This window comes from Callospermophilus lateralis, chromosome 2 (assembly GCF_048772815.1).
Source record: "Callospermophilus lateralis isolate mCalLat2 chromosome 2, mCalLat2.hap1, whole genome shotgun sequence".
NCBI classification, from domain to species: Eukaryota; Metazoa; Chordata; class Mammalia; order Rodentia; family Sciuridae; genus Callospermophilus; species Callospermophilus lateralis.
Window position 1 is genome coordinate 93,456,997 of NC_135306.1, and position 288,358 is coordinate 93,745,354.

Genomic DNA, 288,358 nt, shown 5'->3' on the forward strand with positions numbered 1-288,358 from the left:
AATATTGCATGGGACATATTCTCCATCTCTTTCTCTCTCACACCCCTCCTTCCCTTCATCCCTTCCTCTTCCTTTCTTTTGTTTTAGGGTGCTGGGGAATAAACCCCAAGGGCACTTTACCATTGAGTTACATACTCAGTCATTTTTATTTTTTATTTTGAAACAGGTTCTCCCAAGTTGTCTAAGTTGGCCTTGAATTTGGATCCTCTCTTTCAGCTTCTCACATTGCTGGGATTACAAGCATGCAACAACATGCTCAGCTGTATAAGACATTCTTATACTAAATTATTCATTTTTTATTGTTTATCTAGCACTTAAACTGAGCATCCTGTGTTTTACATGACCACTCTACCCTCAGAGTATTTCCAGCCCTAAAGACTAGATTTTGCTTCTCTCTTCCTGAGCTGTGCTAACACTAGCTCCTTCAGTTACCAAGGCACATGGCTTGCTTTTGGCTGTTCACTTTTGCAGGGTTCATAGTTTTGAATATGGTTAGAGCTTTAGCAGTTTCCTGGTTGTATGTCCTAGCTGCAGCATCATTTTAAATATATATGGGCTTTTATTTATTTTTTATATTTTTAAAAAGTTTTTAGTTTAATTTTTTATTTTATTTATTTATATGTGGTGTTGAGAATTGAACCCAGGGCCTCACACATGCTAGGCAAGTGCTCTACCACTGAATCACAACCCCAGCCCCTCTATCGGCTTTTTTTTTTTTTAATATTTTTTTTAGTTGTAGATGGGCACAATATCTTTATTTTTATTTATTTATTTTTATGTGGTGCTGAGTAACCCAGGGCCTCACGCGTACAAGGCAAGTGCTCTACCACTGAGCTACAATCCCAGCCCCTCTATCGGCTTTTATATACAGAAAATTCTTTCATTCATGAGTAATCAGGTTGGCACAAGCATCAGTGAACAGGGGAAATAGCAGAAACTCTGTGGAGTCAGGTCAAACATAACAAAAATTATACTGGAAGACTAGAAAACTATAAAAATTATACTGGGGCTAGTATTATAGCTCTGTGGTATTAGGCCCTCAGTTTGATCCCTCGCACTGCAAAATAATACAAAAACAAACAAATAAAAAAACTCCAAAAGAGATTCCTCAGAAATCTTGGAATGGAACCACCGTTTATTTGATCCAGTTATCCCACTCCTTGGTATATACTCAAAGGACTTAAAATCGCATACTATTGTGACACAGCCATATCAATGTTTATAGCAGTACAATCCACAATAGCTAAGCTATGGAACCAACCTAGGTGCCCTTCAACAGATGAATGAAAAAGAAAATGTGATACATGGGGCTGGGGTTGTGGCTTAGTGGTAGAGTGCTTGCCTAGCATGTGTAAGGCACTGGGTTTGATTCTCAGCACCACATATAAACAAATAAATTCATAAAGTTCCATCAATAACTATGAAAAATTTTTTTAAAAAAGAAAATGTGATACACACACACAATGGAATATTACTCAGCAATAAAAAGAATGGCTTTATGACTTTTGCCAACAAATGGATAGATCTGGAGAGACTGTCATGCTAAATGAAATAAGCTAATTTCAAAAAACTAAAGGTCGAATGTTCTCTCTGAGATGTGGATGCTAATGCATAACAAGTGGAGAGAAGGTAAGACTAGAAGTTCATTGGACTGGACAAAGGGAAATGAAGGGTAGGGAAGGGAGAAGGGAATAGGAAAGAGTAGAGTGAATTGGCACAACTTTCCAATGTTCATATATGATGTGAATACATCACCAGTGTATAACTCCACATCATGTCTAACTTACAAGAATGGGATCCATGGGCTGGGGCTGTAGCTCAGTATAGAATGCTTGTGTTGCACATGTGAGGTACTGGGTTCAATCCTCAACACCACATGGAAATAAATAAATAAGGATATTGTATCCATCTACAACTTAAAAAAAAAAGAAAGAAAATAAAGAATGGGATCCTAATTAGAATAAGGTATAGCCCCAGTATGTATACTATGTCAAAATATCTCTACTGTCATGTATATCTAAAAAGAACAAATATAAAATAATAAAGTATACAAAAAAAAACCCTCCAAAACAAACTCCAAACTATTCAGGAGCAAAGACAGCTGAGTAGAAGTTCTAGCATCTAGTAGCATCCAGTAGAAGTTCTAGCTAAGTAGAAGTTCAAGCACTTGCAGCTCTAATAAAAAGGGATGATAATCAGTCTTAGTGAGCCACAGCAAGGTCAAACAGGCATGCCTCTTCCTTAAGTGCCACACCCATGTGCCACCTGTCCTATTGTGCATTTGAATGTTTCATCTGAAATGCGTGCCCTCTCAGCTTTAGGTCAATGTCTCCAAACCTGTTCTACAATTTCCTCATATCCCCAGTTTCTCCTTTTCTCCCAGTTTGGGAGTCACCTTTTGCTCCTTCCTCAGAATCTTCTCACCTCCAACCCTCCTTGATAGATGCTTACATTTCATCTCTTCATCACTTTTGTGCAGGCCCCAATCCCTTTCCTGGCTCAGGCAACTTATCTAACTAGTCTTCCTGCCCTGTTTTCTCCAACTTCAATACATTTCCTACACCTCTACAAGACAATTTTCTGAAAAGCAAATCTAAGGTTCTCTTTTGTCTTAAAATCCATCTGTGTTCTTCATTGTCATTTTCATCACCTTATTGTTTTCTTGCTATTGAGTTCCTGGAGTTCCTTATAGATTTTAGAAAATAACTCCTTATCAGACATTTTGTCTCATTTTGCATACTGCTTTTTCACTCGTTCCTTTGTAGTGCAGAATCTTTCTAGTTTGATATAATCTCATTTGTCTATTTTTGCTTTTGTTGCCTGTGCTTATGGTGTCATATCCATAAAATCATTGTAAGATCCAATGTCCTGAAGATTTTTTCTTTCTTTTCTTCTAGAAGTTTCATGGTTTCAGGTCTTAATTTTAAGTCTTTACTCCACTTAAGGTTTGTCTTTAACCCATTTTGAGTTGATTTTTTGTGCAAGATAAAAAGTAAAAGTCCAATTTCATTCTTTTACATATTGGATATATAAATATCACAGAATAAAATACAACTCCTTGGCATACAAGATCCTTTACAGTTGAATATTGTTTCTGAGAATGGGGAAGAAGTATATCAAGCATCCCCATGAGCCATGCTGTGGGGCACAGAAGCTTCCTGAATACTGTCCTTAAAGGCTTGAATTTCGGGCACCAAACTTCTTGATTAAAAATCAATCCATAGCGCCAAATGCCTGCCTCACTGAGATCACCATAATGAAGAAGGTAAATGCACTCCTTGGCATTAACTCATAGCTTGTTAGCTATTAAAGCCTGGTGTCTCTGTTCTTGTTAGCTATTAAGAGCATGTTATGTGCCTTTCCCTAGTCTGTCATGCATTCTCAAATAGTTTTATAGGCCTCAAAAAAATAGTTGAAAAAAAATCATTAAAGCCAGGACATCCTTGCCATGATACTTCAAGGAAAAATAATGTAAAGAAAAAAAAACTGTTGAGGAGTCATCCAAAATAGCAAATTCCCACGACCCTTAAGTTCTTGCTTGCCATGATTTGTGTTTTCTTCCACTTCCCCACCTATGTGTTCTCTTAACAGCTAAAGCAACTCATCTTTATCACAAAGCAGAGTTATTTATACAGGATGCAGCATCAGTATGAAATGTAATAACTGGCAAGTTTGACCAGCTAACTACCCCTCCCTCAAGGTTAAAGTACTTACTTGCCCAGGAAAAGAAAAACACCTTTTGAAAAGTACCTAAAGCCAATTAACATTCCTAATGTCTAGTCCATTCCTATCTTCCTTACACATGAATAAAACTTGCTTCCTTCTTTGATCACAGAGCCAGACTGACACTCCCTTGATCTCCCTTCTGCTCAAAGCAAGATGTCCTAATAAAGTCTTGTTCCCTTCATAGTTGTGCCTTTATCTGATCCTTCTGATGAAGAGTATCAGAACCCACCAAGCTGGTAACTTCACCACAGCACTATTTTTCAACCTTTCCTTGGCTCAAAGACTTCAGTCACTTATACTCTTCTCTAAGCAAACTCTGCAAACCACAGCAGCACAGGCAGGTATAGGTAACACCGGTCAACTTATGCTCTAAATATAGCCCTTGACTTATTTTTAAGAGAGATATTTCTTTCTCTTCCTTTCTCCCTTCCCCTCCCTAATCTCAAGGGAAACAGGATTAATTTTCATCCCATTTAGGCAGAGTTATTTATCCTTGAACACACACTCACCACAGGAATGAAGTAATTCAGAAGATCTAAGAAATGACTACCTCTCAAAATTAACAAGTGAATTATAACTCCTGACAGAGAGCACAGAGAACACATGGAATGTAGCCTTTGATTCCAGTTCCCTCTTAAGGGTAGAATCACAGCCTCTGGGACAGAAGGCTGTGATAAAATTTCTTTTTCCTTTTTCTCAAAACCATGTTCTTATTGGATTAACATGAGGGATAAGGACCAAGCTTTCAGTAACAATACTGGGCCTGCCATTGAAGAGCCAGAAAGAGGCAGACTGGGTCTGAACTGTTCTGGAACAAGATGTCTGTAGTACTTTATAGAGACATTCTTCCTCTCCCTGTAACTTTTTTCTTTTTATGGTGCCAGGGATTGAACTCAGGGCTTTGTGCATGCTAGGCAAGTACACTATCACTAATCCAGCTCCACAGATCTGATTTTGAACTCTACGATGGCATTATTTCAATAATGCTACCTAAATGGTACCACAATGTATGTAACCTTCTCAGTTTGTTTTTCACTTCCCATATTTCCACAGAGGTCTATCCAAGTCCTTATGTGTCCAGCTTGTTGACTTTTTGATGTGTCAGGCCAAATCTTGTGTGGAATTTGCCAGTAATTAATATTTCATTTTTGGTAACGGCTTCTTTACTGTCTTTTCTCATTTGTTCAGCAAACACTGAGTTCCCTACTATGTGCTAAACAGACACCAAGGATAATGCATCAGGTATGTTTCTTAGACTGATGACCTTAAAGTCTGGTGAATGAATCTAATGCCAAGGATTCATTTACAGATAAAATGGGAAACAATGATACTTCTAGATTTTCTGTAAAAGGATCAGAATTTCTGTGGTCTGGGTATGGACGAGGTAACCAGTGAACCACTCTGAAATATTACCTGTATAGCTCTTTACAAAAATGTGAGAAAAGTTTAAAGCCAACATGAAAGCTGGAGAATGGAAAAACTAAATGAACAGAGTAGAACTGTTCAAGAACTAAATCACAGCCAAGCATGGTGGCATATACCAGTAGTCCTAGTTACTCAAGAGGTTGAAAGAGGAAGATTACTTGAGCCCAGGAGTTCAAGACCAGCCTGGGCCACATAGCAAGACCCCCTTCTCCAAATAAAAAAAGAAATTAGAGGCTCCACTTTTCCAAAGCAATGGAAAGCAATGCTCCCTTAGTATTGAGACACTTGCTCTGTTGGGTTGAGGAGTGCTGATAATCCCTCTTTCTGTTCTCCCTTAACAAAGGTAGGTAGAACTACGACCTTTCTGTTTGTGGAGACAGGTACGTATTCTAGTACCCTCAACAGATTCAGGATGTTGGAGTTACATATCCAGAGGCTGGGTGAAAAGGGATAAGTAACCAGAAAAGAAAAGTAACAGGAAATAATACACACACTATACAAAGATATGAGAAGTCTGGTGCAAAAAGGAGGAACTATACTAAAGAAAAAGACAATCAAAAGATACTGTAGTGGCAACCCCCCCACAAAAAATCTTTACTATGGTTGATTTTAGGACTGTCAGCAAAAGAGTCCTAAGTCAAGTTAAAAACCAAAAATAAACCAAAATAACCAGGAATACAAACCATGTCTCAAAATAACTCTGAATGTTAATGGCCTAAACTCATCAAAGACCTAGATTGGCAGACTGGTTTTAAAAAAAGACCCAACAATATGCCGCCTTCAAGAAACTCATATCATAAGAAAAGACATCCACAGATTGAAGGTGAAAGACTGGGAGAAAACACACTACTCACATGGACTGTGTAAACAACAGGGGTTTCCATCCTCATTTCAGATAAAGTAGACTTCAAGCCAAAATTAGTCAAAAGGGATAAAGCATTTCACGGAACCATACACCAACAAGACATAAGGATTATAAAGATATGGCACAAACAATGGAACATCTACGTTCATCAAACAAACTCTTCTCAATTTCAAGAGTCGAACAGACCACAACATAAGAGGTGTGACTATCAAACTTCTTTCACCACTGGATAGATCTCCCAAACAAAAACTAGAGAAAGAAACTCTAGTACTCAATAATATAATCAATAATTTAGACTTAACAGACATATGGAATATTTCATCCATCAATGAGTGAATATACTTTCTTCTTAGCAGCACATGGATCCTTCTCTAAAATAAGCCATATATTATGCCACAAAGCAAATCTAAGCAAATACAACAACAACAACAAAAAAATAGAGATAGTGTAATAGCACCCCCTCCTCCACAAAAAAAAATCTTAGCTAAGCATCTCCAGAAATCTTCATCATAGTTGATTTTAAGACTGTCAGCAAAAGATCTCTACAAAAGAGTTCAATGTAGATAAACTTCCTATTTTCGTGTTGTTCTATTTTACTTGGCCCCTAGTCTGGAAGAAATCAGCACTCCTGGGGCTGAACACACTCTTACTAGTTTTTTTCACAAACATTTATCCAGTATAGTAGTTTGTAGAAATGTGTAAACAACGCCTCTAGCCTTGAGCTGGAGCTTCACAGAGATGTCTACATTTCTAAGATAAGAGAAGTTTCCAATTGGGCTTTATGGTAACAGTTGGCAGTGGAGGGAAAGAAGGGGGAAAAAGAAGCTCTCCCCTTCTCAGGTGTTGTCCTTGAAGGGTTAACCTGCCCAGAACAGTGAGAGAAAAAGCTGCTTTTAAGTGAACTTATGCAAACTGTGAACTCCTGAACCCTTCCCCTTACATGCTGGGTATAAAATTCTGAAAGTACCTGAACTTGGGGTTCAGGGGGTTAACTGATTACAGTGAAAGCTGTGCCCTCTGAACCTGGCTGCAGCCAAATAAAACTGTTTCCTGCTACCTTAGGTGCCTTACCTCATTTGTCCCTACAATAATACTACCCTGTATTCTACCATATCATAATGGAATGAAATTAGAAATCAATGATAAAATAAAAAATAGAAGCTATACCAATACCTGGAGACTAAATAATATACTATTGAATGAACAAAGGATAGCAGAAGACATCAGAGAGGAAGTTAAAATTCTTAGAGGTAAAAGAGAATACTGATACAACATATTAAAATCTCTGGGACACTATAACGGCAGTACTAAGAGGAAAGTCCATTGCATGGAGTTCATTTCTTAAAAGAAGAAAAAAGTCAACAAATAAATGATATAACATTACATCTCAAAGCCCTAGAAAAAAGAAGAACAACTCAACACCAAAAGTAGTAGAAGACAGGAATAATTAAAATAAGAGCTGAAATCAATGAAATTGAAACTAAAAAAACAATTGAAAAAAATTGACAAAATGGAAAGTTGTTTCTTTGAAAAAATAAACAAAATGGATATACCCTTAGCCACCCTAACAAAGAGAAGACAGAAATCTCAAATTATTAAAATCCGTGATGTAAAAGGAAATATCACAATGAAACTACTGAACTACAGAGGATAATTAGGAACTATTTTGAAAAATTACACTTCAATAAACTAGAAAATATCAAAGACATCGAAAAATTTCTAGAGCCATATGATCTACCCAAACTGAATCAGGATGATATACACACATTGAACAGATCAATTTCAAGTAATGAAATAGATGCATCAAAAGCCTACTAACCAAGAAAAGCCCAGGACCAGACAGATTCACAATGATTTCTACAAGACCTTCAAAGAAGAACTAATACCAATGCTCCTCAAATTATTCCATGAAATAGAAAAAGAGGGAACACTTCCAAACTCATTCTATGAGGCCAGTGTCACTGATTCCAAAACTAGACAAAGACACATCAAGGAAAGAAAACTTCAGACCAATATCTCTAAGAAACATAGATGCAAAAATTCTCAGTAAAATTCTGGCAAATCGAACATAAAAACATCAAAAAAGCACCACGATTAAATGGGGTTCATCCCAGAAATACAAGGTTGGTTCAACATACAGAAATCAATAAATGTAATCCATCACATCAATAGAATTAAAGATAAGAATCATATGATCATCTCTGTACATGCAGAAAAAGCATTTGACAAAATACAGAACCCCTTCATGTTCAAAAGACTAGAAAAAAATAGGGATAAATAGGAACATATCTCAACACTGTAAAAGCTATTTATGCTAAGTCCTAAGCCAACATCATTCTAAATGGAGAAAAATTAAAGGCATTCTCTCTAAAACCTGAAACAAGACAGGGATGCCCTCTTTCACCACTTCTATTTAACATAGTCCTTGAAACTTTAGCCAGAACAATTAGATATACGAAAGAAATTAAAGGGATACAAACAGGAAAAGAAGAACTCAAACTATCATTATTTGCTGACGACATGATTCTGTGCTTAGAGGATCCGAAAAATTCCACCAGAAAACTTCTAGAATGAATAAATGAATTCAGCAAAGTAGCAGGATATAAAATCAACACCTGTAAATCAAATGCACTTCTTTATATCAGTGACGAATACTCTGAAAGAGAAATTAGGAAAACTACCCCATTTACAATAACTTCCAAAAAAAAAAAAAAAAAAAAAAAAACTTGGGAATCAACCTAACAAAAGAGGTGAAAGACCTTTACAATCAAAACTACAGAATGCTAAAGAAAGAAATTAAAGAAGACATTAGAAGATGGAAAGATCTCCCATGTTCTTGGATAGGCAGAATTAATATTGTCAGGATTAATATTGTTCTTGGATAGGCAGAAAAAATAGGGATAAGTAGGAATATATCTCAACGATATAAAAGTTGTCTGTGCTAAGCCCAAGGCCAATGTCATTCTAAATGGAGAAAAATTGAAAGCATTTCCTCTAAAAACTGGAACAAGACAGGGATGCCCTCTTTCACCACTTCTATTTAACACAGTCCTTGAAACTCTAGCCATTTATATACAAATAAATGACCATACTACCAAAAAGCACTATACACATTTAATGTAATTCCAGTCAAAATCCCAATGACAGTCTCAATAGAAAGAAAAAGCAATCGTGAAATTCATCTGGAAAAATAAGAGACCCAGAATAGTCAAAGCATTCCTTAGAAAAAAGAATGAAGCAGGAAGTATCATAATACCAGAACTTAAAATCACAAGAAATAAAATCAAGAATCAATAAATGGGGGCTGAGGCTGTAGCTCAGTGGTAGAACATTTGCCTCGCACATGTAGGGCACGGGGTTCCAGCCTCAGCGCCATATAAAAAAATAATTTAATAAAACAAAGATATTGTGTGTTTATCTACAACTAAAAAAATATTTTAAATTTTTTTTAAAAAAGAATCAATAAATGGGATGGATTCAAATTAAGAAGCTTCTTCTAGGCAAAAGAAACAATCAGGGAAGTGAAGAGAGAGCATAACAAATGTGAGTAAATTTTTACCATGCGCACATCAGATAAAGCACTAATCTCAAGAATATATAAAGAACTCAAAAAACTTAACACCAAAAAAAAAAAAATAACCCAATCAATAAATAAGCTAAGGAACTGAACAGACACTTCTCTGAAGATATACAATCAATCAACAAATATATGAAAAAAAATATTCAACATCTCTAGTAATTAGAGAAATGCAAATCAAAATTACTCTTTAAGATTTCATCTTATCCCAATCAGAATGGCAGTTAATAAGAATGCAAGCAACAGTAAGTGTTGCAAGGATCTGGGGGGAAAGGCACACTCTTACATTGCTGGTGGGACTGCAAATTGGTGCATCCAATCTGGAAAGCAGTATGGAGATTCCTTAGAAAACTTGGAATAGAACCACCATTTGACCCAGCTATCCCACTCCTCCATCTATACCCCAAAGGACTTAAAAACAGCATACTACAATGATGAAGCCACATCAATGTTTATAGCAGCACAATTCACAATAGTTAAACTGTGGAACCAACCTAGATGTCCTTCAATAGATGAATGGATAAAGAAACTGTGGTATATATACACAATGGAATATTACTCAGCATTAAAAGAAAATAAAATCATGGCATTGGAAGGTAAATGGATAGAGATGGAGAATATGCTAAGTAAGACAATCCCCAAAACCAAAGGCTGAATGTTCTCCGATAAGTGGATGCTGATCCACAATGGGGGGGGGGGGAGTACTTTGTATAGGGCAAAGGGAAGGGAGGGCAAGGGAGAGGGCATAGGAGTAGGAAAGATGGTGGAATGAGACAGTCATTATTACCCTAGGAACATGCATGATGACACAAATGGTCATCATAACCAGAGAAATGAAAAAGTGTGCTCCATTTGTGTTCTATGAATCGGAATGCATTCTGCTATCATGTATAGATAATTAGAACAAATAAATTAATTAATTTTAAAAAAAGAAGTTTGGTACAGTCCGATTCAGGCTAACAAAGTTTTAAGGGCCCTATCTTTTCACTACAAAGGGGGTTATAGTGACAAATTGTTCTCCATTCTAAGGTTTTACAGGCTTACTTTTTTCCTTCTCATCCACTCCTTGCTACAGGTCACCTGGCACCTGGGGTTTGATCTTCAGTTGGAAAAACTGGTCCAGTCGAATCTTCCATTCCACTTTTGCCTCTTTGGAACCTTTCTCCTGAGGTACGAATTTAGGGTAAAGAGAGAGATACTGAGTCTTAAAGGAAACACCTATGAGCCACTGATATGCAGAAAGCACTAAGGAATAATGTAATTTCTGACCTATATGTTCTTGGCCCATGCCCATGTAAAATGAGGGAAATGCACAGGTGCAGGGAAGACTAGCACAAAATTATGTAACTCCACCTTGGTCCACCTCTACTCCAGTCCCTAGCATAGCCTGCTATATATATATATAAAATACCACACCAATGGGTTTCTGTTTCTCCCTCTGGAGATAGCCCACATTCTTCCTTAAATACTATTCATTGCTTTACCCCAAAGGCAACTCTCTTGAGATTCCCCCATGTCCCCTGGAATGTATCTACTCTCCTAAATAATCTTCTTTCTGTGCCTTTGACTGGCACATATTGAAGTTCTTTGTCATCAATTATGCCAAAGAACCCCACTAGACCTGAGTCAAATTCCACCCCCCCCCTCCGAAACTCCTTAGACACTTTCCGGCATCTTCAGAGAAACCTTTTCTCCCATGACACTCTTTTCCTTTCAATGGGGCTAACCTGGGATTGGGGAAGTGGTACTGTAGAGACATAGAGTTGGTCACTGAATAAGTCAATCACTTGCCTTCACTGGCATGGTGCAGTGGCATTTTGCTGTTCCTAGTACTCAGGAATAATGAGTCTTCCTGAGTACCAATGACAAAACAAATTTAGATGATAAGGTATGTGGAGATGTTCAGACACAGAAAAGATGGAAAATAGGGATTTCACTGCGGAGGTAATGAAACTTCAGTTTCTGTGTTCTATGAATCAGAATGCATTCTGCTATCATGTATAACTAATTAGAACAAATAAATAGATGTAATGTATTTAACTGTATTTAATGTAGATGGCCCCTTTTGAAAACCTTAATGTTTCACGTTTGTACTTGTAAAATTGGCAAAAAGGAAATGTAATTTTACCATTTACCTGGAATAAAAGCAGATGAATCATAATTTTCAATATTTTAAGGGTTCCTGAAAAAGAAGCTTAAAAGTTCAGTCTTCTGCCTGTGGTAAATCTGAATTTTAGAAATGTTGACTAACATTTATTGACAATGTTTTGTCTACCATATTCTGTTCTGAACTCTGTACATGAATTCTTTCATTTGATTCACCAGCTAGCCTAGGAAGTAGAAACTTTTTTATTACCTTCAATTTACATAGGAGGAAATAAACTAAAGAGAGGGCTATTAAGTCAGTTAGTTGCAAATGCAGTCTGAATCCAGAATCATTTCAGCACATACCAACAACACTGGAAGTTGCTGTTTTCAACAGAGCTTACTCAGTTCAAGCAGTTTAACACAAGTATCTCCTGAGTGCCTACTCTGTGCAGGTTATCCTTGTGAAAATCAAGATAAAGAGATAATTCATGGCAAAGCACTTTGGAGCGATCTTTGTATTTTAAATGTAAAAGAATAACCAGTAAATGCATATTTCTAATTTACCAAATCTAAAAGGATGAAAAGAAAAATTTTACAGGAGAGATAAATATTTTTCTCTTAGGTAAAAAAAATGTACACGTGTGTGTGTGTGTGTGTTGTGTGTGTGTGCATAAATTGAGGCATTTACATTTCCCCCACAAGTGTAATATTATAATGGGAGATAAATCATTATACTATGATAATTATAATGGGTGAAAAGTCATCAAGGCATCCTTGGAAACCCAATTCAGCCCTAGGCCATCATCATAAGATATAAGATATTTCCTGTCCAGAACATTCTATGCATGTCTTTATTCTTGCCACTACATACTGAAACTGTTTCTTACTTACCAGCCTTCCCAGTCCATAGGTCTGCCCAAACTAAGTTGTACTGATTATCTGCATACATCCTTCATCTAATATACCACCCGATATATAGGTTTTCCTGAAATCTCTGAATAACACCTGAGGGTGACAGAAATATACTTTTACCACAAGTGCTGGGGATAGAATCTCATTCTTACATGCTAGACAAGTGTTCTATCACTGAGCTACATCCCCAGCCCAAAGATATGTATTTGTAATAATTGTAACTTTGACAAAATCTTAAGGTGAATAGATATTAACAGAGGTTTTGGCTTTGAGTCAGAATAGAAGTCTTTCAGAATTAGAATGCCAGAAGTCTGATTATTATGGATGTTTTCAAGTTTCACAATGGACATTCTACATACTGCTCTATATTTGCTCCCATATATTCTTGCCTTTTATCTTTCAAGTCATATCCAAGCACTGGCTCAAACTCTTATTATATCTTGACTATTTCAAGAACTAATGGACTAGGTATGTCTCACACTCTGTCTTTCCCCACTCATATACATCTGGCATATGCATTCCAGAATAGTATTATGAATGAATTAAACTAATCTTATTCAGTAAAAACTTTCCATTGTTCTCCCTTGCCTACCATATAAAAACTCCACTCTTGGATTTCACTATTTGTCATCCAGATTCTGTATATGTATATATATTGTGTGTGTGCATGTGTGCATATATATATATATATAATTTTTATTTAAAAAAATTTTTTTCCTGTCCTATGCTAAGCCCAAATCACAGTAAGCAAAAGTGTCAACAGCTCCAACACAAACCCTGTACTTTTCTTGTTCTTGGCTCTTTCCTCTCTGAAACTGATTTTTTTCTTTTTTGGGGTGGGGTGGGGTGGGGAGGGGTACTGAACCCAGGAGTACTATACCACTGAACTACATTCCCAGATTTATTTTGAGTCATGTTCATACTAAGTTGCTTAGGGTCTTTTTAAGTTGCTGTAGCCAGCCTTGAACTTGTGATCCTCCTGCTTCAGCCTCTCAAGTTGTTGGAATTACAGGCATGTAGTACTACCACACTAATTTTCTTGATGCATTCAAAGGAGAATATATTTGTTGTAGCAACAGATGCATATTTTGTTTTCTATTACCTTGCATATTTTTTTTCCTACAGAGATGAGGATTTGGAATAATATAATGATCAATATAATAACAGGGTTTCCTAAAAAGTCCTTATGTTTAAATCTACTTTCAAACTTCATAAGCAATAATTAGTTTGCAATTATTAATAATTTAAAAGATAGTAATTGGCCTAGGATTTTTTGATATTATTCCAAAATGCAGTTAAATATTTAATCAGATACAACAAAATCTTAAAAATAGTTGTAAAGAACAATAAATAAAACTAGGAAAAAAACCAACATTAGTACAATTGGAGACAGTACAGAAAGGAATAAATTTTATTGATCAATGTAAGGATTAAAAATATTTAAAAAGAGAAGCAGTTCCAAAAAAAGGAAACGAAACTCAGAAAAAAATATACTCAAAGTTCTTCTCAGGAAGTGTTACAGAAATTCTGAATATTATTCTTAGATAATAGATAAAAGAAAAAGAAAAACCAAATATTCAAAATGCCAGATAATCTCAGCCCTTGATATTCAGGGCATCCAGAAGAAGAGACATACCCTAAATCATAGCTTAGGAATAGCTTCTCAAATATTCACTTTACCATGATTACATTCAGATGAGTGCTATCCAGGAGCTATGGTACACAAAAGTAAAGACAGGAGGGAATTTTCTCTCTCTTCCCTTCCCCACACCTTTGCCCTATAGTCTGGAAAAGCCTCAGTGGATCTACCCAGGCCCCTAGTAAAAGGATCCAGTGAACCAACAAATTGCAGACAAATCAAGACAATGCAGATCTAGAACAAGACTTTGGTTCAGAATATTCACTGGTTATCTTTCTGGCATTAGGAAAATAAGGTGGCAGGTCTTCTTGTGGTATTTCTCATCAGACCAGCTCTTCCAGTTCTACTGAGGACCCTGCTCCAGTCTGAGAGCCAACACTGCTATCAACACATATGCAAGAGCTCAACATTTCAATCTAATCCACAATTCATCTAGCACCAAAGAGCCCACAATGGAAACACTCTACACTGATTGCAGTTGCACACTGACCCCCATGCCAAAATATCAAGTGTGGGTGCTATTCCTGAAGGAGGCTTCGAGAGATCAGCATCCTCATCACTTCATTGCTACCTGCAAGACAAGAGAATAAAGGAAGGATTTAGTAGCAGCAGAGTAGTGGTGGACTTAAATTAGAATCATTTCTATCCCTAGGAGGGATGAGGTTATCATTAATTTCACTCCAAAACTCAAAGAAATGACAAAAAATGAGAATTAATATTTACTTTTCAAAATACCTCTTCTGATGATAAAAATGCTTGTATCAAATTTCAAAAGTTAGAATAAAAATAGTATTCTAATTTAAAAAAAGTACCTATGAAAGCATATGAAAAGTTCATTAAAAGATATACCAAAACACTAACTCTAGATGTAGAAATACAAGTGATCTTTTCTGTTTTCTTTTCACATATCTTGTAAATTTTCAACAATAAACACACACTTCTTTAGTAATCAGAAAAAGGAGCTTTAAAAGGAAACATTTTCCCTGAAAGGAGGGGATCAATTGTTTGCTTCACTTTTAGCAGTGGCCTTTAATGCAAAGAGAAATAAAAATTCTCTTGAGTAATAAATATACACAATCTCAAAGTCAAATCTAAAATTTTGGATTTAGTCAATAATTCATGGCAAAAGTGATAAAGTAAACTGTGCTCTAATTTTTCTATAAGTAGATGACCTGATATAAATGTTACTTGTTTTTTTCCACTTAAAATAGCAGGATTAAAAGACAGAATGAAAGTAAATTTTTGCATACTCATAAAACTCTAGTGAATGTAATTTTAGAACTAGGGACTGTGTTCAGTAAGCATATGCTAGAGATAGGTGGGTAGTAAAAAGTGGCAGGCTAACCTTTAGAATCCTATAGTTTAGACATAACATCAGAGCAGTGGGGTTCAGTGTAGTTTCCTCAATAGGAACAGCAGCCACATTTGAAAACTTGTTAGAAATGTCAATTTTAGGCCCAAGCTAAACCCGCTAGAGCAGACACTCTGGGGTTAGAGCCCAGAAACCTGTTTTTAAAAAGTCCTCCAGAGGATCTGGTGCCTGCTCAGGTTTGTGAAAGATGCTCTGAAAGAATCAAGGGTGCTAGTGCTCATAGGCTTCTCCTAGGTCATAATTAAAGCAACCCCCACACTGTTTTGCTGAAAGTCACTTATAGAGCCTCATCTACTTTTCCTACAGTATGACAGCCTCAGTTACCTAGCTGCAATAAGAGCCCTGTCGCTTTAGGACTTATACAGCAGTTGTAGAGTGGAGAAAACCATGCTCTAAGCCTGACTCCACCAGCTTACATGTTCTCCAGAGAGAAAGTCTGTGGCTACCAAGAAGATACCCATATACTGACAATTTATTTTAATGAAAAATTCACTGCCAAATTTGATACAGACATCTTTCAGATCATGTGACATTCAATTTGTAGAATTGCTGGTGATCACACTGGTTCACATATGCTTGTAAATTATTGTACAGAGTTCTGGGATCCCTGAGGACCACGTCCTTTATAATAGTAAAGAGGAGCCACTGATATAGTTTTCAATGGGATTTCTCATATGCTATCTCAGTTTGAACCTTCTCTCAAATCTAAAAAGAAAAAAAGGGAAGTGGAGTGATCTGATGTCTTACCCGTGGAGACAAAACATCTGCTATTTCCCAGGCTAGTGCCCTTTCTAATGCACAAACAAGTCACTTCCAAAGCAGGATTGAGGAAAGGAAGGAAGAAGAAATCCAAAAGACAAGGCCTGATGGGAACCTGAGAACTAGTCAGTATAAAGTCTAGAAAGCACTGATCCTGTAACAATTCTGAAAGGAAGAGAATAACCTTCTGCAATTTTTACCTTCTAGGATTTGGTGAACCCTGGAGTCCCGCATATACTGCTGAACAGCATAATCCTTCAAGTAGCCGTAGCCTCCATGCATCTGTAAAGCTTGGTTGCAGATCTGCAGGGACCAGAACCAGCTGTCTTTGATTCCAGGAAGACTGAGGAATAGTTGGTTTCCCTACCCACCCTAGTCCCCAATATGGCAGCCTGCAGTAAACTCATAAGAGGAAGAACAACCCACAGCTAACCACCCATGCCCAAAAAGGGGCTCTGTAGAGACAGAGACAACAAGGAAATCCACATATTGAATTTGTCAGTTCTCAACAATCAAAACTCACAAAACTCTTGATTTTTTCATTTATTTATCACATGTGGGGAAGAAACTGCCCACAACCATTTGGACCGGATTATAGGAACTTCAGGTACCACCTAGTGGCAATGCAGCTCATTGTAGAAATTTCTTTGCCCTTGACCTTGTAAACATGGTAATTAGTGCTAAAATCTGAGACATCAGGGCTGGGTTGCTCTGAATCTTCCAAAGGTTCAGTGTATCTGCAACAGTGTTCTTTGACAGTGACATAATCAAGTGTTTAATAACATGAAGACTAAAAAGCCAGTTACAAAAGCTCCCATGAAGGCCTTTCACAAGCTAATTTATATACTTAAGTCCAGAGGCGATTCTTGCAGCATCCCAAGAGAGCTAGGTTTCAGAGCTGACTTATGATTTCAACATTCCTGTGCCTAGTAAGTACTCCCTGTTCCATCCCAAGAGAGCCAGATGGCCTATCACTTACTGCAAAGCATTCATCTGTTGCAAAGAACTTGGCCATGGAGCAGAGAGCCACTGCATCTTCCCGTTCCTCCTCCAGAGCAACTGCGGCAGTACGGACAAGCAGCCGCGAGGCAACCAGCCTTGTTGCCATATTTGCTAACTGGAATTGCAGAAACTATAGCAACAGCAAAGAAGAGAAACAGACAAGATAGAGGGGCTTAGATGGGCACCTGATCTGTGACCCTTGATAAGACATCTCTAATTAGGTGCTTTTTCTAAATAATTAGATGTTTCAAAGTCTCCTACCTCCTCTATGAAAACTTACTGTTTTACAAGGTCTATGTCTACTTTTGCTTGCCCTGCATTTTGCTACTACTGTCTCCTAAACAGGATCCTTGGTAACAAAAATGCCAAGTTCTGGTTAAGATAGTTTCTGGCTCCATGAGGTAAACATGACCTCCCTCTTCTACAGAATGTGGGCCCTAGAATGGTTCAAAAGAGTGGAAGGAAATGCAAAGTCACCTGAGACCTTACCTGGCTATTGGCCAGAGGTGCTCCAAACTGCTTCCGGACTTTCAGGTGATCTCGAGTGAGGATGACTGAAGCATGAGCAGCCCCCAGAGAACAGGAAGCTGGAGGAAGTAGTGAGAAAGTTCCAACTGAGCCTAAGTACAATGCTGCTGGCCCAGGTCTTCTCCCTGCTCCACATTTTCTTCTCCTTGCCTTCAGAAATACCAAGGTACCACAAGAAATCAAACATGCTCAGAAGTATGTAGGCATGGCAAACTTTACTTCTGCCAGAAGGGCATGTTATCAGCCTGGCTAGCAAGCATACCTGGGCTGGCAATCCACTTGCTTTTATCCCTAATGCAGTGCTCCCTCTTGCCCTCATAAGAAGAGCTTAGGGTCACAATCTACTTGATTGGCTAATTTTAAAATTGGGGTAGACAAAGGGAAGGGCTAGAGTTAAAATGGCTTTAATTGGATCATTCATCCCCAATAAGACTAAATACTATATTCTGAAAATGGACCACTAAACTTTCTATTTCTCACTCTTACCAATGTTGATCCGTCCTCCGTTCAGTCCTTTCATGGCCATAAGGAAGCCCTGCCCCTCACTCCCAATTCTGTTGGCCACAGGGACAGCACAGTCTTCGAAAATCACGGCACGAGTTGGCTGGGAGTTCCATCCCACCTGGCAAAAATCAAGGACTAGGTGGCTGCCCAACAATCCACCACACAGGGTGGGCCTCCCTGTAGACAGAAGCCTGCGAAGCATGGGGTCCAGCACCCTGAGACTTAGACCATGAGAATGTAAAATGAGGAAAAAGAAAAAGTTCAGATTTAAAGGCCTGTCAACACTCAAAAAGATGCTTATTTCAGCAAAACATTTTTTTAACATATTAAAAGAATCAACTTTTTAATGTCTACCCTACTACACTACCATATCCACAAACACTCTCATAACTTCTCGTAGGATCAGGACAGGATTTGTCCTCAGTTTTGGTGTCTCCGTGAATATGCTCTTTTATAAAAACAGACTATGTTTATTTGGACAAGTTTATTTTACTTTTAAAGACCTTAATAACAGTCATATTTCTTTTAGAAGTTTAGTGTTCCTAAAAGATGCTAAAATTAGAGGGAAGAATATCATGCACCACTGTATTGGCAACCCCTGGTCTAGCATTTAGCTGCAGAGAAATCATGTGATGTCCTGGCATCAGCTCGTGAGAGCCTGGACATTTTTCTTAACCTAGCATTCTGTGATATCACAGTGGTGGCTTAACACCAGTCACGATTAAGTATTTATATCACAGGAATCAGCAAAAACTACAAATATGAATTGTTTTTTGTTTTTCCCAGAAAGTTGGTTTACTAGGATATCACTGGATATGTGAGTCATAAGCTCAGAGCAAATTTTGAATACTTGTCCATGTCATGCAACTACTTAGTTTCATTTTTCATCTTTTGGACAAATTACTTGATTTTTCCCATGGAAAATATAGAAGTTGGACTAGAAAGTCAACAGAACCTCTTTCTTTAAACCAAATCTCATTCAGATATTTCACATATAAATAAGACCCTTAGGCTGTGGTTGTGGCTCAGAGGTAGAGCGCTTGCCTAGCATGCGTGAGGCACTGGGTTCAATCCTCAGCACCACATAAAAATAAAATAAAGATATTGTGTCTACCTAAAACTAAAGTAAATAAATAAATATTAAAAATAAATAAATAAATAAATAAATAAATAAATAAATAAGGCCCTCACTACTCAATCTCCTTCATCTCCTCAACTAGGTACTCCAAGACTTCAACTTTGAGGCTTAATGAGGCAGATTATGAAAACTATATGCCATATAAAATACCCAGGTTCCTTTCTGTCTCTGAAAACACCATTGGTTTTATCTCATTTCCTCATTTTAAAACATTCAGCTCTCTTTAGTTGATAAGATAGACATTTTACATTAGATTGTTGTCATTTCCTAAGCCTTATGAAGGTCTTCTAATATTTGGGGCTATCCTCTTCTTACCTCTACTTCAGCAGCTGGCCTGTATCTGTGCTTTTGGGTTTTCATAATTCATCTCCTTCTACTGGGACTTCTCTTTATTCCCAACCACCATCAAAGCTTAGCTTAAAGGAAGGTTTCTAAGGCTTCCTAGTCACTCAAATCATCACTAAGCTTGCTTTCTTTAAGCTCCTTTGAAACCTTCTAATACTGACTGAAATGTACTTTATCTCCTTGAACAGAATAGAAATACCTAAAGGAAATAACCTAACAAAAAGGTTAATGGTAACCACCTATATAATCCTAGCTTCTTGGGCTGAGGCAAAAGGATTACAAATTCAAGGTCAGTCTTGGCAACTGACCATGTCTCAAAATAAAAAAATAAAAAGGGCTGAGGATGTAGTTCAGTGATAAAACACCTATGGGTTCAATTCCCAGTTACAGGGGAAAAAAAAAAAAAAAAAAAAAAAAAAAAAGAATGTAACAGAAAGTTCTGACCTAAGAATATCTAATTACTAAAGAACCCATAAAATAGCTGCTACCTCTTAACTCCTTACAGTGAAAAGATCTACCTTCTTCTCCCATGCATACAGCAATCCTCTTCTAATCCTATCAGTCCCAGGAAAGTAGCAGCTAGTGAGGACAGATAATTCCACTCTACATTTTGGAGAACCCTGAATACGTGGACCATTAGTTATCTACCACAGACCAATCCTGCTCAGACTTGACTCCTCTTATGTATATTATCTTATTACCCTCTTACAAAAATTCTCTCATTCACTCCTCCACGATAAAACTACATAAGACCTTAAAATAATTAAGTCTAAGATAAAGCTAATCTTTATTGCTCTTTCATCAAATTAATGCAAAACTGGAAGTTCAAAACTATCAGCAATACAGTGTGTTAAATATGCTAAGTGAAATCATGTTTTTGTAGGAAAGATTAACAAGAAGCAAAGAAAGAGAAAGGCCTGTTGCTTAGGCCACCAAAACAGCTCAAAGAACGATGGGGAGCTGAATACCTTCTTATCCTGGCCCAGCATACTTTGATTACATCTCCAACTTCATCTGCATCATCCTTTTCATACTTACTACACTCCAGCCTTACCAATTTTTTCTTTTTTGTTCCTTCAAGTAGGCTAACCTTATTCCTAACTCAAGCCCTTTGTATCTATTGCCGCTGCCCAGAATTCTTCTCAGAAATGGTCCTTCTAACACTTGAGATCTCATCTTTAATGTTATGGCCTCAAAGAGTCTGTCCCTGTGTAAAAAAGCTCTTCCTCCGTTAGGGTGGGGTCACTCTGTTGTATTTCCTTCAAAATGTTTAGCACTAAATTAGGAAAGTATCTCATTTGTGTGATTGGTGCTTACTTAAATGTAAATTTCACAGGGCAAAACATGTCTGTCTTGCTTACTGAGGTACTCCTCCTATTAGTTAGAAGAAGACACACAATGGGTACACATGAGTTGTCTAATGAAAGAAGTCCTTTTTAATTTCCTATTTATACTTAAAAATATATAACGCAAAACTAATTAAAAAAACGATAAAAAATATGTATGCTTAAAGGTGACCAGCACATAAATGAAGGGGTAATAAGATACACTCTTTGCTTATTAAACTTCTCTGTAAATTTTTTCAAAGTACTAAACTTGTTAGTTTGGTGTTCTGCCAACATATAGCACAAATATTGCATGGATACTACCAATCATCACTATCTTTATAAGCACAAATATTTGAATCAGTATAACTTGATTATGTAGAACTATATCAGACTATATAAAACAGACATTTCTAGGACTGAGAAATTCTATAGCTACATATCTTATATATCATATATAAACTCTTTACATTATATAGAGTTTATATAGAAATAGGTTTTATAATAGGTATCTAGCCAATGCCTGTTATGCTACAAAAGGCAGGGGGTTAATGCTCATAACTTTTGACAGTTACAAAGGGTCAAGAAAGGATCCTGCAGGAAAATATGGAAACCCTAGAAGAAGTGAGAGAGAAGTATATTCAGGGACCATTTCATTAACTAACATCTCCCTAAAAGTCCTAACAAAAATAGTACCAACTGGAGTTAGAGAAGCTGTTTTTGATAACCTAGGCTAAAAAATTTGAATAGATCTCACCTTTAGAGTTATCTTATCACAAGACCTCTGTTCATGGCCTGGCTATGAAGTTTCTTAATCCTAGGAGTACCTTATTTTTCAAAGTACCTATGGAAACACTGTCCTTAGAATACCCAAAATCTCTCCAATGAGTTTCACTTTATTTAAATAAGAAAAGTGGCCCATATGCTTTTCATTTCTAAGATTTTTATTCAACATCAGATCCTCAACAAACAGCAGCAAAAGATAAGAGCTAGATAAGAAATATAAGCCAAAAGCACAGGCAGGAGAGGTGATGGGATGTTAATAGGCTAGCTTGTAACTAATTGACAAATGTCACTTTCCCCAGAAACTTAAATGTTTTTTTTTAAAAATACCCTATTCTATTTTATATGCCCCTGTCAAAATCCTAATAGAAGCAACTGCTTCAAAGGCAAGTTACCAAGTAGGTGAATCTATTTCATAAAATAAGGCAGAGGTTCATCTGGCAGGTGATGGAGCCTCATAATTTGAATTGCTTCCTGTCCAATAACCACTCACCTTTTTCTCCTTCTTGCCAAAGCTGAGGCCAGGGGTCCCTTTCTCAACAACTATGCATGAGATGCCCTTTGGGCCTGATCCTCCAGTTCGGCACATGACTATGTAGATGTCAGATTCACCACCTCCACTGATGAAGGCCTGTGGGATTGGAGAAGCGGGAGAATTGGGATCAGGGGATACAAGAGTTCTGAATCTAACATCCGGGAAACAATGTGAGTCCTCCCAAAAATAGAACACACAGGTATGGCACAGAGACTGAGGAGGGATTTAGTTGAAAAGAATATGAAAAGGAGAAAGAAAAAGGAATGAAATCATCTGGAATTTGATAGGAAGCAGCAAACAGTGAAGGTGAAGAAAGAGAAATGTGTCAAAGTTTATCTATCCAACATGTAAAAATGCATGGGAATATTAACTCATAGACTCAGGAACCAGAGGATATCAGGAGCAAGTTGCTCTAGGAGGACAGCATGCTGGTACCTTGGAGCCATTGAGGATGTAATGATCTCCTTGTCGTTTAGCTGAAGTCAAGAGGGATGCAGCATCACTTCCACTTCCTGAGGCAAAATCAAAAGGGGATGATAAAGTCTGTGAATTCAAGGGGCCCAGCATGGTTCCATATCCTGGTAAACCATCCTAAGAGAGAAACAGCTCAGCATGCACTACTTTAAAGTTCAGATGGCCAAAGGAATTTTCTGTTCTTGGTGAAAACTGCTTCCACCAAGCAGACTACTTCACCTCTCCCAAACTCTAGCTTGCAGTTAACCTTTTGCAAGAAGGTTCTGGTCTGCAGCAGGAGGGAATCTGACCTAAAGGCCACTAGGTCCTGTGACTTCAGGTTATAGGCTCTTATTATTCCATAGCCAAACTGCTTTGTAAACAGTGGTTATGTATGTCAATGAGAAAGGAATGTTCAGTGACTACACAAGTCATATCACTCCCAGTTAGTTCTCGCTTGTGGGATGGCAAACTCACCTGGTTCAGTGAGGCAGTAGGAAGCAAATTTCTCCATGGTACAGAGCGGTGGGCAAAATCTGTGCCTCTGTTCATCACTTCCAAAGCTATCAATCATCCAGGCACACATGCTGAGTGATATATAAGAAAAGACATTGATGGAAATAAAGACAGAAAAGAAAAGGAAATGGAGTAGGGAGAACAAAGAGCAACAAAACAGAGTTAAGCAGAAGAAAGATGGGAAACGAAAAGTCATAACTGAGAAGAATCAAATTTAAAACGAAAGGACTAGATTTAAACATATTCTTGGAATATGTACTACTCAAAGATAACCAGGGACAAGATATTTCTCACCTGGATGTGGACACTACATCTAATTAAGTTAAATAAGCTTCTAAAAATCAATCCCATGTACTTCCTATAAAATAATACAGATGAAACTTCAAATTCCTGGAAGTTTCATCTGTAGATTGAAGAAAAGGGTGATAGGACTTGACCACTCTACTGGAGAAGTCTGCTGGTACCAACTTAAACTAGGATTGGAGGGGGCTGGAAAACCTGATACTCTGAGCAATGAAAAAGATAACAGAATCAAGTCCAAGAGGAAGTAACAGACCTAGTGTGAACTACTAACAGTCAAGTTCCTTAAGAGCAATCCACCTACATGATCAATCTTTTCCTTATAAATTTGAAATTCCCCAGTCAATTCACATGAATACCTCACTTTGCTTTCCCAGATTGGGCACTCACTTGTGGATGCTTATGTAGGCTGTGGTGCTGGTGCAGCCTGTAGCCAAGGCTTCAAAGATGACAGAGGTATCAAGCCTTGACAGTCCAGACCCACCGACGTCTGTGCGGACATAGACCCCCCCAAAGCCTAGCTGGGCTGCCTTCCGCATCACACCCACAGGGAACACCTCCTATATACAGAAAAAGAGAGCAGGGTCATCAGAAACTGATTCAGAGATGGACTCTCCTTTAGAGGGTATTATGATGAGGTGATCAGGATGTTTGCATTTGGGAGAGTATAGGGCTTCTTTTAATATGTGTCTGTCATCCTACAATAGTATAGGTTAATGTGTGTCCTCTAAGAATTGTTTTCTTAGGATTAACAAGTTTTCCTTTTTAATTATCTATAGAACCGCCTTAGTTTTAAGTATTTATTCAATAAGAAAGGAAAAAAGGTATCTACAAAATGATCAGATACCGTCTGTGAAAGAAATCACCTATTACCAATTCTCTTACCTGCAATAAAAGTTGGTAACAGACACTGAGCATTTAGGATTATAAGGAGCTGAAGTTAAAGGTTGCTAATGTGGCACATGTTGAAACATCTAGTCATAAGGAAAACTCCTACCTTCTGGTCCCACTCTGCCATATTTGGAGCCATCTCCCGGGCAGCAAAGTCAAAGGCCACTTTCTGAAATTCTTTCTGTTCCTCATTTAGTCCCAGGGAAGCTGTGGGCAGAATTGCACATATTCAATTCTAGGACAGGAGTCAGAGAATAGAATCAACAATAAGAAGCACTATGAGGCCGAAAACAGTAAACTTTTTGTAGCAATTTCCATACATAGTAGAGCCTTCAACAGCAAGATAATCATATCATTCATCAATAATCCATTTCCCTGTTGACTCAGATCAACCTAAGACAGTATATACCAGACATCTTTTACCTTAGTCACTCAGTTAAATACATTTGCAGACCTAAAAGAGCTGGAAGCCATAGTGAAAAAAACAGGATAGAAATAGGATGCAAACAATGTCAAAGTAGGAAAAAATTATGAATAAAGACACTGACTGAGCACACATCACCATTTTCTTCCTCCTTTACTCCAAATGGATTGGCTGACTTTATTTACCTGCTACCTACCTACCTGTAAAAAATCTTCTTTATTTCTTCCTCATAAATCCACACTGAAAGAAATGAAAAGCTGGGTGCAGTGGCACACACCTGAAATCCCAGTGAACTTGGGAAGCTAAGGCAGGAGTATTGCAAATTCCAGGCCAGTCTCAATAAGTTTGAGGCCAACTTGGTCAACTTAGTAAGACCATCTCAAAATAGAAATTAAAAAGAGCTAGGGATATAGCTCAGTGGTAAAGTAACCCTGAGTTCAATTCCCAGAACTTTACACCACTGCCCCCCCACCCCCCACTCCCAGAAATAAAATAAAAGGAAAAAAATACGGGTTTGGGGATGTAGCCCAGTGGTAGAGTACTTGCCTAGCATGCATGAGACCCCAGATTTGATCCCCAGCATGCTGGGGGGTGGAGGAGGGAATGGTGTACACTTAAAAAAAAAATTGGGGCTGGTGTTGTGGCTCATTGGTAAAGCACTTGCCTAGCATGTCTGAGGCACTGGGTTCGATTCTCAGAACTGCATAAAAGTAAATAAAATTCCATTAACAACTAAAAAAATAGTTTAAAAATGTTTATTGAGCATCTACTATCTAACAGTTTCAGTGTTACAAAAATAAATATGGTTCATGGTTCAGTCACAAAATGGATAACATAATTAATGATAATGGAAACATTGTATAAAAAGAAGTACTACAGAATTTTAATTCTAGGTCAGGCACAACAGCACACAATGTAACCCCAGCAACTAAGGAGGCTGAGATTGGAGGATTGCAAGTTAGATGCCAGCCCTGGCAACTTAGTTAGACTGTTTCAAAACAAAACAAAACAAAACAAAACAAAACAATAAAGGGCTGAGGATATAGCTCAGTGGTTAAAGTGCCTCTGAGTTCAATCCTCAGTACAATAAGAAAAAAGAATTTTAATCTAACAAGAGTTCAATAAATATTAAGAAAACTTCATCTTTTTTTTTTTTAAAGAGAGAGTGAGAGAGGGAGAGAGAGAGAGAGAATTTTTTTAATATTTATTTTTTAGTTATCGGCGGACACAACATCTTTGTTTTGTATGTGGTGCTGAGGATCGAACCCAGGCTGCACGCATGCCAGGCGAGCGCGCTACCACTTGAGCCACATCCCCAGCCCCCTCATCTTCTTCTTTGACAGAGTAAATGGTTACTTCCTAAGATAAATAGTTCAAGCAACCAAAGGATAAGAAATAGATTTGAATTGTTTTCTAAGTAAACAATAGGGAAGAGTTTTAAATCATGTACATAAGTAAACACAATACAATAACACATTCTTTTTAGATAAACAACAAATAGTCAATTTTAGAAAAGGAAATGATCAATAAAAAGAGAGCACAACTTCGAGAAAAAAAAAAGAGAAAATCAAGTTAAAAATTAAATAACAAGGGTTGGAGTTGTGGCTCAGTGGTAGAGTGCTTGCCTCGAATATGTAAGACACTGGATTCCATTCTCAGCACCTCATATAAATAAAAAATAAAGGTCCATTGACAAGACAAGTAAAATAAATAAATAAAATTTTTTTAAAAAATTAAATTACATACAGGAAAATACAGTGACGAAGTAAAAACATATATATATATATGTGTGTGTGTGTGTGTGTGTGTGTATATTATATATCTCCAGAAAAAAATACACTATAAAAACAAACAAAAGTCCTCATGAACTTTGCGAGAGTTATTGGGTAGAGTTTAAGGTATCAGTGCATGCAATGCACACATACACATAAATGGTAAAGCTACACAGAAAAACAGACCAAATGAGATAAGGAAAGGCTTTATAGTATAGCAACTCAGGGTAAGCAAAAGGTAAAACCCCCACAAATCTTTAAATAATGACAGGAATCTATAGTAGTTACCCTACTATAAAATGAGTGATTGAATTAGATATTAAGCAAATTTCCTCACCTAAGATATGAAGAAATAATATTCAATAACTAAATAAACTTTACTTTTAACATTAAAATATGCAATAAACAACCAGATATATGTATTAACGTTAAAATATGCAATAAAATAATCAAATGCAATTAGCTGCATTTTAAAATTTATTTTTATTTTAATTTTTTGTGCAGTGCTGGGAAGCCAACTCACTCAGGGCCTTGAGTACGCTAGGCAAACACTCTACTACTGGTCTATATCCCTAGGCTGTTAATTAGTTTGATGTACAAATATACAACTAGATTATTTCACTTGACTAATTTAAAGATAATAATTTCTTTTAAAAAGGTGAAAAAGGGCTGGGGATGTAAATCAGTGGTAGAATGCTTGCATAGAAAGAGAGAGTTTGATCTCCAGTATCTTCCCCCAAAACACACACACAAAATGAAAGAGCACCTTTAATGGCTGAAGTTTGCTGCTGGAAATACTCATATTTAGCTTATTGTTGTAAGACTAATTTCTTATTTGCCTTGTTATCAACCAGGGTGACCTTGTTTACCAAATTTAAGTGCTAGAAAAGGGCAGCACCTCTTGAAGGAGTTTTAAGACTTAAAAAGAGAACAGTATTTTATATGTTGTGTACCTTAGTGACAAATTTGTAGCTCTTTTGTCAATTAAGGAATTCGTTTGATAAAGAAACTTATCACTTATTTAAATTAGTAAATTATTTATTTTTATTTTTTTTAAAGAGAGAGCGAGAGAGAATTTTTTTAAAGAGAGAGAGAGAGAGGGACAGAGAGAGAGAGAGAGAGAGAGAGAGAGAGAGAGAGAGAGAATTTTAATATTTATTTTTTAGTTTTCGGGGGACACAACATCTTTGTATGTGGTGCTGAGGGTCAAACCCAGGTCGCATGCATGGCAGGCGAGCGTGCTACCGCTTGAGCCACATCCCCAGCCCCGAGAGATAATTTTTTAATATTTATTTTTTTTTAGTTTTCAGTGGACACAACATCCCTTTTTTGTATGTGGTGCTGAGGATCGAACCCAGGCAGCACGCATGCCAGGCCAGCGCGCTACTGTCTGAGCCACATCCCCAGCCCACGTAAATTATTTAAAGAGAACCAAAAAAAAAAAAAAAAAAAAAAAAAAAAAAAGGTTAGATTGACAGAGAAGTGTCATAAATTGGCTGGGTATCCCTTACTTGACAGAGAAGTTACAATTGGGTATCACTTGGGTGGCAATCATTCATCATATTTGGTTTATTCACCTGGTGCCTGAAGACATTGAAGATCTGTAATCCCTGTTAGAGATTACCAATTGCAATAACAGTTATTGTTCCTGCAGTTGTTTCAACAGCACAAGTGTTTTATTGCTACAGGTATTAAGTTTTGAAATCTACACATGATGTATTACCTGGAGCTTTTATTTATCCATCGCGACAAGTACCCAGCTCTACATTCCCATTGCCTTTAGAACCTCTCATTGGTGATTTTGATGAAACAAACAAAAAAGCCACAAGTTCCTTTACTTCTCTAAGCACACAGAGTGACCTACAAAGTCTGGGGTGACAGGATGTAGACAGTGTGGGGGGCTGGTCCCAAAAAGACAGGAGGGAGCGGAGAGTGGTCTCTTTGGTCCTGGAATTATGGGACGCAGCAGGGACCTGATCAAGGTGAGGAAAGGGAATGGGAACCCGGCTGAGGGTGACCTGACAGGGTCCGGGGTCACGGGACAGGGCGGGAATGGATCTGGGCATAACACAACTGAGGACGAGACAGGAGCTCAAGAGACCAAGTTGAGATGGCGAGGTGGAGCTGGGAGTGGGTTCGGGAGTGACAGGACAAAGCGGGGAGCAGGTCCCGGGAGAACAGACAATGCGGAGGGCAGGTCCGAGAGTCACAGGATGGATTGGCGAGCCGGGGGCGGGCCCAGGAATTACGAGACGAATCGGGGAGCGAGTTCTGGGCGACTAAATAGTCCGTTAAGCGGGTCCTTGAGCGACAGGACGGAGCGGGGAGAAGGTGCAAGAGTCAGAACAAAGCGGAGAGCGCGTCTGGGTCACGGGACCGAGCGGGGAGCGGCCCGGAGTGGGGAGACTGCGGATACTCGCCCGGGTTCCAGACACCGTGTCCAGCTCCCCCCTCGCCCAAGGCGAGCCTTACGATCGATGCAGGAGGTCAAGCTCCGGTGGCCGCTGCTGGGGGCTGGGAGACTACAACGCAACCGCCCGAGGCGCACCCCGAGGTTCCGGTAGCCGCACCACATCGCCACTGCTCTTGCCTTAGCCAGAGCCAGTGAACCCTAGAGCTCCACGACGTTCTTTTCAGTAAGGATCTGCGGCTGGCGGCCTCTACCCCCACTGCACCCTGGGAGTTGTAGTCCCTCAGAAGCCCTCGCAGCTGAGGCGTCAAGCAGAAAGACACAGCAACTGAACTACAACTCCCAGAGATGCTTGGGGCTTCGGCGCACGTTGGCGTGTCCGCCACAAAGCCCCTGGGACGCCCTGTGGGTCTGGGGCACCTAGCGGTCCATTTTGCGGAGCTTGGGGTTGGTGTTTTGAAAGAATGGTTAGGGGATAAGGCAGGGCTCAAGGGAATGCTTGGGAAGAGTTTAACGGCAGGCTATTCGAGATGGAAATGGCACAGTTAACGGAAGGAAGGATTTGAAACCCTTAAACACAATTATCTGCTCCTAGCAAAGCTGAGACTCTTTGGACTTCCTCGCGTCGTCTCCATCTTGCTCTGCACGGGTTTTGAAGGGCAGTGGAGTTCCTTTTTGAATCTCCCTTTTGATTTCAGAACCCTCTTCATTTCAGCCCTCTGCAGAGAGAGACCATGCCGAGACCCCGGAAGAGACCAGCCGGGACTGCTGGCCCAGGTGAGCTGCACTGAGCCTGCAAAGAGGCGACCCCCAAAAGAGTGTTTCTCTAGGGCCAGCTTAATACTGTTCATATTCTTTCCTGCTTGTGGAGAGAAGCCTTTGAGACTTGCCTGTTATTCCATCATCCCTTATCACCTTTCATCTTCTTTATTCTTCCCACCAAGGTTCTACCCAACGCCCCTTCAGCTTGCTTGTTCATCCAGTTAATTAAGGATATTTGCGTTATGGGTGGCATGCGCTGGGGTAAAGAATATAATTCTTTTGCGGCAACATGGATGGAACTGGATATCATTAAGTAAATGAAAAGAAAAGTACGATATGTGGACTCTCAAAAAGCTTTTCTCAGAGAAGTTGAGAGTAGAACAGTGCTTACCAGAAACGGGAAAGTTGGGGAGAGGTTGATCAGTGGGTTCTAATTTAAAGTAGGATTAAGAACATCTAGTGTGCTATTACACAGTAGGGTGACTATAGATAACGATAATATACTGTACACTTCAAAAAGTGGGAATAAATGATTTTGAACGTTTTGACCAAAAAGAAATGATAAATGTTTGAGGAGACATATGTTTAACCCAATTTAAATATTACATGTATACGTGTATCAAAACATTACATGGAACACCATTGATGTGTACATGTTTTATGCCTCAGTTAAAATTTTTAATTTTAAAATTTAAAGATTTTTAAGGGTAAACACAAACAGGTGTAAGTGAAAGGGCCTGGAAGATTGAATTATTGAAGGTATGAGAAGAGCCAGGAATACTAGGGAAAGCCTTGGGAAGGAAGTGGAATTTGAGTCCAGCCTTAAAGAACAGGAAGGCTTTCTACAGGCAAAGTTTTAGTACCCAGAAAATGTGATGTCACTTCTGTATTCACAGAGATGAATGGCATGCTAAGTGGATGAAAGGCAGAAATAAAGCAGTGGAAGTGACTCTTAGAAATGGCAAGAGTTCCAGTTTGACTAAAATACATAGTTATTTAATAACACATGGTGTTTGCAGTGTGCTTGTTAACTCTTAAGGATTGCTGAGAAGTTGGGCAAGGAAGGTATGCTGAGTCCAGAGATTTAGACATCCATAAATGATTAATCTTTTAACCTCACATGTTGAAACTTTTACTAAACTTGGAGACAGTACAGTATAGTCAGTCATTAAGCATACATTCAGACAGACCAGAGTGGTAGGCCCTGACCTCGTATCTTGGTTCTGTCATAACTGAATTGTGATCTGGAGCACATTTTCCAATTGAAGAATAGAATATCTCACACATTATGTAGATTGACTGAATTAGGGTTAGAGTAACATGTATAGCTTGGGGCCTTGGATAGAGATTTTGGGGTGGGTGGGTACCAGGATTAAACTAAGGGGTACTCAGCCACTGAGCCACATCCCCAACCTCTATTTTGTATTTTATCTAGAGATACGGTATCACTGAGTTGCTCAGTGCCACACTTTTTGGTGAGACTGGCTTTGAACCTGCAGTCCTCTTGTCTCAGCCTCCAGAGCCTCTAGGATTACAGGTGTGCACCACCAAGTCTAGCTAGGGGCCTCAGATATAGTATGAACTTAACAACTATTAGTTTTGAGGACTCACTGTATCCCAGGCACATTTTCTCTAATTCTCTTAGGACAAAATCCAGTCTTTACGGATGTCTTTAAGGACCCAGATGAATCTTTTTTTTTTTTTTTCCAGTTTTTCTTGGCATCTTGAAGAGCAAAAATAAAGTACAGTGAGCAAGAGGGAAGGATGGATGAAATGATGACAATAATGGATATTTATTGAGCATTTATTATAATGCCAAGAATTTTCTAAGCTTTTTGGCTGTTTCCTCACTGGAAAGAATAGCCAGAGTAAAGGCACAGAAGAGACAGAGAGGGAAGGAAACATTTATTGACTGCTACTAGGACTCATTAGTCTTAATCCTCTAAGGTGTTTTTTTCTCACTGAATCATAATCCAGAATATATCCTGAAAGACAGGCATTCTTGTCCAGTTCTTATAGATAAACTGAAGTGTTTTTTTTTTTTTTATAACACTAGAGGCTACAGCTAGTTTTTGCAGGATCCAGGATTTGAATCCAGGTGTGAGACCAAAGGGTAAACTGCACAATAGAACATTACCACTCAGCAAGCATTGATAGTTCTTTGCTTTTTTGTTTCTCCTGTAGAAAAGAAGGGGCAATCAGAAAAACGTACCAAATTTGAGAACTCAGGTGAGGCATCAGCAAAAGTGGAGAGCTCCAGCCCTCAGAAGACTTCAGTCTTTAAAAACTGTGGGAGGAAACTAAGCAACTACTGGCTGATGAAATCAGAGCCAGAGAGCCGACTAGACAAAGGTGTAGATGTGAAGGTGAGATTATGTACCTTTGTCCTATCTCATTATACTGTTTTAAAAATGAAAGGTTAATATGGGATACCATTGGGTTCCATCACCAGCATCTCATCTTCAAAGAGTAAGAAAGGCAAAATAAGAATAAAATCAACAGAATTTATTACCGTCAAGTACAGATTGAGTATTCCTTATCTGAAATGCTTCAAATCAGAGGTGTTTCTGATTTTGGAGTTTTTGGATTGTGGAATATTTGTTTAGACTTTACAGATTGAACATCTCTAATCCAAAACATAATCTAAAATCCAAAATGCTCCAAAGTCCAAAACATTCAGATTTTTTAATTAGACATGTTCAGCTTATATCTGTTTAATTGTTCGATGAATCCTCTATGTAGTCAGGGGCTAGCAGACTTTCTGCAAAGGGCCAGACAATAAATACTGTAGACTACTGTGTCTTATATTCTTTCATTTCTGCCCTCGTAGCAAGTAAGTGCTAGTAGCACATAAACAAACAGATTTGGTTCCTATAATACTTTATTTATAAAAGGAGGTATGGGACTAGATTTGGCCTAAAGGTTGTAATTTGCCAACCTTAATCTTAGCTTGCTTTACTCTTACCACTTGCCATGCTCCTAGGTGTCTCCCTGCCAGCAGTTGGTATATATTCAAGGAATGAATATAAACCCATTTTGATAGCCGGGAGAAAATGTAAATAGAAATATTATAGAAGAAATACATAATACTTTAATAAGTAAAATGTAGAGAACCAACAGATTACTTTAGCATCTGGATTATGCATTCAGTTGGTCCTTTTAATTAGAAGAGATAACAGTATACACAAGGCTTACCTATATTCACTCATCATCAGTGGCTCTGTGATGAACTTACATATTTCCATTATAGCCTGTAGCACCTCTCAATGTTGGGAATGAACTGTCTACTTCCAAATATGCCTATTAACTGGCCAAGGATTGTTTAGTGAATGTTTATTTTCTCTTACCTAGTTTAGCATTGAGGATCTCAAAGCACAGCCCTTGCAGACAGCATGCTGGGATGGTGTTCGTAACTACCAGGTAAGAGGACAGATAAAAGGCAAGAATCCTGGACCTACGGCAGGATAAATGCCTGCCTGGTTCTTGTGACTTGTTCAGCTGCAGAATCTTTTGGCCAAAGTTGCTTTTCCCAGAATACTTAAATCCTTACCTGAAAGTGTTTTCAGAAATACGTGAATTACTCTGACTTTATGAAATCTACAAATGGCCTGGTTCTAACCAGTGTCCTGGTATAAATCTAGGAGTCTCGGCAAAGGGGACAGACTTATGAATTGGAGGGAAATTAAAAACAGAAAAGCCCAAGTAATGAAATAGACTTAATTTCTGTTTAAAGCTAGTACTTCCCACTGGTGGGAAGGATAATCCTTATTTCTTCTCTCGTGGGACAGGCACGAAACTTCCTTAGAGCCATGAAGCTGGAGGAAGAAGCCTTCTTCTACCATAGCAACTGCAAAGAACCAGGCATTGTAGGACTTATGAAGGTTAGATGGACAGGTTTTAGTCTAAATTTCTCTCCCTACAGAGTGTCTTATTCATGTATATTTATTACCATAAATTAGTAATATTAAAGACCATGGTCAGAAGAACAGAGAGAAAACTGCTGTGGCCCCTTTCTATATGATAAGGACTAGGAAAAGGTAGGCCTTCATTTAAGGCCCATTAGCATGCATTTTTCTCCTTCTCTAATCCTTGGTTTCTCATTCAGAAACAAGCCTGATAGCTCTTTCAGGATAAAAGAGCTACCAGGATAAAATCATTGACTCTGCATTTGGTGGGGTGGGTGGAAATACCAATGATAACCATTACCATTGAGTTTTAGAATATGCTTCTAAACTTTTATATTTAAAAAATAGTTGATTTCCTAACTGTACTTCCTTAGGCTATGTATTATTTCTAGATATTTAAATCCTGATTGATGAGAGCAAGGCAGATGGAGTAAGAATATGTAGGGTAAGAAGTCAAAGTTAGATATGTATTAAAGATTGGCCATGGAGCTGACCAGGCAGACAAATAATTGGAGACTTTGGGTTTTGTTTTCAGATTGTAAAGGAGGCTTACCCAGACCACACACAGTTTGAGGAAAACAGTCCCCATTATGACCCATCCAGCAAAGAGGACAACCCCAAATGGTCCATGGTAAAGACAATTCTTCCTGTTTCATGAGAAGGGAATGATGGACAAAGGAAGGAGGAAGGTGTGTGGTGCTATTAGGTCAAGCTCTTATTCAGATGAGATTACACTGACTTTTGGAGGTTAGAGCAGAACATTAGCAGTGCTGCCAATGGGAGCCTCCCGCAAGCAGTAAAAACAGTGGGTGGGCATAATGGCATGGGTGTGACTATATGCTCAGCTGATGGAGAAACTGAGACAGGAAGATTGCTTGAGTCCAGGATTTCAAGCCCAACCTGGGCAATGTAGTGAAACCCATTTCTTAAAAAAAAAAAAAAAAAAAAAAAATGCAGTGGGCAGAGTTTGGATAACCATATCTTTCTGTTCAATAAACTGTTTTCACCTAGGTGGATGTACAGTTTGTTCGAATGATGAAGCGTTTCATCTCCCTGGCTGAGCTTAAAACCTATCACCAATCTCACAAGGCTACTGGTGGCCCCTTAAAAGATATGGCTCTCTTCACTCGCCAGAGGCTCTCAGTCCAGCCCCTGACCCAAGGTAAGAGTGGGCCCTTTCCCTTACCCACATAGCAGAAATGACCTCACAAATTCACATTTACTAACTGATTAAACTTGGGCACAGTATTAAACCTCTAAGTCACTGCCCTCACCTGTGGCACCAAGGGAGGGAGTATGTCCTGAGTTACCCATAACTATGTATCTAGTATCCAACAGTGCTTGGCATTGGTAAGAAACTCCATAGTTTTTGAATGCCTATTTTGGCAACATGTAAATTACCTATCAGTGAAGGGTATTAACTTCCCTGTTCAAGAGGGAAGGGACATGAAACCTAATTCTTCCTTTTTGTTCTTTTTGGTAGAAGAGTTTGATTTTATTTTGAGTCTGGAGGAAAAGGAACCAAGTTAACTGAAACAGTATTGCTGGAATGGACAAACCATTACTCTAAAGATGGCGAGGTTTTATTAGACAAAGGATGGTGTGTGAAGGCTTATGTGTGCATTTACCTGAGATCATGTACACAGATTTTTATTTTTCCCTACTTCTTTCAATAAAACATTTAATGTCAAATTTGGAAAGCTTTTCTTCTAAAACTTCAGTGGGTATAGTGGAATATACCACTGCAGAAGATCTCTTACTTCCATGCTATCTCCCTTTGTCACTTGGAAGACTCAAGGCACCTCTACCATCTGCCTTTATTGTTGTTCATAGTTATATAGCAGATAGCAGGATTTAGGGCTGAGTCCCTTGGTCAGTTACACCCTCCAAAACATGTGGGGTTTCACAATACCAACCTTCTTTGCCTGCCTCTTTTAAGTGCTCTAGGTCCTAAAGCAGTTCTTAACCAAGAATTTTTTCTAAAGTAGGTGGTTAGTAAAGTGCTCAGCATTGCTCACTAGGGGCTCTATTCTGAGAAGATGCTGTATTGGAATTAGGGTGGGCATCTACCTTTCCTGAAGATAGGAGTTGGGCAGTGTAAGACAGAAATGACCACAGAACCTGGTGGACCTTGGGCACAATGCCTCCAAAGCCACAGGGGCTTCCTTTAATTAGACCATTAAAACAAGTGTTCTTTTAAAATACAGCCATTGAAAAGACAACACATTAAGAAACATGTAAACACTGCAGCTTCTTAATTACAAGTTGCACTGCTTGGTTTAGTACCTATGCACTCCCAGGTCTGGGGACCTTAAAGGAGGGGACAGGAGATCCCTCACTTTCACAAATGGCAGAGAATAGAGAATGGGGGAAAAGACAGAGAAAATAAGACCTGGCTTGTGCACAGCTCCTGAGAGAAAGCAAATTCTATCTTCTAATTCTCCCAGAAGGAAGGTTGAAGATGTTAGGAAAAGTTGGGAAATGAATTTGTGTCATCAGTTGGGAGGCAGAGGAATTGACAAATGCTTTTTAATTAGAATACCAGCTATTAAAGGGAGGCACACCAGAGCCCAATCTCATACTCTGAAAAAGGCAAGAGCACAGAATCTGCCTCTCTGCTTAAGCCTCAGCCTTGACAATCCAAGGGCAGCTGCATGGGAATGCTGTTCCCATGGGGATTGTATGTCGCACCTGAACTCAGGGTCTGGCATGGGGGAAACAAATTTGCCTTCTTTGATTCTGCTGCCACCTGTCAACCACATGTCATCCCACATGTCTTCCCCTCTTTTCAACTCTGATCCATGGGCCCTGCCCAGTCAAGGCCTAAGATTGCACATATTTCTGAAAAAACAAGGATTCCCCTTTTTCTGCACTAACTGAAACATGAGATAGGAAAGAAATTCTCTACTGTCCAAATAACCAAGAACTCAGACCACCAAATATTGGCCAATGGGGTCTGGTTGGTCTTTCTGTAAAGGGAAGGGAAGCCAACAGAAGAGTAATTCCTGGTCATCCCCCAGTGAGGCAGAAAAGACTATTTTAACTTTTATAGGCCCAAGCACAGAGCAACAGAAAAATCTGCCCCTTTCTTTAGCATAACTACATCCACCAGAGTTTTTATATTTGTGTTTTTAAACAACAACAACAACAAAAAATACCAATGATCCTAAACTTAGGTCAGTGAATTGGTGATGACATAGATGTAACTTGGCAAGCAAATTACTGAAGTTTGTGGCATCAGAGTCTGCTATTGGGGCCCTCATCTCCCTTATCTTGTAGGTGATGAGGAGTGAAGGATCTTGGGGTGAAAGTAAGAACAGAATTTCAAAGTGTTTGAAATCAAGCCCCAATTCTTAGAAGCTGGATAGAGACAAGGAATGATGAGGGTCCACTGTTAGAGAGCAAAAAGGATCCTGGCCCCTTTCCAGGATATCTTCTTAAAGGAAATGGACTCTCTTGCTTAGGGCTTGTTAGGGCACATAGAATAATGTGCCTAGAACAACCCAGACCTCAGGGTTGCCAAGCATAGTTACATGGTGAAAGCAGACAGTTGCCATTGCCTTAACCCTTCCTCAGTAGGCCTGGCTCAGCCTCTTGGCCATCCATGCATGACATTAACCTCTGAGCTTTTTTGCGCACAGGTATTTCTCACTGGTGAGGGACAGATGACCCCAGGCACTTCCACAGGTTTCTGTCCCAGAACATTCCTACTAGCCAGAGAGGATGCAGAAAGGAGGTGTCTGGTGCCAGCAGTGAAAGGCCAGAGAGAAGGTGGGATGTGGAAACCTCAGAGCACCACATTCAAGACGCCCAAAGAGGTAGCTTCCTGATCTACCCCCAACCCTGCCCTTTAGATGGGACAGGCCCAAATCCTTCTCCCACTACCTCAGGGACAGTCGAGGGGAGTATAAGAAAAATGACTACCCAGGGCCCTGCTGGCAGCTTTGAATTCCAGGGACATGTTCAGATCATGTATCAGGAAGCCCAGAGAACTAGAAGCCAAGGACACGCTTTCGGCTCTATGATAAGAGGCAGCCCGTGAGGAAGGCCTCAGCAGACAACTTATTCCCCAGGGAGAGATTAGCTTCCAGGATGCTCCTCTCCCTATCCCACATCAGCCACAGAATCCCAAGGAGACTGCTTTCTAACCCAAGCCCCCTTAGGTCCTTCAGAGAAAAGAATTTAAGTCAAAAACATGAATTGTTTTCAGGTTGCAAGTAACGGTCAGCTGAGCCTCATACCATCTCCCCCTCCCCCAGCCGCTGGTGTTTGGTAGACGGGGGTGCTGGGGTGGAAGCCCAGCAGCTTCTTGGCCCAGAGGCCTACTGCCTACTGTTGTTGTCAGACAGCTGGCTGGGGGTCCGCACCTCACCCAGGGAGGTTGTGCCCTCGAAGCGCTGTGAAGCGATGGCTGCCTGGTGGGACATGCTCTTCCGTACGATGTCACCCTTCCGCCACAACACCACTTCCTGCAGAATTGGGAGAGGGAGCAACTTGATACCTAAGAGGAAGGCTCAGAGATGGGTTTCCCAGAGGCACCCACATTTGTCTTGGGGAATCTTGGGCAAGAACCTCCCCTGGTTCTCTCTCAACAAAGCAGTGGTTGTCAGTACCTCCCATCCCTGGTATAGGTCAGAATAGTGTGGCAGTTGCAGGAGTCAGGCCTAAGAAAACATACTCTGGGTATCAAGTAGGAATCGTCATTCCTGCTGTGTTATTCTGGGTAACTTAATATTTCCAGCTCTTGGAAAAATAACAAGTAGCATAGAGACTTAGCAGCTCTCTTACCATTTTGCTTAGTGTAAAATACAGATTCCTCCATGGAAATGATATCCTTTCTGTTCTATCCCCAAGGTATCCAGGGCCCTGGTGGAAGCACCTCACCTGCTGCTTGAAGTAGCGCCGTTCCTCCTCGTCTATCAGCACCAGGTTGAGGTAATAGCGCACAGAGAACTTCTTGTTAATGTCCCGCATAGTGGGTGTAAGCTCATACCCTGCCAGGAAAAGCCGGATTGGGATGGACTCTCCTGTAAAGGAGCAAAGTGAGGAATGAGGGCAAGGGACAAAGTGAACTACTCTGCCTTACATCAAATCCCTCTCTGACCACAGTAGATGAGATGCCAGCTGAGCATGACATGAACCCTAAGCAAATGCTTCTGCCTTTTGAGACTGCATTCTGCTGCCCAGCAGTTTGCTTGAAGCAAAAATGTGACTCCAGTTTCATTTCAATATTGCTGTTTCTTCTTAATATCCTCTCACCATTCTGATGCAGAAAACAGGGAGGAACAGTTGAATATGAAAGGCACAGGGATGTTATTGTTAAGCATATTTTGATTACAAGCAAAGTGCCTAGTTACTGGGTTTTCAAGAGGCAGTTGTCAAACCCCAGCTGCTATAAGATGTCATTCAGCAATTATAATGCCATCTCCCTCCATCTTGGTTACTATATGCCCTCAGAATACATCTCCACTCTAATGTGAATTGACAGCAGGTGGGGGTGGTCTGGAAAACAGGAAATTCTCATTCTAGACCCTGTTTTCCATTAAGCAGTTGTATGACTTCTGAGTAAACCTGTGGCTTTCTCTTGATTTTCTCACATGAAAACTGAGAAAATCCAACTGCACAATATTTTAAATCCCTTTTAGCACTGATATTGTACCTTTCCTAGATAAAGAGAAACAAAATTAGGTCAGAAATTCTACTGAAAAATGACAAACCTATAATATGAATGATCTTTGAGTTATCTGCTATTTTGTCTTATTTCCCAATGCTCCAATTTATTTGTCAAGGAGAAATAATAGTTGGCTTTACTTGCAGAGCTGGTCCAAAAATAGAATATCAGGAAGAGAAAAACTGGGCCCCAACTCTTCAAGGGGCTGGAGCAATGACACCTGAATCTGCTGAGAAGTGTCCCCAGGGTTGTGGGCTGCTTAATCTGTGGCACACCTCCTTCCACATGAAATGGACTGTGGGAATACTCTGGATGAACTTTTGGAAGGAATGAAATAAAATCCTGGAAAGACCAAGCAAGCACTTCAAAATGAGAAGACACATTGATTTGATTACTACAGTCAATGAAGAATACAAGTGATTGCTACTCCCAAATAATCACAAATTCCCAAATAAAGAAGAAATTCAATTCCACTAATCCTAGATGTAATTATCTCCATGGAGGTTGGGGGAGGACCATTTCTAGCTGGTTCCCAGTGCTATCTGCAGCACCTGGTAGTATGAGTTAGTGTGGCCTATAGTCCTCTTTCATACTTGGTGAATGGATTCAGAGAATATATCGTTTTGTCAGAGATAGAGACTGGTGGTTTAGCACTTTCCTGCTATGTGCAAGACCCTATATTTGCATCACAAAAATAAATTTTAATTTAATTAAAATAAATAATTGTACCAGAATTAGAATTAAGTAACAAAAAATGACTACCAAGCATGAAACTCAGTCTAAGCTACAAAGAATGACAGCATGTCAATAGGAAAAATTTCAAACTATCTTTAAGTATTCAAACTATCTTAAATAAGTACTTTTCAAATATTTTTCTAACAGGCTCTAACTCTTGAGATTAAATCTGAGATACAAGCCTAATAATATAAAGGAAGTCAACATGGAGCTATTCTCCATATTGGCAAAGATGGGGTAGGAACCAGAAATTCCACAGATTCAGCCTTTCTTTTCCTCCTCATCAGCACCCATTAAGTACAACTAGAGATTAAGAAGTCATAGGTTAAAAGGACATCTCACCTCAACAGTGTAATCCCATCAAGCCCTTCCAAAATTCTGTACAGGATTGAGGAGAAAAGGCTGCAGCTGAGGCCCTGGGCCAGGAGACTCACCTCGTACTGGTGCTCCATCCATGATCTCGTACTTGGCTATCGTGTCGTTTTCATGGTACACGTTGGGGCCTGTGCCCGTTGTTTCCCGTTTGATGATGTCTATCTCCATGTGCTTTATTTTGATTCTCACCAGCAGGAAATATATCTTTCCTACAATGACATCTTTCAAGTGGTATCTGAGGAAGAGAAAGACAAGCAAAGTAAGATGTTGGTATAGTGGATGGTCTCTTTTTGTTTGTGTAGAGAGCTCTCTGCCATGGCCATGCATGTTGGTTGGAGGTCCAGTTTCAGGGCACACTCCCTTGTCTTCCCATCCTCACTACTGTGGTAGAATGGTTTTTCAGTATGTTCTTTTCATGAATCTTTTTTTTTTTTTTTTTTTGAGAACATTGTAGTTATACTTCCTAAATCTTAAGTGTCTTTTACAGCCAATTCAAAGGATAATACATGCTACTTTACCTGTTCATATTTGTTCATCAGTTTTATCTCCCCAGCATACACCTTTTATATTTGTTATGTGTTTTTTATGTGTGTTTTTCTAATATTTAAGAGGCCAGCCCTTAAAAACACAGGAACCAGGTCTATCTGTCTTTCTGTCTTTTGGTAACTGGGCCTCCGTGGCTTACAGCAAACATTTCAGTTTGCTCTGAACTGGACAGACCAGGCACATATAGTAGAGTGAGAGAAGTGGAACTCCCTCTGAATCAGTGCCTATTCTGGGCTCTGCTCTTGTGAACTTGTGCTCTGTGAACTAAAAGGAATTCAACCATATTATATAACACTTTCTCACTCTTCAAACTTTTCTTTAGGTCAGCCCATAGCACTGGTAATCTGTGGACAGAGCCCCGTATGGCAGAAAGATAGCAAACTCCAAACCTGAAGCTTAGACTCATGGGACATGGATGCTGTTAGGGACTTCAGAATTTAACTTGCTTATAATCCAGGTGAAAAAAAGGAAGTTGGAACAGAGAGATCATTTGACTAGGATGTGCACAGAGGGCAGAGACATGAGGTGAACTCAGGTTCCTGGATCCCAGGCTTGAGTGTTCCCCACTATTTCACAGCACTCTTCTGCTTAGTCTGTTGGGAAGACTACAGAGAGAGTAGAAAAGCTCAGCACACTTGCAAAACAGCAGGAAACCACCTGCAACATTTCACAGGGACGCTTAGAAACCATGAATGCTAAAGTTTTCTAAACTTTGGCAAATGGAACATTCCTTTTTCTAAATGAAATCTCACACAGAAGCATAATTGTGTGAGAGTCATTAAAAATAGTTGGAGGAAGGTCTAAGGGTCCTGATCCCTGTTTTTTTTCCTTCGCCTCACACTGTGTGTGTCTGAAGCCCATTGACCTAGTCTATACTCCTTATTTTTCAGATGAGTTACAAAAAATGGCTAACCTTAGTCAAACTTTTTTTTTTTTTTTTCCCTGTGCTAGGGACTGAGGTTAGGGCTTTGCACATGTTAGGCAGGCACTCTAACACTGAGCTACACCCTCAGTCCATATTTTATTTTGAGATAGGGTCCTGCTGAATTGTTCAGCCTGGCCTTGAACTTGTGATCCTCCTGCCTCAGTCTCCCAAGTAGCTGGGATTTCAGGTATGCACCATTGTGCCCAACTTACTCAAATTTCTTAATGGCAGAATAGAGCCTGATTCTTAGTCTTGGGTTCATTCTACTACATAAAAATTATATATATTCTCATACAATACAATCTGTTGCAAGAAGAGCAGTGGTGTGTATTCATCCCCTGACTGCATGTAACTGCACCTTTATACACTAAATTTGGTCTTTTATACACTGCCAATTAATGGCTATTTTCAACTCTTACAGGTGGAACTGTTGCTAGCCACTGCCTTCATGAGGTATTTGGGGCACAGTATAGAACCACACAGAGCCCTGAGGCAGTGATGATAAAAGAGAAGACTATTCCCATGTTGGGCCCAGATCAGCCTCCCTCTCAGCACCCCATTCCCTGTTCCACAGGTGAGCCAAGTCAAGCCAGGTTGGTTCCAGGTCACACTAGTCATTTCAATGGGGACTCACTTGGCTCCAGGCCAGGGACAGAGGAAAAAAAAGCCATGTTTCTTTCATGCCTGTTCCAGGAATCAACTATATTCCTGGTTTAAAAAAAATTCCATTACCCTTCAAAGGCAAATCATCTGACTCAGGTCCCTTTACCCCTAGCCTCTGGTTCACAGTGGGCATGGGGGAACCACAGTGAGAAATGTAATTGGAGACTTTGACATTTTTTTTTTTTAACTCCAACTAGAATATCCTTTTCACTTTCAGGTATTTGATTTTTAAACATTTTCTGGAATATACTATTTTTTTTTTTAAAAAAAAAGATGGCCCTGAAACTGTCAGATTGCCAGAAAGTTTTGTGGTTTATAAGCAATTAAATATTTTGATATTTTTATAGTAAACAGTTTAATAACATACACAGCTTCACAATTTGCCAGCTAAAATAAAGCTATCTTAAGACCTTTATAAAAATATATCAGGTGTTCTTTCCACAATTCATTTTAGCAAACCTTTGTCAGTGTTTAGTTTCCTCACTTAGATTTCTAAGGAGAGTGAGGAAACAAATGATAATGGAATTGTATTCTCTGATTATTATCAACCACAGAAAGAAATAGCTTTACATTGAATCTAAAACAATTTTAAAGTTAGCTTGAATTTGAAAGGCATCTTAGGATGTTTAACTTAAATATACCATTTTAATTAAATATAGTTTAAAGTAAAAGTTTATATTTCCTAGTCCATCTATCTGTAACCCGCCTAATATTCACTGTATTATTTCTGTGGTATTCCTCCCCAAAGCAGGTCACATGAAGCAGTGACACTGAGCTCTTTGTCAGTTTGCATTCAGATCAAGTTCTATCTTAACCTCCCTAAATAATTACTCCATAACCTTGGTGCCCAGGACACTTACTTGGATTTATTGTACTCAAACTCAATGTGTAGGCAGTCCTCAATCCCAACTTCCATCTTGATAGAAGAGTTCAGCTCTGGGTATGTGCTGAGTGTGTGAACTACAATGTCCATCTCTTTAACAACATCATTGAGGCGGCGGCTGATAGTGGCTCGAAGGAAATAACTGTAGGAAATAGAGCTTGTCATGAAAATGAACACTCCCAGTCTCCAGATGCTACCTAGATATAGGCAGCAAACTGACCCACTTAAGAGAACTCCTTACAGTAGTTCTTAATCTTTTGGGGCTTTCTGTCCTTTTAAGAATTTATGGGCCCTTCTCCCAGGAAATTCTGCACATGTGCACCTATACACAAAATTTTGCAACTATAATTCTTGGAAGATCAAAGATCTTCCCAAATCCCTTTTAGGAGCCTGGGCTTTGGTTAAGAATTCTGCTCTAAGTAAAAGTGATTTCTTGCCTCTGTACTCCAATAGTATGATATTCTTAGGTCTTTCATGACCCTTACCTCTATTTGCCATATATTCACATGCAGGTTTTATTTCTTCAACTAACTCCCAAGTTTTTGAGTACAAGGATCTGTCCCATAACACAATTATATCCACATGCCTGTTCACTTAACTATATTCATATTCAATCAATAAACATTTTTCAAGTTCCTCATGGTTGAAAGAGGGGAATCAGAAATAAAGAAATTAAGTAAGCTATCATTCATTCAGCAAACTTATTGAGCTAAGTACTGTACTGGGCATAGAATGAATAAGATGCAGCTTCATGGGAAGCTTAAAACTCACTAGGGGAGATTGGCAAATAAACTTGAAAATTAGAACACATGGAAAGGGCTAATTCACATACTGTAATCCAGTGCTGTGGGGAAGGAAAAAAGGGCTTTCCAAGATGAGCAAACCTTGTAAAGCACCAGAGTCTGACTATGAATAGCAAAGAAGTCTCTGGCTCAACCTTGAAGAGGAGTTTGCTGTGCTTGGGAACAGGTTAGAAAGAAGACAGAAACCTTGCCCTTGAAGGTTTAACAAGGCCAACCTCTGCAGCCAGACACTTTTAACTGCCTTCCCTAGCATCCCTATTTCCTTGATGTGATGTGCTAATATCCTACAAAGGAGAATACAGCACTTTAGTTATATTTTCTTGTAAACAACACAATCTTCAAGGCATGCTTAAGCATTGCTGGTGAAAGTTATAAAGATACGGTCATCAAATCAATTACACATTTGGACTTCTGTCCTCTGTATGGTATTAACTGCTTCCTGGCAATCCTTTTTAGTCATCTCAATAACTGTCACATTGCCCAAGACATTTGTTCCTAACCCTTTTAAACATTTTTTTTTTTAATCTTATTTTGAAGCAGGGTCTCTAAGTTGCCCAGGCTAGCCTTAAACTTGTAATTCCCCTGCCTTAAACTCCCGTGAGTAGCTAGAGTTTCAGATATGAGCCAATATGCCTGGAAATTTCTAACCCTTTTCTGGTTGCTCAGGTCCGGAGCTTATTCCCTGCCTGTGGAAGACATTGCTTTTTCCCTCTACTAAGATGACAAAGAGCCAGGCCCAGTAGTGCATGCCTGTAATCCCAGTGACTTGGGAGGCTGAGACAGGAGGATCCCAAGTTCAAAGCTAGCCTCAGCAACTTAGTAAGGCCCTAAGCAACTTAGTGAAACTCTGTCTCAAAATAAAAAATATATAGGGCTGGGATGTGGCTTAGTGGTTAAGTGCCCTTGAGGTTCAATCCCTGGTACAAAATAAAACAAAACAAAAAAAATGACCTTCCAAGTCAAGATTTATAATTCTCTCCCTTGTCTGCTCTGTGCCATTTTTTAAACATAGGGCCTAATCATGTCTCTGTACCTCACTTGCCTTCCAGCACCATCCCTCTCCTAAGACCTTTTCTCTTCCATCTGGTACAACCACTCTCAACCTGCACGCACATTATGATCACATTGCAGGAGGCCGAGAGGATTGAAAAATCCTGATGCCAGGCACATCTGACATGAAATTGCTCTACTGAGGGCTGGGGATGTGGCTCAAGCGGTAGCGCGCTCGCCTGGCATGTGTGCGGCCCAGGTTCGATCCTCAGCACCACATGCAAACAAAGATATTGTGTCCGCTGATAACTAAAAAATAAATATTAAAAAATTCTCTCTCTCTCTCTCCCTCTCTCTCTAAAAAAAGAAAAAAAAAAAAAAAAGAAAAAGAAATTGCTCTGCTGAAGGTCAAAGTTGCCCAAGTAATTCTAATGTGGGGACCAACATCTTCATCCAACATCTTCATCCTTCTGCTTTTCCAATCTCTCTCATTGTCAGTCTCTTTCTAGCTAAAGACTTTGCCCTTTGAGTTTATTAAAAAAAAAAAAAATCCCAAACTAATCAATCCCCAAACAGCTCCAGGTATCATACTCTTAACTTACCTACCACAGTTCCCTTTCTTTTTTTCACAGGCAGCTGTCACAAGACAGTTCCTCTACTGACAGCTGTATCACCTGATGAGCTTTTACATATCTATATATATATATATAGGCAGTACCTCAAATTCCTCTCTAACATTAGATGAATCATCTAATTTCCCAATCATTTATTATTCTGGACAGTCCTGTCTCTGTCTCCACTGCTGCATGGCTACATTATTAGTACATTCTGCTGCTATCTATTAAATTCCTCCATTTCTGCCTGTTCCCATTGTCTCCACCAAAATAAAACTCTTAGCTTTGATCAATTCTGTTTTCACATTTTCCCCACTCATCAAATTCTACATATTGGCTTTTATCTTTCAAAAGAATCATTCCCGTGCCTAAAACCAAAGGAAAAAAGTTCAGAATAATCTTTTTATGCTTTTCCTCTGCCTGTGTAATAAGATACACACTTAAAATACACACTTCAGAATGGAATTTACAAGTGGAATTTTACATTTTCTATACTGTCCTCAACACATTTTCCCATCTTTACCTCTTTCTCAACATCTAGACATACATCTTTCATTTCTTTTATTGTGGAAAAATACACATAACAAAATTTATCATTTTAACTATTTTTTAAATGCACAGTTCAGTGGAATTAAGTACATTCACATTGTTGTGCACCATCACCATCAGTCATCAACAGAACTTTTCCTTCATCACCAACTGAATCTGTCCCCCATTAATAAACAGTAATGTCCCCATTTCACCCTCCTCTCAGCTCTTAGCAACCACCATTCTACTTTTGTTCTCTATTAATTTGACTATTTTAGTCAAATTATATTACATATAAATAGAATTATCCCATATTTGATCAGTCAAAAAGGTGACTGGTTTGTTTCACTTAGCATAATGTCCTTAATATTTATCCTTAAGGTTTTACCATACAATAGAATTTGCTTTTTAAAAGATTATATGATAGTTCACTGTATGAATATACCACATTTCATTTACACATTCACTTATGGACATTTAGGTTGTGTCCTAGTTATTTTAGTTATTGTGAATAATGCTGTTGTGAACATGGATACATTAATATCTGTTTCAGATCATGTCTTCAATTCTTTTGGATATATAACTAGAATTGGAATTGCTGTAACATAGGTAATTATATATTTAATATTTTTCTGCATGTGGCTCTCGATATTGCACCTAGGCCCTAGCACATTTTAAGCACATGCTCAACACTGAACTATACCCACAGCCCTATGTTTAATTTTTTAAGAAATCACCATTACTTCCAACACCTTTCTTTCTAACATAAAACTACTCAAGACAAATCTACTACAAGGAAAAAAAAATTAATAAGTTCCATAGCCAACTTAAGTGCCATCTAGATGATGCTCACTATTACTGCCTTTTCAAAGTAATATGAGGAAACACTGTCTTTAGTGGTGATGCGTCAGTGCTCAGTGATTATACCTCCCTCTCTGAAAAGATTTAAAAAGAAGAATCTACAGACACTGCTGATGGAAGAGGGTGAATGACAAGGGGAGGCACAGGTCTAGTATAGTCTGTACTGTCCTAAACCCAGGCCTTCACGTGATAAAACAAGCTCATTGATGAAATGGTATCGTATTAAGACCTGGGATCATATGTTCAGTAACAGAGGAGTCTGCTTTATCCCAATGACATCACATAATCTCAGGGTTGCACCTAAACCTTAGCTGTTGTGTAATTTTTCACCCCAGAGGCCCTGGCATCACTCCCTATCCTCAACATTTCTAAGAACGAAGCAGTAAAAACAATCCCCTGTACTTACAATGTGTTAATTATTGATATTTTTACTGTTATCATTATTTCATGATATTAAACCCAGGACCATCACTGGGCTGTACCCATAGTTCTATTCATTAATTTTTAAAGACCTTGTTATACTGTGTTACATTTTATTTTCTAATCATTCCCCCCAAAGATGGAGAGGACAGATTTAGAATTAGAATTCAAATCTATTACCCATTTTTCAAGTGATAAAGGTAAGGCACAGAGCTCAAGATCACATAATGTTGTGTGCCATAGCTAGATGGGGGTCAGTGTGTCCTAATACCCAGCCTGGGGTGTGGCTGGGGCCAGTTTAGCTGATTATTGAATTTTTAGGAATTTTGTTAAACACAGCTAATATTTAAAGTTAAATGACATGAACTTATAATTAAGTGAAAAAAGGGTAATATATACTAAAAACTCAACGTTTCCTAATTATTTTCCTAGACTTCACAATGTTCTTTGCTCTTGAAGAAATGTACACCCTGTGACTCTATATGATGGTGATGCTATGTAAAAATCACTACTGTACATCTTTCCTCACCTCTGTGTTCAGGGATACCAGGTTGGCAACTGGAAATCGGCCATAGTGGCAATACTTGACTACAGAAACTGACAAATGCTACAAACTGAAGAGCTTTTCTCTGGAGCACCCATTGTTGAATATTTACCAGTACATCATAGCTTGCACTTTCTTTCTTGATACCCACATAAATAGATCTTAAGAAACAGGGATATTTTCAGGTCCTCACCCAAATGGGCAGGTTCTGGGCATGGTGGAGAAGTAGCAATGACTACTTACCGTAGCTTCACATTCTGTCCTGTGTAGGACTCATACGGCTTTTCCACGTGAGTAAATTCAAAGTCGAAGGCCTGCGATTGGGTGATCTCTCCCGGTCGAGCCAAGTCCTTCACCAGGGACACAAATTCATGGTGGTTCCCACGATCATAGTAGAGTTCTGAAGAGAGAGCAATGCCTTCCCTATCAGACCAGGGCTACATAGGCCCTAGTGAGGGCACTGCAGGGTGGAGGTGCCACTCTTCTGAAGGGGCTTGCCCCCAAACAGACCCCTTCTCTCCTTGTTTTTAGGCTTTCTCTTTTTCCCTGAACCCATCCCCTTCACTGTTGATTATCCTTTTACATTCCTAATTTTTGAAAGTATATTCATAGTTATATAACTATATTATCCTGATGATAATCTTTTTTTAAATATTTATTTTTTAGTTGTAGTTGGACACAATGCCTTTATTTTCTTTATTTATTATTATGTGGTACTGAGGATCAAACCCAGGGCCTCACAGGTGCCAGGCAAGCGCTCAACTGCTGAGCCACAATCCCAGCCCCCTGATAATAATCTTGCAAGATGATGGATCAGGCCTTATCACCCATTTAACAGAGAAGAAAACTGAGAAGTTGCATGGTAATATGTCTGGATTACAGCCAGGGAGTGAGATTAGAGCAGGCCTCCTCTGGAACTACACCTGTTTTTATGATTGGCTATAGTGAGGATAATAACACAACCTACTTTGTAAGGTTTTTGTGAGGAGGTGAGGGTAATGTAGGTGAAGGATTTAGAACAGTATCTAGTTAATAATAAGTAGATCCACTAACTGCTGCTCTCACTCAGAAAGGCAAGCATGTGGTCCACCTAACATGAAAGTTTTAATGTTACTCCCTCAAACTATAAATCAGTGGTGTTCCAACTTCAGTGTATATCAGAATCCCCTAGAAGGCTGATTAAAACTCAGACTGCTGGGCATCAGGACTAATGTTTTTGATTCAGGCACCTGGGGTGGGGTCTGAAGATGTGACTTTTTAACCAGTTCTCAAGAGGTGCTGGTACAACGTTTGAGAAGCAAAGCTCTAAATTTATCCTCCTCACAAAACATTTCTGATATATATTCATGATAAGCTCATGCTATCGTTTGTCCCACATTATTTTATGTCTGCCTATGTTCTGCTATTTAAATAATAAGCTTTTCTGTACAGTCTTTCTTTTCCTCTTTGGACTGAAAGCCCTTTAAAGACGAGTCCCGTATCTCCAGATGACCCTGCAGTGGTGAACAGTTAACTCTGACTGTAACACCCCTTTGGTATTTCACTCCACTTCCATATGAATTTACAATGTATTATGTGGCTATAGTTTATGGCAGATTTTCCTATGTAGTTACACGTTGACCAGTCTTTTATTACAAATGATTCCCTTCTTTTTCAAACACTAAATGGTTTCAGCAGTCGACAACATTCTGGGGTAGTGAGTGATCATCCATAAATCCACTAGAGGGAGACAGCTAGAAACTATGTTCAGGAAAAGTGAGCAATCCAGTAACTGTCCTCCCCCCCACACCGCCAATAAACCTTTGAAACTGTCCTCTCACCCCCTACCCCCAATAAACCTTTGAAAGGATAGAAACAGACACTCAGCCAGCCCCAGTAACAAGGACTCCTTTACTCACCACTGCTACCTAAGCCCTGGTTGATGGTACTGTCTTCTATGTGAGAATTGAACTCTTAACTTGGGAACATGGTGCCTCAGTTCCTATGTGCTAGATTACAGCCCTATTTCCAGGGGACAGAAGCAGGCAGAGCAAGGCTCCAATGTCCATGAACTTTAAGTAGTAAATAATAAAGTCAAGAGGAAGATGGGAAAAGAAGAATGGAAAAATACACAAATGTGACCACACAGTCCAAAGGCAATTTGAGAACTAATGTAGGCTGCCAGCATTTGAGGATCTTAGCAACAGTGAAGAAGCTCTCTGCCTGCAGGGGACTTGGGCAGAAGAAGTCCTTTCCTGCATAGCATCACTTTGTCTCTAGTTCTTTTCTTCCTATCACACATTAACATCAGCTCTTCCATCATATGCCACAGAAGAGTGTCAAGTATGTGATCTGAGCAGTGCTGGATTGGCCTTTTAAATTAATCAGTCATAAGCTATTTGCCGATTGGTTTTGTCTTGCATAAATTAAAACAGAAAGTCCAAAGTTGTTCTAAAAAGAGATTTGAGCCTAAAAAGACAGTGAACTGTCCTAAAGAAGCAACGATAAGCCATCCCTAATTCTTCCCAACCATGAAGCCATCAGAGACGTACATTTCAGGCTAGAAGTAGATACTGTCTTTTTTCCCCCCCAAGGTAACTTCTCTTTCTTTAGTTTTCTTCTCAGTTCAATAGGAGGAAATAACTTTCACACTTACGATATTTTCATGGTAAAATTCGCCAGCAACGAACAAGAAATGAAGTTGCCAGTTTGGAAGGAAATTGAGCCAGATTTACATCACAAGTTGATCTGTTGACAGATACCCTGGAACTCACTACTGGGCTAGGATCACATAGAGTCCAGGCTTCATGTTGGTCTTAGAAGAAATATAAATCAGCAAGAGCCTCCTTTACATCTGATTTTAATAGCCTGGTTGCAGGTTGGTAACCTGGTAAAGATTTGTGTTTGCCATAGCCTGCTCATATCTCCCAGCCCTGCTAAACCTGCAAGAACAATCATACCATACCTCTGGGCTTCCTTCCCATACCCAGTTCTGCTCGGGACAGCTCTACTCCAAGCCCAGCTGGTAATTTACTAACTAGGCCAAAATCAATCCATTTAATCTCAATCTGCCTTTCACTTAGTATTTTGAGGGTTAATGAATTAAAATAAAAGTCTCTGGAGTTTTTAAAAGTACTGGTTTGATTGGTACTGAGTTTATTAAAAACTTTTTAAAAAACTAGTTAATATCTATTTGGTTTTGGAATACAGGGATGTTCATATTTGCCCTTCTCTATAGGTCTGACTTTCTAATTATGTTTGGTTTATTTAACCCCATTAGTCTCCAAGATGGGTCAGGTCTGCCTTACATCCTTCACCAGTGTTCCCCAAAGGATTCAAGCTGAGAAATGTGTTTGTCTGCTTCTAACAATTCAGTTCCTCCCTCATTGCTCTTTACTTAATCTTTCTAAAAATGTGAGCCATTAGTTGGGTGGAATGACTACATCTTAGACCTCAGGTTTTGATCTGGAAGGTTGCTTCACTACACAGTCCAAGCCACTGGAAAAAAAGTATGCTAGGTACTGGGAGGGTACCAATGTAATTCAAAAACTTACTGAAGATAACAAAAACATACACAATGTAAGTGAATAAATAAGATCCTACATTCATAATAAGGGCCATATTAAACTATTAGATCTGAGTAGACAGTGCAGGATCAAATGGACCGTGGTTCTAACAACTCCTATTTTCTCACATACAGGAAGAGATCAGTGTCAACTTGACATAAGAGTGTCATTGAAGAAAGATGCAAAAGCAGATAAATTGATATTAGTTTTAGTGATTTTATTTCTTATCACAGTTCTCTCAGTGAGGATGCTGCTCTGTTGGTACATACCAGTTATGAATCATTGGAGTCCTCAGTGGTCTTGATTAAGAGCTGTGCCTAGTTCCTTAATGCCTCCTCCACAAGCATAGTGGGATGTCCAGATGCTTAATGGTAACCAGCAAAGCAAACCTGCTTACTCCCTTTCTTTCATGAAATAACTTTGGTTTCTCTTGGAGCAGATAAGAAAAAAAATCTAGGGAAAAATTTCTGTAAATTCTTAGATCTGACCAATGTATCCAGTTAACAAATATTTATCGAGCATCTTCTATGAGTTAGCCACTGGGTCTAAAGTTTAGCCACAAGAATAATGATGACTGAAGATCTCTGGCTCTCAGGCGAGGAAGACAGAAAAGGTTTTTTGTTTTGTTTTGTTTTGTTAAGGCATATCCTGCTTGAAAAGAGGTACCAGTGGAGGAAGTTAGCCTGGGAAGTCAAGGAAGGCTTTCCAGATGGGTATGATGTTTGTTGGACTTAAAAGAATGAGAAAATATGTGGGTGAAAAGTCATACTTTGCAGAAAGATGATAATATACAAAGTGAAGATCTCAAGATTGTAGAAGGAATAGGATATGTTGAGGAAGATACAAGTGGTGAGGGTTAGTAAGAGATGAATTTGAAAGATGCTGGTGCCAGCTCATAGTTTTATCCTTGAACCAAGAGGGAGTCAAATATGAAGAACTTTAAGGAGGGGACTGACAGTCTTACAATTGCCTTTTACAGCTCATCCTTACTGAATATAAACTCAAGGAGAGGAAAACACAGGCAGAAATATCAGGTAGGAGGCTGCTTAACAAAGGGAGTAGCAGAAGAATGAAAATAAAGCTCAGATTTAAAATAAACTACAGAGCTGTTGAAGAGGACCAAAATTTAGAAGAAAACTGGATGCATAAAGATCTCCAAATGACCTTGTACATTTCTGTGGTCAAATGGACCCAGGTGACACTGGACAAGGCCTTGGGTTCAACCCCCAGCACCACACACACACACACACACACACATACACAAAACAAAACAAAACAAAAAAACAAAAAACACCAGGAGAAGCATCAGCATGGGGTAGGAATGGGGAGCAGAGATGTTTCTGTTTGAATATATCTGTGAAGTACCTGAGGATATCAGACATGTTTTGCAGGCAGCTAGAAAGACAAGTAAAACTGAGAAGAGAGTTCCTATCAGGACAAAGAAACCATTTGGGAGTCATCAGAATATAAATTGACACTTAAGTCGTAGGTGCAGAGGAGATTACCAGAGAGTGAGAAGCAATAGGGGATAAAAGTTCTACTTCCTCTAAAACCCTATTTAAAATCAGTCGAAGGGGTTCAGTACTCAGTAACTTTCTTATACCTCTGTATCACTCATATTGCCACTCCTCCAAACTAGCAGAAGATCCACCCACTTGATACACAAAGAAGGCAATGAAGGAGAAAACCACAGGACCACAATTTCAGTGAAGTTACCCACGAGCCTCGCTCTAGTGCCTTGAGGTCAGTGCATAATGATTGTCTTAGGTGGATGACACAATACTTCATGGTCTGCTTCTTCAGGGGAGCCAGGAGAATAAAATAAAAACATAATAGTTTTTTAAGAAAAGTCACTTTATGTCTCCAAATTGTCTGGTATGTCTTTACTACCAATTTTAGGAACAGAAACTCCCGTTTACATCAAATATAACTAGAAGGTTTTTATCTAATGCCTTGTTCTTGATCAAGAAATATATTGCAAAACCAAATAATAAGAAAATCACCCATCACCCCCTATTATTCTACAACTTTCTTTCATGAAATAACTTTGGTTTCTTTTAGAGCAGAGAAGGAAAAAACTACATTCTTTTAGCACATAGCTGGGATTGGCTCTCTATACTATACCAGACATGACTTACCCACAATGCAGAAGCAAGAATTTTAAAGCAAAGGCTGAAATATGCACTCCCTCTAAGCAGACATGATAAGCTTATTGGGAAAGGATATAGGAGGTATAGGGGGAAAGCAGTATATGAATGATTATAATTGAATTTGTAAAATGGAAACATTGCTACCTCAGCTGCTATTATTTTTATAAAGGGACCAGCTATAAGGGGTGTGAGTCATGATTCCCTAAGATGCTCAACATAATCACTGAGTGATTTTATTATCCTTGCCTTACAGTTCAGAAAGTTGAAGCCCAGGGAGAAGTCTATACTCCCCAGAATCTCATAGCCATCTTATCCCAGAGTGCCCAGGAGCCCAGGAAGAGTTATAAGTGGAAGCAATAACAGAAAATTTGGTAAGGATGATGTCTTGGAATTAAGGAGTTGGACAAGAAGCCAGAGACACCAAACAAGTTCCTCTGCCACCTTTTCATTTAGACCAGAGGGAGACTTTGATACTGTTCCTTCTAGATTGGTGCATTTCATATTATCTGGGGCAAGGGATATTCTGGGTTATCTTCCACATATTAGGAAGCCTCATACCACCTTGGAGTGACAGTACAGACACAGCTTAAACATGCCAGTCTATACTAGTATTACAGAGGCAAAGAAGTGATAACTTTAAAACTCCTATTTTAAAATACCTATTATCAATAGGAAGAATTTCTTGACTATTTTATATGTTTGTCATAAAATGCTTTGTATTTATCCAATCTATATTGGGTTCTTTACAAGGGGTGATTTTTACCTTCTAGTAGACATATGGTAACATCTCAAGACATTTTTTTGGTTATAAGTGGAATTGGATGCCCCTGGTGTCTGGTTGGTAGAGACTGAGGATGCTGCTAAACATTCTGCTACAACAAAATGTTATCAGCCCCAAATGTCAACAGCACTGCTATTAAGAAACCTTGTCATTTAACCAGTAGCAGAAAAGCAAAAGGCGTGAAACCTAATCTTCAGCCCCTTTTCTGGTATAGTAACAAACCTCTCATAGTCTGCCTTTAAAATAACAGCAAAAAAGTTTCCTATAGGATCAGCCAGTCCTCAATCTAATTTATTTTCTTAAGTACCAGAGGCAAAATGCTTGGGGTTAGATGGTGGACTTCAGAGCCAGGCTGCCAGGACTCCTTTTTCTTGGGTTTCTCCTACCTCTCTCTCAGTGTTTCCTACCTCTATAAAAGAGAGGAGGGAAAATGCTTTGCTGAACCCTGAGGATATGAGAGAGTTTAATAATATTTCCCAAGGAAGTCTTTAAAAACAGTGTCATATGAGCAGCATGGGGTATAGGGCATGGTTCTCTGCCACAGGTGTTTATGGCCCACAGAGTATTTACTGCGAACCTATTCCTGATCTCTTGACAAAAAACATTTATTTTAGAAGTGCCTGAGCATTTTAATCACACACAAGTCTCTAAATAATCTTAGAATTAGAATCCAGTTTTGATGGGCAGCTTTCAAATTTTTTTCTTGTTACTGCCTCTTACTGTCTAGTTCTAATAGTAATAGTTAATAGTCATGTCAAAGATTGTTACAGAGCATTGAAAAATAAATTTTGATCATTTAATTGCTGCTTCAGAAACATCATTTCTTTGGCTTTAAGGAGAAAATTAGATGACTGAAGAACAACATTCGAATAGAAGTCTGAGAAATAGTCTACTAGGCAGCTGGATTGAGGTAGAAAATTATACCTCTTCTTTTTCAAAACAGGCACAAGATAGGTTGTTTAGAACTGAGATAATACAGAAGGGGTGAGTCTTTTCTCCCACACCATATCTAAAGAGAAAAAGGGGACTAGTTGGGGCGCAGCTTAACTTTGGGTCTGACAGCTGTAGTTGTCCAGGCAAAGGGAAAGCCAGAATTGAAAAATTGTTTCCTCCCTAACACACCCACCTGCCGTTATGCCCAGAGCACCTCATTCTGAAATCCTGGGGGCAAGTAGCAAAGCTGGGAGCATGCTGAAGAGAATACAACGATGCCCAAGGCCAGGTGCCCATCTGACCACATGGCAGGGCGCTATCTCCCGCCTTTGGCTGTCACCACCTCCCTGGCATTGCGCTGTCACTTTTGGCAGGGAAGACAGTAACGCAGGGGGAGTCACCCACAGGAGGGACTTGTGGCTGAGCCTCAGGCCTCAGACTGCAGATGACAAGCGACTGTGACAGGCCTTATTGGAGCTGGGCCCTGAAACACTCTGGTCCCCGCCAGCCCTCAACTCGGCGCCAAGCCCCGTCTGAACCGCTCCAACAGAGGGTGAACGGGGGCGAGGGAGGAAGGGTGGTCCACTCACCAATCTGCCCGATGAACTCGATCTTGATACCCTGGTGCTCCAGGCGCTTGTTGGGGTTCTTGAGCGCAAGGCTCACCTTTCCGGAGACTGTCTCTCCGTCGTAAAAGAGGAAATATTTCTCTTTCTTCCCGTCCTCCGTCTTGTGCTCCGCTCGCTTCCTACTCTCCGCATCGTTCAGCAAGATTTCCACCTCCACGCTCTGCCCAAAGCCAAAGAAGCTCATCTCACCGCCAGACAGGGCAGGTCTAGGTAAGGACCGCTCCCTTCCTCCCGGGCGCGGGCTGCCCTAAGGGACAGAAGGCCAGAGGGCCAGCTGCGGCAGCGCCTTCGGCGACTGGCACCGCAGCTTGGCTCCGCCGCTGCGCTGGGCGACCACCGACTGCGTGTTCCACGGAGGAGGTGGAAGGCAGGGTGAGGCTGGAGGCTGCGGGCTGCAGCGTCCGGAGCAGCAATGCACGGAGGAGCAATGCTAGCCGGAGCCGCTGGCTGCAGCTAGCAGGCGAGGGTCGGCGGTGCAATGCAGGGGAGGGCAGCCTAGCAGAGCCGTGTATTAGAGTTCCACCGCCCGGTGCCAGCAACACTGCAACCTGCCCAGCCTCCCGCGGTGCAACGCACCGAGGTGCTTCGGCGGCTCGGGGCTGGGGTGGGGGGAGGCGAGCTTCGGCCCGGATGGGAAAGAGATGCCATGCGCATGCGCACACCTTATTCTCCCTCTCAGGCCGCTAAGCCACCAGGAGGTCTGCTCATGTGCGCATGTGCAGTGCTCCCTTAGTTGACATGGCAGCCCCGACTCTTTCCAGCAGAATTCCGGCCCAACCATTCCGTAAAATCCGTGTGTTCTCAGAAGACTTTTGGTTGTTTTTTCCTTTTCATCTTAACTCGATAAATATTGGGCTACCATGACATTCAAATGTATACAATGTTCGAGTGATGTCTGACCGCTGGAAGGTAGTTCTTTGACAGGCATGCGAAATGTCGCTTGACAGAGAGCAAAGATGACTTATTACAGGAATCACTCTGTCTCAAATTCTCCTTAGATCTCCTCCCACATACAAAAATGAGACGGGACTTAAGTTATTAGGCTTTAATTTAGTTCCTGGTCCTGCCTTAACGAGAACACACACACACACAAATCACCCCGTGGAACCTAGTTTAAGCCTCCAGTCTTAGCCTCAACCTCATTCTTTGCGCATGCGGCGAACGACCCACGTGATTGGTTGAGATAATGAAAGCGACCCAGCCTAGCGTTGGGTCGGTTAGAAATTCCTTATGTGCTGATTGGTCCGCAGGAACGTCTCGGAGCGCGCGCGGGAGCGAGCTTTGAAAGTTGGGTACGGCGGTGGCGAGCCGGGGCTTCAGAGATTATGGTGGCGCTGCGGGACCTTGGGAGCGGCCTGCAACCATGGTTCCCGTTGGATCTCAGCCTCGGTAAGCAGACGCAGCCGCGAGTCCCTGGGAGCAGGACTAGGGTGCTGTGTTTCCCCAACAGAACCTCTGCCCGGGTCCGGGTGCAGGTGGGGGAGGGGTGGGGACACTAAACACTCGGCCTTGTCTGGGATCTCCAGGATTGTGCCGCGCCAGGATCGTGACCTGCTTGATTAACCGTGGGGGCTCAATATCGTTAGTTAACCTTTTTAAAAAAGAGTTTATGTTGGTTGATTTCTTCCACTGAGTCTGCATCTGTTTTTATGCCCCCCCCATTTCATTCTGCAACTCTTGGACATATCCATTCTCATCTCTTTCTTTAGTTTTAAATCCCAAATTGCTTTCTTCTCTTGATTTATTTATTGAACTTCCTGTTCATAAGCATCAACTAGATGTATCACGTGTGGACATCAAACGTCACAAGAATGAAACTGGGATTCCTAAAGCCAGCTAATGGCACCAGTCAAGCTACACTTTCCCTTTCATGAACGCTCACCATAACCGGTTCTGCTTACCAGTTCCATTCCTGATTCTGCCATCTGGGCCCAAGCCTTCATAGTCAACCAGAGAAATTTCTGGAGTATCTAATGTTAACTGTTCCTGTCCACTCCCTACACTGTGCAGGGCCACTTTTGAAAACACAACTGTTTTCTAAATAAATGTCACTTTATTTGGGCTTATTAACTTGGTTATTAGATTTTTTAGAAAGAAGCATCCGAGGCCATCATTGATTGATTTTATTTTTTTGTAGAGAGAACTTATAAAAAAGCCTCATCATTAAGTGTGTTCAAATTTCATTCCCCAAAGCTTTTTAACATCTAAAAACTGTTTTCTTTTTTGATATTTTTATATGATTAACCTAATTGCCAGTTATGGTTTAATTTTTTCATAACCTTTACTACTTTCTTTTAATGATGTAACATTTGTATTGCTGTAATTAAATGAGAATTGTGACCTTTGTCTTCATGAATGTATGTGTACACTTTTACCTGCTTTAAAGCACTTTTATTTTCATTACATTTTTCCCTAGAATGGGTACACACAGTGTGGGAACTGGACTTCACAGAGACTGAACCACTGGATTCCAACATAGAAGCAGAGATCATAGAGACTGGATTGAATGCCTTCACAAAACTTTATGAAAGTCTTTTTCCCTTTGCTACTGAAGAACATGAGTCCTCGGAGGTAAAAAAAATAAAAATTATTTTAAAAAATTAAGTAAGCCATCTTTAGGTGTTAAAAGTAGCATTCATTATAATTTTAAATTTAGCTTTTTTCATTCACAATTCATAAAGGATACAATAAGAATAACAAAGAATATGGTTCATTCATTGCAACATCTTAATAACCTTCCTTCGAAAGATTTAATGTGCTTGTTGTTGGTTTTTGTTTTTGTTTTTGTTTTTTTGGTACCAGGAATTGAACTAAGGGGCACTCAACCATCGAGCCACATCCCCAGCCCTATTTTTTATTTTATTTAGAGACAGGGTCGCTCTGAGTTGCTTAATGCCTTGCTTTTGCTGAAGCTGGCTTTGAATTTTCAATCCTCCTGCCTCAGCTGCCCCAGCTGCTGGGATTACAGGTGTGCACTACTACATTTGACAACACAGGACCACTTTTTACCACAGCAAATTAAGCAAAAGTGTAAAGGCAAAACCAAAGAAGAAAATCAGACAATCCAAATATGAAAAAAAAAGGCCAAAAATAATAGAAATAACAATAGAGACATGCCCTAACTGAGAAATGATTAGATGAATTACAGGTTTCCAAAGATTACCTTTAAATATTGAGTTCTACCTAGTGTGCTTATTAATACTTATATCATTAACTTCTTTAAAAAAAAAAAAAGGGAGGGTGCTGGGAAGTATAATTTAAAAAACAGATATTAACATCCTTGAAACATTTAAATTAACAAAAAGTGTCTTCATTACAGGTTGTACATAGTTATTCAAAACTAAATTATCCCCAGGGAGAGAAGGGGTAGGTAATAAGGAAGGTGGTTATGATCAAAGCATTTTTGTGCATTATGAAAATGTCATAATGAGAACTGAGCATGGTCATGCATGCATGTAATCCCACTATTTGGGAAGCTGAGGCAGGCATATTGCAAATCTAAGGTCAATCTAGACAATTTAGCAGGACCCTCTCAAATTTAAAATAGAAAACGCTGGTTAGGTAGCCCAGTGGAGAGGAAAATCCTAGCATGTTATGAGGTCTGAGGTTCAATCTCCAGTATCTATCAATCAGTAAAATGTCACAATGAAACCCATTGTTTTGTACTATTAATATGTCCTGATAATTAATTCATCTTTGTAATGCTAAGCACTTTATTAAGTACCTTAGAAGACAGTTGAGATTAAGGGTACAGAGTCTGTTTTTTAGTAAATAGCCTTTCCAGAAACACTTGAGTACTGGTTAAAGTGAATCTAATGACCACAAGTAGCTGCAGAGAGGGGAGAAGTACAGTGCCATCATTAGTCTAGGGGACCTAGAAGTATTTTGTGAATAATATTGTAAACAATGCTCCAAAAGAAATGCAGATATCATCTAATAGGGCCATTGAAAAGGGACCATGGTAGGATTGGAATGATTTTAGAAAGCAGTCAGCCAGAGGTGAGTCTTCACAGTTGGGTAGAATGTGAACTAAAAGAAATGAAGGAATGACACAATGGGAATATGCAGAGAATGTTGAGAGAATTGTGTGTGGCATGTGTCATTTTTAAAATGCATGGTGGGATACAGAATGATAAATTAGACTGAAAATAAACAGATCATGGGTAACTTTTTTTTTTAACTACAAAATGTTTTGTTTATTACTTCTACCTTTAACATATTTGTGCACTTCTAAACATCTAGAAAGACTAGAGGTTTCAAATAAGGTCTTAAGTTTTTTCACTACATATATAGTAGTGTTGAATAAACTATACACATATAACAATGTGTATCTCTGAAAGTATCTTCCTAATTAGGATCATTCTGGCTTAGAATCCTTCCTTTCTTCCACTTCCTTCTCCTGTGTCACATGCGATATAGGCACACACAGATGTTACAATTTCACTTCCAAAAGTTCTTTTCGGAAGACTGCCTTTCTATGAATTTTAGCACAAAGTGTACAAAATGTGTGTTTACTACTTTTGTCATATATTAACATCCTCTATTACTATTTAGAGACTAGATATTAAAAAGTTGGGACCTCTTTGTCTGGTGTATATACTATATATATATATATATATATATATATATATATATATATATATATATATATAAAGTTAAATGAAATGTGCATTATAGGACAATGTGTAAGTTGAAATTTTTTAGCATGCTCTTTTTTTTTTTTTTAAACGACATGTTGGTTCTTTATGTGTGTGTGTGTGTGTGTGTGTGTGTGTGTGTGTGTGGTTCTGGGAATTGAACCCAGGGCCTTGTGCATGCAAGGCAAGCACTCTACCAACTGGGCTATATCCCCCTTTTAGCATACTCTTAATGAAACACCTTTTACAACTTCTCCCCTCTCACCTCCCTCAACCCAGTGAACAAGTACTGGCAATATTCTGTTCAGAAATGGTTTAACAATTCCAAACATAGTATTTCCCATCAGTTTTTGTTTTGTTTTATTTCAGTTGTAGATGGACACAGTACCCTTATTTTATTTATTTATTTTTATGTGGTGCTGAGGATTTGAACCCAGGGCCCCATATGTGCTACACAAGCACTCTACCACTGAGCCACAACCCCAGCCCTTCCCATCAGTTTTTAAAAGCTGTTTACAAAAGGTCTTATTCTACTTCTACTTTTAAATATATGAATTACTTACAAATATATAGAAGGATTAGATATTCCATATAGGCACCTGTCCACTATGTACACAGAACTGTTAAATAAAATTGTATACATAACAATGGTTATAATCTTCTAATATGCTATTTTGTCTTTGAACCTTTCCTTCCTCACTTTCTTCTACTTTCAGTCTAGTAGGCAAGTACAGGCATATGCAATGCTTGGAGATCATTGAACAAATTCATGTTCAGAAGTCATTTACAGAGGACAAGCTTTCCTGTGAATTTCAACACAAAATATACAAAGTGTGCTAATTTTATTAATTGGTTATACACTGGTAACCTCTAACATCAATAGATTTACATTATATCCACAGCAAAACAAAATACACAAAACATACATAAAATTGATGTCTGAAAATGTCCAAGTAGGAACACACTAACATATTACTTTTTGTGATTGCTTCCCTTCCATCTACTCCATATCACTGAAGAAGTACAGACAGTACTATACTACTCATAGAGGTGGTTTAACAGTTCTATTTGATCCCGGGTAACCTTTAAGTGAGGTTTAACTATGGAGTTTAGAAAACGTTTGATAGGGTAAATATTGAATATGAGTTTCTGTTCTAAGCATTGTAATATATTAACTCAAAGTCAGCCCCAAATGGAAGAGATTACAGTGAGCAATAGAGTAAGTAACATGAGCATATTAGTTTTAGGACAAATATTCTTGACTGCAGACAAAATGAAGTGGGGAAAAAAAATGTATACAGAGAGATCCTTGAGAGACTTTTATGGTAGTGTACAGTGTTAATGGTGTGTTCTTGAGTTTTGGTTGTGGGAACACAAAGACTAAAAACTAGGGAATTTTATTGAGATAAAATTAATAGGACTTTGTGAACTAGGAAGCCTTTGTCAGATGTCTAAGGCATGGTGCAAAATGCTAAATTGGCAGGGAAAGAAAAATTGAAGTCAAAGATCCCCAAGATATTAAAACTAGAGATGATGATATTGTTAATCATGATGAGAAGCAAGGGAGAAAGCAAGGTCAGGTAGAAATGTTGAGTTCCATTCTAGACTTTGTTTCTTTTTTTAGAAATTTTTTTAATTTTAGGTGGACACAATATCTTTATTTTATTTTTAATGTAGTGGTAAGGATTGAACCCAGTGTCTCATGCGTGATAGGCAAGAACTCTACTACTGAGTCACAACCCCAGCCCATTCTAGACTTTTGAATGTGAGATTCTGTTTGGAGATCTTTGAGAGTTGCACCTTCCAGAAATGTGGTTCAAAAGACCAGGAGAAATAGCAGAGTCTTCCAGATCAAGCTATGTGTGAAGCACAGCCATGCATGAGATCAAGTTAAAAGAGATGAGGACAGGATAAGAATGGAGAGTAGTTGAATGGGGCACCATAGGAGAAGGAGTCAGAATTATAGGACTGCAGGTCTCTGGGGCCAGGACTGGACAGCAGCCGTGGGATCAAATACTGCTGAGGTGACCCAACATCTGGAGCCAGGCAAGTAGAGTGGAAATGCACTTGGCATTAGGAATAACAATGTGACTATTGTAAGGGTGGGAGGAGATAATTTCTTGCAAAAGTTTCATCATGGAAGAAAGCAGAGTATGTAAAGATTTTCAATGGCCCCTAAAGTGCCTACATGCTATTCAGTGTGACTAATCTGTGGCCTTACCTACTACATACCCTGTCTTTTCAAGGAAGCAAGAAGTATGATATTCATTTTTTAAGAGACTTGTGTTTTTTAAAACTACTATATTTAGTTTCTCTGTTTAGTTTATAAAATGACTCATTTCCTCTTCATGTATTTAATAGGAAGAAGCAGAGGGGCAATGATAAAATTAATAAAACTGTGATTTTTGCCCTAGGGTTTATTTCCTTTCTCACCTAGGTTACTTTTGAAATTTTAATAAGAAATTTTCCAGTGTTTCTTTTTCTGCTCCTATTGCCCACAGTCTGTAGAACATTTAAATTTTAATATAAATTGTTCTGATTTTCTCAGCAAGAAGTGATAAGTAGATTTGGGTATATTTAACATAGATGGAAGGATAACTTTTCTGAGTATTCCTAAAGTTTTATTATGGTTTTATATTGTAATAATTTAAGAACTATATATATTTAAAACAACCAAGAATGTATTTCTCTTATATTTGTATATTTGCAATTTTTAATAGTTTTTTTTTTTTTGGAGACAATCTTACCATGTTACTCAGGCTAATCTTGAACTTGTGGGCTTAAAGGATCCTCCTGCTTTAGCCTGTACCGGGTACAATAGACATGTGCTACCACATCTGATTTGAATTATAATTTTTTATTCGATTTTTATAAATTTGTTTTTGTGTTTATATAATGTTTACAAGTTTTGTTATACATAGCAAAATAATTACCACAGGTAAATTTATATATCCATCACCTTCTGTAATTACCTTTTTGTGTTAAGGGCACCTGAAGTCAACTGTCTTCGCAGATTTTCAGCATTCAATGTTGTGTTTTTAACTGCGGTCCTCATGTTGCACGTTGGACCCCTAGACTTATTTGTTCACCAAATGTAATATATCAGTCACAGAAGGAAAAATACCATCTCATCTCACTTATATGCAGATTCTAAAATCAATGCAAAGAATTGGAATCAGAGGGTAGAACAATGGTTACTAGGGGTGGGGAGAGAAAATTTGGAATAGACCAAAAGGTATTGCAATTCTAGGATGAATGATAATTTTTTTATTTTGATCTATCATTTCAGTCTCTTTGAAGATGGCAAACCCTTGTCATTAAAAATCACACTGCTCTATTACTCCTTTTGGGTGGGGGTTATTGGAGATCAAACTCAGGGTTTTGTGAACACTCAGTGCTTTGTATGCACTCCACCACTGAGCTTCATTCCTGGTCATTATTACTCTTCTTATAAGTCACTAAGTTCTTACAAAAAGCAAGTAAGAGATTTTTTTTTATTTCTTTAATTACCTACTTTTGTGATTTTCCTTTTTCCTTCAGAGCCTTTGGACATTCTTCATTGAGAACAACATTTCCCATAGTACGCTAGTGGCGTTATTCTATCACTTTGTTCAAATAGTCCATTCGAAAAATGTCAATGTACAATATCGAGAATATGGTCTTCATGCTGCGGGGCTTTATTTTTTGTTATTAGAAGTACCAGGTATGTATACCTTCTTCTGTCTCCTGTTGGGCATCATCTGTGGATTCAACAAACTATTGAATGGGAAATATTTAAAAAGAAAAATGTTACGCTGTTATTGATGCATTATATATATATATATATATATATATATTTAGGCCTTCGATGGTTGCCTCTATTGAACATGGGCAGACTTTTTTTCTTAAACAGTGCAAACTGCAGTATATCAACTACTTATCATTTGCATTGTATTTGGTATTGTATGTAGAGGTGATTTAAAGTGTGCTGGAGCATGTATGGAGGTTACATGCAAATGTGCTATTTTATATTTAAAAAAAAAAAAAAAACTTGAACATTCTTGAGTTTTGGATTCTGATGGGGGTCCTGGAACCAATCACCTGCAGATACCAAAGAATGACTGTGCTTGATACAGTAGGACAAATAATTTGTTATTTTTTTTTCTTTCTGTGTTGTTTTCAATTCTTACACATTTTTTTACTTATAAAATGAAACAGTGGTAACCAGTCTCTTAGAGTTGTTCCAAAGATTAAAGGAAAGCAAGTACATGGCATATTATAGGTGTTTGAAAGATGTCTTTCTCTTTTAACATTAGACGTGTTTGTTTTCTGAAATGATGCTATATCTATAATCTAATACACATAATCTGAGAAGTATCAAGCTGGAGGGGGAATGCTTCTCAACTTCAAGAACTCTGCTCCCACCCCCTCCTAGCCCTTGTATAAAATTCTGATACTGTCCTCTTTTCTGACTTACTGTTAAAATTGAGAAAAGCTTCTGTGAGGAGTCATTGTGTTATAGCTTTCCCATGTGAGTATTAAAAAAAATAGATTAAAACCATTCTGATCAACAAAGTATGAAAGCAACTAGGAATACTCGATGAAGGAAACAACCGAAAAGGATTCTATTTATGAAATATATTCTACTTCTTTTTCCTTGTGCTTGTCATAGTGCTTAGGTTAGCTGTTCTTCCTGTGGGAAGTGAAGAAGTAGAACATTGAGCTGGAGCTAAAGAACCTAAAATTTTGTTTTTCTTTGTGGTGCTGTAGATTGAACCAAAGTCCTTATGCATGCTAGGCAAGCACTTTACCACTGAGCTACATGCCTCCAACCCATTTCTTACAGAAAAGAAAGTCACAGGATTGGTCAACTTGGCCTGCTTGTGTGTATAAATGCATTTGTAATTCATGTTAAGGATTTTTTCAGAATGGCTTGGGAACAGGTAAAAAGATATTTAAAACCTTGAACAACAATTTGTGTTATTAATGCTTCCTTAATGACTTGCTCCTAAAGAATTTAGTTGCTAAGTATTGTAGTATCTGGGTTGTAACTGGGCCATCTCAGAAAAGTGGTAGTTTTAGAAATTTTATTTTACTCCTCTCTTTCACTGCCAGATGATTCGGATTGATATTTATGCCTTAGCTATATTCTCGCCAATTACCTTCTGTTTTAAATGTCTCTGCAGTATGGTTGGGATGCTGTTGATACTTAGTATTCATTCACAGTTTTCAAGAGTTTCTTGGCTGTTCCTTGTTCCTTACATTTCTGTATGATTTGTAGGTTCTGCATGTGAATTTCTACAAAAAAATGACAGCTGGGATTTTGATAGGGATTGCATTGAATCTGTAGATCATTTTGGGGAGTGTTACCATCTTAATGTTGTCTCCCAGTCTGTGAATACAGGATATCTTTTCATTTATTTTAGGTCTCTTTAAATTTGTTTCAATGATGTTTAAATGATAGTTTCAGTGTATAACTCTTACACTTATTTTGAATACTTATTCCTAAATATTTTTTGGTTTTTTTCAATGCTATTATAAATGATATTGTTTTCTTAATTTCATTTTTGGATTGTTTAGTAGTAGCAATGAGATGATTTTTGATTATTTATCTTGTATCCTTCAGCCTTGCTAAAACTCATTTATTGGTATCCTAAAAGAATTTTTTCAACATAAAACCATATCATCTGTGAATAGACACAGTCTTACTAATTTATTTGCAATTTGGCTATCTTTTATTTTTCTTACTTTATTGCGCTGGCTAGGATCTTCCATACAATGTTGAGTAGATGTGAACCAGGGCTTTATACAGGTAGGCAAGCACTCTACACTGACCTGCATCCTAGCTCTTTAAAAAAAATTACTTTGATAAATGGGCTAAGGATCTGAACAGACACTTCTCAGAAGCAGAAATACAATCAATCAAGAAATATATGAAAAATGTTCAACATCCCTAGTAATTCTAGAGAAATGCAAATCAAAACTACACAGAGATTTCATCTCACTTCAGTCAGAATGGCAGTTATCAAGAATACAAGCAACAATAAATGTTGGCAAGGATGTGGGGGAAAAGCTACACTCATACATTGCTGGTAGGGCTGCAAATTGGTGCAACCACTATGGAAAGCAGTATGGAGATTCCTTAGAAAACTTGGAATGGAACCACCGTTTGACCCAGTTGTCCCACTCTTAAGATTATACCTAAGGACTTAAAATCAGCATACTATAGTGACTCAGCCACATCAATATTTATAGCACCTCAATTCATAATAGCTAAGCTGTGGAACCAACCTAGGTGCCCTTTAGCAGCTAAACAGATAAAGAAAATGTGCTATACATATACAATGGTGTATTACTAAACCATTAAGAAGAATGACATGACATTTGCCAGTAAGTGGATGGATCTGGAGAATATTATGCCAAGCGAAATAAGCCAATCCCAAAGAACCAAAGGCTTGAATGTTTTCTCTAATATACAGATGCTAATTCACAATAAGGGGTGAGGGTAAGAGAAGTAAAAGTAAACTTTGGTTTAGGCAGAGTGGAGTGAAGAGTAGAGAATGGGTGGGTATGGGAGTAGGAAGGATAGTAAAATGAATAGGAAACTATTACCCTCTGTGCATATATGATTACATGACTGGTATAATTCCACATCCTGTACAACCAGAAGAATGAGAAGTTATACTCCATTTATGTGTCAAAATGCTTTCTATTGTCATGTGTAACTAATTAGAACAAATAAAAAAATATAAATAAAAAAATTACTTTGAGACAGGGTCTCACTAAATTGTCCAGGCTGGCCTTGAACTTGTGATCATCCTGCCTCAGCTTTCCAAACTGCTGGGATTACAGGTACACTACTGAACCCTGTTTTTAATCTGTGTATTTGTATTTGAAGGGTTTCTTATACACTGTCTGTTACTGGGTTGTATTTTTTATCCTTCTGATAGTTTAAATTACACTTCATATAATTTCAGTATGGATGGTTGACAACTTGATATTTATTTTTTGTTTATCCCATTCCATCTGTTTTTGTTCCATTTGTCCCTCTTTATGTGTTTTTTGTTGTTGTTTTAATGGTGATTTCTTTAATACCCTATAAATCTCTTTTGGCTTATTATCTACGCTTTTTTGAATCTATGTAAGTGCTTGATTTGGGTCTATCCTCATATACTATTCTGCTGACTTACACATAATGCAGTAACCTTAAGATGGTATATTTTCCTTTCTTCTTTGCATAGTTATACAAACTTTTACTTCTATATGTTGTAAACCCTATGATTCATTAACATTTCTTCTTTATTTTTATAGAACTTTTTAAATCAAGAAAATAAGTAAAAGTTGTCATCTTCATATAATTTTTCAAGAACTTTTATTTAATATTTCTTATAGTGCAGATCTGATGGAGATCAACTCTCATGGATTTTGACTGCACAAAATGGCTATTTCACCTTTAATCATGTTTTTGCCAAATATGGAATTTTAGGTTGATAGGGTTTTTTTTGTTTTATATTGGTTTGATTTGCTTCTTTTCATTTGGTAGTCTAAAGATGTTTCATGGTTGTCTCACATATTTACGATGTTTCTGATGAGGCATCTGTGAATTTTTGGGTTTTGGAGTTTTTTTTTTTTTTTTTTTTTTTTTTTTCTTGGTACAAGGGATTAAACTCAGGGGCACTTAACCACCGAACCATATCCCCAGCCCTTTTTATATTTTATTAGAAACTGGGTGTGGACCTTGATAAGTTGCTGAGGCTGGGTTTGAACTCAAGATCCTCCTGATTTTCTGGCATCACAGGTGTGTGCTACTGTGACTGCACATCTGTGATTTTTAACATAGTTCCTCTATATGCTTTGTGTCTTTTTTGCGAAGAATAGGGGAGGGTGTTTGGTTACTTGTAAGATTTTCTGTTTCAGCAATCTGATTAGATATGCTTCATTATAATTTCCTTTGTATTTATCATGATTGAGTTCATTAAGTTTCTTGGATCTTTGGATTTATAGTTTTCAACAAATTAGGAATTTTTCAGTTACATTTCTTCAAATGTTTTCTTTTTTTTATTTATTTTTTTTTATTGGTTGTTCAAAATATTACAAAGCTCTTGACATCTCGTATTACATATATTAGATTCAAGTGGATTTTGAACTCCCATTTTTACCCCAAATACAGATTGCAGAATCATATCGGTTACACCTCCACATTTTTACATAATGCCATATTAGTAACTGCTGTATTCTGCTACCTTTCCTATCCTCTGCTATCCCCCCTCCCCTCCCCTCCCATCTTCTCTCTCTACCCCATCTACTGTAATTCATTTCCCTCCTTGTTTATTTTCCCCTTCCCCTCACAACTTCTTATATGTAATTTTGTATAACATTGAGGGTCTCCCTCCATTTCCATGCAATTTCCCTTTTCTCTCCCTTTCCCTCCCACCTCATGTCTCTGATTGATGTTGATCTTTTCTTCCTGCTCTTCCTCCCTGCTCTGTTCTTAGTTGCTCTCATTATATCAAAGAAGACATTTGGTATTTGTTTTTTAGGGATTGGCTAGCTTCACTAAGCATAATCTGCTCTAATGCCATCCATTTCCCTGCAAATGCCATGATTTTGTCATTTTTTAGTGCTGCGTAATACTCCATGGTGTATAAATGCCACATTTTTTTTATCCACTCATCTATTGAGGGGCATCTGGGTTGGTTCCACAGTCTAGCAATTGTGAATTGTGCTGCTATGAACATCGATGTGGCAGTATCTCTGTAGTATGCTCTTTTAAGGTCTTCAGGGAATAGACCGAGAAGGGCAATGGCTGGGTCAAATGGTGGTTCCATTCCCAGCTTTCCCAGGAATCTCCATACTGCTTTCCAAATTGGCTGCACCAGTTTGCAGTCCCACCAACAATGGACCAGAGTACCCTTTTCCCCACATCCTCGCCAGCACTTGTTGTTGTTTGACTTCATAATGGCTGCCAATCTTACTGGAGTGAGATGGTATCTTAGGGTGGTTTTGATTTGCATTTCTCTGACTGCTAAAGATGGTGAGCATTTTTTCATGTACTTGTTGATTGATTGTATGTCCTCCTCTGAGAAGTGTCTGTTCAGGTCCTTGGCCCATTTGTTGATTGGGTTATTTGTTATATTATTGTCTAATTTTTTGAGTTCTTTGTATACTCTGGATATTAGAGCTTTATCTGAAGTGTGAGGAGTAAAAATTTGTTCCCATGATGTAGGCTCCCTATTTACCTCTTTTATTGTTTCTCTTGCTGAGAAAAAACTTTTCAGTTTAAGTAAGTCCCATTTGTTGATTCTTGTTATTAACTCTTGTGCTATGGGTGTCCTATTAAGGAATTTGGAGCCCGACCCCACAATGTGTAGATCAGAGCCAACTTTTTCTTCTATCAGATGCAGAGTCTCTGATTTGATATCTAATTCCTTGATCCACTTTGAGTTAACTTTTGTGCATGGCGAGAGGAGGGGATTCAGTTTCATTTTGTTGCATATGGATCTCCAGTTTTCACAGCACCATTTGTTGAAGATGCTATCCTTCCTCCATTGCATGCTTTTAGTTCCTTTATCAAATATAAGATAGTTGTAGCTTCGTGGATTGGTCTCTGTGTCCTCTATTCTGTACCATTGATCCACCCGCCTGTTTTGGTACCAGTACCATGCTGTTTTTGTTACAATTGCTCTGTAATATAGTTTGAAATCTGGTATCGCTATACCGCGTGATTCACACTTCCTGCTTAGAATTGCTTTTGCTATTCTGGATCTTTTATTTTTCCATATGAATTTCATGATTGCTTTCTCTGTTTCTACAAGAAATGCCTTTGGGATTTTGATTGGCATTGCATTAAATCTATAGAGAACTTTTGGTAATATCGCCATTTTGATGATGTTATTTCTGCCTATCCATGAACAGGGTATATTTTCTTCAAATGTTTTCTTAGCTTCCTTTTTTCTGGGACTCATGGTAAACTGATATTCTTCCATAGGTTACCCAGTCTTTATTAATCTTTTTTAATTTCTATATTTCTACTTTTTAAGTTTGCTTATCTTTATTTTTGTAATGTCTGATCGACTATTAAAAGCATCCAGTACATCTGGTGAAAGTTTCTTTTCCAGATCAAGGAAATTCCATTTGATTCTTTAAATTTTTTTTTTTTTTTTTCATTTCTCTCTTAATTATTCTAATATCTACATTTAAATCTTAAACCTGTTTTTTGTTTTTCCTTTTTCAGTGCTGGGGACTGAACCCATGGCTTCATTAAGCACATGCTGTACCACTGGACCATATTCCCAGCCCTAATTCTTGAGCTTATTTATAATATCTGCTTTAAAGTTGTTGTCAGGTAGCTCCATTATCCCTATTATTCTTGGACTGTTTCTGTTGACTAGTTTCTGTTTCATCTCATGGGGTACACTTTCCTTGTTTAGCATACTTAGTAATTTTTTTATTGGATGGTAGACAAAGATTAGGTTGTTAAATGTCTGGATTTAAGTATGTCTTGATAGACAACTTTTGGTAGAGTAACTTGATTCTATGGAAGCTTTTAAAAATCCTTTATGATGACAGGTAATAAAGCAGCCTTTACTCAACATCTAATTTAGCCCTACTATTAAGATGTATCTGATTGCTTCAGAGTTCTATCAAGGTCTCCACTCAGGCTGGCTATAGAGTTCAGACTTCTCAATCCTGTGTGAGTTGTGAAAATAATTCCTCTTCTGGTGCCTTGGAAAGTTTTGTTTGTTTTTGTTTTTGTTTTTGTTTTTTTTAGCCAACCATAATGAAGTTTTACCTGACATGTGCATATCTTACATTTAGCTCTATGCAGATTTCTAGAGTTTTATTTTTTAATGTACTCTTCCTTATAAATTCTAGCTAGCCCTGTCTTTCTGACTCTCATTTCTCAGCTTAGAAACACCATCATAATCTGTATAGATTTACCATTTCTTTCCTGTTGTCCAGAAATTACTTGTAGAAATAAAACTGAGCCAATTTCAGGATTTACCTTTGTTTCCCTTTTCCTAAGGATTGCTTTCCTTATGCCACTAGTTTCTCAGTGCCTTAAAATAGATATTCTTGACATTTTGGTCTGGTTTTATATTGTGTATGGTAGGAGGGCAAGTATAAAATCAATTGTTCTGTCATAGCCAGATGAAGGAATACTATTATTTCTAATTCAACACTATTGCTTACCCAACAAGCTGAAGTTAAAAATGATCCTTTTTTTGCCACAGGATGATTATTAGTCACAGTTAATGAAAAGCCTGTATTTTACTTTTTTAACTTTATTATCTGTTATAGATGTGTGTCAAGATAATTATATGTAAGTTGCTTATTCTTTATTCTTTTTTAAATTTATATGTAGCTGCGGAATGCATTACATTTTTTATTACATATATAGAACACAATTTTTCATATCTCTGGTTGTATACATAGTATGTTCACACTTAATTCTTTATTCTTTATGACTAGGTAGTGTAGCCAATCAAGTATTTCACCCAGTAATGTTTGACAAGTGCATTCAGATTCTAAAGAAGAGCTGGCCTCAGGAATCTAACTTGAATCGAAAAAGAAAGAAAGAGCAACCTAAGAGCTCTCAGGCTAATCCAAGGGGGAACAGAAAAAGAGGAAAGCCACTCAGGAAAGAGGATACTGAGGTAAGAAGTAAGTGGAATAATAAAATGTATTTATACAAAAACAAGATTTTCATCATGATTATAACCAAAAGATCTTAAACTATCATCTGCTATCCTCTATGAGTTGAGGTTGCCTCTTAGGCTTTGTATAGTACTGAAGTCATGTTTCTGCCTTGTCATCTTTTAGCCTCATAATCATCTTTCCATAGGCTTATTCCCAAGTGTGCTTGGCAGCGTGCTAACTGGCATAATTTTTGCATTATCTTACTGTCATTAGAGAGGGTGGTTGAAGTGTCCCGAGGCCTCGTGTTCATGAAAATAAAATAAAATAGCATGATTTCCAAATTCTTATATGACAAAATAGGATGGTAGCATTTACTGATAGCAAAACATCTTAGAAACACAAGATTTTTCATTGACAAAAAATAGAGAGGTAAAAAACTCCTATAGTAGTCAACCAGTTCAGTGATTACCGCTTGACCATGGAGACCTGATCAAGTCACATCACATCAGCAACCCAGCTACTGCCAGAGTTTAGCTGGCCTTGATTTGGATAAAGTGAAAGGCATGGGACAAAGTATTAGGCATTACTAAACAGTCACTTACACATTTTTTGCTAATCCAGACAGATGAAATCATAGAAGAAGAAGAAGATGATGAAGAGAATATTTATTATTCTGCCCGGGACCTTTCTCAAATTCGAAATGCCATCTTTCAACTTTTGAAGAATTTTTTAAGACTTCTGCCCAAGTTTTCCCTCAAAGAAAAGCCACAGTGTGTACAGACTTGTATAGAGGCAAGTGAAAATCCAAATAATTTTAATTTGAAAGATATAGATCATAACTGATAATTTGTAGAGTAAGAAAAATTACACCTTTTCTTGGTATTTCTCTTCCAGGTCTTTGTCACATTAACTAATTTTGAGCCAGTTTTTCATGAATTTAATGTTTCACAAGCCAGGTGAGCCATTAAATCTTTCAGTGCTACAATTTAAATATTGTATAATAATTTTGATCCAACAGAAGTATAGGTGCTATTTTATTCTTATCGGCGTATGGGTAGAACTTATTCATTTAAATACTAATTATAGATGAGCCCTGAGAGAGTACACACCTTTAGTCCCAGCTACATAAAAGGCTGAGGCAGGAGGATTGCTTGACTCCAGGAGTTCAAGGTCAGCACAACAGAGTAAGACTATATCTCAAAAAAAAAAAAAAAAAAAATAAGTAAAATAAAAAATACCAATAAAACAAGGCTTATAGGGTCAAGGAATATTCCTAGTGAAATCTTGTCTTTTAACCATTGGTTTGCCTTTTTTCTTTAGAAACCTTAACCAAGCAAAGTACATTCCAGAACTGGCTTATTGTGGATTGTATTTGCTGTGTTCCCCAATTCATGGAGAAGGAGATAAGGTAAAGGAGAGAAGGATTTAATTTAGCTACTAGTTGTATTGAAAGAAGGCAAATCACATAATGGAAAGGTGTTAAAAAAATTGATAGCTGGATGTGATGGCACATGCCTATAATCTCAGCTACGGGGTAAGCTGATGCCAGAGGATAATGGGTTTGAGGCCAGTGTGGGCAACTTATGGAAACCCTGTCTAAAATAAAATTTTAAAAAATGCTGGGGATATAGCTCAGTAGTAGAACATCCTTGGGTTCAGGCCCCAGTACAAACAGTCAGTGGCTGAGTGCATGGCCCTTGGTTCAATTCTCAATACCACCAAAGAAAAAAATCCTGGTTTCACTTCCCAAGATTTCAGGTACCTATAGTCAATTGCAGGGAAGAAGGATGAGCATGGTGAGTATGGCACAATAAGATTTCTTTGTGTGTTTATGGTACTGGGGATTGAACCCAGGGGCACTGTAACACCAGCTACATCCCCGACAACCAAAAATATTCAGACATTTTGGTTCAGTTTTACAGTTGTTCACGGTAGTAGGAGGGCAAGTATAAAACCAGTTACTCTGTCATGGCCAGATAAGGAAATACTGTTGTTTCTAATTCAACATTGTTACTCACTCCTAAGCTAAAGTTGAAAATGATACTTTTTTGCTAAATGTCTTAAATCTAACTAAGTTGCCAAGGCTGACCTCTAACTTGTGATGGCTCTGCAGTCATCCTCCTGAGTTGTTAGGATTACAGGTCTGCACCTCTATGTCTGGCTTTATTAAGATACTTAGAGAAAGACACTACATTCACATAACTTTTATTATATATTTATATATGTTGTAATTGTTCTATTTTATTGTGAAGTGTTCTTGTTCTTGTTAATTCTCTTAATATGCCTAATTTATAAGCTAAACTTTATCATAGATATATATCGTAGGAAAAAACTTAGTATACATACAGTATAGGGTTTAATATTAAACAGATTCAGGCATCCACCAGGGGGTCTTGGTATATATATTCTCTGTGAATAATGGTCAACTGCTGCAATACCATTTTAATTTACTAGATCATTTGCAAGAACTTCTATCACTTGTAAGACAAAAACTAGCACTATTTCTGTTTGCTGTCCAGTTTCATTGTCAAGTTTATATCCAATATATTTGATGGCTGCGGGAAAGGTTTCAGACAAAAAACAAATGGTTCTGGTGTGAATTAAGTAGAAAGAACAGATAAACTGCTGCACAGTTACTAGTACAGAAATATTCATCAAATTGTTTTAAAAACAATAGACAGTCATTGAATTTTCAAGTTTCCCTTGTCAATTCATGTGTGCCCAGAATATATTATTATTTGTATTATTTTAATTGATATTCTAAAGAAATTTTATAGGAGTTCGTAATGATATCTGTATTCTGCCCCCTAAATTACCTCAGTAGTTTTGCCAATAAGCATCATAGTTAGGTTAATCATTAAGTCACAGGACTTTGATCTATCACATCTCCCCCCCTCCCCCAGCTTTCTGTTCTAAGTCCTGTGACTTTTAGTGCCTATCATATGGTTAACTTACAGAGGCAGTATGTGGTGGGTAAAAACATTTTGGGGGGCACTTGGGGTTCTACCTATCTGTGTTCAAATTTTGACTCCACTACTTATTAACTACATATCCTTGTATGAGTTACTCAATCTTGTGAAAGCTTGAGGTTTGTCATAGGATTAAATGAAATTAAGCATGCCAAACACTGAGCAAAATGTCTGTTTAGAGACCTTTCAGTGTTTTATAATTTATTGTATGTCATTTCTTTGAAATTTAACTGTAGATGTAATTCACAGAAGTATTTTTAATTTTCATGCCCTTTTTAACATTTTATTTATTTGGTTTTTTTATTATTTTTTTTTATTGGCTGTTCAAAACATTACAAAGTTCTTGACATATCATATTTCATACATTAGATTCAAGTGGGTTATGAACTCCCATTTTTACCCCAAATACAAATTGCAGAATCACATCGGTTACATATCCACATTTTTACATAATGCCCTATTAGTAACTGTTATATTCTGCTACCTTTCCTATCCTCTACTATCCCCCCTCCCCTCCCCTCCCATCTTCTCTCTCTACCCCATCTACTGTAATTCATTTCTCTCCTTGTTTTTTTCCCATTCCCCTCACAACCTTTTATATGTAATTTTGTGTAACAATGAGGGTCTCCTTCCATTTCCATGCAATTTCCCTTTTCTCTCCGTTTCCCTCCCACCTCGTGTCTCTGTTTAATGTTAATCTTTTTCTCCTGCTCTTCCTCCCTGCTCTGTTCTTAGTTGCTCTCATTATATCAAAGAAGACATTTGGCATTTGTTTTTTAGGGATTGGCTAGCTTCACTTAGCATAATCTGCTCTAATGCCATCCATTTCCCTGCAAATGCCATCATTTTGTCATTTTTTAGTGCAGAGTAATACTCCATTGTGTATAAATGCCACATTTCTTTTATCCATTCATCTATTGAAGGGCATCTGGGTTGGTTCCACAGTCTAGCAATTGTGAATTGTGCTGCTATGAACATCGATGTGGCAGTATCTCTGTAGTATGCTCTTTTAAGGTCTTCAGGGAATAGACCGAGAAGGGCAATGGCTGGGTCAAATGGTGGTTCCATTCCCAGCTTTCCCAGGAATCTCCATACTGCTTTCCAAATTGGCTGCACCAGTTTGCAGTCCCACCAACAATGGACCAGAGTACCCTTTTCCCCACATCCTCGCCAGCACTTGTTGTTGTTTGACTTCATAATGGCTGCCAATCTTACTGGAGTGAGATGGTATCTTAGGGTGGTTTTGATTTGCATTTCTCTGACTGCTAGAGATAGTGAGCATTTTTTCATGTACTTGTTGATTGATTGTATGTCCTCCTCTGAGAAGTGTCTGTTCAGGTCCTTGGCCCATTTGTTGATTGGGTTATTTGTTATATTATTGTCTAATTTTTTGAGTTCTTTGTATACTCTGGATATTAGGGCTCTATCTGAAGTGTGAGGAGTAAAAATTTGTTCCCATGATGTAGGCTCCCTATTTACCTCTCTTATTGTTTTTCTTGCTGAGAAAAAACTTTTTAGTTTAAGTAAGTCCCATTTGTTGATTCTTGTTATTAACTCTTGTGCTATGGGTGTCCTATTAAGGAATTTGGAGCCTGACCCCACAATATGTAGATTGGAGCCAACTTTTTCTTCTATCAGACACCATGTCTCTGATTTGATATCAAGCTCCTTGATCCATTTTGAGTTAACTTTTGTGCATGGCAAGAGAAAGGGATTCAGTAACATTTTGTTGCATATGGATTTCCAGTTTTCCCAGCACCATTTGTTGAAGATGCTATCCTTCCTCCATTGCATGCTTTTAGCCCCTTTATCAAATATAAGATAGTTGTAACTTTGTGGATTGGAGCCCTATTTTCTTGAACAACTGGGCACACTCTCCCCGTTTGCTATTCCCTCAGACCCTAAGTTTGTGGAGCTTGGGGCTGAGAACCCTCAGCGAAATTTTGCTTGCCCTTCGGTAGCCACGCCCCCGATAGCTGGTGCAAGAGACCTCAGTTGTCAGCACTGGTGGGAGCAGTAGCCGGGGGTTCCTCGCCGCGGGTCCTGCACCACTCCTGATTCCCTCGGTCTGACTATCGCGCTCATGGGAGAGCTGGGAGGGGTCCTTAAGGTTTCCCTGCTGTGTGGAGAGGAAGGGCTAGGGGTTCACACACCTGCTGCCACTGGTTTCAATGAAGTTATCTCCTCCACTGCATTCTGATGACGTCAGTTCTCTGCCATGGTGTATCCCATGCAAATGGCGACAGTTCGTTCCCTTTGCCAGGTGACCAATGCAACAGGTGGTTCCTGACTGGCTCTCCAAGCCCTGTCTCAATCCTGTGGCCACTGCCTATGAAGGCTTGGTTGGTATTAACCTCCGCAGGTTCAGAAGGGCTGACCAGTTGTTTCAGCGGGATCGTTTAGTGCTGAGTCACAGCGGTTTGACTGCAAGATGGAGGCGAAGGGGAACTTGAATTCAGCCGATCTGGGCTCGGTGTGTGTTCTGAGAGGTCTAGACTGTTCGCCCCAGATCCACGTCAGCTCAGCATTGCCTAGTGATCCTGAGCAGACAGCTTTTAGATGGTTTACGACTCCCTATGCCCGCCCAGCTGAAGAGGTCAGAGACATGATCTCTCCGCGCCCGCTCTCATGTTGGATCATTTCCTGGCTTTCAGGGTTCTCAGCGTTCTCCCTGTGGTTTGTTTTCAGCTTCAGCATAGCACAGAGACCTGGGCTCCGGATTCAGGACAGAAGCCTACAAAAAGATTCCCTTTTTAACATTTTAAAAGATAAAAATAAATAGGAAATGCATCCTTTTAGGTCCGCTGTATCTCTACAAATGGTGTGTCTTTTAAATTGTGATAATATTGACCTGAGATTAGGCAACTTTGTTTTAGCCTGATCTTTAATTACTTGTCCTTGGACAACCCACCTTTGGAGTTTCTTTTGTTATCTGTAAAGTGGAAACTATACATTGTCCTGCTTACCTCATGGAGTTGTTGAGAAGCTTAAAACTAAGTACTGTAAAGTCTAGTTATATATATGAAAGGGCTTAATGCAACACCTACCACATACTTAGTTTTACGGTAAATGTTTTATTTGCTAGGTGAAAAAATTATATGCAATGATATCTTGGAAGGTGCTTTGTAAACTTCAAGTAAAATATAAGTATAAGGTATTCTCTCCCCACTTTTTAATGAGGGGATTTTAATAGTATTGTTTACTTTTTATAATTGGCAGTTCTCCTCTTGCCCTAAATTCTGGGTTATAATATGCAGTGAATGGGGAGAGAAACTAGAACAAGTTCTTATTGTTAACTTAAAGCAGTTCTTTCAAAGTATTTACATTGTTCATTTATTGAATAGCTAATTACCTAAGAAATATATCCCCAGTGTGCAGCCAGAAATTCTTTTAACTCAGCCTCTTTTTAGATGGCTCAAAATGGTTTACTATAGTCTATATACTACTTTTGAGGCTATTGAACTCTCTTATATCTAAAATTGACTTTTCTTTTCTCTTCTAGGTTATTGGTAGCATTTTCCATCAAATGCTAAATATAATATTGATGTTAGAAGTAAAAGGATCCCATCGTGCTCCCCTTAGTATTACATCACAAGTCATTAATCATAGAAACCAAGCAATCCAGTTTATCAGGTGAAGCACACAAATGTTGAATTTTTACTCTCTATCACATTCAGTTATCTGGGCCCTGCACTAACATAATTTCTGACATTTATGGAGTTGGAATATGTATCCCAATGGTAGTTTTATGAGTCAAAATAATTTGGTTCTTGTGGTCTGTATCACTGCCTCTGCATTTTGAGATAGACAACCTATAATCTTGGGTCAGAGCCATGCTGTAAGTTAATTCCAGTCATCAGTGTGATCAATTGCTAAGAAAGGACAATTGCCTCCTTTTCTATCATTTTTGCTTGTGTTCACCTCTGCAACAGAAAAGGAAGTTGGACTCCTTCTTCTTTTCTGTTTCTAGTCTTTTTGCTTTTGTTCTTCTCCCATTTTCCCTTTTTCTTCTAATTTTTCTATTCCCCTCTTCCTACAGAAGATAATTCCTGAAGGAAAAAAGTAAATTGCTTTTACTTCCTTAGCAAAAATTGAAAGACTACTTTTCCTCCCACAAATCACTCAGCTCTGCTTAAAAATTCCATCATTAACTTTATTGGGAAAGATGTGTTTTCTCTGTCCTTGGCTTTTTTTCCCTTCCTGCCTTATTTCTATTATAGCGTGGAAATGCAGAAGAGAAGTGGTATGTGCACATGAAAGTTTTACATACCTACAGGTGTGTGTTGTGGTTGGAGATGTGGTATGTAGATGGTATCTGGTCACTGAGCAAATGTCCCTCACTAAGGACTTATGTAAATATTAAACAACTGTTTTAAAAGGAAGCACTGTTACTTTGGATTTGATACTTTTTACAGTTCATCATATTTCCAGTTATAATAATACTCATAATAGTACAAATAAACTTAATGCTAAAAGTGGATCAAGTCTGGGAATTACAGTAATTTCTTTTGAAGAAGTAATGTTACAATTGCATTAAAGTATCAGCATTTCATTTAGCTGCCACAAGGTGGTACTGTGTCTTAGTCTGTTCTTATATTTACCCTAAAAGGATATAGGATATATTTTACATCTTAATATGAAATTTAATAATTAGTCAAAAGAGTTTTATGAAGATCTCATTTTTTACTCTTCCGTGACAGTTTAGCTTCTCAGCAGCAGCTCTCTTAAGCAGTGCATAGGAAGTCCTTAACAGTTTTGTGCTGATATAATATATATAATGAAAAAAAAAATATATATATATATATATAGAGAGAGAGAGAGTGTATATATGTTAAATATATATAGTATATATATTTCCTTAAGATATATCTTTATTCTTTATTTTACTGAAATAGTTCTTATAATATGGGAGTAGATTATTTTTAATGTGTAGGATTGTTTTTAATATTTGGGATTTCTAATAATTTTTGAGGACAGAGTCAAGGGAAATAACTATTATGTTTTGAAAAAGAGGCATATTATAAGCAGTTGGTATGTTTTCTTTTAAATAGCTCACTTGTGGATGAACTAAAAGAAAGTATATTTCCAGTCCTTCGTATTTTATTGCAGCACATCTGTGCCAAGGTATCATTTGCATTACTACTAGTAGAAAAAGTAATAGTAATAATATGTAAGTACATAACTCTTAGGAAGTGTGTGCCTGTATTTGTTCTTGGGAATGAGTAGTTTTATTTAATACTTGATGTTTCCCAAAACAGTGTTTTTTTCAAAAAAATAAGCTTTATATTTTAGAAAATATTAAATACAGAAACAGAGCTGTATGATAATCCACCAAATAAAACAAAACCCATTTTTACCAATTTTGTGTTATTTATTTCTCCCCAACATATTTTTGGAGTGAATTCCATCATATCTTTTCACTCATAATATTTCACATGTATACTCCGTAGGATAAGCATTTTAAAACATAACCTAAACAAAACAGTAATTCTTTAATATTCCACTGTCAAGTCAATGTTCATTTCCATGAGTATCTTAAATTTATGTGACTGTTTTGATAAATGATTCTTAGTTTGAACCCTATGGGCCCTGGAGATCCATAGACTCTTAAATTGTATACTAAATTTGTATTTGCATTTTCCTAGAGAAAGGATTTATGGTTTAATTTTCAAATGGGCCTGAAACCTAAAATTTATAAGTCATTTACCTAACACTTAAAGATTATTCAACTAGCTGTTCTCACTAATGTTTAACTTGTATTACAACATGTGTTTCACTTGTCCTATAGGAGGTTATTAGCTAGACAACTTTTCTGTGTTTCAGGTGATAGATAAATCAGAGTATCGTACTTCTGCAGCTCAGTCCCTGGTTCAGCTGCTCAGTAAACTTCCTTCTGCAGAGTATGCTACATTCATTGCCTGGCTTTACAAATACTCACGAAGTTCTAAGGTAGGCAATATATCTGCATGAAATCCTGGGTTCTGGCTCTGCAAACCTCTAATGACAGCCAGATCTGAATGAAGAAGGGTTTCTTTGGTTCTCCCACTGATGGTAATTCTTATGATTTTACTTTACCAGATCCCACATCGGGTTTTTACTCTTGATGTTGTCTTGGCTCTCTTAGAGCTGCCTGAAAGAGAGATAGATGGCACTCTCTCCTTGGAGCATCAGAAGTTCCTTAAGCACAAATTCTTGGTGCAAGAAATTATGTTTGATCGTTGTTTAGACAAGGCACCTACTGTCCGTAGCAAGGCACTGTCCAGCTTTGCACATTGTTTGGAGTTGTCCATTAGCAATGCATCAGAGAGTGTATTGGAGCTCCTCATTAACAGTAAGTAGGAGAGGCTGAGGGCATATCTCAGTGGTAGAGTATATGCCTAACATGTTCAAGGCCCTGGGTTCAAACCAAAGCACCATAAAAAAGGGAAAAAAAAAAAAGAATCAAGAAATGGACTGCAAGATGATCATTCTTTGTTATGGCAAAAAAAAATGGATCTGATATGATTAAATTTCATTCTCATAAATCATTCTGAGTATATTTGGGGGTAGGGGTGTTGGGAATGGAATCTAGGGCCTTGCACTTGCTAGGCATGTACTCTGCTACTTTTCTGTACCTCCAGCTTCAAATGACTTTTAAAATAGGGAGGCTTGGTTAATTTTAAAGTTCTTTGTAAAGAATGTCATATTCATATTTTAGAGGTAAAGTTGTTATCTGCCTTTCCAGTTACTTCAAGGTGTGGGGCATTGCATTATAGGGCCATATGTTCCCTTCTAGGAAACATTATCAATTGTTAGCTATTTAGAATACATTGCTTTGTCTTTAGGTCTGATTATCTTGAATTTGATTCCTCTATGGATTCTTACTCAGGGTTCATGACACTTTTTCCCTGTTATGTATCTGCTTATTTTTAGGTCCGATAGTTTCACAACTAGGGACTCGTACTGGTACCTTACTGAGAAATTCATCAGGTAATATATCAATATATTTTTAAATATTAATAATTGTTTTTAAAGACTTGCTAAACATTTGAAATATTTTTTCTGCCACTATATTTACCTGTTTTAATGTTGTACTTTGCTTCTTTATCAAAGAAGTTCATTTCAGTAATAACTTAGTAATTTAAGTGAGGAACATGTCTTGCTGATACTATTAAAAATGTAACAAATTTTTACCTTAACTAGTGTATTTTTTTTTTTCTAGCTTTTTCCTACCAGAGACAGACAATTAACCCTTCTGAACCCTCAGGGGAGTTGAACATAAACAATAGTGGTGAAGTTGGATCTAGAGGTATGTCAGATTTTATCATTATCAAATGGGTAGTACTAAAAATTTTTAATTTTTTTCTTATTTACTCTTAAGAATTAAGACACTTCCTTAAAAGTAAAATAATCTCTATTTTATCCTTAATTGATGCCTTTGTACTATACTGTATTTTACTTTAAGATGTAGAATAAAGTATTTCCTAGTTATCATGTACTAAACCCCAGTGTACTATAACACTACAGAGAACATTAGCAAATATTTTAATTTCTTATTAAAATAGAGTGTTGTGTTGTGACACACGCCTGAAATCCCAACATTTTCGGATGCTGAGTCAGGAGGATCATAAGTTCAAAGCCAGCCTCAGGAAAAACAAGGTGCTAAGCAACTCAGTGAGACCTGTCTCTAAATAAAATACAAAATAGAGCTGGGGCTGGGGCTCAGTAGTTGAGTGCCCCTGACATCTGGGGTAAACATCCATCCCCCGCCACCTGCCCCTGAAAAAAATGTTACAAACTCTTGTGATTGCTGGTCAAAAAAAGAACTAGTTACTAGGGAATGTTCAATAGAGATTACATTTGTGTTTGGGGAAAGGTCACCACAAAGAAGGGGGGAAAGACAAACAATACCCGATCCTGTTTCTTTTGTCATTCCAGAATCCAATTAATAAGTTACTGTGCTGTGAACATTTTTAAAAATTTTTTACGTTTTTTTATTTGTTCTAATTAGTTAGTTATATATGACAGTAGAATACATTTTGACACTTCATACGTAAATGGTGTATAACTTCTCATCTTCTGTTTGTACATGATGTAGAATTACACAAATGCTGTGAACATTCTTCTATAAGTTTAGTGTAGACACATGCTGAAGTGGAACTGCTGGGTCATGGTGTAGCTATGTTTGACATTTTGAGGAACCGTAACTTTTTGTAATAGCTATACCATAATTGCAGTGAGTAATATGTGAAACCCAGGGTGCTTTACCACTGAGCTATGTCCCTAGCCCTTTTCATGTTTTATTTTGAGACAGAATCTTGCTAGATTGCTGAGACTGTTGATTCTACAATCCTCCCACATTAGCCTCCTGAGTTACTAGGATTACAGGAATGTACCACCACCCTAAGTCAAATATTTGATTTTTAAATGTTCTTTTCTGTGGGTTGTATTTTCACTTTCTTAATAGTGTTATTTGAGGCACAAAACATTTAATTTTTAAATTCAATTTATTTATTTTTTCTTGTGCTTTGCATGTCACAGCTAAAAAAAAAAAAAATTACCTAATCAAAAGTCGTAAAGATTTACTTACTCCTCTTCTAAGAGTTTCATAATTTTAGTTCTCATAATTAGGTCTTTGATCAATTTTGAATTAATTTTTGCATGTGGTATGATATTGGTTCATTCTTTGCATGTAAGTATCCAGTTGACATAGTGCTACTTATTTGAAAGATGATGTATTGGCAACTTTGACAAATAAGTTGATCAGAGATGTGTGAGTTTATTTCTGTACTCAATATTATATCATTGATCTAATATCTGTTTGCATGCCAGTACCACCTTGCATTAATTACTGTTGTATTATAGTGCAGAAGAGGAAAATTAATATTTTCCTCAACCCTCATGAGTTTTCAGTTGAAATGAATCCATGAAACAAAAAGATAGATTGATGAGAAACTGAGAAATCTTAATGGGAAGTAACTCAAAGCAGTGGCTTAAACTCTACTTACCTCACCCCTTCAATGACAAGCAATTAATTTGTGGGAAAATGGGGGGGGTATGTAGTTTTAGGTTTGTTTGCAAATTCCTTTGGTGCTGCCTTTGGGCTATAAAAATCCAGAATTGTCTCCAGTAGAAGAAAGTTTATATCCTTTCTTTATACAGAAAACAGAAAGGATAAAGAAAGGTTTTCCTCTGTTTTTTTGAACTGGGGATTGAACTCAGGGGCACTCAACTACTAAGCCACATCCCCAAAGATTTACTCACAATCTGTTTTGTATTTTATTTAGAGACATGGTACTCACTAAGTTGCTTAGCGCCTCACTGTTGCTGAGGCTAGCTTTGAACTCTTGATCCTCCTGCCTCAGCCTTTTAAGCCACTGGGATTAGAGGGGTACACCATTGTGCCCAGCTTGTTTAATGCTTTTTGATTGCCTTTACCTCAAAAATTTTTGTTTCAAGAGTCATTAAGGTGCTGGTTTCCTTCAATAATAATTCTCAAAATCAGAAAGTATAAGTTCTCCATATTTGAAAAATATGGAGAACTTATACATGAAAAAGAGAACTTCTCTTTTTCAAAATTGATAATTAGGGTCCCTCATATTTCCATACAAAATTTAGGATCAATTCTCAATTTCTACAAAACATGCCATCTTATATTTTCAAAGGGATTGATCTGTAGATCACTTGGGGGACTATTGCCATCTTACTGTGATAAGTCCCCTATTTCTTCAAGATTGGATTTCTCATTATTTGGGTCTTTAGTTTGTTTCAGTGTTTTTTTGTTGTTTTCATTTGAGCAACTCTTTGAATTTAATTCCATGTATTTTGCTCTTTTTGTTGCTATTATAAATAAAATGGCTCTTTTCATTTTAAATTGTTCATTGTTTTTACAAATGATTTTTTGGATTATTGATATTGTATACTGCAATATGCTTACCTTGTTACTAGCTCTAATATTTGTGTGTGTGTGCGCGTGTGTATGTGTGTGTGTGTGTATTCCTTAGGATTTTCAATATAGAACATCAAGTCACCTATGAATAGTGATAATTTTGCTTCTTCCTTTCTAATCTCGTTGCCTTTTGTTTCTTTGTCTTACCTATTTGCTCTAAGTAAACTCCATAGTACAGTGTTTCATAGAGAAAGGAAGCATAGACATCTTGGTTTTTCCCTGTATTTGAGGAAAGCTTTTGGTCTTCACCATTGAATAGATGCTAGCAATGGTTTTCTTCCTCCCTTCCCCCGGGATAATCAGTATGAGGAAGTTTCTTTCTATTGCAAGTTTGTTGAACATTTTTATAATAAAAAGTGTTTAGGTTTTGCAAATGCCTTTTCTGCATCTATCAAGATGATTGTGTAGTTTTGTCCTTTATTCTGTTACTATCACTTTTATGTCATTAGATTTTCACACATAGAATCAATATTTCATTCCTTGCACAAATCCCAAGAATGGTATATGATACTTTTGTATCCTGATGGATTTGATTTCCAGTATTTTGTTTAGAATTTTAGTGTTTGTTTTTATAAGGGATATTAATCCCTTGTTTTCTTGAGAAGTCTTTGTCTGTTTTGCTGTCATAGCAGTACTGTCCTAGTATGAGGTAGGAAAGTATGTTCTTCTCTTTTACCTTTTGAGTAACTTGTGAAAGATTTGTGTTCATTTTTATCATTTGGTAGAATTCTACAGTAAAACCATCTTTTTCTTGGCTTTTGTATATGTGCAGTATGAAATTTTTTGATGACCAGTTCAGTCTCTTTACTTGTTATAGGTATATTCAAATTTTCTATTTTTTTAAGTCAATTTTGTAGTTTATACCTTTCTAGAAGTATGTCCATTCTATATTTTATTTTTTAAGGTGCCTTCTTATATATCTGCAATTCCTAAAGTGTGGTTTGAGGGTCCTGAGGAATAACTAAGCCTTTTCCTAAGCCTCTTCCAGGGGGCCTTGAAATGAATACTTTGTTCATAATAATATCAAGACATCATTTACTTTCCACACCATGATTTTCTTGCAAGTGTAAATTGGAGTTTTCTTGAGGTCCTGAGATGTGTGAAATCATGACAAACAGAAGTGCAAATCCAGCTGGCTTTTATTAAACCAAACATTAAAGACTTTACAAAAATGTAAAACATTGCCACTCTTTTCATTTTTTTTGTCTTTGTTTTATTTTGGAAAATAAGAGTTATTTTTCATTTTAAAAGTGCATGTCTTACTATTTTGAAACAAATTTTAAAGTCCAGGCTCGGTGGCTCACCCCTGTAATCCCAGCAATTCAGAAGTCTGAGGCAGGAGGATTGTAAGTTCAAGGCAACATAGCAAGACCCTGTCTCAAAATTTAAAAATAAAAAGGGCTGGGAATGTAGCTCAGTGGTAAAGTGCCCCTGGGTTTCAACGAAACAAAACAAAGCATTTTAAATGTTTTTATAATTCTCAATTTAAATTTCTAACTCATTAAAAATTATAATTCACATTATAAAAAGTTCTTTGGCGTCTTTAGCAATTTAAGTGTGGAAAGTTTAAAGTGACTGTAATATATTATCTCATTGAATTTTTAAAATAACCCTATGGGTTAGAGAACCCTGTTTACAGCTAAATAAAATAGAAAACCTAAATAATTTTTAGAGGTAAGTTCCATATTCTAAAATCAAATTTTTTAATATTCCAGAATTAATATTTACTAGTGACTACCTAATATTTAAATTTTCTTCTTTTTCAATACTTTTCAGAATAATGTGATTTATTAGGATTTAAAATAAGCTAATTGAGAGAGTTTTTAGGAGGAGCGTGTTTTCTCATTATTGGGTGGTGAAATGTTAGATAGCGTCCTGTGTTTTTCAGGAATAATTTTTGATGTTTCCTCAACAGAAAGATGTGTTATGGCAATGTTGAGAAAGAGAATCAGGGACGAGAAGACAAATGTCAGGAAGTCTGCGGTTCAGGTGGAGATTTTCCTATGCATTTAAAAAAAATACTCTTTGTAAGCACTAAAAACTTGGAAATACAAAGCAATATTTTTAAAACTTCAAGGCCATATTTATTACTTAACTTGACTTTTCATAGTTGACCCTGGTTCTGTTATAGATTAATTGTACAGAAGAATTGTCTGCTTTTAAGCTTTTTTATTGGTTGTTAGCTTTTTAAAAAATCACAAATTTGTATCTATAATTTGTTTTGTTTAGATTCTTAATCTGGGAACCGTGGATGAATTTCCTTAGATTTGTAAAATTGATGGAAATTTAAAAAAAAATTTATAAATATAAAAATTTTTGTCTGGAGAGGGGCCTTAACTTTCATCAGATTGAAAAGTTGCAATGCTGTGGGGAACAGGGATGGATTGATACATGATTCTCAAAATGTTAAGAATCACATTTTTTAAGTATCCCTTGTCTTTGGTTTTTCTATACTTATGCTATAATCATCACTTCTTATTGTTTATATGCCTTCAGGTATTAGTGAATATTTTGAAACACTCTGACATCTTGGGTATGGAGGAGGACTTGTCGACTCTACAGGACCTCTGTCGGGACCCCGCTGTATCTGTCCGGAAGCAGGCCCTACAATCTCTTACTGAACTTCTTTTGGTGAGAGACAAAGCATTATGTATCTAATGCATGGTATTTTACATTAAAAGTAATTCTAGTGCTGGAGGTATAGCTTAGTGGTAGAGCATATATTTTTCATGTTCAAAACCCCTGGGTTCAATCCCCAGCACAAAACAAACAAACAACAGCAACAAATAAAAAACAGTTATTCTACATAATAATGGCCTGTTTCTAATGTATAGTTGCTTGGTAGAAACTACTGTGTAGCGTAAAAGAGATAATCTTTCAGTCTTACAATTATATATGATAGACTGTGCTTCCTATTAAATATAATTAGGAATTACTGCTGAATGTTAGTGCATTTTCTTGAATTCATTTTAAATCTCAGATAGGAAAAAAAGGGTTTCTCAGGATGAATTTGGTTAAGCTAGAGGCCAAGATTAATTTTTGTCAATTAAGATGTATGTAAATGATACTGCTAAAAACAGGTCCATTAATTCTATAATTTGCTTCTGCCAACTAATTGGCTATTCAGAAGTTTAAAACCATGTTTATTTCTTTATTTAATGAGAGAAGTTTTTAAGAAATCCATATTTTTACTTTTTCTATCAGTATTTATTTTAATTATTCCTTGGGATAAAATAAGTTTAAAATATCAGTATGTACTAGTTTATAGTAAGCTGGAGATTGAAATTTTAGACTTTTAATAGCATCAGACTTTCTAATATATAATTTTTTAATCCTTAGGCCCAACCTAGATGTGTCCTGATCCAGAAAGCCTGGCTGACGGGGGTCATCCCGGTGGTGATGGACTGTGAGAGCACTGTGCAGGAGAAGGCCCTGGAGTGCCTGGACCAGCTCCTGTTGCAGAATATTAAGCATCACAGTAAATTTCATGGGGAGGATGACAACCAAGTACTCGCTTGGTCACTTCTTGCCCTCCTCACTACAGAAAGCCAGGAACTAAGGTATGTTAACTATATGATTTTTGCTTCTCATTGAAGGCTATATGACTTTTTAATAATAAATTTTTCAATTGCAAGTATTTTGGCATTTTTGTGGTGACTGTTTTTGTGTCGCATTTGATTGCTTTCTTTGCTTCCCTCTGTCTCCTTTTCAATTTGATTTAAATATCTGTTACAAAACATTGATGGATGCATCATATTAGTTCCTTTCCCTAATACTGGTTATTATGAAAAATGACTTACAAATTAAACTTTTTGTAACACTTTATTGGATTGGTGGACTTAATAACATTGCAATACTTTTTCCATTTGATAATATTTATTGAGCTTATACTACATATAGTGAACATTTTGTTAAGGGTGCATGCATAATGATACATTTTAATCTGTATTGTAGTAATCTTATAATTGATTTGTGTGTGAGCTATCTTGGTTGCTTTTTTCTTTTTCTTGTATTTCTTTATCATATCACGATATTTCCCTACTTTTTACATATAGTTATAGAAGAATAATACAGTAGAAAGAGTAATAGAATTGAGTGTCATAAAATACCCCTCTGTGGCCATGGCAAATTACTACTTCTTTCAGGGCCTTAATTTCCTCATTTGCAAGAGCAGCCAGTTGAATTGCATTATCTCATAAGGTCTCTTTTTATTCTTTTTTATTCTATTTATTTATTATTTTATTCTATTTTATTCTCTATGACTGAAAAAACATTCATTCAGTAAATATTTTCTCACTACCAACTAGGTGGCTTTACTGAGGTTTCCTAGAAGGGAGGGATTTAACCAGCAATAGAATCAGCTGATTTTTGTTGTTGTTGTAGGGCTATATTATTATGCACAACCAATGTAGTAAAATTTCACAGTAAAATGATTAAAAGTAGAATCAATTTTTCACACAAACACAAAAAGAAGTCTATGATAGCTCAAGAGACACTTTTGGGAGGTTTATTCCATTTTTTTCTTTTTTTCAAAATTTTATGTCTCAGTATATGTATAGAGGTACATAGAAAATTAAACAAACCATTTACAAAGAAATATACCCATGTAACTACTATCTGGGTCTAGAAATAGACCATTGTTGGGCCCAAGAAGTACCTTCAACCTCCTTCTAGCCAGCCTCCTTCTCTCTTCCTTAGGGGGGAGCTACTCTTGTGATTTTAACACCACATATTATTTTGCTCTATTCTTGAACTTTATATAAATGGAATTCTGTGGTATGTCTCTTGTGAGTCTAGTTCCTTTCATTCAGCATAATGTAAAAGTCATTCAGATTATTATGTTGATCATTCATTTTAATTCCTGGACACACACACACAAATACACATAAGTGTGATATTTGTGACTGAAACACAATCAAATTTATGTTGTGAACATTCATATACATATCTTTATATATACATATCTATTGGGTATATACGTAGGAAAATTATTGTTAAATAAATAATGTTTGTATTCATCTTTAAATAAAAACTGCTAGAATTTTCCAGAGTGATCATTGCAATTTACATTTTTACTATTAGTGTATTTCAGTTGTTCTGTGTCTCAAACAGCATTTTGAATTTTTTTTTCTTTTGGTGAATGAAATCCGTATTTCATTGTCTTCAGTTTATACTCCATGTTGACTAATGAGATTGAGCCTTTTTTCATGTGGATTACCACTTAGACATTCATATTTGTGAATTACCTGTTAAGGTCTCTTGTCTTAGTTTTTATTGGATTGTTACTCTTTTGCTTATTCATCTGAAAGTGTTCATTACATTTTCAGTATACAAGCTTATATATTACACACGTCTTCTCCCACTCTACGGTTTACCTTTTTACTCTTTACTTCTTTTTTTTTTTTGGTGGTAGAGATTAAACCCAGGGCTTCACGCATTCTAAATGCATTCTCTACTCTTTTGATGGTGTTTAGTCTGTGATTGGTTTTCTTTATGATTAGCATATCATCATTTTATTGGTTTTTATTTGTGGTTCAAATTATTAACACGTTGTACAGATTAGTGGAATTCACTGTGATATTTCTATACATGCATATGTTGTGCATTGATCAAGTCCTACTGATCATTTCTTCTTCTACCCCCTCTCTTGCCTTCACCTTCCTACCCTAGTCCTCCTACCTCAGTTCCTAATAATTCCTCTTCTACTTTCGGGTTTCTTTCTCTCTTTCTTCCTTCTTTTTATTTATTTATTTTTGTTTGTTTTGTTTTGTTTCCACATATCAGAAAAAAATGCAATATTTGTCTTTCTGTGGGTGTCTGATTTTGCTTAACATGATGTTCTCTAGTTCTATCCATTTTATTGCAAATGACAGGATTTCACTCTTTTTTATGGCTGAATAATACTTCCTTTGTATATATACTATTTTCTTTATCCAGTTATCTGTTAATGGACACCTAGGATGATTTCATATCTTAGCTATTATAAATAGTATCACAGTAAACATGGGGATGCAGGTATTTCTTTTTTCTTTGCTGACTTCATTTCCTTCTGATATATGCCCAGGAGTGAGATAGTTTGATCACATTTGATCATATGATCTATTTTTAGTTTTTTGAGAAACCTCTATACTGTTTTCCATAGTAGTTGTAAAGTCTTTTCCTACCATATATTTGTGTAAATATTTTCTTATATAATCTCTTAGAAGTCTGTTATATTTTTCTTTTCCCTTTCACTGTTAGATCTTTAAAATTTATCTGGTATTGAATTTTGTATACCATATAATTAGGGATCAAATTTCAAGTCTTTCTAAATAAAGATCCAATTGAAATATTAATTGAAAAGATAACTTTTATTCTCTGCTTTGCAGTACCATCTTTATGACAAATAGGTTGTTCTTAATTCTAGTTCTGTTTTACTCCTTTTTTGTATATCTGTTTCCCTTTTGGTATCACAGATTTAATTATTGTGGCTCCGTTGGTTCTCTATAGGAGAGTAAGTCTTGTGTTGTTCTCCCTTTGTCCTTGTATCGTTCTTTGATATTATTTTATTCCAGGCTTTATTCATATGGCTTGGAATATTCCACTATTAAATCTTTTTACTGAATTATTATTACATTTTTTATTTCTAGAATTTTTATTTTGTTACAGTTTTCAGTTTTCTGTTGAAATTGTCAATCTTGTATTTTGCTTTCTTGCTTATACTAGGCATAATGACTTTAGATTTGTGCATCTGATAACTTCACTGGTTGGGCGAAGTCTGCTTTGTATTTTTGGTGTGTCTTATGTCCTCATATACTGTTGCATGCTAGAAAAATTATAAAAATTGATCATGTACTACCTTCCTAAGGCCAATATCAAAAATTACCAACCAATTCATATGGATCAGATAATATTCTCTGAGCATTAATAGTAAGGGTTAAAAAGCCCCAAACAAAACATGTAAACAATTCCACGGTTAGAGACCAGTGAATTAGTTTTGGAACTGTATATACAGAAAAACTTGAAGAATCATATAATTGGGGTACTTAGAAAGAAATGTATAATGTTAAATATTTAGAAAAGGTAACAGACTGGCCAGGTGTGGTGGTGCAGCTTGGGAGGCTGTAGCAGGAGGATTGCAAGTTTGAGGCCAACCTCAGCAACTTAGTGAAAAACTGTATCAAAAAATAAAAAGAGAATGTGGCTAAGTGGGAAAGCACCCCTGGGTTAAATCCCTAATACCAAAAAAGGGGTGGAGGGGGGGAAATTAACCACCTACATGTTTAGCTTAAGATAGAAAAAGTAACTGAGTAAGCTTGAAGAAAAATACCAAAAAATAAGAGCAGATATTACTGTACTGGCTTAACAAAGAAAAACCAAGTCTTCAGAAAGTTTAATGGAAAGGACAAACTTCTATTGAGATTTGCCAAGAGAAAAGAGAAGACACAGGTAAATAGTGTTATCAGTGAAATGGGTGGTAAAATTATAGTCATATAAATTTCTAAAATGTTTAGAATATATTACTATTTTTATAAAAGAGTACAATTCTTCATACTTGTTTTTTATTTAAAGTTTTCATTGATATAGTCCCCTATATTAGTTTGCTATGGTTGCCATTACAAAATGCCACAGAATATATTTCTTGAATAACAGAAATATATTTTCTCAAGTTCTGGAGACTAGAGGTCCAAGGTGAAGGTTCTGGCAGCTTTTGTTACTCTTGAGATCTCACCTTGACCTACAGATAGCCACATCTGTGCTGCCTATCTTTTCTCTGTGAGTGCATATCCATAGTATCTTGTTGTGAGTCCAGATTTTCTCTTGTAAGGACAACTGTTACATTGGATCACAGCCCACTCTAATGGCCTCATTTTAACTTTATCACTTCTTTATAGGTCCTGTATTCAAATACAATCACATTCTGAGGTTATAGGGGTTAGAATTTTAACATAAAAATTTCAAAGGAACACAATTCTGTACCTAGTTCTACAGGGAACAGGTTAAATCTTCTCAGCACTAAGCCCAAGCAACACCTTGCCTGGTACATTATAGCACCTCAGTGAATACCTATTTGAATAGTTATTGTCAATACCTGCTATGGTTGAATGGTCCCTCCAAAGCGCATGTTGAAATTTAATAGCAGTGTCTGGAGGTAGGAACTTTAACAGGTTATCAAAAGGGCTTTCAGGAATGGACTTTTTTTCTTGCCTCTTTACCCATACAGATATCCACACCACCCTTTTGGGAAAACACAGCATGCAAGGCACCATCTGGCGGCAGAGAATGACCTCAATGGTTGCTGAAACTGCTGCTGCTTTATCCCCAGACTTCCCAACCTCTAGAACTATAAGCAATAAATTGGTATTCTTTATAAATTACTCAATCTCAGGTATTATGTTATAACAACAACAACAACAACAAAAAAAAAAAAACCAGGCTAAGACGGCACCATAAATGAAATTAAAACACAAAGAACAAATTGGAAAATGTATAACATTTGATAAAGGATGATGTCCTGTATCTACTAATAATATAAATCAATAAGCATGATCTCCTAATAAAGAAATGGATACATTCTCTTAAAATACAGTTTGCAAAAGTTGAAACAGAAATTAAAAACAAACAGAAGCATATTGAATCTGATATTAAACTTTTTAACACTCAGAGGAGTTAAAATAAATTTTATGTTCTCAAAATGTGAGACTTGAAAAGAATCTGAGAAAATGGACATTTTTACATCTTTGGTTAGAGTATAAATTGTCTAGATTTGTTTAGAGGATGATCTAGCATTGTTTCTCAACATTTGCCATCCCAAGAATGTGTTCCTTCCTCCCCTGAATGCTGCAGCCCTCCTGGGCAGGCTGTCCTTTGTCATTTTGCACTCTACCCAGAGTGACTTTTCTGCATGCATAATTTCTTCAGAGAGCTTCATAAGATGTCCTCAATTATAGCACTTCTTGCATCCCTCATCTTTCCCCACATGGGTTTTATGTCCTAACAATCCCAGCCTATTCCCCACACCTTCTTGCCTTTTTGAACACCACACTTTCAGCATGGTATTCTCTGTCCCTAGAAGGACAGCCTTTCCTCCTTTGTTTGCTCTTGTTCTTCAAGATTTTCTTTACTTCCCTCTGGCAGTCTTACCTGACTCCCCTGGTCTGAGTTACTTACTTTCATCTGTTCTGTAACACATTTTAACATGTGCAGTTGAGGTGTACTATACAATTTGAGAGTATGACAGCATCCTCCACAGGCTTTGTTTTCATTTTCAGATATGGAAAACAACCTATGGATATTTGAGATCACAGGTGAGAAACACAGGTGAAAGGCAGAAAAACTATTGAGAGTAAATGAAAGATGGATGATATGTAGTGAAAAAAGCTTCTGGAAAAAGAATAGTATTTGAAGGGTTGAACTTCATAGAGTAGGAGGAGGGCCAGAGATGTAACTCAGAGTTACAGTGATTGTCTATTCTGCTGAACACCCTTGGTTTGATTCCCTGCACAAATAAATAAATAAAGTAGGAGGAAGGAAGTTTAGAGATAAATGTAATCCAAAGATAAAGTGGAAAGAGATGTAAAAAAGAGGACATGAACACTAGAGCTTGCTAGCATTTCTATTCTCAATAAAGCAGTCATAAGAATCATTTGCCTACAGTCAGAAAGGAAAAGGTAGAGTGGGGCCCTTAACTGTAAAGATTTAGGGTAACCACTAAAGACATGGCTAGTTCAAAACCTCTTACACCAGTAATTCTGGTGTAATTGGTTTGTGAAATCTGCCTTTAATCATAATATTAAGATGTTACTTGCCATTTTTCACTCATTCTTTCATGATAAGATAGTGGAATTTTGCTAAAGCCATCTGATAGATAATAGTAAAACATAATGAGGGAAGCATATATGAGAATTCCCCATTATAACATTGATACTCATCTTGTAAAGGTCCGGTGAGCGTCTGAGGAAGAGACCACCAAGAGACTGTCTCATGCAACAGCAAAGGGCTTATTGGGGGTCCAGCATGCTGGGGCTCGAAGCTCACTTGAATAGAGCAGAGAATGAGAGCCTTGGGAACAGCTTAAGCAGAGCTTATATACTTTCCTTGGAGAGGGCAGGGACTTCACATACAGCATAGCCAGTCATTGCACGGTTTCTGGGTTTCTGGGAGGGGTTGTTTTCGTAGAGCAACCAGATGATCAGTGGGCATTTCCGGGAGTTGTTTTCAACTTCTACATGAGTTTCAGGTTCCAGGAAAACAGAACTTAATTCTTACATTCTTAACCTTTTCATTCCCCACTTCTTTTTCTGACTACTTTTAATCTTAAAAGTAAGAAATCATAATTATTGAGGGGTATCACACTCTATTTCTGCCAGTGAGGCATATAGATGTCTGATTACCATAAGTTTAACTTGTCCAATTTGAGCTTGGAGAAAGGAAACTACACGGTTGAGCAAACAGGGTCCTACAGTTAGCAATAATATGAGGATTATTAATGGACCGGCCAGAGCTGATAAAAGCATAGTTAACCAGGGGGACTGTGTGAACCAAGACTCAAACCACCCTTTTTGGGCTTCTCTCTCTCTCGCTGACGCTCTTCAAGGCGTCTTCTTAATTTACTCATAGATTCTTTTACAACTCCAGTATGGTCGGCATAAAATCAACATTCTTCCCTCAATGCAGCACAAAGGCCCCCTTCTCTCATGAAGAGGAGGTCCAACCCTCGCCTGTTCTGTAAAACAACTTCAGAGAGAGAGGTTAAAGATTCCTGTAAAGCTGTGATGGAGGTTTCTAATATCGTTAAGTTTTGGTCTATTGCTACTTCTAATTGGGTCATTTGTTGTGTCCCACGGACCAGGGCAGTGGTTCCTGTGCCCACCCCTGCAGCAACTCCTATTCCCAATAGGATGGAGAAAGTGAGGGATACAGGTTCCCAGCGGAACCGGGTTGTATGCCCCCCTATTTGATCTTCAAACAAACCTGCGTCATGATAGAGCACTCTGGGAAACATCTGCACCATTACCCAATAATTTACAGAGCTGTTAAATATCTGGGCTGAAATGCAAGGAGTTAACCCTGAGTCACATGCCCACCAGGTTCCATTTTCAGGGGTAAGGAAACCCTGTGTGGTGCTAATTTTTTTATCTGGGTACATAAGTGTTGTTTACTTTTTAGGTGGGGACTCTATACATAAGCCTGCCCCAGTTACTTCTGGGAGGGTTAACTTAAGATTTCCACCCCAATTACAGGAGGAACTCTGTGCTTTTACTGCATAAGTCCCGTCAATTGCTATCCCTTCATAGTAAGGAGGAGCAGCGGAGAGACAGAGCCAACAAGACTGAGTGAGGTCTGGTTGCGTGGAATTCAGTACCGCAAAGGCTCCTTCAATTAGCCCCCAGGGGGAGGGGTTGACTTCACTCTGGATTGGGGAAGTAAACGAAGGTGAAACTTGAGGAGTATGGGAAAGTGAAGGGATCCTAGTAGATTTAGGTTCGGGAGGTCTATGAGGCCCAATTCCTGGCTAAGGGAATTTCTTTTCTTTCAAACCGGATAGTGAACCAAAAGCCAAAATCATATCCTGTGGTGTAAAATCGCATTCCATAGGTTTTTCCTGAAAGCCATGTCCAGATATTTTGGTTTCTTCCTTTGGAGGTGAAGGTTATATTTAGGGGGTTACATAGGCTACTTGTGTCACATGGAGTAGGGTCAGCTAGTCCAGAAGTCCCCGCTTGGGGGTCCCATTTAAATGGGAGACATTGTTCAGGACTTAACTTAGTATTATTTCTTCTATCAGGGGAGTTTGGGTTCCACCAGGCAGACTATCAGGGGAGTTTGGGTTCCACCAGGCAGCCCCTGTATGCTCACATCCCCATGACTTACAGAAGAAGTCGGCTTCTCCCCCACACAGCCGTGACTGTTTGCGGCTTCGATAGTTTGCTGGGCAAACAGTAATCTAGGCTAGCCAGCCTGCATCTGACTCGCGTGTCCCTACATCCATAATGTTTGTTTCCATTATCTATGGTACAGAAGGGATTTAATGGAATTTTAGTGGGATCCTCTTCATCAGGGATATCCCAATAGGAAAGACCTATAGCCAGCTGACAAATGTCTGGGTGGAGAGATGGCCACCAGGTCCCTAAGGGGGCTGTATGCGAGATAGACCATACTTCTTGTCCAGTAGGATTTGTGATCAGCCATTGCTGCTGAACGGGCTGATGAGGGTTAGGACTACTGCTGGTCAAGGGGAGAGTCCATAGCCCTATCCACACGGCGAATATGCAATTTGAGAGGGTTACCAGTCTTTTCCAGTTTCCAGCCAGAGTCTGGACAGGGCGCAGGTTTGAGATGAGAGGCATGGATCCAGGAAGTGATTCCGTCTACCTTTACCGCTGTAGGTGTTATAAGTAGCACCTGGTATGGTCCTTTCCAGTGGCGTTCCTGGGATGACACTTGATGTCATCTTACGTAGACGAAGTCTCCCGCTTGATATCCGTGTGGAGTCCCTTCGTCTCCAGGTTGGTAGGCAGTGGCCAGCTGTTTCCACAGGTATCGCTGGGTTCTTTCAAGAGCTTTAAGTCTGTCAAGCAAGGGGGTGTAAAAGGAATCATTAGGTCTTAGAATTGGGGTTAGGTCCCTTACTGGAGGAGGGGCACCATAGAGAATTTCATAGGGGGTGAGGTTACACAAAGAAACAGAGGGAATATTTCTTGCACGAAACAGTGCATAAGGCAGGAGCATAGTCCAATCTTTTATGCGGTCTCTAAGCTTAATTTCGTTAAGGTCTCTTTAATGGTTCTATTCATTCTTTCTACCTGTCCTGAGCTTTGGGGTCTATAAGCACAGTGTAACTTCCAACTAATCCCCAGGGTCCTGGCTAACCCCGACTTACCTGGGCCATGAACGCTGGTCCATTATCAGACCCTATTACCTTAGTCAGGCCGTATCTTGGAAAAATATCTTCCAGGATCTTCTTGACCACCATTTGCGCCATTTCTTTTTTTGTGGGGAAGGCTTTAATACATCCTGAAAATATGTCTACAAAGACTAGGAGATATTTGAGTCCATACCTTGCTGGCTTAATTTCAGTAAAGTCCACTTCCCAGAATTGTCCAAGTTAGTTGACCAGACGTTCTGGTTTCTGGGTCTACCCACTTGAAAGCAAACAGCAACTGACTATCTTTATGCAGAGGCAAGCAAAAGAAAGCATCTTTTAAGTCCAGAACAGTATACCATTTCCGCTCAGGGTTCAGAGTGCTAAGCAGATTGTATGGATTAGGTACCGTGGGGTGAATGTCCTGCACTCTGTTGTTGATCTCTCTTAGGTCTTGAACGGGGCGATAGTCCCCGGTTCCTGGCTTTTTTATTGGTAGCAGAGGAGTGTTCCAGGCCGATTGACAGGGCCTTAGGACCCCAAAGGCCAGATATTTCTGAATATGGGCCTTATCCCATCTTTAGCTTCTTTGCTGAGAGGATATTATTTGACATTGATTGGGGAGGCTGAGGTTTTTAACTCCACTGTTATTGGAGGTTGTTTCACGGCTAGGCCTAACCCAGCAGTTTCTGCCCAGGCATTTGGGTAATCTGTTATCCATTTCTGGGGTAGCTTGCCTGTTTGATCAGTCTTGGGGGGTGTGAAGAGTTGATGTTCATCTTCTACTGACATAGTTAAAACCGTGACTATAGGAGTTTTTACTGAAGGATTTAGAAATTCCACTTGGGGGCCTTCAGGGTTAAAAGTTATTCTGGCCCGGAGCTTGGTGAGCAGATCTCTGCCTATCAATGGAGCCGGGCATTCTGGGATTACTAGGAAGGAGTGATGGACTTTTCCTTTCCCCAGGTCCATGGTCTTCTTAGTTGTCCAAGCCCGATATTTACTGCCATTAGCCCCTTGAACTAGAGACCTTTTATTTGATAGAGGGCCCAATGGGGCCTTAAGGGCTGAGTATACTGCCCCTATATCCACTTCAAAGTTTACTGGGGTCCCCTCCACTTCAAAAGTTACCCTGAGCTCGGGGAGGGGATCCGAGCCCCGACTTTCCTAGTCATCCTCCAGAGTCAGAATGTCTGGCTGGCGTGGCTGTCTCTTTCTAGGGCACTCTTTGGCCCAGTGTCCTTTTTCTTTACAGTAGGCACATTAATCTGAGGCCAGGGGTGGCCTCTGGCGTGGGCTCAGGTATCCCTTCCTGTCTCCCTGTTTCTTAATTTCTGGCCTATTTGTTGTTGTGACCAGGACCTTAGTCAATGCCTTAGTCTGTCTTTTGCTTCTCTCATCCTCCCTTTGCTTCCTTTCTTTCTCCCTCCTTTGTTCCTTCTCTTCCTCAGTTACTCTCTTATAGTATAGCTTCTCGGCTTCTCTGACTAAATCTCTCAAAGTCATATCTTGTAATCCATCTAAGCATTGTAACTTTCTTTTAATATCCAGGGCAGCTTGCCCAATAAAGGCCATCATGACAGATGCCTTTTGATCCTCTGCCTGAGGATCGAAAGGAGTATATCTCCTATATGCCTCCGTAATTCTCTCTAGAAACATAGAGGGAGATTCATCAGGCCCTTGAATAATCTCTCTTACCTTGGCCAAATTAGTTGGTCGCCTAGCGGCCGCTCGGAAACCCACTATTAGAGCCCAGCGATAAGTGGACAGATGCTCCCTACCTTCAAAGGTGTTGGGGTCCCAGTTGGGTCGGTTCAAGGGGAAGCCGGCTTCAATTATGTTGGGAAGTTGTGTCGGTCGCCCATCTGGTCCGAGGATATTTTTTCTAGCTTCCAGGAGGATTCTCTCTCGGTCCTCTGTCATGAAGAAAGTCCCTAGGAGCTGTTGGCAGTCATCCCAGGTAGGCTGGTGTGAAAACATCAATGACTCAACCAGACCTGTGAGCCAGGTGGAGTCCTCGGAAAAAGGGGGATTGTTATTTTTCCAGTTATATAGGTCTGAAGAGGAGAAAGGCCATTACTGGTAGGCTTGCTTTTCTCCCCCATGGACGTCGTCAATCATTGGCCCCTAGGGACGGAGGGGGAGCATCACGGGAGCTCCAGGGTTTTCTATCATTCGCCGCCTGCGAGTTCCTCCAGGGCAGCTTCCTCCAGGGGAGGAGGGGCTGTGTGTGCTGTGGGGGAGTCATCCGGAGGGCACTGGGCCGGCCTAGCCTCCTCCAATGGCAGAGAGGCTGAGTCAGCAGCAGGGGAATCACTTAGAGGGCATTGGGGGTTGGGGGACAAGGGCAGGGGATAAGGAGGGGCAGGAGAGTCCAGTAGAGTCAAATCTTGAGACTCAGGGAGAACAGAGGATGGAGGAGGAGGAGGAGCAGAGGGTTTGAGAGAGAGAATCATGGGGGAAGGAGTAGGAGCGGGGGCAGGGACAAGGAAAGGCTTCACCCATGGAGGAGGAGATTCACAGAGGTCCTGAAAAGTTAAGATATACGGCTGTTGATCTTGATGGCTATGTGGCCCCGACTGAAAGACAATATCTCTGACTTTTCGAATTAGTGGGAAGTAGAAAGATCCTTCTGGGGGCCATCCGACTCCAAAGGTGGGCCATTCTGAAGCACAGAGAGTCTGCCAGGTTTGGCGTTTTACTGAAAAAGAAAGATTCTGAGCCCTTAAGTGGACTTCGGTCCAGTGATCAAGGGTCAGGGACAGAGGCATTGAAGTGCTCTGTCCCATAATGAAAGATACACAAACAGTGAAAGCAACGACACACGACACAGACAAGACAAGATAATAAAGACAGACAATGGACGTCCAACACTGAGACCAGGACTGAGTAGCCAGCAAAACCCGATGGGCTGGCAATACCGAATCCGAAACAAAATATCACCGAGTCAAGGAGACTATTGTTCCTCAATTTCCCGAGTCCTCTGGGGGGTCCCCCAGGGATGTGTCCTATGGCCCTGTGACACGTCTGTCAGCCACTGTTGGAGAGAGCTCACGCTCTTCACCGACAGCCACTTTGCCAAGCCCTAACCTGAAACCGGAAAGAGGCGCCTTACTTACCCCGAGAGGAGCGGTCTTTCTTCCGCCGCTGCCGGATCTCGCTGGGGCCTCCAGATGTAAAGGTCAGGCGAGCATCGGAGGAAGAGATCACTAAGAGACTGTCTCATGCAACAGCAAAGGGTTTATTGGGGGTCTTTCCAGCATGCTGGGCCTCAGAGCTCACTTGAATAGAGCAGAAAGAGAGAGCCCCGGGAACAGCTTATGCAGAGCTTATATACTTTCCTTGGAGAGGGAAGGGACTTCACATACAGCATAGCCAATCATTGCATGGTTTCTGGGAGGGGTTGTTTTCGTAGAGCAACCAGATGATCAGTGGGCATTTCTGGGAGTTGTTTTCAACTTCTACATGAGTTTCAGGTTCCAGGAAAACAGAACTTAATTCTTACATTCTTAACCTTTTCGATCTCATTAAGTTTATTTGGTTTGGGAAAAACGTTATTTTTGTTAAATACTATATATGTACACAAAGTAGAGTCACACCATTTGTGTTTTCATATGTATACTTAGGGTAAACAAATTTTAAAATATTTGTTGATTGCATAGATCATATATATAAACATACAGTGTTGTCATTTTAAATCAATCAATTTTTTAAATTTCTAGGTTTCAATTTCTAATATGACAATAATAATCCTCAAATAATAACAACAGTAATTCTCATAGACAAATTATTTGAGATGGTCAGTAATTTTGAATTTATAGAGGTTCTGGGCTAGGGGTGCAGCTCAGTGGTAGAGCATCTGCCTAGCATGCTTGAGGCCCAGTGCCACCCAAAAAACAAAAGAAAAAAAGGAAAAGAACTTAAAGGGTCCTTAGATGAAAAGGCATGAGAGCCACAGATCTTAGGAATCTGTTTTAAAAATCAGAAGCACTGTTAAGAACAGCAAGGTTGATGGAATAGAAGTTCTGTAAACATTTATAGACCGAATGTTATGTTAATCTCTTGAATAAAGTATTGCTAGAATATCAAGAAATGGTCATGGAGAAAGAGCTTTACAGAAAAGGTGATCTTTAAGTTGAATTTTGAAAGCTACTCAGGACTAAAAGGACATCACTGGATGCATATAGTGTGCAAGTATGCACTGTACCAGCACCACAGAATGTCAGTAGCCAGGTAGGACCCTGGGTGTGGAGCTAGGCCCCAGTTGAAATTCGTTATAAAATAGCACACCAAGAAGTTTGATTTTATATTCAAAGCAAGGTGGCAGCAGGGAGGCTGACAATGAACTTAAAAGTGGAGGAGAAATGCCAGATTTCATATTTTAGGAAGAATAAAGAATGGCCTTGTGCACAGTGATCAAGAGGACTGACTGGAATCTAAGAACACAGGCCAATGTTAAAGTGATTGAAGTCAAAGACAATGAGGGTCTGAGTTAAGATGGAGGCAGTAGAAATGAGGAGAGAAGACAGCTTCATATCTGTTTATAAGCAGAAGTGGTAGAGTTGGTAAAGATTAGGCTCGAGAGTAGAAAGAAATAGAAGAGGAAATTCTGAATTTACTCAGTTGAAAACGTAATTTGAGGACCTCGTTTTCCAGGCTCAGTGGTAGAGCGTTTACCTAGCATGTTTGAGGCCCAGTGCCACCCAAAAAACAAAAGGAAAAGAATTTAAAGGATTCTTAGATGAAAAGGCATGAGAGCCACTGATCTTAGGAATCTGTTTTAAAAATCAGAAGCACTGTTAAGCACTTTAAGTGTTGGAGAAGAATTCAACTCATTTGCTCCTCTCAGGTTGCTCTCAATCCAGTGGGAATTCCAAAACAAAGTAAAATCATGATTTTAGTAGAAAGTAAATTACACCCACTTTGGAAGAAAGTAAGCACAGAGGAAGGGCATGTAGCATTTTTATGATTTCCTCCTGCTTTCCCTCTTCCTTTGTCTCTTCTTTGTTCATCCTTCTCCCTCCTTTTTCTTTCTCTTCTTTCTTTCAACCTTAGGGTGGTGTTTTTTCCATTTTCTGTTGCTATAACAAAATACTTGTGGCTGAATACTTTGTAAAGAAGAGAGGTGAAGGCTGAGGATATAGCTCAGTTGGAAGAGTGCTTGCCTCGCATACACAAGGCCCTGGGTTCAATCCCCAGCAACACCAAAAGAGAGAGAGAGAGAGAGAGAGAGAGAGAGAGAGAGAGAGAGAGGGAGAGAGAGGGGGGGGGGTTAATTTAGCTCATAGTTCTTAAGTCCAAGATCAAGTGGCCCCACCAGTTTTAGCCTTTGGTGAGGACCTTGTGGTAGGTGACATCACAAAGGCAAGAGCATCCATAGAAAATCACATGAGGAGACAGGAAGCCAAAGAGATTCAGGGGCCAGACTTCCTCTTTTTTGTAACCACTTGCTTTGGTGAGAACTAACTTTGAGAGACCAGTATTAATCCCTTCTGAGGGTGGTGACCCCATGACCTCATTACCTTACTTCTGTGGTAAAAGTTCCACTACCTTTAATACCTCCATGGTGAGGACTAAGCTTCCTATGAATTCTGGGGGGCACATTCAAACCTTATGGAAACCATAGTAGATAGCTTCCTAGAAGTGGTAGCATAAGCTAAATATTGGGGAACATGTAGGAATTAATCAGGCAACCATAGTACTGAGGATTTCCAGGTAGGAAATAGCAATGCAAAGGCCTAAGAGGTGTGAAGGCTCCACAAATTCTCTAAGGAAAATGACTGTTTCAGGTGCCATTGACTTGAGGTATAGAAAGAAAGGTCAGGTGGGGACCAGGAGGAGGGCTGGAGATGGGAGTCCAATTTTGAATGTAGTCTTGGATGCTTGATCACATGTGAGAGGGGAGTTCATTGTAATGAATGAGATCCATAGAATAAGCTTGTAGGTAAGAGAAAACAGGACTAGGAATAGAGCTTTTCAAAATCAGCAATTAAAGTGATTAGAATGAAAGAGATTAGAGAAGGGAAATAAAAGTGATCCACTAGGTAGAGCAGAGTTATAAGGGTGACTAATAATAGTTTATACCTCTAAGAGATACCAAATAAAACAGAATAAGTTTACTGACTATTGATTTTGACATTAGGAGACAGTCATTTGTACTTTTTGGTTAGCATTTATTGAATCTCATTCTGTTGTTTTGTTGTTATTGTTTCTCATTCTAACTAGATGGGTACTGTCAATGATTGACTTGGGGGTGTGGCTGAGGAGTGAGATGAGAAGTACTTCACATATAAGAGAGTAAGTTGTCAGAGGAGCCAGATTTGAGACTTCAAGGAGGTTCAGAGAATTTTTTCCTCATTCTGTTGGTTGCCTTATAGTAAAACCACTTAATATAGTAAACCAGACCCAGCCTCCAGAAGCATTTTTAATTTTATGTTTAAAGGTTTTGAAATCTGTTTCTAAGTGATATTAATAGGTTACAGCAGATTTTACCTCTTTTTTAAATTTTATTTCTTCTAATTTGTTATGTGACAGCAGAATGCAATTCAATTCATATTGCACAAACGGAGCACAGTTTTTCATGTCTCTGGTTGTATACAAAGTAGAGTCACACCATTTGTTTTCATACATGTACTTAGAGAAATGATGTCTCATTCCACTGTCTTTCCTATCCTCATGCCCCCTTCCTCACTCTCCCTCCCCTTTGTCCTATCTAAAGTTCATCTATTCCTCCCACGCTGCCTCCCATCCCCATTACAAATCAGCATCCTTATATCAGAGAAAACATCGGCATGTGATTTTGGGGGATTGGCTTACTTCACTTAGCATTATATTCTCTAACTCCATTTATTTACCTGCAAATTCCATGATTTTATTCTCTTAATGCTGGGTAATATTCCATTGTGTATATATACCACAATTTCTTTATCCATTCATCAACAGAAGGGTATCTAGGTTGGTTCCACAATGTAGCTATTGTGAATTGAGATTTTACCTCTTTTATTATAATCATATTTAAATACTAGGATGTGATTTCTTTCAATCCTTCCAGTGGAAAAAACAAAAGGATAGTATTTCTATGTTTTTATCACTATAGCTATAAATTCTGGATATATCCATTATGGTAACCTATCCTTTAGGTTTGTATGGAATTTGTGGATGGAATGAGGATAAGAAGGGTCTCAATTATGAAATTTTATTCATTTGAAAATAACTATTTTGTAAGGGAGAAAAGCAAATACAACTTATTCTATAAGAAAAACAAAGTTTGTTATCAGATATACTACTAGCTAGACCATCTACATGGATGTTTTATGTTGCAGTGGAATCCTAGAACAGCAGATATTGCTACCCTTTCAGTGAGGGATTGATCTAAACAGTTTTGTTTATTTGTAGTTACAATTCTGCTTTCTTTTTTGTTTTTGTTTTCCAGCCGCTATCTAAATAAGGCTTTTTATATCTGGTCCAAAAAAGATAAATTCTCATCCACTTTTATAAACAATATGATATCTCACACTGGCACAGAACATTCTGCACCAGCCTGGATGCTGCTTTCCAAAATTGCTTGCTCATCAACCAAGCTGGACTACACCAAAATTATACAGTCCTGGGAGAAAATCAGCAGGTTCGAATGTTTACAATGTAGACAGTGGTGGAAATTGAAGGTTCTTACAAACTCATACATTAGGAAAGTGGGCTCTTTCATAATAATAACTTTTTTAATATAGAAATATTTTCTTTAAACCTTGGCATAAAACAAACAAAATGAAACTCACTTTAAAGCAGTTTACTTTTCCCTAAGTTCAGTAAGTGCCTACAGGTAACTACAGCATGATCCTTTAAGCCATGTATCTACCTTACTTCCTCTAGTATTAATGATAGAAAAGAAAATATATTTAGTTGAAAGCACAATGGTTAATTTGGTTCTATCTTGGTATTTCCCCTACCCTTCCTCTAGTCAGCAGAATCCCAATTCAAATACCTTAGGACATATCCTGTGTGTCATTGGGCATATTGCTAAGCATCTTCCTACGAGCACCCGGGACAAGGTGATTGGTGAGTGTCTATTAGACAATCTTTCTTGTTGGTGCTATTAATTTCAGTTTATTTTATTTTATTTATTTTGTGTGTGTGTGTGTGTGTGTGTGTGTAAATTTTGGGTTTTTTTTAAGCAGTTTAACTTGTAGAATTTGGTTCTCCTTCTTAGATGTTGTCAAGTGTAAGCTGAATGGATTTCAGTGGTCCCTAGAGCTGATCAGTTCAGCTGTTGACACTTTGCAAAGACTTTGTAGAGCATCTGCAAAGACACCAGTGGAGGAACAGGTATGATGTTACACACTGCTCTGATATGTTTTCAACTTATTTGTATTTGGACCTGTTACTGTTTGTTTTGAAGTTTGAAGAGTGTCTCTATAAATATGGGACACTAAGGATGTGTAGTCCCCAGTAGCTTTTGGTACAACAAGGCAATGCTTATGTGACTAGCAGCTGACTTTCCCCAAGAACATAGACTAATCAAGACATGATTCTCTCCTTGGCTCCAGATATAAGTAAGTATCTTTTATCTTGTCCCTGAAGTTCCCTACAGCCTATACCTAATGGTGCATAGTCATAAATTCCAAATCAATGATTTATGTAAGGCAGAGAGTTACTTTGACCCCTTAAAGACATCCATATTAATATCTCTAATAAGAGACTGGGGATGTGGCTCAAATGGTAGCATGCTCACCTAGCATGTGTGAGGCACTGGGTTCAATTCTCAGCACCACATAAAAATATTGTGTCCACCTAAAACTAAAAAATAAATATTTTAAAAAATCCCTAATAAATCATAAGCGTGCCTTTTTTCTTTTTATGTGGTGCTGGGGTTGGAACCCAGGACCTTCAGTATGCTAGGCAACTGCTCTTACCAATGAACTATGCCTCCAGCGCTGCTGTCTCTTCTGCTTTTATCATGAGGTATACTCACAAACAGTGCTATTTGTAATAAAAACATTTAGAGATGAGGACTATTAGTAATGATTATGAAAGTTATAAGTTAATTTAAATAATTTCTGAAGTGTATCTAAGTTTTACAGAAAACTGCTTTCTTCATCTGAGCTAACTTCCTATGCTTTCTTTTCTTGTATAAGGTCTTATGAGAAAGTCCATAATTAATGCTACATTTCCTACTTATAATAACAAATCTAATACACCAATGTACTGTGACATTTTTGTTTGTGACCTTAAAAGTGATTGGAATGCAGTTAGCTTAAAAAAAAAAAAAAAAAAAAACAATTCTTGAGCTGTTTCTTATGTAAATGGTATCTGGTGTTTTTCTAGTGTCTGGCTTTCAACAATTATATTATTAAAAGGGATACTTGAATTATTATTTTTCTAGCCTGTTATCTGAAAACCAAAGAAATTGTATGAAAAGCTTTTAAATAAGAAACATTGGAAAGAACACATTTGAATAGCATTTAAAATTGTAGTTGGTGCTTTGGTGTTTCTAGAAAGAATAAGGAGAGAATGATGGGGGGAAATTATGGCAGATATGACTGTGATCCTGCAGTTTTCAGTGGCACACAGCTGACTGATGGTAGAGCTGTGACTATAACTCAGATCTTTGATACTTTCCCAGTGTTTCTTTTACCAGTGCTAACTGAAAAATGAATTATCTACATAGTGGGATATTGGGAACTATAAAAAGTCTTGAGGTCTTTGTCTCTTCATCAAGATAAAGCTCTCCTTGGTCAACATTGTGATCCAGATTGTTCAGTCTTATTAAAATCTTAGATGTAGTTCTTTTAAAGGTAGTAAAGATAACAGTTTTGAAACATTTGAGGCCAAGTCAGATTTAAAAGCATTTTATGCATAACAGTGATTTTCCTACAACTTTACAAGCATTGAGTACCATGTTGTGTTAGTTCTTCTATGTACTAGATGATGGTTAAGACAGAGTCTTTTCTTAAGTACCTTTATGCAGTGGGAGAGACATATCCCAGACACATAATTTCAGTATAAAACAGTTACTTCCAAAATAAAAGTATGTATCAAGTGACATGAAGTACTGGGGTAGAGGCACTTAGTTCAGCCTTAGCTGTTCTCTAGGAACAGTCTCCTAGAGAAAATGAATTGTAAAATTCTTTCATGCTCTTGGCACCGAGTATATACTAGCAGTGACCTCTGGAAGTATATGATATGCACTAGCAGTGACCTCTGGAGGTTATTATAAACAGAAAAGAACACAGAAAACTTGTTCCTAATTAATAAGTTTCAGAAGAAAAGCAACTGTCCTTTTTGTGTATATCTTTAAAAGTGTGCACTATAGAAGTGTTCACTTAACAGTACTTAATTTGCCACCTGCATATGCTAGAAGAATTGTAATTGCTGTTAAAGATATAATACAAATGAAGCCACTAGATATTCCCAAATATTTGCCTTTTGTTGTAGGGAAAATGTAGAGAGAAAGTTGATATATAGACTGTTCTTTGAAAATTTCACTTAGCCAATTCTCATGGCCAGATTGCTTAAATTATGTCATTGTGTTTTTGGATAAATCAGGGTAAAGATTGCATATGAACAATGGTTGGAGTTTTTCACGCATTTGAAGATCCTAGAGGCTACTCTGAGAACCTGGGGTTGGTGGGTTGTCTGGGAGATGAATGGGATCCTTTAGAGCTGATCTGTGACTTGCCATAGGAACTACTGAAGCAAGTGTGTGGGAATGTGCTCTCTACCTGCGAGTACCACCTCTCCAACATTGTTCTGAAGGAGGATGGGGCAGGGAACATGGATGAAGACCTGTTGGTAAGCAGCTGCTTTTCCTAACCATTCATTCCTCTTCTTTTTTTATCAGCAGGGATTTTTTGAGGATGATTTTACATGTGTACTTCAGATACAATTAAAAAAAGAAAAGGGCTGTTGTAGCCTAGAGCTTCACTCTTTTTCAAGAAGAAATTTTTATGAATAATGCATGTATTTTTATCTCATATACTTAATATTTGGGGGGAAACTTGTTGGAACACTTCATCCAGTTAAGAGTTTATGAGAAACCTGATTCCAATAGGAAAATCACAATGTGTGTTATAATTTTGGTAGAGTTCAACTTAGAAATAATAAGGTAAGAAAATAATAGCATATGCCTTTAGTCTTGTTTATTTTCTTTTTAAAAGAATTGTAACTTCTGAGCTATTTGAACATTGGATATAGAAATGGGGAAATAGGGTCTAGTCGTTGAAAGAATGAACAAGGCTCGTTGTTGGAGAAAATGCCCGTTTTTTGAGGAACAGCTCTGCATATTTATAGAGCCGGGGGTGGTTTGACAGTTATGACAGTTTAACAGTTTGACAGTTGGCATGGGATGCTTTCTGATTGGTGGGTAAGGATCATGTGAGCCAGCAGAGCTCACCATTGGACAACTCTTCTCAGGGGATGGGGACGTTAGTCTTTGGAGCCGGGGCGACTCCCAACATTCCCCCCTCTTTGTTATTAAATGAGAGTGGGCATCCACTCATTCTGCGTGCTTCCTACTGAGATGGGGCGGTGTGGGAGAATAGGAGGGAAGTGGGGAGCCCCCACAGGAGGACAGAGAGGACTGATATAACTTCAGGAACCAGATCAATGAAGGTTCCTTACCACCACAGATCCATGATGATGTCAGTCCATTGGCATAGGTCTCCACTGGAGGTATCATCAGTTGCCAGGAGTTGGTAATTCCTGAGGAGAAGCTGGTTAAAAGCTTGATTAGAAATTTTTTACCTACCTGAGTCTGAATGAACTTTATGATAAAGGGAAGGAACAGGCACAGGGAGTTTTTATAGCCCAAATCTAATGGGGTCTCTGGGTCTGCAAGCTGCCTTGTTGGCACAAGGGGGGTTAATTGTTCAGCCTTGAGCAGGGGCATGGGCATTTGGGCTTGAAGCAAACAGGTGATAAAGAACCAGACAGAGGGTTTGAGAGGACAGGTCATCCTGCAGCTAACTTTGTTTGACATGCCCTGCAGACCAGCCTGTCCTGCACCTAACACCCTCAATTCCACTCTTCATTCCTAGTCCAATCTAGCTCCCTCCCCTCTCTATTAAGGCTGCTCTTCAAACTCTCTCCTACCTGGGTGTCTATGAAACCAGCTTGCTTCTCTCTTTACCTTTTTCAAAACATCCCAGCTTTCCAAACCAGCTTGCTTCTCTGACGTCTATCACTGTTCCCAGCTTTCCCTAGTCAAACCAAGAAAGTACGGGCTTTGTAATAAAGAAGGCAGCTTCTCCCACGCTCTGAACGAAGGCGGCCAAGGGAGGACAGTGGCCCATTGTTACCAGGTTTCCCTCCGCTAGCTCGCATGCCCTTGTGGCAGCTATGAGTTCAGCTTGTTGGTTGGTTGTATTGGGTGGAAGAGGTTTTGCCTCTATGATGGATGAGAGGGAAACAACAGCATACCCACCACTTTAACCTATTTGTGTATAAAGGAGCTACCATCTGAGAACCAGATGAGGTCCAAAGAGGGCAGGGATCCCTCAGAAATGGTAGTAGGGCAGGGTAAAATCGTACCTGTAGGCATTTGTGGACGGGATCTTGTGAGGGAGAAGATGAGAGGAGGGAGGCAGGGTTTATTGGAGAGCATGGGCTGAAAAGAGATGGAGGGATTTTCAAGGAATGAGATAAGGAGGGATAGAACCCTGGAAGGAGGAAGTGACTGCAGCCCCTAGTAACTGAGGAAATCTTTTAGATGGTGAGGAGATGAGATGGTTAGCACAAAGCCAAAGGTAAGCTTGTGTGCTTCTTTCTGGAGGTCATGGGCCGCTGCTAGGGCTCTGAAGCCTGGGGACCAGCCCCTGACGGTGGGTTTGGATAGGTAGGCCACTGGTGCAAATGTGTGGCCATATTCCTGACCCAGAACGCCCAGACTTTGTCCTTGTTTCTCATGTACATAGAGGGTAAAGGGTCGGGAGAGTTCAGGGAGATGCAGTGCAGGTGCCCAGAGGAGGGCCTTTTTAAGGATTGTAAAGGGCTTCCCTACTGCTGAGGGTAGGGGTTCATCTTGGGGGCCCTTGGCCTGATTATATCTTTGGTGTAGGTATAGACACAATAAGCTGTTTTCTGTCTACTGTCATGGCCTTTTTCCCTTGAGAGATAGAGAATCCTAGATATGTGACCTCTTTACATGCTATTTGGGCCTTTTGTGGAGAGGCCCAATATCCCTTTAAGGCCAAGAAATTAAGTAGGAGAACTGTGTCATCTGTTGAGCGCCCTTTGGATGGGCTAGAAGAATTTGTAGAGGTTTGCAAGAGGTGCAGAGAGCAGGATTGGATCGGAGCAAGAAGAAAGCCTGGACATAAGCAATCTCTACCCATTTTTTCAATGCTCACAGTAATTGTAGAGATCCCTTAGAATGGAGGGATCCAGGGACCCAAAAAGGGGCCATCTGCTTTGGTTTTCTAAGGGATAAGTGAGCCAGGCCTGGGTACTATATTTGGTCTAAGAGGCATTGTAGGGGAGAGTCGACTGGCAGAGAAGACACATTACCCATGTAAGGAGGAGGGAAGAGGACGCAGAGAAGGAGGAAACTGATTTATTGGCAAAAGGGGCATCCCCGCTAGAGCCAAAAAATCAGGAGTGCCTACGTGGCAGGTTTGAGCTGCAGAGATTGGTCGTTACCGAATCCTGACAGTTGAAGCTCTCGTCCTGGATGGAGCCGGAGCCATGGGAGACCTTGGCCAAGGCTTTTCGGGATACCTCCTGGAGAGGCCGGATACTCCCAGGGTCGGAAAGGGGAGAGAGGGAGAGGAAGGGAGAGAGGGAGAGGAAGGGTAAGGTAAGCGTCTCTCTAGGGGCCAAGTCTTAAGATGAGAGGACTAGGACTTTCAAATCTGCCCAAGAAAGGAGTCCCTGAGGGCCACTGTAGCCATAAAGGCTGTGGTGGGGTGCTCAACATATTGCAAGAAGGTGGATTCGGGGCACTGGGGGTGCAAAGAGGTGTGGACTATCTCGAAATCCCTGAGGAAGGACAGTCCAGATTAGTTGTCGAGAATGTCTGGTGGTGGGATCTGTCCAGGTAACGGCAAAGAATCTTGGATTCGGGGGCAAGGGGAATGGAGAAGAAAGCATCCTTTAAATCTATGACCAAGAAGTGAGTGGCAGTGTGGGGGATCTGAGACAGCAGGGTATATGGGTTGGGAACCAAAGGATGTATGGGCCTTATGGAGGTGTTGATGAGTCGTAGGTCCTGAACTAAGCGATAGGACCCGTTGGGCTTTTTCTACCGCTAGTATGGGAATATTGTAAGGGGAATGAGCAGGACGGAGGTACCCCTTGCTAAGAAGGTAGTGAATAGTAGGTTGTAGGCCCAGAAGAGCTTTTGTGGACAGGAAGTATTTAGCCTGATTGGGGAACGTGTTAGGATCTTTGAGATGAATGTTAACTGATAAACAGGAAACAGTGGAGGGAGTGTGGGTATTCCATACAATTGGGTCGACCAGGTTCATAGGTAAGGGGTTCTTTTTAGTATGGTATTTCATGTCAGCCTTACAAGTGGAGCAGAATGGCCAGTCTTCTGCCAAAAGGGCCAGAAAAGATGAACAGGCAGATTCTGGGGCTTAACTGATGCCAGGAGCCCGGATATTGATTGTTGTATTGAATTTAGAGAGACTGTCTCGGCCAAGCAAAGGAACTGGACACTGGGGCATAACTAGGAACATCTGAGAGAATGGGAAGTTGTCTATGGAACAGAGTAATAGGGGAGTCTTTTTTGGATAAATTATCTTTCCTCCTACCCTGACAATATGAGAGGTGGACGGCACTGTTTGCCCCCAGAATTCTGTCAGGACTGAGATGGTAGCCCCAGTGTCAAGGAGAAAGTCAACCTTGCGTTCGAATCTGCACCCTGGGTTCCTGTCTATTGATCATTACAGCTGGGGACAAGGACCCAATATTCCATCAGTCTTCGATTGCCATGCCCAGAAGGTTGGATGGTTCCCTGGCCATAGGCCTCTTATGGGATCTAGGACAGTCAGAACCCCAATGACCTTGTTGTTGACATTTAGGGCTAAGGGTATGCGGAGTGAAGGTGCGGGGCATGCCCTAGCTCAATGTCCCTCCTTGCCACACTTGAAGCAGGCACCCGGGGTGTTTTTGACCTGCAGTGATGGGCGGCGACCCAAGGAAGCACCCTGCAGGGCCTGGGCAAGCATCTGAAATTTCTCAGTCTGGAGGGTGGCAGGGCCTTGTTTGAGCTTTTTTAGTTTGACCCGGATGTCAGGGTTACTCTGCGAGAGGAAATATGTCATAAGGACATGACGGCTATCTCGGGTTTCAGGATCTAGGTTACTGCTCAAGGGCTTTCGTAAGCCAATCCAGAAATTCCGATGGGGTCTCTTGTAATTTTTGGAAATTGACTGCCTTACGTGCCGCTTTTTTGAGCCCAGCAATAATACATGCAGAGAATCGGTTCCTACTCTGTATGCCAGCTTGTGTATTTTAATTCCAGTCAGAGTTTGATCTGGGGCAGCAAGTGGCTCCAGAGGGTGATTGGGATTAACTTGGTGAGTTTCATCCGCATGGGCTCTGGCAAGTTCCCAGACTCTGGTATGTTCCTCAAGAAGGAGAGTATTAGGCAATAACATATATATACATCATGATGAGTGAGGCTATAAGCCTGGAGGACCCATTGAAACTCTTGGGACCTAGTTTGGGGGGGCACTAAAGATGTCAGCTGGGTCAGAGGGAGCACCTGAGGGGTTGGACAGAGCCAACGGGGGAGTTCAGTAGGGAGGGAGTTCATTTCCTGAATAGATCAGGGAGAACGAGGAAGAGAAAAAGCCTCAATGTAGGGGATCTCCTTCCACTTTTTCGAGTGCTCACAGAAGTTAAACAGATCTCTGAGAATTGCAGGATCTAGGAATCCTCCTGGGGGCCATTGACTTTGATTGTCTAATTGATGTAAGGCCAATCTTGTGTGCAGAATTTAATAAGGGGGCGTCTGCAGGGAGGGAAGAAGAGGCCCCCATAGGTCAGGAGAGGGACAAGGGTGGTTGAGAGAGAGAGAGGAGTGCCTGTTCTTCCACCCCCCAGTACCTCCCACTCACGAACTGCTTTCCAGAGTCCACCATGACGGTGAAGGTCGTGGTGGGGTGCGTTCTGTCCTCCAGGTTGGGCATCAGAGGTTTGCCAGGCGATCACGGTCAAAGCCTCTGCGTATAGCCCATCTGAAGTTGGATACCCAATAGGGGAACTCACCTTCTGAAGAGCGGGTGTTGTGTGAATAGTAGCAGCGCTCGAAAGAGTGGACAAGGACGGCAAGCCTTGAGAGAGGGGGCCCTCGAGCAGCGAGGCATTCCCCCTCCCGGGTTTCGGCACCAATGAAAGAACGAACAAGGCTTGTTGGAGAAAGTGCTCATTTATTGAGGAATAGCTCTGCATATTTATAGAGCCGGGGGTGGTTTGACAGTTATGACAGTTTAATGGTTGACAGTTGGTATAGGGTGCTTTCTGATTGGTGGGTAAAGATCATGTGAGTCATCAGGGCTAGTCTGATTGGTGGGTAAGGATCATGTGAGCCAGCAGGGCTAGTCTGATTGGTGGGTTAGGATCATGTGAGCCAGCAGGGCTAGTCTGATTGGTGGGTTAGGATCATGTGAGCCAGCAGGGCTAGTCTGATTAGTGGGTAAGGATCATGTGAGCCAGCAGGGATTACCATTGGACAGCTTTTCTGGGGGGTGGGGAAGTTAGTCTTTGGAGCCCGGGCGACTCCCAACAGTCCTTACAATGTCTAAAAATATAAAGAAAGATTTTACAAATGACCTTGGAGGAACAAGGTTGTATTTTGTGGTACTCCTACTTTAGAAACTGTTTTCATGAAAATGATTCCTGTGAGTCAGGACATGTCAAGCCAGTGGGCTGTTAACAAAATAGGTTTTGTTATAATTCTATTTTCAGCATCTGACGCTATCCAATAAAGGAAATGGTTTTTGATGTCCTTCGGTACAAACCATCATCTTTAACTAAAACTATTTTTCCCATCCATTTAAATTAGAAGAGCATCTCTTTTCTGTGTTCAGTTTTCACTTTACTCATTTCACTCTTATAAGTGTTAGTGATTGTAGACCAAATTTAGATTTGTAAGAGAGAAAGCTATTGTACCTGAGGCACTAGTACGTTTATGTTCATTAATGACAGTATCATTACCGGGATTTGGGACACTTAGGTATGTGAGCCATGATGTGTGGTTCAGAGTTGACCCAGGATTTTAGATAGTCTTGCTTTTCTCAATTGTTTGAGCAGAGCCATTGCCCACAAGAAGAAAAATGCTTTTTATGATCAGTGAGTTAATCCCCTAAGATTTTTTCAACTATTAAATATATCACTAAAATCTATCTGTTAGTCAAAACATAGAGTGAAGGTTTGCCCTATATACATTGTTTAATTCATACTTCTTTAAATGGAGCTTAATTATTTTTTAATCCACTAAGATAGTTAACTGTGTATTCGATATTCTCTAAAACCAACTACATTTACTATTGGGTTTCCTACCCTAGAATAAGCATTTTGAGTTTTTTTGTTTGTTTGTTTTGCTTTGCTTTGGTTCTTTATTGTTGTTCTAAGATGGGATCTTGCTATGTTGCCCAGACCAGTATCAACTCCTAGGCTCAAGTGATCCTCTAACCTCACCCAACCAAGTATCTAGGACTGTAGGTGTATGTGCCCCCACACTTATCTCTAGCATAAGCTTATATGTATTGTTTGTTTTTTCAGTGCTGGGAATGAAATCCAGGGCCTCATACAGGGCTAGGCTAATGCTCTATCATTGAGCTACATCCCTAGCCCCTAGAATAAGCTTTTACTTTTATTTGCCATTTACTGTTTAGTGTTATTCTTCTATCTTTGGGGTAAAGAAAGAGAAGTGTTAATTTGACCTCTAAGATAAATGCCATTAGTAAACATAGGGTAGCAAGGGCTGAGGAAACAGGTCCCTGTGTTTTGGGGAGGAGTCTAAGCAGTAAACTTAGAGAACAATTTGGATATATATTTTAAAATGTAAAGTGGGTTTACATGCTGTTTCAGCCTGGATTCACACCTAAAGAAATACAGTAGTATACAAGAGTATAGAAGGGATTCATCATAACTCAAGTAAATAATAGTAAAGGGTTAGACATAACATAAATTTTTACTAAATGTGGAAGAGTGAGAAAAATTATAACATTGATAATTTTTAAATGGCCTACTTGTATAGACATTAAGCATATTTTTGTATGTATTTACATTAAAGTATAACTCATATTCAAAGTTATAATTACAAACTCCAAGTAGCATGATTGGTAAGTATATTAGAAAAGCGAACATAAAGCCATGTGATTTTGAAAAGAACAAAAGCAATGATAATCTTTAGTGGGATTATAAATAGATGAGTGTTATACCTGTTATTGCAACATAATTATTAATAGTATCCCTGTTTACTCACAGAGTATCATTTTACATGATAAAATTATATGGTCACTCTAATTTTTGTTTCATTAAATATGACTAAATTTTTATAATGGTCATGTGTTTTTCTGAAACAAAAAATAGTAAAGTTTGTGTAGTTGGAAAAAAAAAAAAAAGAATCCCACTGACATATTGTTACTCTAACTAGTAAATTTTCTTTTTGCCTTATTTTTACTGCACAACCAATTCTCTTTGTAGGTGAAGTACATTTTTACCTTAGGAGATATAGCCCAGCTATGTCCAGCCAGAGTGGAGAAACGAGTGTTCCTTCTGATTCAGTCCATTCTGGCTTCTTCTGCTGATGTGGATCACTGTAAGGCACTGAAATCATACTCTGTTTCATACTTTCTTAAGCCTGAGTAAACTGCTGAGGAACTGTCAATAAATGCTTTTAAACTTTCCTATAGTACCATCATCTCAAGGTACCAGTGATGCCTCAGCCATTCAGCCCCCATCTCAGGTCATGCCTTCTGTGATTAGAGCACATGCCATCATCACTTTAGGTAAGAACAACATGTGGGGAAATGTCTGCTTATGTGTATAAAAAAAGTGCTCATAGTGAGAGAGCCCTTGAGTTGGTAATTATCCAAGACTATAAGATTCAAAATACTCACTCTAGTAGACTTATGTTTTTCAGTGGAATTATGTGAATTTATTACAATTATAACTTCCTATAATTATTTAAACTCCTAATGTAGCACCATGAAATCTGCTTATCAAGAACTGCATTTAGTAAACTGCATTCTGGGAATAGAAAGATTAATTTGAAGTTCAGTTTATAAAAGGAGATGGTTTACTTAATACTTTCCAAAACTGGCAGATGAACTATATGTATATTTTTCCATCAACTTCAATTGTTGTTTATCTTGAAAACAGTTCTGTGCTATAATTTGATTTTTTTTCCTGTAGTATAATTGTATATCTTACAGTAGATATAAGATATTTGTTTTTTGTGGTATTGGTTACTGTTAAAGTCTAAGAATTGTTAATAAGAGCAGAACATTCCCTAGGCCACAAAACAAACAAAACTCGGCAACCTTCCTATAATTATGAAGAAGGAATATGAGTTGACATTTTTTTTCTACTTACCTAGTTCACATTTCAAACCCATTAAGAGGTAAAATAAATCATCTGTAAGATTTTACCCATCATTATCCAGGTGAGAAGATAACTACAAAATTCAAATGTTGACTTTATTAACGTAAAGAAACATTCCTTATCATGTACCTCATGAAACCCCTGTTGGAGCTTATTTTTCCTTAAAGTACTTTAAACTTTGTAATATTTGGGATGGATTTGTCTGGCTCTTGCTTTTGTTTTTTGTAATTGGGAGCATAATGTTTTAACTTTGATGAAATAAAAACTATAGAATATGGCTGGGAGTGTAGGTTAGTGGTAGAATGAGGCCAGGCCCTGGGTTCATTCCCTGGTATTGGGGGGTGGAAATCATAGAATATAGTCAAGACATCTTTCTTCTGTGGCAGGTAAGCTGTGTTTACAGCATGAAGACCTTGCAAAGAAGAGTATCCCAGCCCTTGTGCGAGAACTAGAGGTGTCTGAAGATGTGGCTGTTCGAAACAATGTCATCATTGTGATGTGTGATCTTTGTATCCGGTACACTGTCATGGTAGACAAGTATATTCCTAATATCTCCATCTGCCTGAAGGATTCAGATCCATTTATCCGAAAGCAGACACTCATATTACTTACCAACCTTTTGCAGGTATGTATGAGAGTTATTAAACTGTCTTTTTTTCTCTCTAGCACTGTTCTGGCTTAAAGGAATATTAAATTACATAGGAAATAAATAAGATAGCTTTGTAGTACAATTCAAAAATAATTAACCTCATCTCAGGTTTAGAATGTCACTTTTCTAATGCACAGTGAAGCCTTTTAAATACTTTGTTCGTTACTTGCAAATATTTGTTTGGGGTGTTCTTTTAGACACCCTGTCAAGCAGTGTAAAATTCCACTTTTGCAAATAAACAGCAGGTAGAGAAAAGCATATTTGTCAGAAAAATAGTTCCAGTTTTGTTATTCTTCTCAACCTTAAACAAGTCCATGTTTCTCATACTTATTGTTTGGTAAAACAAGGATCATAATATTTGTGCTGGCTATCACATAGTGTTGCTTAGAGTCCAATGTGATATTTCAGCATGTAAAAGAACTTAATGAATTGCAAACCTCTAAAGAGTATTTGATTTTCTTGTATACATGTGTTTGACCTTTGACAAGGAAAAAGTGATATTTGATTTTGAAAAAGAAGGCATTTCACTAAGTTGTATGTAGTTTGGTACACTTAACATGCTCTTTTTTTTCATTCATTCTGTACCTCACAGAGGCAATAGTGGCTACAACCCATTAAAACCATGTACTTTGAGTCATTTTCCTAAAATAGTAGAAAGTTTGATGCTGCTCTATCCACATGTTCCTCCACATTTCTTTGAATTAACAAATGTTGTATAATTTCAAGATGGTTGTGAAGTGAATACTCTGAATGCCCCTATGTCCTAGACAGACCAATAATAGCTGGCAGATGTGATGTTATACAAAGGAAAGTCAACAGGTGGCTATGTGACTGGATGCATTTAAGGTTTACATGTTAAAATTTATCCTGAAATATGCCGGTTTCTCTTTGTACAGGAAGAATTTGTGAAATGGAAGGGCTCTCTGTTCTTTCGATTTGTCAGCACTCTGATAGATTCTCACCCAGATATTGCCAGGTAAATCTTTCCTTTGCATGTCAGACAGTTGAACAGTTTACCTAATTTCTGTTATGCCTTTGATTTCTTTTCTTCCAAATTGGCTTAGAGTTGAGTTATTTAGGATTTAGTGAGCTCTTGGTAGTTATCAGAAAAAAATGGTAGATTTTTAAAATACTGAACTATATAACAGATCTTTGTTAAAACAAAAATAAAACAAACTAAATGTGTTCAGACTCACCACTAAATAATTTCAGCATTGACTTCCTTTTCTAACATCATTTGCTCTCCTTGAATACTAAAGAACATTACATGCCTTTGTCACATTTAGGTAGAAGCCATCAACTTTTGACTTAACTGTTGATTTCTAAGCCCCTCCCCCCAAAAATGTTAGTTCTAATAAAGAATTTGGACTTTGTTTTCAGTGCAGAAACTGTAAGAATTCTAGGAATTAAGATAATTTCACAATGTAAAATAGAGGGTACAAATTACAAGATTCCTTAGAAATGGTTAAATTGTTAAAAGGAAGATAATTTTATTAATGTAAAGAAACATTCCATAGCATGTACCTCATGAAACCCCTGTTGGAGTTTAATTAAAGATTCCTTAGTTTATTTAAAATTTATTTAAAGATTCCTTAGAAATGGATGCTTCTTGAGAATTGGAAAGGAGTGGGGAGTTAACTTTGCCAATTGTTAATTCTTATACTTGAATCATTTTAAAAATTTATTTTCAAGGGGTCGAGAAGTGATCTTGATAGAATTTGCTACCCTAGATTGTTGTATGAATAATTCTTTTTAAAGCTAGTCTATAATTGAAAAGAAGGGTGTTGAATGCCATGGCAAAAGCCACCACATTGGGGAAAAGATCTTTGTAGAATTTATTAACTAAAAATAGCTTAAAATAATGGGTTCCTCTGTTCTAAATATAGCCACCAATAATTTAGTCTGAGTTCCACAGAAGAATTTCTGCTCCCTTTTAAAGCTTTGGGTGTAATTTTCCAAGGGGGAACATTTAACATAACAAAGTAGCAGAAGGTTAACGTTCTAATTAATACTGTCTAGAGCCAGAAGCAAAAAACTAGGGCTATGGTTTTTTTCTTTTTCATTGTATTATAATTGAGAAAGGAATGAAACAGCCATGCCACTCCTTCCCACCTTTTTAATGCTTCCCAACACTGATTTGAGTGACTGTCTTTGTACAGTGCAGTGCACAGCCCAGGGGCAGGCATAATTAGAAGTGTTGTGCTCTTAGATGATGAGTCTGGGAGTAAGACTGATTGCTTAACTTGTATTTCCTTGTTTTCCCCCATTTTTTGCCAGTTTCTATATGTGCATGTAAAAAAAAAAAACAAAAAAGGTGATAGATACATTTTATCTGATTTAAACATTATACAATATATACATGCATTGCAACATTACATGGTACCCAGTACATAGATACAATTTTTATGTTTTTAGGTAATGGTTAAAAATAAATGTGTATTAAAAGTTTTTAAGCTTATTTTCCAAGAGAACATTGATTAGTGCATAAAATATATGCACAACCAATGAATACAGGTACTGAGCATCAATCAGAAAGAAAACCAGATAAGGATACCTTATACTATGGTAAGATTATCAGCTCCTTTTTAAGAATTTAATACTGCCCTCTTAAATCTTTCCATTTTATTTCTGCATTCTGGGTTTGTTTAAATAATGGTTCAAATGTGGACCAGAATTTTCAGCTTCTAAAAGCCTTCCAAAAGCTCATGTATGAAACAATATTGGAACATTTAGAAGTGAAATGTTTGGGTTATGACGCCTTAACCTAAATAGTGTGTTAATCTACTAATAAGGATTAACTAGGTTGTAACTATAGGCAAGTAAAGTATGGCTGGAGGATGTGGGTCACTGGAGGCATGCCTTTGGAGTATATATTTTGAATCTTGTGAAAAATGCTCTCTCTGCTTCCTGATTGTCAAGTTCTGAGCTGCTTTCCTCTACCACACACTTCTCTCTGATGTTCTGCTTTACATCAGGCCACAAGGAATGGAGTTGACCATCTATGTACAGAGACCTCTGCAACCTTGATTGCCAAATAACATTTCTGAAATTGTTCTTATTAAGTCTTTTGGTTACACCAGCAAAAATGCTGACTAAAACAGTCTCATTCCTGATTTTTAGGTTAAAGTTCAGACTTTTCTACTTTACATTAACTATATTAATTTTTCAATATGGATATACCAATGCAAACCTTATTTATTTATCTGATCCAGCAGATTTCATAAAGGTTCTGGTGTGAGCAAATTAATATGACATTTTTAATTGGTCTTATAAACCCAAATTTCAAAGCTGCAGAATCATGTGATACATTTTCTCCTCTGCCCAATGGATGTTGGCCTTGTGGTTCAGTAACCATTGGGTAATAGCCATTTAGCAAATAGAATGGTTATTGGGCCAATTGAAACAGAAGTGCAGCAGAGTTCAAGGCTAAATAAATAAATTATCTAATGTATTATGCCATTGAAAAAGAAAAGAGAGAAAAGATAGCAGCTTAGTTTGGAAGAAAAATGAAGTACTTGACTTTCTAGAGGATTTAGTGAAGTTGCACAGTAAGTCAAAAGAGGTAAGGGAATCACACAGCTAGAAAGGCAAGGTAGCATGGAGTGACACAGTCCAGGATGTGGCAGTATAATGGCGATGTGGAGTAAGATGTGGGGTCACTGAAAACGGTGAAGTCAGGAAAGTGAAAAATTAGAATGTCCCATGAACTTCTTAATATGAGCATTGCAGACATTCTGAGTCTCATTTTGGGGTTTGGAATGGAAAGGAAACTAGGAACAACATACCAGGAAGTAGAGAGCAGAGTAGGCAGATATAGGATCTGTAACCAGGGAGGCTGCATGTTATCAGCTGAATCAGGTAGAACAGCGTGTTCATTTGTTTTAACCAATAGCCAGTCCTCACTCCCCTCCCTTTCCTGCACCCACTTCCAGCTTTCTTTTTCTTGAGAGTACTTTTGCCAACTTACTTTGTACTGATTTCATGTATAACATCTGTTTACCCACTATGGTACAGGCTTCCTGAGGAACAGAGGACTTACCCTGAAAGGGAGCTTAAAACTTAAGTGAACATGTATTAAATGAATGAATGAAAATACTAGGAGGCTGGGAAATGTGGGCCTCACCTTGTAAAAAGAAATCATTATCCTCTTACTAAGAATTGAAACCTAGATCAAAGAGCCCAAAAAGGCTACAGGGGAAATATAGTCCATTCACTTCTATTGTCAGCTTGTAGAAAACATAAAATCAGCCTTCTTTCTCATTTCTTCCCAAATCACATGCCCTTCTGAAGCTCAACAAAGGCTACTATTATTGAACTCCTGTTCCTGATCTGGCCTGCATGTGCCTACTCAGGGTGGAACCTGGGGCTCCCACCCATTTCTACCAGAATTCTACTGGAAACTGGAGGCAAGTTCTTTCCTCCATCCTTGTTTTTCCTGGCTCTCAATCCAAAATCAAGCTCCTCTTGCTAGTAGGTCCTTCACATCTCTGGCCCAGCCTTATTATTGCTGTTTCTTTTCCTCCTGGTGTCTTCATAATATCTGATATTCTCTCCTTTGTTTTGCTCTTGCTTCCACATAGAGAAAACATCCGGCCCTTGATTTTCTGAGTCTGCCTTATTTCACTTAGCATGATTTTCTCCATTTCTATCCATCATAGCAAATGCCATTATTTCATTCTTCATTACTGAGTAAATCTCTATTGTGTGTGTGGGTGGGGGGGCTAACCTTGTAAAAGGAAATCATTATATGTATACATACACACATACAAACACACCACATTTTCTTCATCTATTCATCTATTGGCAGATATCTGGGTTGATTCCATAATTTGGCTATTGTGAATTGTGCTGATATGAAACTTATCCTTTGAGAAAGATTACCTTTACCTTTCAAATCTGGGTTCCTAAACAACATAGTTTGTATAGAGTATTCTGACTGCCTAGATCAAACTGGTGCTTCTAGCTGGACTTAAGTGAATTCTCTTTAGAGAATTACTTTTATTAAATACAGTCACTTCTTTAGTTGTTTTGTTTTCATATATTTATGTCAGAGTACTGTCTTGTATACTAGGTGAATAGTTAAAGTGTGATTATCTGCAGCAGAATTTTTAGTCAGGTTTACTTTCATCATAATTTCTAAACTACCTTCTCTGACTTGTTAATGTATGTGTTGTGGATACAGACTGATTTGAACCTTCACCTTCTCTGACTTGTTAATGTGTATGTTGAACCTTAACTCGAGGAAAACGACTAGGGGAAGGTAAATCGCCTGCAAAGTTCTAATGCTTTACAAGGTCAGGCTCAAGCTGTCTGGATCGTCCTTGTTTGCTCCTTTCCAGTGGAGAGCTAAGGAGTCCTCCTGTGTAGCATTTGAGCTCTGGAATGAAATTAAAACACTGTCTCAGCAGTAAATAAACCACAGAAAGCCCTACATAGTCTCTGGTTGACCCGTAAGAACACCCAAAGCTTTGTCATTTTTTCACCTACCATTATAGTAAGATAGAAATGGTCAGGTGGCTTTTAGGTAGACAGTTTGGGTTTTTAGAAATTACATTTGGCTTTGGAAACCATCAGAATTTTGCCTTTCATTTTGCTGCAGTCCCAGTGGCATCTCTCAGATATGAAGCATTGTACATGAATATTGGAAGCCTCTGCCAGATTTGTAAGCATGGGTGAAAGGAGAGTGCCCAGAGCTTGTGGTGATCCCAAATCTCAGTAAGAGTCAGGTTTTGTGGGAATACTTACCCTGCTGACCCAATTTATGACACTTTTGTTGTTAATCTCATTCTTGAATAAAGTTCTAGTTACTAAACTCATTTTTTTTTTTTTTTGGTCAGTATTGTGAACAATAAACTTGAAATTGGGAACTGAAGGGCAGGTATTTATTTTCAGGTGACCATTGTCACTGCAATAGCCTTGAGGACCATTGGCCTCTGTTTGAAGAAACAGTTTTGGGTTAGTTGTTTTTCCTTGTTCAAAATATAGGTGGAAAGTAATGCCTTGTTAGAATTTTGAAAGAAACCTGATAGAGGAAGTCTTTATACTGATCTTGGATTCAAAAGAGAGCATTTAGAAGAGACAGACAAAACAAATGAAATTTCTTCCTTACTTTTGATCTGATGAAGCTGTTTATTGGATGGATTTGGAATTCCTGACCCTTATTTAGCATTCTTCTGTTTTGATGAGTTCTTAGTATAGTTATAGAAGCTGTCTACAAATAATAAATGGGTTTCCTTCATTTGTCTTTTCCTTCTTTGCAGATTTGGAGAGTTTTGCCTGGCTCACCTGTTACTGAAGAGGAACCCTGTCATGTTCTTTCAGCACTTCATTGAGTGTATTTTTCACTTCAACAACTATGAGAAGCACGAGAAGTATAACAAATTCCCTCAGTCAGAGAGGTCAGTGAAGCAGCATAGATGCTGTCCTTGTCTCAGTAAGAATTGGGTGAGGCTCAGGAGATGTTTGGCGGTTTTGAATGCAAGTTTGGACCAGGTCGTAATCTGGGTATATATTTTGACATCACTTTCCTTGGCAGGATAACATAAGAAAATACAGTTGTAAGAACAGAGTCCAAAGGGGAATGTTTGTGAAGACATTCTCATTACTGTCCTGGAGCCTTTGGTACACAGCTTGTAGGATGCTATAAAAATGCTGTCTTAAATCCTTGTTTCCCACACTTTTATGCCCTAAAATTGTGCTGTTCTGCCACAGAGAGAAGCGGCTGTTTTCACTGAAAGGAAAGACAAACAAGGAGAGGCGAATGAAAATCTACAAATTTCTTCTAGAGCACTTCACAGATGAGCAGCGATTCAACATCACTTCTAAAATCTGCCTTAGTATTTTGGGTAGGCCTGGTGTTTTGGGGGTAAAATGTATGCTTAAAAAATGAAATACTGAGCCTGGTATGGTGGTGCATGCCTGTAATCCCAGCAACTTGGGAGTCTGAGGCAGGAGGATTTCAAGTTCAATGTTAGCCTCAGTAACTTAGTGAAGTCTTAAGCAATTTGGTAAGACCTGGTCTCAAAAGGAAAAAAAAAGAAAAAGAAGAAATGCTGTGTTGAAAATGAAATAGCAGTCCTGTGGCAAGTAGACCAGTACTGTAGGAAGATTCATCTTTTTGTTCACACTCCCTATCAGCTGTACTCCATGCAGACCTCCCTCACAGCCCCAGATAACCCCCAGTGCTGTAAATTAACATGTTTCTCAGAAGCTGGTTTCTTGCGCTCTTTCTTAGCATGCTTCGCAGATGGCATCCTGCCCCTGGACATGGAAGCCAGTGAGTTACTCTCAGATACGTTTGAGGTCCTCAGCTCAAAGGAGATCAAGCTTTTAGCAATGAGAGCTAAACCAGATAAGGATCTCCTTATGGAAGAAGATGACATGGCCTTGGCAAACGTAGTCATGCAGGAAGCCCAGAAAAAGCTCATCTCCCAGGTGTGTGTGCACTTCTTCTTTCAGCAGACCTGCTCACACCTCTGGGCTTCCCCAATGATCTTGGTGGTGTTCTACTAGGGCACTGCTCTCATTCTTACCAGAGGCTCTAACTCTTGCCCAGGTGATGATGATCTTTCAACAGGTTTCTAGCTCCAGTTTCTCTTGTGAGCCTGAGTTCAATTTCTCTCACCTATCTGGTTGTACCACAGGTGTCTCAAACTTATTCTGTCACAACCAATTAGTCATTTCTTTTTCCTGATATTAGCCTCTTCCTTCTCCCAGTCTGTTGTAGAGAAGGGAACCATTGTCTACGAAATTATCCAAAGGGGAACTTGATGATACAGCAGAATGCAGAGCAGGAGTCTGGTATGCCTGGCATGTGCTTGTTTGACCAGGGTGAAATTTGACTGACTTTGGGAAAGAGCTGAGTTTCCATAGTCCTTACCAGACCCTGAGTTCTTATGCCTATCTTGGATGGCCAATTTGTATTTCCCACCTGACTCCTAAAGACTGTTGACCCTAAAGGAATAGACTTTTTTCACCTCTTACTTGCTGAGAGATCCTGTTGGCTTAATCTTACAAATCTATCTCTTTTGCATTTCCCCTGGTTCTTTTTTTTTTTTTTTTTTTTTTTTTTTAATTCTGTGCCAAATCCAGTAGTTTTCTTAGCACAAAGGCTGTCTCTGGTTTCTGTCAGTCACAAGCTAAGCCCAATGTTGCTACCAGAGCAGATTTTCTTTCAGTATAAATGTGATAATTTTATTCTCCTGCTTCAAATAACCTAGAGCCAGATAGACTGAATTGTGGCAGGAAACTTTTGGGGGAATGGATCATGAGTAAATTGTAGTATTGGTTGCTCAGTATATACTTCACCCAAAGCTCATGGAACTATTCTCTTAAAATAGGTAAATTTATTTTATAAACATTATATCTCACTAATGGCATCTTTAAAAACTACATTGATAGCTTCCCATTATCTTCGGAATGAAAAAAAAAAAAACAAAAACCCTGATTCTCCTTTAAGACTACAAAACTCTTAGTATGCCTTTCCCTGCCCTAATCGTTTCCTCCCTTATCACCTCTGATCATTCCAATCCTCAGATATGAGATGTACCGCCTGCTATGTGCCTTTGACACTGGTTCTTCCGTCTGCAGCACCCAATCCACTCTACTATCCCACCCACATCCTAAGTGTCATCTCTCAAAGAAGCCTCCAGTATACATTCCCGATTACCCCCCTTCCCTCCAAGGGATCCTTCTCCATACATGAGTTTCTTAACACTGTGCACTTGGCACCTTGTACCATTTATCACAACATACACACACACTGGTCTAGAAACAACCTGAGGGCAGGAATTTTGGACTTCATTTCTCTATCCTCAGAAGTTAGCTGTGTATCTGGGACATAAAATATGCTTGATGATACTCTAAGTCACATTGAAGACTATTGCTAAACTTATAATCTTATTAGATTCATTTTTATTATTAAATTGTTCATATTTATACCTATTTCCCTCCTATTTTAGGGACTTTGATAAGATTTTTTTTTAATTGAGTATTTGCAAGCAAGAAATGTATACTAATGACTTTATGTGAAAACAAAAAGTATTTTTCAGGTTTAGAAGGGTAAATATTACATATGTGGACTACTGTAATGAATACTTTTAATTCTAAGATTTATTGCAAAATATTTCATGCACTAATCAAGCATTACATAAGTACCTAGCACTTGTTAAAATGTTTGTCAAGTTATACAACATATTTCTTACTTTTTTTTTTTCCACTTAGGAAATATGAGTAGTTTTTACCCACCTCCTACTTTACAAACCTCCTGAGTATTTAGGGGTAATGTTTAAAAGAAGTCAGAAAAAAATAACAACTGTAGGTCCTATATATTCCCAGTATCATAATCAGAAGTCAAAAATAAACATTTAGTGTACTAGATTAAACATAATAAAAGAACTAGGTTAAGGAAAAGTTTTTATCTGACTTTCTGAAGTTTACACATTTAAAATAGTGTTTGTATTTCTGCAGGTTCAAAAGAGGAATTTTATAGAAAATATTATTCCGATTATCATCTCCCTGAAAACTCTGCTGGAGAAAAAAAAGATACCAGCTTTGCGAGAACTTATGAACTATCTCAGGGTAAATGAAGAACTTTAATTTTGTGGTTGTTTTCATCCCCTAACTCCAAGTTCTTTCCTTAGTGTCTTCTGCCAGTGTAACTGTCTGCAGTAATAATAAGACAAAATGCTACATAAAGAAGCAACCTTATTTTGGTCTGTTTAGAAATTTGCCTGCCAGACCAGTGTCTGCTGTGGAGCAAATGGGGAATTTTGATCAAAGGCTCCACTAAAGTTATTTCTTCCTTTTCTCATTCAGTCAAGTTTGTAAACAGCTGACTCACTGGGCTGAGCATATATATATCCCTGATGGGATTAGATTGCATTTCCAAGACTTTCTCTCCTGAGGTCAAGGACAGAGTCATCATTTTAGTTCATCCTGATGAAGGATGATGTGAAAGTCGGTTATGGTATTCAATGTGGGGTATTTGCCGTTCACACTGCTGCAGACAGATGTGATCAGGAAATCACTGCCCTCTGGCAGCATGCACTTAGATGGGTAGGGGGCACCATTTGAGATGGACACCATTCCTGGGCTGGAGTTGCTATAGGAGAAGATTGGATCTGAGAAAGGGCAGGATATGTTTACTTAACAGGGCAGGCTGGCCTAAATGAGGCCTCAGACCTTACTGACAAAATTGCTCAAAAATAAAAGCAGCAATTTTTCTTTTGTTTTAGCAGAGTTATTCTGTTCACATCATGTATTTTTCTTCCCCAAATTTTATTTCCTGCCAGGTGTACTGGTGCATGCCTGTTATCCCAGCAGCTCGGGAGGCTGAGGCAGGAGGATCACAAGTTCAAAGCCAGCCTCCACAAAAGCAAGGCGCTAAGCAACTCAGTGAGACCCTGTCTCTAAATAAAATACAAAATAGGGCTGGAGATGTGAATCAGTGGTTGAGTGCCCCGAGTACAATCCCCAGTACCCAAATAAAATAAAATAATATGTTTTTTCCTAAAACTGAAAAGAATACAATGAAATTACATTGAGAGAGAATTTCCAATTATTTTTGTTTTATCCTATTTTAAACCTCACTGATGGGGTGGAGTGGAGTTGCAAAGGTACTTACATCCTAAATATAGTACTTACATTTAAGAAAATCATGTCATTCTCTTATTTCTGAGCACTTGCCAGAGGACACCTTGCAGGGTTGCTTTATCATTATCTGTGGAATCTCCTCATGGCAGCTGGAAAAGTTGATGGATATCCTTCTCTTTGTTAGGCTTCCCTCCTCGTTAGAGCTGCAGTGTATTCTTTTATTTCTCTAATAGTGCTAGGTGAAATAGTTTCTGTTAGCCAAGAGCCCTTGTTTCTAGCTACCATCGTTAAGACCCAAGAATGGTTTTACCCAGATGTGATAAAGGGTTTTCTGTAAAAAATCTTCAGAAAAAATGGGATTTGAACCTTAGTTGTAATCCCCTGTGTGGCAGTGGGGAAAGCTAATGTGGATGTATGAGCAGCTTATAGGATGCACAGCCAATTCTACTGCAAGGGTCTCTGAGCCTTGGCCATGTCTTTCTCTGATCAGGAACCTGGGTGATTGCCTGTTCTCTGGTGGATAGACAGGAAGATTCCTAAGAGAGCAGAAGGACTAGTTAATATATCACTTCATGATCACCTGCTTGTGTGGTCAGTATAATTATAGTTAGTGTTTTCTCAGAATATTCCATTATGTTAAGTAACTTGTTATTTACTATAATAGAAACAGTCTGCTGCCGTAATAGAAGTCTTATTGTCTCAGTTATTATTAATCAAGTTGTGTCTGAGAGGTTATTTCTTTTTTAAAAAATATTTATTTATTTTTTAGTTGTAGTGTTGGACACAATACCTTTCTTTTATTTATTTCTTTATATGTGGTGCTGAGAATTGAATCCAGGACTCACATATGGTAGGCGAGTGCTCTACTGCTGAGCCACCCCATCCCCGACAGGTTATTTTTTTATTCATGAAAACACTAAAGGATGCTTCTGGGTTCATTTTAGGAGGTGATGCAAGATTATCGGGATGAAATCAAGGATTTCTTTGCAGTTGACAAACAACTGGCATCAGAGCTTGAGTACGACATGAAGAAGTATAATGAACAGCTGGTCCAGGAGCAAAAACTGGTCAAAGAGGCCAGTGAGAACAGGATGACTGAAGGTGGTGACGGGGCAGAAGCCATGCAGGTAGGTGGGAGGCCCACCTTATGTAGACCAGCCATCCAGGCTGCTCTCTGTGTGGGTTTTCCAATATTCCCCAAAATCCAGAAGTCAGTCAGAGTTGAATCTTGCCACTGTGTTCCTTTGCTAAATGTGATAGATCTACCAGTGGCTTGAGGACTCCCTTCCCAAGGCCTATCACAGGACCTTGCTGGGAAACCACAAGAATAGTTGGGAGAAATAGTTGTGTGAAAGCCCATAAGGCGAACTTGGGAAAGTTATTTGATCTTTGATTACAGTGACTACTGATTCCTAGACATCTGTGATCTTAGTATGTTATGTTGCATTCTTTCTTGCAGCTCCCTCTTTTAAAAGCATATTGTCCCTTGGGGAGGGGGGCACATCTGGGTTTAGCTGCTGCTCGCATTAGCAGCACAATATTCCTACTGCCTGAGGAATCTAGGCAGATATTGAATTAAAAAGTGATGAGGACAAAAAACTTATTTTTTTTTCTTTTCTTTAATGTCACAGCATCTCTGTATGGCAGCTTGCTGATAGTTCTCTGTTTTGAAGAGAAACTTGTACTTGCCCACGTCTGGTATATTTTAAAATAGATTACATATGGACTTGTTCATAGCACATAAAGATTCCATTCATCTTCTCTAACAGGTCGCTCTGGAATTAGACACAATGCCAGTTCCTGATGGCCAAGAAAATGCCACTGTATCCCCAGCCACAAGCAGGCCTACACCACCTGGGTCTAGCACTGGCCACACAATGACTTTGCCTCACACACCAGAAACCGGGCCTCTGAAGATGTTAATGCCCAAAGCCAGGTAGGGAGCCCACTGAGGCAGTGACAGGCTGAGTCTCATGATATTCTCAGAGGCGTCTCTTCTGTCCCTATCAGGCATCAGCTGTGGGAGTCTTGTCACTGTGTTTGTTCTGACACCTTACTCCACACCCCTCCCTTGGAGACTGGAAAGAGAGTGGATGAGTGATGCATTTGAAAGGATGTGGGCAGAGATTGCAGTGTTTCACTGCCACCTACACTGTGGTCTGCACCGAGAGTCAGTGTCTGTGGCATTTTGTCCTCCACAGGCCAATGTCCCTGAGTACCATTGCAATCCTGAATTCTGTAAAGAAAGCTGTGGAATCAAAGAATAGGCATCGCAGTCGGAGCCTGGGAGTGTTGCCTTTCACTTTAAATTCTGGAAGCCCAGAAAACCCGTACAACCGTGGTAAGCCTTAGGGTTGGTGCCAGACTTAGAGCATGTGGCTTAAAAATAATCTACTTCTCATTCCTCTTTAAATTGTTTGTTTTCTTATTTTTAAAACAAATAACATTAAATGGGTACTTAGGGTTATAAATAAGAAAACAAGCATGTTTATGCTAAAAGGTTTGGGAAATAGAGTGAAATTTAAAACTCACCCACCATAGAGAGATATTTGGTCCTTCAGACTTTCTACTCCTCATATAAACACCTATGTTTTGTTTATAAAATTGGGATTGTAGTGTGCATTGCTTTATAATCTGCTTCCCTGCACACACTTGTAATAATATATAGGAAAGTTTTTTTCATGAACTTGCACAATTTTTCTCCCAATAACTTTATAGCATTCAATATTTTGGAAATATCAAAATATTTATTTATTACTGCCCTCTTGAAAGTGTAGATGTTTTTCAAATTCTTGATGTAAGTAATGTCACAGTAAGTATCCTTGCACATATACCCTTGTATGTGGGTAATCCTTAAGATTAATTCCAGCCAAGGCTATGAATATTTGAAAAGTTTTAGTAGTATCGAACCATCCATAATCCGTGTCATATGGTGCACGAATGTCTATTTCCTTGCTTAGGAACACTGGTTTTATAATTTTCCATTGTCTTTGCTAAGCTCTGTAGACCAAAACTGGTATGGTTTTAATTTCCATATCTTGGAATCCTAGTGAGAATGAACATGTTTTTGTTCATTGTATCATTTATTTGTAGTTCTTTCTGAATCATCTCTATGAGAACACTTTAAACATTAGTGATTTTAATTTTGCTATACATATCTTATGTTTTCTCATTTGCTTGTTTTGTTCTATGATATTGTGGTGGTTTTTTTGTTGTTATTTTTTTTTAAAACAGATAAGACTTTTCCATTTTATCCTAGCATCTTCCTACAGCTTGGATCGAGAGTCTAATGGAGCTACTGACCATATAACTAAACGAGCGATCAGCACCCCTGAGAGTAAGTAGCCAGTTTGAATAAGCTTGGCTTCTCCTGCTCTCTCCTACAGTCATGTATTTGATAGAGTTGTGCTAACATTCTTTCTCTTGAAAGATAGTTCTTGTAATTGGATAAAACCTCTCCTGACAATTGGCCACATTGTAGTGCAATATTCAGACTGCTTCATTCTGAATATTTCACTGCAATATTTAGGTGCCATATGCTTACTTAAGTGAGCACTGACTGATGGATTGCCGGGTATTCTCCCCAATATTTGTATATGTGTTAACTCAGTTAAATCTCACAACAACCTATGAGGGATCCTGTGTGACAGATGTGAAGCTTGAGGCACAGCTAGTTCAGGTCACTGACCCAGACTGCACCATTTGTGGAGGCAGCCCTGTCACCATCTCCCTGCCTGGACTGCTATACTTGGTGTGTGAAGCTGGGCTGCCCTAGGGAAAGGTCAGAGGATAGCTCTGGCAGGTTCCTGGTATGTCATAGAGCTCCATTTCGGAGCAAACTGAGGCTGGCAGTCTAGTGTTGTGTCAAGGATTATATCCCACCTATGTTGAGAGCCTTTGTCTTCTCATTCCCCACTAGTTGCTCTTTCCTAATGTCCCATTCTTTTCATTTCAAAATAGAGGCGAGCAAGAAGAGTATTTTTCCCTCCAGTTTTTGTTTTATAACTTCGTATTGATTCAAACTCCATGAAAACCATTATTATGAGAAAATGATTATGCAGATAAAGGATCTCTTATCCAAAAGTTTTGGGACAAGAAGTGTTTCAGATTTCAGATATTTTGGATTATGGAATGTTTGTGTATACATCATGAGGTATCTTGGGAATGGGACCCAAGAGTAAGTAGAAAATTCATTTATGTCTCATATATACCTTATATACATAACCTCAAAGTAATTTTATATAATATTTTTAGTGTGCCTGTGACCCATCTTAAGAGGTCACACATGTAATTTCCTACTTACTTTTCCATCAAAAAATGTCAGGTTTTAGAAAATTCTAGATTTCCACTTTTCCGGCTGGGTACACTCAACCTGTATTATAAGGAAACTGTTACTGTCCAAAATATGTACTGTCCTTTCCAAATGCTGCCTGATGTGTTTCTGCATGTCCCTACTTTATGCACCCCAGCCATGTGCAGTCCCCTTGGATACTTGTACAAGCCATGTACAGGCTTCACATGCCATGTCTTCATCTAGAACCTTCAGGCTAGAGCAGGCACCCTCCCGTGGCCCTCTGATCCTCTCAGCAGTGCTCATCACACGTCTGTCCATTTTCTCTCCATCCTTGCTGATTGTTTGCAAGCTTTTTTACTCCTGTCTCCACAAGACAGACCACAGAGCCTGAGATATGGGAGGTATTGTAGAGATCTATTCAGTGGCAGAACTGGGGGCTGAGCTCAAGCTTCTGATTCTAACCTCTGTGTCACCTCTTCAGCCCATCTTTGCAACCTCCGATCCTGGCATTAAGAGATGAGCATAGTGCTAAGATGTTCTGTGGTAGGAGAGCTACACAAGATTGGCCACTGTTTGTCACACCTGGAGTCACTTCACGTCTACTGCATACCTCCTGTGTCCTAGCTGCTTGCTTTTGATTCTATTAACCTGTGATACTGTGGTTTAGAATGTTTACAGGGTTATAGCTAGTTTTTACACAGGGCCCTCTTTTAAGGGAGATTCATGGATGACAGAATTCCCACCTTGCATCTCTCCTCAAACAACTGGATGACAGTCAGTGGGTAATGATGGCTTCCTGTATATTTCACATGTGTAATGTTATATATGGAAAATAACCAGCCTCTTTCAAAGAGAAAAAGTTTATATATGTTCTCTGTTCTTTTCCTGCCTCAGGGGTATCAGATGTGTCTATTTTGGCAGTTAGGTGCCATATTGCTGAAGAAACAGGAAGAATACATCTCATTTTAGTTATGCTTATCTCATGAGTCCCTGATTTCAGTCTTCATTTTGTTTCCTAGCAGCATTTGTTCCTCAGCAGTGAAACATGGCATGGTACATTAATGCCACTTTAATTTGCATATGTAGACTCATCTCCACACTGAAAATAAGACTCAGGTGTCACTGGGTCAGGAGAGCACTTGCTATTTTTCCAGGCAGCAGAATATAATGTTTCTATTGATGCAACTTCTATTCATCTCTTTTGTAAAACAGGAGAAATGCTGAAAGAATGGTTTCCTATTAACTCTCCTTCTTGAGAGAATTATCAGAGACTTAAGAGCACTCAGTGCTGATTCTAGCATGGTCTGGGAATACAAATTCTTTGGGTGACTCTAAAGTTTAGTTGGGTGACTGTTAGGAAGTGATCTCTACTCTGCAAAACCAGTAGGAAGGGGGCTGGGGATGTAGCTCAGTTGCTAAAGTGCTTGCCTCGAATTCATAAGGCCCTGGGTTCAATCTCTAGCACAAAAAAAAAAAAAAGAAAAAAAAAACAGTAGGAAAATGACTACCCAGCTCAACCATTGTAGCCCACCAGTGGTGTTCACACAGTGGTTTTGCTAAATGGAAAGGAATCATTTTCAGAGCTAGAGTTTTAACTAGAGATCTGTGGGGGATTTTAGCACGTCTCTCTCACTGCTTTAATAATGCAAGCAGCAAAGACCCTTCTGCCTTTGATTCTAAGGAGAGTGCACTGGGGATGTAAGAGCCATAACATAGATTCTTTTGTAAATATGGGAAACATATCACCTGGAATATAGAGATTTGTGAATGAGAAAAGTAATCTGTATGGAAAGGAAATTATAGATGACAATACTGGATAGAGAAAATTCACAGGAACAGAAAAAAGTGCTGAGCTACTTTAATGGAGGCACTGGAGATACAATTTTCTGCCACTATTAATGAATTCTGAGTAGCACTCAGGTACATAGCACTGCAGTGGATTTTAGGACCCAGACTAGGCTGAGTGTGGTGGTGTGCACCTGTTATCCCATTTACTCAGGAGGCTGAAGCAGGAGGATGGTAAGTTCAAGGCCAGCCTCGTTAAGAGCAAAACTCTTGTCTCAAAAAATAAATAAATAAAATAAAAAGGCCAGGGGGCTGAGGATGTAGCTCAGGGATAGAATGTTTGCCTGCCATGTGTGAGGACCTAGGTTCTATCTCCAGTACTGCAAAAACAAGAAAACATTGACTAGTTCAGTTCAGTCTGTACTCAGAAGTGACAGTGTATAAAGAATGGTTAGAACTCTAAGCTTGCCCCACAAATGTGTTTGCAGAAAGGAGGGCATCAGATGTGCAGTTGAGCATGTGCTCCGCCCCCTGGAAGTGGTCTACACAGTGGGGATGTTGTGGGTAGATGGGATGGGCAGGCTAGGCCAAGGAGCTGGAGTGTGCACACAGTGTGACAGTTCAGAGAACAGTGATGCACAGATGGGGTAAATGCAGACAGAACGCAGAGTGTGCGTGTGCATATAAGTTTGTAAAGGCAGCTCGGGCCAACTCAAACCAAGAATGGAATTTAGGCCCTCCTGGGAATAGAGTCATTGAGATACCTAAGAAGGTTAGTAACTATCAGATATTTAATTAAAGGACTTTAATTAAATGTTACTCCAGTAACATAGGGGATAGTAGCTAATAAATTATACTAGTAGCTAACATTTCTTAAGCAATTACCTTGTACCAAATATTGTATTAAATACTTACATAATTGGTCTCATTTAATCCTTGCTCCATCCCATAAGATAGATACATTTTTACTCCCATTTTAGAGATGAAGAGAATTGAGGTTCTGGTATAGTTCTTAGTAAGGTACAGCCATAGTTAGTGCAAACCCAGTCAATGTTCCTAGGCTCTGAGCTCTCCAGCCTCCCAAGGATACAGCTGGAGGAGGTAAGGTCACAGAATTGGACAGCACCATGAAAGGAAAGGTGAGGAGTGAGGTGCATTGAAATGTTCCTGGCAAGGCAGGAATACAGCTAGCAAGGTTGGAGGGATACTTGGAAACTAGAATGCACAGGACCTGGTCACTGTGGCAGAGTAGCTAATGATGGCTGGTATTTCTACAGATTATCTATTTGCTGGAAATACAAAAGGAGCATGTCAGGAGCAGAGGTAAAGCCGGAGATATCTCTTCAGGGAACTCAGATGAGGAACAATAGGGAGTATAGAACCCAGACCTGAAGGGCTCTGAGTGGAATTGCTGGTCCTTAGCACTTAGGAGTCCTTAAAGATGAAGGTTGAGTGAGAAGCAAGAGACAGGAGCAAGGACGATACAGAGGCTGCAGAGCAGCCGAGGAGGGCTGTGGTCAGAGGAAGGAAGAGCTTCCAGGAGAAAAAGTTTTTCTACACTGCCAAGTCCTGGGGAAAAGTCAGATTGAGGCCTGCTAGCTGGGGTAAAAGAAACCAGAGCAGAGCTTGTTAATTGACTTGCTCAGGTGACTATGTCTCATACCCATGTTTGACAGTGCGGTTTCTCTTTTCCCCAGAATCCATCAGTGATGTCACATTTGGAGCAGGGGTCAGTTACATAGGGACACCATGGACTTCTTTTTCAGCCAAAGGCAAGTTCTCAGTTTCCTTCTTGTCTGATACATTAGCTGGCTTTGAAGATCTGGGAAAACTGAATTTCTGTTTTGACTCCCTTTCAGAGAAAACTGAAGCCCAGAGTCAAGGAAATGACATTTTATGTTTATCATTGCCTGATAAACCGTAAGTTTACCAAAGAGTTCTGTTTTGATCAGGGTTTTTCTTTTAGTTTCAGAATCACTGTCTCATTTCTTCTCTTAGACCTCCCCAGCCTCAGCAGTGGAATGTGAAGTCTCCAGCCAGGAATAAAGACAACCCAAACCCCAGTCGGAGATCCCTCCGAAAGAGCCCCCTGAAAACAGCCAACTGATATAGTGTGTTCCAGTGCCTGTCCAGGAAGACAAGAGCCCAAGGGAACATTCTTGAATCCTAAGCATGGAAAGGCAGAGGAATCATTTGCTATATGCCTCAGGCAATGTTTCATTGTGTAATACCAAAGCTTTTCCTTAGGATCTGTCCCAGTGCTGTATTTGTTCACCTGTTTTTGGCTGACCAACCTTGTGTTATTTTTCTTCATGATATATGTGGTTAAAAAATTGTGAAATAGGGCTGGGGTTCTGACTCAGTGGTAGAACGCTTGCGTAGCATGCGTGAGGCACTGGGTTCCATCCCTGGCACCACATAAAAATAAAATAAAGGTATTGTGTCCATCTACAACTAAAAAAATATTTTTAAAAATATTGTGAAATAAGAGAAATGCCAGGTTTAGATTTTCTTATCCTAAAGTTAAGCTATTTAATATCATGATTTTATCCATCTGAATTTAAGTCCATTCTGATAAGCTATAATCTGGTCTTTAATGAACACAACTTGGAAAATTTCAGTTTTTTATATGAATCAAGCTGCTATTAGCTTGTTTAAATTCCTTATAGTAAATATTTTCCCATGTCTAATGTCAAAATTTCAATTGTTATATTTTTTCTATTATTTATAATTGCAGATTTTTAAAAGTGTACAGCTTTCTAAAACGAAGTATAATAAAGGTCAAGCATAAAAAATACACTCTTCTAGTATTCAGTAGAATTTTTTGATTTTTAGAAACAGGGCTTTCATTGGTAGTTGTATTAAGTTTACATAAAGTATTTAAGAATGAAACCAAGTCTTTCCTGTTAAGAAAAAGATGATTATGTTTTTCCTTAAGGCTTGGTTCATCTGCCACCTGCCTTTGTTCCCATATGGAAGCCGTCTGCCTTCTAATAACAGCCTTATTAGCACGAGTCTTACTTTTTAAAACACAGCTTGATGTTCCTTATGTGAAATAGCACTGAGGCCGATTTGTATGAAATTCTGTTAAGGATTGCTTTACAATGGGGCTGTAACTTGAGTTTCTTTTTATTGGCACTAGCAGACGAACTTAAAATAATGTTTTTCCAAGGATGCCTAGGATGAAATTCAGTTGGCTTTTTTTCTTTTTTTTAGTGTGTGGGTGAGAGAGACAAGGTCTCATTTTGTTGCCCAGGCTCCACCTCTACCCCAACCCCCACCCAACTCCTGAGCCATCCTCAAGCCATCCTCCTGCCTCAGCAGCTGGTCACCATGCCTGACTGGTTCCATTTTCTGATTCCATTATTATAAAGGCAAAAGTGTAAACATATTGGTATTTTGTTTTGGTTTTTTTAATAACTCATGCTGAATTTTTTTCTAAGTGCTAGGGATCAATCCAGGACCTAACACATGCTAGGCAAGTGCTCTACCACCATGCAACATTCCCACCCCCAAAGTTACTATTTGTAGGGGTTTTGTTCTTGTTGTTTGGTACCAGGGATTGGATCCAGGGGCACTTAACCATAAAGCTGCATCCCAGCATTTTTTTTTTTTTTTTTTTGAGATGGTCTCACTGAAGTTGGTGAGACTGGTCTTGAACTTGATTTGAGATCCTCCTGCCTCGGCCTCCCAAGCCTCTGGGATTACAGTTGTGTGCTACCACGCCCAGCAGTATTTGTGTTTTCAGCATGTGTATTAGTTAGATTTGGAAGATGGAAAGTTACTGTGCTCCACCCACAGCTCTGCCATAAATGATCTGTGACAAAGATAGCTTCATCACTGATTGAGTGACTCAAAAAGCTGCTTGTGAGTAAACACACACTTGGTTCCAAGTTCAGGTACTGACTTCCCCGCAGACAGCAATACCTTTTCAGTGTACCTGCCTAATAAAATGCTAGGAGAACACATGAACGTTAACATAAGCACAATCAAGAAAGAATGAAGAGATTTTTTTTTTAAAGCTTTTATAAATGAGGTTTAAACAAATACCACATTATAGGTGTGTTAGTACAAGTCTGTAACAACTATGTACAGCAACATCCATGTCAGGCCAGAGAACATCCTTGTACAGGCTTCTTTAGTCACATTCACATCTTAAAGAAACATGGGTGCTCCTTCTCTGTATGCAGTTTTACAGTTATAGTTAACAGTTTCCCAAGTTCCACACGTCAGAGCCAGTTCCATGGCACTAGGGCAGAAGGCTCTAGGGTGTAAGAAGGGAGGTAATAAGGCCACCCTATCACTATTACAGCCAAAAAGGCTAGCATGTTATTCCTCAACAGTTAGAGACTGGGGGAGTGACCCCCTTCCTTCCAGGAGGTGGCAGACATGAAAGAACAAGTCTCAACTCTAAGCATTCAAGATGCAAATGCAAGACTGGTGCCACTGATAAAGTGTGGGAGAGTTGCCTGCTGTTCCTGCCAAATATCCCACAGTACAATATTTCATATAACTTTAAATTAAAGTCAACATGTCTCAAGTATTCAATTAAAAAAAACCAAAAGTATTAAAAAAATTAAGACACTGAAATCTGAATTACAAGGTGACTACATTCTACAAAAAAGCCACCCTCCAGGCACACATGGAATTAGGTGCACCTCTGAGAAGCTCCTTGATTCAACCCACTTCACATCATGAGTCCAACACAGCACTGTATTTGAAGCTGAAAAATCTACTCTTGAAGAACAAAGGCTTTTAGGCCAAGTTTCTAATGTCTCCCACAAAGTGAACAGTGTCTCAGGTAGATAAAAGAGTTAAAATTAAAATTAGAAAACTGCTTTTGATTCAGGCAGGCATTTTACTTTCCTCACCATCGTGCTTTGACCTGGCTGCATTTCCTTATAGTCTTCAAAAGGCTGGACTGGCTGCCACCACATAATGGTTTATTATGAAGGAGAGAGAGAACCTATGGTGTCAGGGTGCTTTCTTCATAGCAAAGAGAAACAGCTGGATTCATTTTCTTTTAAAAATATTACTTAAGTTGACAGATCTGGTTTCAAAATGGCCTTTGGCCTAGACAGTCTTATGAACTACACAATTAAAATTAACTTAAAAACCAAATAGCAATGGCTGATTTGTGAGCCAGCTACAACCAAAAGAAGGTCTGTCTCAGGAACCTTAAGGCTGGGATGCCACACAGAAGACACCAAGTTTCCTAAGTGGCCACATTAGAACCTCTAAGAGCTATACAGCAAATACACAACACTACTGAAGTTAATAGGGACACAGCTGTGGTAAGGACTGTGAAGACACAGTGGGCCTTCTCACCAGCACCTACAAGTCAGTGGTATCTGACTTAACTCCAAAAATGTATCATCGTGGTCACTACAGGTGTCTAAGGGCTTCTTTGGCAGTCTCCGGGCACAGGCAGTTGTGATCTCAGGAAAAGGCAGTTCAGAGCTAAACCTGAGAGCTCCCTAAGTTTCTTTTGGAGAGATGCAAGCAGATGTCAACAGGGCTAGACTGGAATTTTCTAAAAGTTTCCTAAGTAACAATGGTCTGATGTACACATGGCATAAGTTTTCTAATGAAAAATGCTAAAGCACATGAACAAAGGAATGTTCTAGTAAGTCTCCTTGAGAGGATTCATTAGGTAAAATACTCTCAACTATTGGTACTTTCCAATTTAATACTAGTAGCTTAGAACTTCTATCTTAAGTGAAATTCTTAAAAAAAATAGTTTTTAAAACACTGTATGACAATATATTTACAGTTTAAATAGAAATTTTCTTTTCAATAATCAAAATACATCTTTAGAAAAATTTAGAATGTAAAATTTTATAAAATAAGCAAGACCCACTGAAAAGAATCTTTCAGTACCATTTCAGACTTTAGCCAAAGATGAAATTTTCCTTAAATCCCTATACCTTCATGGACTAGCAGGGTTCTTTGGGTAAGAAGAACCCTCTTCCAGCAAGCCATTTACCTTCCTGATTTTGGTTGTTTTTATAAAATGCTGATCCAAAAAGATTTTCCAAGATGGACACAACAACACTGATCACCAGAGCCTTAAGAAGAGACCTGTGGGCCCATGGAATGAGGCACTGCATGCAAATCCTTTTCTGAAGTTATTACTGGAAATGGCAACTGAAGACCTTGTGCCATGCTCACATTGTTGCTGTCACAGTCACCTCATCCTCTTGTGGCCAGTGCTTATGGTTAATGAACAAGCAGTGGCAAAATCAAATCTGTGGTGCCCAGCCCACCCAGGAGAACAGATATGGGCAAGACCTTTCAGATCACCCTAATACCCATGTGAAAATTGGTTCAGCAATAGGTTGGAGACTCAACTCGTGAACTCACAGTTCCTTTTCCTTGTGGTTACTGTGCCCATCTTGTGGAAGATTCCTTTATTTGTGTGGCTTGTTAAGAGAATGGAGTAGTGGTCAACTTTGGCCAAAACAAAAAGCTTCTGCATGAGTGTCTAACTCTGTCCAAGTGCACTTGGCTCATGACTGCCCTTGACAGGAGTTTCTTTCTAGTAGAGGTATCTGCATATGCTCTCAGCCACACCACCAGGTCTCAGATCACAAACGATGACTTGTGTCTGAAGTCACCCTGCAAAACCAGTGCAAAATTAGAAGCAATCCAGAGTTGTCATGAGGTTGTGAATAAGAGAACTGGTTAAATCACACAGGGGCTAAACAAGTCTCCAAAGAGGAAACCAAGGGCAAAAAAAAAAAAAATAGAAGAAATGATCGCATTTAAACAGTGACATCCACGAGAGCCTGCAAAGTGTCAGTGCCACTGCTGTGCACAGGTTACCTGTGCAGAGTTGAGGAGCTCAGGGTTTGCAATGTAACTCAGAAATATTCCCATGGGCCCCTCCATTTCCAAGCTAGAATGCCATTTAAAATCTTTTTAGTCTAGGACACACAGGACACCATAACCCCTGATACCATGTATAAATCTCCCCACCCCACCCCCAGCTTTTCTAAAAGCTACCTAATCTCTTTCCTCCTTACCTCCTCATCTGTCCTGATATAGTTAACTCCATCAGGCTTCCCTGGGCTCTTGTAACTGTGAACAGAAGAGGGCAGTTCAGTGGTGTGTTTATCATATTAATGCCAGGCTGCACTTTGCTTTTCTCATGTAAGGCAGGCTCACCTTTCTCCATCTTGTTTATTGTTGATGAAGTAGCCGCGTCTATATGCACAACAGATGCCCAACGTTATCAGGGCCAAGACAGCAAGAACAACCAGAACACCCCCAATAATTCCAGCAATGTTCAGGTCATCTGTAGAAAAGGAGGTTTGTATGGAGGAATGATACACACTATCTGTTCTTAAAAAACCTTGACCTACCTGTGCCTCACTGCTTCACTTACCCTTCTGCCCTCTCATGTCTACCCTAGTCAGGAGAGTATATTGAGAACATTTAAAATCTTTCTAGACTAGAACACACAGGACACCACAACCCCTGATACCATGTATAAAGTACTGAGACTGTAATGGTTCAAATGCAGTCACAATGAAGACTGAATTAAGAGGGGCTCATCTTTTAAAATCCTCTGGCTAAATGCCTGAGAATACTATTAATGCAAGAAATGGTTATATTAAGTCTACAATTAGGAGCCAGGGAATGTAAGGAGAGGGAAAAAAATCCTAATTTCCAGAACCCTTATTTGTTGTGGACTATTTTAAGGGAAGAAAATTAATTTGAAGCCTTAAAAGAAAAAAGTACTAAGTGAAAACTTGCCCTTTCACTCCATTAGCAGGCCTCCTATTTTTAAGCCCCCTTAGAAGATAACCCCTGCATTCCTTTTTCTCATTTCTACACTGGGCAAAGGCACTTTGGTCACCTGTAATTTGAGAACAACAGTGGCTGCTTCCTTTATGCAAATAACAGTGCATGTAAAAATGTGCAGGAAACTATCAACTCAGGATTCTTACTCAGGAGAAAATAGCCCTAGAGCAGTTTCCCAAATTTGATAGACAAGAATCGCTGGAATGCTTGTTTATTATACACACAAATTTCTAGCATATAACTAGGGAAGGCTCTTCTATCTTTCTGTTAAACAGTGGTCCAAATGGTTCTTATCATCAAGCAATTTTTGAAACCCTACTCTGCAATTGTTGCAAACAGAGAAGAGGGAAAAGGTCATAAAATTCCCCAAGTGGTTCAGACATACCCCATCCACTCCCTCTTCCTTCCAACAACCTCCCCTTATAACCAATACCCTAGAGAAGGCATTATCACAGAGCAGGGTAAAATTAGTTGGACAAAAAAGAACAGTGTCAATCAGTTTCCTGCAAAATAATCTGTAACTGGAAAATTTTCCAAAAGCCTTATACCACCTTGTATTTTGATGATTCTATCAATTAATAGAGAAAGGGCGTTAATTACACTCTGTGAAAGTTACATGACTGGTCATGTTTCCAGCACCAGGAGACCTCAGAAGGTCTCTTTTAGAGATCTACTTATCTAGATATAGCATTTTCTCATCCTTTCTTAAATTTCCCCCAGGGATCTTGGTGAATCCCATCAGCTCCAAAAGAAAGGCGACCTATGGCAGAACATTGTCTAAACTGACCATCTAATATTCAATTTTAAATATTCTATTCACTTCCCAGTCTTTGAATAAAATCTTTCCAAAAAGTAACTTACAGACTTCCATCTCTTGTTCCTCACACTTGGCTGAGCCTGCATCATTGGAAGCAATGCAATAATACTGCCCAGAGTCCTCCTTATGAACAGCGCTGAAAACCTGTTTTAAGAAATGAAGGTAAATACTGAGACCAATCATAAGGGCAGCCCTCTAAGGGATAGGAGTGAGGAAGATAAAGCTGCCAAGGTCCTACTGAGTCCAGAATGTAGTCAGAATCTGCTAATTCTAGTTTTCCTGTGGCATCCCAGGCATTGTCTGGCTTCTTCCCTCACATGCTTTCCTAACACTCTGGCCTAAGAGTTGTCCAACAATGAGCTCCCCTTAGTATCCAGAAGTGCCAAAGCCAGCAACATCTAAAACATGAGGCTGCGTGTGCTTTGCTGTTATTTGGTGAAGGGACTCTGACCAGGACTGCTCCTTAGGCAACACTCTGTCAAAACAAATACTAAGGATCCTATTAAGACCCACCTATTTACCATGTATAGTTGAGTATTCCACAGACCAACCCCATCTTGCTGTCAAAAGTCTGGGGTGACTTGCTGATAACCAATCTTGTTTCCTTCCCTCATATACTTCCCACCACCACCAGCACTGGGTTTTTTGAATCAAATTCCAGACATGTTTTATCCATAAATATTTCAATATGCATCTCTAGAAAATAAAGACTTCTAAAACCATAATCACGATGCCATTATTGTGCCTAAAGCAATCAGCAATTGCTTATTATCATCAAATATCCAGTCAGTAATCAAATTTTCCTGATTATCTCCTAATGATTTGTACAGTCCAAATCAGGACTCAAATAATGTCCACCTATAACACTTGGCTAATATCACTTCCTTGGTCCCTTTTATATCTACAGGTTTCCCTTCCTTATTTTACCCTCTTAGGACTTGTTTATAAATGAAGGGTTATTTTTCTCGTAGAATCTCAATAATCCTGGATTCTTAGTTCCTGTCATACAAAATAGTTTTACTGTCTCTCCTAATAACTATTCTTTCCACAAAAAGAATCCATTGCCCCCAAGAAAGACATCTCCATCCTCACCTCTTAGAAAATTCTTACCAGAGTGCCTGTCTCAGAGTTTAAGAGAAAAGAGGAATTTCGAAATCTGGGATTGGCTCTGGAATCCGTTGGCAGCGGCACATCATTGCGATACCAGTTGTAGTAAGGCCGGGGATAGCCCTCACTCTCCTGGCACTGCAGCGTTGCTGCCTTGCCTACAGGGACAGCCTTTGGCACTCTGCAGATAGGGATTACTGGCTTAACTGCAGGAAAAACATGGGTTGGTATTTAAGATCTCAGCAATATGGCAACATCCAACATTTTCCTAAATCAGCTCCAAATACAAGGAAGCCAGCCAAGAAGCTCCTGCACCACTGCAATCCCAGTCATCACGTCTGGAGACTATCCTACCCTCAGAGTTCATGCCACCCCAAGTCCAATCACATGCATTTTTAATTCTTTCCATCTTCAAGAGGATGCTGTGGAGGAGATAAAGTATGCTAAAGCATTTCCTACAGTTGATGAGAATGGGGGCAGCTCCACTTCCATCTTACCTTCCCCCTAAACTTAGGCAGTCTCAGACTCCCAAGCTCTCCTCCCCCAAGTCATGTGATATCCTCAGAAAATGGAAATAGGAACTGATGACTTACTTTATAGCTACCCCCTCATGAGCCCTGAAGATGAACACTTTACCTTCACATGAACTCTTACCTTGCACAATTAATTCAATGGCAATTTCATCAATTTCTTTGCGGTCATTCCGAGCAACAACCTCACAGCGATAGAGGGCTGAGTCTGTCCGTGTCACATTCCAGATCTTCAAGGAAGTTTTCCCCAACAGTTCTGCACGACCTGCCAGGTCCCCTATATATTTAAAAAACAATTTAAAAAAAAAAAAAACAGGTCTAACTTATTTCTGTTACTCTAAGGTGGTCACTAGGGCCAGGAATTGATGCCAGGCTGCAGACGGGTTGTTTCTATTCCCATATAACAGAAGTGAATCCTGTGATTGTCACAGGGCAGAGACCTTCCATTAAGCTGAGGTAGCATGGAAACCCCCACCCCTTTCGAACACTGATTCTTGTGTTAGGTCAGAAGGATTTGAAACATATTACTAAGAGTAACAGGCATGAGTTTATTACAAGACAAAAGAGGAAAAGGGGCACACACTCAAGGGGGAGAGGGTCCTCTCACAGAGAGGGATAGCATACCCATTCTGCCATCCATTTTTATTGGAATTCCAGGTAAGTTTCCAGAGTCCTACCCAACTCCACCTCCTGACTTCTGACTGACAGCAAAGGAACTGCATGAACCACCACCTCCAATAGAAAGGTGTGGTGCTCAGGGTTTCAGTTTTTAAGGAAACTGAGCCCCCTCATTTTTGTTTACATTTCCTGATCTTGTAATGGGTTCATTATCCTTTGAATAACCCCCATCAAGTTTTTGAGAATCCTGAATTTTTGGCCACCAGGGTAGGTGAGGTTATTACCTGGTTTTAGTGATAAGGGAAGGTCCTGGAGACAATATGGTCTGAAAGGGTGATTTCTCTTAATTAAAGCTGGGGGGAGCTTTTAACATACAGAGCCCCCACCTTCTGGGTCCTTATCTGTCAGATAAGGGTCCCTGTGGCTTTCAGTCACCTTTTATTGCCTTTTCCCTGCTCACCCACTTAAGGCTGAGTAGTAATCTTACATGAGGACAATAACCAGGACTGACTCCTCTTTGTAACCTAAGAGCAACAAACAGCAGCTGATTAAGAGACATTCATTGCATGTGTCTCTGTCCTTAAAGCCAGGAACCTCATTTCCTTTTCATCATTCCCAGGAGGGATTCCCCATTGAAAGAAAAAGTAACATTAAAAAAAAAAGCATTTTGATCCAAGATGGTGGAATAGAGGAGGTCTGTTTCTGGCTGCTCTGTGGTATGAATCCAAGAAAGCAGTGAGGCAGCTTCTCCACAAGGTCTTACCTAGACAGAATACAACACTTCAGAGCATGCGACAGGACTCCTATACAGCAGATTTTCGCAGAAATCACCAGCACTGCAACCCCCTGCACAGAAATCAGAGCCTCTGTGTTCCAGTAAGATTCTGGACTCCAGACCCAAAGCCTGCAGTACTAACACACACACGGCTCTCAAGCAGCGTAGCAGAATCACCAAATCAGCACCTCTGCAGAACTCCAGACTGCGTTCCGCTCCCACACAGGTCACTAGACTGTGTTCTAGGCATAGCACAAGGACATCCCAGCTCTCCCCACCTCACCAGACACCCTGGCACTGGAAGAAGACCAACTCTATCTTGGAAAACCTTTCTTGACATTTTTTGGTGGGCATGGCTATCAGCTCGGATCTTCATCTGAACAGGTGATGTATTGTTGATATTGGGATCTGTTAACATTGTCCTTCCCCACAAAGGAGGGATCTTGAAATCATGCAAGAGACTACAAATCTATAGGATAAAAACAATAACACAGCAGTCCCACAGAGCTGGAAAGAAATTTGAGCAACATGAAAAGACAATGGAAGAAAGTACCACAAACAATTCAAGACCACACATCATTAAAAAAATTGACAGCTACAGCAGAAAAAAAATTATAGAGAAAGATTTCAGGATATGCATGATTAAAATGTTTTGGGATCTCAAAGAAGACATTACAGAACAAATACAGGCAGTGAAAGATCACATTGACAATGAGCTACATTAACAAATCCAAGAAGCAAAAGATCACCTCAACAGCTGGAGATAGAGGTTATACCAAAAAACCAAACAGAAATCCTTGAAATAAAAGAAATAATAAACCAAATTAAAAACTCAAACAAGCGCATCACCAAAAAAGTAGACCACTTAGAAGACAGGACATCAGACAATGAAGATAAAATATATCATCTTGAAAACAATGTAGACAGCAGCAAAAATTGTAAGAAACCATGAGCAGAACATCCAAAAAATATGGAATAGCATAAAATGACCAAATTTAAGAGTTACTGGGACAGAGGAAGGCATACAGGTCCAAACCAAAGGTATGAGCAATCTGTTCAATGAAATAATATCAGAAAACTTTCCAGACATGAAGAATGAAACAGAAATCCAAATCCAAGAAGCCTACAGGAAGCCAAATGTGCAAAATCACAACAGATCCACACCAAGACCCATTATAATGAAAATGCCCAGCATACAGAATAAGGAGAGAATTTTAAAAGCCACAGAGAAAGGAATCAGATTACATATAGACCCTGAAAGCTAGAAGATCCTGGAATAACGTATTTCAAGTTCTGAAAGATAATGGGTGCCAACCAAGAATCTCGTATCCAGCAAAATTAAGCTTCAGATATAAAGATTCAGCAAAGTAGCAGGATATAAAATCAACACCCATAAATCAAAGGCATTTCTGTATATCAGTGACAAATCCTCTAAGAAGGAAATGAGGAAAACTAACCCATTCACAATATCCTCAAAAATAAATAAATAAATAAATAAGATACTTGGGAATCAACTTAACAAAAGAGGTGAAAGATCCATACAATGAAAACTACAGAACCTTAAAGAGAGAAATCAAAGAAGACTTTAGAAGATGGAAAAATCTACCCTGCTCTTGGATAGGCTGAATTAATCTTATCAAAATGACCATACTACCAAAAGCACAATACAGATTTAATGCAATTTCAATAAAAATCCCAATGGCATTCCTCATAGAAATAGAAAAAGCCATCATGAAATTCATCTGGAAAATTAAAGAGACCCAGAATAGCTAAAGCAATCCTAAACAGGAAGAGTGAAGCAGGTGATATCACTATACCAGACCTTAAACTATACTAAAGAACAATAGTAACAAAAACAGCATGGTATTGGCACCAAAATAGGCTGGTAGACCAATGGTGCAAAATAGAGGGCACAAGACTAATCCACAAAATTACAATTATCTTATATTAGACAAAGGTGCCAAAAACATGTACTGGAAAAAAGATAGCATCTTCAACAAATGGTACTGGGAAAACTAGAAATCCATATTCAACAAAATGAAATTAAATTGTATCTCTCACCATGCACAAAACTCAACTCAAAGTGGACAAGGACCTAGGAATTAAACCAGAGACTCTGCGTCTAATAGAAAAAAAGTAGGCCCTAATCTTCATCAGGAGGGATTAGGCCCTAACTTCTTTAATAAGACTCCCATAGCACAAGAATTAAAACCAAGAATCAATAAATGGGATGGAATCAAACTAAAAAGTTTCTTCTCGGCAAAAGAAACAATCTGTGAGGTGAATAGGGAGCCTACATCCAGGGAGCAAATTTTTACCCCTCACACATCAGATAGAGCACTAATATCTCAGGTATATAAAGAAATCAAAAAGCTAAACACTGAAAAAACAGTGACCTGAACAGACACTTCTCAGAAGAGGATATACAATCAATCAACAAATACGTGAAAAAATGCTCATCTTCTCTAGCAATCACAGAAATGCAAATCAAGACTACTCTAATATATCATCTCACTCCAGTCAGAATGGCAGCTATTATGAAGACAAACAACAAGTGTTGGTGAGAATGTGGGGAGAAAGGTACACTCATATATTGCTGGTGGGACTGCAAATTGGTGCAACCAATTTGGAAAGCAGTATGGGGATTCCTTGGAAAAATGGGAATGGAACCACCATTTGACCCAGCTATTCCTCTCCTCAGACTATACTTAAAAACAGCATACTACAGGGACACAGCCATATCAATGTTTATAGCAGCACAATTCACAATAGCTAAACTGTAGAGCCAACCTAGACGTCCTTCAGTGGATGAATGGATTAAAAAAATGTGGCATATATACACAATGGAATTTTATTCAGCATTTAAAAAGAACAAAATCATGGCATTTGCAGGTAAATGGATGGTGTTGGAGAAGATAATACTAAGTTAGCCAATCAAAAAAAAATGCCCAACGTTTTCTCTGATATAAAAAGATTGACTCATAGTAGGGTAGGGAGGGAGAGCATGGGAGGATTAGATGAATTCTAGATAGAGAAAAGGAGTGGGAGGGAAAGGGAGCGGGCAGGGGATTAGCAAGGATGGTGGAATGTGATAGACATCATTATACAAAGTACATGTATGAAGACTTAAATTGGGTGTCAACATACTTCATATGCAAACAGAGATATGAAAAGTTGTGGTATATATGTATAATAAGAATTTTAATGCATTCCACTGCTGTCGTGTATTTAAAAAAATAAAATCAATAAAAGATTAAAACAAAAAACAATGACTTTACCCAAATGATGCTGGGGTAGCTGGATATCCACATGGAAAAGAAAGAAGCTGAACCTCAACCTCACTTACAACAAAGATCTAACATTAGAGTTAATACTTTAAAGCTCTTAGGGAAGAAAAAAAAAGGCATAAATCTTCATGATCTTGGATTTAGCAATGGTTTCTTAGATATTGTTGTGGAAATTGAATTCAACAAAAGACCAAGCATCACTCAGAGAGTTGGAGAACTCAAGTTTATTTTCATTAGCAGACCTAGATGAGCTAGTGCTCTGAAATTCTGGGACCCAAGCTGAGGGTACACAGGGATTTTATAGGAAATTCCACATCATTTCTTAACCAATACAACATTGGTAGGTTTGAACTTTTGGCCCACGTGACCAAGACCATAACTTGAAATTCTTGCAGTAAGCAGTTTATCAAAGCAGAACAAAAGCAGAAGACATCTGCAAGTAATATAGGAAAGTGGCTTTTATCTCAGGCAGCAGTTTGTCAAGATAATTGCAAGCTTACACTCTTAAGAGCTTCAAACCTAGCACAGAAATATTACAATTTAAACAAGGATTTAAACAACAATCTTAAAAAGACCTGTAATAAGTAACACTATGTAATAAGTAAAGCTATAAGGTATATTTTCCTCTTCAGCATGACATCAAAAACACAAGCACATTAAAAAAAATAGTTATACTAGCGGGTGCAGTGTCACACACTTCTAATCCCATCACTCAGGAGGCTAAGGCAAGAGGATCACAGTTTGAGGCCAGCCTTAGCAATTCAGGAGACCCTGCCTTAAAAAAAAAAAAAAAAAGAGGGCTGGGGATATGGTTCAGTGATTCTGGGCTTGCATAACTTGAAATCACAAAAGTTAAAAACGGTTATTCTGGACTTCATTAAAGTTAAAAATTTATGTTTCGAAGGACACAAACAGGTGAAAAGATAATCCACACAACAGAAAAGAGTTATCTGCAAATCATGTATCTCACAAAGGACCAGTATCACACAATTTGCAACTCAACAACAAATAGACAAATAACCAAATTAAAAATGAACATGAGTTATGAATAGACATTTCTCCAAAGAGAATATACAAATGGCACATGGAAAGATTAATTTATCATCAAGAAAATGGAGATCACAACCACAAGGCACTTCATACCCTCTAAGACTTCTAGGAACAAACAAGCAGATAATAACAAGTGTTGGTAAAGATATGGGAAGCACATTGCTGATGGGAATTTCAAATGATAAAGCAGCTTTGAAAAACAATTTGTCAGTTTCTAAAAATTATTAAACATCCAACTGCCATATGACCCTATGATTGTATTTGTCATTCATCCCTCAGAAATGAAAACCTCAGAAATCAAAAACCTGCATTTGAATGTGCATAACAGTATTACTGGTAATACTCAAAAGTACATCAACTGATTAATGGATAAAATAATGTGGTAAACCTACAATGGAATGATTCAGCCATAAAAATGAATGTGGTACTAACATATGCTACACTACGAGTGAATCACGGAAATACACTAAATGAAAGAAGCCAGACATAAGGTAAGATTACATTGATATGAGACAGAAAGCTGACGAAGGGCTTTGCTGGGAGATGGAGTTGGGGACTGGCTGCTATAGTGATGGGATTTCTTTCAGGGATGATGAAGATATTCTGGAATTTGATAGGGATGATGGCTGCATAACTATGTGAATATATTAGCAAACCACCGAACTGTTCATTATCAAAGGGTGAGACGCAGCAGAGTGGTTTTGATACTGTCCTGCCTCAAGATACAAGAAGAGACAAAGTAGACTCAAGTCTTCCTCTAGCCCTCGCATCCTGCTTGGTGAATTCTCTTCTTTGCATTCCCCATCCCTAGGGCTAAAAGTAAGATGTTTAATTCCCAGAAGAGAAAATCCTTTAAAGAGTTTCTCACTTGGTTTCTCTGATGATCTAAATTGTATGTACAGTTCAGCAGGGGCAGCTTAAGTGCCAAAGAAAACAGCTCCCTACCCACAGAGTAATATTCCAATCTCTTTAAATATAGGGGGGTGAGGGAAAGTCCCATGTGAGTGAGCAAAACACTACTATTTTTAAGAGCCTATGACTTCTGATGATATTTAGAACACAAACCAAAATGACCATAGTTTATTTCCACAAATCTTTCTCAACCCTCAGCTTCTCTGAAAAATCTGACTCTACCTGTACTGACCTTCTGATAATTCCTTCTCTGTCAGAAAAAAAAGGTGATGTCCTTCTACTCCATGCCACTGCTCCCCGGCCTTCTGCCAAACTCCCACAGCGATGTCCTAGTGGTTCCTTTCTTGAATCTCTACTGCAGATACCATTAGTGTCAGTTCAGGCCACCATTAGCTTCCTCCAGGTACTATAATTTTGACATGACACTTGCACTCTGTTCCAAGTTTTCCCTATCCCCAACCTCTTCCTTGCAAAACTTCAATCTTCTAAAGCATAAATATGACCACTGAACTTCCCCTCAGAATCTCTGATGGGCTAACCTGGCAATCAGTGTACCGGCCTCATCTCCTCATCTCCTCCTCCTCTCCCTGCCCAAGCCCCAGCTGTGGTAGAAAACTGTACTCCTATCAGTCAAGCTCTCTGCTTCTATGTCTTCACATAGAAGCATTCTTTCCTGCCCTGATTTGTTTATACTTCCTCTTGCCTGGTTAATTGCCCACTCTCCCCCAACCCACACTGCCCAGGTGCCACCTCCTTGACCACCATGCTCCTCCCACATTGTGTCATACCATGACACCCTGTGCTTGCCCAGTGCTGTCTCTGCCCTAGCACCAAGCCTGGGACATGATGGGTAGCTCCACCTGAGTCCAATACACTCCTTATATCACTCCTGTCACAGGTCATGACAAGACGACAGCAGAGGAAAGAAAACTTTCACTGTGATTCCTCAAAAAGATGTGTTGTGCATAAAGTCCTAACTAATGAATTGATATTTGTTAAAGCTGAGTGGCAGATGCAGGGAGGTTTGTACACTATTCTCAATACTTTGGCATGTTTGAAATTTTCCATAATAAATTTATAAATGAAAACAGTCCTGGCTACACATGCAGGTTATCAATCCTGCTGGCCATAAGTGCATGCCCAGGCCTGTGGACAAAGGAGAGGTCAACAGGCAAAAGTACTTTAAGATCATACCTTGAATTTTGTTGTCAAAAAACACATATGTGGTTTGGTCATCTTGGATTTTCTTCCATTCAATCCTAGGGTCATTTGTCTGTGAATCCGTAATGATACAAGACAATTCTACACCTAATAAGCAAAGGAAAAAAAACGAACACTCAGTGAATGTGGAACACTTCTGAGATCACAAGTATAACTAGACCCTGTAAGCCATCTCTAGTTTAAAAGCCCTTTTATGCAGATTATAAACCCAGTCAATACCTTCAAACTTCCAAAAGACTTTGCAAAAAGATGAGATTTTGCCAGAAAAACAATTAAGACATTAGTAAGGATCTTAGAGAGTACACCTTCCCTAACCCTGATTTATATAAGAAACTTCTTTGTTGAGAGAGCACAAAGCAGGCAAGAAAGGAATGTTATCCAATGTAAAATCTGCACAGCATGTACTGCAGGCCTGCTAATGTGCTGCTTTCTCTCCACAGGCACACTAAGTAGCTGCCCTGCGCAATATAGATGTGTCCCAAAGTTGACTGCAAGACTACCAAGTGACCACAAGAGGGTACCCATTCTCCTCAGAGTGTCTCTGTGTACTTACTTTCAAATTCCTGTACTACAGGGTTTCGGTTGCTGGATTTGAGATTCACAGCCCCTATCAGGCAGCCTGAAAGGAAAAAGAAAAATCAAATCAGAAACAGGGCATCTCTATACTTCAGAAAAACCCTTGGACTGAGATCAGGATTTAACCTTCTATGTAAGCTACAGTCCCTAACCATAGGGGATGGAAAATATATTTCAAAACAAAGTCTCTTAGCAAGTTGACTACTTTCCTTTCAGCCTGAACTTGTCCGAAAGGAACCAAGAAATGAGTTCTACAAATGCACACTCCTTCTTTGTCCCAGTAAAAAGCCCTCAAGAAGCTCTAAACCTTTCTCTAATCATTTCCTACTTACTTAGAGTCTCAATCTTCATCAGATCTGTAGGGGCCTTCTCTTGCCACTCCTCCCAGCCTCTCTCCTTTCCTCTAGGCTTCAAGGCCAGCAAAAGTGCTGTTGGTGCTACATCACACAGTCCAAACTATTGGTCTGGATTACCCGACCCCTTCAGGATGACATCAACCCTAGAGAGGGTTAATCATCACCACCCTAGAGAGAGTTCTCAACCAGCTCAGAGTCCACATCACAGTATTTTCATCTAATCTAGTGTTTCCAGTCCATGAATAAGTTTGCATCAGTCTTTGTGGAAATGAAAAAGATAACAAAACTGTGATTTCATGAAGCTGTTCATACCTGTAATGAAATCAAGATACACTACTTGCCTGGTTTCAAAATTTCTCAACTAATTTTAGAGAGATGATCAAGTAGGCAATATCAACACCTAAAAAAAAAATATCATCCTTCAGCTACTTGGCCTCTAAGAAATGTGGCAACCCCAAAAAAGGTCTTACTAGAGAAAACTCTTACTGAGACCTCTGGTTATGTTCGTAACTATGCTGGAAAGAAAATGTGAATAGAGACTTGCTACTCTGAGCTGCCTTCCAATTCCCTGTACATTAGTAGGCTGCTGGCCACAACAATCCATTTTTTCCTTTCTATATTTTATTTAATGGTCCAGCTACATGCATTCATGTCCAGCTATACATTTTGATCCTTTCTTTCTCATTTAAGCAAAGAAATGGAAAACAGAAATATAATATACCTGAATTGCTACTAGTTTTTAAAGCACTATTTCTACAAACGGCTATACGGCCAGGGCAACTAAAGATATTTTGTTTTGGATAACTCCTTCTGAAAACCAAAAATACACCAATGCATGCGCAGCACTTTCTACTTCCCCTTTAGTCTGAAAGCTCCCAGGAGCCTATTAATGGGTGAATAATATAAGTTTGCCCTAAGTATCTGACAAGGCTCCTTATAAGGAAAGTGACAACAGTTTTTTCAGTATGATCACTATGATTTAGATGACACCAAAATTCTGATTTCAAGTAACTTTGACCAGGGATAAGCATCCAACCCAAAGACTGTCGCAGAGGCCTAAGATGTGACTCATAAGAGCACTTCCCAACTAGATAGCAACTGCATAGCCCAGTTATATCCTTTCTCTAAAAATAAATTGGAGAGCCATGGTCAGAAGAGAAATAGAGTAGATGCAGATTACTAGGAGAGGTACGTAGATTCATCAAAATGGTAGAAATATTAGAAATGGCAACATCTGGTGGACAAGAGAATAAGTAGGCACTACAATAGCTAGAGTCAGCACAGTATCAATTTTCTTGGAAGGCCAACAGATATATATCTCCACAATAAATATCTAAGGAAAACTAAACCAATTTGTTTCTTAAAACTGTTAGATAATAGTACTAAGCAATGGGACATGAGCCAACAACATTGCAGCAGGGTCCCAGGGTTTCTTTGAATTGACTTCAGTGAACAATCAAGTAAATTGTAGAAATACAACAGGTATACTAACCTGGGAATAAACAGGTGAAAACAAAGGGAACCAATCAAGAAAAATGTCCAGAAGGAAAGATCAATGGTGCTAAATCCTGACAGAGTCTACTGGGATCTTTGTACTGTTAGTTATAGGTTTCTCAATGTATTTCAGAAGGGAAATTTCTTTAGTAAAGCACTTTAAGATGAAGTTGACCCCCAACACTCATATTAACATTAAATGACTTGAAGATGAAGCCCCTGTGTGTGATGGTCTCCTTGATAGTTCTGGAGAAGATCAACTAGGGTCAAAACCTCCCCTTCCCAACAAAAAGGAGGAGTGGAACAAGTGATTGGCAATGAGTACAGAAGGTGGGTCCTAGTTCTCCTGGTAAACATCAAACAATAATAAATTTGGAAGTAATATTGTTTTCTTTGTAATTCTCTGCTCAGACCCCTCTCTATGCCCTGCCCCCCTCCTCAAATCATACTTTGAGTATCACTTTCACTTACAACAAAATTTTTCTTGCTTGGCTTTTCATGTCTGACTTTACATTCTCTTTCATCAGATACAAGAAACTGAGGTTTGAAGCTTCAACTCCTCACTCTCCTGTGACACAACCTAAAAGAAACTAAAGTAATAGCCTCAAATAGTGGAGATAATCATCTCTTTTATTCCTCTACACTGAGGAAAAGGAAGGTGCTATATAAAAATTGGAACAAAAGTGAATGTTCTGCATTTCATATCGGAGGCTTGGTGTAATTTCTCTCCTGTCCTTCTATACCAGATAAGTTTCACAGGCAGCTTTTTGTGCCAATCCTAGGAAAGAATAAGTCCCAAGAAGATTCAAGAATAGAGAACTGCTTCAAGGCAAGGGATTAACTGTAACAACTGGGCCCAAGATCTGATAAAGTTCAAGCTGAGAATTCTTCCTCAGAATTCTCACATTATTCCTAATCAATTCTTAAATTTATAAGTATTCTAAAAAGTCTGTCCATCTCCAATAGCCTAGAATTCCACTTTTAAATTTAGTAATAATAACATTTAAAAAAAATTGTGCTATAAGGATTTCAAGCCATGAACTTTACACTTGCAGACAACATAAGTTAACTCATGTGGAAAATACTAGGAATAAGATCTTGACATACCCAGTTAAGAAAGTGAGTCTGTGGGCCAGCTTGAAGTAGTAGTTGCTGAAGTTTAGATGTGCATCCCCAAAATCTCATGCTATCAGAATACTCACACCAAGGTGACAATATTTAGAACTAAGAGGGTTTTTTAAGAAAGAAAGAAAAAAAAAAAAAAAACTTGCTAACCTATCAAATCTTGTTCCTATTATTTTCATGTCTAGTCTTGTCCTGTCCATCAGATTCTAAGCTGATAGGAGGATTCCATCATATAATATCCCATATGAATTTTAAATATAATTATCCCATATGACAAATGGGAGGATCCATTTACTGAGCAATTTCTATTTAGCAAGTATTATATGATAGAGACTGGTCTAGACATTAGGGATGATATAAACAAAATATAAAACTCTTTGTTCTCAGAGCTTACACTTCAGTTTTTTAAAAAACAGTCACCATATTTATTCATCTTTATGGTTATCTTCAATGTCTGAATGTAAACTTACTATAAAGCTACAGACATCAAAACAGTGTGGAAAAAGTATAAAAGTAGATACACTGAACAATGAAATAGAACAGAAATCCCAGAGATAAACCTTCACATGATTTTCAAATAATTTACAATAAGGATGTCAACATCATGCAGTGGAGAAGGGACATCTTTTTAACAAAATGATGATGGGAAAAAATGGATATACACTATGAAAAATAGTAAAGGTGGGCTCTTTTGTTATATTTCATATATAAAAATTAACTCAAAATGGACCAAAAATATAAACATAATAGCTACAACTATGAAACTCTTACAAGAAAACAGAAAAATGTTCACACTGGATTTGACAATGATTTCTTGGATATGACACCAAAAGCACAAGCAACAAAAGAAAAATAGGTATACTGGACTTCATTCAAAATGTTAAGAATTATGCTTAAAGGGAACCATCAACAAATGGTAAAAACAACTTAGAGTGAAAGTACTGCAAAGCATAAATATAAAGGGATATATAAAAAATCCTCCCACAATTCACCCACAAAAAAACAAGCAGACTCAAAAATGGGCAAAGGACGTTCCTTCAAAGTATATAAGTGGCCAGTAAGTACGTGAAAAGATGCTGAACATCATTAACCTTCAGGAAAATAAAGCCAAAACCACAATGAGACACTACCTCACATTCATTGAGGAACTATTTTTTTTAAATATTAAAAAGGAAAATAACAAGTGTTGGTGAGGATATGAACAGAACCTTTGTGCACTGCTGACGGGAACAGTACAGCCACTGTGGAGAAGTCTGAGAATTCCTCAAAAAGTTAATCATAGAATTATTATATGATTTAGCTAAAGTACCACCCTTATGCATACAGGCAAAAGAACTGAAAGAAGGACTCAAACTGATATATATCAAACAAAGTTCACAGCAGCATTGTTCACAGTAGCTGAAAGGGAAAAAAAATGACCATCTACAAATGAATAGATAAATAAAATACAGAATATACATTCAATAGTGTTTTCAACCTTAAAAAGTAGAAAAAAGGAAATAAAAATAAATTGGCACATGTTACAATGTGGATAAACCTTAAAGACACTATATAAAATAAAATGTCAGGCACAAAAAGACAAACTTATGATTTCACTTACATGAGATAACTAAAATAGGCAATCTATAGACAGTAGGCTAGAGGGTACCAGAAGATGAGGAAAAGGAAGAATGTATTACTTTAGGGGTACAGTTTGTGTTTGGGATGATAAAAAGATGAAGAACTTCTAGAAACAAACAGTAGTGGTCATATATTATTATGATTCTACTTAATGCCTTAGAAATGTACACTTTAAGGGCAAATTTGGGAATGGGGATATGGTGGACCACTTGCTTTTAGTGTGTGTGAGAACCCTGGATTCTATCCATAGCACCACAAAAATAAAAAAATAAAAGGGAATTTGTATGAATATTTTACCAGAATTAAAACATCTTTTAAAAAATAGTGATAACACCAGATGATGGCAAAGACAAAAACTAGATCACTCACACAGATTAAACATAGAATACAGAGTGAAGAAAAGGGGTGGAACACCATCTCTCACATTCAACTGTAAATGTCTTATGAAGATAAGAACACAACCACTTTTGGTAAAGAGAAAGTCTTTTGATATGCAGACTCAGCTATTTTCTCTTTTCACTACCTTTTAGCTGGATAGAACAGCAGACTACAAAATGCTGATGTTCATTAAGGACCCCCAAAGCAAAACTTCAAAACATTAATGCTGAATTGAAATGTGAGAAGTTCACAGGTCACCTCAAAATTATCCATGGTCACAAAAGGATTTTCATTATGTGCTGACCATAAACATAATTAAGACAGTTAATTTCTTTTAACTTAGGTATCCACCTAAAAAAACTCAAAAGGACTATAGACTTTTCCATTTACTTAGGTTGGCATCTAATTTTTTTACATAAGTTTAAATAACTGCAAAGCATATCACTTCTAGAAAACTGTAAATATCAGCATTACTTAATTTTTTCATTTATTCACTGGAATCCAAATACCAAAGTGATTTGATATTCATTGTCATTTAGAAATAAAAGTGTTTAAAGTTTTAATGTTGAAATAATTATAAATTATAGATTAATAGGAAGTTGCAATGCAAAGATAGTACAGAAATGTCCAGTAGACCCTTCCAAACTTAAAAAAAAAAAAAAAAAAACTATCTTTAATAGAATACTTTCTTGCAATTAACTGTTGGCACATGTGCTCTGGAAAACCATTTGTCAGTTACTTTTTTTTCTTTTTAAATACCTTTATTTATTTATTTATTTTTATGTAATGCTGAGGATCGACCAGGGCCTTACCTATGATAGGCGAGCACTCTACTGCTGAGCCACAATCCCAGTCCTGTCAGTTTCCTTTTTAAATTTTTTTTATTGTTACATTATAATCAGGATTCACTATGCTATATCCATTGCCATTTGTCAATTTCTTAAAACAAAAACAAACCAAAAAAAAAAAAAAAACGGCATGCTAAATGCTCTCTCTGATATGTGGATGCTGACTCACAATAGAGGGGCGGGGACCGTTGTCACCAGATTGGACAGTGTGGAGTAAGGGGAAGGGAGGGGAGATGAGAATGGGAAAGATCATAGAATGAATCAGACATAACTTTCCTATGTTCATATAGGAATACACAACCAGTGTAACTACACATTATATACAACTACAAAAATGGGAAGTTATACTCCATGATATGTCAAAATACATTGTACTTTCATGTATAACTAAAAAGAAGACATAAAATAATAAAAATAAATTAAAATAAACTGGGCATGCAACTACCATAAGACCCAGCGATAATATTGAGTATTTATCCCAGAAAAAAGAAAACTCCTATTCATACAAAAAGTGAAATAGATAACATTCAGAAAAGCTTTTAAGTAATGGCCAAAGTTGGAAATGCTCCATTCTCTTCTTATCTGCATGGTTTCTAAAGTCTGGTGTAATTTATATACTTCCTCTCCCATAAGAAAGGAACTTTCCCCCTTTCCCTGCTTTCAAAAACTTTTTATTTCTGCAGATTGAATATAATTGCATAGATTTTGACTTTTCAGCATGTATCCTGCTTGATGTTGTTCACCAAGACTCTTGGACCCATCGTTTAGTTCTGACACTAATTTTGGGAAATCCTCAATCATGATTGCTTCAAACATTTCTTTCTTTTCTAATGTTATTACCATTATATGTTACACTTTTTGTAGTTGTTCCACGGTTCTTAGATATTCTGTTCCTTTTTTTTTTTTTTTTTTTAGGTTCTTTGTGGTTTGAGGGATCTTCAAGCTTAGAGATCCTTGCCAGAGTTGCGTTCAAATGACAAAAGTTCATCAAGGGTATTTTTCATTTCTATTGCAGATATTTAATCTCTAGCATCTCTTCTTTATTTTTTCTTAGAATTTTCATCTCTCTACCTGCATTGTTCATCTGTTCTTGCATGTTATCTACTTTTTGCAGTAGAACCCTTGGCACATTAATAACATTTGTATCAAATCAGACAAGGGTCTGATATTCCCACATCTTTGCTACATCAGAGTTCTGAGTTCTCAGATTGTTTCTTGCCCTTTAGTAACTTTGTGAATTTTGTTGAAAGCCAAACATGATGTACTGAGTAAAATAAACTGTGGTATATAGGTGTTTAAAGATGTAGTGGTAATGTGGGGGCAAGGGAGACAGCCTACAACCCCATAATTAGGTCTTTCATCTTTTAGTGACCTGTGCCCTTCGGCTGTGATTTTCACAAGTGTTTTCCTGTCCCCTCAGGGCTTAGGTTGGACAAGATGGTCAGAGTGAGCTGGACTTAAGATATTTCCCTTCTTTCTAGTCAACTGGACTGATAATATTCCCTAATTGGTTAGAGTCTGCAAAGAGTTTCTCTTCTGGGCAGACCTTGTTAAGAACAGAATGCTCTAGATTTATTTTAAAATAATACATTTTCCCTCCATCTGAAAGGGATTGTCCTCCAAGTTTCACTAAGAGAACCTGATAGGGTTCCTGGAGGTAACACTCAAAAGTATCAGGAACCTCCTAAAACTAGGTTCCCTGGAGTTTTTAACTTGTTCACACTAAGCCTCCAGCAATTTATTTTTAGTTCAGGTCTTCCTAGTACCTAGTTCCTGCTATTGGTACTGATTCCCATGGATGTTTCTGCTCCTGGGTTTCTGTTCTAGTAGATTAGCATTCTATGTGTCTGCCTGTCTTTCTCTCCATTTGGGGCAATGGTCTGATGTGTGATTTCAGTTCCCTTAATGATCTAAGAGATGATGATCCTTAGGTTGATCCTTTTCCTTATGAGGATGGAGTAAGGACTCCAAGCTCCTCACATGCCAGAATGGAAACCATAACTTCTACGTGTTTGCTCTGTATAATGCATCTTTGTTGAATTTGTTTATTTATGTGTGTGTATGTATGTGTGTGATTTTTAGGATTTTCTACATATAAAATCATGTCATCTGCAAATAGAGATAATTATACCTCTTTCCTTTCAAACCTAAATATCTGTTTTCTTACCAACTGCTCTAGCTAGAAATTTTCTTCATTCTGGTAAAGAAAAGTTTTTATAGTTTGTATCTAGAATCTCCCAAAGTTTATGTGTTGAGGGCTTGGTCTCCTATGCAGCCCTTGGATCACAAGGGCTCTGGCCTTAGCAGTGGATTAGTTCACTGATGGATCACAGCTGAATGAAAACTACTTGGAGGTGGTGGAAACCACAGGAGGTTCAACCCTTGTTGAAGGGAGTATCTTTGATGGCAGATATCTTAGATATCTTCAGGTATCTTAGAATTTTGACTATATCTTCTCTCTGGGCTCTTATCTGCCTCTCCCCCACACTCCATCCTGCTTCCCAGCTGCAGCAAGGTAAGCAGCTCTACTCCACCATACCCTCTCTGCCAGGATCCTCTGTCTCACTCCAGGCCAATAGCAATGAAGCCATCCAACCAAGGACTGAAACTATAAGCCAAAATAATTGTTCCCCCTCTTTAAGTTGATTTTATCAGGTATTTTGTCACAGCAACAGAAAGCTGACAACACAGAAGTGATGAACATAATCATGTTTTGTCTTATTTCTGATCTTAAAGGAAAAGCTTTCAGTCTTTCACTTTTTTTTTCTTTTTTTGATACCAGGGTTTAAAACCAGGAGCACTTAGCCACTAAACTATATTCCCAGTCCTTTTTATTTTAAGACAGGGTTTTGCTAAATTGCTTATGGCCTTGCTAAGTTACTGAGGCTGGCTTTGAACTCACAATCCTCCTGCCTCAAGTCTCCCAAGGTGCTGGGATTATAGTAGTGTGCTATCATGCCCAGCTCAGTCTTTTACTATTGAGTATGATGTTAGTTGTGATTCCCCCCCCCCCCCCTATATGGCCTTTATCAAGTTTAGGAAGTTCTTTCTATTCCTACTTTACTGAGTTCTTTTTTTAATCATGAAAGTGAAGCTTCTTCTGAATTAAGATAATCATGTTTTCCTCCTTGATTTCTATAATGCAATACTTTCATTAATTACATGTTAAACCATCCTTGAATTTCAAGAATAAATATCACTTGTTCATGGTGTTTAGCCCATTTTACATTTAACGTAATCACAAATAAGGAAAGATTTAATTCTGCCATTTCCATATTTGTTTCTGTAGGCCATATAGCTTTTCGTTTTTCTCATTTCTTCTATCACTGTCTTCTTTTGTGTTTGGGTGTGTTTTATAGTGATTCACTTCTAATTTCCTTTAGTGTCTCATTTCTTTAATCTATAGGGTTTTTTTTTTTTTCTGGTTATCATGAGGATTAAAACAATTTGAACTGATACCAATGTAACTTCACTTGCATACAAAAATTCAACTCTATCTCCCCCTTTATGTTATTGATGTCATAAATTAAATCTTTACACATTGTGTGTCAAACAATATAGTATTATAATTATTTATTATACACTTGTGCAGTCATGGGGCTGGGGATGTGGCTCAAGTGGTAGTGGACTCACCTAGCATGCGTGAGGCACTGGGTTCGATTCTCAGCACCAATAAAAATAAAATAAAGATATTGTAGCCACCTAAAACTAAAAAATATTTTTTAAAGAAAGTGCAAAGTCATTTCAACCTAAGGAACTACTTTTCATATTTCTTCTAAAGTTCTAGTGATAATGAATTTCTACAGCTTTTGTTTGGCAATATCTTAATTTGTTTCATTTTCAAAAAACTGTTATGGCTAATACAGAATTTTTTTTCATCAGCACTTTAAATACATCATACCAGTCCCTTCTGGCCTCCAAGGTTTCTGATGAAAAATCAGCTTACAATCTTTCTTGAGGATCCCTTTTATCTGTCGAATCACTTCTTCCTTATTATTCTAAAGATTTCTTCTTCTTTGGCTTTGGGAAGTTTATGTATCTTAGTGGGGATCTCTTTGGGTTATCCTACTCAGAGTCCATTGAGATTCTTGGACTTGTAGATTCAGATCATTCATTAAATTTGGGAAATGTATTTTTCTTTTTTTTTTAAGAGAAAGAGAGAGGAGAGAGGAGGGAGGAGAGAGAGGGAGAGAGAGAGAGAATTTTTTACTATTTATTTTTCAGTGGACACAACATAATTATTTTATTTTTTTTATGTGGTGCTGAGGATCGAACCCAGCGTCCCGCGCATGCCAGGTGAGCACATTACCACTTGAGCCACATCCCCAGCCCCTGTATTTTTCTTTATGATTTCTTAAAATAATCTTTCTTCCCCTTTATCTCTCTTTTGAAACACCCATAATGTGTCATGGTTCCTCAGATGGTATTTCAAAAGTCTCTTAACTTCTGTTCACATTTCTTCATTCTTGTTCTTTCTGATCCTCATACTCAATAATTTTAATTGGATCATTGATTCCTTTCTTTACCTGTGTAAATCTGCAACTACACCCCTCTAAATAAACTTTTACTTGCAATTGTTGTGGTTTTAGTTTCAGATTTTGTTTGGTTCATCTCTACAATTTCCATCTCTTTATTGATAAATCCCATTTTATTCACAAACCATATTCTTGATTTTCTTTAGTCCTTCTTCCTTGTTTTTTCCATATTATCTTTAAACATATTTTAAACAAAGTCTTTGTCTACTAAGTCAAAAGTCTGTTTCTTCTGAGACAACTTCTATCAATCCATTTAATTCCCCTGAATGAGTCATGTTTTCCTATTCTCTCTATACTTACAATTTTTCTATTGTTGAAAAATGTGGCATTTGATTATTATAATATGATAACTCTGAAACCAGATTCTTCCCCTGACCCAGGATTTGCTATTTATGGTTTCTGAAAAATAAAAATTATTATTTAACACTGCAGTTACAAGTTTATTTTGAGACTTCCAAACTTTTGCAAAACTATTCCTTTTCAATCATGATTACCAGGGTTTTTTAACCTCATTTCACTAACATTTTAACGGAGATCACCTTGAATTAACAGATATCACCCTGAATTAGCAGAGATCACCTTGAATGCCAAAAGTTGAAACATACATGAAGTTTGCAGACTAGCTCTCCTTCACCCTTAGCTATAGCGAGTCTTGCTTTAAACCTAGGGATCAAGCCTGAGATAGGATTTTAAAGTTTTCTCAGATCTTTCTCTGAGTATGTGTCTTGCCTGGATATAAGCATGGCTTTCAATATTCCCCAATATATGTGGTTGTTTTTGAGTATCCTTATCTCCTAAAGAATCTCACAAAGCTTTACCTCTGTGCCTACTCTTTATGTCTAGCCAGAATCTCTTCAGGCTCTGTGGGTTTATAGTTACTTTGTATCTCTTACAAGTAGTGTCCACTGTTCTTGCCTGGTTTTCTAGTTATATAAGACAGAGGCAAGCACCCTGCACTAGTCCTTCAGGTATCCCCCAGACAGGTGAAAACAGACATATATAATAATTAGCAAATAAGGTCTATTTTGCTGTCTGTGGCTTAAGGGGAGAAACTGGGAACCAGCTGCTAACTATTCAAGATCAAGACAGTGTAAAGCCACTTTGCTCAGATCACTATAAGCTAGCACTGTAACTACTTTGCAGTTTCAGCCATTCTTGTTCATTGTATACTCTTGATTCCCAATAGTAATGCTAAGACCCAAGTAGTTTTTGGAAGAGTTACTGGTTCCAAGTGGGAAAGAGAGATACAGACAATTTCAACACATATGGCAAATGGCAAAACAAAAATCTATACCAAGTGTATAATAAAGCTGGCTGAAAGCCAATATTTCAACCCCTGATCACTGGTCTGTCAGTGTTTCTTTTTTCTTTTTTTGAAAAACATTTTATATTTTTAATTGACACATAGTGACTTACATATTTATGGGATAGAATGTTACATTTCAATACTATATACAATGTGTCAGTGTTTCTTTTGACATTGGAGTGTTCTCTCTCACTGTAAATTGGTAAGTGGACATTCTTAGCTTATATGATTTCCCAGAGACTTAATTATTTCAAGTAGAACTAAAAGTTGTGTTTGCAAACTAGAACAACCCAATTCATGACAGAGGAATGCTCTGTCTTTAAAATTATTTTATATGCAAAAAGCTATGAAATATTATCCAAAAAATCTAGGTTCTATTTGTAATAATGTTCCTTTTATTTTCAGTGTGATTTTGTACCTCTACATTTTCCTAAAAGTTAAAATATTAGAAAATCTTTACTATTCTTTTGTCAATAACTGAAGATAAACAATTAAACATTTTAGAAGAACTCTTTATTACCATTATTATTACACTTGCTATATAGGGATCAATGGCCTTTCTAAGAGACCTAGAGGAAAACAAGTTTTAAAATTTAATCACATATGAGTGGAATGATACAAATGAGGATCCCAGGAAAATCCCGCATGAGGCCTAAAGCAGGTGAAGGAAAAACAGACTACCAAAAAAAAAAAAAAGGGAAGAGAGAATTGAAAGGAGAATGTATGAACTAAATTGTGCCCCTCCCCCCCAAATTCAAACACTGAAGTCCTAACTTCTAAAATGATAGGGCATTTAAAGGTTGAAAAAAGCCATAAGGTAGGGCTTAATCCAATATGACTAGTGTCCTTATAAGAATAAGGGAAGAGATATTAGGGATATGTGTGCATAGATGAAAAATATAAAAATTATGACTTCTAAATTTACACCAAAGCCAGAAATTCTAAATTTTTTGAGTTTCAAAATATGCTTAAATGCACAGATGACGAGGTCTTTTGTTCAATTATATTTAATCCCTTCTAAGGAAGGCATGAGTTCTGAGAATATAGACACCAGGGCCCACTCCTGGGAGGGCTGTCTCTATAAGGAAGCAAAGATGACAATGGATTTATAAAACCACACAGAATGGCATCACTAGTTATATTAAGAAACTGGACCTAGGTTATTGTGTCCTTATGTAGATTAATAATTGCAAAAAATGGACTGGTGGTGGTGGAGTGCATGTATGAGTCCCTGGGTTTAATCCATAGTATCACTACACAAAAACCAGCTGTGTCAGGTCAAGGCTAAATAAAACCCAGGAGAAAACACTTTTCTTTATTTCATTTTTTTTAAACAATAAACAACACCCAAAATGCTGATTTTCCTTTTGCAAACAAAAATGCTACTATTTGATTCACTGTGGGAGTCAGTATGTGCTTTATGCCTAGAGGCACTTGGTCCCCAACAAGAGAAACACATCAGCTCAGACATCCAGTGCAGAGAATTAGAAAGGAGTCCTGGATGGGCACAGACAACCATGGAAAGGCCAGCTGAATACCAACTAGCCTTACTACTCTCTTCTTGTTTTTCTCCTCTGTGCCTTTTTTAAGGTAATCAGGAGCAGCAATTGTCATAAGTTGTCACTACATTCTCCACTAGGCCTATTTGTTTGAGATCAATTAAACTAATTCTGTATTTTCAGAGGCATCAAGCTTTAAAATGGCTTATTGCAATGGCATTATTCCTCATTTTCAAAACAAGGGACATCAATGATGTCACAGTTCCAGGGATGGAAAAGGAAGCAAGACGATTCAGATATAATCCTTAGGATTACCTTTGAAGATAAAGCAAGTGGTATTATTTCCAATTGATAAATAATGATGTGACGAAGTGACCTGCTATTCCACAACCAAGTTATAAAGCTAGTACTTCACACTGTGTTCCTGGACTCTAAGTCTAATACTCTTCCATTAAATGCTGGTTCCTATAATTCTTTTTTCTGTGACTCTATGAAAGAGATTAAATAAACATTTTGACCAGTTTTTTTTGTTTGTTTGTTTGTTTGCAGGCTGGATAAGAAATGTGGCAAGGTGAGCTGGGGTTATAACTCTGTGATAGAGCACTTGGTTAGTTTGATCCTCAGCACCACATAAAAATAAATAAAATAAAAGTATTTTGTCTATCTACAACTAAAAAACATATATTAGAAAAAGAAATGGGGCAAGAGAAAATAAAAGTGATTGAAAATTATTTCTCTATTATCTAACTACTTAATTTCCAAATGCTAAATCACATGATGGTCCAAAGGAAGGCTATCCCACAAAATATCCAGGCCAGGTTTGTATGTATTACAATGACATTAAGCAAGTGAAAAGGAGAAAGTTATAAATTTCTTTAAGGCCAAAACTAGGTATTGAGTGTCTAGAAATAACTGGTAAGATTTGCAGAGAAAGAAATAAAACCAATATTCAGAAAGATTACACACAATACAAATTTATTTCTAAGTGTATATCCCATGCCATAAATAGTGGGATCAGGCATAGGGTTTTCTACAGAGGAAGACCTGACCAAGAAACTAACTTTGCTGTCCTAGCTCTGTCATAAGTTTCCTAGGTCATCTCTGCCTGTGTAGTCCTCAGACCTACCCAGCAATGTCCACTCCCCATTTGTGTGCTCATGTTTGAACTACAATAATCACAGCCTTAGGAAAGAGACACTACTGTGTAGGAGAGTAAGCCAGCTCTGAATCTGCCTTAAGCATGCAGAAATGTGGTCTATGCTAAAATAAAGAGCACAAGCCCTTCCCAGTAACAAGGTGGGTTTTTTTTGTTTGTTTGTTTATTTGTTTGTTTGATTGTTTTTTTGCAGTTCTCAGAAAAAGATGACAGCATAATCATGCATACAAATTAATCTGCAGGCTGCAGCAATAGCTGGGCAGAAAAGATGATGGCAGGGATGGGGCATACTGGGGCTATTCATCTATGTGAGTCACAGCCTTTGAACAACAGCCTTTCCTCATTTGGTTAGAGAGCCTGAGTAAAGCTAGGACAGCTTAGAGAGCCAGAGATAATTTGGATCAATTTTTAAGTCTAAGTAACCTCTTGATGAAGAACTAGGCCCAAGAATTACTAGCATCCCACCCTTTTCAACACTATTCTACAAGGAAAAATATATACTTTGTCTGAAAAGACAAGTATAGACAGGGGAAGGACTATCACAGAAAAATCTACCAGCTATACAGAGTATAAGTTTCCACATATAAGGAGCCAATCAGTTGTGTATATGGGGAGAACAGACAAGGAGAAGTGAGGCCTTTAAAATCCAGAAAACGTTATTTTGATAGGTAGCAAGTGTGATGGTAAGCTACTTCTTGTAGATCAGATGACTATTCTACTAAAGAGAACTGAGCCCATTGGAGTACTTTTCCCTGAACAGGACTGTCAACCAGCCTGCAAGATTGATGCCTAATATAGAGAAAAGTATAAAGCAGACACTGTACTTTGTTTTATTAACACTTTGATAACTGATGAAGCAGAGAGAAACAAAGTGCTGCTAGGACTTTAATGAGCTGTATGTTGTTCTGAATATCATCTGGGCTTCTGAAAGCACACTCCGAACACTGATTCCATCTCCCAACATCCTACGAATGAGTTTAAGGATAACTAAATTCACTTTCTAGATAGGGGATCAAATCCTAGAGAGAATAATTACTATAAGTATAAAGTTAAAGTCAAAAGCCAAGAGTACCGATTCCTAGTCCATACTTCTTGCTTTATTTCATAATATTTCTTATAAGAAGAAACGTAATTTAAAATCTATTCAGAACTAAAACAGACAGCAAAGGTATGTGTAGAGTTCTGAAGCTGAACGGAAGACATGAATCAGACCCTGAAACCTAAACTGATGTCCTATTGTTCTACTGAAAGCCTTAAATGGATTTGGAAGGGAAATGGTCTTTAAAAAAAAAACAAAAAACTTATAAGATGTGCATTGGCACTGCCATTTTCAACCCAGCCATTTCTTCCTTCCAGTGAGGACATGAAGCTGAGTTAAGGGAGACTGGAAGGAACAGGCAGATGAAAATGATAAGGCAGGAGAGGAAATACTGATGTGCTGAAGTTCACAACTGCCTTCCTAGTTCACACAGCTCCTTGGATTCTTCTCTGAAGCTACTGTGTTCTTTGTTTCCCCTTCCTTTCATAATCTGGAATCATTTGCACAGCTGTGGACAACAAATGCTGTTTCCTCTCTCAGTTTTGAGAGACCTTCTGGAAATTCTTACAGGGTCTAGGGACCTGATGTCAGACTAGTTATATGATGATCACTTCACTTGTTTAAAATGCTATTTCCCGGGCTGGGGCTGTAGCTCAGTGGTAGAGCACCTGCCTTGCATTTGTGAGGCACTGGGTTTGATCCTCAGCACCACATAAAAATAAATAAAGATACTGTGTGTTCATCTACAACTAAATAAATATTTATTTATTTATTTATTTATTTTTAAAATACATGACAACAGTGGAATGCATTACAATCCTTATTACAAATATACAGCACAATTTTTCATATCTCTGTATATAAAGTATGTTCATGCCAACTTATGCCATTATACATGTACTCTTTTTAAATAAATATTTTTTTAAATAAAATGCTATTTCCCAACTCATTTCCTCATTCCTTGGAGCAGACTTGCCCCAAACCTAATTCAAAAGGATGGGAAAGATTGAGATCTTTTTGTCATGCCTATCAGGTGATTATTCTGTGAAGCCCTATTTGAGGAACCCTGATTTACTCATTCCATGAGGGCCAGACCCCAAATCTGGAGTTGTGCTCAGAAATATAGCTCTATTGTTGAGTACCAGTTTGACTCCTACTTCCCTTTACTATTCTGAAGAGTTACTGGCTATAAAATGCTTCTAGAGCCTCAGGCAAATAAGAACCAATAACATAAATCATTATAATAAAAACATACATAAACCATAACAAATGCTGAAATAATGTTAGTCTGTGTGTACAAACTCCCTAATTCAGTAGAGATTAGATTATTTTGATTGATTTTTTTCTAGGAGCTTTAGTACACCAGTGCAAGCATCCTGAAGGTCCAAGAAAAAACAAATTCCAAAGGTGACCATTCAACCAGCAGTCAAAGTCTCAATGTGTTAATTACCTCTCTTTTAATTTTGGAAATAAAACTCATGTGACAGTTGAACACACCTGTTAACTAAAGAACAAAAAGCTAGAATAGTGAGAGATAAAGGGGCTTCTTTCTGTCTTTAACAATGGCTCTTTATTTAACTGCAGGATGGCTAAAGTAGAAAAAAAATCAATGGCTTATCTTTTCATGAGACATTAAATTAATTGGGTTTTATACTTATTACTGTGAACCAAGATGGAAAAAAGTTGTTTTAGAAAATGTTTTCACTCTAAGTTAGATGTGCTGTTTACTAAGAGTTTATGTCTGGCTCACTAAAGAGTTATATTTAGCCTTCTGGCATTCTGTCCAGTTGTGTTCTACTCAAAAGAAGTTTCCATGCCCAGGATTCAGGCAGCGTAGGTGCACGTCAGCATACGCCACTGTGGGATTGTACTAGACCATCAGGGCTGAAGTCTAAATATAAAGCAGCAATTTAGGACTTCCAGAGGAGAGTAGCTACATGTTTACTCTTCAAAACAGACCACTTGTGAATACTTGCTTAGCAAAATCCATCTTAGAGAAAAATATAACCTATAAAACTGAAACTTTTCAACAATGTCTCAGTTCCTTAACAATATTTTATTTTCTTTTAAGGAATTTAAGACCAAGGATGAGGAAGAAAGAATACATATCAATGTTTTCCCAACCCATTCACTTATACATAATTGGTCAATTTATGATCAACTATGGGTTCTGACAAGAACACAAACAGATGAAGTTCTGGTTATATTTGTCCATTGTGATTTAGGCAAAAACTAAATGGTTATGTAATCAATCAGAACCTTAAAAATAAAGGACAAAAATGCACAACCAAATATTATGGAATTTCAAATAAATCTTGCTGGGATTTTATGTGTCAACTTGGAGGGTGTGTTTGGAAACGATTAATATTTAAATTGGTCAACTTTGGGTAAAACAGATTGTCCTTTATAGTGTCAGTAGGTCTCATCTAATCAGCTACAGGCCTGAACAGAACAATTCCCCCATGCAAGAAGATAGTCTTTGGACTTCATCTGCACCTGGTTGCTGACCCACAACAGAAGACATCGACAATCAGCCTTCATAATCCCATAAGCCAGTTAGGTATGATAAAAAGTCTGTTTATCATACCTAACTATCCTCAAATTATTCTGTTTCTTTGGTGAATGCTGACACACTAATATTCTGTAATGGCTCTTTTTAGAGAAAGAATCCATATCATGCTACTGCACCTTTGTTCTTTCAGGGACAACCCTAAATGCAGAGCCAGACAGTATTATGAATATTCCAATGTTAAGGGAGCAGGAAGACATGAAATGTTATTTGAGTACACTATCTTATTTCTATTTAATTCTACTGTCTCCAAACCAAGCCATAAAAGATTTGTTACACATGCATCTGATTAATCCTGTCACATAACAGAGTGAAACTTCATTTAGCATTTACCTTACAGTGTTTAAGGAAATGATTTCCCTGGAAATCATTATCCATCCCTCTTTAATACAAAGCTTTACACAATTTAAGTAGAAGGTTTGGGATTATCATGGGGAAGAAGTTACTATCATTAACAAAAGCTATGGGAGAAGACCAAAAAAAAAAAAAAAAAAGGCTGGGTTGCATATGCTTTTTCATGGTAACACTACCAAGTAAAAAATCTGAATAAAACATCCTAAACCAGGGTTTGGGGAGAAAGAAAGAAAAAGGAAGGGTAGGGAGGAATATGTAGAAGGAAGGCAGAAGGTAAAGGGAGGAAGAAAGAGATGGCCCAGAATAATGACATTATTTCTATCGTAAGGGTAAAAGGATACCCATTTTTTTTTAATAGCTCAGAAAGATCCTGTACAATGGAAATAGAACTGCACAGAATCCCCCTTTACTTACAATAAATGTGGCTTCGCACTGAAATAAGTAATAGGACTATAATAAATCCTTTGTGGAGGGTTCAGCTTCTTCACAGGAACCTGGCACTGATACCTTCTCTAACAGCAGACTAATCAGAACAAGTGTAAAAAAACTCTTGGCTTTAAAGAGCTCGCCTGTCTGTTTCTGTGAGATCCATTTGGGAAGTACTGAGGCATGACAAATGTGTATGACTAAACAAAGAACATGTGTCAAGGCATATTCTTTTCTGTAAAATGCCTCATCTACAAATACATAATCTCAAATGACTGCCCTGAGCCTAAGACCTTGACATGAAACTAGTTTCTGTGTAAGCCCAGTCCTGAAAAAACTATTTGGATCTGATCACAGAATCTGGTCCCAGAATTCCAAGAGAGGAGTGTGTGCTCTCATATGCTACAGAGAATAATTCCAAGCTACATTTTCATCCCAATTACAAATGCACTGCAATAATTCCCTACCTAGCATATCCTCTTAAGGGCCCACTCTGTCTTCACACCCTCAAGAGATACATGGAAGGAAGTACATGAAAGTTATCATGAAAGGCAGTACAGCAATTATCATCCTAATTTAGAATCTGAATGGATGAGCCACTTCAGTGAAATCCTTGAGTAAAAAATATAAGGCAATTTCACCTAACAAAGACCACACTGTACAGAAGACAGGGACAAAATACTTTTTTGTTTTATTCCACTGACAGAGCAACAAGAAACATACTCAAGCTATGAAACAGGGCTTTAGACTTGAAATGTTAAAAGAAAAATGAATAAGTTACAAAATTTTCTAATGATAATTGAGATGTTAAAGAGTGAGGAAAGTAGAGACATGGTCTTTACAAAAAAGTTACACCTCCTATGTTCATATTAGTTTCAGTGCAGTCCCACCTAAAATAGAAAAATTAAAAGATTATAAGCTATAGAGCATGTCTGAAATACAGGGTAGGAAACCCTTTTTTCCTATTGATGCCTATTCTGTCATATACTAACATGAAAAGAATTTAAACTGTTTTCTAATCTGAATAAAGAATAAAATATTTATCCACTTATATTTTAAATTGAAAGACCTGAAATAAAATATATTCATTATATACATTATGTAAATACAGACTATATGAAGTCAGTAAATATATATAAATGTAGATACCAAACATAACTAATATTTGAAAATAAATGTTGTGATTTACTGAAAAACTGACTTAAAGAGATAGGAGAAAAGAGGCCAATATAAGAGTAAAATCTACAGTTTTAACACTACATACATGGTCAGGATTAAATATATAAAGTTTATTGAATAAATGGACATATTTATAAATATAAGAAAAAGGAAAGAATGATAGAAGTATAAAATAATGTAGAAAAGAAAATGTAATACCAGGTATGGTGGCATACACCTGTAATCTCAGCTACTAGGGAGGCTGAGGCAAGAAGATCACAAGTCTGAGGACAACTTCAGTAACTTAGTGAGACCTTGTCTCAAAATAAAAAATAAAAAAGTCTGGGGATATAGCTCAGTAATAGAGTGCTTCTCTAACATGCACAAGGCCCTGTGTTTGATCCCAGTACAGGGGGGAAAAAAAGGTGATATAGAAATCACAGTCAGCTAGCCTATGTCATTATAGTGCAAGTGATGTTTAAAATATTAATAGTGGCAGGCCTTGGACAGTTATTCCAACAAGTGATGTAAAAAAATTCAACAAATCTAGCCCTGTTTAACCTACATATTTTTTATACCAAAAGCCACTATGAAAAATTATCTTAACATTTTCCTGAAACAAACCAACAGGAAACAAACAAAAACAAAATATATCAGGAACAATGAAATAATTTTTTTTTTCTTAAAGAAGCCTGGGATAGGGATTGACTACAAAGGGGCTCCATGATGGAATTTCAAGGATGTAATAACTATGAGGGCAAATTGTCAGGGCAAATACATGATGGTAAGCATTTGTCAAAACTGTCAGAACTATATACCAGAAGGAGGGAACTTTACTGCATTTTTTTTTTTTTAATTAGCCAGGATATCCAGGGAACCAGGAGGGACTGCAGACAATGACAAAGGAAATTGTGTTACAAGTTACATAACCTCATTTAAGGAGGCAGGGGGAAAGCAACTGACATAAACTACTATGAAAAATAGTATTTTGACTGGATATTAAAAGGTTACCAATAATTTTTTTAAATCTTTTTTATGATTTCTTTATATCTTTATTGTATTTATTGATTTTTATGTGGTGCTGAGGATCGAACCCAGGGCCTCACATGTGCTTGGCGAGTGCTTTACTGCTAAGCCACAACCCCAGCCCTAAGACAAGAATTTTACCCAAACATTGAACTCTAGTTGGTAAAATTTTTCTCACAGCAATATGGGTTTGCAATTCTGAAAATACTTTACTCCTTCCTTTCCAGTCTGGGTTTTCTTTTATGTTTTTAATTGTTGACTTTTAAATATTCATGCCAAACTACACTGGCTAGAGCCTACAATACCATGTTGAATAGAAATAGAACAGGTATCATCTTGTTATTGATCCAAGGGAAGTGCATTCCATATTTTGCCACTAAATATACAAATATACAAGGGTTGAAAAAGAACTATTAATAAATGTCTCATAGATAGCCAAGCCAGGCATGGTGGTACGTGCCTGTAATTCCAGCAGCTTGGGAAACTGAGGCAGGAGGATTGGGAGTTCAGAACCAGCCTCAGCAACTTCACAAGGTCCTAAGCAACTCAGTGAGACCCTGTCTCTAAATAAAATATTTTAAAAAGGGCGCAGATGTGCTCAGTGGTTAAGCGTCCCTGGGTTCAATCCCTGTTATTTAAAAAAAGCAAAACAAAACACGAAGCTCTCACAGAGAGAAGTTATGAATATGAAAGGAAAAAGGCTAGATATTAGCCCTGTTGTGCTAGATAAAAGTTAGAGATACTTGTATAAACTAACATTTTATTTTAATATATAAATAAATAAATACATACTTGTATATATACATGGGTTAGTATAAATACATATATCCCCTAGCCTTGTCTACTGAGAACTCATAGAAGCAGTGATACCTTAGTAACAAAGATCATAACTAGCAGCCAGTTCTTACTTTCTAAATAACATTTTCCTGTAACAGGAACCAGGGCTCTGGAGAAATGACAGAATCTAGAACAGAGAAAATACAAGATGATCCTGGAGTATCTTGCAGCTCCAGAAAGTACAAAAGTACTTTAAAAAAAAAAAAAGAAAGAAAGAAAGAAAAACATGAAAATATCAAAAGACCAGGAGCCAACTTAAAAGAACCCAGTCTGATGGCCAAAGCTCAAAGATTTTGAGCAAAAAACCAAAGTATGTAAATTTTGTGTTATAACACAGAGAATAAAAAATCTGTGAATCCATACTGATACAAATGAATGAATGAATAAGCAAACAAATGGGCGAGATAGAAAAAATAGAAAAGAAAAATTGTCCTAATACTTTTATTTTATTTATTTATTTTCATGGTACTAGGGTTAGAACCCAGTGACTCACATATGCCAGGCAAGCACTCTGACACTGAGCTATAAAGCCAGCCCAGAACAAATTTCTTTGTGAAAGAATTACAATTACTAAATGTAGAAAGAATGAGGGAAACAGAAAATCACCATTAGAACACCACAGTAAAAATTACTATAAAAAAGATCTGATTATTACCAAATTAGTGAGAAAACCTGAAGAAGAAACAATATTTGGATAGCCTCATAATAGCTAATCCACTAAAATACTTGTTAATTACTGTGATAATTGTTCACAGTTTTATGAATTCTTTGATTCTCCTCCCTCCAGGAAGTGAAACTTAATTCCCCTTCTATTTGAGTATGGATTGGACTTCCAATAGAAAGGGGAAAGGGAAATAGAACTTTCACAATGAGGGCTGTGGCTGTGGCTCAGTGGTAGAGTGTTTGCTTAGCATGTGCGAAGCCCTGGATTTGATCCTCAGCACCACATAAAAATAAAGAAAGAAAGAACCTTCACAATGGAGAAAACTAACAAACACCGGCTAAAGCTAGTGCTCAGGGTAGCATTATCAGCAATATGTTTTAGGTTGTACACTATACCTCTATCATACCTCCTCAATTTATATAACCCAAGTCTAACGATGAGAAAACATACAAACAAAATTGGAGACATTCTACAAAATACCTAACTACTATTCTTTAAATATGTCAATATCATGAATTATAGCTAATAAACTAACAAAGAAGATAAATTAGAGTAATAAGAAATATTTACTACAAGTGAAAAGAAAGAAGAGGAGTAAAAAACAAATAAGACAAAAATAGCAAGGGAATAAACTTAATCCTAATTATATTAATAATCACATTAAATATAAGTGGTCTAAACACCCCAATGAAAAGGCAGGATTGTCAAATATGATTTGGGGGGAAAAAAGTAAGACAATTTTGAATATAAATAACTTATAAATAAAAGACTGAAAACATATGCCATTCTAACACTAGTAAAAAGAAAAATTGAGTAGCCATATTAATATAAGTCAAAGAAAATTCAGAGCAAAATACACTACCAGGGAGAAAGAAAATCATTTCATATTGATGAAGGGGTCAATTCTTCAAGAGGATATTAAAATCCTAAACAATCACATAGCTAATAAAAGAGTTTCAAAATATATGATCTAAAAACTAATAAAACTGAAAGGAGAAATATAGATAATCCAAGGTTTTGGTTGGAGATTTCAACATTTAATAGAACAAGTACACAGAAAATCAGTAAATATGTAGAAGACTAAAACAACAACAATAATACAACCAATTTGACAAGTACACAGAAAATCAGTAAATATGTAGAAGACTAAAACAACAACAATAATACAACCAATTTGACCTAGCTGACATTTCTAGAACACTTCACACAGAAACAGCAAAATACACCTTCTCAAGTTCACTTGTAACATTTGCCAACACAGACTATATTCTGGACAATAAGGTAAATCACAGTAATTTTTGTCTTTCATAGAGGAAGAAAGATTTATTTGGGGTTCACAGTTTCAGAGGTTCAATCCATGGTCAGCTGACTTCATAGCTCTGGGCAGGAGGTGAAGCAGAAAGAACATCATGACAGAACAGCATGACAGAGTAAAGTAGCTCAGGATGAGACGACAGGAAGCAGAGAGCAAATCACAGTATATTTTAAAAGACTGAAATCACACAAAGTCTGCGGTGTAACCATAGAGAAATTAAAATAGAAACTGAATACAGAAAGATATCTAAAATATCTCTAATTATTTAGAAATGAACATATTTTTCAGTAACACATAGGTCAAAGAAGAAATTGAGAGGAATTATAAAGTATTTTGAACTGAATGACAAATGAAAACATGACATCATATTTTGTAGTCAGCCACTAAAACAGTTAACTAGGGTGAAATGTATAGTGCTCAAGGCCTATTTAAGAAAAGATCTCAAATCAATGATTTCAGCTTCCACTTTATGAAATCAGGAAAAAGACAAATTATGTTCAAAGAAAGCAGAATAAAGAATAAAGAAAGCAGAATAAAGGACTGGGGTTGTGGCTCAGCAGTACAGTGCTCGCCTAGCACATGAGAGGCCCTGGGTTCGATCTTCAGCACCACATAAAAATAAATAAATAAAGGTATTGTGTCCAACTACAACTAAAAACAAATATTTTTAAAAAAAGAAAATAATAAAGACCAAAGCAGAAGCCATGAGAAAGAAAACAGAAAAAAAAAATAAAGAAAATCATAAAATCAAAAGCTAATTCTTTGATAGGATCAATAAAGTCAATAAACCTCTATGTAGACTAATGTGGAACAACAGAGAAGATATGAAGTAACAGTATCAAGAATGATAACATTATCCATGGGGGGCATGGATATTTTTACCAAATGACAAAAACAGATACTAATAATGGCAAGTTTTTGTGTACTTAGATTGCCACTTAACTACCTATATTTTCAAGATTAGACTCTAAGAAGTTGTTCATTCACTTTTGGTGCTTAGTGACCATTTAGGGCATGAAATCATCAACAGAGTCCTTGTTATGGCCATAAAAAAATGTTATGACTGCCAATCAATGATTATTTTAAAGGAATGTAAGAAAAGGTTATTAAGACTGTATCTTATAGGTAATGTATAATATGAATATTTAGTAAATATTTTAAAGAATATGCACAAATAAAAAGAGCAAAAATTTCAAATAAATACCTATATTTAAGAAAAAAAAAAGAATGAGAAAAGAAACATCAGTACAACTGTACATAAATTAAAAGAATGGGGAAAATATTATGAACAATTTCATACTTATAAATTTGACAACATTGATAAGTTCCCTGAAACACATAATTACTAAAGCTCACTCAAGAAATAAGTAACCTGGATAGCTGTGAAAGATGTATATGTAAAAACCTTTTTTTTAAGTTAAAATCTTCCCCACAAAGGAAACTTCAGGCCCAAAAGCTTCATTGGTGATTTAAAGGGGGACGGGGTTAGAATATCGATTCTAACAAATTATCCAGAAAAGTAAAAAGAGGGAAATATTTCCCTACTTATTTTATGAGGGCAAGATTACCCTCATATTAAATCCAAAGACATTGGGCTGGGGCATTGGCAGAGCGTTTGCCTAGCACGTGAGGCACTAGGTTCAATCCTTTTCCTTCTGGGAAAAGCTTAGAGTATAAAAACATACAATGAGCCAGGTGCATTGGCCCACACTTGTAATCCTAGCAACTCAGGAGGCAGGGCAGGAAGATCACAAGTTTAGCCAGCCTTAGCAACTTAGCAAGGCCCTACGCAACTTAGTGAGACTCTTGTCTCAAAATTTTAAGAAATAATAATAAAACAGGCACTTGGGATGTGGCTAATGGGTAAGCACCCCTGGGTTCAATTCCTGGTACCCACAGCCTCCTGCCCAAAAAAAACCTGGATCCTTGCTGAACATGGATCCTCACTGATGACTCTTTGTTCTTTTCTATACCTTTCTTATATTTATTCTCCATTCTGGTACCCCATCCAACACACACCTATCCTTTAACTCAACTGTAGAAAGACATCAGTGAAAATTCAAGCAATTTAATTTTTTCTGCTGTTGTGTACAATTTTAAGGGAAAATAAATGGTTCAGTAAAGTCAGAGCACTAATAAGGAAGTAAATGGGTTGAAAGTGTAGCTCTGTGATAGCTATATGCATGATGTCCTAGGTGAGATAGATTGAGGGAGGGAGGAGTGGGGAAAGGAGAAAGAGAGAGAGGGATAAAGGGAAAAAGAAAGTAAGTTTAGTTCTTCTAATATCAGGCAATGATTTTTCCCAAACATCCTAGAATGAAGAATTTTTGGGCCCTGTTTCTGAATATTTTAGGAATGAGATCCTATTATGTACCAAGTAGCAAGAAAACTGGAAAAAGGTTAACATCACAAAATGAAGGGAAAGTAAAGCTTTACAAAAACATTTTGTTCTCATTCCAGATAAACAGTAAAGCAGGAATCTCTGTATTCTTTTCAGATAATTCGTCTTAAGAGATAGATTACATTTTTTTTTATTTTGTAGGTTCATAAAGAGGACACCCATAGACAAATGAAACCCAGTTACAATAAAAGTATGAGCACAGTCCAACACCTCAGAGATCTGGGGTCTAGCCTCTCCCTCCTGACACAGCCTTCCTAATCAAATCCATTTTTAGAGGAAAGAAGATAATGGATCTCTAAAAACGGAAACGTAGCTTCTTTGGGGAAACTGCCCATCTTTTTTTTTAGTCATTGATGGACCTTTATTTTATTTCTTTATTTATATGCGGTGCTGAGAATCAAACCCAGTGCCTCACACATGCAAGGCAAGCACTCTACCACTGAGCCACAACCCCAGTCCAAAACTACCCATCTTATATGGCAACAGTTTTAATATAGAAAAGCAACTGAAAATTAGCTCTATACAGTGAGTATATTTATAAAACATGCACTTCCATTTCTAATGCTGATAGATCACTACTGATAATCACCCTTGGTTCAATTCCTTTCAATGACAACTGAAAATTAGCTCTATCAGCATCAGAAATGGAAGTGCATGTTTTAAGTCAAATAATTAAAACTACTACCTATATAACTGATATATTTACTTTATATCACTATTAAATTATAACATATTACAATGTAAGTATATCAATTACATATACTTATAAATATGTACTAATTATATACTGTCTCTCTCTCTCTCACACACACACCCACATCACAAACACACATAAACACACTTGCTGATGTTTTCTGAAGTATTTTCTGTGTTAACTAATAAGCTCCTTATAAAGCAACAAACTTTCTTATTCAACCAAACAATCCTATATGATGTTTAAGTACTGCAAGCACCCCAATTACAGATGACCAAACTCACAGAGAGATCACACAGTTATAAAGTTGGATAGGTGAAAGTGATGAACACAAGCGGCAACTCTTACTGATCTTATTCATTCTATAAAACAGAATGAGTTTTTCACACAGTATCAGAAGTACTTAATATAGATATCTCCACTATGAGTAAGAAGGGCAGAAGATGAAAATTCTGAGTCCTTAGAGGCTTGAAACCACACACTAGTCTTAAGAGTTTAAAAATGCTCCCTTCTGTATACTAGGCAGGGAACTGGAGTGGCTCCAAGAACCTGATTAAATCACCGACAAAGCACTCCAGTTAAATGCACTCTTAGAGATCACTGTATCCCACAGGTCTGCACCTGGTCATCTCTGAATTCACAACTAGGGGCTCAGAAAAAAAATCTGATGAGTGAATTTTTTTTTCTTTTTTTGGTACCAGGGATTGAACTCAGGGACACTCAACCACTGAGCCACATCCCCAGCCCTATTTTGTATTTTATTTAGAGACAGAGTCTCACTGAATTGTTAGTGCCTCACTTTTGCTGAGGCTGGCTTTGAACTCATAATTCTACTGCCTCAGCCTCCCAGGCTGCTAGGATTACAGGCCTGCAACACTGCACCCAGCAGATTTTTAGAAATAAATATTTCCCTGATAAGCAGTATAGAGAAGTAATTGACAGTGCAGTTTGGGGATTGGACTCTGGGGACTTGATATGAGCTTTATTACTTACTATGCTATTTGGGGTATTAACTGTTTCTCAGTTTTCTTATCTGTAAAGCGCTGAAACCAGTGCTAAGTAACTAAGATAATGATGAGTTATTGCACATAAAGAACTTAGACAAACTCCTGGCATACCACATGCATTTTAAAAAAAACTGAAATGAAGAAAAAGTAAGGGAAATAATATGATCAGATTTCTTTTCAAGATGAAAAGGTAATCCTGGTGGTGTATGGAAAGTCCTCCCAAAGTACAGTGCCACCACTGAAAAGGCACTAAGGTTGCTTATTTTCCACTGCACTTAATATACCAATTTCAGAGCAACTGTATTAATGATAGGAATGCCTTAGCTAAACTCCCAACAGAAATTTAAAAGGGTCCAAAGTTCTCACCATTAGGACACAGAATCCTTACCCAAGTCACCACCTTTGAATAAAGATTCTGGTCATATCTTCAGCAAATCAAAGAGTCCTACTTATACTTAAGTGGGAATTACCCTTAAAAATACTCAATGGTTTTCAGAATATACTACTTACTACAGAACTGGGATGAAAATCCACATTTTCAATTTGTACTTAAATGACAGCACCATTCTATATACAATGTCATGTTAATTTGTCATTACCACTAAGCAAAATGTGGAGTTCCTATTCAAATATCAATGTTAAAATGCTCCTGGTTGTAGTTTTAGCAAGGATAAGAACAGAGAAGAAATATTTGCAGTGTTTACACTATTACCCCTTAATAGTTGTTTATAACAGGGGCAATATGATCCTGAATTACAAGTAGCACCAAGCACAGCAACATGCTTCCTGGCTGACTGCTTAACACTAAGCACAGTTTATTCTAAAGAGACATAAAACATCACTGTGATTTTGGAAAACTAATTTTATGTTTGGTTCATTCATTGTTTTACTCAAGAAATATTTCTTTTAAAATTAAGTGTTTAGTAAGGAAGTAGTAAAATATAGTAATTAATATGTGAAATTCTAGAATACCTGGAATTGAATTCTAAATCCACTGCTCACCAGGTGTTTGTAACTTGAATCTTAATCTATTTTCTCATCTATAAAACAAATAATTATAAATGTTTTCCTCTTAAGACTGTAAGAATTAAATAAGATAGCACACATAAAGTACAGTATTTCACACACACAAGCATTCAGGACATGTCAGCAATCATTATTTTATTAGAGAACTGCTCTACACATGCTGGGGTTTTGATAGTGTACAAACCCAAGATTGCCCTCAAGAAGCACACTTTCAACTGGGAAAGGAAACTCAGTCATGAAAGTAAGAGTGGAAACTCTAAAGTGGTTTAAAAGAGAATCAGAGTCTAATTGTGGATTTTTAAAATCTGATATCACCCATTCAATTTTGAACTTCCCCAAGGATTTTCCTCACCATCTGGACCATCAATTCAAGTATTTTTGAAAAGCCTTCATAATTTTCTTACATCACACCTCCTCCTCAGCAAGAAAGGCTCTGTGGGTGGAAAGCAGCAAAAAACACTTTATGTTATGCACAAAGCAATCACTCCTCAGAAGATACAGGGCCCTACAGAACAGAAGAGTCACAGCAACTTATCTGGATCAGAAAAACGTCATTATTTCACCAAAAATCCAGAGATAGGAACTAAGGAAAAAAAAATTTTTTTAATGAGGAAAGGGGGACTAACCTCAAAAGTATTTTTCTAACCAGAAATGCAAGTTTGGAACAATCTAATAGTTTCAGTGGAACCCTTTAGAAATGATAAGGCTATATTCCTATCTCCACATCATTGAGCTAACATCTCAATACCATGAAGATCTTTCAAAGAAGATGGCCAACTTCAAAGCAGAGGTAAGGTTTTTTGCTTGTTTGTTTGTGGCGCTGGGGATTGAACCCAGGGCCCTGTGCATGTAAGGCAAGCATTCTACCAACTGAGCTATATCCCTAGCCCCCAAAAGTAAGTTTTTAAAATAGCAAACTTTGACTTGGGTAACATTATTGGAAAATCTCCACTGGCAAAGCCTCAAAAGATGAAGTTAGAAAAAGGCAGAAATCTGGAAATAAACATCCAGACCAAGTACAGTAGTATTTGGTTTATAGGTATAGTTAATTATAAATGGCAAACACTGTATTCTTCTCCAATACCACCACCAGAGAAGAGCAGCACATATGTGTGTACCCTCAAATCTTCTTCCAAGCAGTGAAATATAGGAGAGAAAATTTTTAAAATGGAAACAGACTTCAACAAAATTGTTGATACAATTCAAATCTGTTCCTGGGCCTGCTTTACCCAGGCAAGAGCCTACCTAGGGTCTTCCCCAATATTTCATCTTTTATTTACCTCATCTCACTCTTCCCCCAAGTCCAGGTATATATAATTGGAGACTTTCTGGAGACTCTGACTCAAACTAAAGTTCTCAAAGGGTGGAGTATCAGTGCAAATGTTGATGGAAAAGACATTCTGGAGGAAGAAGAGTCTTCACAAATATCAGCAGGGGAAGAAATCAGTCTTACAAGCTAGCTCTGAAATCACACTTTAAAAAGCTTAATATACCATACAACTAAAGCCCTGAAAGACAGAAGATAAAATACTGCTATTTGCTAATTCACAGTTCAGTGCACTCTGATAATGTCCTAAGTATGGTACATTTCAGTCAAACATCACTTCAGCTATTCTTAAGTAAGGGGTAAGGCCAAGAGATAGGCAAGAGAGTTCACCCAAATATGAAGAGAATGCTTATCTGTATTCTTGCCCTGGCACTTACATTTCAGGGTCTACAGTTTTCTAACTTGAGTTAAGCAGGAGAAGCAAAATCCTGCACAGATAGAAAAAGCTTTATTGTCTTTCCCAAATCATTAAAGCTAATTTTGCAAATCTCAAATATTTTGTATGATCTTTCTAATGTATTTCATCTGGTTTTGGTTATTGTGCTTCTTCCAAGAACTGGCTTTTCTTTCACTAAGAGATCCTTTCAAAACAAAAAATTTCAGTTAATTTGAAAAATGTTCTTAGTTTTCCTCTCCGAGATTAAACTTTTGTGTCTACTCCTTCCATGAAGAGCAGCCAATTTGTAAACTAAGATTTCTACATATAGGTGACAGCATGGTGTAGCTGCAACAAAAGGAATGGTTAACTCTTCTTCCCCTGGAGGGCAGAGTCATACTTCAGCAGTTGCCTTATGTGTGTAGCAGACACTCCATAAATATTGACTAAGCTCAGGGAATGGATCTGATACAGATTTTTAGGGGGACCAAGTGAAAAGGAACATGTTTCCTGTGTGCTACTTAAACTTTATAGGTTTTTCACAGGCTTAACATGATTAAAAAAAGCTAACACAGTCTTCACAATTTTAAAAGCACTAAATAGTCAACAACTCAAGAGTAGAGTCGTTTACCATGGCAAGAATTCAGTATCAATCTTACAGTGCAAAGAACAGAACATATATGTGAAATAAGAAAATTAAGAATAGATTTTAAATTCTAAAAAGCTGAAGATCACTCCTTAAATCTACTTTTCTTGATTTATAGAATTTATAAAGTAGCATCATGCCATATAAAAAGAATTAAAGAAAATAATTAGCCTGAGAAAAAGTCAGAACTATAACAAATGTAAAAAAAAAAAAAAGTATTTTAAATTGTTTTTTAATTCTTTGCAATTTGGATTTCCAATGCCCTATGCCTCCTTTCTCTATTAGGAGAGGGGAAAAAAGTGCTGACCATATAACAAGAAGTAAGCCTACTCCTCAAGTCCAGAATACCTAAGCACCAATAAGATGTAACAGATGTCCCCATAAGACATTAAGCTGGGCACAGTGGCACATGTTCATAATCCCACTACTCAGGAGACTGAGGCAAGAGGATAGCAAGTTCAAGGCCTGCCTGGGCAACTTAGTGAGACCCTAATTTAAACTATAAAACAAAAAGGGCTGAGGACATAGCTCAGTAGTAGAGCACCCCTAGGTTCAATCCTCAATATGAGAGAGAGAGAGAGATTAATTTATATCCTTATATTCTAAAGAGATTTATCCTTACATTCTAAAAAGGTTCATAAAATGATTCTAGAGTAGTCAGTAATTTTGCCAAGTCTAAAATGAAGGTGTCATTGTGCGCTGTACCTGAGTGCATGATACAGAAAACAAAGTGACCAGCAGAAACGCAATCCAAGAAGCAGAGAAATCTTTAAATGTAGAAAATGAATCACAGATGTTAAAGACTATTTGCACAATTTGCCAACTTTTATAGGACTTAAGAGATTCCCTCTTATAAATTGTTTCTAGCTGGGCAGGTGCCGTGGCACACAACTGTAATCCCAGCAGCTCTGGAGGCTGAGGCAGGAGGAATGCGAGTTCAAACCTGGCCTCAGCAAAAGCTAAAGCCCCTAAGCAACTCAGTGAGACTCTGTCTCTAAATAAAATAAAAAATAGGGCAGGGGTTGTGGCTCAATGGTTAAGTTCCCCTGAGTTCAATCCCTGGTACAAGGAAGGAAGGAGGGAGGGAGAGAAAGAGGGAAAGAAGGAAGGAAAGAAAGAAAGAAAGAAATTGTTTCTAAGTTTGAACTACTGAAAAGGAGGATGGTATATAGAAATTAAGACATTAACAAGTGTCATTCCTCTCTTAGTGTTCCCTCTCACCCCAAGCTGCTCAGCTGGTCATGAGGCATGGAGTGGAAAGGGATAGGAAAGTCTTTTCTATATTATAAACTACAAAGGGACCGCATGGGGGTAGTGACTATGTTCCATCCCTTTTCTGCAACTCCCAAGACACACCAATATGTTTTCTTGAAGTAATCCCCAAACAGTTCAGCAAAGTGCAAAGCACAATGCAGGCACCCAGCAAATATTTAATGGTAATAATAAATTTCATTAAGTACTCTAAATTTGATGAATTATGAGAAACCACAAATTAACACATCCTTTGTCAACTGGTACACTATAGGTTAATAGTAATTCTGGCCAAAGTCTGCCAAAGGAAAGAAGAATCCAAATGTATTCATCAGTGATCAAGTGCATATCCCAATACACAGAAGTCAGTTTGAAGCACAGGACAGCTGGAAACATCAAAACAAAACCATTTTTTGCTGAAGGAAGAAAGAACTGGAGTAGGTAAAATGCAGAACTAGCTTTTGGATAACAGGAACAAGACTTCAAGAGAAATACTGGGGAATGTTATTGGATAAATTATATTGTTATATTGTGTGCATGTACAAATATATAACATCAAATCACACCATTATATATAACTATAATGCACCAATAAAAGAAATGAAAAAAAAAAAAAAAGACTGCCTGTTCCTGAGTGAAAAAGCAAGTGATTAGAGTCCCAAGTAAACATCTATCCTAACAATTAGACCCTGGATTTGAGGAGAATCTTAAAATAAATGGCTCAACATAACTTAATGCTGTTATATACTTACTGAGTATATCATATTCAGTATGATGAGCATAAAGGCCCTTTCTTAATGTTTGCCTCAGTATACAAAGCTCTATCTTATACGCTGTGGGTTATCCACAGACCCAGCCTTCCTGGATGAAAGTGAACAGATCAGGAAAATGACCAGAGAATCCTCTCTGTACTAAATTTAGAACACACTCTATTAGTATCTGGTCCTTCTAAGGTCCAGACAATGTTAATAATTATATTTAAGTACAGCAAAGAAAGAATGATTCACTTGCTAGATTAATTCTTTTAAATGTAGTTAAATTTTAGAAAGAAAACATAAAATTGTCACTATTTGGTCTGTTGAACAAATGTGAGAGGCAAAAAGTTCAACAGGAAAAGGGAACAAACCAACTTTATTTCTTCACTTGCTAAAATTAGGTTTGATAACAGAATAAGCCAGACCTAAGTGAAAAAAATACCCGTTTAGAATGTCTTCTAAATATTTCTTTGCATACACAAATACAAATATGAAAAACATTATCCCCCATTGGCACAAGATGACTACCTTGAATGTTTTGTTCTCATATAAAAAACAAAATCAGACAAATTAAATGGAAATAAATAAAAATAAATAAAAACAGTACATAAGTACTAAGTTATGACTATTTCATTTACTTGCAACATGACCATATTGAATAGGGGCCACTTTTTCACCTAGTCAGAAGAAACTCTAGATCAAACACCTTTAAACATCATGATCTAAGATTAAGACTTGTTTCCAAATGCTATGACCTTGACCTGCAACCAGTCAGTTTACACATTATACAACTACCAAACCCAGTGTGTCTCAAATGTTGATCTGCATGCAAATCACTGGGCATTTTGTATATTTAATGAAAATTCTGATTCACTGCATTTGCAGTTGAGCCTGAGATCATGCATTTTTATAAGTTGCTCATCTGTAAGCCATGAACCACATTTTCAAAGGACTAATTAGAATTAGATCTGGCAGTATTTCTATCAGGAGGTGCTGCATCAAGCTGCTATGGTATCTGCTGGGAAACATTTGGCAGCATGGTGCCCCTCTTTTGTCCTCCCCCAACTCAGTGATGAAGTCAATCTTTCGTGTTCTTAGGACCTGGGGCCACTGTTAACATCAGCTCACTCAACCATCTATCACCTTAGGCATTTAGTTGTGAAAAGATCCCACCTAGATGATAATGATTTTGCTTGTAGAGAGGTGGGATGGTAGCAGCCTGAAACTCCCCTCAGGTTCTGTTTCTATAGCAAGAAAAACAAACATTTGACTGCTTGCATGTGTGCAAGGTAAGTGATGCACACACAACACACACACAATTTCCAGTCAGGTATTAAGAGAGTTCTAATGCAGAAGTTTCAATATTATTGGTTACCTGATACTGGAACTCAGACTAAAAAAAAAAAAATGGGGGTGGGTGGTGAGCCTACAGAAGAGAGGGTTCCCAAATCTACTTACTAATTTGAAAGCAGTGGATAAGCACCATCCTCAGCAGCCACCTTCTAGCCCTGATACCTAACAAAGTAAACCTGAATGTGGGCTATCCTGGTTAAAAACAGCAGTGACTCCAAAAAACACTTAATAAAGTGTTAGCTCCTTGAAAAAAGATTCACTGTTAGACTTAATAGACATTCACTACCAAGCACATTCAGTTGTCCCTCAGTATCTTAGGGAAATTGGTTCCAAGACGTCTGCAGATGCTCAAGAACCTTGTATAAAATGGCATAGCATTGACATATAACCGAATACAACTCAAGTAAACTTTAAATCATCGCTAGATTATTTATAACATCCTAACACAATGTAAATGTTATGTTAATAGTTGTATTATAACATAAAAAGATCTATACATGTTCAGAACACATTTTTCCCAACTATTTTTATTCTGCAATTGGTAAAGCCCAAGGTGCAGAAGCACATCCACTCTCAAAAGCAGAGGGCCAACTGAATTTTGACAAATATTTATATACGAAGAAAGCAAACTGTTGCCTATGTTTCTTCATTTATTCATACATTCCTTTGTTTGTTCAAGAAATACTGAACACCTACCCTTACTGTCCTGGAGGCTAAGAAATACAGCAAACAATTCCTATGCCCATATAGGCTGCATACAAAATGTATTCGAGGGCTAGGTTATAGTTCAGTGGTAAAGCACTTGTCTAGCATGCTCAAAATTCTTGGTCCTATTCCTAGCACTGAACTTTAAAAAATATTCTAGCAATACATACATAAACGAAACATATTTTATTCTACATCATTAATTATCATTGGAAAAGTACTATAAAAGTGTATAACAGAAGGTATAAATCAAGGAAAGCATACCTTAGGAAGGATATTTAAGATTGAACTGGATGGATAAATACAGTCCAGGTATGCAAAAAGGTGGGTAATGAACACATCCTATGCAATGGGCAGCAAGTGTAATATCTCTGAGCATGGATGAAAAATAAAAACAAGCCAAGAAAGCTGAAATACAGAGAGCAAGCAGGGCAACTTGAAGAAGGAAATTTTAAAAAGCAGAATACAAAATTTTAGAGTATCAATTATATTAATCTCAAATGGATAGAAAAATGACTAAATACATAAAAATGTTTAAGTTCCTGCAATAATGCCCTAAGACAGTATGATTATGAGTGATTATTTTTCTTTATGTATACTTTTTAAACTTAACCAAATTTATACTATTAGTTTTCTTAATTTAAAAAAACAATGTCTCCAAACATAACATCGTGGTGGCTCCCTTCTTTAACCTCATGAAACTTTTCCATCATTATACAATTTACATGATATATTTTTGACCCCACACTGAGTCTCCTATAAATTCTATGTGACAGCTCTATTTTGTCCTTCCATACCACTACTTAGATGCAACTTAGTCACTTTTAGCTTCCCTTTAATACTAGCCAATCCTCAATGTCTAGCTGTTAGTTCCATCACATTTCTAATGGAAAATATCACAAAGAATATTGATGCCCAATTTAAAGAATTAAACCTGCAAGAATCTAAGCTAGCCAATACTTTAGCTCAAGATAATTTATGATGTACTTAATGAAAGGAGAAATAGAAAAATAAGCAAACATAACCATGGCAGATAATCACCTTAATGCCTAATGTCCTTTATTCTATAGTTTTTATCAGTTTGCAAACCTCAGAATCTGTCACATCCAGATTTCATACTGTGTATGCCAATATGTTCAGAATCACATTATATAACAACCCAATTATATCTAAATCCAAAGATTTCAACAGATTAAAAAAAAAAAGCAGCTTCAAACAAAAGCATCTGAGGTTTCCAACACTGTAATAGTTTGGCATTTTCAAAGATAGATGGCTTTGTTACACACATGTCAAAGAAAAAATTCTGCTAACCAGACTATACTGAAATCTAGAGACATCCTCAGCAAAGAGCTTTGAAAGCACTCCAAAATCCAGATGTTCAGAAGATATATTCTGGCGCTAAAGCAAAGTGTGTCCTAAATAGTTTTAAGCTTTCCTGACTGATAATCAGTTTCTTTTCTGACAGCTAATTTTACTCAATTGAGCCATCAGATATGGAATTAAATAATAAAATAAAATTTAATAAGTGCTACATACTATATGTGAAGATTTTCCATTATTAAAAACAAGCCAGGTGCAGTGGCACACGCCTATAATCCCAGTGGGGCTTGGGAAACTGAAAAGCAGGAAGATCTCGAGTTCAAAGTTAGCCTCAGCAAAAGCAAGGTGCTAAACTACTCAGTGAGACTTTGTCTCTAAATAAAATACAAAACAGGACTGGGGATGTGGCTCAGGGGTCCAGTGGCCCTTAGTTCAATACCCTGGTACCAAGATCGCCAGCCCCCCCCCCCCCAAAAAAAAAACTTGATGTTTTAAAGTAAGAATGGAAGACAGAAGAAATTCAATACAAACCTAAGGCTATTTGTATATAAATAAAATCACACTGATTTTATTTGGTGAAGAGGCATCAGATTCCTGAAATACATTCTTCCCTTCTTTTCAATAGCATGAAATTCACTAGTTGTCAATATCCCACACATCATATCCAATTAAACTTACTGGTGTGGCTGATCCATTCCAACTCTCTTTTTTTTTTTTTTTTTTTTTTTTTTTTTTTAGGATTTTATTAGTTGTTGTTGGCCCTTTATTTATTTTTATGTGGTACTGAGAATTGAACCCAGTGCCTCACACATGCTAGGCAAGTGCTCTACCACTGAGCTACAACCCAGCCCCCATTCCAACTCTTAATAAGCATTGTTCAAGCATTTTGTAAGCATTTAAGATGCTTAAAGCATGATAAGAGCTTTAAAAGTGGTAAGTGGATACTACACTATTGTTAAATTCAGAGCATTCAATTTTTTGTTTTGGTGTTAAATATATGCCACTACTTTTGGTATGGAATTAAAATAAATTAATTCAAGGTAGAATCTGGGGAATTGAGGAGGGAGTGTATTAATAAAATTGGATTCTTGTTTAGCATGTGCAAGGCCCTGCATCACCTAAATAAATAAATAAATAGATAAAATTGGACTCTAGGCTGTTTCTTATTGAATAATGTCTTATAGCAGTACTTCTCAACTGGGATACTGACAACCATAGAGCATCAGGAAAGTTTGGAATCATTTTTGGTTGTCACAACTGGAACATTCATATTGATACAAAGAGGCCAGGTGCTGCTAAACAACCTACAATACACAGATGTTCCTTCTTAAGGATTATCTAACCCAAAATGTTCACAACACCAAGAAATTCTGTAGAAATTCTGTAGCTTTAAGAAACTAGTACCTTTTAGCTCTAGAAATTCTGTAACCTATATGTCTATGTTAGTTAAGAGGAATAAATGCTTGTTTTATGGGTATAGAACTTAACACAAAAGAATTAGATGACTGGCTAGGATCATAATGTAAATCAGTGGCAAAAGCTGGATCTCCTCTGACCCTCAGCCTAGTTATCGAGTAGCTATATTTGGTCTATAAGATAGTTCCTTCTTGCAGAGAAGACCAACTAAAACAATCTTTACAGGATATTTTTTTTTAAGAGTCTTATCTAGGTATGTCTATAATAAGGCAGACTCCAAGATTTTGCTGTCCAATTGATACTTCTAGCTATTAAACAATAATTAATATCACTGTAAAGATTTCAACTAACACTTTGAAATGAATATTAAAGTAATCCATGAGAGACAGCTGGGAAGCCAGGATTTAATGCCCATAATGCTTGGGTTTAATGCCCGTGCCTATGGTTAATTTCGGCATAAGAATTTTGAGGTATAAAACAGAAGGATTTTGTTGAGTTAAAGTGTTTTCCTTTCCTTTCATGCTCTCTTACTTTCCCTTTATATATATATATATATATATATATATATATATATATATATATATATATATTTTTTTTTTTTTTTAAGAAAAAAATGTCCTTCATCCTAACAGTACATGGCACAATAATCTCACGATGTGAAATTTCTGTCCTTTCATTTCACCAACAATGTATGGGGAAAGACAAATCTGAAACTCTCAGGTAAAAACAGCCCAAGGCCTAACTGTTCACAAAGCATTTTCTTGTCCTGAACTCATCCTTTCTTAATAGTTATTTATTTAATAAGCTGTTTAGAACACAAACTCAGTGATTTATACTGGCAGTTCCCTTACTTAAAAATATGCTGGAATTTCCACTAAAACCTTTTATTATTCGATGCTTGCTAGTTCAGGCTTGACATTTTCCCCTAGGCATAAGAGGTCTAATCTTTTCTACAAATAATCACTGAACCAGTTTTCAAATCCAAGAATGTCAAAGAGAAATTTTCTTCTTAACTCACGAAACTTAAAACTAGATTTTTGTTTTCACAGGAAAAACTTGGGACAATCTGTGTTTTAGATAAAATTTTTCCAACATAAGAAAACTGGTTTTTTAAAACTTGCTATCTCATCAAAATAAGCCGTAAAGGAAGCTTCTACTAGAGAAGGTCCTCTAAGTTAGGATTGTAATAATTTTGGAGAACTAGAGAACTAATGAAACTTTAGAACTCAGGGGAATAAAAGCAAAGCAGAGATGATAACATTAAAATCACTTTTAGTAATTCTTTGGTATTCTATAATTTTTCCTACCTGTTTTATGATCTTTGATCACCTCAACATATAGCAATAATTTTGTAATACTATCTAGAGCAATAACAGAATAATTAAGACTTTCTTTTAGCATGGTAAATAAAAATTTTAATAAATATGAAATATTAAAATAATAATTTGATATTTATTAATAGTTTGCAAGGATTGTTTCTACTTCCAAATCATTATTGATAATATCATAAGAAAATCAAATATTCATTAACTAGAAATCATTCAGTTTTAAGGGCAGTTGTTAACCTTAGAAAAACTTCAATCTGAAGTTTCACATTGTAAAAATCAGCATTTCAGGTTTTCTTGCAGAGTGGCTAATGTTAAACACTCTTTCCCTCCCTGCAGAGGTTTATTATCCAGTTTTCAACCACATTCTCCCTGCAATGGTTATTACAGACTATAACTTTGGCACTACAGAGTGGCCTTCATGGTAGGCCCTACAGCTTCATGGCACAATCCTAGGTGAGTCAAATAACATGATAGAACACTCCTGGAAGCCATTCCAACACTGAGTTGCCTACAATTCTAATTACCCAAAATGAATAGCTCCCAACTCACCTCCCCTTAGCTGGGAAAAAATGCCTATGGCCATTTCAACACTATTCAACCTAAGAAGTACAAGAGAAAGCAAGACAGAGTGGAAGAAAAAAAGTTTTAATTGATAGTAGCCAAAACAACTTCTGCATATTTGAGGACACACTGACAGGGTGAAATCCAGGGCCTTGGAATAGCTCCTGAAGCCTGTGTGATGGGCTTCACTTTAAATTTGCCTCTGAATAATTAAGAATCAAATTAACTGTAGGATAGTAGTAATAGATGTAGCTGTAGCAGCAGCAACAACAATTAGTAATAGCAAATTTCTACCATCTATTGATGAAAAACAAAACACTGAAAGCTTACTACTATACTAGGCACTCTGCTAAGCCCTTCACACGAATTAATTTTAATTTTACTATATTGATGACTGTTATTTCCGTTTCTACTTTCTTAAGAATTGGCTTTCATGAGTCATATATTAGAGCCAAGATTCAAACCTATGTCAAGATTCAAACCTTGCAGATAAATGAGAATTCAGAAGAGGAAGAAATTGCCCGTCTAGCGATCTACAAGAGAAGCTTTACAGAAAAGTCCATGAAGGAGGATATTGAGGAAAGAATGGGAGATGAACAGGAAGAAAAACCAATGTCCTGCATTTGTAGTGAATGAGCTACAGTCACTGAAGGGAACTGTCAAAGAACAAGTTTATTCAGAAGACAGTGACAGTGACAGACAATGTTACAGAGGCAAAGGCCATGTTATTAATCTTGGGATCCTCTCAGAAGAAAAATGAATCATTAAAGTCATAACCTTGTAAAAGACAGGAGAACAGCAACATTTTTTTTAGAATCCTCCTCCATCTCCCCAGCTCCTCTTTGGGAAGGGTAGACATAAGCAGGAAAAGAAAGTTTCCCTCTCTATCATCCAAAAAGCCAAATTCAATAGTTTCTACTTTGAAGATAAAGTGACACCCACTCAAAAATAGGCTTTACAACCAACCAGGTCATATAACTATTCCATTATGGATGGGAGAAAGAAACAAATCATAAGGCTTAAAACTAGAGTCTCTAAACTCCACCTAATTTTCTTCCTGTGAGGTTTCATTAAAGGAACTTTTTAAAAATGTGAGCTAAGGGCTGGGGATGTGGCTCAAGCGGTAGCGTGCTCGCCTGGCATGCGTGCGGCCCGGGTTCGATCCTCAGCACCACAAACAAAGATGTTGTGTCCACTGATAACTAAAAAAAAAAAATAAATATTAAAAAAAATTCTCTCTCTCCTCTCTCACTCTCTCTTTAAAAAAAAAAAATGTGAGCTAAAAGGTGCTGCACACATATTAGAGAAGCAACCAAGGTTTTAACAGATTTTATTTACTTTACACTTAGGAAATGTACTTGACAAGAAAAGCATAGAAGGTAAAACCTGTGAGTTCAAGAAAGAACAAAACACAAAACATACTCCTCAAAAAAGTTACCTGACTCTGAACTCACTCTGAGAGTTTTGTTGTAATTTGCAAACAGCATGTGGGATATTAGCCACAGAGTAACAGTAGGAGGAAATATTTGTTTTGGCTTCATTGAGGTCCAGATCCCTTATCCAATGTTAGGAAATGTCTGCTCAGTCCTAGCGCCTAAGTTAGAGAGAAAGAAGGAGGGTTAAAAAAAAAAAAAAAAAAAAAAAGAGTGAGATCTGTTATAAATGGACTCCACAGGCAGATAGAAGAGGAATTCCAGCAATTATTTCACATCAGCATTTTGCTGTTTCTCATATGACTTAACTCTATTCCCTTCCTGGAGCTGTACCAACATGATGAAACACCATAAAAGTCACAGAATTAAAACATTTCTACAATTACATGCATAACTTGTTTTTCAATATAAGTCAAAGTCTCAACTCTGACCTATCTTTGTAGAGTAACTTAAGATAGAAATGTATAGAGGGTATGAACAGATGTTTGAAACTGACAGTCAGCAATTATAAAATAGTCTAGCAAAAAAGAAGAAATAACAAAATAACAAAGTGATACATTTATTTACCATTTCTGAACCCTACATGTGGTAGTTAGATCCATTTCAGAAGATGCCCTAAGACTGTATCCCCAATAACTCCTAGAGCAGCTTCTCAGAAGTACACAAATATTCTTCTTTTAGGGAGTTATAAAATCCCAAAACGAATATGAAAACTTTTCACCTATATGCATAAAAGTGCTTTTGAAGGACAGGAATCATAGATTTCACCTTTTCCTATTAACTATTCAAAACATAAAAGCTGATGTTCCCTCAAAGTCTAAAACTGTGCCTGGTAAATAAAATAAAATTTAAAAAGCACTTAAATAGTTGTTCCTACTGAGCAACTACTCTAGACTCACAGCTAAGGTTCCAAGCTCATTCTCTTATCAGTAGAATTAAAAGCGAGGCCAAATATGGTCAGGTTGAAAACTTCAGATCTGATGCTAAGAAATCAGATCTAATTAAGAATGCCAACAAAACCAACTAGCTATCCCTTTCTTCTTCATGGCAAACAAACACAGGAACTCTTGAAACACTGGATCTAGTAAGTAAGGTTGTACAGATAATAATAAAAAAAAAACAACAAATTTTAAAACCTTAAAGCTCTGAAGGATAACTCTGCCCACCTCTCAAGAGTACAGAGGGGATTCAAACTAGATTTACCTGGCTTTTCTAAAGCACCTCTAAACTTTCAGAAGAGAAAGAGTTTCTGTTAAACAGTTTTTCAAAACCCTCAAATACAATTATAATGACCAAATATGGACTAATTCAATTAACTGGTTACAAATTCTCTCATATACCTATAAAATCACTTCCTGGAAGCTAAAGTGGGCTATCTAACAACAGGAAAGAAATGTGGATATTTTGGTGGTAGTGTGAGAGAGGCAGGGTTTAAATTACTTTCAAATGGTTTGATTAAAACCAATTATTTCCCCAAGGTCCAAAATATGAATCACATGCAAAACTGGGAAATGCCTAACTCCCACAGTGCTGTGTTCCTTCCTTCACCTAGGAAAGTATCTAAAGGCTATGAACAATGGAACCTTCCACAGATGCAGTTTTTTTCCTCACAAGACTATACCTTTCAGTAAGCCAGAATTTCATCATGTAAAAAGCAGAACTTCAGATTCCAGCTGGAAAATTCAGGGTTACCTTTGTACTCTGCCTCTAAATGTCTTCACTAGAGCCTCTACAACAGAGTAACTCTGTTTCAGGTGAATATCTAGTGTGGATAGATGTAATTCTCCAAATTTTAAACTATGACTTTTTTTTTCTTCTGGTACTAGGGATTGAATCCAGGAGTGCTTTACCACTGAGCTATATCTGCAACCCTTTTTATTTATTTATTTTTTTATTTTGAGACAAAGTCTAAGTTGCCCAGGTTTACCTTAAACTTGTGATCCTCCTGCCTCAGTCTCACAAGTCACTAGAATTACAGGTATGCCATATCATATCCAGCATAAACCATGGCTTTCATGCATCTCTGGGCTCACAGGAAATGGGGGACTCCTAAAAGGACAAACCAAATATCTGTGAGCTGAACCAGAAAGTAATAAGATGGAAGGGGAAATTTTGAGGGAAAATTTTGCTCATTTTAACACATCAGTGTGGAAACTGTACCTGTAGACCAGCAGAAAAGTAGAGAAGCAGAGGCTAATATTTTCAAACTATGACAGTGACAGAGAAGGGGCAACAATCATCCCAGAGAGTGGCAACCTTGGCACTCAACTGAACATATGGTCTTAAAAACAAAATAAAAATGCATGCTTTCTTGGATTAAGACTAGTTTTCAGAGATGAACATCAACCAAATATCATCTTATAAGCAAAGAGTCATAAGAAACAACAAATAGGTTTAGATGCCTAAGACTTCAGATATTTGAAATATGAAATATCAGATATGAAATACAAAAGAGCTAAGCATAAAATGTTTCAATTTTTTAAGGAATAAAAAATTAAACAAGCAAAAAGAGGACAAAAAGAACGAAGTAAAATTTCAGGAATGAACAGCAATCAGTGAGAAAAACTCTATGCATGACTAAACAATAGAGTTGGAAGCAGAAGTAGTTAATCACAAACAAATAGGAAAACAGAACATAAAACAGTAGAGAATCAAGAATATACAATTATGACAAAAAGATTAACAGTCTTAAAGCCAGAGTGACTGATATGTTTAATCAGAGTCCCAGAGGAGAAGAATCAAGAAAATAGAAGCCAAGCAATATGTGAATAGAAAATACCTGTGAAATAACAGGAAAGAAATTCACAGATACAGAGTACAGTACATTATAAGTAGAATAACTTAAAAGAAATTCCCCCAAGACACGTTGTAGTAACATTTCAGAAAGTCAAAGTATCTTTAAAGTAGCTAGAGAAAAAACAGCAAGATCAGATAGGAGTGAAGATAAGACTGACTGCAGACTTCACAACAGTTATAATGGAAACCAGAAGGCATATATAGTCCAAGTTTTATGACAGAATAACTGTCAATCTAAAATTATAATCTAGCAAACACATACTTCAAGAATAAGATTAATATAGGCATATTTTCAGATACAGTAGTCTTCCTTATCTGCAGTTTTGTTTTCCACAGTTTTCATTACCCAAGCTCAACTGAAGTCTGAAATATTAATATTTCAGACATAGGGGCTAGGAGGTAGCTCAGTGGTAGAATACTTGCCAAAGCATATGCTAGGCTGAGTTTGAGCGAAAGAAAGAAAGGGGGAGTGAGGGGAGGCAGGCAGGTAGGCAGAAAGGCAGGCAGGTAAAAAAGTAACAAAAAAAAAAAAATAAGGAAATGAAATACTAAATGGAAAACTGCAGAAATAAAGCATTCATGAGTTTGAAATTGCATGTCATTCTGAATAGCATGATATCTCATGCCTTTCAGCTAAGTCCTGTCTAGGACATGAATCATCCCTTTGTCCCGCATAACCATATACAAGTTAATGCCCATTAGTTACTTAGTAGACATCATGGTTACCAGATCATGGCTCAATATCACATTGTTTATGTTCAAGCAATCCTTATTTTATTTAACAGCAGCCCCACAATGCAAGAGTAGTGATGATGGCAATTCAGAAAATCTACAAAGAAGCCAGAAAGCTTTACCCTTAAGGGAAAAGGTAGAAATTTTAGACTTAATAAGGAAAAAAAAAATCATTTGATATCGCTAAGATTTATGGTAAGAATGAATCTTCTGGCTGGGGGTTGTGGCTCAAGTGGTAGAGTGCTTGCCTAGCACGTGTGAGGCACTGGGTTTAATCCTCAGCACCACATAAAAATAAAATGAAGATATTGTGTCCACCTAAAACTAAAAAATAAATATTAAAAAAGAATGAATCTTCTACAGACAATATTGTGAAGAAGGAAAAGAAAATGTATGTGAGTTTTCTTGTTGTACCTCAAACTGCAAGTGGTACAGTTTGTTTACTTAAGTTTACTTAAGCACAAGTGCATAAGTGCTTAGTTAAAATGAAAAAAAAATTAAATTTGTCTATGTATATACAGGAAAAAACACAATCATTATTGTTTAGATATGAGGTATCCCCAAAATCTTATGTGTAAAACAATGTAAGAAAGTGTAGAAATTCAATAATTGGGTTATGAGAGTCTCAACATCATATCATAATCAGTGCATTCATTCCCTCATAGGGATTAACTAGGTAATAATTTAGGTAGGTAGGGTATGCTGGAGGAGGCAGGACCCTCCCCTTTCCTCTGCCTCGATGTTCTGCCTCACCTTGGGCCCAATGCAATGGAGCCAGCTGCCTGTGGACTGAAACTGAGAGCGCTGAATAAACTCTTCCTCCACTAAAATTCTTCTTGTCTTTTGATAGCAACAGCGAAACAGCTGTCAAACAATTGTATATACAGGGTTTAGTAATATCTGCAGTTTCAGGCATCCACTTAGGGTCTTGGAACATATTCCCCACAGGCAATATATTTTAAAAAAAACTAGTTCAACATCAAGATGTTTACACTAAATTATGTTAGGTGGAACTACTCTGACAGCTTCCTCACTGCCCTTTCTTTTCTAATATTCTTGATTACATTTTGATTATTTAACTTTCCTGCTTTAAACTGACAAATGAATTTATATACTATACACAACACAGCCCAAATTTCTTAGGCTATTATTTAAAGTGCTTTGTAATCTAGTTTCTTGTTAATGTGCTCTGTGGTAGACAACAAGTAATTAGCCTGCCCAAGCCTCAGATTCCATATCTGCAAAATGAGACCTAAAAAACTGCTGAGACCAAAAAGACAGTTTGGGTGCTATGGGCTAAATGTCTGTGTCCCTCTGAAATTCCTGTTGAAACCCTAACCTCTAGTGTAATATTATAAGAAGGTGAAGCTTTCCAAAGGTAATTAGGTTTAGATGAGGTCATGAGGGTAGAGACACCATTATGGAATTAGTGATGACCCTTATAAGAAAAGGTATCAGAGCACCTTTCACTCCACAGCAGTCCATGACTTCCTGCAAGCCAGGAAGGGGAACCTCACAGGAACTGTATATGCTAGCACCTTGTTCATGGACATTCCAGTTTATGGTATTCTGTTATAGTAGTCTGGACTTACTAAGATACCAGATAAAGCAATCATCACAATGCCTGGCACATGATTAATAAATGACAGCTGCTATTATTTATCATGATAATATCTCACTATTCCCAAATAACAATATGTGTATTCCCAAGTATAGACTTGGGAATACTATTAGTTTATATTATTTATATTAGCTCATATATTTCCTCTACTTTGCTGGTTCTCAACACTTTCATTTCCACAAATCTGTGCTTATGTAAATAAAAATTATCCCAAATAAGTCCAAGTGATTCTTAAAAATTCTTCTCTGCCACAGCAACCCAGAGTTAAGTGTTCTCATTTTTAAATACATAAAATATTTACCCAAAGGCTGCTTGCTTGGTTAACTATCTAAACTGTCCATTACTTCCAGTTGAAGGCAGCATTATTTTAAACCTCTCTGTTTTGTGCACTGAAGCCTTTACTGCCTCAAAAATGGAAACTACCAAATAAATATGAGCTGGCTAATTAAAAGTTTCAGAATTCTTGCTGAGCATGGTGGCCCACACCTGTAATTCCAGCTACTTGCAGGCTGAAGCAAGAGGATCACTAGTTTAAGGTCAGCTGTGGCAACTTAGTGAGATTCCTGTCTTAAAATGAAAAATAAAAAGATCTAGGGATGTGGCTCAATGTTAAGTGCCCCTAGGTTCAGTTCTCACTACTAAAAAAATAAATCAATAAAATTTTTTTAAAATGTAAATTTCAGAACTCTGATAGAGATGCTTTAGAGGAAAACATGGGCCAAAAAAAAGGAAAGCAGCTGTCAGGATTTTCATTCTGTAAACCTCCAGACAGCTGCACTTCATTCTAAAGACATTAAATATTTTCGTGGGAAAAAGATAGCCAATAAAAAAGTCCATGTTGGGCAGGAAGAGCGATGGGGCCCATTAGGTGATGATTCACTTCAAGAAACACCTTTCTGAGTCACTTTCAGTGGAAATTAATTTGACCTTGTATTCTTATTACCTGAGAGGAAGAGAACAGAGATCCTCCTCCAGGAGTTTCCTGTGTGACACACAGTTAAGTGTTCAATAAATACTGAACTCTGAAGAAGTAGAACAAAGAAATTACTCAGATTATTTTGTTTGTTCAAACAGAAGAGGGGAGACAGGGACTCTCAGCAGCTCTCTTTTAGTTTTCCAATTAACCATTTGTTGGTGATGTCACAGCTGGCTCTGTAATCCAAAAGCCAACACCAAACAAGCTCTTCAATAAGTCACAAACAATACATGATCAAAAAACTGAACTTCAAATCAGCCCTTCCTTCATCCAATGTGGCTGACATTAAGAAGCTAGAAAAAGGCACAATCTATAAGCTATCACATTAAACTAAACAAATTAAGTGTTTCCATTACTAGTGCCAAGTTTAAAATTCTACTATTTTATCTACTAGAATTCAAAACACAATGTAATCTTCTCAATATAAAATAAACACTCTCACATTAAAGAAAACTGGAAAAGCAGACAAAAGGATAAAAGAATCATACAGGAAAACTAAACAGTAGAAAATGACCTACCACTTAGAAAGAGAACTTACCTACATTTTAATACACTTTCTTCCAGGTGTTTTCCCTAGTACTTTATGTAATTACAAACATATACTAGTAGTACCTATAGCTTGTATCAACTTCTAAGCATTTCTCCTTGTTTTTCTTCTTAACCTTGCAACTGCACAGGGAAGATGGCAGAAAACAGATTATGAAATTAAATAAGTCCAAGATATAATTATTCTTAATTCCATAACTACTATAGTAAAAACTGAAACTTTCCCAAAGTTCCTAAGGCCACTGGAATGAAAATAATATACATTTAAAAATGCCTAGACACATAGAAAATGTTTAAAAACTATTAACAGACTTTCAAGTGACACATTTACTAGGGTCTCCTCTGGAAAGATAAAAAAGAAATTCAGCCTCTGTTCCCAAGAAAGTTTTAATATCCTTTAGAAGATACAATGCACTCACACCAAACAAAACAACTAAAGCTCGGTGTAACTCAATATGCAGTCATTCTGGTTCTTTAAGGTCTGGGGGCTTTATTCATTTTGCACCCTTAGCATGGAAAACAGGGCCTAGTATATCACAGCTACTAAGAAAAAAAAATGTCTTCTGTACTGAAAAACAGACTAAGATATACGCTTATTTAGAGCTAGGAAGCTGAGGTTGTCTAATATAGCAGACATCAAGAATATAGTACAGTCTGATCTTAGCAATAATTTGTGGGAACCACAAGAGTCTTGAGATACTTTGTAAATGAAAGAAGACATAGTAAAAAAATGTTTATATGGTCCTAATTGTATTAAAAAGTTTAATTTTTCTACACAAGCAGCACTGCAATCACTATACATACTAACTATGCATGGGAAATGCAATATATAACACATAATAGATACTATTTAAAAACAAAGAAAACATACCAGTTACCAACACAAAAACACACACATACACACACACACAAAAAAAAAAAAACAAAACACAGCATTCCTGGAACATCAGAAACAAGGACTAACTTTCAGAAAGTTAGTGTGCCATGGCAAATGCAAAGAGGCAGTAAATTAAGGCTCTCCTACACTACAGTACGGTAGTGGATACAGTCCTTGCTAAACTGAGTGTAAAAGAATATGCTTGCTCAAACTTTCTTTTCATGATCTCTTTATATTCCAGAAAAGATGTATGCATATACACTAGAATTTAGAGAGTACAAAAATTTAAAATTTGCATTCAACTCTAACAGCATCACTTTCATATAGTATTACCTGATTCTAAAAACATCTTAATAGAGAACTTCACAACTAGGATATCCTTCAGCAGACACTATACATCCTAACTTCATTCACACATATTTTATCCCACTAGTGCTTCAAAAAAATTCAAAGAATTTATAAAGAAGGAATTTACTAATATCATATCCCTAACAGCTGCTAGTTGAATGCACTAAATCCATAGCTCCTTCTGTTACATTCTGCCACCTCAGAAAGTAAGCTTGATAAAAGTCTACTTTTTTTTCAAAAGAACTGATTTAAATCTATGCTATGGTGCTGACTTAGGAGCAAGTTTCACACAGTTTAGGGTTGGGTGGCTGATAAATCTTTCTAGACATAAAAGTGTACTTATTTGTAATTAAGTATTTCTAGCAGCTACCCATTCACTCTCTCTAGTCTGCAGTACTCAAGAACAAATGTCCATCAACAAGTCATTTGGGAATGAGCAGCTGATTTAAAACTGCTCATTCCCAGGACAGGTGTTCTTTTGTTTTTCTTGAAACACACAAGTCTAACAATGATTTGTTGAATTGCAACTGTCATCAGTTGAACACAGGAATATTTTATTTACAAATGACGGTCTTGAACACTTGATTAGTTGGCTAAACTGATCCGAATAAAAATTCCACTAATTATATTAAATTAACAAAAGCCAATAAAGTTTAACTATTAATGTTTGCTATAAAATCAGGGACATTTTAAAAAAGAAAACACTGAATAGTAATAGCAGTTAAAAAAAGATCCTAAAAAAATTAAAAAGATATCATTGCCAAGATCTTGTGAAAGTTTAATAGAGTACATTTAGATTAGTATAAACCTAAGAATGGAAAAACCAATCAGAAAAAAAAAAGTTACATCCCTTCAAAGTGGCTTCAAAGTGGATTAATACATCCTACCACCTTGATTCAATGTCATTAGTCCTGGTCTTGAAAATCTGATTCTTCCTGCTATGATCTTCAGGTAAATTCCAACACTCTATAGCAAGAAAATCACAAAATTAGCCCCTCAGAGAGGGCAAAATCAAAGATTAGAGTTATATGAAGTACTTAGCATCTTATTATCATTAATAATAAACCACAAAATTGAAACTCATTCCTGCAGGAAACTACCAAATGTTTCTGCAATAAAAACTGCAAACTCATGTGAACAAATCTTTTCAACAATAGAGAGTTGTTACAGTCTGTGAATAGAACAGTGTCAGTGTAACCAACACAGTGGGAGCTGGACATTCCTGACACCCTTGTCCCCTGGCTAGCCTTTGGTCACTTTTATCTCCAAATGCATTTGGTTCTGGAAGTAACTTTGCTGAGACTGATCCTTCTTATTTTTGTGCCAGACCCTTAGTTTTTACTACCACCAACCTGAGCATCCTACTAGAATAAGCATCAAACACAAGAATCTTTGTTTTCCTAAATCTGTTCACACACACCCCACTCCCATTCCCAAGAGCCCCTTCGTGGTTTAATTGGTATTTTCTGGAAGACATCAAGGGATGACAGTTTGGGTTACCTTGGAAAGCTTACTACTCAAGAAGAGTTGGTGAAGCGCTTTTGAGTAATTGTGAGTTTTACACTACTTACTCTGAAGGCAGCCTTAGAGATAGACTCCATTAAAATCTGAAAATAGTTTAATAAAATCCACCTCACACAGGTGTTCTAAGGTCTAAACGAAATAATGACTTTGAAATGCCGTGAGAGTGTGTGGGTGTATTAATACATACTAAACGGAAGCTATTAGAGCACTTCTGTTCAACTAACCAGGGAAATGCGGATCTCATGAGAATTCCAAAAAGTAGCAAAGAATATAACAAATTTCTCAGGTTTATCAGCGTGCCCTAGTCAAAATGGCCCAGATGCTATTTGGCGTAAGGGTCTCCCCCACCAGGCTAAATACAAAGAGGTACTGGACTGATAACCGTGCAGTTTTATCTCTGGAAAAGGAAAGCTGGGTTTGCCCAATTCAATTCCTTTGTTGACTGGCGAAAAGCAGATCAGCAGAGCTCTAGCTGGAACCAAGAAACTGGACAGGCCTCGGAGTACTGCCTCACTGGTACTTTGCAACGCCACTCGCTGTCCACTTATGGACACCGCACTACTCCGCAGCTTCCCAGTGACTTTCCGAGTCCACACCACAGTTGCTGTTGTCCACGCAGAAGGCGGTGCCCACTCTGCGGGACTAAAGCCCACTGTCCCGGAGAACTCTCCTCCAGAGCTGAGGCCCTTCAACAGGGATCAGACTCGCCGGGATGCGCCCACAGTTCGGAGTTACTCCTCCAGCCCGAAGTAAGCCCACTGCCCGGGCCCGGCTGCCCGGGCTTCCCACAGACCCCGGCTCGAACCCCCACCCGCTACCAGGGACTCGCCCCGCTACTTCGGCCCGGGACTCCCAGAGTCCCCAGAGCTGGGACCGCTATTCCTTCAGTACCAGAACCTTCCGCTTCGGCCCGCTCTGCTTCCATCGCCCGGAGGGAGACCCTACCCTCCCAACGGCAGAAACACGCCAACTCACCCCTGAAAAGCAGCAGCAGAAAGAAGTCGGGCAGCCGGGCACCGAGCCGAAGTCGCGGTAGCAGCCTCAGCGCCATGTCGAGGGGAGCTGAGGGGCCCGGCGGGCGCGCGGCGCAGCTCGCGGACCCCGCGCGCATGCGTCCAGTCCGTCTGGAGCCTGCAACCCGCCCCCAGTTACCATAGCGACCACCGGCCACGACGAGGCAGCACCATGGTGACAGAGGAAGCTGAAGTCTGGTTGCTATGGAGGCAGCGATGCTCTAAACCTGGCCCTTGATATCTCTTGAAATGAACTTGGTGGGAGGAGGGTAAAGAGATGTTGAAAAGTGGGGTTGGGTACATTTCTATAACTAGAATAAATCTGTCACTACAGGTCTGAGAAGAAACACTCCATTAAAATGTGGGGAATTCATCTTTTTCTTATTTTACAAATAAGGATGCAGCTTAGTTATCTTGGAAGCATTATTGTCTTCACATCTTTAGGGGCCCTGATTCCAAATGTGATGAAAACAAAAATCTGCCTAAAACATTAGTAAGACATACACTATGATGTACATAAAAGCAATATTCTGCTAAAACAATTCATTTCTGTGGTAGATCAAAATTATAATGGCATGCCCAAATAGTTTCTATGTAGAATATCGGGTTAATTCTTTGCTTCGAATTCCGAATATTTGGAGACAACAAATAAGGTTAGGGGAGAAAAATGGAGCAGAACCTTATGAAGACAAGAAGCTGAAGACAAGGATAAAAATAAACTAGAAATTAGACCTAAGGAGGAATTAGGATTTAAAATCTCATTTAAAGCTCGGGAGGCTGTGACAGGAAAATCATGAGTTCAAAGCCAGCCTCAGCAAAAGCGAGGTGTTAAGCAATTCAGTGAGACCCTGTCTAAATAAAATACAGTGTGACTCAGTGGCCAAGTGCCTCTGAGTTCAATTCCCAGTAACCCCTCCCCCCCAAAAAAAATTGTCACTTAATAGTGTGAAAAATCCTTGAAAAAACTTTCATTGTATCAAATATATAAAGAATATTCCTAACACTCCCAGAAACAGCATAACAACAGATTTCTGAATATACTTATTAGTAAAACATGCCAGTTTCCAAGACTGAGTATTTCGCAATAGTTAACATAAGGATTTCATCCTACGTTGTCTTAGAAATATATATATATGTATACACATACATATATAGCAAATTTATATACATAAGTGCCAAGAAACATGAAATAGATTGAGGTTGTTGCTAAGATATGCCTCAATTTCCATTACTATGATCTTCTTCATACATATTTAAAACTTCTCAAACCATTGCAAATGCAAATTAATTACCTTCCTAAAAAATTTTCATAATGACAGAATAAAAAAATTTAAATAACTTTGAACTATTACAATTCTATTTGCCTTTTCTTTCTTAAACCTTCTTTTCAGTTCAGGTCACCAATATGCCAAAATCATAAGTAAATGTTTGGCATATGGTGTAAGAGTCATTTTATAATGGTGGTCTCTTTCCTTTTACCAAAGACAAATGGACAAATCAAAAAGAGGAAAATTCCACTTGGGTCCAGGGATTTTTTTTCTGCTCTCTTCTCCCTTTATGATCTCACCTGATCATATTTACCTAAATGAAGAAACATTTGGTTATTTAGGAAATGTGACATGGTGTCTGACTGTGGATCGATTATAGTTTTCAGAAACCAGTGTCTAAATTTCCTGTGTCTGTGTCTGCATTTTGAAATAGTTCTTTCTGTTAAAAGGTCTTGTCTTTTAGGAAATCTTTGGAAACTTAGAGATTACAAAGAAAGCCTTCATGAATATTCTATAAGGGGCAAAGGTTCCTAGGAGAGAGGATGGCAGGTGCTTCATTGTAAAACATTGATTTTCCTCCATAGATGGAGTTTGAATGTTATTACTGATGGTGGAGATACATTCCTGGAACAGTAGTGTGTCTAGGGATGCAGGGGGGCTGGGTAATGAGCGTCCCTGTGAAATGGTCTGTTCTTCAGGATTTCATTGTTCCCTGGAGAGTGCTGACCCTGATCAGAAGGGAATCAGAACTCAATGAGGCCAGAAGCAAAGCTCTGGATACATTCAGCAAGCATGGGGTGTGCAGTCTGTGCCTCTGCCTCAGCATCATCCAAGTATACTTATTTCTAATGTGTGGCTACTAGGGAGAGACACATTTCTCTCTCTTTCTCTCTCTCTCTCTCTCTCTCTCTCTCTCTCTCTCTCTCTCTCTCTTTCTCCCTCTCTCTCATAATGATTTATTTTTTAACATTTCAATGGGATTTTATTTTTTATTGGTGCATTATAATCATCTGTAATTGTGGGATTTGTTGCCACATACACATTCATATATGCACACAATAGAATATTATTTGTCATTTTTTTCTCCCTAATACCTCCCTTTTCCCTCCTCTTCTCTCTCCCCCTATCTCCTACCTCTATTCTACTGATTTCCCTCCTGTTTGGAGACATCCGTTTCTTAACTTATCATGTCCCACAATTCCAGACAGAATTGAAAACTTGAGAATTAATGGGTTAAAAGAGTTCAAGGAACTAAATATGTTTGTGCTGAGCTTACCAAAAGCATTTGCAATACCGTTCAATACAAACATAAAGTGCAAATCAAGTGACAAAGAAATGGTTTCCTATGAGACTTGTCTATGAGCAGAATAGAGGAGTCTGGGTTTTGTAACATTGGAAAAGGTTAACTTAACTTCACCAAGCCTTATATTCCTTGTCTGTAAAATAAGAATAACATTACTCATGTCATGGAAGGATTACATGAGGTTAACATCTGAAACATACTGATTCTCAATAAATATTTATTGTCCTTTCCCTTTTCCACCACTTTGATTCATGTCAGGCAAAATAATCACAATATTCCCAAAGAGCCTTAATGAGAAGAGGGAGTTTTACCTCAGTGTGTTTATTTTCTTGGTGTGACCATATTCTTTAAAAGTCATATGATTGGGGCTTCTGTTCCTTCACTGTACCATTATATCCTTGACTAGTCACGTGTAATCAACCCTCATAGGATGAGAGAGAGGGATACTTTTACTGAGGGAAGTCTCTTACCCCAAAATTAAAATTGTTCTATTAAAATATTCATGTACAGAATTTGTTGGGAGTCTGGCCTCATCCTTGTTGTTTCATTTCATTTTTCTCTCCATTTGAACCCCATCTTTTGAAATATATCCTACTATGTTTGCTCTCATTTTATCCCAGCTCTCATCCCATGCTCTTTGTCTTCAAAGTACTTCTTTAATTTTATTTCAATAAAAAGATTCCTCTCCCCTACTCACACAAGAAAATAATAGCAGACACAACCCTCTGTAACATATGGTACAGTTCAATTTATTTGTACATTCCTCTCCTTTGCAGTAGTTCATTTGGAAAGGTCATGCGAGGTTTTTATCACGTGACTTCCTAGAGAGAGGCCCTTGTTAGCAGCTACTTAGTAAACCTTTCACAGGAGGCTTTGTGTTCATGTGCTCATGTGTGTATCTTTAATAAGAAAATCATACACACAGGGGTTTAAAAATAGTCCTTCATTTGTAGTAGGGCAGTGATGCCAGAATTAGACAAGCAGTCAGTAAGGATAGGTAAATCGAATCAGGTCAGATACAGTTAGGCCAATTTTAAGTGAGTCCGGAGAAGTAGGAGATTGTCCCCTGAGGGATTGAAATGTTAATACCTTCAGAGCCCTTCCTCCACCCTCATCAAGAACCTCCCCCTGCTCCAACCTGTTGCTAAGGTAACCTGTCCCAGGAATTGCCCTTCCCTACAGCGAGCTATAGTTAAGTTGTTAATTAATGTGTCCTGGGCTGCACCATCCTGCCCTTCCCCACTTCAGTCCACCTGTTCCCCACCATTTGGTCATCCCACTGGGCATTCCTGGGCCCAATCACATATGCAAGGAAGGAGAAAGATAAGGGGAAGAGGGCTGGAGAACAAAGGATGCCTAGGACATATAAAAAGGGCAGAACACCTGGCTTCATGGGATACCAAGATAACCAGTTATGGCCCCCATCTCTCTCCAGTGAGAAGTCTATGCTATCTCTTTCTAAATAAACCCTGCTTTATATGCTTGCCTTGGTGTGTTTCTCCAATGTTCAAACTCCATTATGTTAGCGAGCAGAACTTGTCACCAATAACCAGAGGTATCAGCAGGACTTAAACTGTTGGAGCTGCATCCTCTATCAGCCAGGGAACATTTACTACACAATATACATTAAAACACAACACCATAATCAACAGTGGGCAATACCATGCATAATGGATGTCCCTGACAGAAAATTTGCTTCCCCATGCTTCATACTAAGTCCTAGTGAAGTACATATCCATGCTGGCTCTATCAGGGTGTCTCTGTTATTTCTTTGATTAGGCAGGGTCTGGCTGGGGCCCCCTTATAGACACTACAAAGAGTGTCCTGGACAGCAGGTAAATAACAGTCCCCAGACACCCTGCAGGAGTCATTTTGTGATGAGATAAAACAGACCAACTTTTTTTTTTTTTTTAAACACTAATGTGTTGAATACATCCTCTGGACTGGGGAGAAAGTGAGAAACTGTTTTTCTAAACTGAACCTCAGGGCTAGGGCCACTGATGATCTGCAAGGACACCAGTACTGTCAGAATTATCTTGAAGGGAAACCCAGGAGCAACTGCTGCTCAGTGTGAGACCACCTCCATGTAGACCAGGGGAGGGGCAGCCCCAACCTGGGTAAATAGGCACTTGCTGCTATGTGCTTCAGTAGTGTGCCTCCAGGATGCTAGAACTACTTTGTTTACAGATTGTGATATTTTTATCCCAGGCCTCCAATTAAAGGTAATTTTGTCTTCACACAGATTGTACCATCAAAGTGTACACTTCCTAGCAGCACCAGAGAGAGACCAAGCCTTCAGGCCTTTGTTGTTACTCTGCCTCTGCTACCAGGATCTTGCTAGAACCAACCCCATATTTCAATATTTTGGGATGGGGCAAGTTCTTTCAGAGAGCTCTGGGCCCAGGGTTTCAGCATAGTAACTTGTACTGCTTAGGCCTCTCTGGGGTGGGGAGAGTACTTTTTTTATGGTTGCTATTGTAGATATTTTAGATATCCTGTTCTAGGGCTGGAAAGAGTGGGTATTTTATTCCATTTTCCAGGTATTCAACATGATGAAGGCTATACCACAGGAAGTCTTCTCCCCAGAGATTATTCACAACACCATACTTAAGTCTGTGGATAAGGACACTGGTTAAGATTCTGTAGTGTCTCTTTAGTTTCATGGCATTATATTCCCACAGAATTTAGGATTAGGAGGAATAGATATGTCCTCTTGAGTGGTGTCAGAATCCTCAAAGCACTCAAGATGCTCAGCAGAGATCTCTTCCAGTGGGGATGCCGCTCAGCCCTGCCAAAAACAGAGACCTTGAATCATCCATCCCCTAAAAGCAAATTACACTTTTGCACTCTTTACACCCTGGGATCCTATCTTAGTCCATTCTTTCTTCCCAGGCAATATTTTCTTTTCCAGACAGTAATTGTTCCCTAGAATTATATTGTCCAGTTCTATATACTTCCCAAGATGGACCATAGGAAGGAAAATGGGAAGTACACCAATTTTGACATACAAGATTCTCTCTATGCCCTCCCCACGGCAGGCAGAGGCCACCGTCACTGGCCCATTGCAAGCTCCATCATTTTCCATTTGGCTTGTTAAAATGGTCTGCGGGAAGCTCTTTCTGTGTTTAGACTTTACAAAATTATGACTAAGATAGGACCAAGGCCAATAATAGGATCTCAATAAACGTGTGTGTGTGTGTGTGTGTGTGTGTTAATGGGGATTGAACCCAATTCCTCAGGCATGTTAGGTAAATACTATATCCTTAGCCCCTCAATAAATGTCTTTGCAATGAATAACTATAAGATTCCTTTATCCTGTAAAACCAACATCTGCTTAGATTGTTTTGCCTAAAATTCTTAAGTGGATCCCTACAACCTTCAAAATAAAATTAAAATCCCTTAGTATGACTGAAGAAGTCATGGCTGTAAAAAGAAGTCTTATGTTCATGAGCATTAGGACTTCCCCATCTCATATTACATACTCTTCTGTCTCCTTGAATCTAGTTACACTGAGCTAGTTGTAGTTCTCAAAACTTGTTGGACTTTCACAAGCCACTGAAGTGGCCTGTGTGGTCCTTTCTGCCTTTCTCTCTGCTTACTATACTCAGTTTTCTAATTCTATCATGTCCTCATGTAAGAATTTCCTTATCCCCCTGTTCCCTCTAAGATGATTTACGTGCCCTCCTCTGTCCTTCTGAATGCACTATATGTGCATCAATTTTACACTATACTACATTGCACTGTAATGTGTTCTCTTTGTAGTTCTCAGACTTCTAAAGTGCTTTCGAAAACCTTTCTTTGCTAATGTATTTGTCTGAAGCTATAATCCTTTCTAGAGACAGTTTTAACTGCCTCCCACAAGTTGTAATAGATATTGTCTTCATTGTCACTTGGTCTACCACTGAGTAGAGGCATTGGATTTGATCCTAGTACCACATAAAAACAAATAAATACATTGAGTCAATATACAGCTAAAAAAAATATTTAAAAAATGTTGTTCCTTCTGAGGATTGCTAGATCCCTAATCATAATTACTGAATTTTTCCCCTTCTCCTTCTCATTAGAATTTGGGCAACTTGGGGCATGAAATTATGACATTCTGTATGGTCCTGAAATTCTTTTCATCGACTCTGGAAAATTCTAGCCATTGTCTCTTCATTTACTGCCTTTATTTAATCTCTCTTCTTGTTTTATTTCATTACAACTCTTATTTTATATTGCATACATCTCCTGACAACTTTGCAATATTTTCTTTAACCCCTCTGTGCCTCATCCTGATTTTCTGAGATCCACCTTTCACTTCACCAGTTTTCCTTCATTCTCCTATTTTTTTTTTCTTTTTGGCACAACATATTAAACCCCCAGGTGCTTTAACTACTGAGGTATATCCTCAGTTCTTTTTTTTTTTTTTTTTGAGACAAGATCCCACTAAATTGCTAAGGCTAGCCTCAAACCTATGATCCTCTTATCCCAGCCTCTCAAGTTGCCTCTTCCATTTTTCCCCTCTCATACATGTTTCATTTCTAAAAGTTCTATGTGGCAATTTTTCTCAATTGCCTATTCTTTTTTTAGTGCCCTTTTTCTTTATCTGTGTTTTCTAGTTCTTTTATCTGTCTATACTTTGTAAGTGTCTTCTATTGTTTCTTTTGGATTGTTTCATTATCTCAAGGTGCTGGTGTGCTGATTCTCCACCTGGTGGCTTGTATGTTTGTAGTTAAGTAGTCTTCACAGGGATTGTTTTATTCCGTGGGGTTCTTTGTGTTCTTAGAATGTACTAGGACAAGTTGTGTGTTTCCAACTACCAATTGCTCTGGAGGATTCCATGGTGCAAGAAAAGATTTTCCATTATTCATTTCTAGGCTTGGGGACATCCATGCCATAGGAGAGTGTATAAGTTCAAGTCAACACCAACATGTGACACAGTCCTTTAGTTTGTCTTAGGAACTTGTTTTGTTCTTACCAAAGCCTAAGGCAAAAACTGATGAGTTTTTGTTTTTGCTCCCCCACCCCTTCCCCTAAAAGAGCAACATAATCCTGGTTCAAAAAGCTTTAGGGGCTATCTCCTTACCCAGTGGATATTATTTTGCTCTGATATATCCAGGGCTTCCTCCTTCCCCTCCTCATTCTCTTGCTTATCCTCCCCCTCATCCTTTTCTTCCTCCTATATTGTAATGGTTCTGACTTGCAAAGTTATTGTTTTGGCTTTGAATTCCATTCATTTTCTGTCACTTTAGAATCTGTTTCCAGCTCAGTATGCATTTAGATTCTTCTTTTTTCTTATTCAGAATTTTTCTGTGTAATGTGGCAGAACAGCAGACATTAATATTGTTCCTGGGCTAGAGTTGTAGCTCAGTTAATTTTAGGTGTCAACTTGACTGGATTGAAGAAACCCCTGGAGGGGCTGGGGATGTGGCTCAAGCGGTAGCATGCTCGACTGGCATGCATGCGGCCCGGGTTTGATCCTCTGCACCACATACAAACAAAGATGTTGTGTCCACCGAAAACTAAAAAATAAATATTAAAAAACACACTCTCTCTCTCTCTCTTTCTCTCTCTCTCTTTGAAAAGAAAAAGAAAAAGAAACCCCTGGAAACCTGGTAAAGCATTATTTTACATGTGTCTGTGAGTTGTTTCCAGAGATTACTTTGTGAGTTATAGTGGACTAGGTGGGCAAAATTTGTCTTCCAACTGAACATCTTCCAATTGAACATTATGAAAGAGAACAAATGCAGATGAACTCTTTTCTCCAACAACTGGGATAGACCTTTCATCTAATACCTAGGACATCAGAGATCAAGGCTAGCTGCCCTCTGGGCTCCAAAACTTATACCAGCAGTCAGTCTCACACCCCAGCCCCTAAGGTATCCCAGGCTTTCAGTCTCAAACTGATAGTTACACCATAGACTTTCCTGGTTCTGAGGCCTTTGAATTTAGCCTGAGTCACACTACTGGAATCCTAGGTTTTTCAGCTTGCAGATAGCCTGTCATGGGACTTCTCAGCCTCCATAATCATGTCAGCCAACTCTCTTAACAAATTCTTTCTCATGCCTATAAACAAGGGTTATTGTTCTGTCTCTCTGTAGGACCCTGCCTAATACATAAGGATAAAGACATATCTCATTTTGTTCATCACACCTAGTCATGCAGGTTGTTCCTAGACATAACATTAGTAAGATAGTAGAACCCAAAGACTAAGAGAAAAATCTCAAAGTTATTTATATTAATAAGTCTAGGATTCTACATCCAGCTAAATTATTATGCTAGAGTAAAGACAAAACAATTTGATAGTCTATCATCTCTTTACCTAGTAAAAGAAATACTAACAGTTGCTTTAAAAGAAAAGCTTTAAAAATAAATAAAATAGGAACTGTACCTGAAAGTAAGCAATGATATAAAGAGGTAATAATGGGGCTCACTCTTAGAAGATGGTGAATTAGAGTGTAAGGATCCCGCGAATGTCGGAGGAAGAGACCACCAAGAGACTGACTCATGCAATCAACAGAAGGGGTTTATTGAGGATCCAATCCAGCGCGCTGGGGCTCCGTGCTCATTCAAGAGGGGAGAGCAGCCCAGAGCCCAGAGCCGAGGTTAAGCAGTGCTTAAGTACACTTTTTGAGGAGGGCACGGGCTTTGCATACATCAGAACAAATCATCATGAGGCGCGGGAAAATTGAACAACAACTCTGAGACATGATTAGCACATTCATTGGCGGGAACAGGTTGGGCGGGGGTGATTGGTCATTCCTACAGCGGGGTACACATTCAAACTGATTGATCTGGGCCCTGAAGTGTGTCCGTGCTGGACTGCACGATTTCTGGGAGGGGGTTGTTTTTAGCTTCTACATGAATTGCAGGTTCCAGGAAAACAGAACTTAATTTCACTTCAGGAAATTGCAACTTAACAGAACTTTAAAAACTTCACAGAACTTGAAACAAATCTTAATCTTATCCTTTACATTTTAACTTAGGCTTTGTAGTTTAAAAACTTTACCCTTTCAAGAGGAGGTTGCTCTCCAAACTGCTCTGTGATGTATGACCAAGAAAGTACATAAAAAAGTTCTCAGTGAGTTGGGTAAAAGAAAGATTTTACTGGAATTTAATACTGGACTCTGAGAACATATTAAACCTATGCCCTTCAATAGAAGAATGGATAAATTTGCAAATTTAAATTGACATTTTACTGAAATGGGGAGGATCTGAAAGCCTTGGCCTTTTGTCTGTTGCACGCATTGTAGTTACTTAGTTCTTCATCCCATAACAAAATACCCAAGGCAATGAAAAGATTTATTTTGGCTCATAGTTCTAGAGGTTCCAGTCCAAGATCATGCAGCCTCACTGATTTGGGCCTTCAGAAAGGGTAGAATTGCATGACAAGTGTCTGGCAAAGCACCTCTCACCTCATGGCCAGGAAGCAAGAGAAAAAGGAAGAACCTGGGGTCCCACAATCCTCTTTGAGGGCACATCCCCAGTGACTGAAGGACCTCCCATAAGGCCCCACCTTCTAAAGATCCACACAGTACCTTCCAATAGAACAACCCTGGGGACCAAGCCTTTAACACATGGACCTGTGGGGGACATTCAACATCTGAACCATAGAAGTGATGCTCTGGCCCTTCCCCCACTTCTAACAGCCTGCACTCACAGCTCTATTCAAAGGATGGCAGGTGTTAGTGTCACTTGTCAATCATGCTTAGGAAACTGGAAGTGCCTGGCAGTTTCTGTCCACTATAATCCTGTAAGTCCAATTCTCTTGCTTCCATGAAATAAACTGAGAAGTCATATTCCTTTTTGAGCTCTCCTAAGGATATCTGAGGTTGGGACATGCCTAAAAATGTCTTCTTGCTTGACTTCTTTACCTTCCCTATTCTACTCCCCACACTCCTTAGCAATTTCCCCATAAGAGCACTTTCTTTCACATAAATTCTTATCTCAGGGTCAGCTTTATGACTCACCTAAGACAAAGCCTAGCAAGGAGTCATAATTGACACAATAGAACCAACCTAGGCACCCTTCAAAAGATGAATGGATAAAGAAATTGTGGTTATATATATACACACAATGGAATGTTACTCAGCCTTAAATTAGAATGAAAGTATGGGCATTTGCCAGTAAATGGGTGGAACTGGATAATATTATGCTAAGCGAAATAAGCCAATCCAAAAGAACCAAAGGCCAAATGTTTTCTTTGACTTGAAGATACTAATTCACAGTAAGAGGCCTAGAGAATAAAGGTACTTTGGATTAGACAGAGGGGAGTGAAGGGAGAAGAAGGAAATTGGGCTAGGAATGATAGTAGGATGAATTGGACATTATTATCCTATGTGCATATATGATTATATAACATGTGAAGTTTACATCATATACAACCAGAAGAACAAGCACATATATATATATATATATATATATATATATATATATATATATATCCATTTATGTATGATGTGTCAAAATGTATTCTACTGTCATGTATTAGAACAAATAAATTAAAAAAATTAGAACAAACAAATTTTAAAAAATAATGATTGACACATCAGGTGCTCATAGTATACTTAGCCTTGTACCAGCTACTGTCAGAAATTGATGTCCCCTTCTCTGTCTCCTCCTACTTTCCCACTATCAGAAATTTATCTTCCCTTCCCTTTCATTCCCCTATTCATTCCCCCTCCCCTGTGTGTGTGTGTGTGTGTGTGTGTGTGTGTGTTTCCCTAAGCCATCAGCAAGTGGCTGCCATTTGTCATACACTAGGCTAGGAGTGAGGACACCAGACTTGACATAAGTAATGGACCTACGTCATGTCTCTTCTACTTCTCCTGGGTTTGTTTTTCTAATTTTTTTCTCATGGGAATGATAGCACATATTACCCTGCCCTCATAGGTTTTCTGTGACTTTTAAAATAAAACAACAGACAGAGATGTATTTTGTAAGAAAGATGTGGCCATAGCACACACTTGTGGAGGATTAAAAGTCCTTCAAGGACTTAGAGAAAGCTCTCTAGCCACTTCTGCCTCCCCTCCTCCTCCTGGCTGGAGCAGGTGTGGGTGGCCAGAGCCTGCCCTCACCAATGCCAGACTAGGAGAAACCTCTGGACTGAGTAAGGAATGCTGCCTGGTTCCCTCTGCACTGTCTGAAGAGTATTAATAACCATGGCAGGGAGGATTAGCCATATGCCACTTAATTCCTGTTAATCAGGATTGAGGGGGAGTTTGTGCTTGTAAGTAACAGATGAGCTGGTGGCTTCCCCACAGGCCTGGCTGCACTCACAGGCAGGCCAGCTCAGCTGCACATCAGCACTTGCACAGTTCCTACCACCACCCACCCCATTCCTTCTCCCTCATGTTCTCAGATCTCACCCTTTCTGCCTGCTCTCTTTAGATTGCATTCCCTTTCCTTAATCTTTGCATTATTCCAATTCTTCTTATCAGTTAGCTCTTCCAGCCATTTCCTTTACTTCTCTCTCCCTGGCTTACTCTTGGATTTGTATCCTCTTCTCAATTGCATGTGTCCACTTCTAGGTTTGGCTTTTTCTCCTCCCTTCCCTGTCTCTCACTTTTTCTTTTTACACTCAGATCCCTGTACATATACCTCCTCTTTCACACACACACACACACACACACACACACACACACACCCATATGTAGATGGACACAAAACTTTTATTTATTTTTATGTGGTGCTGAGGATTGAACCCAGTGCCTCACACATGCTAGGCAAGTGCTTTACCACTGAGCTACAACTTTCCACCTCTACCTCCTTTTTCCTGCATTGCCCTATATAGACTAAATGCAAAGTTCCAAGGCAAGCCTTTTCCGGCCCTCTTGAGACCAGCTTCTTCTTAGTGTGTCTTCCTCTTACTCCTCGCCTAACTTCAATGAAAATTCCAAATCAAAGCCTCCCTCTGATGCATTTTTTGCTCTCCAGCTAGACAGCAGAGGTTGCAAATGGGACTCTGAGAACCTCTCCTCCATTTCTCTTTTCCTTCTCCTCCTCCATCTCTCCAGGCTGAGCTCAGAACCAGCATGCACAAGAAGGAACCAAATGTCCCACTCCAAGGTCAAATTGTGCTCTGCCCTCAAACTGCATGAGATTATTTTTGTCTCTTCATTACACTGTGTCTATTCTGGTGTGTGTGTGTGTGTGTGTGTGTGTGTGTGTGTGTGTATTGATGTGTTTTAAGCAGCATTTTGCAGAAAACTGTTGAGAAGTGTCTGGAAAAGGACATTTGCAGGAATGTGTATTTAACAACAGATCTGAACCAAAGTGGGAGAAGATTTTTATTTGCATAGTCTATGTGTAGGATGCATTTGGATGAAGAACGGAAAGGAAGCTTTCAGCTGCTTCTTAGAAGTATCCAAACCATCTCTCAGGATAGCCCCTCAAAATATCCAGTTCAGGGGAAGCAGCAGATTTCCAGGGTGTGGCTTCCTTTAGCAACAAAACTCGGGTTTTGTTTCCAAGAAGCTCATTCAATGACAAAGAAGAAAAAACATCTTTGACCCTGCCTAACAGTCATTTCAACCTCAAGGACACACACACACACTTCCTGTCACTAGCAGTCTCTCAACTCTTGGCACAGGCTGCTCCCTCTTCCATCTAAGGGATGGTTTTGCAGGACAGTATACAGCTGCAGTGGCCTGTAGGTGTCCCTGGTCCTGCTCTTGATCATAAATGTTTTACAAAAGGAGAGGAGCACAAATAGGAAAATCTGCTTCTTGGAGTCTTCCTTCATGTTCCAGAATCCCACTGTGAAGCCCTAATCAGAACCTTATTGAAAGAGGGCTAGGTAGACTGCTCCCACTGTGGGCTGCTGCAGGATCCAGGAGGATCCCCTTCCCATTCTGGCCCTTCCTTTCTGCAGCCTCACTGCACCACCTTGTGGTTGATTCTTACTATTACAATTTCATATTTCTTCCCAACATCCACCCAACAGGCACTTTAATGCAAAATCTTCCCTTTATTTGCTAAGTTTTCTGGTTTTGTATGCTGACTGCTCAAAGGGAATTATTTGTAAAGTTCCCAGTATTTTAGGAACTTGCACTCATAAACAGTCTCCTATGTCACCATGAGCCCAGAACTGGGCTTGTACATAAAACAACAAAGGGTTAATGCTAATGGCCACAGGTCAGTGTGTTCTGGTGGGGGCAAGGAAAGAGAAAGGAGAACATCTTTGGGAATTCCAAATATTTCAAACTGAATCCAGAAGGGCCAAAGTGAGATCCTTTGATTTTCTACCTTCTTTATGAGGATTTATGTACTACAAAAAATGCTGAAGAGAGAGTAGCGCAGCCTGAATTGCTAACCTGGAGTCTGCTTTCTTTGCATGGAATGACTCATTAGGGATGGTGGAGTCAGCTAAAGCACTCCTCCAGCAGAGAGGGGGACCCAGTCATCCCAAGGGGAAAAACTCATGTGTTACTTGTCTAAGGAACACTACAGTTGAAATCAGAAGAACTCCTCTGTGACTCTGAGAATTTTGCTTAACCTATCTGAGTTTTACCTTACTCTTTGTGTGTGTGTGTGTGTGTGTGTGTGTGTGTGTGTGCACGCACACATATACATGGGTACTAGGGCCTTGAACCCAGGGCCTTGCACATATTAGGCAAGTGCTCTACCTCTAAGTTACATCCCTTTGCTAGTATATTTACTTGCTAAATATGTTTATTTACTTAGCTACTTTGCTAGTATCTTAATTTTGACTTGGAATGCCTTTTCCATCCCATATGTGCCTCTAAATCCTATCTATCCTTAGGATGAATTCAAATTCCATTTCTTCCATGGAGCTTTTTCTGATCTTCCCACCCGGAAATTTCCCTTTTCTGCCTCTTAAAATTCTCCTTGAAACTGCATGGATCTTCCTCATGAGAGCGTAATCTAGGGCTTCATATTATATTTAAGCTATTTGTACCTTTACTTTCCTTTATCTATCAATAAACTCTATTTGCTAATACCGAGCATATTCATCTTCACAAATGATCTCTCAAACCATAGTATGAGTTGAACATAATATGAGTTGAACAGACCTCCTATTGAACAAAAGGAATTTTCTTCTTTCTTTTTCATAGTTCAATTGAAAATATGATTCCCCTCCCTGTATATCTCCACTCTGCAAAGTTGGGTGACATGCTTTTAGAACATTCACTATTCCTCCCATATTGCTTCTCACATTTATTACAACTGTCTTTTCGCTTGTTTTCTTACCCACTAGAGGACAGCTCCTTAAGGAAACAAAGTTGTCTCTCCAGTAGGAACTTAATAACTGTTTGATGAATGACCAGATAGATTTTTAAAAAAGGATAGGTTGGTGCATGAAAACTGGAAGAGAGGTGTTAAAGATGACCTTTGAGATTCCTTTAACTTCTAATATTTTATGACTAGAGCTTTGAGCTCTTTTTTTTTTTTTGAGGAAAAATAGTCCAAGTTATTTGGAAAACAATACAGTGATCATGTAAGTCAAATGGTGATTTTCCTTGCAGTGGACAATTGTTTGCTTCTGTGGGAGGTCTGCTCCTCCCATTTTCTATGGGTAATTTTATGTTCCCTGGCCCAGAATTCGGCAAAATCTCTGGGGTGTTCATTTTTGTCACCCAGCCCCGGTAGGAGGGTGGGTGGGTGGGAGGGGAACTGTTTTGGGAAAGAGCGTTGGGGAGTGTTTGTGTGTGATGAGTCAGGGCCATGGGGAGCTTAGGAGCCCTCATCTCTGCTTGCCTCTCTGTGGGGGTAGTTCTCACCAGTTGATGGGCGGAGGGTGGAGGATCACCAACTGTCTTTGGAAAGTTGGAAAGTTTTCTTAGTCATAACTTATACCAAGTCAGCTGGAGCTTTACGTAACTAGGACTTTATTCTGCAGGCAACAAGAGTATGATGGCAACAGAATGGCTGCCAGTCATTCTGCAACAGCTTTTTCTTCTCCAGACCCAGCTAACTGCAGAGTCAGGAGACTTGCCTTATCTTTGTGATGCAGTACATGGGGGTTAAAGGCCACAGATGTTTTGTTACAACTAAAAAAGGGTTTAAATTTTCTTAGCAAATAGGGAACAAACCCAATGCCCCTCTTTTAGTCCAATATATGAGAGGGGAATGAGTATGACTTCATTTTCACGCCCACCCATAGCAAAGAGGACTCCTGGATCTTCATGGATTGCAGCTGCAGGTGATCATTTCTCTAGTTGCAATTCCATTCCAGTATTGCTGGCAGATGCAACCTATCTCTGTTCTCTTATCTTCTCACTCTTTGGGCAGAAAGAGATGCATCATTGGGTTTCCTGTCTCTGAACATGCAAGCCAATTTGCCTATCACAACTTGAGTTGTCAGTGACAGATCCAGATAGGGCCCCAAGTGATATGTGTATGTGTGCATGTAAGTGAAGAGCTATACATAAAACGAGAAAGAAGCAAGTGAGAAGAGAGGTTCCTACTCTGACAGAAGCAAGGATGCTGGTGATTTACCTGACTGAGAGGATTTGGCTACTAGGTTCATTGGGGAAAAAATAGCAAAGCCCAGAGGTCTGTGGTGAGTTGTGGGCCCTTTCATAGGGCCTCTTCAAAGTCAACAAAGACAGTGGAGGAGCCCAGGCTTGTCTTCCTGTGTTACTAGCTGGAAGAAAAGCATTCTTTCTTTCTTGTGCTTTGGATCGAAGGACCTGGGGCCATGAACTTTGTTTTGTTTTTCTGATACTGGAGACTGAACCCAGGGATACTCTCCCACTGAGCTACATCCCCAGTTCTTTTTAAATTTTATTTTTAAGACCAGGTCTGAGTTTCCCAGGCTGGCCTTGAACTTGTGATCCTCCTGCCTCAGCCTCCTGAATAGCTGGGATTACAGATACTCTACTACATCTGGCTTGGGGCTATAGCTTTGAAAAAGATAAGATGAAGCATGGATTTTGTTGAGGGCAGGACACTAAAGAACACAATTATTGTAGTATCATGCCCAGCTACTCCCTGAAACAGAAAGGAATAAATGCATTTGAGAAACTAAGCTGGAAAATGAAGATGAACTCCCTAGCAGTGAGGACGGCCTCCCCGGCCCAGAAGGGAGAAAGTCGTCCTGGATGGAGTTAAGAGATCAGGCCTTTTGTCAATGTGCATATACTGAACAACAAGAGTGAGAGCTTAGCTAAGGCAGCAAGGAAGAGGAGGAGTAGCTGATGGTTTCTGGGATCTTTCAGCCCAATATAGGCTTGGCCCTTCCTCCATGACAGGAAGTTCCACGGAGGAGCCAGAAATGAGAATCTCCAGGTGGTCTGCAGATTTTGGGGGATCAGAGATTGAAAGACCAAAAAGTGGGAGCAGAGAGGGAGGTTGTGGGTGAGTATGGGGCATTCCTAGGTTGTCTTTTTTTTCCATCTTTGGATTTCTAAGCCATACTGGCACACATGGGTACTACTGGTGAACTGGGACAAAATGGTGGAAGAATGATCAAAGCAAGAGAAGACATAGTCTCTCCACCTGCTTAGGTGCTGGTGACATACAACAGGACCTTTCTGGGGTTCACTGAACTAAGAGTATCAGCTGAATGTTGAGGCTGGAGCTGCTTCTGAACCCGAAAAGGAAAGCGAGAGGGCTAGTAAAAGAGGGTGAAAGGACAGAAATTCCCAAGTGCACCACCAGGTGCCAGGCAGGGACAGCATGGAGAGAACCAGAGGCTGTGACTGTGGGCAAAGACAGGGCTAAGCTTTGTCTGAAATGAGATCTTTATTCAGGCTACTGCCTTCTGCCTTTGAGCTTGTGATGATACCATGATAAGCTTTATTCTCACCCCTTCCCACACTGAGCACCCAAGTCTCTGGCATTTCATTCCTGCCTTACCCAACAATGTTGGGATACTTCCCATTGTTTGGAAGAGATTATTTAAGACTTGCAGAAAGTCTCAAATGAGCCATGACCCATGGTACTTAGCACTTGCCTGTAGTCTGGGTCCACTCCACTCTATTCTTGACTAGGATCATTTTGTATGATTGTTCAAATAGCACAAAGTCTTCTTTCCTCAATCTACAGCTGTTCCCACCCTTTCTCTGGACTTCAGAATCCACAGACTCAGACAGAAGGTCTCAGTTGCATCACTGGGGTTGCTTGTTGCCAAGGTTCTAGGAGACAGGAGGCCACAGAGCAGAGAGAACCATACTCCCTATGCTGATTGCTGGTTTCTACTACCTTCATGAGGAGTGACCTTTAGAAAGTCACAGAATGGCTCTGTTTCCACTTTTACAAGAAAGGCTGGTAACAAGTACTTACCTCACAGATGACTTTTAAGGCTTGGAAGAGATAATTAATGCATTGAACACCATTTTTTTGCTCTGTGGTATACCACATGAAAGCTCTCAAGAAATTTTGGCTCTTGTTTTTACCCATAACCAGCCTCATGTATCTGAACTTAACTGCCCTGATCACAGACAATGCCCCAGCAATGCTGGCCTCCTCCTTCCTATACCAAGAACAGCCCATGCTCAGCCCCATTTTCATGCACATAAATGTCCTCCCACCTCTTACACAGCTACTTACACCCCCATCTCAAGGCCTCACCAAAGTGCCGCCTCCTTCCCAAAGCCTTCCCTGATCATTCCAACCCACACAGATCTCTGCCTCATTGTGCTTCCAGTCAGTATCTTGAAATTTTACACTTAGATCATAGAAGTATAGAATTTGAGAACTGAAGAGTCCTCAGAAATGACCCCAATCAGTTGACCTGAATCAGTAATGGTCAATAAACTGCAACCACATGGCCATGACATCCTTGTGGTACCCCTCTGCAGGCATCACCAATCACCAGTAGATCACAGATCTCCTGCTAAGCCTATATACTACTTCAGGATCCTCTGCAACACAGTGCCCAATCAATCAGAAGTGCCACCACCACACAAAATCTGGACGATGACTTAGAGGTATCTGGAGCTTTGGGAGGCAGACACTTGCTTCAGCCCAAGGCATTGGGATAGAACTCTGGTCTAATCTCTATCTAGTACTCCTCATACTATACCAGAGACTTCTTTAGTTGTGTTTTGTCTTTGTCTTTTGATTATTTTCCACCTGTTAGTTGTGCGGCTTAATTGAAGCTACAATATTTGTGAGAGTAGAAGCCAACATCTTAGATTGCTCTACTATCTTTCCCAGAGGTACTGACTGCTTGGGGACTTCCCCTTTATTCTTATAAAAATTGTCTTCAGAACTCAGCTTGCAATGAGAACTGGGGTTATAATAAGGCTCAGTCTACATGCTGATCAAATCTTCCCTGGACTTCGTGAGTCCTTCCTTTCTGCCCATGACAGATACTACTATCACATGAGGGATATGACATATCTTAAACACCAAAAGAGGACAGCTGTGGGTTATGGTTATCTGCTAAAGGTCCTTTGGAGGATTTCCTTCTTTCAGGTCCTCACTGTCACCATTAATTCAATGACTGTATGGGAAAAGGGGAAAGAAATGTTGCAGTCGGATGCCCATCTCTTCTCAGTACCTATGGGTGCAGCTGTGGGTCTCCTGAAGTTTGGAGACCCACAACTTGAGCGGGAGATGATGGACTGGAGGGTACTGCTCAGATTATCAGGGCTACTTCCCTCTCAAATATAGCCCCTGGGACACAGTTCTCACATGGAGTCTTCCCTTTATAATCTCTCAAAAGGCAACATCACCACACACCTAAGCCCACAAGCTATAAGCTTCAGAATCCCCCCAAATGCCCTGTGCCTGTCTCTTCCATCCCCCATCACTTAGAGAGGTTTTTTTCTATTTTCCTGTTGCCAAAGCCCTTGAATTTGTGCCCTCCTTCTAATCTGACTGCCACTTGGAGCCACTCTCTCACCAAATCTTGCTTATCTGCATATCTGCAGTGCCTCCCAATCAAGCTCTCCAATTATATCACAACTTTTCCAGTTTTCTTTATAAAATTTAGATTTTATTATGTGACTCCTAGCTTAAAAATCAACATCGACTCATTGGCTTTAGAAGAACATAAAACTCTTTGGTCAGGGTTTCTCAACCTATTTATATCTTGGGGTGGATTATCCATAGTTGTAGGGGTATCCTGTGCATGGTAGGATACCAATCTTGGCTTCTGTCCTCCAGATACCAGTAATAGCCCCACTCCTAACTCCAGCAGTTGCAATGACCAAAAATGTCTCCAGACATTGTCAAATGTTCTCTGGGAGACAAAACTAGTTGAGAATTACTGTTAGTTTATACAATAGACTAATAATGACTCCAACAGCACATAGTTACTTAGCTCTGTGCTAACAGCTTTTCATAAAGCCTTCTCATTCAATCTTCAGAGCATTCTTGTGGGGTAGGTCCTATTAGTATTCCCATTTTACAAATGCTAAGAAGATGCCCACTTAGAAAGTATCTGGAACTTTGGGGGCTGGGTTTATGGCTCAGTGGTAGATTGCTTACCTAGCACATGTGGGGCCCTGGTTGATCCTTGGCACCACATAAAAATAAAATAAAGATATTGTGTCCATCTACAACTTAAAAAAATGTATCTGGAACTTTTTTAAAGAGAGACTTTTTCTTTCCAAGTAAGGTAAGAAGAAAAGCAGATAATTTAAAACTTGAGGTGAAAGTCCCAAAGCTAAAGACTAGTCAAGACAGGGCTTGTGCCCTGGTCATCTACTGGCAAGATTTGATTTCTCTCTCCTAAGCCCTGCACAGCCCCCAACACCATACTACCAGGTAGCCCAGTTCCCCCATCTGAAAAGTTCCCCCAGACCTGATGAAATTGATTCATTACCCATGGCCCAGGCAAAAACCTCTGCTTTGCTCTCTGTGAAGGCCCCAGTAGGAGGTAATTATTCCTCCTGCGCCAAGAGCACGCACAGCCTAGGGGGCATATTCTGTCATGGCTAATTGTGCAGACGTCTTCTTCCCTGCCAGCCAATCTGGAGGCAGAGATCTGGGGGGCAGAGACTCAGACCTGCTCTTTGTAATGACAACTCAGTGCTTCATACAAAGTATTCAATCCCCAGATGTTTTTGGACTGGAATGACGTGAGTGTATGGACAGATGGCTGGCTTCCTCCAGGACCTGATACTCAGTGCCTGCTTGGATACCAGGAGCCACAATGACTCTGTGAAGACAAATGAGATACCTGTGCCCATCCTCTGGGAGGTCCTCAACAGAGGTTTTGGGTTAAGGGGCTGAGGCTTTTGAGCTATGAATAAACTGGTCTTGAAGCCCATGACTTGTGTCTGTGCCATAATAATGGCCCCCACCTGATCTCTCATGCAATCTTCTAAGAGTGTGTGCATGCCAGTATGTGCTGCTGTGGGCCAGTGGACAACATGCAGGACTTGGTGGGAAGACAGGCAATGTGGCCTGCCCCATGAGTACAGTGGTATTGAGAGCATGGTCACATGCTGTGTGTGCTTACAGGCTATGTTATGGTTTGAATATGAGCTATCTCCTGAAAAAGCTCATGTTTTAGGTAATACAGGCATATTCAGAGGTGAAATCATTAGATTATGAGAGCTGTAACCTGTCAATCCATTGGATAGATGAATAATTTGAATGAACTACTGGTGGTAACTATTGGCAGGTGGGTATATGACTGGAGAAGGTAGGTTAATGGGGATGTGCCCTTGGACTATATCTTATCCCTGAATTCTCTTACCCCATTGCCATGAGCGGAGAAGCTTTTCTCTGCTATACCCTTTCATTCTGATATCCCATCTCATTTCAGGCCCAGAGCAATGGAGTCAGCAGACCATGGACTGAACCTCTGAAATTGTGAGCCCAAAATAAATGTTTTCTCTTCTAGTTATACTTGTCAGGTATTTTGGTCAAAGTGATGAAAAGTTGACTAACACAGGCTGTGACACTTGATGTATATACGGTCTCATCAACACAGATCAAGGTCTAGGCACCCTCAGGCATTCCAGAACACTGAAGGATACAGTGTATCCCAGATTGGTACACATTGGCTCCTAAAGGAGACGGCCATCAGAGTTCACTCTCCCTTCTCCCTCTTCCTAGACTAGGGAAATAGAGCTCGCAGGAGTAGGGCAGCATTCAGTCTCTGCTCATCTTCAAGGTGTTTCTAGGTGCCACATACCTGGATGACTGCTAGCCTGGGGAGAGGTGCCTCAAGGCCAAAGGTGCTGGGGTCTAGGATGAGTCACAGGAGACCAGCACAGTAGCTGAAATTTTTTGTTCTCTGTTGACCATTGACAGAGTCTGTGGCTTGCCAGATAAGATACTACAACTTTTGAATAAGGAAGAAGGTGACTGGACAGAGAAGAGAGAAGACATGGGCCCAAGGGCATCTCCCAAAGACAGGGGCCTAGAACTGTGCCTGTGGCTGTGTGTTCATGTGAACACACATCAGGGTTGGTGTGAGGTGGGCATGAGCCATGTATTTATGTGAGTGTGCCCACCTTGGTTGGTGTGAGGTGGGTAAAACACATTCCCATGAGTGATGGGGGAGATAGTTTTAGATGTAAAATATACATAATGTTTAGCTACACATCAACCATCAAAGAGTCTGAGCAGTTGATTTATATACTTCCAGGGATAATCCTGGTCTTTTCATGCTTGCATATATGCAAGGAATGCCCATGTGCATGCAGAACATGATAATGTGTATCTTGAGTGCATCTCCACTAGACACCCACAGAGCACATATGTACGTTTATTTCTGTTCCTCAAGGGGGTAACCACCTCTGTGCCCAAGCTTTGAATCAGCACATACACACAACATTCAGAGACCCCCAATCCCTGTACATTTGAGAAAGACAAGGGGAAAAAAAGGGCCAAGAGACAAAGAGAAGATAAAAATAGATGAATATAAGCTTTCAGATCAGAAAGCTCCCAGTTAATGTGAGTCACCAGTTTTCCAGACTGAACACAGACACACACATGAAAACACAAACATCAACATACTGACAAGTCATGTTCACACCACCACATAGGTACTCTCGATCTCCTATACTCTCTATTGCTCTGTCCTTCAAGGAAAAACTACCCTCTAAAAGGTGATTCTGTGGATCTCTGCATAATAAGCTTAGAAGGCATAAACTACTGACCAGCACATATGCAAATACAAATTCATCTCCCCTTTCCCCATCTTTTCTGGTTTCTATATATTTTTTTCTGGTCTCCCCTCCACCCTGGCAATGGTGCTCAGGAGGAAGGGGATATTCTTGTTCTCCTACTAAGGTTACGCTGCCTTCTTCATGAGATCCAGATGCTGGAGAGGTCAGATAGCCTTCTGTAGGGCATCTCTGGAGCTAGCCTCTGCACTTGAGGAAAAGAGACAGCTCCAGACACCGTGCAAGATTTATGAAGGTGTTTTGTTAATTGCATTAGGCAAGCTCAACAGAAGTATCTGTGCATTTTTCTGGAGCCACCATCCTCCCTCTCTGTCCTTCCCCACTCTTGCTGACTTGGAGCTCTGTCCCTGCCTCTGCACTCTTCATCTCCATTTCAGTTCATCGGGATTAGCCTTCTCTAAGGCTCTGCTGGTTGAGGAAAGAAAGGCCAGGTTGACAGTTATTTTTGAGGATGCCATTCTTCTCTCATTATCTGTCTTCTTCCTTCTCTCCTACTTTCCTTTTCTCTTTTCGATGTGTCCTAACCTCTAACATCTACCACTTTCATGAAGTCTTTATGAAATTCTAATCTGCTTTACTCTAAGCATTTAAATAACTTCCTCTCCAACTACCCTTAGCTGGCCCTCCTTCTCTGTTCCCATACTCTCATGATTTCTTAGGAGCCTGGGAAGACTATAGCTGCTTTTCTCAGTGTCTTAAGACTCCCACACCATGAAGTCATTGGGCATCATGTCCCTGCACCTTGTCAGGACATAGGAGCATGAACAGGCACCTAGAGGATTTACCTAAAAAGTGAAGCAAATCCAAAGGAGGGGCTAAGGAAATCTGGGCCTAGGAACCGTCACAAGTCTAGGATTATAATGAGCTCTTCTAGTAGGTGAGCCTGTGGTCACAAGGCCCATCTCACTTGGTGCTAACCCTGTGTGGCAACTCTGGGACTTCATTTCCTCTTCTTCAGCCTCTTCATGCCCTGTCTAGGATGGTATCTCAGCTGTGGCCCAGGCTGTGACTGGGGCTATAGGCTCTGCATTCAGATTGCCCAAGGTAGAATCCATCCTCACTTGGCTCTGTGCATTTGATGAGTTAATGTCTCTGGGCCTTCCTTTCTTCAATTGTCAAAGGAAATAACAATACCCATATATACATTATTGGGTCCTTTTACATCTTAAAGCAGTGCCTGGTGCATATGAACACTTCATTCATGTTGGATATTAGATATGACTCAGGTCAGTCTGCCCAATCTCTACATGACTCATTTCCCCTCAGAAACTCAGGGGTGAGGAACACTATCTCTTTTCTAAGGAGTTTCTGAAAACCCCAGCTGAGATGTAGGGCCCAAGTCTGTCCCTTCTCTGCCCTTGTCTCACTTGGTCTTTGCCTTCTTTAGGGGCACTTGTTTCTGGCCTGACTCTTTGTGTCCCTTTGCTTCTGAGTCCTCTTCAGAGCTCTGGCCCAGCTGGAGCTGGACATGGTCAGAGAGGAGGCTATTTTTAGCTCCAGACAGAAGCAGCAGCTGTCCACCGCCTCTCAGAGCTCAGCTCTCCATGGGAAGTTCCAGCTACTGTGGGAGAGGCCAGAGGAAAAGGAGGGCTGGCCCAGCTGGAGTCCTGAGAATCCGCTTCTCCCCTTCCTTACTCATAAAGGGCCTCTTTCTGTCCCAGGACAAGCTTCTCTCTGTACCTCCACTTCTTAATTCTCAGTAGGTTTAATAGTTGAGCTGCTGTGAAGGCTGCAAAGTGGGGCAAGGGAGGGAGGGGCAAACAGAATCTACACAGAGGCAGAGGAGTTAGAGCCCAAATCCAGCCTGACCCTGGTCTGATTTAGAACTCTTCTCTTTTTATGCCTGAGAATGCTGACTCCTGAGGTATAGACTCTGAGACAGGGATTTTTTCAATCCTGTTCTACTTGCTGGTATCCCAAGGCAAATAGCACATTTGTATCTGCTTCCCACCCCCAAAGACCTCCCACTACCTCTAAAGCCTCAGCCTTCCTGAAAGCACGTGGACAGTTGTGAAGCACAACATAAGCTGTGCCAAGAGGTCTGAACTCAGAGTTTGGTTGCACTGCCTTGATTTCCCCAAGGTGGTCCATCTTTAACTGTGTAGGGAAAGGGCCTTGAAGTATAACATTGAATTATAAAATAATCATTGTAATTCTTGACACAGGGGTTTCTCTCTTTTTTGTAACTTTATTTTATTTATTGATTGATAAATAAAATTGCTAAGGATCGAACCCAGGGCCTTGAACGTGCGAGGCGAGCACTCTACCGCTTAGCCATAACCCCAGCCCAACACAGAGGTCTCTTAATGACAGCAATTCTTGTGATTATTGGAGACCAAGTAGGAATGGTATAAAAGAGAATTACTGAGCAGATTCATAAATCAATCTGATTATCAAATTTGTATTTTCACTCATTATGCCCAGGCATAGACCCAGGCTCTAAGATACCTGAAATAGGTGAAAAAATTGGACCAGAACCCCACCTTTGAGGAATTTATATACCAGAGCTTAAAAGCATTCTCCTACTGCAAAATATCAACTCATAAAACAAGGAAACAATAATTCAACTCTTTTAGGTCCCTAAATGCTGCTAAGGTGCCTAGCAACTGATTGCTAAGCCTGATTTCTCTGAATCCTAGATTCCTGATGCTTTAAAACAATGTTTCTCAACCCTGTCTATGTGAATCCCTTTGTAAATCAAAGCAATAGACCCCTTTTCAGAAAAATGTCCAGAGCATAGACATTCCAAAACCTGCCTACAATTTGAGGGGCTCTGAATTCCAGGAAGCTCAAGCATGGACTTTGGGCTTAGAGTCCCTGTTTTAGTCTGGGAAGCAACTGCTCCTGCTGACACTGGTTGGATATATCATTGCATTTCCCGGCAAGAGCTATGTAGCAGAATTTTAATCACAAGTGTTTTACTAGTGCAGATTAAGGGAAGCTGGCCACTGTGTAGCCTTATGAAATATTTCTGTTTCACCAAATGGTGGGAAAAAAATTACAAAAATCCTAACAAATTGTAATCTTTCTTCTTAATATTTATTTTTTAGTTTTAGGTGAATACAATATCTTTATTTTACACTTATATGGTGCTGAGGATTGAACCCAGTGCCTTGTGCATGCTAGGCAAGCACTCTACCACTAAGCCACAATCCCAGCCCCCAAATCATAATTTTGATGTGGCCCCCAAAATAACTTTGTGTCCTTGGCAAATCAATTTCCTTCTTTGGGGGTTCCAGGTTGCTTGTTTGTGAAAAGGTGGGGGAGGGTTAGGACATGGAAGTAGAGCTGAGGTCCCTTCCAGCTCTTCCATGGGTGCTCTGAATGTCTGCTACATTGACATACAGGTGCACCCTCAACTAAGGGTGGAGAGGAAGAAAGAGAGCCTCACATCCTCTGCAGATCTCCCAGGTGGTGGGGACTAGAGCCCTGGAAAGAACTCCTGGCTGCCCCTAAGGGCCTCACTGTCTGTCCTCTTGCTCATGCCCAGTGCCCTGCTCTCCTCCTTGAGATCACTCTTTCTCTTGTGGCTGAGGCTGATTGCTGGGGCCAAGGCTGCAGAGGCCTTAAGATTTAGCACCCCATTCTGTGATTAAAGCTGATGCTGCCTTTGCTCAGGCAGGGGTTACAGCCTTATAAATCTCAGTTCCACAGGGGAAGGCTCCGCACAACCAGAACACCTGGAGATGGAGGAGAAGTGGGTTCTGTGCTGACTGTGGATGCCTCTCTGTATAGCTGAGTGTGTGGGAGAGGGAGGGCTCTCTGCTTTCCCAGGATTAGGGGCACACATCTGTCTTGGAAGGGGCACTAAGGAAAGCCAGAGCCATACTGCTGAGATACCTGTCTTCACTGGTTCTTTAGTTAGGGCACTGGCTAGGAAAATAGAGAATGGTAACCCGTCTGCTCTGTGGTGCCATGGGCTGCTTCCCTATAAGGCTCTCAGAGACGTGGTTGTAGGCAGCTCTTGTTGCCCCCAGAACACAAGCCTTCTGGCCCAGTCACAGCTTCAACATAAATGGGGTGGGCTCAGGAAATCTGGGATTGGGTTTCAGGCATCCAGAAGGGTGGGATTGGACACTTCAGGATCTGAACATAAGATCTGATAACTCCAAGTCCCTCCTTTGGAATCCACTCCACCTTTTTCTTCCTCTTTCCCAGGGCCTCCTCAGCACCTCCAGGCCAGAATTTAAATGTTATTAGCCATAATTGATCTGCCCAAGACTGAGGTTTCTCTAGGTCCTCTGCGGAACTGGGAGGGGAGTAGAATGAAAGAGGAGGTGCTACGAAGGTCACACAGGCTTTGTCAGAGCTGCCTGGGCAAGGTCACCATTTGTCCCAAGTAAGAGGTCCTCAAAGAATCCTCTCAAGGACAGAGTCTTGCCGGGGACCCCTGGATAAAACCTTTGGAACACAGTGCTAGCGTTCTTTACACACATATCCACCTTTCCCTGCACACATTATGCATGTGCTTCCAAACACACAAATATGTCCATACATTCTTGACCCTGTCTGTAAAATTTTTCTCTTACAGTCACCCCCCAAAATATGTATAGAACCTACTTACATCTCCATGCAAATGTATTCTTATTTTCTTTTTCTATCCTTTAAACACATGTATTTGCGGTCATCATATGATATATATTAACATAGACGGTTATCTCAAACTCATGCATAGACCCTTCCTAACATGTCCTCATAAACACACACAATATATATGCATGCATATACGCACCTGAACACAAATGCAGTCCTAAAGGCACAAAGAAATAACAGCCTTCACACCACCAGCATTTTCGCAGTGGACCACACCCCTCCAGCCAGACCAGCCCATTCAGGCCACGCCCATTGGCCTCAGCCCCCTCTCTCCATCCCAAACTTCTGTACCCTTCATCCAGGCCTATATCAGGTGACAGCTCACTTTATCACAAATTTGCCCTGCTCTCCTTTTCCCATTCCTTCTTCAAGCAGCAATCTGGGTGGAAATGTCTACCCCTACTCACTTTGCTGTGTGTCTTTATTTTGAGTTGAGAATGGGAAGCAGTGTGACACAGGGCAAGGTTTACCATACTGGATGTCTAGGTGTCCCATTGCTCAGCTTAGTGGTGTTCACGATAAGCTATTTCACTCACTAATTTTTTTCATGTTTTGTGAGGCCTTCCATAAATACTCAAATCCTACCTCAGTTTCCCTATCCTAAATCAAATTACTATCTGCTTTATCTTCATCATGGCAGTGTTAGGAGAATCAAGAGTGACGTATAAGAAAGCAGCCTGGATAGTGTAATATGCATGCTAATGTGGACAACTGGGGTGATTTGTTCCATGTGTAAAGTTCATGAATTGGCAAAATTAGGGGTAGTGACCCTGGTGCTTATCTTGCCAACAGACCCCTGGTCTAGGGCTCAATGAATCAAAGTAGAAATTTTACTCTCAGACCTTCCTTTCCTCCTGCTACTGTCACCCTCATCCTTACTTTTTTTCTGGTCCAGACTCATCACGCATATAGAGCCAGCAGCTTGATGAGGACTAAGAGGGCCATGGCACTGAGCTGAGCATCTGCCCCTGGCATGTGGGTACACGTGGGCCTGGCTCACAGGCTTCTGAGAGCTTGCACCTGGGAAAGCTGCTCTCTGCCCCTGGGCACTGGGGCTGTGCCAAGCAGCTGAGTCCAGACAAGAGGCCCTGTGGTGGGATGTTTCACAGACCAGACTGGGGCTAGTTCTTGCCACCTGTGCAACTATAGGCAGGTATGGGGTTGCCTGAGGCAATCCTCACTAGCACCTCCATATCTAGCACCTGGACACTTCAAGCTCCAAACATAAGATCTGCTTATAGCATGGTCTTTTTATTGCCCTCTAGAGAACCTAAGGCTCCAAACCACAGAGGCTAGTACAAGCTAGGGAAAGAGGAAGGGAGGCAGGAAGCTGGGGCCAATGCCAGCTTTGGAAAGAGGCCAGCTGTTGGGACAGGGCTGGCTTATGTCCAGTGCAAACATGTGGGAGGTGAAGGGACCATTCTGCAGGAGCTCTGGCTGGCTTTAGGGCTTAGAACAGGCTCAGATTCAGCTCAGAGCCTTTATTCCTTTAGTTCAGCACTAACAGGCCCAGGGTGCTGCTTGTCTCCCTCAATTACTCTTCTCTGGATCAGTATTCAGAGAAGAAATTCCAGTGGGACACATGGTACTTGGCAGCACATTTGAGCATTTCTTGACATGCTAGGGGAAAGAAAGGTGAGACAGAGGCTAGGGTTCCAGGAAACTGGGCTTCTGCAAAATTTCAGGACTTCCCTTAATAATTATGGGAAGAACACTGATGTGGTAAATGAGAGGGCAGGTAAGATAAGCTCATTCCCTGTCCAGGACCTGCTTTCTGTAGGGGTGACTCTGGGAGAACCTCATCCTTCCTTCAGTTCTGCAGCAGCACCTGGCTTACAGCAGAGCTGCCAGGGCCCAGAAGCAGAGACTGGTCTGGGGTGGAGCCTGCAAACTCCGCAAAGCTGCAGTCTGGCTCCACCCCTTCCTTGCCTAGAGCTCAAAGGGATGACATCATCCAGACTGAGGGCTTCAGCCTAGATGGGCTTCATTAGTGGGGAAACCCGCACCTGCAGGGCTCAAGGATTCCTGAGTTTGTATGCAGCAATTCTCTGCTCCTTTCCTAATACTCCTTTCCTGAAGCTGATTCAGTTTTAGGGGTCTCTGCTCCAGGGTCTTGGAAATAGCACCTGGCTATTCAGACTCTCAAGTCTGGGACTGTGTTTTTTCCACTGAGATCGATCCCCTGGGCAACCAGCCTAAGCACTCTTTTCCCCCTCCCTGCCAAATGCCTCTTTTCCTTGCCAGCACTAGCTGCAGCTCCATTTTTCTGAGGCTCCATGGAGAAGGATTAGATCACTAATTCTGACCAGGCAGCAATCAGCCCCAGCAAAACCCATGTCCCCCTCCCTATCGGTCCGTGTCCCCTCCCCCAACTGAACCCTACTGGGTGCTTGTGTTGCCTACTTGCAAAGCATATGCTTGGCTGGTTGCTTGGTGTCTGCTGTTTATCCGTCTCTTCCTACTTAACTTCTGTTTCTTCTTAGCCCATCTGGCTCCCATGGTACCTGTCTTTCACTCGTATTGTGTCTGCATTCTGATAATGCACTACACGTCCCCTTTCCATTCCCTCACCACCATCCCTCCCAGGACTTGGTGACTCTTGTCCACTCAGGGACCACTGGCAAAAACCCCTGACCTTGGGTGTGGGACTAGTGAAGGACTGCTCCAGGAACATCTGGGAGCCTCATATGAGAGTGTCACTGCTGTGTTCTCAGAGTGCCATTCCTAAAGGGGGTCAACGTGGGTGGGTGAAGGGGGCAGCATGGGCATTGTCTTGACTAGGAAGAGGGCTAGGTCCTGGTAGAAACCTCCTTCTCCCCAGGCCCTTCTGAGCTTCCTTCATACCAGAGGGAATTTGGCATCATCCATACCAGACTCCCATAGATGCTGCTCTCTGCAGCAGTAATAGGAAAATGGCCTGTAGGTAGCAGCTGAAGAGAATAAGGCTAGAAAAGCCCCAACTTATTTTGACCTGGGGTCTATTCAGCTCCTTTTGGCTTAGAAGAGGCTGTGGCAGTGTGGTGGCTTGGGCGATGGAAAGGGGCTGCAGATACCCTCATCAGGGCAGCCAGGGGACTGGGTTGCAGGGGTGGTCTGGGAAGGCAGTTGTTTGCCAAAGGAAGGGAGAGAGCTATGCAGCCCTTCCCCTACGCAGCCAGCAGTGCTGTGGGGACCTAGCCTCTTGGCACTAGCTCTGCGCCTCAGTCTTTCTCTCCCTCCCCACCTCTCCCGCACCAGCGTGCTTACCCCAGCAAACACTTCCACCCCAGGAAGAGCTAAGCACACCGTGAGGTGGCTCACACTCACCCCTCCAACGCAGCCCGCTTCCTTCCGGGCATGAGGTGGCAGCTCATGGCTTCCCTGGATTCACGAGGCCTCTGAAGAAGAAGGAGCGAGTGGGTGGAGCCTGGAGGAGGATGGTGGAGAAGAAATGGAGGCCCCACAGGGGCAGGGCTGTCATTCATCTGCCTCTCTGGACCCGAGTTGCTCCTCCAGGCTCAGGCGGCTGCCGAGGAGGCTGCACTGGGCCTGGAGTCAACAAGGATGCATGTGCTCAGGGACCATCAGCTGCTGCTCCCATCTAAGCATCTGCTTCCCACGGAAATCCACAGGGCTTGGCTGCCAGGCCTTGCTGCGTGCCCACTCTGTGGCTCTGTTCTCTGTCTCTGTTGTTCCATCTGCCTGCTCCACCGGCTGCCTGGCTTAGCTCCTCTTGGCCTCCTTATTCCTCTCCCAGAATCTTTTCCCTGCTCCTCATTTCTCCCCATTCTTTCTCTGTGTCTCTATCAACCACATTCATGCTTGGTCCTTGAGGTCTCCGTTTCTTTCTTCCATTGCCTTTATCCATCATTTTCCCTTTTGCTTCTTTGCCATTTCCTCTATATTCATTCATATTCATATTCTCTCTCTCCCTCCCTTTCTCTCTCTCATACATATTCAGTGGCTCCTTGAAAATTCACCTAGATTATTTTATGGTAAAAGCCTAGATCTGCTTCAGGAGTAATACTTCTTAGTCTCTAATTCTAGGACCCTGTCTCAGACAATAGTTCAGATTGTCTAGAAGGTGTCTGTAAACTCACCTACTTTTTACCCAAGCAGAGCTCACTTTGCAAAGTCTCCTCTTCTGATTCAGACAGAGCAGCTGTAATGTGTGTTGAGGCCCACAAAAAAAAAAAAAAAAAAAAAAAAAAAAAAAAAATCATAGCACTGTAGATAGGGGATACTGTAGAGGACATGGAATGTCTCCTCTAAAAAAATCCTAGGAATCAGTTCTATAAATAAACTTAGGATCCAAAGTGTCTTATCCTTTGGTGCGTTTACAATCCTTTTACATCCACTCTATTATCCCCTTACAACTCTCATGGGAGGATCATAAATGAAGAAATGGCAGTGTTCAAACTGTAAGTCAGTCCACCAGCACTGCCCAGCATTTGAGGATCAGGGCTGGACTCAGAATCTTAGCTTCTGGATTTTCAGCTCTTGACAGTGGCAGGTGAATGAACAGAGACAGAAGGACATAGACTGTAGCAGTTCAAGGGCAGGAGGGGTGAGAAGCCCAGCAGGAACTGGCTCAGCCCCCAGGGGAAGGGGCAGCAATGATGGAACAGAAGGGAAGGTGAGAGAGGTGTGTCAGGATCTGGCACCTTCTGGTGCTTGTCTCCACCAGCCCATTGGTTTCACATGGTCCACCAGTGTAAAGAGTAGGTGGGAACTGCTATGACCTCTTATCCTCCCACACTAACTGCCATGTTACTTCCCCAACTCCTGTGCTTTCTCCAATTCTTTTCTCTGCTTAGTTATCATCTGGCCTCAGAAGACCCTTCTCTTCTTTTTCCTTCTCCTTAGATCCTTTGAATTCCAGTCCCTTCCTCATTTTCCATCACTGGACCTGTCTTTGCTTTCTGTCTACTTTCTCTGAAGCCTGACTTATTGGCATTTGTTTTCTCGCTGCTAAAGGAGTCAGTGTGGGTTCAAGGGAGTTGGAAGGTGGCCAGGAGGAGGGTCCATGAGGAATGGACTAGAGCTGGGCTGCATGTTCATCCCCCATGGCTTATGACTCTGGTCTAAGTCCCCAGCACCTCCTGTGCACTTCTCCTTTAGAAACACTATGAGGGTTGTGGGCTCAGCCCCTCCACCCAACTCACATCTGTGACAGATTTGTTTGCTAGCCATGTAGACTGATGTGAGGCTCCATTCTGGAGCTCTCAGCAGCTGTGAGATGGCAGACTTCCTCTTCTCCAGGGAGAGCTCCTGACACCTTCCTCCCCTGCCTACACATACCAGCCTCCATTAGCCAAAGACAGCAGGGCAGCCCTGACTTTTCCTCTATGACCAACTGTTTCCTAGTTTGTACAGGGGCTCCTGGGCCAAAGTCCTAAATTTTTTTTTTCTAAATTTTTATTTTTTAAATTTTACCTAGGAAAAAAATCAATCCTAAAAAAACAAAAATGCATTATGTGATTAAACCCTTGATCTCATGGATGAGGAACCTTACATTAGTCTGGAACTCTCAGCCTGGTCCTCAGAGGGGGTACCAGAACACCTCTTTGTTCCTTTCATCTGCTATACTCCTTCTTCTGTGGAATACAGACGTCATAATGTTGAGCTCTGGGCTCTTGTGCAGAAAGAGGAAACAGGGTGAGAGCTGGAGCTTCCCAGAGCCCCTCAGGTGAACAGGTGATGAAGTAGGTGATGTAATATTTTAGGGGAGTAGTGAATGCAGTGGGCAGAGGCAAGTCCTCCCTTTAATTATGTATGACTTTAATTAATCATTTAATTAATTATTTAATTAATTCAATTATATAAGACTATGCAAGAGCTAGAAATATCAAAAGAGCTCAGTGAGGTCCCATTCAGTTCAACTGACCTTGCTGTGAAGCCTGGGACCACTCACTACATCTCCCTGACTCTCAAGTTCTTATCCGTCAAAAAGGATCAATAATAATCCTTTATCACAGCATTAATGAGAAAATTAAATGAGAAACTATAAGTGCAAGCTCTTCACTCATTGTAAAGATCTCTAGAGAAGTTGTTATTGATAAGCAGATGTGGAGAGTTTAAGTGTCAGCACGAAAGAAGGACAGGAGGCAGCAAGCAGCACTTGCCCTCTATAAGGCTTTGTGAAGGAATTCAGAGAAAGAACTCAGGAACATGGAGATACCTCAAAGCCCAGGGAACCTCAAGGGAGGAGGAAGGCAGATGTCCATTGCCTCTATGAGCTCTACGTGCTAAGAGGGCTATCATTTGCTTCCATAGTCATTGCTACAATATTGCAGCCTTCAGACCTTTGCATTAGGTTGCAGAGATACAGGAACTTGGGTTGCAGAAATGTCTCATCATCTGATTGTTGGCATATTAGGGTACAAAAATGAGGATCCAGCAGGAAAGGGCAAGGATGGTGGGTCTGCTGAGCAGACCTAAAGCAGTTTGACTTTCTTCATGAATGAGAAGACAGAAGACAGGATCATGGCTTGAAGACCAACATAAAAAAAACATGATAGCACTGTAAAATTAACAACTAAAGTGGGAAAAAAAGAAACGTTAAAACATTAAAGGTATTAAAATATCCTTTATCCTCTCCCACTGCATGAAGGCAGCAGGCTGCCTTTAATGCTCCCATCTGTATTGTATCCTTATGGAATTCTAAGTTCCTCTTGGACAAGGACCTTGTCATTTTGGATTACATTTTTGTGCCGTGCCTTGCAGACACATCCACTTAATACATATTACTTGACTGAATCATTGGAAAAGAGCAGGAACAAAGAGAAAGGGAGATAAGAGGTGAGCTGTTTTTATGTAATCCATTGTGTGAGAGGCCTGAGCATCAGTGCTTTGGTACTGACTAGGGTGCAATTTAAATTTGACTTCCTGCCTGAAAAGAAAAGAAGTCATAACACCAACAAACCAACTACCTTATTCTCTTTCTATCTTGGCAGGGCATGAATAGGAAAGGAACATTATACCTTTGGGGGTGGTCAGCTAAGGGCAGGGAGATGTGGAATGTATTTAAGAAGATGTAGAGCTCAGAGAAACAGTTAAAATATTAGATTGGACTAATTGGTCCAATTCTTGCAAAAGAGGAAACTGAGGCCCAGGAAGGTTAAGTGACTTGTTTAAGATCAACAAATTTGTTGGTGGCACACTTGGGAATAGAACATGTATCTTCTGATTCCTAATCCTGAGCTGTTCCCATGACTACAAACTACTTCCTAGGAATTGATCCCCAAAAAGGTCATGATCCTAAAATCAGATTGAGCTTGATGTTTCTTTCTGGCATGGATACTGAAGGGCACACTGAGGTTGAATGAATCCATCCCAAAGAATGAAAACAGTATACACTAAGGATGCTCACTTGCCTGACCCTGTCTGATTATCCCATGATCCAGGCAGGAGCAGTGGATGTTAGAGCTTCCCCCAAGAAAGCACAACACAGACCAAAGAGGAAAGTTTACAGGTACACCCTGAATTACAATCAGGCTGGGGACCAAAACCTCATTTCCAGGCTTCCTTGATGGCACCTCCCTGGAACTCAGGGATGTTAGGAGTCCACTGTCTACTCTTGTAATTACAGGAGATGGGATGAGAGCCTCATTCTGGCTTCTAGCTTGCTAGCTCTCCTCCTGCTCTCCTCCTTGGACTGAGCCAGGAGGGTAAGAAGAATGGGAAAAGAGAAATAAAAATAGCCAGAGGAAGAAAGATGCCCATCTGTCGTGTGGGCGAGGGAGCCCTGAGGAAGAAGGTACACTACTTGGACTCCCAGCTCTGAGGCTGAATTGGGGATTTCTGACTTTGCCAGGCCGTGAGGAGCAGCCAACATCTGTGGGAAGTCAGAGGATGGAATAGAAATGGTACAGACTTAGGAGCCAGTTAAGTTTGGGCATTTGTTCTTTATGGTCTGATTCAAGTTACTTGACTCCTCTGGACTGAGTTTCTCACTCCATAATATGAGTGGTAACACTATCAGCCTTACAGGGTTATTGTGAAGGTGAAACAAATAAATGTGCTAAGATTTCTAGATCTACTAAATGCTTGCCTTTCTTTCCATTATTTCAGCCAGGCCCAACAAATTCCTTTTGCTCTCAGAGCTTCTGAAAGCAGAGTCAACTAAGCAGTCTCCAGGAGATTGTCCCCTGGCTGCTTGGGCAGTGGAGGGTCCAATGTGTCTCACTGGGGATCTTGTTCCTTGTGGGAACAAGAGTCACCGTTAAGCTGTTAGGACTCTGGGCCTCAGAGAAACATGTGTTTTTAAACAACCATGCAGTGATTACCACAATAGATTCTGGTTTCTAAAGAAATTGGAACCCTGCTCTCAGGATGTGGTTGAAGAGAGGCACTCAATCACTGGGCCACCGAACCTCAAAGTTCAGGTGCTCCTTTTAGTCATAAGAAGTGAACAATCATGTTCACGTGGACTTGGCTCCTCTTCTGTCTGCTGGTGTATCACTGAAAGATGGGATTTGTGAGCAGATAGATGCAAGCTCAAAAGCTTTTTATTGTTTTGTGGATGAATGACTTTGGGCAAATGGTTTACCACTCTGAGACTCAGTTTCCTCTTCTGTGAAAGCTTTGGGGCTGGGAGTATAGCTCAGTGGTAGTGTGCTCTTAGCATGCAAAAAGCCCTGGATTCCAACTCCAGCACCAAATAAGAAAAAAATAAAAATAAAAAGCTTGCTTTGAATATTGCATTGAGATAGGTACAGTGTTTACTCACCACTCCATAAAAGGTGACAAGGAGAGTGCTTTGGGAAGACAATAATTTTAAATAGAACCTATTACCACACCAGGGTATTGGTAGCTTCAGGAAAATGACGAGACCTTAATCTGTTTTGTTAGCCTCTGACTTCATCTGCCCTTAGCCTCATTTGTATTAGACCCAGGGACTATCCACATCCAATCTTTACCCATACATCCTCTTCTTGTTAGCCTGAGGAAAAATCCACAGTCATCACATCTTTTGAATGATTGTGCTAGAAGTCACCAGGTATCACCTGGCTGCAGGCTTACCTGGGACATGACTGGTGGGTCTTCTTTGGCTGGCTCTTGTTCAAGGAAGTAGAACTCATGGGCAGAAGTCCCTGGCAGAGGAATGGGCATCTCTGTGTATGGGCTGTTTCTCTAGCAGACAGGACCTCTGCTGGGGAGCTGGCTCAGCCCCCATCCCTGGCTTCTCAGCCTCAGGGGGGGCCTGCTCAGTGCCAACCCTTTGCCCTTTGTCCCCTTTGCCCACTCACAGCAGACCCTTTCACACCTCAATTAGCCACTTAGGGAAAAGAAAGCACAAGTGCAGGCTGGGGAACCTGTCCAGACTGTGATGAATAGTTTCCCAAGCCTGCCGTTGCCATGGCAGCCAGCTGGGAACACCGTTACCAGAGCCTAAGGCGCTCAGATACACTCGGAGGGGGGGGGTGCTGCCCTGCTGGGCTGCCCACACTCCTCCCCCTACCCTGGCCTCCTGGCTCTCTTAGCAACAGCCATCACCATCGCCATCGCAACCAGTTTCAGCTTCTGCACTGGTCAGGGGCAGTGTCCAGGGAAGCCCAGGGTGGGGGTGGATCCTGTGTCTGTGTGTGATAGAGAAAGACAGTCTAGTTTGAAGTTGGAGAGGAAAACGAAAGGACAAGATGTGGCAACCTTAGCCATGATAATAATTATAAAATTATAAGAATGCTTCCTGATTTCATGGAAAAGAAGCTCATCAGCTTGGACTCAAACAGACTCCCTTGGTGATCTGATGATCATTCTGAACTTCTAAGAATATTCTTAAGTATCTGGGGACCAGTGAATTTTTCTGGAAAAATTATTTGTAATTTTTATCAGATTCTCAAAGATGATGAAGGTCCCCAGTAGGTAAGAATCTTAATTACAAAGGCTTTTGCCTTTTGGAATCAGAATGATCTCAGGGACTGGTGGAACAGGCAGGCTCCAGAGATGCTTAGGAAACGAATAGTTCAACATGAAGTGGAAGAATGTGACATGCTTCCCTGGAGCCTACTCCACACACAGGTTCCCCACCATCGACTGTTTTCCCCACTGTGGACTTCTGAGCAGAGGGAACAGGGAAGCTGTCTTCTAACACAGTCCTTCTCAATATTCTGTCTTTCCTGCCCTCTTTTCCTTTTGCAGTTGGTACTTCTATCATGTTTATTTTTTGCTAGGCCCTGGGCTCCATGTTTTATATACAATATCCACATTATTTTCTTTAGCCCTCATTCAACAATATGAGGAAGGTTCTTACCATTGCCATTTAAAAGATGAGAATATTAGCTGGGAATGATGGAGTACTCCCATAATCCCAATGACTTGGGAATCTGAGGCAGGAGAATTGTAAGTTGGAGGCCAGTCTAGGAAATTTAATGAGATCCTGAGCCAAAAAAAAAAAAATCAATCAATCAATAAATGAATGAATAGGGCTGTGGGGGTGTGGTTCAGAGTCAAAGCGCCCCTGGATTTGATTCCCAATGCCACATTGAGAGAAAAAGGTGGTGGGGCGGAGGGGGGTGTGCAGGGGGTGGGAGACAGAAGAAGGATATTGGAAGAGCAAAAAGTAAGTGATTTGCTCAAGTTTATACAGTGTGAAGTTGGAGAAGTTAGATGTCAGTGGAGTGGTTAGAGGACAGCTAGAGGACAGCCCTGGGAGCTGGGGTTGTGGGTCAGTGTTAGAGTGCTCACCTAGTATGTGCAAGGCCCTGGGTTCAATTCTCAGCACAACATAAAAATAAATAAATGAAATAAAGGTATTGTGTCCAATACTATTAAAAGTGATTAAAAAAAAAAGGACAGCCCTGGAGTCTGACCCATGCTAGACTCATGAGCTATTTGGCCCAGGCCTCTACCTGGAGCTGCAGTGGATATGGATACGGATAATTCTGCCGCAAAGGACAGTTAATGAAGTGAAATGAATTGAAAATGTACTTAAAAAGTGTTCAGAACAGTATCTATCACACATACACAAATCCCAAAAACAAAACAAAACAACAACAATAAAACCTCAGGGTCTAATTCAACTACAGGACTGTGTAATTCTAAAGTTCGGGGGAGGGGAGGTTATTTTATAATCCTAGTGTGAGGACTGGGTCCTGATAAAATGGAGGAACACAGGCTCCGAATTCAGCATTGCTAAGTGAGAATGGGTGAGTTGTAAAGGCATGTCAAATCTCAGTTTCCTTATTTCCAACAAATAGGGTTAATGATACCACCAAACTTTCTTAGAGGATAGTTGTACAGTAATTGCTATTGATTACACAAGGATCAGATGAAACAACATCTGTGGAAGTTCTTTGGAAATGGTACCATGCTACAGGAATGTACTTCATATCCTGGCACTCAGACCCCCTCCTCCATGCCCCATGGGGCGGTGTGCCCTTCCCTCTGCTGGCAACTCAGGGCAGGAAGCCCAGTGTGATACCCCTCGAGGTGGACAGATGGCATGGTGCCTTTAGGTACCCATGTGCCTGGGCCAGCAGCCAAATAAGGATGCTTAGGAATTCCACAGAGGCAGATGGGCCCTGGGCTTGTTTGGCAGGGATAAAAGGGAGGCAGGTGTGAATGTGAGGCTAGAGAGGGAAGCAAGGGCAAGAGGATGGGAGGAGCCATGGGACACCCTCCAAGGGGTGTTGCAGGTCACACCAGGGTGCATGGCAATCTTCTCTAGGAGGCTGAATAATTAGTGGAAATGAGAACAAGCTTTTTTAATCAATGCTGAAGAGAGACACAACAGATATTATACAATTAGCTAATGGGTTCTGTCTTTTGTAGGATGCTGGAAGGAAGAAATCTCATGTCCCTTTTCTTTTTGCCCCAGAAGATTCGTGGTGCTGAGAGCAGATGGTGAGGGGGAAGAGGGTGGGTCCTTGTTCTTGAGTCATTTGACTGCTGGGGTACCTTTTTGGGACTCTGGAAAGTACATCATGCAGCCATCACCTTAGAAAAATAGGCAGCCTGTTGGGAGGAGGCGAGGGTCGACAGAGGAGGCGATGATGTGAACAACTGAGGCCCAGTCAGAAGCCATAATTGGAGGTGATTAATCAGTGGAGGAGAAGCCAATGGGAGTCATCACTGACTCAGGGCTGAAGCTGGCTGGCTGCTCCTGTCTCCTGCCTGTTTCACCTGCCTCCAGAGAGAGGAGGCTGCCTGAAGAGGTGAGTGATTCAGAGACAGTTAAAGAGATAGTGTTTCCTGCACTGAGGAGCTTCTGAGGCTCTGGATCAAAGATTTTTTCTTTGACTTCTTTTTTCTTTCTTTCTTTCTTTTTTCTTTTTTTGTGGTGCTGGGGATTGAACTCAGGGCCTTGTGCATTCAAGGCAAGCACTCTACTGATTGAGCTATATCCCCTGCCCTTTTTTGTTGTTGTTGATGAACCTTTATTTTATTTATTTGTATGTGGTGCTGAGAATCAAACCCAGTGCCTTACACATGCTAGGCAAGTGCTCTACCACTGAGCCACCACTCCTTGACCTTTGACTCTTTAATTCTGCAGCAGTGATATGAAGAGGTTGAGGTGTCTTCTCTGAGATGTGGAGGCAAGAGACTGGGACAAATGGGGTGAATGCTGCTGAGGCCCTGGACAAGTAAAGAATGATGGATCCCTACAGAAATGCAGTGGGAACTTCTCTACTGAAGCCTTGAGCTGGGACTAAATCTGGGATGGAATGGCATTTGCTAAATCTCCACCCAGAAGAGACCACATTGAGCTTATGCCTTCAGAGAAGCAGCATTAATTAACTCTCTCTGTTAAAAAGGAAGCAAAACAAAACAAAACAAAAAAACCTGCCAGTAGGTTGAACCAGGCTGAGATTATTTGTGTAGTTATTATAGTAGAATGGTAAGGTACATGATATACAGATTCAAATTACCAAAAAAAAAAATTAAAAAGTGCAGTAGATATGGAATAAAAGAGACCGTTTTATCATTGGCAATCAACTTTTCACCTTGGAGGAAGATGTTAAAAGTGCACATATCTTGAAAATGCCTTGAAGAGTCCTAGATATTACTTTCTGTTTTGAGTGCAGAGTCTTAGATACAAGAAGTCAGAAAGCAATGAGCATTCAGAAGAACTGAGTATAGAATAATTGAAGTACTCTAATTCAACTGTTTTCATGTGGTCACTTTTTGAGAGAAGTGAACAAACTGTATCATGGGGCTGTGGCTAGAAGTGGATGGGTTCAACCAATGCTCCATCTCAGGTTGGGGCAATTGGTAATTAAGCCTGGCACAGGTAGATAATAATCCCAGTGACTTGGGAGACTGAAGCAGGAGGATCTCAAATTTGAAGCCAGACTCAGCAACCCAGAGAGGCCCTAAGCAACTTAGCAAGGCCCTGTCACAAAAATAAAAAATAAACCTGGCCATAGTATGCAAACCTGTAATCCTAGCGACTTGGGAGGCTGAGGCAGGAGGATCTCAAGTTCAAAGCCAGCCACAGCAACCTAGCAAGGCCCTAAGCAACTTAATAATACCTTGTCTCAAACAAAACAAAACAAACAAACAAACAAAAAATGATAAACGAGGACTGGGGATCTGGCTCAGTGGTTAAGCACCCCTAAGTTCAATCACTGGTATCTAAATAAATAAGTAGGGCTGGGATGTTCAATCCTCATTAACACACACACACACACACACACACACACACACACACACAAAATAAAGAAGTGCTAACTATTTTTCAACTTTTCTTTATCCCAAAGCAGAATGAAACTTGACTAGTAAGAAGAATGAAGAAGAGATTTTTGCGTGGTTGCCAGAATGCAAAAGCGAGATGATGGACATGAGATACACATGGACAAAATTAGGTAGGGATGTCACTTCTTCAACTTCAGAGACACAGAGCCAGGGACAACAGTGTGTTTCTAGAGCCCAGCTTCAGGTGCCTGGAGTTCCTGTGAAGATCCACAGCTAAGGGTGGTCCCACCCCAGGAGTCAGGATCCTGGCAGTCTCACTCTGAGTTGTCCTTCTCCATCTCTCTGTTCTTGTTTCCTCTTGTCCCTATATCACCCTGACTCCTGACTATTCTAAGAACACTTGACATCAGCTGTCCTTTTCTTTAGATACCAACAATTTTTACAGAGCTTCCCTTACATTCCCTTTTCTTTATTATGAAATTGGGAAAAACAAAGGACTCTCTGTTTTAGAAGCATCCCTCAGCAGGTTTGGGTTTTCAGAATTATGTCCTGCAAACTACATCCAGTATATTCTGTTAGCTTCAAGAACTCTGACAATCAGGATAACAGCTATCAGATTGTGGAGCCAAGTAACAAAGACCTTTATTGCAGAGATCATTAGGAATAAAGTTCTAATTCTTAGATCTGTCTGGAAGTAAGCAGGCTCCTTCCTGAGGGAGAGGGCTGATGGCCTCTTGAGCATCCCTCTCAGTCTGAGGAGCCTAATTCTTCCTAAGTCTGCCTCCTCACACACTCTTCAGCCTCTACTAGCTGTGGAACAATAAAATATCTCTTCTTTGAAGCTTCCTATTCACTTAACATGCATGGACTGCAGGCTTTTGCCATTTTAATGTATGGACAACAACAATTGGCATATAGATTAAGTTGTTAATGTAAGAAGTGCAAAATGAAAAGAAGAATGTTATAGAGCTGCCGTGACCTCTTCTGAGGAAATTGCCTCTCAGAAGAGGGACTAATTGGTTGTCTTTGCTACTTAACAAAGGAGATAAAGAAGAGTTAGTGTGTGTGTGTGACCACACACATGCACATGGTGTGTGTGAGCACACACATGCACATAGAACCCAGAGGTGCTTTTCCATTGAGCCTCATCTCCAGCCCCTTTTTAAATTTTTTATTTTGAGTCAGGGTCTCCCTGGTTTCGAAGTTGTGATCTTTGGGCCTTAGCCTTCTGGATTGCTGGGATTATAGGCTTGCATCACCATGCCTGGCACATAGGAAACGGTTTTAATAGGAGGTTCCATCACAGAGTCGTCCTTACTCCAGCCTCCTAACATGCAGAGGAGCAGAAAGGAAAGAGAGAAAAGGTTCTAATTAGGATCCCATTCTTGTGGATGGGCCAAGAATGCTGGCTTGGTTCTGTTTCCTCCCTGGATCCAATAGTCAGCACCTTGTGCTGAGCCCTGAACCTGTCCTCTTTAGTGAAGAGATTTTGCTGTACATCCATCCTTATGGAGAGTGTGGGTCTTGGTCCTCTTTGAATCTACCTGCTTTGAATTTCTGCTACAACACAATCTTTGCTAAGTCTTATCACTTCAAGGCAGATGAGATGCAGTGTCATCCCCTGGGTGTCGGGGCACAGTATAGAGGACTGGGGCATAGGATCATGTTCAGGCCAGGGACTTGAGGGACAGCTAATCATAGAAGCATAGATTTAGCAAGAGCAGGAAGATAGAGCCTACAGAATGGGAGAAAATCTTTGCACCTGCACTTCAGGGCATTAATTTCAATGATATACAAAGAACTCAAAAAATTTAACACACACACACACACACACACACACACACACACATACACACACAGAGTCAATAAATGGGCAAAGGAACTAAATAGACACTTCTCAAAAGAAGAAATATGAATGGTCAACAAATATATTAAAAAATGTTCAACATCTCCAGCAATTAGAGAAATGCAAATTAAAACTACACTGAGATTTCATCTCACTCCCATCAGAATGGCAATTATCAAGAATACAAATGGCAATAAATATTAGCAAGAATGTGGGGTAAGGGGTACACTCATAGATTATTGGTGGACTGCAAATTGGTGCAACCACTCTGGAAAGCAGTATGGAGATTCCTCAAAAAAAAACCAAACAAACAAACAAACAAACAAACAAAAAAAAAAAAAACTAGGAATAGAACCACCATTTGACCTAGCTATCTCACTCCTCTATATATATCCAAAGGATTTAAAATCAGTAAACTACAGTGATGCAGCCATATCAATGTTTTATAGTAGCACAATTCACAGAGGCAAGTTACGGAGCCAATCTAGGTGCCCTTCAAGGGATAAATGAATAAAGAAAATGTGATACACACACATACTCACATGCACTCAAACACACACAATGAAGGATTACTGAGCCATTAAGAAGAACAACTTAAAAAAAAAAAAGAACTTGATGGCATTTGCCAGTAAATGGATTGATCTGGAGACTATCTTACTAGGTGAAATAAGCTAATCCCCAAAAACCAAAGTTAGAATGTTTTCTTTGATATGTGAAAGCTAATCCACAATAAGGGGGTGAGGGGAAGAATAGAACTTCACTGTATTAGACCAAGGAGAATGAAGGGAAGGTGGGGATCAGAAAAGGAAAGACAATGGAATGAATCTGACATAATTTTCTTATGTGCATATACGAATACACCACAGTGATTCTCACCATTGTGTACATCCACAAGAATGAGGTCCTTATTAGAATAAGATATATTCCATGCTTGTATAATTATATCAAAATGAATTCTCTTGTCATGTGTAACTAAAAAGAACCAACAAAAAAAGAAACACAGGTTTAGAATAACATTTGGTATTCCAGAAAAGTGAACTGGGGCCTTGTGAAACACAAAATGGTTCATCAAAAATTTTGCTCAATGGTGAAAGAGCAGGCATGAATTTCAAGCCATCAAACTGTTAGCCATTCCCCTTGTGGGCAGAGCCTTCTCCAAGATTCTGCTAACAACATGGCTGCATAGCACTGTTAATCGAATAGTCATTCTGTCTAGTAATTGTTACCTCAGACACTTTGTTAGGCATCCTGTGGTGGGGCTCTAGGGTTACATAGATTCTGGGGTTTGCCCTCGTCTGACAGAATGGGGTAATACACAGAGGGGGATATTGCCATGGCCACGGGGCATTAAGCCTAGAGATGCACCCCCTTGCTTCCTAGGTGACACCAGCCTTTGCAATAAGAAAAGCTTTAAATGGAGTCACAAAAGTCAAACCAGTCATTTCCTCTTGATCTCCTTGATTTCTTCTGCCTACAGGGTGGCTCATAATTTGCCTGGTGACTTAGCATTTCCTTAAACTTGGACTTGTCATCATCACTACTCCCACAACTGATCTTGACTATGCTCCCTCCCTCCCTCCCATCACCGCCTCCACTGGGACCTCCTCCACTCCACCTGTTGCTGCTTTCTGTGCACAGCACAGCTGGTCTTGTACCCATCAGAGGTGCTGTTCTTCCCCCAAGCTGGAGAATAGCATGAGAAGTTTCAATAAAATTGGAAGTCTTACTGGTCTCCAGAGGTGGGGCTGATTTCTTCTAGCAGAGCAGACACCTGCTGGCAATATGAATAAGACTTTATCTATTCAACAAACTTCACTAATATTTGCTGTGTACCAGGCACTATACTACATGTTAGTGCTGCCTTGTCAGCTAAATAGGTCTCCACCAGCAGAAGAGCAATCTGTTGAATGAGGAAGTCTAAAGGCAAATCATTGGCTTGCTTGTGCCATAATAAACCTATGTTGGGTCATAAAACACAAGGTATTTTAAGAATCAAATGGAGGAATAATTAAGTAAACCTGGGGAACAGGAAGCTCTCAGAAAAAGGGATGCTGGGTGAAGCTTTGGAGAGTGCATTAGGTGTGAAGTGGGTGAAGAGAGCTGAGAGAAGGGCATGAAGGAGGGTTACTGCTACTCCTGCTTGGGAATACAAGAAGAGACTGGCAAGTGCCTGGAAGTCTTGAATTCATTAGAAATCTCTGTACCCAGTGGGCGAATAGGCTCCTGTCAGCAATCTTCTCAGTGGAATGAGCATATTAGGATGGAAAGAACACTCACTATAACAAGGAGAGTCAGAAGACACAGGTATGGGATCTACCATGAATGAGCTTCTTTGATCTTGGCAAGTTGTTGAACCTAACCTCGTGAGATAATGAGGGAACAGGCAGGATAGCCCCTGAAGTCCCTCATAGCTATGAACTGTCCTCTCCCTCCAAAACAGACAAGAAAACCAAACAAAAGAAAATAGGCTTATAGATGCTAAGATCTCCTCCCAGAAGTCAGATTTGGGGTCAATAAAGACGGTGGCAAGAGAATGCTCTGTCATGGCAAGTAGAACAAGCTGCAGGGAAAAGAGAAGGTCATTCCCCCTCATCAGGTCAGAATTCCCTCTGCCTGTGAGCAAGAGGACATTGAGGTCCAAAAAACAAAACAAAAAACCCAATTGAGATGCCAGTGGGAACTCTTCCTGTCCTGATGTTTCACTCCAGCACCTTCAATTCTATTATTATACCAAGTGATTTATTCTAAAAACATAAACTCAGTAGCAAGAGTAACTGGCTCCTCAGGGAGAGGTCTCTTCCTCTTTCCCCTCTCTTGCAAGCCATCTTCAGGCTCAAAGTGCCTGCCTCTCACCCATTTAAGCCCATCATCTGTGGGAGGGTTGTAAGGGATAGTAGGGGAAAGGGGAATTCATACCATCTTTAAATATTCCCTGGAAATTTGGTCATCACAAGCAGTACTTGCTCCAACTTTCTGGTCTCCTTTATTTGAAACCTGGGTAAGTATCTTTCTCTTTAGTTTTCTTATTTCTGAAATAGGGAGAAAAGTGCTTGAGTTTCCTTTTATATATTTATTTCATTACTGCATTATAATTATACACAGGAATGGGGCTTACCGTGACCTATTCATATGTGCGTATAACCTAATTTGCTCTAATACATTCCCCAGTAGTTCCCCTTCCCCTTCCTGCCTTATCCCAAGGAGGTGCTAAGACTTGGATTCTGGAAGGATCCTTGGATAGATCAAAGCTGTGCCCTCTCTGTTTGCAGGTGCTTCTGAACACAGCTCTGAGCAGAGTCACTCCTCCCATAGTGCCATCAAGGGGACCTCTTGTTGACATCACTCCCCAAACAGTGGTGCTGGCAAAAAACAGCTCACTCACAGAAGACCTGAGACAACATGTTATATCGCTTGAGAACAGAAAATTTGGAGTTTTTTATTCCTCCTTATAAACCATTTGCTTGGCTTCTTCTAACTGAAATAGAAATTAATTAAGGTCTAGTGGAGTCCTGAGTCTTATGAGGGATAGGCAAGGCTAAGCACAGTACCAGCATCTGAGATAGTCACTTCTTCCTCACAATCTAGAAGGATTATATAATCTCATTATTTGTCACCCAGTGTCTTATATTTTAATGATTAAAAAATATAGTCCATTCACATTTTAAGTTTTTCAGGGGAAAGAGTAGAATGGTACACAGTAGGTTTTCAACAATTGACTGGTTTTGTAATTGCTGCTGATTAAAATCTTAATTTCAGGATTTTTGAGTCTAAGAAAGAATTAGAATCACGAACTGTTACAATGCAAAAGATCTTAAAGTCTCAAGCCAACTTCCTTACAGACTCACATGGCATAAGTTATAATGTTTCATCCACAAAGTCTACTTTTAACATCCTTAAGTGGAAATATATGTATATGAATAGACGATCTCTATCTTTTATCCTTTGGTCCTCATTCTAAGGATGAAAAAACTGAGCTCTGGAGAGACACTCCCTTGTCTATGGTCACACAGTCACAGGTCACAGGGCTAGGGCTAGAACATCTGATTTCAAGTCTCATTTTCTGTCTACCACATCATAATTCTTCTTGGAGAACAAGTAAAGGCAGCAATTTCCCAACAGCTTGTGCATTCTGTGGTGGATCAGGAGACAGGAGAAGGGAATTACTCATAGTGACACAGCAAGTAAGCGGCTGAGCCAGGTGTAAAACCCCAGCTCCTGGTGGCCAGACTGGCATCTCCACTAATGTCAGGTAGGTAGTGCACATATCATCCAGCTTCCAAGAAGAGAGAGTTTTTTTCCCCCAAGTTCAAATGTGTTGAGAAGAACATGCACTGCTTGCTCTTCAATTGCTCACAGCTATTCTGAGAAGAGGGCAGGTGGTTGGGGTGTCTGGGTTCCATAGCAGTGACTGGCACACCTGTGTTTCCTTCCACCCAGGGAGGAAAAATGGGCACAGCCATGCTCAAGTTGTCAATAAAGGTCCACTGAATTTCCCTGTGGGGGGCATGTGTTGTTTATACACGAGTTGGGAGTGAAGGGATTAAAAGGTGATTCCTTTACTCTTGCCAACAGGAACTCCCTGCTAAGTCATTTAGCTGCAATGAGCTTTGGAGAAGGCTTTCTAACCACCAAGAAGCTAGCCCTGGATTTCATGCAATGTCATTTAGCATAGTTCCTTCCCTACCAACTGTCTGCTATGACACCATGGAGCTAAATAGCAGAGCTGCTGAAATAACAGTCAAAGGAGAAGGAAATTAAGAGGCATCAGCAGGGGAAAAAAGTTTTTTTTTTTAAGTGAGGAAGGGAATGAGACAGCAATCAATAAAATAGACAAAAGCAAGATGCCTGTTTCAGGTGGTGAGAGGCAGAGATGTCTTTTGTGTGGCAAATTAGTCTAGGATGACAGCCATGCACTCAACAGAGAGGGCAGTAATGATAACAGCCTGCATTTATACTGAGCTTGATGCTTTTAGGGACTTCTCATAAACATGCACTTACTTGATCACATTACTATCCTACAAGATGAGGCAAATATTAAAATCATTTCGTATGTGAGAAAAAGCTGTGAGTTTTCATAAGTAAAGGCAGATATGGTACCAATCTCAACGTTTTTTGACAACTGCATTGCTCACCCAATGCTGATGAGTTTGATAAGACATTGTAGCAGATATTGGTGGGAAATTTTGAACATATAGTTGGCACAAAATATTTGCATAGAGAATAACTGTAAAAAGGTCTTGCCATTCTTCCAGCCTGAGTGCCACCATTCTGCATCACATCAACATCTGTCACTGTAAGGGAGCAGATGAGAGTCTGTACTTCCTGACATCTGCCTTATATTTAAAATGAACACTAAGAGGTGGGCATGGATATTTTACCAAGGTCTATGTCTCTCAGGTAGCCTTATGATTTGTCTAGATGCAGAGATAGCCATATATTCTTTTTTATATTTCATTTTTAATTTATGTATGACAGCAGTATGCATTACAATTCTCATTACACATATAGAGCACAATTTTTCATATCTCTGGTTGTATACAAAGTATATTCACACCAATTTGTGTTTTCATACATGTACTTTGGATAATAATGATCATCACCTTCCTCCATCATTTTTAAACCCATGCCCCTTCCCTTCCCCTCAATCCCTCTGCCCTATCTAGAGTTCTAATCCTCTCATGCTCCCTCTCCCTACCCCACTATGAATCAGCTTCCTTATATCAGAGAAAACATACAGCATTTGGTTTTTTGGGATTGGCTAACTTCACTTAGCATTATCTTCTCTAACTCCATCCATTTACTTGCAAATGCCATGATTTTATTCTCTTATTGCTGAGTAATATTCCATTGTGTATATATGCCACATTTTTTTTTTATCCATTCATCTATTGAAGGGCATCTAGGTTGGTTCCACAATTTAGCTATTGTGAATTGTGCTGGTATAAATATTGATGCAGCCATGTATTCTTTTGACAAAATCGCCTTTCTTGGACAGGCAAATATACAAGTCCTCTCCCCTCTCCTCCAAGTCCCTAAACCATGCATCTTTCTCAAAAGAAGGTCTTGCTTCTCCTACTATGTTTCCTTTGTCTTTCCCTAGCTCCTTCTTCTATGCTGACTCCCATTGATAGAAACAATCTCTTTAATTCTTTAATTCACAGAAGGGTTTTTTTTTGTGAGCCCACATTCTACTTGAACCATAATTTATTCTTCCTTATGGCACCACAGGAGCCCCAGACGCCACCTCAAGTCATTGAGAAAATTGACTTGCTAGTTACTAGTGGTGTAATAACTACTAGTCACCATCCTACGGACTAACTGTTTGAAATCAAATTCTTCCTTAGCTCAAAAAGATCTCCCATTTGTATAATAATACAATGTGGGTATTCAATTATTGAAAGAATCTAAAGTATTTATAAAAAAGAGGAAACTGAGGTCCAGAGTACTGAGTGACTTCTCACTCCTTCCTCATGTGATTCCCAGTATTTAATTCACCTTTAGTTCATCCCACCCCCACTTTAAATATACTTGCTCTTGAGCCAACTTTCTTCTTTCTAAACATTTTACAAGGAAGAGTGCTTTTAAGCTTGGTATGGAGAAGGTAGCTAAAGTGTCTGTCAATCCCTTTAGACAGGACATGCTACCCTAATATCAGCAAACTCTTCTTTCCAGCTAATTTTCATTTGTCTTGTTGCCCTACTTTCCAAACTTTTTCAGTGGAGAGAAAATGAATTTCTTATGCTTATGCATTTTCCCACAAATCTCAAACAGGCAAATTTGACACCTCCCCTATAATGTTCTTTCCAAACCTTTGGTTTGGCCTTCTCTTGTTGATGTAAAAGAATCAGAATTCCCAAGCTCATAAGCCATATGCTTAGTCCTCTAAAGTCAAATAAAGGTCAGTCCATAGGAGAACTAACTCTTTGCTTAATGACATAAAAAGTAATATCTTTAAAAGCCTTCTCTTTCTTTTCATGCCAAAGTTCAGTTTGATTTATTAGGTTAACTCCATATTGGGCTTCTGGCACTCAGACATGTCAGAGAGCAAAAATGGGACAGAGAGCAAGATAGGAACCATCATCCATGTGGACTGGAGGACAAGGGTGGGCAGGTTTCAGAGGTGCTCCCAATTTTCTACCATGGAGTTCTCAATATGTGCCCATAAGCATCTTGAAAAGCATTTGCAAAACTGCCAAAGAAATCAGGCTAAAAATACAGAACAGCCTGGATCAAGGACAAATACAGAGAAGGGTGTGAGGTCTCCACAGAAGGTGTGAGACTCAGCATAGGAGCCAGACTGTGATGCCCAGCTCAGGCTCCTGTGCCAGCCGGCCGAGTCATGATCAGCTGAATGTAGTTGGGGAGGAATAGATAATATGAGTTTAGACTGTGTTTTATATTTTAAATCAGTCCAGTTCAATAATGCAACAAGAGTACCCAATAAACACCTATCAGGTGCCTTTATAAGTTCGAGACTATACCCAATCTTTGGGAAAGTTCACATTTCTGCATGAATTTTTATTTATACTTCTTAGATGAAAGTAATGTTTGAAGAAAAAATTAAACATTTTAGATCAATGAGGTATCATTTAATGAATTATTAAATATTATACTATTAGTCATTAAGAAAGAATACTTCTTCTTGTTGGGCTCGATGGCCCATGTATGTAATCCCAGCAACTCAGGAGGCTGAGGCAGGAGGATTGCAAGTTCAAGGTCAGCCTCAGCAACTTAAGTGAGTCTCTAAGCAACTTATGAGACCCTGTCTCAAAATAAAACAAACAAAAGGGTTGGGGTGTGATTCAGTGGTTACAGGCCTTTGGGTTCTATTCCTGATACCAAACAAATAAATAAAAAGGGCTGGAGATATGGCTCTGTGCCTTTGTGATTAAGTGCCAAAAAAAAAAAAAAAAACCCAAAAAAGAGAGAATGAATACATTTTCCTTAAATATACCACATCATTTCTCTTAATTAAATTAATTAACTAATTAATTAATTATAAGTGCTGGTTATTGAACCTAGGGCCTCATACATTAGGCAAACATTCTGCTACCAGACCTATATATTAATTTAATTTTTAATTGACAAAAATTGTATTTATGATGTACCACATGAAGTTTTGATATATGTACACATTGTAGAATGGCTCAATTGAGCTAATTTACATATGTATTACCTCATATGTTTCTCATTTGGTGGAGAGAACACTTAAAATTTACTTCCTTAGCAATTTCAAGTATATAGTACATTGTCATTAACTATAAGTCACTGTGTTTGATGATGATAGATCTCAAATTTATTCCTCCTAACCAAAATTTTATATTCTACGACCAATATCTCCCCAACTGCCCTCTATTTAAAATTGTTGAAGACCTGTAATGGCTCCCCAGGAACTGTCCTTTGTAACAATTGTAACTTGCTTTATTAGTGTCCAGGTTCTCTGCCTACCGCAGTTTCAGGATCCTTCTGCTAACACTTAATCATGTGTCCCTGAAAAATATTGTCCCTAGTCTGCATTTTCTACTTATGAACCTTTTGTTCTTCAATGTCAGGAACATTTTACCATTGGAACATTCCTTCCCTCTCTTCCAAAGACTCTATCAGAATTTCCAATTAAGCTCAGGCTCTTGGTCTCCAGGTAGAAGCATCTCACTTCCTTGAATCTTTCTGTCCAGGATTTCCAAATTTCATACACATTTCCCTTGAAGTGTCTCTTAACTGAAAAGCAAATAAAGAGATAGGATAAGGAGTGGTGAGTAGGGGAATAGTCTCATTTCCTTCCTGCAGATTAACCCAAGGTCATGTTCTCCATGTTGATGGAAAACAGGAGGAATCACCTACTTGTTCATGTTTTTTTTATTTAAAATTAATTGATACAAACTAATTGTGCATAATATATACATACATATATACATATATCTGTATATGTGTGTGTGTGTATATATATATATATATATATATGGTTGTGGTACTGGGGTTTGAACCTAGGGCTTTGCACATTCTAGGCAAGTACTCTAAGCTATGTCCTTAGCCATTTTTAAAAATTTTACTTTCAGACAGAGTCTTTCAAAGTTGCCCAGATTGGCCTTGGAATTTTGATTCTTCTGCCTTAGACTCCCCGAGTAGCTGGGATTATAAATATGTGCCACTGTACCCAGCTTGTGTATATTATTTTGATAACCGTGCAATGTGTAATGATCAAATCAGGGCAATTAGTGTATCTATTTTCTAAAATATTTATCATTTCTTTGTGTTGGGAACATTCAAAATCCTTTATTTTTCTCCTTTGAAATCTACAATAAATTATTTTATAGTAATCCCGCTGTGCTAAAGAACTCTAGAACTTTCCCCTAAACGTATTTTTGTACAATCACCAACTTCTCTCTATCTTCCTTCCTCCCACTCTTTCCAGCCTCTGGTAACCACTATTCTGCTCTTTATGTCTATAGTATCAATGTATTTAGCTTCCACATATGAGTAAGAACATACAGGATTTGTCTTTCTGTGCCTAGCTTATTTAACTTTGTTTTTAAGTAAAAATCATTTTTTTTCTTTTTGAGGCAGAGACCTGTTTTTGAGGAATCAAGTCAAAGACAAACCGCATAATACCAAGGCAACCATCCATAGGTTACAAAGAACAAAGTTTTAAAAATAAAATGGACACTTAGCATCTGTGTTATGCATAGATCAAGATAAGTATGTTTGTCACTGATGCGGTTTGGATGTGAGGTGTCCTCCCAAAACTCACATGTGTGATGATGCAAGAAGGTTCAGAGGAGGAATGATTGGATTGTAAGAGTCTTAACCCAACCAGTGATTTAATCCTGTGATAGGGATTATCTGAGTGGTAAAGTGGTAAAGTGATAGGGTGTGGCTGGAGGAGGTGGGAATTGGGGCGTGGCTTTGGGTATGTACTTGCATCTGTGGAGTGGAGTCTCTCTCTGCCTTCTGGTCTCTATGATGTGAGCTGCTTTCCTCTATTACACTCTCCCACTATGATGTTCAGCCTCACCTCAAGCCCCAAGGAATGGAGCACACTTTCTATGGCTAAGACCTCTGAAACTGTGAACCCTCAGATCAACTTTTCCTCCTCTACAGTTGTTCTGGTCAGATCTTTTAGTCACAGCAGAGAAAAAGCTGACTAAAACAGTCACCCTGATATAATTTGGTTAAGCTGTCTCTGCCTGTTTCCTCAGGAATTTCCTCTTCCTCTGTATCTTAAATTATTTTCAAAGTCTATTCCTTTTAGAGGACAGAAGTGCAGATCCATGTGACATTTTGATTGTAGAATCTTGTTGCCAATTGTGATTTGTGAGAGATGGATTGAGCTAGAGGTCATGAAGTGACTCAAGAGAACTGAGTGCTGTTGATGAATTTTTGGGTAATTTGTCAGAAATTTAAAACACCTGTTTTCTTTTGCTCAGGTTTGACCCATTTGTATAAGTTTTATTTTGAGCACTCTCTGAAAATATCCTACATATATGATATATATCATCATTACAAAAAAGTGGGCCCTCAAATATACCCAGATCTATATGAACTTTGTTTTCTCTAGCAACTCTGCAGGGCTTCACATTTTATGGGTGAAGAAGGTTATTTGCTTGTGGTTGAAACCTAGGGAAGTTGAAACAGTTCTTCTTTCCTCAGTAGTAGTTTTCAGTTGTGGGCTGTAGTAACTCATTCTTGTGAAAACAGAGGGTCCCTGAGTACAGTGACTACTTCTGACTTTGGAAAGCAGAATTGCCTCCTGGTTTGAAAGACCTATTCAATGAGTTGGGCAGTTTATATAAAGCCCTAGTGGGAGAACGGCATCTGATCTCCATCTCCAATGCCTCTGGCATCAATCAAGGATCCTATATCCCTCAAAGAAGTAATTGTCTTTGGACCCCTCATTCTCTCAGTGTTCTTTCCTGAGGTTGAAGGTCAACTCTACTGGGTTCCCCATCCAACTCTGGTGGTGTTCTCTATAAATTCAGGGGAAGTCTGTGCCTCAGGCTATTTGATTTCCTGCTGCCACATCCCTAACCCATCTCACATTCAGCCTGAACTACAACCATATCAGTAACCACAAATTCTTATGGACTCTATACCAGAGCCTTGCCCTCCCTCTTCAATGCTCCATCTGGGTCATTTGGTGGGTTGTGTTTTCTGAAATTTCTGTCTGATGCAGAAACTCTAGTAGGCCCATTAGGAGGAAGTGAAGACCTCTTCCTCCCCCTGCCCCCCCCCCACCACATGCATACACTAGAAAATAAAGGCCAAGAGAGCAGAGGTTTTTGCTTATTTTGTGCATGGGTATTTAGTAAAGATCTGTTGTGTGTAAATTACAATTATCTTATATTAGACAAAGGTGCCAATAACATGCATTGGAGAAAAGATAGCATCTTCAACAAATGGTCCTGGAAAAACTGGAAATCTATATGCAACAAAATGAAATTAAACCCCTATCTCTCACCATGCACAAAACTCAACTCAAAGTGGATCAAGGACCTAGAAATTAAACCAGAGACTCTGCATCTAATAGAAGAAAAAGTAGGCCCTAATCTTCATCATGTGGGATTAGGCCCCAATTCCTTAATAAGACTCCTGTAGCACAAGAATTAAAACCAAGAATCAATAAATTGAATGGAATCAAACTAAAAAGTTTCTTCTCAGCAAAAGAAACAATCTGTGAGGTGAATCCAGAGCCTACATCCTGGGAGCAAATTTTTACCCTCATACATCAGATAGAGCACTAATCTTTAGGGTATATAAAAAACTCAAAAAGCTAAGGACCAAAAAACCAAATAACCCAATCAACAAATGGGCCAAGGACCTGAACAGATACTTCTCAGAAGAGGAGATACAATCAATCAACAAACATATGAAAAAATGTTCATCATGTCTAGCAATTAGAGAAATGCAAATCAAAACTACTCTAAGATATCCTCTCACTCCAGTCAGAATGGCAGCTATTATGAAGACAAACAACAATAAATGTTGGTGAGGATGTGAGGAAAAAGGTACACTCATACATTGCTGGTGGGACTGCAAATTGGTACAGCCAATATGAAAAGCAGTATGAAGATTCCTTTGAAAACTGGGAATGGAACCTCCATTTGACTGAGCTATCCTTCTCTTCGGTCTATACCAATAGGACTTAAAAACAGCATACTATAGGGACACAGCCACATCAATGTTTATAGCAGCACAATTCACAATAGCTAAACTGTGGAGCCAACCTAGATGTCCTTCAGTGGATGAATGGATAAAAAAATGTGGCATATATACACAATGGAATTTTACTCAGCAATAAAAGAGAGTAAAATCATGGCATTTGCAGGTAAATGGATGGTGTTGGAGAAGATAATGCTAAGTGCAGTTAGCCAATCCCAAAAAAACAAATGCTGAACATTTTCTTTGATATAAGGAGGCTGACTAATAGTGGGGTAGGGAGGGGGAGCATGGGAGGAATAGATGAATTCTAGATAGAGAAGAGGGGTGGGAGGGAAAGGGAGGGGGCAGGGGATTAGCAAGAATGGTGAAATGTGATAGACATCATTATACAATGTACATGTATGAAGACTTGAATTGGGTGTCAACATACTTTATATACAACCAGAGATATAAAAAATTATTGTGCTGTATATGTGTAATAAGAATTGTAATGCATTCCACTGTCATTTATTTAAAAAAATAAATTTAGAAATGATCTGTTGTGTGAATGAATATATGAATAAATGGACATGGTGGAGAGTAGAAAAGGACGGACAGCTCTCTTTGACACAAAGAAGTTACAGGGGAAGAAGTTGTTTGGTTTAGATATGGTTTGTCTCCTCTGAAACTCACGATAAAATTTGATTCTCAATGTAATGTCATTGAGAACTAATGAGAACCTTAAGAGGTGTTTAGGTCAATAAGAGGGATTAATGGCTTTCTCGCTTGAGGGAATGGATTAGTTACCATAAGAGCAGGTTGTGAAGTGAGCTGCCTCTCAAGTTATGTCTCTCTTGCTCACTTTCCCTTCCAATTTTCTATCATGTTATGAAGCAGTATGAGGCCATTATCAGATGCTGCACTTAATCTTGGATTTCCAGCCTCCAGAACTGTAAGCTGAATTAAATTCTATTCTTTATAAATTACCCAGTCTCAGATATTCTACCATAGCAATAGAAATGTAACTAATAGATTGGAATGTAGCTCAGTTCTAGAGCACTTGCTTAGCATCCACCAGGCCTTGGATTTGACCCCCTGCACTACAAATAAATACATACATGCATACATAAATAAATAGAGATAAAGTGAGCAGATGAGAAAGGACCTACCTTGGTGCACCAAGGACCCTAACCCCTTCTCTGGTGTTTTGTTTTCTGAGAAATTTGTACAAGTATCAGAGTGGCTTGTATATAAATTGGAGAGAGAAGAAAGTCCAGTGAAAACATTGTGCCAAAGTGACCCTGGTGAAAAAATAAGCCACTAGAGAGAACTCTGTATCTAACCTGTGTGTTTGTGGAGGGTCAAGATGGTGTGAGCTCAAGGGTTCATGGAAAATAGGGCGTTGGGCAAGGAGGCACTGAGAAAAGAGCAAGGGAAGAATGGAATCTCAACAGCATCCTTGACAAAGAGTTTGTATTTCCTTGTTCTTGGCCAAAGAGATTGATTTAATCAAGGTGCTTCTTTCAGCACTGAGATATACTATTTTGACTTTCTTCTCTGAGACTCGTGCTCTCTTTCTTATGAAAAACTAAAACTAAAACTACCAAATATCCATGAAATGCTCTACCAACACTTTCTCATTGAATTTATTCTACCATTTGATCAATAGATCTCATTTCCCCCCATGTTACATATGAGGAAACTACATCTTAGAGAATCCCACATCCCTCAAATAAGAGGCAGATATAGGATGTGGACTCAGGACTGTCTATCTCAAATTTAGCACAAAGACCTAGATAGACCCCAGGGGGGAGGCTGTCTCCATTGGAACTGTGGGGAGGACTAAGATGATCTTAGGACTGACACAACTAGAACCCAATGGAACCAGATATAATTCTGGGTGGAAACAAAACTAAGAGCTAATATTCATTGAGCTTGTTTACTAGAGACCACACACTCCTTTGCAGTAGGGCCCAATGAAGGAGATAGTATTATTATCTCCAGTTTACAAATGAGGAATCCAAGAGCCAGTGATATTGAATAACAAAAAGATACACAGCCAATGAGAGACAGAGGCAGAATTTGAACCCAGACAGAACCCTTAATCATTATGCTACATTGCCTGTAATATAAGAGGAACAGTTTTCAGAATTCACATATGATGTTAGTGTTCATATGTAAATTGAACACTAAAAGATGGCTACAAGTTCTATGTCCCCAGCCTTTGAATCTGGACAGCTTTGGGGGATTTGACTAACAGAATATGGAGAAATGATACTGGGTGATTTGCAAAACTTGGACAGCAAAAACAATGCAGCTTCTGCTTTGTCTGCCTGGACACTCATTTTTGGAACCCTGGAATCATAAGGCTCCAAAGGACCCAGACAATATGGGAAGGCCATTCCAGGGCTCAATAGGAGTTGGTAGCTCCACATGAGCTCTCAGTCAAAAGCCAGCAGTGGCTGCCAACTGTGTAAGCCCTCTTGAATATCCAGCTAAGCTCAGCCTTCATAGGACAACAGCTTCAGTCAACATCTAAATGCAGCTACTTGAGAGACCCCAAGGGAGAACTGCCCATCTGAACCCTGCCTTGCCTTTCTCCTCTGACCTACAGAATTATGAATAAAAGAAAAATGGTTATTTTGAGTCACTGAGTTGTAGAATCATATGATCATTAGAACAGCCTTCTTTTCTGTAGTCTCTGACTAGTGGATGTTCTAAGTTAAACACCAACCACTACCTACTCGTGACTACTACTGACTAGTGCTGAAGAAACAAACTTTGGGTGTCTACCAGATGCCAGAAACATTCTTCTGATCTGGTTGATCTAATCCTTATAAGAACTGTCTGAAGTAGATGATATTATTGCCTTAAAAAATATGATACTTGAATGTTAAGGTAAATGACTTTATCCACTTAATTCCAGATTCAGAGTGCTTTTCACTACCTCATAGTTTAGGCTGATACTGTTTGGAATCTGGAATGTCTGCCAGAGCTCCACATTAAAGACTTAATCCTTTTGGAAGGTGGTAGGGACTCTGAGAGGTGGGGCTTAGTGGGAGGTCTTAGATCACTAGGGGATGTGCTCTTAAAGGGAACTGTGGTATACTAGTCTCTTCTTCTCTTTCTTTCATACCTGGCCCCAGGTGAATAGCTTCCTTTATCACATTCTTCCTCCATGATGTGCCACCACAAAGCAACAGGGCCAATCAGTCATGGACTGAAACTTCCAAAACCATGAGTCAAAATAAGCCTTTCTTCCTTGTAAAATGATTTATCTCAGATATTTGCTACAATAACAAAACTCAGACTAACCTAGCAGAAGAGATCAAGTTAAACTTAAGGCAGAGCAAGAAGCAACAATTGCTATCACTTTGAATTTGCTCACCTATCATTTATTGAACATCTTCTATGTTCTAACACTCTGCTGGCTCTTAAATTACTCTAGAATATAAAATTCTTTCACTGATTCTATTTGTTAATCACCATTATCTCTACATTTAAAAAAAGAAACTGAGGCTTACAGAGGTTAAGTCATATGCCAAGGTCACCTAGGTGGTAATATTGTAACTATGACTCAATTCCTTGAGCTATAAGGGATTAAGGATCTGTACTCAGAATTGTCGACTCAAATTCAGTACTCTTTCCACTGAAACTTGAGTGGCTGTTTCCACTCTCCCTAGAAGCATCAAAGGCATAGATCCTAAGAGGGAAGATTGTCTCCAAAGGAAACATGTGGAGGACTAAGATGATCTTAGGATGGACAAAACTAGAGTCCCAAGACAATGGAACTGGATATAATGTAAGGCAGAAGGATGGCCTTTTTTGTGTGGTGCTGGGGATGAAGCACAGGGCCTAACACATGCTAGGCAAGCACTCTACCTCAGCCATTTTAAAACATTTTTTAAATTTTGGGACAGGATCTTGCTAAGTTGCCCAGGTAGTCCTTAAACCTGCAGTTCTCCTGACTCAGACTTCCAAGTAGATGGGATAACACGCATGCAGCACCATGCCCTGTTTCTATTTTTTAAAGTTACTGTTTTTATTGTTAAAAACAATGCACAGATTAAAAATGTACAGGTCAATGAATCATCATAAACCAAACTCTTGTATATCCGTCAGTCAAGGTCAAGTAAGTGGAACACTGCCAATACCCTGCTAGCTTCCATAGCCAATCCCAAATACCAACCCCGCCTCACTCCTCAGAAGGGAATCTCAGGAAAACCATCCTGTATTTACTACCTTAAGTTTTATCCCTAGAGACTGCTGTTTTCATTCATTTGTAATTTTTTTTATAAATGGAATGATGTAATATGTATTTTTATGTTTACTTACTTTATTAAAGAATATATTTAGAGATTATGTTCTAAAATTCATCTATATTGTTTTGTGTAGCTATAGCTTGTTAGTTTTCATCACGTGTAGTGTTTTATTATATGAATATGTCACAGCTTATTATTTTCATTGGTGATGGACATTTGGCTTATTTTCACTCTTATTACAAATCACCCTGCTGCATGTCATTCTGATGTGTATTATGGTATGTATTTAGTAGTAATGTTGCTAGATATAGGAAAGTCATATGTCAAATTTAGTAGGTTATGCCAAACAGTTTTTCATAGCGATTATACTGTTTTGAAGTACTACCAGCAGCATGTGAGTTTCTTTTGCTCTACAGACTTGTAAAAATTTTGTATTGCTAGTCCTTTTAGTTTTAACTATTCTGATAGGTGTGTAGTGGTATCTCATTGTAGTTTTAATTTCTTCTTAATCATGATCACTTCTTCATCTATTTAATGGCCATTCGAATATTCTCTGCTATGAATTGCCTATTCAAATTTCTTATCAATTTTTCTTTCAGGATACCTGCTTTTCCAAAATTTTCTAAGAAAATAATATATTCTTCAATACAAATTTTCTGAAGATTAGCTATATGGGTATGTATGTAGAGGTATATGGGTGCACACATACATGTGTGTATTGACATATTCATGCCCTTCAGCAGGGCAAGGATTCCTTTGCTAGGTATCAGGGAAGGAATTAGAGACTCACATCTCAAGCCTCCACCATTGAAGGGGAAAATACAGATTCCTCTCTTTGGGGATACCATGTTAGAAGAAGGAAAGAATGCACACTGGGTACATGAGAAAACTCTGCAAAAGAGTGATGTATTAACCAGATATGAGGCAATTCATGTAAAACAGTTCCACAGATTTTAGCATATTCTTCCGGCTCTCAGGAAGAGTAAGCTGACTTACTTTGCATCTGTCACAGGTGACTTCTGTGGAAGGGTACAGATCAAGAAGCTAAGACCTATCCCCCTTCCTAAATATAGGGTAGAGTCTGCAGTATTCCTAAATATAAGGTAGGGGGTCAGAGGCAGAAGAGTTGGCAAGGGGTTGGATGACTTCTCCAGGTAATTTGGAAATTCCAGACTGATGTGGAAGGTGAACTGTCTTTCTGCTGAGCCAAGAGCTTTGGGAAATGCTGTTATCTCTGCCCTCGGCTTTTGCATCTCAACTCATCCTTGGCAACACTACTGCTTGCATAATGTGCTTTTGGCCAGACTTGCTTCATCCTTGCTGAGATGCTGACACCTTCCTTGAGTACTAAAGGATGTAGAAGCTGGTGAAGAAGCTCTCCCTCAGGCCCCAGATCTTTGCTGCTTTTCCTATCAGATGACACTATTTTCATGGGCAGAAAGTTCCCAGCTGTCCTTCCATCTTGTGGCCAGTATGTCTCTGCCCTGGGTTCTCCCAGGAGGAATGTAGCAAGGTGGTTCTGAGCAGATCAACCCTGTTTTTATTATTCAGCAGAGTAAATAGCGTCAGCACAACCCGCCAATCTCTGTGATCAGACTTATTTCTGCACAGCCCTGGGAGCCCCTTGGGATAGTACGAGCTTTGTGCTGTCAGCTTTGAAGGAGTAAGACTCACCAATAGGCAGTTTTTCTCTGGCTTCCTCATTTTCTTTCCATTTGGGAGTCTTTAGGGACTGAAGGGGAAGGGAGAGAAGTAAAGGTCATTAGCTTTGTTATTACTTAGTCCCTGGAAGGGGGAACCAAGCCTCATAATCTCTACTCATGAGGCTAAATGAAGCCACATTTACTAGGGGTAGAGGCCATAGGGTAGCACTCAGCACCTACAAACAGCTTGGAAAAAGGAGGTACTCCCCAAGGATATGTTCCAGGCAAGGAAATAGAGTCTTAGGAAACCACATTTGTTTGCTTAGTGGGAAATGGAGCCTTGGAATGGTGCCTTATAGGATAACATTTGTAAACATAATTAGGTTAATTCTCTGTTTTTATTTTTAAATTTTGATACTCACAGCATAGATGACTAAAGCATAAAAAACCCCAGCCAAACCAATTTCTTGGCCATTTGGAGGCTGATATCCAAGAGAAAATTCTTAATTAAAGGTCTTTATAAATGTATCTTTCTTAGGATTGTTCTAGGATTACATGTGAAGAGAAATTTTTGGAGCCTGGAATTTGGAACAAGGAAAAGAGGACAGGAATCCAGGCTGGACTCAATGCAAGAGTGGAAAAAAAATGAAAAAAAAAAACAAAAAAAAAACCAAAAAACCAGAGACTAAGAGTCCAGGAGGATAGTTCCTACCGACCTCCAGACTATCTCTTATTCCTTTGCATCTTTGAACATTGGAACAAGAAGTCGCCGTAGAGATGACTGAAGATCTCATGTCCTTAGTCTGTTTTTTGTGGCTATCATAAAATATTTGAGACTAAGCAATTTATTAAAAATAGAACTTTATTTCACTCTTAGTACTGGGAAGTCCAGCGTGGCATTGGGATCTGTTTGGCATTTGGTGAGGGCCCTTCATAACCTGGGAAAAGACATCACATGGAGAGACAAAGCAGCTTAGATCTCTCTTCTTCTTCTTATAAAGCCACTAATGCCCTCATGGGGACCCTACTTTCATGACCTCATCTAATTCTAATTATTTTCCAGAGACCCCATCTCCAAATATCATTAACTTATCAATTGGAGGATTAAGTTTCTAACCCTTGAACTTTGGGGGACACATTCAAATCATAGCATATGGGCAGTATCAGTCCTCCCAGGACTGTGGGCTGCCTCTGGCACCTTTATACTTTCCTTTCTCTCTTTTCTCCCTATGCCTGGGATCATCCTTCTGGTAGCCAGACACTCTGCCCACTTTCTTAATAGAGGTGACACCTCTGGATAATTTCTACTTCTTCCCTGAGGTTTACCCTGATAACTTTGTTCCTTCCTCTCTTCATCTTTGGTTTGAGTTGCTGCCCAGTGCCCTCTCCATGACCTAAAGTTAGAATTCTCTTTCTGTCCAGTTATATGTGTGGTTTCCAGGCCCTGAATGATCCTTGCCTTCTGGCATCCACATCCTTTGTAATCCCCTTTACCACTGAATGGGCTTGACCTGAGTAGTCAATAGGAATTGCAGATCTGAAAGAGTGTGACTTCCAAGACTAGACCACATAGGGCACTGTGGTTTGTGCTAGGATCCTTCTCTCTCAGGAAAGCCAGCTGCCATGTCACTAGGACTCTCAGGCAACCCCATTAGAAGTTTGCCAAGGAAGGAGCTAAGTTCTTCTGCCAAGGGCAAGAGCTAACCTTTAGGCATATGAGGAGCCCTCTTGGAAATGGATCCTCCAGTCCTGATCAACCCTTCAGATGAGTGTAACTCAGACTGACGTCCTGACTGTAGCCTTGCAAAGCTCCAGCCAGAAACATTCAGCTAAGCTCCACCTGGATTTCTCCTGGATTCTAGAAACTATGTTAAATAATAAGTGTTTATTATTTTAAGCCAACCAATTTGGAGTAATTTGTTAAACACCAATAGATAACTGATACGATGTGCTTCTCAGTTTCTCTAAGAGGTAAGCTCCTTTTATTTTGTCTTTTCAGTAGTATCTTTAACTGTAGTCCAGCTCATCGATAAAGCAGGTTTCTTCATTCTATCAATCCAAGGAAATGTTTCTCTTGTTTACTAAATGCTGAGCAAAGTTCCCAGTAAATAGTAGGTCTTAGTATTTAATATCCACTGATATAATTAAGCATATCACTGAATTTCACATTTATGCCAAGTTAGGGGAATAGCATTTCTGATAAAGTAGAAAAACCCCTCATTTCTATATATCTTTATGTGATTTATAGGATGAGAGGGAGTCCAATGGTAAAGTTCACTTGTATGGCTACATTTGTATTAAAAATTACTGCTATTCTCCTAATACATATCACTGGATGATGGCGGTTGTTTTAGTCAGTTTTTTTCACTGCTGTGAACAAAATACATGACAAAAATAATTTTAGAGAAATAAAAGTTAATTTGTGACTCATGGTTTCAGAGATCGATCTCAGTTCATACATGACCGACTTCATTCCTGGGGTTCTAAGATGAGGCAGAACATCATGGCTGAAGGGTGTGGCAGAGAAAGTAGCTTAGAACATGGCACCAGGAAGCAGAGAGAGAGTTCCCCTTACCAGAGAGAAAATATAAACCACAAGGGCATGACCCCAGTGACCCACCTCCTCCAGTCACACCTTACCTGCCGACAATACAATTACTGTCCAGTTAATCCCTATCAACAGATTAATGCACTGATTAAGTAAACTCCATCATAATCCAATCATTTCACCTCTAAATTTTCTTGCATTGTCTCACACATGAGCTTATGGGGGACACCCAATATCTAAACCATAAGAGCAGGGCATGTTTGGAAGTACATTTAACATCAGGGGATGGTCAATTATGGGTATAAAGGTAGCACAAATGCTCTTATGATTCAGTGACCAGTCCATGCATGGCTGGGTCTGAATCTAGATCCAAAGTTATCTCTGCTGGCTAGACACAACATGAATGAGGACAGTGTTGCTGGTATCCAGACCACTAACTCACTCTTTCTTGCTCTCATTATGATTTGTTTAGTTGTATTCTGTAGTTTCCATCATAAAGGAGAAAAGGGAATAAAAGCAGAGTTTTCCCCATGTCAAATGTTTTACTGACATAATTGCATTTAAACTTTAGAGCAATCTTGTGATATAGGAGTAATTATTATCCCTCTTTCACAGATAAAAACCAGAGCTTCAAGATATTACGATATTTTGCCCATGTTCAAAAAAACTAGTAAATAAAGGAAACACAATTTAAAGTTGGATCTGTTTGATTCTAATCTTTCAACTACCATCTTTCATAGACTTTGAGATCTGGAAGGCAATTTTTGCATCATCTAGGCTAACTCTCCTAGTATATATGATGAAACAGAGATGGAAGTTGAAGTTACTGATCAAAATAACTCAGAGGCTAATGGTGTGACCCAGATTGATTTTGGGTTTTCGGTTTGCTTTTCTTTTCACTTCATCTTGAGACAATAGACTGACTTTGCTTATACCCTCAGAGCTTTAGGAAAAATGATTCAATTTTTTTCATGAATGTTGGTGATTGTTTGGCAGAATTTTAATCCAAATCATTGAAGAAATATGCATATTGCACTGTGAAAAATGAGGTCAAGTCAGTGTACCAACTTCTCTGCTGCACTCTTCTCGCTGCCCTTTGTGCTAACAGGTACTTTTGGTCATGATGAGAATGAGACTCATACCTGGAGCTGCAAACATAGCTCTGTCACTGTGCAGAAGCTGAAAACCAGTTGACTTATCTGGTGACATCACCCAGTAACAAGAGACACTTGCAGCAAATCATAGCAAATCCTGTGTGCTCCTTTGATAATAGCACCCGTTTAATTATAATCCAGAAGTGTAAATTCTAGTTTGCTTACATCTCTAGTATGTTTCCTTTCAAATGTGACTTTCCAGCTCTTTCTCTCTTTTTTTCTTTCTTCGTGCCATAAAATATTTGCATATTTGAATGTCAAATTTTCCAAGTGCTGCAAGCAACAGGCTTTGGTATGTTCTTGAGTTATTTTGTGTAGCAGCATCTGTCTTGTTTCAGCAGCTACCAGAGCTGAGAAGTGACCCAGGAGCAGCCTGGCAGAAAGAAAGAATGTGGGATCCAAGAGAAGTTCCTTATAATGCAGAGTCTAGGAAGGCCTTGGGGGGGGGGGGGCTTCAGTCCCAGGCAGCCATAGGACAGATGTTTTTCCCCACTTGATTTTTTTTCTAAAGGCAGATTACCAAAGGAAACAAATACTGAATGATGACTGCAGAATGTATCTTTGGAACTTGCTAGACTAATTACTGAGGCTCCAAAATCACTTTAAAAGCAACACATTTTGTTTTGCAATATACATTCTTGTTGCCAATTTTTTTTTTATAATTTCAATCAGAATCCACCTCAAACTGGATAGCTGATTGTGGTAGAAGTAGAATTCGGAGAAAATACTTTTTATTAAGACAGCATACTTCAAAACATTTTCTCACCTTTCTATGTATAGAATGATGCCAGGAACATTCTACAAAATACTCTCAGAGCTTTAAACAGCTTCCTTCTCAAATGATACCTTCTGTTTAAACAATTATAATAATAGTTGCTTATTGTGTGCCAGGTAATACCTAGTACTCTATCTATCCCTATGTGGTGAGTATTCTAATTACCTAAATGAAAAATGTGATGTTCAGGGAAGAAGCTCTACTAAGAACTAGTGACTAGACATGGTGGATGCTGGATGTGGAGGGTGATTTTTTTTTTAGTCTTTATTGTCTGCATTGTATTACTATTATCTGTAAGGAGACAATGACAGCAAGATATTCTAATTCAATATCCTGATGTTTGAGTGCTCAGGCTCTGACCTGTGTAAGTAGTACATTTTCTGGGGAGTTTCCTGATAATTTCCCTAAGAATGTGATTTTCCAGTTAATATTTGATCAACAGAATAGGATTCAAGCTTAAAAACAGAAGTGTGACTGCTTTGAAAGAATACCTGCTGGGAATATTTATTAATTTAACAAAAATGTATGAGGCACCTGCTGTGTGCCAGGGACATGGTTATCACCAGGCATATTATGGTAAGCAAATAGAGCAAGTTCCTGTCCTTTGTACTATGGTGGCAGCAACTATTGTGGAAATTCACAATGTGAATGTTGAGCACACTAAGCATATATAGATCCTTCTGTGAGAGCACCTTGTAGGTATCCTCAGATATATTTTTTACCCCTAATCAATGATGCCCTCAAAATCTACACAGGTAACTTAATTTAGGCATACTTATCATTAATACATTCTTTCAACTAGTCATGTACTTAATATTTATTTACTTAATATTTATTTATAGGACAGATGTTTTTCCCTAGTTGATTTTTTTCTAAAGTACTAGTATTTATTTAGTAAAATAAATAGAACTTATTTAGTACTACTATTAATAATAGTACTACCTATTATGTTCCAGGGAGGTAATAAATCAAGTGCAGTTCCTGCTCTCATTGGTTCTAGAGGGAGTGGCAGATTTTGACAAATATATACATACAAATATACAATCACTATTGTAGTGAGTGATAAGCAAAACAGATTAAGGATAATAAAGAAGACCAAGTTAGAAAAGGCAGAAATATTTATAGTTGGATCCTAATAGGTAATGCTGAGATTATGAGTTTGGATCTTAAATGTCCTCCAAATTCCCATGTGTTGAGGGCTTGGTCCCCAGCTTGGTGCTATTGGGAGGCAGTGGAAACTTTCAGAGGTGGGACTAATGGGAGGTCTAAGGTCACTGGGGTTTCTCAAAAAGGATTGTGTGACAGTCATTCCCTTCCTCCCTCTTTCCTGCCTGGCATGAGGTGAATGAGCTTCCTCATCCATGCACTGCTACCATGATGGCCTATGCTGCCATAGGTCCAAAGCGATGAGGACCTATGAAAGCTCCAAAACAGAAAGGCACAGTAAAACTTTCCTCTTTTTAATTGATTTGGTACATTAATGGAAAGCTATCTTACTGTGCCTTGACAGGGGTCTGGTGAGAGAAGCATGACCCTAAAGTCCAGCTTACACCAGTTGTATAGGCTGAGTGGGGGCATGGCTGGCACTACTGAAGTGGATGCCTTTTCTTTATTTGCATGATGCCCTGGTGGCTCCCTAGGAGGTGCCAGGTGCATAGCAGGGTGAAGAGCTCTGCAGAAAGAGTAACAGGATGTGTGAAGGGGCTGAGAACGGAAAGAGCAGAAACACATGAGGAGGCCCTAAAAGGCCAGGGAAGGCCCATGGGCAATGGGCTTAGGGCAGGGCCTGGTGGGCCACCCAGACGTTGGATTTCAGCTTTAGTGCAGTGAGAATTCAGCCAAGACTTTGGCATGATTTGTATTTTTACGATAACCACTTGGACTCTGAATCTTCATCTTTGTCTCTCTGGCTTCACCTTTACCTGACTCCTAATCTCCCACTTACCTTTCTAAACCTGTTTCCTCATCCATAAATAGGGATGCAGGCCATCTGTCTCAAAGCCTAAAGGAAAAAAGGTGTTTTTGTTGTTGTTGTTTAAAAATTAGACAACATGACACATGTAAAGTCCCTACAAGAATCTCCTTACATTATTTGCACACAGAAATAACATTAGCCAAGATTTATCAGGTACTTTCTGAGAGCCAGCACTCTGTAAGAGGTTGACTTGTTCCCACTCATGCAATCCTTGTGACAATTCCATGACCACACGTGGGCACTCTCTCTTAGGATTCCCATTTCACAAATATAGAAAGCTGAGGCATGAGGGTGAGTGGCCACTGCCACCCTGCTGTGAGAGGAAGAACTATGGGACTCAGGCTGTATGCATTAAGTCCCACGGACATCTTTGGCTTGCCCTCAATTTCTGTTTAGAGTAAGAATTGTTCTGACACAATGATTCAAAGGAGGTCACAGGAATTGATGGGAGAATCCCAGTCCCTTGATGCTTGCCTTTCCCCTGTGTTTTGAAGGAAGGATGGTATTTTTGTTTTCGATGTTAGGGCCCACCCCTCTTATTTAGCAGAAAATTATTCAGAAGATCTAATGTGGCCGAAACCTTCTTTAACTTGGAAAAACTAAAGAAAATGCAGCTTTAAAAGAGCTGACACCTCTTTTATATTTTGGTATTTGTTGGAACGAGCATCAGTGTTCAGAGACCTGCTGAGCTCTTGCTGACAGCTCTGCAGGTACAGTCTGTCCTGAAAGGTATTTCCTCTGGTTTCAGGCTGGGCTTAGACATCTAAAGTAGGGCCCTGGAGGTGGGGACATCTGGGCCATGTCTCAGGTCATTGGCACCAATGGTTTGGAGCTTATCTGAATGCATGTGACACTTTTCTCATCTGCTTGGACCATCCAGCCCTGGCGGGCCTTGTTTGACAATGCCATTTATGAGTGAAGCAAAATAGGCCAGGGGAAAGAGCAAACAGAGAGCTTGGGCCTCAGCACAGTTCTGCTGTGACCTTGAACGAACTGAGCTCTCAGGAGCTCACAGGGTTGACCAGGATCAAAAGAGAAGGTGTATGGATGATAACACTTAGGAAAGCTGAAGAGGCTCTAAAAGGAAATAGCATGATTCCCCAGACACCATTTCTAACACAAGGTCCTAAGCCCTGCCCCTGGCCCTAAACTGTCTTGGGAAAGGGGTGGGGAGACCACTAGTGAGGAAAAATCTGTCCCCTGGGGGACAAAAGACATTGGGCCCAGAAAGGGGGAGTCTGACTTGCTTCTGTATCTAAATTAGATGTGTTTCTGTCAAAGCTGTCAGCAGGATGTCACTGCCTTGGCAAGTACAGTGAGAGAGATAGGGACACGCCAGAGCCCCGAAGGGAAGAGTTTGGGAGGCTGAGCCTAGATTTGTCAAAAAAGTGGGTGGTATTTCATTAATAAAAATGGCTTAGGGGCTTTGTCTGGTTTTTCCTCTTCCTCTGGATTCTGCCTTCATCCTCTTCTCAGCTCAGCTTCTGGAAAGACTATCCTGTCCCATGCATGCCTTTTTGTGTCCCCATCTCTTTCTGTCCTAGGCTGCTGGTAGAACTGTCAAAGAAGGGATGGAGGGAGCTACGAGGCTAGAGCGTTTCATGGAGGATGGAGGCATTTGAGAGAAAAAAGCTGGTTTAGAATATCAAGTTCACCTGTCCTGTTGCTGAGAGCATCCTGGGAAGAATACAGAACCAACTCCTCCTGAGCACTCAGTATTGTCCTGGTTCCAGAGCTGGAGGTCCTGGGTTCAGGGAACCGTCGGTCCCTGGAAACCAAGATGGTTGGTCATCTTGGATTCTGATCATGCCTACAACTGTTCACCCACAACTGATTGACTCTATCATGTAGCCTTTTCTGGTAGCCACAGTAACCCTTTATGATTTTTCTACCCTTTGGAGCCATAGGAGGCATGGAGTACAAGTGTGTATTATGGGACTTTGTTTCTTGTGTCACTCGTGCCCCTTCTGCAATCTTCTCTTAGCACTATTTCTCACCAAGCAAACAAACACATTCATAGGACTGAAAAAAAAAAACCAACCAAAAACAAAAACCAAGAAATCCAGAAAAACCTCTGTCCTGGGAGACTACTGCCAAGTATCCACTGGATTCCTGGGAGTGGTCCAGGGTTCAGACAGCAGCTGTCAGCTCTGGGATTTGGGCAAGAAGCCCAAGGAGGGAGGAGAATGCTCACATCCCTTCCTCATCCTGTCTGATTTCTACCCTGAGGAACTTGTCTGTCCCTTCTGAGACACACTAGCAGTAGGTGCTGTCTCCTGGGCGCCTCCTTGCTACCCACAAGGTCTCTCATTTGCACCAGATCATGTGTTAATGATAAAAACCCCAACTGGGGATGCAAGGTAGGAGCTGAAGAATGGGCTTGCATTACTGTTCCATCCAAGGAATCTGGACTGTGCCTCATTTCCTCACCAGGAATGAGCTCAGTGAGGCAGGAATAAGTGTGTGGTTAGCAGATGTCAACTTCTATCAGAACTGAAGGTAGAGAGAGTGAGGAAGGGCTGGGCCCATGCTTAGATGCTCATCGTCCTCATGTCACCCACACAAGTCTCAAAATGTGTTATTATCCCACTTTACCTATGGAAACTGAGGAGCCAAGGGATAATGTGGTTTGCTCAAGGCACATAGTGAGATAGTGGCAAAGCTGAAATTGAAAGCAGATCCTCAATGTTACTGTGTGCCTCTGGGGCTTCCTTTTACCCAGGGATTGTGAAGCCCTTCAATATTTTGGCGACATCTCCACTGGTACAGTTTTGAGGTGGACTATGACCAGCCCATGTTGTTCCCTGCCTCCTGGTGTCTATGCCTCTGCTTTTCTTGCTGAGGGTTCAGTGTTGTGCAAGAGGGGCTGTGACTTTGCCTTTTGGGTTCCAGTGTACCATGGCCCCCCACTGCTGCATGCTCTACAGTCCTTTCCTCTGCACTAGCAACACATCGGATCCTGCACTTTGAAAGTGAGGTTTCCCTCCGGTGTTTAGAGAACCCTGTCAGAGACAAATGACCTGAAAAATCAGTAATCATACCTTCTCAAAGCTCCAAGGGCAGTCTTACCTCACTCACTGTTTAAGACTTGCATTAGGGGACTAGGGATATAGCTTACTGGTGGAGTGCTGTCCCTAGCCCTGGTGTGTGTGTGTGTGTGTGTGTAGACTTGCATCAGGTATCCTTGTAATGCCAGATTCGTGGGACCCAAATAGACCTCCAGGAGCCAAATCCGATGCAATCACAGAAGAGTCTTTATTGCAAGCTCGAGCCTGGACTCACAATCATTCCCGATGCAGCGGTCCCAGGGAGTGAGTCCCAGTCCTTTGTTCAGTGGGATTTTATAGGTTTTGGGGGGATACTCTATGTGTCACAACATCACACAGCAAATCATTCCATCCGCGGGAAAAATCAAACAACAACTCTTAACATTGATTAGCACATTCACTGGTGGGAACAAGTTGGGTAGCGGTGATTGGTTAGAACAAGAGGGGGATTCCTTTGAACTGATTGGTATTGGTTTAGGCCACAAGGGGTGTACGTGCGAAATTACATGGTTTCCCAACATGTTATCAACCACTATAAACTACTGGGGGATCATCTGGCATCCCAGGTATTTTCCCTGTCTCATGCTGATTGGAGGTTGCTAGGGGGTTGCTATGGGTCATCACCTAGCTTAACTGAGTCAGGGACACCTGGCACTGCAGATCTCTCCTGTTATTTACAGACAAACAACTCAGAGGGTGAGTATGTGCCTAGGAGTGTTCTGTGGGTTTTTCCCAGGACCAGGGCTATGCCCCCTTCCTTAGGACAGGCCTTGAGGAAGAAGCTGGTTTCTCAAAAATGGAGTCCCATCAGTTTCTCATCCTCAGAGACAGGCCAGAAGGAGGGTGTGGATGAAGGTCAGCCCCAGACTCCAAGCTGTGGTCCCAGAGTGGAGAACTAAGCTTTGGCTTCCTATCAGTATAGATATCCTGACTTTCAGAGGTAGTCACCTCCCATCTGCCCTCCTTGACTCACAAAGTTTGGCAAACTTTCATTATTTATTCTTTCACAATCTAACTGTGTGCCAGGCATTTTTTATTTGGAAGTAGTACTTATGAAGCCATTGTCCTCTTTTTTCTTTATTAAAAATTTCTCCTAAGAAGCCACTTTCCTTTGGAAAATAGCCTCCTGGGGTCCTGTCCTGAAATTACAAACATGTCTAGGATCCTGTACACAAGAATGCAGACAAAGACTACCTTGAGCTCTCTCTTCTTTTACCTAAATGGAAAGAAAAGTAAATATGTCCTCCTTAACTTTCCCAACACAGTCTTTTGCTTCTATTGGGTTTATGAGGAAGGCAAATGGGGAGAAGGTGCTGTAGGGCAGAAGGGGCCGTTATAGCCCCTAAAGAAAGCCCCAGGAAGAGCTAGGGAGTGGGATGAACCAGGCATCCAAGGGAAGACGACTCCAGACAACTCTCCCTCCCTCTGTCTTACGGACCCCAGACATCTGGAGCTGGGACTGGTGAGGCTATTTCCTGCTTTTGTTCCTGGAGACAGACCTCCTGACACTCAGCATCTGTTCCACCCAGGAAGGTTCTGCAATATTTAGCAGACCCAGCCTCTGCATGGAGGCACTTGAGTCAACATTTGAAAGATCACAGCTACAGCCTGAGGCAGGAGAAGAGGAAGGAAGAAGAGGAAGAGGGTGGCCTGGAGCAGCCATTTTGAACCTTCTGAACTCCCTCACCCCTCCTATCCTATTCACAAGCTTATTATTCAGCAACTTTGTGTGTGTGTGCTTTTAATATGCTCTAGGTAGTGGGGATCGTGAAAAAATAAGAAGGTCCTACCTCATGGAGCTTATTTGCCAGTGGGAAAGAGAGAAGACAAATACGTAAATAAACTGCCAGGTAGGGAAAGAGGGGGGAAAGGTGAGGGAGTCTGGAGTGTGTGTGTGTGTGTGTGTGTGTGTGTGTGTACACTCACTGTATGTGTGCATGTGTGTGTGTGCATGTGTGTATGATTACATTATATTTAGAGTGTCTTCCATTGAAGGCTCCCTTGAGAAGTTTAATTTTTATATTTTATCAGAGACTTGAATGAGGTGAGAGAGCAAGCCGTGTGGAACCCGAGGGAATGGAATTCCAAGTGAATGAACGATAGAACTGGAGAAGAGCCAGGGGTAGAGGCCTGAGATGGGAACTGTTCTTGACATGTTGAAGGGAGGACAAAGAGATTGGGTTAATTTGGAAGTACTGAGGAAGTGGAATGAGAAATCCAGGCCCCATACCAGACCATTGAGAGCTCTATAGACTAATGTACTCACTGTACTCAATCGCTGGTGGCAATTTGTGGAGGGTTAGAGAGTGGGACATGGCAACATCTGATATACATTTAAAGGGATTGCTTTGAAGCTAAACTATGGAACCAACCTAGATGTCCTTCAACAGGTGAATGGGTAAAGAAAGTGTGTGTGTGTGTGTGTGTGTGTGTACACATTTTCTTTACCCATTCATACACATATGTATACACACACACACAGTGGAATATTACTCAGCCTTAAAGAAGAATGAAATTATGGCATCTTCAGGTAAATGGATAGGGCTGGAGAATATCATGCTAAGTGAAATAAGCCAAACTCAAAAAACCAAAGGCTTTATATTGTCTAAGTGTTTTACTCCCATCATCTTGTTTGACCCCAAATCCATCCTGTACTGGAGTACCTGATAATTTCTATTTTACAAAGTAGGTAACTAGGCTGAATGTTTTATATGGAGATGCTGATCCACAATGTGGGGTGTGGTGTGGTGAGGTGGTAGGGAAGAACGGAGGACCTTTGGATTGGGCAGAGGGGAGTGAGGGGGAAGGAAGGGAGTATGGAGGTGGGAAGGATGGTGGATTGAGTTGGACATTATTACCCTATATACATGTATGACTACACTACTGGTGTGACTCTGCACCATGGACAGCCAGAGGAATGAGAAGTTGTGCTCCATTTGTACACAAGGTGTTAAAATACATTCTACTATTATAGATAACTAATTAGAACAAATTAAAAAAAAGGGATTGTTGTAGCTGAAATGTGCTCTATTTCTACCAGGGCCATTATTACATAGTGAGTGCAATGGTTTGGCTGAGTGCCCCCAAGCAGGTGTTAAAGACTTGGTCTCCAGTCCATGGTTCTACTGGAAGTGGTAGAATCTTTAAGAGATGAGGTCCTGGTTTGAAATCTTATGTCACTGGGGTCCTGCCCTTGAAGGGGATTTGTGTGACTCTGGTTGCTTCCTCTTTTGAATTCTGTTCATGAGTTGAATGACTTTGCTCTTTCATGTGCTTCTACCATATTCTCTTACCAACGTCTAAAGCCATAGGGCCAATCCACCATGGAATAAGACCAAGATAAACCTTTTCTCTTTATAATTTTGTTTTTTGGGGTGGGGATGCTGGGGCTTGAACTCAGGTGCATTGATTATCTCAAGTGTTTGTTATAGTAATGTAAGCTTTCACTGACACAGCGAGCACTGTTAGGAGACAATGATTGTAAATATACTTCTTAAAATTCAGAATGCTTTACAGGGTAAGTTACCACGTCCCCTATCAAGAGACAGTTGTTGTGGCATGATTATGCCATGTGAAGGTAGTAGAATGTCTCTGTGACCCTGGGAAAGTTGCTCAACATTTCTGAACCCTAGTTACCTACTTTGTAAAATAAAGATTATCAGGTACTCCAGTACAGGGTGGGTGTGGGGTCAAACAAGATGATGGGAGTAAAGCACTTAGACAACATAAAGCACTTCAGTCATGTTGGGCCTATAACCTTTAGTAACCAAGGGGGCAGTGCTTGTTTTGTGCTGTATCCCTATTCTCGCTCCCCACCACTTTCACCTCTGTGAGTAAACCCTTTACTATAATATCTTCATTTTGACCAGTGGGGTGAATTAGTTTTTTTCTGCCAAAATCCTGACTGATAGACTCTCAGTAATGCTAAACCATTCCCATGATTTGGACATCAATTGGGGAATCTCAAATCTAAATTCCTAGTCATTTTCTCTTTTTTAAAGAGTATTGGGGATCCCCCCCACCCCCCCACCATGGTTCTCATGTATCTGTACATCCTGTGAGATGAGACATGAATTCTTTCCTTCAAGACCATCTTTTCTAGGACATTTGTGTGGGATTTCCCTCCAGAATAAAGGGCAATTATGTGATGGTCTAATATATAAACATAGTGCCTCCCCCGGGGCAAAGGCTAGGCAAGCTTACAGCCCATTATCAAGGGTTTGAGTCTCCTAAACTCTGGTTTGTCCTTGAACATGGCCCCCTCTGCCTGTGCAAGCATCATCTGGCCTTTCTTGCTTCTATCCTGTGGGAAGTGGTGCTTGGGAAATGATGATACTCTGGCTACTGCTACTGCCATTGACAGAATCCTTCATCTCTCTCTGACCCAGGAATCGTGAATTGGGATAAAAATCTCAGATTCATCCTGGTTCTTTAAAATATGTAGCTTTCCACTGTTTATGGGCATGTGCTTTTAAATGCTTTGCTGCCACCTTAAATTCTACAAGTTAAAAAATAAAACCATCTCTTTCATTCCCACTGCTCCCCATACTACACATTTCTGTCTATTCCAATGGCACTTTGTTACATTTTAGGAAGTTATATTTCTCCTCTTTCCTTACTGTATCCAATTCTTCATCAAGTTCAAAGGGAATTTCTTTAAAATGTCACTCACATCTCCATTTTCCAATTCCACATCTGTCAAGCCCATCCAGGGCTCAATCTGAGCCATTACTGCACTCTCCTGCTCGCCACGCCCCCTCCAGTTTATCCCCTCCATTCTGTTTTTTTATTACCTCCAGGTAATGCTCGTTGTATTCTTCATGACTCTTTTGTTCTTTTTTTAAGTTTAGTTTTTAATTGACAAATAAAAATAGTGTATATTTATTTTTAACATGATGTTTTGAAATATGTGTACATTGTAGGATGATTAAATAAAGTTAATTAACATATGTATTACCTCACATGCTTATCCTTTTTTGTGGTGGGAATACTTAAAATCTTCTCTCCTAGTGATTTTCAAGAACACAATCTATTGTTATTAACCACAGTCACCATGCTGTACAATAGATCTCTCAAACTTATTCTTTTAAGTGAAATTTTGTACCTTTTGTCCAACATCTCCACAACCACCCGCACCCTTCCAACTCCTTGCAACCACCATTCTGTTGTTCTACTATGAGTTCAACTTTCTTAGTTTTCATATATGAGTGAGATTATGCAGTATTTCTTTCTATGTTTGGTTTATTTCACTTTAGTGTAATGTCCTCCAGGTTCATCCATATTTTCCCAAATGACAGAATTTCCTTATTTTTAAAAACCATATAGTATTCCATTTTGTATATGTAGGTGTGTGTGTGTGTGTGTGTGTGTGTGTGTGTGTGTGTGAGTATCACATTTTCTCTATTTCTTTATCCACTGATGGACTGTTAGATTGATTCTACATCTGGGCTATTACAAAGAATGCTGCAATGAACATGGGAATGCAGATGTCTTTTTGATGTATGGATGTTATTTATTTGGAATATATACCTAGAAGTGTGTTATGGTTTAGATGTTATGTTCCCCCAAAAGCTCACTTGTGAGACAATGCAAGAAGTTTTGAAGGAGAAATGATTGGATTATAGCCTCAGCCTAATCAGTGAGTTAATTCCTGATGAGATTAACTGAAGTGGTAGAATGTGACTAAAGGAGGTGGAAATTGGGGGCATGGGCTTTGTATCTGGAGAGTGGACTCTTTCTCTCTGCTTCCTGATCACGGTGATGTGAGCTGCTTCTCTCTGCCACCCTCTCCCGCCATCATGTTGAGCCTCACCTTGACTTCTGAAGAACAGAGATGGCCTTCCATGTCCAAAGCCCTCTAAACCATGAGCCCTCAAATAAACCTTTCCTCCCCTAAAATTGTGCTAGTCAGGTCTTTAAGTCACAGCAGCAAAAAAAAGTTGACTAAAACAAAGTGATATTGTTAGATCATATGGTAGTTCTGTTTGTAAATTTTTGTGGAAGCTCCATGCTTCTCTCCATAATGGCTATACTAATTTATGTTCTTCCCAGCAATGTGTAGGTGTTCCCTTTTCTCTACATTCTCACCAACACTTATTATTCTTTCTTTTTGAATTAGTCTTTCTAACAGGGATGAGATGATATTTCATTGTAATTTCAATTTGCATTTTCCGTATTATTAGTGATATTGAGCATTTATTTATGTACCTGTCGATCTTTGCCTGTTAAACCACGATGCAAAGAAAAGACCACCGACTCCAATTTTTAAATCAAATTAAAGCAAGCTTGTAATTCAGGCCAGCTGGGACTGTCTTTCCCATAATCCTTGGGTTAGAGGACAGTACCCCAGTTCTCTAGGAGCATGGTTTTATAGCACCAAAAGTTGCAAAAAGGGGGTGTCTTGAGAATTTACAGATAACAGGATTTTGACAAGCATAAATAATACAAAGGCAGATAGTAAGTTAATGATCTAAATGGTTCAACATTTCAAGTTAGGGAGTAAATTTAGATCGCAACACCAGAATTTATGAGGCACCGCTAAGGTTTCACAGAGGGTTGTTACCTGGTCAAGGGAAAACCAGAATTTATGAGGCGCCACTAATGTTTCAGAGAGGGTTGTTATCTGATCAGGGAAAGCCAGGCACGGGTGAGTTCAAGACATGGGCAGGCATTCCAAGCAAGTTTAGAAATCTCACTAATTTATACTAAAACAGAAATTAACTTTTCTTGACTTTGTGTTGAGATGGGTCCCAATCTTAAGATGGAATTAGGCTGGGTTCATCAGCATCCTTATAGCACTTGACAGTTTCAAAATATATTCATCTATATTCTCTTAAAATGTGAATGAATGCAACCCTCACTGCAGGATGATGTGATAGTGAATTTTATGTATCAACTTGTCTGAGCCACAGGTTCACTAGATAATTTGCTCGAACATTATTTTGGATGTTTCTGTAAGGGATTTTTTAGGGATTTAAATTGGTGGACTTTGAGTAAAGAAGATTGTCCTTCCTAATATGAGGGGGCTTTCTCCAATTAGTTGATAATCTGAGTAGAGCAAAGACTATCTCCCTATAGCAAGAAGGGATTCTGTCAACAGAGGGCCTTTGGACTTGAATCATACATTGGATCTTACCAGATCTCCAGGTCCATCCTATGGATTTTGATATTGTTGGTCTCTAATTGTGTAAGCCAATCCCTTCAATCTCAGTGTCTTTGTCTCTGCTCCACGGCGCCCCCCACCCAATTGCTCTATTGCTCTGGAGAACCCTAACTAAGGTAGGTATTATGCACAATTTTAAAGACAAAGATACTGATATTCAAACATGTTAAGACATATATTTATAGTGAGGACGTTTGTCAGCTTTCCATTACTATAACAAACACCTGGAATAATAAGCTTATAAAAGGAAAAGGTTTAGTTCATATCAGTTTTTGAGACTTCAGTGCAAAAACTTATCATTTTTGAATCTGTAGCAAGACACCTGATATGGGCACATCATGGTGGGCAGTTCTTGCCAAAGAAAAACCACTTACCTTATGGTGAGGGCCATAAAGCGAATCAGAAGTAGAAGAGGCTGGAGTCCCACTATCACACTCAATGACCTGAAGACCTCCCACTAGACCCTGCCTCTAAAAGGTTTCATCACCTTCAAATAACACCAAGCTAGGGAGCAAGACATTAGCACTTGGGCCTTTGGGAGGATATTAAAGATGCAAAATAGTTAAGAAAACACAAATTTAGCTCTTTCAGACTTTAAATCTCCAGGCTTTCTTTAAATGTCTACTACTTTTATCACTTCTCAGCTCTGTATTTTGAATGATTTTTCACTTCTTAAGGCATCATCTCTAAATTCCTTCAGTACAACTTCCTTTTTTCCTTTCTAGTAAGTAGATTTCCTAAGCCTCCCTGGCACCCATGAAGGAGAAGGAAGGAACTCCCAGGGGTGAGAGTCTGTAATTTAAACTGCAGAGAAACAGATCGCTATATAGGTTAAAGGTAGAATTAAAGGTCAAAGACATAAATCTGCTTTGCAAATATGATGAAATAAGGCACCTCCCAGACTAAAAGGGGGGTATAAGTTGCAATGCAAGTGTTTCTGCAATCTAGAGAGAATAAGAGATAGACCATTGACATGAGGTGGACAACTACTGGGTATTGTTATTATTCATGAGTCCATTTAGCCATTAACTAGGGTTGTGCTGTCTGATACAGTTACCATGAACCATAGCTGGCTCCTTAACTTTAAATTAATCACAATAAAATAGAATTTAAGACTCAGATCCTCTGATGCATTAGCCATATTTTAAATACTCAAAATTCACATGTGGCTAGCTAGTGGCTACTGCATCAAACATCTCCATCCTTGCAGAAAGTTATATTGAAAAGCACAGAGGTAGAGAGGCTAGTTCCAAATATAAATTTCACTGAGCCCTTAACAACAGTTGGTTAGTAACAGACAAAGAGTAAGACAGAGAGAAGGCTGAGGTGAGAAGAAGCTCAGAACATATACCTTTCAAGAAGAACAATGGAAGAACCTTCAAGGTGAAAATTGATTATCTGAAATGCCTAGGGGTCTGAGGGAGTAGTGTCCCTAGTCTGGGAGGCATAGACTAGGGCATGGCTCAAGCAGCCTGGCCTCAGGCAGAAGTACAACTCTGCCTGTGCACCCAACAGCCCCACTCCTGAAGTTGCTTTAGTTTGAGGTCTAGGTGAGGGCCCTGTTGCTAGCTTCTAGGTGGTTTCAACCAATATATTAGGTATGCTTGATTAAAAATATGTAGATCAAATGAAACACATGATATTAAAAAGTTTGTGTGTTGGTCATCTTTTTATCATTGTGACTAAAATACCGACAAGAACAACTTAGAGGGGGAAGAGTTTATTTTGGCTTATGATTTCAGAGGTTCAGTCCATCGTCAGTCAATTCCATTGCTCTGGGTCCATGGTGAGGCAGAACAGCATGGCAGCAGATCACGGCAGAGGAGCACTGTTTTTCTCATGGTGGGCAGGAGCAGAGAGTGAGGGGAAGGTGCTGCAGGGAAGGTGAACCCTTCCAGGTTATTCCCTACCTGCCTATGATTGCCTCCCAGTCAGTCCATTCACAACAGGATAGATGATGGGTTATAGCTCTCAAAATCTCACCATTTCACTTCTTGCATTAACACTTTTGTAGGGACATCTCATATCCAGACCATAAAAGTTTGACTATAATCTACAGTATGATTTATATTATTTGAGTAAATTGCTCTTGTGCCTGCAAATTATAACACAACAAACTTACTTAATTTTTTAAAATATATTTTTAGCTGTCATTGGATCTTTATTTTTTTAAAAAATTTATTTATATGTGGTGCTAAGAATTGAACCCAGTGCCACACACATGCTAGTTAAGCACTCTACCACTGAGCTACAACCCAACTCAAACTTACTTAATTTGAGGAAAAAATGGGACATTTATAGATTTGACATAATTTTTATTGAACAGAAACACAAATCCTGAAGAAACCTGGAATTGTTCCAGTAAATGGGGCCACTACCACCTGTGGAAAGAAATGTATTTTAAATTAGGGCCTTTGCATTGGCAGATTCAACCAATTGCAAATTGAAAACAAAAAATATTGCATCTGTTCTGAACATGTGTACATTCTTCTCTTGTAATTAATCTCCAAACAATACAGCACAGCAACTATTTACATAGCATTTACATTGTATTAGATATCATAAGGCATCTAGAGATGATTCAAAATAAACGGGAAGACATAATAGGTTATATGCAAATACCATGCCATTTTAAAGGACTTGAGCATCCATAGAGTTTGGTATCTACAGGGGTCCTGGAGCCAATCTCCCATGAATACTGAGGTACGACTGTATTAATAATAGAGGATGCAGTTCTCAGCATTTTCTAACTTCTCATTTTGCTTTTCTCCTTTTGCACTTCAAGAATTTCCTTTAAGTTTCCAATTTTGACCTTTTATCTTGTAGTTAATGTTCACTGACTTGGAGAGATGTTTACAATGTAATGTGAATGATTTCAATGAGTGAAAATATCATGTATGATATAATCCCATTTTGTAAGATAAAAAACAGGCAAATAAAGTCTGAAAAAAACCCCAAAAATCCTTTGAGTAATTTCAATCTTATTTCAACTGATGAAAGACCAAAAAAATATAATTGTTCACACTTTTCAGACAGTTTAGTGATCAGAGTAGCATCCCTGGGGGAGGAGAGAGGGTGACAGTGGTTCTTCCTACTCAGAGTGATCCAGGACAAGGCTGAGACTGACTGTGGGGGCAGCCAGCTGGGACTGACATTTGGTAATCCCCTTCTTGCCTGGGGTATTCCCTTTCAGAGAAAATATCACAAAACTGTGACCTGAGGTGAAATTCTGAAAATCTTTCCCTTTAATTCTTCCTTCCTCTTCCTTCTTTCTTTGGCCTGTTCTGGCTCCTGTCTCCTCAGGTATTTAACCTACTGTGTGAGAAAATGCTGGTGTGGTCATACTGAGACTTAACCCATCTCAGGCTGCATGTTCATAATAAAATTCACATTTTTAACAAAAAACATTCGGAAACAGTGCTGGAATTCAAGGGAGGGAGAGATCTCAAGTCAGAGCAAATGATTTTTATGTTAGTAAGCTATAGTAATACTATAACAAATACCTGAGATACCAACTTATAACGAGAAAAGGGTTGTTTTGGCTCATGGTTTTGGAGTTTGCGGTCTATGATTGATTGGCTCCATTGCATTTGGGCTTGTAGAAAGGCACCACATCATGGTGAGAGTATGTGGCAAAACCACTCGCCTCATAACTGAGATGGTAAAGATAGGAAGAGGAAGAGAGTGGGGTCCAATGTCCCCTTTCAGGACGTGCCCTCAGTGACCAGTGACCTCCCACTTGGTTCACTTCTTAAAGGTTCCACTACCACCCAAAAGCACCACAGGCTGGGGACCAAGCCTTTATCATAGAGGCCTATGTGGAACACTTATCCATCTATAGAAAGCTGGTTAGGATATGTCACTGACGTTTCTTAGTGTATTTTTTTTTTGCTCCCAATATTTGTGGTCTTATTTAAGCCCACTGTTTTCTACAGATAGCTTAGAACTTAGTTTCCAGTTGGGCCATTAGATAAAATATTTGCTGGTGAACTGGGGATTTTTGGTTAACCCAAAGCCTGATGGAGCCAGTAAAGAGATGTTTGGGATCAAGCTGAAAGTCAAACCAACTTGGAAACACTCTCCTTAAGATCAATTCCTGGGGCAAAGAATATCTGTCCATCTGAATTTAGGTGAGTATGTCCATGAGGCAGTCTGAGATTCTGGAAGCCTAAATTGGAGGCAGTCTAGAGAGAGTGAGAGTGGTGGGGAATGTGCCCATGTTCCTTGGCTGCTTCCTGTCTTGACAACTGAACTTGATGAAGTATTCAGAGAGACAGGGAAGACGCAAGCTGTTCTGGGATGACAGATATGAAGGGGCCACTCAGACAGGTGGCCCTGCTGTGATCATTAGCACACTATTAGTCAGACTTCTGGAGATAAGCAGGGTTCAGAGTGGGACAGGATCTAACCCCCAGGAAAAAGCTGGAGAGTCAAGAGCAGAGGAAGGGTTGTGTCTCTGTGAACAGACTGGAGGTAGAAAGAGGCCACCAACCTTGCCATGGGCAGAAACAGAAGTCTGGGCGTAGGCAATGCCTTGGTAGTTGTGTAGATATCTGTTGCTCTTACCCAGGAATGCTAGTGGCTAAGATAACTTTTGCCAAAGGCACTCAAGAACCTACCCTTTCCCCCCAAACGGGAAGAGCTTATTCTACTTTGCATCTTTCAATGCCCGCATGGCATCCAGCACAGTATAGGTCCCCAATTTACATTTAATACATATTGACTTGGGCTTCTATTGTGTTATGAGAATATAGAAATGGGTGACTAGTGGTAGTAAAGAGACAATGGAACAGTAGGAAGCAAATGGACATTAGCATTTCATAGGGAATCCAGTGCTTTGTGTAAGGTAAAACAGATGGATTAATGTGTGTCTCAGGTGAGGGAGCATTACCCTGGATTTGGGTGAAGAGAGGCCTCTGTTATGTGTTATTCTATAAAATACCTGGTGAAAAAGCAAGAACCAGCATTCTGACCATTGTGGGTGAGCATGGGAGGGTGGGGTGAGCACAGGGGGAGGGGGTGATTGCTCCAGAATAGACCGTGAGTGAAAAATACCTACGCAGCCACTAGAGTGGTGTGTTTGAAGGACAAAAGGAGGCTAGTATTGCTGTGTGGATCTGGCAAATTGAGCCAG

General features: G+C 39.2%; 5 protein-coding genes across 10 annotated transcripts; 2 read left to right on the top strand and 3 right to left on the bottom strand.

The window, feature by feature from the left end:
- Nucleotides 1-13,981: 13,981 nt before the first annotated feature.
- Acad8 (acyl-CoA dehydrogenase family member 8) lies at nt 13,982-29,550 on the bottom strand. Its single transcript, XM_076846149.1, has 11 exons — nt 29,352-29,550; nt 24,790-24,890; nt 24,183-24,352; nt 23,454-23,563; nt 22,959-23,035; nt 22,482-22,619; nt 18,380-18,515; nt 17,855-17,952; nt 17,343-17,495; nt 16,564-16,666; nt 13,982-14,803 (listed from the first exon to the last, which is right to left on the bottom strand). Exons 1-11 carry the CDS (start codon nt 29,452-29,454, stop codon nt 14,751-14,753), a joined length of 1,242 nt encoding a protein of 413 aa, XP_076702264.1. The 5' UTR covers nt 29,455-29,550; the 3' UTR covers nt 13,982-14,750.
- Nucleotides 29,154-40,104, top strand: Thyn1 (thymocyte nuclear protein 1). 6 transcript variants are annotated; one of them, XM_076846154.2, is made up of 8 exons: nt 29,154-29,515; nt 30,005-30,066; nt 32,236-32,417; nt 33,403-33,471; nt 33,840-33,932; nt 34,492-34,587; nt 34,968-35,118; nt 35,440-35,648. In XM_076846154.2, exons 2-8 carry the CDS (start codon nt 30,024-30,026, stop codon nt 35,484-35,486), a joined length of 681 nt encoding a protein of 226 aa, XP_076702269.1. In that variant the 5' UTR covers nt 29,154-29,515; nt 30,005-30,023; the 3' UTR covers nt 35,487-35,648. The 6 variants fall into 6 exon arrangements, 5 of the variants coding, with proteins under 5 accessions (XP_076702269.1, XP_076702268.1, XP_076702270.1 ...); XM_076846153.2 differs by lacking the exon at nt 29,154-29,515 and adding an exon at nt 29,668-29,736; XR_013090372.2 differs by lacking the exons at nt 29,154-29,515; nt 35,440-35,648 and adding exons at nt 37,598-37,774; nt 38,811-39,739 and having other exon boundaries at nt 29,700-30,066.
- Nucleotides 35,015-57,189, bottom strand: Vps26b (VPS26 retromer complex component B). Its single transcript, XM_076846150.2, has 6 exons — nt 56,514-57,189; nt 48,758-48,914; nt 43,732-43,896; nt 40,797-40,972; nt 38,841-38,983; nt 35,015-38,425 (listed from the first exon to the last, which is right to left on the bottom strand). Exons 1-6 carry the CDS (start codon nt 56,734-56,736, stop codon nt 38,279-38,281), a joined length of 1,011 nt encoding a protein of 336 aa, XP_076702265.1. The 5' UTR covers nt 56,737-57,189; the 3' UTR covers nt 35,015-38,278.
- Ncapd3 (non-SMC condensin II complex subunit D3) lies at nt 56,365-138,637 on the top strand. The gene is made up of 36 exons (XM_076846148.2): nt 56,365-56,762; nt 57,803-57,941; nt 58,969-59,123; nt 64,730-64,892; nt 72,641-72,825; nt 73,430-73,600; nt 73,703-73,764; nt 74,129-74,216; nt 79,280-79,410; nt 80,829-80,901; nt 81,601-81,726; nt 81,856-82,108; nt 82,690-82,746; nt 82,979-83,065; nt 87,621-87,694; nt 88,202-88,336; nt 89,045-89,265; nt 105,982-106,173; nt 106,507-106,604; nt 106,756-106,871; nt 109,230-109,337; nt 117,201-117,315; nt 117,410-117,505; nt 118,487-118,725; nt 119,646-119,725; nt 125,010-125,147; nt 125,461-125,594; nt 125,984-126,183; nt 128,218-128,328; nt 130,287-130,469; nt 131,112-131,278; nt 131,544-131,683; nt 132,602-132,679; nt 137,119-137,193; nt 137,281-137,341; nt 137,420-138,637. The coding sequence occupies exons 2-36, from the start codon at nt 57,878-57,880 to the stop codon at nt 137,526-137,528; spliced, it is 4,485 nt and encodes a 1,494-aa protein (XP_076702263.1). The 5' UTR covers nt 56,365-56,762; nt 57,803-57,877; the 3' UTR covers nt 137,529-138,637.
- A 1,327-nt stretch (nt 138,638-139,964) lies between these two features.
- Jam3 (junctional adhesion molecule 3) lies at nt 139,965-205,932 on the bottom strand. The gene is made up of 9 exons (XM_076843545.2): nt 205,820-205,932; nt 154,098-154,163; nt 153,518-153,631; nt 145,806-145,958; nt 145,155-145,357; nt 144,089-144,188; nt 142,589-142,718; nt 142,447-142,501; nt 139,965-142,039 (listed from the first exon to the last, which is right to left on the bottom strand). Exons 1-9 carry the CDS (start codon nt 205,893-205,895, stop codon nt 142,004-142,006), a joined length of 933 nt encoding a protein of 310 aa, XP_076699660.2. The 5' UTR covers nt 205,896-205,932; the 3' UTR covers nt 139,965-142,003.
- Nucleotides 205,933-288,358: the final 82,426 nt, after the last annotated feature.

Excerpts from the sequence above, each read along its gene's own strand:
- Acad8 (XM_076846149.1), bottom strand. The coding sequence starts at position 29,454 with ATGTGGTGCGGCTACCGGAACCTCGGGGTGCGCCTCGGGCGGTTGCGT. Across the intron at positions 23,564-24,182 it reads GCCTACATAAGCATCCACAA|CATGTGTGCCTGGATGATTG; the intron begins GTGAGTGCCCAA and ends TATATCACTCAG. Across the intron at positions 16,667-17,342 it reads CAACAGATGAATGCTTTGCA|ATCTGCAACCAAGCTTTACA; the intron begins GTAAGTGATAGG and ends TGGTCCCTGCAG.
- Thyn1 (XM_076846154.2), top strand. The coding sequence starts at position 30,024 with ATGCCGAGACCCCGGAAGAGACCAGCCGGGACTGCTGGCCCAG. Across the intron at positions 32,418-33,402 it reads ACAAAGGTGTAGATGTGAAG|TTTAGCATTGAGGATCTCAA; the intron begins GTGAGATTATGT and ends TCTCTTACCTAG. Across the intron at positions 34,588-34,967 it reads ACAACCCCAAATGGTCCATG|GTGGATGTACAGTTTGTTCG; the intron begins GTAAAGACAATT and ends GTTTTCACCTAG.
- Ncapd3 (XM_076846148.2), top strand. The coding sequence starts at position 57,878 with ATGGTGGCGCTGCGGGACCTTGGGAGCGGCCTGCAACCATGGTTCCCG. Across the intron at positions 59,124-64,729 it reads AAGAACATGAGTCCTCGGAG|AGCCTTTGGACATTCTTCAT; the intron begins GTAAAAAAAATA and ends TTTTTCCTTCAG. Across the intron at positions 118,726-119,645 it reads TACTTACCAACCTTTTGCAG|GAAGAATTTGTGAAATGGAA; the intron begins GTATGTATGAGA and ends CTCTTTGTACAG.
- Vps26b (XM_076846150.2), bottom strand. The coding sequence starts at position 56,736 with ATGAGCTTCTTTGGCTTTGGGCAGAGCGTGGAGGTGGAAATCTTGCTG. Across the intron at positions 43,897-48,757 it reads GGACAGAATGTGAAGCTACG|TTATTTCCTTCGAGCCACTA; the intron begins GTAAGTAGTCAT and ends TATTTCCTACAG. Across the intron at positions 38,426-38,840 it reads GGCGCTACTTCAAGCAGCAG|GAAGTGGTGTTGTGGCGGAA; the intron begins GTGAGGTGCTTC and ends CCAATTCTGCAG.
- Jam3 (XM_076843545.2), bottom strand. The coding sequence starts at position 205,895 with ATGGCGCTGAGGCTGCTACCGCGACTTCGGCTCGGTGCCCGGCTGCCC. Across the intron at positions 145,959-153,517 it reads TTTTGACAACAAAATTCAAG|GGGACCTGGCAGGTCGTGCA; the intron begins GTATGATCTTAA and ends TTAAATATATAG. Across the intron at positions 142,719-144,088 it reads GGAACAAGAGATGGAAGTCT|ATGACCTGAACATTGCTGGA; the intron begins GTAAGTTACTTT and ends CCTTTTCTACAG.